This window comes from Anolis carolinensis, chromosome 6 (assembly GCF_035594765.1).
Source record: "Anolis carolinensis isolate JA03-04 chromosome 6, rAnoCar3.1.pri, whole genome shotgun sequence".
In the NCBI taxonomy this organism is placed as follows: domain Eukaryota; kingdom Metazoa; phylum Chordata; class Lepidosauria; order Squamata; family Dactyloidae; genus Anolis; species Anolis carolinensis.
The window spans coordinates 32,947,457-33,185,796 of record NC_085846.1 but is presented as its reverse complement, the minus strand read 5'-3'; the positions used below and the strand labels follow the sequence as shown (position 1 = coordinate 33,185,796).

The window sequence follows — 238,340 nt, the reverse complement described above, 5'->3', positions numbered from 1 at the left end:
GCGGGAGTGTAACTGCGCTCCATGCAGTCATGTTGGCTACATGACCTTGGAGGTGTCTATGGACAACACCGCCTCTTCAGCTTAGAAATGGAAATGAGCACCAACCCCGAATCGGACATGACTAGACAATGCCAAGGGGAAACCTTTACCTTTACCCTTAGAGAAATAACAAAATAACTGTGAAGTGGAATATCTTGCCCTGCTTATATCTTTCTATCTTTATAGCACTCAAGAATGAGACTACTTTGGTCTGGTTGGCTGTGCCATTGGACATTAGCCTTCTTCTTGGTTTAGGAATGCCTAGCTATAAAGAAAAGGGAAGGAGCAGATATAGGGGAGGATTTAGATATGTTTAGACACATAATTTATTTTCAACTGTGAGTGAAATGACAAGAAAGAGGTGAATAATAAAGAGGCAAAGGTTGTAGATGCAGCTTAACCCCAGAAACTAGTTACACCCCAATATATGAAAGAATAACAGAGAGGCAAATGATCCCATGGTGTATTCTTTATAACCTGAGTAAGTTTAACCAATGTGTGCAACATTTGAGATTAGGAATATATATGTCTGGTGTGTAGGGACATGACTTCCCAATATAGAACTCTGGTTATTTTTTTCTGGAAGTTTCCACAACTCATCACAGATTATCCAAATTCAATTCGACCCATTCCTTTACCCTGAACTTTTCATGTATGGGCTGCCCTATATAGCTGGTTTAAGAATGGTGTGACTCAGATGTTATTTGATTATCAGTCTCAGGCCTCCTACCTGCATTGTAATGCAGCTTCATGATGCAGGTTAGTTGCATCAAACTACATTATATGGCAATGTAAATGGATCCTCGGTGGATAAGGAACACTGGGAGTTGCAGTCTAACAATATCTGGAGGAGTTTGCAATTGCCATTCCGACTTTTTAGGCAGAGCTTTAGGGAGTAAGCCACTGGAGGTTCTGGCAGGACCCAGTAGCAACTGTATCCCAAACTCTATCAGAACGAAAGCCTTTAATAAATGTATAAAGTTGATATTTTATGTGTAAGTTGTATTGCTTGTGTACATCCATTTCTAAATGTAGAATTTTTTATCAAATGTAGCATGAAGGCATCTGCTGTCCCCGTGCCCCCTTTTGCATGAGATCATGGGATCAGAGATTGCTATATAATTAACAAATATCTTTATAGTGATATCTCAAGCCAAATAAAATCAAGCCCTTTGTGTGTGTATGTGAGACAGATGTTCCTTAAGATGATTTTAAGATGTTTTCTTGTTTAGACAAGGCTAGAGGCTCGTCATTCCCATGAAAGAAAAGGCTAAACAAATATGAATAAATTATCCTTCTGAATCAGCAGCCGAGCCCCTAGTTATTTGGTATTGTTACTCTTTGTCTTTTGAGTCTTGCATCTTTTTTCTCAGCAGAACTGGAAACTAAAGTCAATCAGAGAATCATCAGCATAACCATGTCATTTCCTCCAATTTCGTGCCCTCCCAGGGGGCATATCTGCCACAGACTGGACTTTTAAACTGCCCAACCATCAGCTGTTATTTTTCCTGCCATGGGGATCTCCTCCTCCTGTCAGTAATGTCAGGGAAACCTCTGGCCAATCCCTGCTTGGGTCCTAGCCAGCACAGTTTCCCAGCCAATCAGGAGGAGGAACAGGAAGTCTGAATAGCTGTCAGAATGGCATAAAATGCCTTGTGTTCTTCTGTTAATTTATGCTTGTACATCTGGAAGTTTTTGCTGGTACTTGCATCCCGTTTGGCCAAACTGAATAAACCTCTGCAGTTTTTGTTCAACATGGAGTACTTGTTCTCTGTCCTGGCTGATCTGGTTTAGCGGAAGCTCACCAGGCCTGGACCTCTTTATCCATGATCCTAGCTGAAATCTCTACAAGTTTGCCCCCTGTAATCAAATGATACATTCAATTGATATTGTATATTTATTGTATATACTTATGTGTTTATTTATCCCATGTTTCCCCAAGTGATGTACTATATAATGACAGATTAAGACCTGTTTTAAGAAGCAGATGTTTTTTAAAAAGACAATTCTAAAAACATCTGTCCTTTAAACATAGATTTAAAGCAATTTCAAAAAGCTAATTTAATACTGGTTTCCAAGACTAGAGGGCTTTTGGATTAATTTTGTTTTGACTATCTACCAGACGTTCAGCAGAAATGAAGCCAACTTGACCTCCTTTGGGATGGAATTCCACAGTCAAGGTACTACGAAAGAATAACTTCTAAATGAGAAGGATAATCTAGGGGGCATGGCTGGTTCAAGATTTTCACTGCCCTTGGCAATGATCAAGGTGATGCTATTTCCCAGAACCGATACCAAAACTGACCAAGGTAGCAAACTATTATTTGTTGTTTAAGAGGATGTTCTTGGGATCTGGCACTATAGCCATAACATCAGATGGCGTGGCCCTGGGAACATAATATTGCAGTTACAGCATTTCTAGGATAGCGCAAATTCTAAAGCTCACCAAACAATACAAGCCATGGGACGACACCAGCTATTGCTAAGATGGAGTTGATCAGGCTCACTAAAACAGATCAACATTCAGATGAATCTCTAATTCTTATTTTAGGTCAACAAGGGGACAAATACATCTTTAAGAGAAGGGGAAATGTATCCAGAAGACTATCACTCTCTTCCCCCAGAATATAGCAACTGAAGTGCCTGCCACACACCCCTAATGGACTAGCCATGAGTAGAGAGCAGATGGATCTGTCCTGATAGCAGAGTGAATACGCAAAAACTATCTGATTCCCAGGGCTCTTGTGGTGCTTGATGTAAATATTTTGCTGAAAATTAGTACATATAGCTCTGAGACGGAACACATACTTGGCATGCAGAACATCCTAGGTTTTTGGAAAGCCAGGGTAAATTGTGCTAGAAGTACTAGTCTAGATAGATAAATAATCTGACATTATAAGACAGTATCATATATGTACATGACAGAGTGCAGGTCTGTGTAAAATCTTGGAAGGAGAGAGGAGTTTGGGTGAAACTGTAGACTCGAACAATTCTTACTTTGGGGGGCCTGGACGATTTGCTGCCTCTGCCTTGTTTCTTTTACAAGAGCATTGGAGGGAAAGATTTCTAGCCTGTATTGCTGCAAAGATTAATGGGTTCTTTAACTAAGTGAGGAAATCTGCAACCCATCCTGATCAAATTCCCAGCGTGGCTGACATGGACATTTACAATTACACTAAAACAAATTAAAATAAAATAAAATCCCAACAAAAACATATGCATGGAAATGTTTTCTTTGCATAATTTATGTTGGTTACAGAATTCGGTTTTTCTGTGTGCAGATATTCCAAGCATTCTGGGAAGAAAAAAGAAAGAAACAAAACACCACTATGCTGGCAATAGTAACTGACTGCTATGTAACCTCACATGAATTTGTGGATGGGGGAACTATCTCCCAGAAGGGATACCCCCTTGATAGTTGCATGGGAACCTTTAGGGGCCAAGGAAGTTGGGGTTTTGGAACATCTGTTTCTCCCAAACAAGGAGACTGTGACTGTGACAGCTGCATTCGAAACTCATCATCTTCCCCAGAGCAGCCTCAAAGAACTTGGCTGGTCCCTAATCCCAGCTTTGCAGTTGGCGCATGTTTTTATGTGCCACTGATTTATGCGCAGCCATCCACTTGACTGCATGGGCAGAGACGTCTCGGGGAGCTCCGGCATGCTTGTGTGCATGGATCAGCGAATCTCCTAGCCGTACCAGTTTGTACAATTCAAGGGCATGCGTGTGCGTTTCTCTATGTTTACAGTTGTACCACGTGAGCGTTCCCTCGCTGCACATCACTGCATTGCTGTGTGCACAAACAAAATGCAGCATTTCTTCTCTGGATGAAATCTTGCTGCACATTAGCAGACATGTGGGTATGCTCTGTACATTTGTACATATGGGCAGTCTATTTCCCTCCCACACAAAAATACATACTTGCATATTGGCACAGCTGAATATGTGAATAAACATTTAAAAGGTTTGCGCATCCTGGTGTCATAAACACTAGCCGGCACAGTTATTTTGCTGCAAGGGTTGGTTGTAATGCCAGTCCTTTTTGAAATCTTTCAATTTGGTAAAAAAAAAAAAAATCTGTCAAATCAAGCAAGTCGGAGAACATAGTTGTGTGCAGAAATAATATTCTCAATATTGCAAATATACAGTCAAAGTGGCATAATTTTTTGAGTGTTGAACAACAACTCTGAAGAACAGGGTTCAAATTCCCACTCAGCTATAGAAACCCACTGGAGTAACCTTGGGAAAGTCACATTCTCTCAGCCTCAGAAGGTGGCAAAGACAATCTCCCTCTGAACAAATTTTGTAGCAAAACTCTGTGATTCACCTTAACATCACCATAGGTCTGAAAAAACTCGGAAGCACACAACCATATTGCAGGAACTCCACCCTTTGAAATGTCCGACCTCACCTCTCTGAGCAAAGGCCTCGCTTACCTACAAGGAGAGGGCACTTGACCCAGATAAGTATTATATCTCATATGAGTGCTAGTGTCATTTGAGCAAAGAATGAGGTGATAATGTGTTTATTGCTCTATAAGCTTGGGTTAATTATTACAAAGCTTGCTGGATATCTTTCACTTGCAATAGTAGGTCATAATTGTGCCCAGTGTTTCATTTCAGGAATCAATTGTATAGGTTTGCAGTGACTGTGGAATCTTAGGGCTAAATGGACTGATATTTCTTCCTCCACATCAGCTTTTCCTAGTGAAGATGGGATGGCTTCCATTTGATTTTGGTGCATGTGCAGAGCATTGCTACTTCAGGATGGAGCTATCGCTAACAATCCTGTATACATTTAGAGATACAGAGGGCAAGGTTTTCCAGGTCAAAAGATACCAGTTCCAACTAAGTGTGAAGTCCAGAACTCCTAGTTTTACAAACTAAGTCGCGAGAGCTTCTTAACCCTAAGGTCAGTTAAAACCTGGAAGTTGGAACAAGCAGTCCATAGAGCAAGACACAGCTGGTGCAAGAAATGGTGATGAATCTGTTTTCCAAGGATTACATAGACTGGACCATGACATTTAAAGCAACCTCAAGCTGTTCTATGTCGTGCAGCAGATACACTCTGGGTTGTATTATTTCAAATTGAGTGGAGTGGGGTAAATAAGACTGAAACGTTCTTGCTATTAGAATAACAATTAAAATGAAATAAAAAAATCTTTAAAAAACTCTTATAGATAGGGAGGTCTGTGTGAACACTGCATAGAAGGAAAATTTCTATGTGTCATTTCTTTTTGGATGAAGTAGGGTTGTAGATTCGGGGTAAATCTTAACTCATTCGTGTTCTGGCTTTCGGTGGGGGCCCTGTTCCATTTTTTGGGAGCCTTCCGAAATCAGAAGGGCAGATCTGTTTTCAGGGGGAGCTTCCCACCCAGGCTCCCCTCCCTGGAGTGCACTTTAAGGAGGCTTCTTATCTGCTGTTTCTACTCTAGAGGAGGCGCTTGGCTGCAGACACTGGCAGGCGCACATGGTTTTTTGGTCTGCAAGCCACGTCACACATGCACTCTCCTTGGAAAGAGAGTGTGTGTGTGGCGTGCTGTGCAGGCCCAGAAAGTGTGCGCATTTGCAGTGCCTGCAGCTGAGCACCTCTTACTCTAGAGGAAGAGGCGCTCAGCTGCAAGCACTGGGCCTGCACACCATTCCACACACAAACACTCTTTCCAAGGAGAATGCGTGTGTGGCACGGTGTGCAGATTTGGAAAGTGCATGCACCTGCAGTGCCTGCAGCCAAGAGCCTCTTACTTAAGAGTAAGAGGTGCTCGGCTGCAGGCACCAGGCCTGCATGCCACACCACACACACACACATACTCCTTGGAAAGAGAGTTTGTGTCTGGCGTGAAGGCCCAGAAAGCACACAGACCTGCCAGTGCCTGCAGCTGAGCACCTCTTATTCTAGAGTAAGAGGCGCTTGGCTGCAGGTACTAACAGGCGTGTGCACTTTCTGAGCCTGCATGCCACACACTCAGTTTCTTTTCCACTTGGCTGCAGGCTTCTTTCATGCTCCCAAAGAAACGAAAGAAACAGTAGAAACTGTAGAAACAAATTCCACGTACAACTCTAGTATGAAGTATGCATATTAAAGTACACGTGGCTTTAGCTGCAGTCTCAAATATTACAGCCAGCCATGTTTACCACCACTATGAGAACTGGAAATTTTAAATAGCATTGCCTTTCCCAAGAAAGCTAACTTGACCCAACTTTCTTTTGATGCTGGACATTCCAGATTTCCTGGATACTTTACATCCATTTTTTGTGAGTTTTGTAAAAAGCTGTTTTGCTCCATATTGTTTTATATTTTGTAAGCATTTTAATGCCTTTTCAAAATAACCTATCATGTTATGTTTATTGCATTGTGAAGTGCTGTCCTGTGAAAGTTTGTCAGGGGTTGGGAAATAAACGAATTATGGACTACACTCGATTTTCTTGTTGTGTGCTTTCAAATAATTTCTAGGTTATGACAGCCTTTTTAAAAAGCCTGTTTTGTTTTCTTGGCCAGTTTTCTTCACAGGAGATTGCCATTGCCTTCCTCTGTGGCTGAGAGAGTGTGATTTACTTAAGGCCACTCAGTGAGGATCCATCTGTTTGTGATTCCTTTATTTTATCACTTTTAAACTTACTTATTATGCAATGCTTTTGACACGAAATAAATAAAAAAGTGAGGATCCATAGTTGAGAGGGGATTTGAACTCAGATCTCCCAAAGTCCAACTGCAACATTCAAACTTGAAACATGAAAGGCACTGCAGAGTATTCAACCAGACAAGTCAAACATAGCAGAGCACTTGATGAACCAATCTCACAGCATATTATTTGAGAACACAGAAGTGCTGGATCATTCTAACAACCACCATGACCGACTAGACAAAGAAGCAATTGAAATCCACAAGCATGTGGACAATTTCAACAGAAAGGAGGAAACCATGAAAATGAACAAAATCTGGCTACGAGTATTAAAAAACTCTAAAGTCAGGACAGTAAATAAAGAGCAAAACTCAGAAAACAGGGAAATTACAGACAAGAAAAAAAAATCAGGGCCAGCTAACACCTCCCAACAAAGATTCCCCTAGGCAGGAAGCAGACAGGCTTTGACGCTGCAAGGCTTTTCAATGCTAACTAAGCTTGCCAATTGCCACATTTACACTTGCCTCAAACAGACAAGAGTTCTTTCTCCCACCCTGGACATTCCACAGATATATAAAACTCCCTTGTCTAGTTTCCAACAGACTTCACAACCTCTGAGGATGCCTGCCATCGATGAAGGTGAAATGTCATGAGAGAATACTTCTGGAACATGGCCATACAGCCCAGAAAACTCACTGCAAGCCAACCATGAAATCCTTCGACAACACTCGAACTACTATACTATATCCACAACTCTCCTTCAAAAAAGACAATCTTATTATCTGGAGATTGAAAAATGGTATTAGGGCTCAATTAATTCAGTATATCCCTAAGTTAGGACTGGTTAAGAATTGTTTAATCAAGATCCTTGTAACATAAAGGAACTTGGCTGCTCCTAACCAGGGGATGGCAAAGAATCTTGCCATTTGCCACAGATAGATGTCAATCTGAGTAAGGAAAATGAGCATGATGACTGGGAAATTTTATTTGCCTCACTGAATCCTCTTTTCATCGCGAAAGCTGGCCATTTTCCCAAAAATCCAAATCACCAAGAAATTGCTGCTTATAGGTTTTATTATTATAGTTGGCATAAATGAACAACCAGGACTAGATACACCCTTGACAATCACTGGAGAGAGAATTTGGGTACAAAATAAATATAATCCATCTGGAATATTTTAGGGACATTTTTTCAGGTCTGGTGTATTGCCAGCATCTCCATAGCAGAACAGTAAGCAATATTTTGGGGCTGGCAAAGTCATGTCAAATTAAATCCTGACTGTACCAGCTCCAGCCAAAATAAATGTGACCCAGAAGATCTCTTATTGGAACCAAATCAAACAAGAGCAACCATGCCCAGCTGGGATACAATCAAGATTGGGGATTGTGGTGCTAGGATAGGAGTGGAGCACTTTTTCATTACCATTTTCATTATTAAATGAAATGCTTCCCTTAAGCTTAGAAGGGAATTTTAACTAGAAAATGATATAGACGGGAAATGATCTACATCCCCATGGGTGATATTTTTAAATTAGGATGACTGTTCTAAAGATCTTCTACATCTAGTTTGAGCCTCTAAGCATAGTTTGAGCCTCTTTAGCCCCAAAAATGCTGGAAGACACACAATTGTGGTAAAAAGATAGGAAATATAAAATGACAGTTTTAACCATGGTTAATTGCCAGCACCATACTGATCGCCTTCTGGTTACTTTCACAGAGCCCTTGTCTTCTGTGATGTTCACACTATGAGCAGAGTGGACAATAACTTCCAACTGTCCCAATTTGGCAGAAAATCCTCTGTTGTCACACTTTTTCAGCAGCTTTTAAAATGTACCAGTTTCTTTCTTTCCCACTTTGCCCCTTTGTCCTCTGTTTACTTCATTCGCCACAATCTGATTCAAAGTGCAGAAATACTGAGCACTGAATTAACTCAGGCCCCTTCTACACTGCCATATAAAACCCAGATTATCTGATCTGAACTGAATTATATGGCACTGTGGACTCATACAATACAGTGAATTATTTGCCTTGATAATCTGGATTATATGGCAGTGTAGAAGGGGGCTCAGCTGTGAGGAGTGGAGGACCAGAATCTTGCTTTTCAAAACTCAGATCATGAATGTTTTAGTGGTTTTGTGTGCAATTCCTCCTCATTAACAACTTTTGCTTTCTTGCAGCCTGCTGACACCCTTTTGACCACAATCTGATGTGACATCCTCACAAGTCTTTTAAATACTGGAAGGCATCTAGTTGATGCCTTCCTCTTGCAAAGCCTAGGAATAACATGGTAGCTGTATACAGTTTCCTTAAAAGATTCCGCAATCTGAAAAGGCTGTCCTATAGCATTAAAAAGAGCAAAGCAACCATTGCATATGGCTGACTCTGGGGATCAGCCACTGAAGCTCCCTGATCATTCCTCCTAGTTCTCCTGTCTATTCTGCTCCACTAGAAGACCAGTTGATCTCCACTAAAGGTCTAATTGCATTAAGAAATATAGTGCTATTATTCTACTTTGACTGCCATGGTTTCATCCAATGGAATCCTGGGATTTGCAGTTTGTTACGGATTGATGATGATAAATGGAAGCTCTTATATGTGAGATCCAGAGTCACCCGCAGAACAATAACATGCCACTCAGGTTTGCAGAACAAAAATACAGGAACTTTACTGATTCCAAGAGATAAAAAAAGTAGTATTTACAAAGATCACTTACAGAAGTCCACAGTTATAAACAGTCTGTTCTCAGTCCACACATCTGCTTCAGAGAAGAATACAGTCCTGATTCTTCACCCTCTTTTCTCAGCAGCAAACAGGCCTCAAAATAACAAGGCCTCTCTGAGTACACAGATCTCTCCACCAGCAGTACTCAGTCAGCACTGAAAAACTTGTCCAAGCTGGTTCTGCAGTAGCAGAACAGAAACAGTATCAAATCAATCCCCAGGTCTTTGCAGGCTCAGCCAATTGGCTTCATGCACTTCATTTTCCAGTTAACACACACAGCACAGTGCCTTTACAAACCATGACACAGTTTAGATAGGGCCATTCTGAATTCTCAGTCAGAGCATTCCAGTGCCTCACCAAACTACAAACCTCAAGATGCCCTAGGACAGAATCATGGCAGTTCACGTAGAATAATAGTATTATAATTTTGTATTGTGATGGGCCCTTATATAAGAATATACAAATAGCATTCTCCCCTTTCTGGTATTGAAGTAATATTCAGTTGCTAATAACTTTTGATGTGCATTGGAGAAGGAGGCATTATTATGTCATTTGCCTTAGGCAGGAAAAAAAGATGGACCAACTAGAACATGGCCATATAGCCTGGAAACCACACAACACCCCAGTGATTCTAGCTATGAAAGCCTTCAACTCATTCTTTCCTGAATATTGATTGTTTACCTTAAATTGCTGGAAGAAACATTAACAACCTTAAATATGCAGATGATACCACTTTGATGGCTGAAAGTAAGGAGGAGCTGAGGAGCCTTATAACCAAGGTGAAAGAAGAAAGTACAATAGCTGTTTTGAAGTTAAACATCAAAAAAACCCAAGATTATGGCAACCAGACTTATTGACAATTGGCAAACAGAGGGAGAAAACGTGGAGGCAGTGACAGACTTTATATTTCTAGGCGTGGAGATGACGCAGACTGCAGCCAGGAAATCAGAAAACGTTTGCTTCTTGGGAAGAGAGCAATGACTAATCTCAATAAAATAGTGAAGAGTAGAGACATCACACTGGCAACGAAAGTCTGCATTGTTAAATCAACTGTATTACCCATAGTAATCTATGGATGTAAGAGCTGGGCCATAAGAAAGGCTGAGCGAAGGAAGATAGATACTTCTGAACTGTGGTGTTGGAGGAAAATTCTGAGAGTGCCTTGGACCACAAGAAGATCCAACCAGTCCATACTCCAGGAAATAATGCCCGACTGCTCACTGGAGGGAAGAATATTAGAGGCAAAGATGAAGTACTTTGGCCACAAAATGAGAAGACAGGAAAGCTTGGAGAAGAGAATGATGCTGGGGAAAAAGGAAGGAAAAGGGAAGAGGGGCCAACCAAGGACATGATGGATGGATGGTATCCTTGAAGTGACTAGCTTGACCTTGAAGGAGCTGGGGGTGGTGACGGCTGACAGGGAGCTCTGGCATGGGCTGGTCCATGACGTCATGAAGGATCAGAAGAGACTGAAGAAATAAACAACAAACCTTAGCAGTGCTACTCAAAATAATGATCCATGGACCAGTCCCAGTCTACAACAAATCTCCAGTACAGATACAGTTGTAATCAATGGGCACAAAACTAATGCTGGTCCCCTGTCAGTCCGCCACATCAGTAAACATAAGCAACACTATATTACAGCATATTGTGCTAATACTTAATGCTTTTTAGAAGGCTTTGCAGCATCTTGGAAATACCTGTGTGTAGGAGTTTAGATATTTTTATATGATACTAGCTGTGCCCGGCCACGCGTTGCTGTGGCGAAGTATGGTGGTATGGGAAATAGTCAAGATAATCCAGTTCAAAGCAGATAAAATAAGATTATAAATAAAGGGCCTTGAGTCTACACTGCCATATAATCCAGTTCAAATATGATAATCTGTATTTTATAGGCAGTGTGGAAGAGGCCTAAGTGAGGCCTAACTCTGCCTGTCCCCTGGGTTGAGTGGGTTGCTAGGAGACCAAGTGGGTGGAGCTTAGCCTTCTAACTGGCAGCAATTGGATAAAAACAATTATTCCTCTCCCTCTAATTAGGACTTTATTTTTCTTTTATTTTTGTTGTATGAACTTAGAGGCATGGATGAGGGGTTGAGCTGCCAAGTTTAGTGTTTCTGGGATGTGTAGTTTTGTTGTTTTGTCCTAGGCTGAAATTTCATTACCCTTTTATATATATAGATATTTTGTGCATTTAGAGTACTTTATATATTGATAAGGTCTTTCTGTTTGGTCAGTATTTTTGCTGTTATTACCAATATACATCATCACTATTGGGGTTAACTGCAACATCAGCTCTCAGACAGGTTGGACCTATCTGGAGTTGATCTAAATCTTTCAAAAAGAAGCTGAGAGGAATGGTGTCCCAGTATATGACTAATTGTCTTATACACAAAAAAATAAACAACAGTTAACTTATTGATCCCTGGTTCCTTCAATCTTAACTAGCACTCGGTCATCTCAGCTTGTTTACCTTAATAGTGCTACTCAAAATGATGACTTGTGCATCATTGATGATGAATAGTGCTACTCAAAATGATGATGGTTCTAACTCACAACACATTTCTAGGAAAGAAAGAAACAATTGTAATTAATTTTGTCCCTGAATTTTTCCAAACTACCTTGAACGCTGCTCTCGCTCTATAGCAACTATCCTTCTGCAACAAGCAAGGGTATTACATCATCTTCATCCTACACATGCTTTGAGCAAACTCATTCCCTGAGTGCAAAACCTTATACAGTAGAGTCTCACTTATCCAACACTCGTTTATCCAACGTTCTGGATTATCCAACGCATTTTTGTAGTCAATGTTTTCAATATATCGTGATATTTTGGTGCTAAATTCATAAATACAGTAATTACTACATAGCATTACTGCGTATTGAACTACTTTTTCTGTCAAATTTGTTGTATAACATGATGTTTTGGTGCTTAATTTGTAAAATCATAACCTATTTTGATATTTAATGGGCTTTTTCTTAATCTCTCCTTATTATCCAACATATTCGCTTATCCAACATTCTGCCGGCCCGTTTATGTTGGATAAGTGAGACTCTACTGTATAGTCAAAATGGCACCATCCAAGTACTGAGGGAGGTATCAGCAGACTCAGGAGAGCCCTAAAGTTTTCAAAAAAGTATGGAATATCTTGAGGAGGCTAGTGGGGAGGTTAGGAGTGAGGAGAGAACCTCAAACAGGACGAGGAGGATGACGCATGCTCAATGGGTAGGGAGTACTGGTTGACCAGTTCTTGGTGAAAATAGTGAAAAATAGGGTGAGTGGAAGAGTATTAACGGATTGGGCTATTTTGGACCAGAGCAATGCTGATTGGTTGGTATATTATTATTGTTGTTATTATTATTATTATTATTATTATTATTATTATTATTATTATTATTACCCCATCTTATCTCTCCTGAAGGAGACTCAAAGCGGTATACTAGATCAGGGCTTCTTAAACTTTTGCACTCATAGCCCCTTTTGGTCCAAGAAATTTTAATGTGACCCCTGCTACAGGTATATAAAAAGTGGGGGAAATATCAAATATTGATAACAAATCTGCATTTACCAGGCTTGCTAAAGTAGGCTGATTTTCCTTATTATGAAATACAGGCAGTCCCCAAGTTACGAACAAGTTAGGCTCTGTAAGTTTGTTCTTGAGTTGAATGTGTTTGTATGTCGGAAGAGGTACATTTTAAAGTGTAACTCCAGCCATATATATTATGTGCAAGTTTTGGATGGCATAGGGAAGGGATAACATCCCTGTGGTGCTTGTTTTGCTGCCTGCGTCCCTGTGCAGATGTCATGTCATTTTCCGTCCCTGCGATAATTGGATTTTGAAAAATTTGGCTTGTTGTGGAAACAAGGATTGGTGAGAAAGCTTCAGTGGAGACACTTATTCCCCATGATAACTATTCCAGGAGTGAATTCCCCTTTTGAGGGGTAGATTTCTTGCACTTCCTATTGTTTCGCCCCCATTCTTAACTATGAGTCATTTGTAAGTTGGATGTTTGTAACTCGGGGACTGCCTGTACAGTTATAGCATCTTCTGCAGAGTTCACTGTAAACCAGTGGTTCCCAACCTGTGGTCCTTGGACCATCCGTGGTCCCCAAGAACTAAAATATGGTCCACGACCTTACCATTACTACATTGTTGTAACGAGAGCAACTGGTCTTGCGAAACCCTCTTATAGTGCTGAAGCAATCAGAATGTCGAGAGAGGAGAGGCTGACTACCCACGAAAGGCACGACAACAAGCCTCCTGACTGCTGCTTCTCCTCCTCTTCCCTCCTTCTGAGTGGAGCCGTTCCATGTGCTGCCTGTAAGCGGGGGCACCTTGTTGTCTTCGTTTTTAGGCCTGTTCTTGGGGTTTTTTGGGGTGCTGATTTAGAAAACTGCATTGGATAGACCACATCAGCTCTAGATGATTAAATACGGCTTTCTGTGGGCAAGCAGATAGCGACTACTGGGTGCATATGTTCTGTATCAGAAACTAGAGCTGATGTGGTCTATTCAATGCAATTTTCTGAATCAGCACCTTAAAAAACCAAACCAAATCTAAAGTTGACCAAAAACTCATTCATAACCCTTTTGATACTAATGTTGGAGAATGTCCCTGGCCAAAGTGGTCCCTGGTCAAAAAAGGATTGGGAACTACTGTATAAACAGTGCTCAACATATTTGTATAAACGTCCAAAACAGCCATTAGATGACGCTCAGAGAAAAATCACTGTCGCCAAATTTCTGGGGACCTCAACATTGAGCTGGGGGAGAGGCTATTTGGGGCTGTGACCCAAAGTTTAAGAAAAGATGTTTGCTAGATAAGGAACAACTCAATTTTTCCCAACTACATTATACAATTGTATTGTTTTATAGTCATCACTCTACAGAAGTTGGGATGCAGGATCCCAGTAAAAGTGGGGAAACTGTGTATATCCCTTGCCCCCTCCCCAAGCTTTTACCATTAACACTGTTGACATATCTAACATACACACATAAGTATACTACATACAGTGAGCCATTAGTATATATCTATTGATGTTGGGTTTCTGGACTTCCTGTGGATACTAACATTATTTCCATTATAAACTGTGGCCTAACAAAATGGTTAAATCTATTATACAAAATGGCTAAATCAAACTTTGTTTTTCGGAATTAAATAAACATTCAAATCATGGATGGCTGAATCTGTGGCTGCAATATCTATGGATACTATTGTATATTTTATGCATTTATAACTTACTAAAGATTTTACATTTTCTTTACATTTTATAGTCTACGTGTGTCACCTGCAGTTTTCTGCGGCAGACCACAAAAATCCCTGTTTCATTATTGATATCCAACTCTGAAATAATCAAATTCCTGAAAGTTAAACCTGCAAAAGTTGAGGTTTGACAGTATATAGTGCCTATGTATGAATCTATTACCATTCTTACCACCCTCCTTGTGGGATTATTAAGAACAATTTCCTGGTGTATTTTACATTTTCTTCTAGAAAGCAAGGAATAAGGTCTGGTTAATTCTCAAGGGTTGATCACTACACCATCTTATCAGGTTTATTATTTTTTCCAACTGCCATGTTCCATAATTTCCATGACAGATTTTGCATTTGTTGAAACATTGGGTACCTTTTATCTCACTGCAATTTCTAGCTTTTGCAGTATTAAGCCAAGTCAGGTCATTGCCATCTACTGAGGTCTACATGCCACAAGGCAGAAGTATAAAGCATTTTTTTCCAATTTGATATAGCTTTTACCTGAATTGAAATTTGGAGACACATATTGCTTTTGCACCCAAAAGAGAAGGAACCCACCCACGTATTTCTCTATGACTTACTGTGTGAATGAGGAAGAGTAAAGATTAGCCAGAGTTCTTAGTCAATTAAAGAAATCTTCATGCAATCCAATGTATGTTTACTCAGAAATCCCACTATTTTCATTGGAGCTTACTCCCAGGAAACTATGCATGGGTCTGCAGTCTTAGTGATGAGTTCTATGTGCTTTCATAAATCAACAGTACTGTCCTATAACATGTAAACACAACCCCCCAGATATTATTGGAAAAGCCTCATCAACCCTTACTATTGGCTATGCTTGCTAAGGCTGCTGGAAGATATAGTTAAACAACATCTGCAGAGCTGCACTTTACTCACTTATACTGTACTATAACTCAGGCCCCTTCCACACTGCTCCTATATCCCAGGATCTGATCCCAGATTATCTGGCAGTGGAGACTCATATAATCCAGTTTAAAGCAGATAATCTGGGATCATACCCTGGGATATAGGGCAGTGTAGAAGGGGCCTCAGAAGTAAGTCCCAATGTATGCCTTAGTTCATATGCTTAATAAATAAATGTACAAGAAATTACAGACTAAATATGAACATATGTACATATGTATCATATGGTTTTGGAAAAAATCTGCAACTTTGTATAACTCTTTTCACTCTTTTGTATGTGTGAATAAGTGATTTGTATGATATGTTTTTAGAATGTTTAAAATATGTGTATTGTTTTACATTTCAGTGCTTTAAACCACTTTCTCACCTTTTTTATCCTTGAGAAACCCTTGAAATAATTTTCAAATGACAGAGAATAAAAATTATTACATCTATAGGTTGTTTTTTTAAAAAAAAATCCCAATTATGATTTCTTGTGGAATTCCTATCAGCTTTTTGCAGAATTCTAAGATTTCAGAGAATTCAGTTTGAGAAACCCTGGTTACAACTACGGTAAATTTATTGCAAGGTACCCCAGATCATAAAATAACAACAACAACAACAACAACAACAACATCAACAACAACACTTTATTTCTGTTCCACCCTTCTCCCTGTGTGGACTCAGCGTAGATTACAGTATAAACAGATACTGTATAGGCAAACATTCAATGCCTTGTTACAATACAGTGAGACACACATACGCAGTCAAAGGCAAAGGCTTCTCCTTCCATTTCCGGCTTTGGAGGCAGTGCTTATCTCTGGCTCTGAGGGAAGTGCTCTTCTCCATTTCCAAGCCAAAGAGCCTGCGTTGTCACCTCCTGGTCGCATGACCAGCATGACTGCTTGGAGCGTCTTATGCCTTTCCTGCTGAAGTGGTACTTATTTATCTACTCACATTTGCATGTTTTTAAACTGCTAAGTTGAAAAGAGCTAAGGCTAAAAGATTCAAATTGCCAACCTTCAGGTCAGCAGTTCAGCAGCACAAGGGTTTAATCCATTGCGCCACCACGGCCCCTACGAAATAAAAATATATTTTCTGTGATCTGAAAAAAATAATTTTTTCAAAAGGAGAACAATTACTGGATCTTCAAATATATGACAAAAACTAGTCTATCCGTTTAACAAATTATCATAATTATATTGGGTACTTGGTATCTTTTGAAATTTGGTTTCAGGCTTATATAAGGGACACTGTGGCATTGTATATAATGAGACTTGAGCATCCATGGAATTTGGTAAGAGGACTTGAGTATCCACAGATACAAAATTCCGTGGACACTCTAGTCCCATTTAAATACAATAAAGTTGTAAAATGGTGTCCCTTATATAAAATCAAGGTTTCTTTTTTATTTTATTTTTTAAAAATCAAGTTTGTGGATGGTTGAATCTGTGGATATCAAATTTGTCGATACTAAGGACCAACTGTAATTCTCCATCTCCACTGGAAATGCATTACGCTCATCAGGACCACTGATCACAAATCACTGTTTATGGGGCAATGTTTTGAAAACAATTTTTTAAAAGAAAAGGCTGCCTGATTACTGTTCTAGTTAATTTTAGACATGGCATTTCTCACTGTACATGTAAGAGCCTGTGAAGAGCCTTGCTCTAATAGGTCTAATATTCTGCTTTGTATAGTATTTAGCTTGATGCTTCTGGGAAGTCCACAATATGAACCTATTTTTCCTGATGGTCATCCACAGCATCTTCTTGCCTCTGGATATGGAGATGTAATGTCTAGCTACTATTCATAGCTAACAGTGCTTGATAATCAATGTTTTTGTTAATGTTTTTAAAAAAGATAGTACCTACTTCTGGTGCCATTTTAGCTGATTAAAAGGACTTCAGCCCATTTATCTGATTCATCAACAAAACGCTGCAGATCTAGAATTAACTCTCATGGAGGGGGAGACCCTTATGTTTCTGCATGAGTCTCTGTGTTGATTATACCTTCCTAACTGGAATGAGGCCAACTCATGGAAGTAACTCATGCAAAGATGCAACAGTCAGCTGTCACTTTGTGTATGTATGTGAGTGGAAGTAAATAATTTGGTTTGGTTGCCATTTCAGGAGGTGTTAAATAAGCCAACCCCTGCAAAAATAAACCACAATGATCCATGCCTAGTAGAGTATAAATCAGAATATAGGAAACACGGAGCAACAATTCTTGATGACACCAAGTCTTTCCAAGGTCAGTAAGAATATCTCATAAGGGTTATTAAACTTGCGGAATTTGCCGCCCTCCAAATGGTGTTGGTCTGTGCTTCCCATCCTTTTGTTGGCCATGATGTCCTCAACTGGTGGAAAACTGATTCCAATGTTGGAAACATCATGGGCTCACCATTTGTAGGGAATGGATTCAACCATTCATGGCTTGAAATATTTTTTAAGACTTCAAAAAGAATCAAAATATTGACCATGCCATTTTAAATATGGGGGTTTAACTATACAGTTCTATATAACATTATGTAACAAAATTTGAAAAAAATCTGTTCCAGGTTTGAAAATGTTATTTCTGTTTAATTGTACGGCATTTATTTTGAAAGTACCAGTAGTTGTTATACTCCAGAAACTTAATTTTTGTGGCGGCCACAAACTATGTTAAATTGGCTGAGACTTGATGTGGTATTCATTGAAAAGCTATAGCAAAATGTGCTGCAGGATGTCCCCCAAGAACAAAGTCTACTAAGAGTCCACTATGTGTGTCTACTCAATGCTTGTTCATTTTTTTTTTAGGCAATAGCCTTATTAACCTGTCATAAAATAAGAAGGAATAAGGGGTTGCAGGTGAGATTTGAATGTACACTTGAAATGGTGTGAAATATTTCAGTATGAGCTTCATCATATGTATCATGAGCAAAAAATATGTCTCAAAGATGCTGCAAAGGTTGACTTCTCAATTTTTCCCTGCAAAGATTGACTTATCCATTTTTCTTTTCTTATGTCCAGTGTTTATTGGTTATTTTATGTTTGTTTATTGTTGGACTGTTAGTACTACAACTGATAAAACAACACAATCTGTATTTAGAGAGAAAGAAGTCAACACTTTGAGTTCAAGAGGCATGTTAATCAAACTGGATTGGTCTACAATCTAAAAGTAGATTGCATTTTTCTTTTGAGTTACAGTAGAGTCTCACTTATCCAACATAAACGGGCCGGCAGAATGTTGGATAAGCAAATATGTTGGATAATAAGGAGGGATTAGGGATAAGCCTATTAAACATCAAATTAGGTTATGATTTTACAAATTAAGCACCAAAACATCATATTATACAACAAATTTGACAGAAAAAGTAGTTCAATACGCAGTAATGCTATGTAGTAATTACTGTATTTACGAATTTAGCACCAAAATATCACGATGTATTGAAAACATTGACTACAAAATTGCGTTGGATAATCCAGAACGTTGGATAAGTGAGACTCTACTGTACTTGTAACCTTGCCCATTAAGCATGGGACACGGAGGGCAGAAGATCAATGTAAATGTTAGATATACACAGCAGAAATTGGTACATGCAAATGGCAGATTTTCAGTCTTTTCCCACATACATAAAATGTGTTGTTAATTCAATTTGAATTGGCTTTGACTTTGGGTACGACGACGATGTAAAATTAATGCAGTTTGACACTATTTTAACTGCCATGGCTCAACACAATGGAATCATAGAACTCTTTGTAGCTTTTCAAGGTCTTTAGCTTTCTCTGTTGAGGTCTGATCTACAACTTGCAGGATTCCACAGCACTGAGTCCTGGCAGTTTAAGTGGTGCCAAACTGCATTAATTCTACAGTGTAGATGCACCCATTCTCTTTTTCCTATCATTTTTTTCTAAGACGTCGTGTCATTTCATGAAATGTGCAAAGTAAAATGGTCTCTGTGCATTTGCTTTGCTCATTTGTCTTTTTGGCAGGCCATGATATCTGTAGAACTCTCCTCTAACATCACATTTCAAATGGGTTGCTTCTCTTCTGATCAGCTTTGCTCATTGAACATTGCTGGTACGAATTGCAGCCTCTCACATTTAATGCTTTACTTCTGCATGTTCCTATTGGTAGTGCTAATATTGCTCTCATTCTTAAGCCCCTCCTACATTGCCATATAATACAGATTATCAAATCAGATAATTCACATTATCTGCTTTGAACTGGACTATATGAGTCTACACTGCCAGGTAATCCAGTTCAGCAGTACTCTACACTATGCAACACGATTTTTTCCTGGGTTATAAATGTCATTTCCTAATTGGTTCTATCATAAAAAACATGGAGAACGTTTATTAAACTGCAATTTTTTTGTTTTGTTTTTGGGAAAACTCTGCAGCACATTTTTAGATAGTTTTTCAATGAGCAACTCAAGTCTCAACCAATTCAACACAGCTTGGGGTAGATACAAAAACAAAGTTTCTGGAGCATAAACAACTACTGTACTTTCAAAATAAGTTCCGCACAATTAAATAGAAAACAACACTTTCAAACCAGGAACAAAATATTTTTCAAATTTTGTTACAATATGTTACTTGTTACAGTGTACTCACATTTTTGTCATGACATTTTTTTAATGAGGAAAAATTAGTGGGTTGCTGTGAGTTTTCCGGGCTGTATGGCCATGTTTCCATACAGCCCAGAAAACTCACAGCAACGTAGTGATTCAGGCCATGAAAGCCTTTGACAACACGAGGAAAAAATACTTTTCTAGCCATGTATTTACTTGGGGGAAAATTCCACTGATCTCAGCAGAGACTTACTACAGTTTAGGATTTTACCACAACAATCATGTGAAAGGAAAAACAAAATTTAAGTAGATTTCTTTTTTAAAAAGTTCTCTCCAAGGTAATTATTTCACATCACTCCTAGAAGAAAGTCTTGGAGGTGATTTAGGAAAGTATCTGGTATTCTGCATTACAACATTCCAAAATCCAGAATTTTCCATATGGATGGCTGAGATAGGGGCATTTTTATTGCTGATGGTTTAATCTACACAAACTTGCTTCAAGCACAAAATTATTTTTAAAACATTGTGTAAAATGACAATTTGGACATGGGTATATGGTGTGTATGAAACAGAAAATCATTTACTGTTTAGACTTGAATTTCATCTCCAAGATATCTCACTATGTACGCAAATACAGATATCCCAAATTTTTTAAAAAATGGACATCCAAGGCTGGACCTACACTGCCATATCATCCAGTTCAATACAAATAATCTGGATTCAGAAACTAAATAATAATAATAATAATAATAATCATCATCATCATCTTAATAGTAATAATAAACAAAGTATGAATTGTCGATGTAGCAATCCCAGGGGACAGCAGGATTGAGGAGAAACAACTGGAAAAGCTGACACGATATGAGGATTTAAAGATCGAATTACAAAGACTCTGGCACAAGCCAGTTAAGGTGGTCCCAGTGGTGATCAGCACACTAGGTGCAGTGCCTAAAGACCTTGGCCTGCACTTAAACACAATCGGCGCTGACAAAATTACCACCTGCCAGCTGCAGAAGGCCACCTTACTGGGATCTGCACACATTATTTGCCGATACATCACACAGTCCTAGACACTTGGGAAGTGTCCGACGTGTGATCCAATACAACAGTCGGCAGACTGTCTGCTGTGGACTCATCTTGTTGTGTTTCAAATAATAATAATCTTTATTTATATTCCGCTCTATTTCCCCGAGGGAACCCAGAGCGGATTACAGATACATATATGGCAAATATTCAGTGCCGTTATACAACTGACAAGACAGGCATAAACAGAGGCAAGGCTTCCCTCTTTTCCTCTCTGGCATGTGGAGGCTGTGCTCGGCTCAGCCATGAGGAGGTGCTATTGTTTTCTTTTTTTCATGCCAAGGAGCCTGTCGTCCATGGACTCCTTCCTGATTGGATTAGCCGGCATGTTTTTCAGTGCACCTTTTACCTCCTCGCCAAAGAGAAACCTATTTATTTACTCACACTGCTGGGGCTGACAGTGGGAGCGCACCCTGACCCACAGCTTGAACCGCCAACCTTCTGGTCAGTAAGATCTTCTGTAGCTGTTGGTTTAACCCGCTGTGCTATGTTTTTATGGATGCATGTGTCTGTATCTCTCATGAGGGGCTGGTTTAACCGCAGGTTTGCTAGTAAAGCTGAACTGCTGTATCACAGAATGATGCATGCCTAAAAGGCATGCCATCAACATAAAATATTTGGAAATACCTGCTTTAACAGATGCATTACAGCAGAAATCCATTATGCAGCTAGACAGAGACTGATGAAACTATAACACCCAGGATTCCATAGCCTTGAGCCTTGTTTCTAAAGATCCCATAAAACTATAACTTTGAGTGTACCACTTTGAGTCCCCCCAGGGGTGAGAAAAGTGGTATATAAATGCAATAAATCTATACACATAGTAAAAGTGAAAATGTGTATGTGTGTATGTGGTGGATGTGTCCACTTACACAAACAGCCTCCTACCTCCACAAACAGCTATAGCTCCTACTGAGCAGGAGACACACATGGTCCTCCCTCCACTGACATGCAGGTTATAGTGAGCACCATGAACATGTAGACCAAACCCTGCCCATGTCCTCCACAAACACCATTCTGCCCCCCACCCAAGCAAAGGCTTTCATGCGGGGACAATTTCATCCTAGATGTTTTGTTTTTCCTCCAGAATGGACATCCCAGGGTTCCTTAATTTGCATGACCCCACCCACTGCCTCTCCCTTAACCCTCTCCTACCCCTTCCTATGGCACACAGTTAACAGAGGAATTGATCAGCAACTGAACCAGAGGTTTGGGTTAGAATTCACCAAGATTTACAAGCGTTGCACTTGACTTACATCCAGAGAGCACTGTGAACCCAACCAATGATGGATCTGGACCAAATTTGCCACAGATAATGGGACTTGCAGTACCTTCACTGATACTGTGACCCCCACCAATAATGGACTGGGACCAAACTTGGCACAGAGAAACCCTATAACCAACTGAACATACTACAGAGGTTAGTGGGAATGGACCTTCATTTTGGGAGTTATAGTTCACCTGCTCCCAGAAAGCACTGAACTCAGCTGACGTCCGATCTGGACCAAACTTGGCACACAGACCCAACATAGCTAACTGCAAATATTGGCAGGGTTTGGGGTGATTGCCCTGGGAATCTGGGAGTTGTAGTTCACCCTTATCCAGACAGCACCTAACCCAGCCAACGACGGATCTGGACCAAACTTCAGTGATATTACTTAACATCCCAAAAACAAACAATGCCTTCTCCTAATAACCCGGGCATCGTCAGGTCTCCAAGCTAGTAAATAACTCCTAAGATTCCATAGCCTAGATCTAGGGCAGTTACAGTTGCATTGATTCAAATTATGTTGTAAAACTACGACTCCCAGGATTCCACGGCCTTGAGTCATGCATTGATTCTAAAAAACCTTGCAAAACTACAACTCCCAGGATTCAATAACCTTGAGCTATACAGTGACGCTAAGAACCTTGCAAAACTACAACTCCTAGGATCCCATAACCTTGAACTTGGGCAGTTGGAGTTGCATCGATTCAAAATACCTAGCAAAACTACAACTTCCAGGATTCCATAGCCTTGAGCCATGTATTGACTCTAAAACCCTTGCCAAATTACAACTCCCAGGATTCCATAGCCTTGAGTCAGGGCAGTTAAGTGTTGCAATGATTCAAAAGACCTTGTAAAACCACAACTCCCAGGATTCCATAGCCTTGAGCCGTGCATTGCCGCTAAAAACCTTGCAAAACTACAACTCCCAGGATTTCATGTTTCAAAGAGCCTGGGCAGTTAGAGTTGCAATAATTCAAAAGATCTTGTAAAATTATAACTCCCAGGATTCCATAGCCTTCAGCTGTGCATTGACATTCAAAGCTTTGCAAAACTACAACTCCCAGAATCCCATAGCCTTGAGCTTGGGCAATTAGAGTTTTAGTGACTCAAAGACTTTGTAAAACTACAGCTCCCAGGATTCCATAACCTTGAGCCATGCATTGATTCTAAAAACCTTGCAAAACTACAACTCCCAGGATTCCATAGCCTTGAGCCAGAGCAGAGTTGCATTGATTCCAAAGGCCTTGCAAAATTACCACTCCCAGGACTTCATAGCCTGAGTCAGTGCAGTTAGAATTGCAATGATTCAAAGAGCCTGGGCAGTTAGAATTGTAATGATTCACAATACTTTGTAAAACTACAACTCCCAGGTTTCCATAGCCTTGAGCTGTGCATTGACGCTAAAAGCCTTGCAAAACTACAACTCCCAGGATTCCATAGCCTTGAGATGTGCATTTATGCGAAAAAAAACCCTTGCAAAACTACAACTCCCAGGATTCCATAGTCTTGAGCCTGGGAAGTTCCATTTGCATTGATTCAAAAGTCCTTGCAAAACCACAACTCCCAGGATTCCATAGCCTTCAGCCGTGAATTGACTCTTAAAAACCTTGCAAAACTACAACTCCCAGGATCCAAAAGCCTTGATCCTGGGCAGTTCAAGTTGCAGTGATTCAAAAGACCTTGTAAAACCACAATTCCCATGATTCCATAGCCTTCAGCCGTGTATTGATTCTAAAAAAACCTTGCAAAACTACAACTCTCAGGATTCCATAGCCTTGACCCATGCTGGGACGCTAGGAACTTTGCTTAACTACAACTCCCAGGATTCCATAGCCTTGAGTCGTGCATTGAGTCTAAATATTTTGTAAAACTACAACTCCCAGGATTCCATGACCTTGATCTGGGGCAGTTCCAGTGGCCATGATTCAAAAGACTTTGCAAAACTACAACTCCCAGGATTTGTTTACTGCACTGCTCAAGAGATTGGTGCCAACTTGGAGTTTACAGGAAAAAATATATAAAGGCTTTGGATTAGAGTTATTCTGCCAACTTGAGGTTTACAAATATGTCATAGATATAAACACACACACACACACTGTGCATATATATATACACACATATACATATGCATATGTGTGTGTGTGTGTGTGTGTGTATATATGGTATTGGATTGGAGTTATTATGCCAACTTGAGGTTTACAAATAAGTGAGATATATACACACACACATGTCTGCATATATATATACACACACACACACACACATATATACATATGCCTGGGAAGTTCCATTTGCATTGATTCAAAAGACCTTGCAAAACCACAACTCCCAGGATTCCATAGCCTTCAGCCATGCATTGACTCTAAAAAACCTTGCAAAACTACAACTCCCAGGATCCAAAAGCCTTGATCCTGGGCAGTTCGAGTTGCAGTGATTCAAAAGACCTTGCAAAACCACAACTCCCAGGATTCCATAGCCTTCAGCCATGCATTGACTCTAAAAAACCTTGCAAAACTACAACTCCCAGGATCCAAAAGCCTTGATCCTGGGCAGTTCGAGTTGCAGTGATTCAAAAGACCTTGTAAAACCACAATTCCCAGGATACCATAGCCTGCAGCCGTGTATTGACTCTAAAAAAACCTTGCAAAACTACAACTCCCAGGATTCCATAGCCTTGACCCGTGCAGGGATGCTAGGAACTTTGCAAAACTACAACTCCCTGGAATCCATAGCCTCGACCCATGCAGGGACGCTAGGAACTTTGCAAAACTACAACTTCCAGGATTCCATAGCCTAGACCAGGGCCGTAGCTAGAAAAAAAATTCGGGGGGGGGGGGGTTTGAAAATTTCGGGGGGGGGGGGTTAACCCCTTGCACACACCCCTCCCCGCTACAAACCTGTCAATATCTGCTTGAGATAGTGCCTGGATGGACTCTTAATGTTTTGTGTCTCATGGGGATTTGGTTAACCAGTTAAAATTCATGAGTAAACCAGGTTATTTTTTATAACCTGAAAAATTTCGGGGGGGGGGGGGGCGGGGTTGAACCCCTAAAACCACCCCCTCGCTACAGGCCTGGCCTCGACCCATGCAGGGACGCTAGGAACTTTGCAAAACTACAACTCCCAGGATTCCATAGCCTTGACCCGTGCAGGGACGCTAGGAACTTTGCAAAAGTACAACTCCCTGGAATCCATAGCCTCGACCCATGCAGGGACGCTAGGAACTTTGCAAAACTACAACTTCCAGGATTCCATAGCCTAGACCAGGGCCGTAGCTAGAAAAAAAATTCGGGGGGGGGGGTTGAAAATTTCGGGGGGGGGTTTAACCCCTTGCACACACCCCTCCCCGCTACAAACCTGTCAATATCTGCTTGAGATAGTGCCTGGATGGACTCTTAATGTTTTGTGTCTCATGGGGACTTAGCATGGGGATTTGGTTAACCAGTTAAAATTCATGAGTAAACCAGGTTTTTTTTTATAACCTGAAAAATTTCGGGGGGGGGGGCGGGGTTGAACCCCTAAAACCACCCCCTCGCTACAGGCCTGGCCTCGACCCATGCAGGGACGCTAGGAACTTTGCAAAACTACAACTCCCGGGATCACCACTGTCTATATCCCAGGCCCACCTTGTGAGTACAAGGGAGAGGGCCTTTTCTGCTGTGGCCCCCTGACTTTGGAACTCACTGCCTACTGAAATCAGGCAAGCTCCCACTTTGTTAGCTTTTAGGAAAGACCTGAAAACATGGCTCTTCCGCTGTGCTTTCAGTGAGTAATTTCTGTTATATATTTCTGTGTTACTCCCCCCCCAACATCTATCCTCTAAACTGCCCCACTCTCATATGTCTCTGTCCACATTGGAGTACCCCTCTGTCCCTCTCACTCCGGGTTTTATCTTTGTGTTCATGCGGCCTGCTCTTGTTTTACTGTTTCTTGATTTCTTCATGTGATGTCTATTATTATCTCTTGTATTACTTTTAATTATGTTATGATATGCTGTCTTATATTTTATTATATTGTATTGCTTTGGGCACAGCCCCATGTTAGCCGCCCCGAGTCCCCGCTGGGGAGATGGTGGCAGGGTATAAATAAAGTTTTATTATTATTATTATTATTGACACAACGACGTTGTATGACACAGCAAACAAGATAGATATGCTGGATTTCGTTTCACAAAATCACAAGTCGAACACTTCCCAAGTGTCTAGGACTGTGTGATGTATTTTCGGATGATGCGTGCAGATCCCAGCAGGGTGGCCTTTTGCAGTTGGCAGATCGTAATTTTGTCAATGTCTATTGTTTCCAAATGCCGGCTGAGATCTTTTGGCACGGCACCCAGTGTGCCCATCACCACCGGGACCACCTGCACTGGTTTCTGCCAGAGTCTTTGAAGTTCAATCTTGAGGTCCTGATAGCGGCTGAGTTTTTCCTGTTGTTTTTCTTCAATGCGACTGTCACCTGGGATGGCAACATCAATGATCCAAACCTTGTTCTTTTCCACAACTGTGATGTCTGGTGTGTTGTGTTCCAGAACTTTGTCAGTCTGGATTCGGAAGTCCCACAGTATCTTTGCGTGCTCATTTTCCAATACTTTTTATTATTATTATTCCATAGCCTTGACCCATGCAGGGACGCTAGGAACTTTGCAAAACTACAACTCCCAGGATTCCATAGCCTTGAGTCGTGCATTGAGTCTAAATATTTTGTAAAACTACAACTCCCAAGATTCCATGACCTTGATCCGGGGCAGTTCCAGTGGCCATGATTCAAAAGACTTTGCAAAACTGCAACTCCCAGGATTCTATAGCCTTGAGCCAGGAAAGTCAAGATGTGCATGGAAGCAGAAGGCCATGTCCAACTTGCTTTTGGGACAGCTCTTGGCTGGAAGGGAGGGAGGGAGGGAGGGAGGGAGGAGGGCTCCAGGCTCCTCCGCTGGCAGCGTGCGCCCTCGGCCTGCAGGGTGCAGGCGTCAGCAGCAATAGCAACAGCGGCGGCAGCAGCAGCAAAGGCAGCAGCTCTAGCAGGAGAGGGAGGAGGAGGAGGAGGAGGAGGAGGAGGAGGAGCCAGGGCCGGCCTCCTTCCCTTCGCCTCTCGAGTCCATTTCCCCAGCTCTAGTGACACCAACGCACCAAGGCGAGCGCCACAGCTGCCCTTGCTGCCGCTCCTGCTTCTCCTCCTCCTCAAGGATCTTACAAACCGCGTCGGTGGCGCCTCCTTCTCTTCTTCTTCCCTTCCTTCCTCCTCCGAAGAAGCGCAGGGGAAACTCCAGCTTGGAAAGGGAGGGAGGAGGAGAAGGGGAGGGGAGGGGGGAGAGAGAGCACCACGCCAGCTTCCTGCTTGCAAAGAAGAGGGGTGGGGGGAGCCTAGAGAGGAGCCAAGGCGACGCTGAGGCAGCCAAAGGTAAGCTTTTTTTTGGCTTATTTGGGGAGAGTGGAGAGGTGTCCTTCCTGAACCCCAATATGTCTTCCCTCCTTTGAGGCTCCCCTCTTATTTTATTTTATTTTTTTCCCTCCCAGCTGTCTCCACCCTGCTTGCCCCGTCCCATCGCAGCTGTTCCTGTCACTGCCAACGTTGCAAATCTGAAGGAGATTTGGGGAGGGTGGGAAAAAGGAGGGAAAAGGGAAAACACCCCCCTTCTTTTCCATGGAGGGATTTCATATGGAGAGCAATCTCTCCCCTCTCTCTCCCCTCCCTCCTCTTTCCCTTTAATCTCATCACTTACTCTTCTCTTTCTCCCCCCTCCTCCCCCTGTTTGGCATTAACCTATATATATATATCTATCTGTCTCTATATGTTCTGCCTCTCCAGTAATGGAGAGACAGAGTGAGTGTGTGAGTGCTTTAAAGGAGGGGCAAAAAATAAAAAGGGGAGGAGGAGAAAAAAGAGACAGCTCTTATAGTTGTAGACACTTCCCTTTTTAAAAAAAATATGTGTGTGTGTTTTTCCAGGTTTGTTTACTGCGCTGCTCAAGAGATTGGTGCCAACTTGGAGTTTACAGGAAAAATATATAAAGGGCTTGGATTGGAGTTATTGTGCCAACTTGAGGTTTACAAATATGTCATAGATATAAACACACACACACACACACTTTGTGCATATATATATACACACACACATATACATATATATATGTGTGTATATATGGTCTTGGATTGGAGTTATTATGCCAACTTGAGGTTTACAAATATGTCATAGATATACACACATGTGTGCATATATATACACACACATATATATATATACATATGCATATATGTGTGTGTGTGTGTGTATATGGTCTTGGATTGAAGTTATTGTGCCAACTTGAGGTTTACAAATATGTCATAGATATACACACATGTGTGCATATATAGATATATATATACACACACATACATACGCATATATGTGTGTGTGTGTGTGTGTATGGTCTTAGATTGGAGTTATTATGCCAACTTGAGGTTTACAAATATGTCATAGATATAAACACACACATGTATGTGTATGTATGGGTGTATATATATATATATGTGAGTGTGTGTATGGACATGTATAGGGGTGTGTGTGTGTGGGCTTGGATTGGCGTTAATTGTGCCAACTTGAGGTTTACAAATATGTCATAGATATAAACACACACACACACACGTGTGTGTATTTATATATATATGTTATGTATATATAGGTAAAGGTTTCCCCCTGACATTAAGTCCAGTTGTGTCCAACTCTGGGGGTTGGTGCTCATCTCCATTTCTAAGCCTAAGAGCCGGCATTGTCCATAGACACCTCCAAGGTCATGTGGCCAGCATGACAGCAAGAAGCGCCGTTACCTTCCCACCGGAGCAGTACCTATTGATCTACTCACATTTGCATGTTTTCGAACTGCTAGGTTGACAGATGCTGAGGCTAACAGCGGCCGCTCACTCCGCTACCCGGATTCGAACCTGCGACCTTTTGGTCCGCAAGTTCAGCAGCTCAGCGCTTTAACACACTACGCCACCGGGGCCTCTTATGTGTGTGTGTGTGTGTGTGTGTATAAATATATACATACACACACACATATACATATGCATATATATGTGTGTATGTGTGTGTATATACCTATATGGTCTTGGATTGGAGTTATTGTGCCAACTTGAGGTTTACAAATATGTCATAGATATAAAAAACACACACACACACGTGTGCATATACATATATGTGTGTGTGTCTATATATATGGGGCTTGGATTGGCATTATTGTGCCAACTTGAGGTTTACTTATGTGCCATAGATATAAACGTTTGTGTATGCATGTGTGTGTGTGTATGTGTATGTATATAGGGCTTGGATTGGAGTTATTGTGCCAACTTGAGGTTTACAAATATTTCATAGATATAAACACACACATATGTATGTACAACTATATGTGTGTGTGTGTGCATATATATATATATATATATATATATAGGACTGGAATTGGAGTTATTACCCCTCCTCCCTTGCAAATTCCCTTCTGGAATTAAAGATTGCATTGTGTTGTCGAAGGCTTTCAAGGCCGGAATCACTGGGTCACTGTGGGTTTTCCAGGCTGCATGGCCATGTTCCAGAAGCATTCTCTTCTGATGTTTCACCCACATCTATGGGCAGACATCCCCAGGGGTTGTGAGGTTTGTTGGAAATTCAGCAAGGGAGGTTTATATATTGGTGGAAGGTCCACCAATCTGTTGGAGGCAAGTGGGAATGTTGCAATTCACAGGGAGGAATCAGCCAGGCTTTGAAGCTGCAAGGCTCTTCAATGCTAATCAAGGTGATTAACTGCAACATTCACACTTGCCTTCGACAGACAAGAGTTCTTTCTCCCACCCCGGACCTTCCACAGATGTATAGAGCTCACTTGTTCAGTTTCCAACAAACCTCACAACCTCTGAGGATGCCTGCCATAAATGTGGGTGAAACGTCAGGAGAATGGCCATATAGTCCGGAAAACTCACAGCAACTCAGTGATTCCGGCCATGAAAACCTTCAACAGAACACACACACATATGTAGGAATGGGATTGGAATCTTCCCCTGCAAATTCCCTTCTGGAATTAAAAATTGCACTTCTTGCAACTGCCAAGGAGATAAATATGTGTTAGGTTGGATTAATATCTTACCTCCTCTCTCCCCCCTTCATGAATCTCTTCCTTCCCACTATAGTGTTTGAAATTGTTGTTATTGTTGTTGTTGTTAGTTTTTAAAAAGGAGTGGCAAAGGTTAGGAAGCTAGTTTTGACATTGGCAGGAGCGGTGGAGGAGTTTGGGAAAGGGGAGGGTGTTTTTCACTTGGTGTTGGAAAAGCGGGAGAAATATGAGTAAATATTTTCTTTAAAAATAAGGACGTTTGGCATGTGGCTGGCGGATCACAAGCCTGGCTTTGGGTAAGGGGAGGGAGGCAAGGGGGACTGCATAGTATTCCCTCAACGTTGGCAACAGGGCCCTTTTTCCGGTGGAGCTGGATTTAACTTTGCATGTTCCATTCTCTTTCCCCAGAGAGAAGGGCCTGTGGGTTCACCCTCTTGGCTTGATCCTAGAGACATGTTGGGGGAGGAAAGGGGGCCTCTCTCCTGTAGCAGGAATCCTGTCCTTGAAGGAAGAAAGGGGGGGGGGGGTTCAGAGGGGCAACGACGTTGGGAACACTTCTGCTGCTGTCACAGTGACAGCTGTCCACGGTGGGACACCCGCCTAGGCCGGGGGTTTAATCTGAGCTGCTAATGCGTCCTGCGGGTGTTTGGGAAAAAAATAAACCAAAAGCCGTGAGATGTCTCTAAATGCTTTTGACCCTCAGCCCCCTGTTAGATGTTTTATTTTTTTAGGAGGGATGTGGCAGAGAGAGATGCACATGTGGCCCTGAATTCTTGCCCTCTGTTGATGTCCACGGCGGCTCAGAAACATGCAAGTTTTTGCACGCATCTGGCCCGCGGGAGGAACTGGAACAGTGCAAAAGCTGTTGTCGTTGTCAACGCTGGGCCAGGAGGTGCCCTGTTTCACTCCGCCTCCTCGCTTGTCTTAGAAATATTTTTGCAATTTTATATTAAAATTGTGTTTGCAGTGGAAGCTCCCCCCACTCTCTCTCTTTTTTCTTTCTTTTCAGTGGTAGGGAAGCAACCCCTTTCTTTGCTTGTTCCATCTTGTTGAGCTGGGGAGAAAAACTCAGAGGAAGGAAGGTCTGGCTGGTGACATAAGGACGGCTGCAGAGACTGTCCCTTGCGTGGGTCGGCAAAAGGTGGTGGGGTCAAGCCAGACTTCTTTCAGGCCACTTCCTTTGAAAACCCGATGGCACAGATGTCTGGTCTTTTTTCTTTTCTGAGGGTTTGGGGAGGGGAGGAAGGTTTCTTAACTAGAAGGGTGGCAGGTTGGAGCAAATCCTCAAGGTGGAATTGGTGGAGAAAGCTAATCTGTATTTTTGCACAAGTTCCTCCCCCCTGTGGATCTGGTACAGACAGCTGGGAGGGAGCCCGGTGTTGTGTTGCCTTCTTTCATCAGCCTGTGGCTCCTGTCCTGCTCACCCTCCCCACAGACCTCCCTTTGCCAATCTTTCACCACGTTATCCCCATGCAATATTAATTGTCACTTTACCTGGCTCTGGAAAAGGAGCTGACTTTTGCTCTGGATGGGATGGGTGGATATGAGGTGATAGCGAGGTCACCTTTTACCTTCGGTGGGGCTAAAAGAAAAACGTGTAGTAAGTGAGAGCTTTTAAATAATAATAATAATAATAATAATAATTCTGCGCGCATCATCCGAAAATACATCCCACAGTCCTAGACACTTGGGAAGTGTTCGACTTGTGATTTTGTGATACGAAATCCAGCATATCTATCTTGTTTGCTGTGTCATACAATGTTGTTGTGTCCATAATAATAATACTGTAATAATAATAACAACCGTATTCCTATATCCCACCACCATATCCCCGAAGGGACTCGGGCAGCTTACAGAAGGAACAAAGTGCCTAAAAATAAACATAAACGTGAACACAATATAAAATACAATAATATAAAACACATGCACATATAAAACATCAATTCAAACTCAATCAAACTGTGATAAGAAGTTATAGCTGGCATACTTTGAAGAAAGTTGCAAGTATTGGGCAAATAATGGTAGTCACTTAATGGGGCAGAGGCCGTGACATGACCTCTTCCTTGCCCATCCCAAAGCAAGTAGAGGGAGGGATTAGCCAGGCCAAAAATGCAGCTTTTTTCAAGTGGGAGGTCAAAGCCAGGAATCAAACCTAGACATTTTTTCTAGTGTTATGAGAGCAAGAGTTTTGTCAACACTGCAAGAGCTAAGGCAACCTTGGGGCGGTTTCATCTGTCATGTGCTGAAAGTAGTCGTCCCCCCTCCTCCTGCTGCATAACATGCACTCCACTCTCTTCTCCTTTAAGAACCTATTTAACAGCACCCGTGCAAGCCTTTGAAAGGTGCCAGAAAAGTGTAAAGAATTGACTTTGGTTGCTAGTTGATGCTTTTTTATTTATTGCTATAATGTTGTTGTTTTATTCTTTTTGCATTGTTGAATTGCATTTTTATGTAATTACTGTACATTTTAACTCTGTCATTGGGTCTGGCCCCATGTAAGCCGCCCCAAGTCCCTTCAGGGAGATGGAGGCAGGGTACAAAAATAAAGTTATTATATTATTATTATTATTATTATTATTAAAGAATCACTCTGTCTTATAAGTCAAAATGCCCTTTCTTGATTTAAATGCCACTTGTGCCATGAGTTTTTAATATTCCTTGCTACTTCACCACCAATGATAAGTACCGTAGATCTGACTTTCTGGAAGACCATATCCCATGTGCTATTGCCAAATAGTTTCATTCAGAAACAAGAAGAGGCAGACAGCACTATGGAAATCTTCACTTTTTGAACTAACAGTTGTGCTGGTTATGTGTTTCTGTATCTCATCCAAAGAGTATTTATTTCCTATCTAAACACTAGACTCCATCTAAACATTAGAAATAACTTCGTGATGGTAAAAGTTGTTTGAGAGTGGAGATGGTAGACTCTGAAGGTCTTTAAATCGGTTTTAAATGGGCATCTTTCCCCTGTGGTTTTGAATTGTGTATACCTGCATGGTAGGGATTCAATCACATGTCCCCTTCTGATGCTATGTTTCTGCCCCTGTAGCAGATTCACAAAAAGAGAAAGGTCACAATTTTTCAGAAAGCCTTGAACTACTAAAAAGACAAGTGTTCTGCTCTGTGACTTTGGCAATCGATCTATTGCATTGTCCAGGTGGTTGGAAATTAATTGTTCAGCTCTGCAAGAAAGGCACCCCGGGTGTGCTCTGCAGTCGTGTCCCTTGAATCAAGTTCCTGACTCTAGTTGCCTGTTTCTTTAGATAGAACATTTTGTGTTGGGTACGAAACGTGTGTAAGGGATACTTGCCAGGGTGGAGAAGCTGTAGTCTTGTTTTTCTGCAGCATCTGTGTGTGTGAGAGAGATGTGATAGCTTTTAGAGTGAATGGACACTCTGCTCTCATGTAGCTGAGCTCAGGCAGTATTTTAGCATATCCCTTTTAAGGCTCCTAGAGGTGCCAGCGTGGAAATTAATCTGCAGTAGGCAGGATCGTGAAGCACATGTGCGCTGCACAGGCGGCTGAGCTTTTCTTGATAGCTTCATAACAACAACAAAACAGGTTTCCCTACTTGTATACGTTACTACCTGTGCGTCCCAGATATTCGCCTACATTTGGCTGGTATAAGTTGGCACCCGACTGTGGCACCGTTAGCTGATGCGGATTAGTGAATGCCTTAGTGCCCTCTGCTTCTCACCTGACTTGACCTTTGTTTCGGATGACCTTCTCCCGGGACCTTTGTTGACTCTACTTTCTGTATTGACTGTGACTGCAGCCCCTGGGTACTCTAAAGAATAGAACAGATTGCAGGATATGTTGATGCTGGACACACACCCCTGTGGCGTTTCTACTTAAGCGTACACTAATAGGGTTAATTTTCTCTGGAGTATTTCCTCCTTTTATCTCAAATGTCCCAAGCTACTCTCTGATTATTGTCGTAAGTTGCTGGAGTATTTTCTTAGGAAAAAAACTAATACGATCACATTTGTTTCCCCAGCCTAAGACGTGTATAAATGTCTGGTAGCATGATGTAAATTATTGTGTTGTTAGATGTGTGATCTGGTATCTAGTCTCTATCAGAACATTGTTTATTTGGGGTGATGTGTAAGGTACAAGTGTGTGCACACACATATTTGCACTTGGTTTGACCACAGGTAGTTGTGCAATTTGTGCACAGTTCTTCCATGAGCTTGAAAAAGTACAAGTTTAGAATCTTTTAAGAAGTGTTTTAAATTTTGTATTTTTTTGATTTTGGAATACCTGTATTTACATATATGTACATAATGAGATGTCTTAGAGATAAGACAGATCCTAACGCAAAATTCATGTATGTACCATATGTAACTTACCTTATACACATGGCCTGAGGGTAGGTTTATATTTTAAATAATTTTGTGCATGAAACAAGGTTTGTCATGAGAAAGCAAAGGTGCCACTCTTTCAGTCATCTATGTGGAAAATTTGGGATTTTGGAGTGTTTTAGATTTCAGATTTCCAGATGAGAGCTATTCAGCCTGTATTCACATATGCTTTTGGGGAATATACTGTCTGCATGTAAAAGGGACATTGTTTATTGACTGGTTATATTTATATCTCATTGTAACTCCAGTGAGTTTAAGGTGGGATACATGGCTCCTCTTCCTTGTGCCATGTTATCCTTACAACAGCTTTCTGGATATGTTATGCTGAGATAAAATGACTAGCCCAGAATCACCCATTGTAGTTCATAGCATGTTGTCGCCTAGAACTTGTATCTCTCAGTTCTTAGTCCAGTGTTGTGCTGTATCACACATTTTCTCATAGTTTGTCTAGCTTGGTCAAATCTACATGCCTTTGGCCCTCAGTTCCTATCATCCCCAACCAGAATGGAAAGCATCAGGTTGGAGAAGGCTGGGAGATAGAAATTTGCTTGAGACCACATTGAGAGCTTCATGTTCATGCCAGGGTTTGGACATTGTTTTTGCCTGTTTAGATGCAGGAAACTATCTCTTGAGCCACAATGGCTGTCTGGAGAAACTGAAGAACTGGGTGAACCTTATCACAGTAAAGCTGTTTGGATTTCAGTCCTGCAGTGAGGGAGGCCCTTGGGAAATGTAGGAGGGCAGCGGCCACCTAGCAGTGGCATTATTCTTCTGTAGCCAAATTCAAGGCCATGCAATGTGAAAGTGTCTGTCTCATCCTGGTGATGCCCCACTCAGAGTTATGAGTAAATGCCCACTGATAAAATTATTTTCTGCAGTGTACTGTTATGTCCTGGGAAGTGGTGAACTTCAGGGTGTGGTGCACGCATGCGTAATATTCCAGTTTTCATTGATTTCTTCATTACAAGTGAATGTCTTCAGGTACAGTCATAAAATCTCTGAGTAGGGGAACTAGGAATTGTGTTTTTGGAAGAATTGTGTTTTGTCAAAGAAGACTGATACCTAGAACAAGAAACAGTATTTAACTTCTAAAGTGAGATGTAGAGATTCAGGGATTATGATGATTCAACAGTGAGGAAACACATTGCACACGTGCAAAGACATTTTGTTTCTTGTTCTTTTGGGATCCAGGCTGTGTTGATATTAAAATCCTTGATACTTTGCATTATACTGTAATAGTCATTCTGTCGATATTTTTGGACATTGTTGCTCAATGTTGCTTATGCTTGCTAGGTCCTATGGGACTTGCAGACTGTAAATAAACAAACAAACATAATTTTAAAAAATAGAAGAATAGGATGTTTGGTCTCAACAGTAACATTAATGAGGTGGATCCTAATAACTGCAATTTTGACAACATATATCTGCAGAATCTGTGACCTCCCAGATACTATTAGACTCTAGATCCCATTACCCCACCTAACATAGTATACAGTCTGGGATAATGGGACTTGTAGTGTGGTAGCATCTCATGGATCCCAGTTTCCTCGTACAGTACAGTCTCACTTATCCAACATAAACGGGCTGGCAGAACGTTGGATAAGCAAAAATGTTGGATAATAAGGAGGGACTAAGGAAAAGCCTATTAAACGTTGCATTATGATTTTACAAATTAAGCACCAAAACATCATGTTTTACAAGTCTGCCACATGCTTGGGAGTGTGGCTGCACTTGTGTTGTTGTTGGGTGTGTTGGCCCTCTGCACATTGCTGCCTAGAGAAACAGCTGTGGATCCGAGCAGGAGGCAGACTACGTTGGATAATACAGAATGTTGGATGAGTGAAGGTTGTATAAGCGAGACTCTACTTCCTGAAAAGTGTCAATTCAGTTCTAACAGTACTGAAGTTAATCCTTATCATAGCTCTCTGGGGATGGTTGGTATTGTTTATATCATAGATGGGTAGGGGGTTGAGCTTCAGGCAGAGAAATGTTGGTTACTTAAGACGATTGCGTGACTGTGTGGCAAAAAATGAGATCTGATTCATATGAATGTCTTAGTCTTGGCAAATGTTGGGAATTGCAGATCCCAAGTTTTGGTTTCGTTAGATTCTGTGGTTTCTAATCTCAGCTGAGAGCCAAGTGCTTGTAAATTTGCGGCCTCAGTTGTCCTGGTCCCGTCTTCTGCTTCCTGTCTATTCCTGCTCTCTGTCAGCAGCTGAACGCCTTACACCCTTTGGCTTTTGCTTTGGGGGAAATCGCTCTGGTTCCCTGCAAAGCGTCCAGGAAGGGCAAACCCTGCTGGAAAGGAGCCACCGAAGACTTGTTGATCAGAGGCAAGCAAGCGAGCTGCCCCTCCCCTGCGACTGTGGCGTAGCACGTATCCGGGCAGTTCATAGTACATTACGGCACAGGCTAGCCCAGCAGGGTCTCCGAGCCATGGAGCTAAACAGGGCCGCGTCTTGGCTTTGAATCTGGTGCGTTTCTAAAGGGAGACTTCGCCCTTTTTCTCTCTGCTGCTCGCTCTCTGGAAGTGGGGCATAGTTCACCACAGCTGGCATGAGTGGTTGGAATTGTGTGTGTGGATGTGTGGGCGGGGAGATGTCAGCTGAAATGCACGTGGAGATTCTCTTGCACTGTGTTTTAATATAAATGGCCAATTCAAAGTAGAGCGAGGAAGAAAACAGGCAGAGCTCTGCTGACTGCGGTATGAGACTCGATTTGGAAAGTGGAGGGGGAAATCTTGGTCAGGGGCCTCCCTCTGATTTGAGCTTAAAAGATCCACCCAAAAACCACTCTTGAAAGAGACACAGAGGAACGATACTGCCAATAAAAATGCCCATGGGGAAGGGGTGGGGAATGTTGGCTGAATACTGTCAAGAATTACCCACACACCATTGTTCATTTGACTTGGAGGGCTTGCCTATACAAGCCAGAAAGCTGCTGCCTTTAGAGCAAAGGGTGGGAGAGGTGTGGCCCTCCAGATATGGCTGGATCATCCCTCATCACTGGCTGTGTTGGCTAGGGCTGATGGGAGTTGAAGTCCAACAACATCTGGAAGATCACACCTATTCAAGTATGGTTCTGGATGCCCTGTGTGGACATATCTGCAATGGTAGCCATTCCTAAACCTAGTGAAAAATGTATGTTGGTGGGAAATTGCTGGTTTTGCATTCATAGTTGGTGTTGCTATGAAACTTTCAACCTTCATCCAAATCAGACTGCCTGGCTTGGTGCATATGTATGTATTGCTTTCTTTCTATTGGTTCGTTTCATCTGCATGAATATAACTAGAGGTTTTCGTCTCAAGGACTCTCATTTTAGTAGTTTACTCTCTATTTGTGGTGTATGGATTTTACATTCCTAAAGGCCTGTGAATGAACAGGACTGGACAGAGATATATATGGCCATCTGAGGTAAAGGAGAAGATATCTATCCCCTGCCCCAGTCCATGTGTATAAATTGTCTGGGTCAGCAGTGAATCTTGCTTCAGCTGTAGTGACAGGACACAGAGCATTGCCACACCTGCCGGGAACAGGCCGGCTCAGGGGAAACATTGCAAGGCATGTACAGCTCTGTTTTTCAGTATCTCACTTATGCGCTCCACTCCTCCGTCACATCTACCTCCTGAGGCAGTGGCCTCACTCCACCAGATGGTTGAAACTGTGAGCGGGTGGTCTGCAGGGACAGTTGCAACAGTGAAAAATGATCACTCTTAGTGTATATTGCAAAATTTCTTCTGTTTTATTTTAAATTTTCCCAGGAATGTAAATCAGGTTGGTCAGGTATGGAGAACTTGCTTTAAGGTTTAGTGTTGTTATGGGAGTATTGCTAAAAACTTGGATGCGTTTGAGGAAAAAAATCAGAAAGTGTTCTTAAAATGTTGTTAAGGGATGAAAGGCTGGTGCTTAATTGCTGAAAACAGAAGTGCCTAGGATCAGAGGAATGTTATGAATTGTGCCAAGTGTTTTAGATGGCTGACTGTTTCCTTCATTGTAAACTTCTTGCCTTTGTTGAATGCATTTTGAGGAGAGTGAGGTTGACTAGCCATGGAAGAGCACTCTTGACATGTTCGGTGATTATTTTCTTTATAAACAATATTTTTATTTTCCGGTGATCAAAAGATTCACTATCCATGAAGAGGAAGTGTGCCAGCATGTTGAGGGAACACCTAGATTTGCAAAAAATCCAAAACGGTCCAATCATATCCCCACATTCACGGTTTTGACTTTTGTTGATGTTGATTATTGCTGATTATTTACAGATTAGATTTAAAAATTTCTCTCTAGGAATTTCTAGGTCCTCCACTGTGACTCTATGCTCAACTCTCCAGTCATGTTGGAGGACCTAGAGATTACTAGTCAGAACACCTCTCTAGGAATGTTTGGGTCCTCAAATGTGGGTCCTCTACTTCCTGGTAGAGGAAGTTGGTAGACCTAGAAATCACTAAAGAGGTCAAAAAGGAGAATGTTTTTCATTTGTGCTTTTTTTCTTTCACTTTCATAGGAGTTCTGTGCCCCCAAACCCCAGTGAATATGGAAGGCTGACTGTACTACTACTAAGTATTTTGGGAGGCATTACAGAGTGGGATCCCTGAGAATTAACCTCTAAGACTGAGCATAATCAGTGGCTTGGTTTTGGGAGAATATTAGAACATGAAGACTGGGAAAATATATTGGAATATCTGGGGGGGGGGGGAAGGCACGTAAGAAGGTGCAGTTCTCAGCATTTCATTTTAGGAAAGGATGTAGACAATTTGGTAAAGATGAACAAGGATAATAAGACATATGGAGAACTCAATGTAGGAAGACAGGTTGAAAGTACTTTGTTTGTTCAGCTAGGCAAAGAAAAAAATGGGAGATGACCTGTTGTACTTTTTAGATACTTCAAGGATTGCCATAGAGAAGAAAAAATAGGGTTCATTCCTTTTTGGCCCAAGTTCATACGACTAATAGTCTGAAGTTACTGGAGTGTAGATTTCAATTAGAAAGGAACTTCCTTATTAGAAAACACCTCTTGGCAATGGAGTCAACTGCCTTGAAAGGTAGTAGAGTCTCCTTCTTTAGACATCTTCAGAAAGAGGTTGGATATCTACCTGCTAAGGATGCTTTAGCTGGAGATATACTTTAGACAGAGAGTTGGACTCAACCCATTGGGCCTCTCCCAACTTTATAAATCTGGAATCCTGGACTAGAGTGTTCTATACCACAGTATTTTATTGCAGGTCCTACCAATGATATGATAATACAGTACTTTATTTCTGTTTATTTAAAACAGGAATAGGTAGACTTTGGGGCTCTCTCTGTCTTCTTTATAAATAGAACATTTAGGTCTACCAAGTCACACTTGATACAAAACACATATACGGTACTTTGAATTCAAAAATCCAGGAATCCATTCTGAGTAACAGAAGGGTTCACTGCCTTCCCTTCCCAAAATCTGATCCTGGTTCCAACTGACTGGCACCAAGTTTGGCAAATGACAAAGAAATGTTTATATTCATTGAAGTACTTGTTGATGGGTACACTGTTGTGCCAATAATTGAATAATATTGTAGCAGTTTTAGCCTGTTTCTGTTTGTTTGTGGAGGGTTTTTTTTTGTAATTTAAGGGGCTGATTAAAAAACAAATCCAAAATGATGGTGACTAATAAAGTAATAACAAAGGTGTGAAGATATATTTCTCAGTTTGACATGATGGGTAGATCCTAACTATGCCTCTTTAAACAGACACAATGTTACAAACGTGGTGAACACCTGTGTGCAAACCATGCTGTCTAGTGGATTCTGTAGTTGTAATCCACATAATCTCTGGATATATCTTAAATTTGGCATCTGATAACCTGGGCTGGAAAAGCAAATGCAGGGTGTGAATGGGAATGGGTGCATTGCACCCTATATACTCACTCATGCATCAGTCAAGAAATTCTTGTTCAAAAAACCAACCCAAAAATCTTGGGTCAATTTATCCACAGATTAGTGTGGGTATTATATCTTAACTCTTGTCAGAAAAGAAACCCTCCTCTTTGCTGAGTAGTGGTGAAAGGCGAGAGCTTAATCCATCTTGGGGGGACCAAAAGAAACCCTGACCTCTCTACTCTCTCTGTCATGGCACCGCTTCTGGCCTTTTTGAATTCCTGGACGGGGAGATTATGGCTGGTACCTGAGGCTTTATTGGTGCTTTTCTCTCTCTGTGTAGTGTGCCTCAACTTATTCCTGGGTCATATCAAAATCCATATTTTTGACCACCAAACCTTCCCTTGAGTTATACCTGAGTTCGACTTATACATGAGTATATATGGCACTTCTATCATTCTCACTGAGGATCTTTAGTCCATTCTTGTCCATGAAAGCATAATTCAAATTGCATTTTTTCTGTTGAGATAACCATCTTGATGGGAAGGATTAGGGAGCTAAACAAATATTAGTTTTGCTGAAGAATGACTCTTGATTTATCCATAAGTCATATCAAAAATCCATATTTTTGGCCCTAAAACTTGCCCTCGACTTATACATGAGGTCAACTTATACATGAGTATGTGCGGTATCTCCATCATTCTGCAGTTTGGGAACCTTTATTCCTTGAGCATTGCGTCGTCCTTTAAATTGCAGCTCTCTTGTTGAGAGAGAGACATTTTGACGAGAAGGGTGGGTGAGCGATAAGAAAACCTTGGTATCTGATTGGTTACTCTGAACTGTGCCCAATCCCGGATTAAGCCGGGAGTCCAATTAACCACAGTCAGGAGGTGGGCAAAATCCTGGTGCCAGATTGGCTCACAGAGTGTTCTGTGCTCTTTCTCTGTTGCCAATCAAAAGGAGGACACAGACCTTTCCTGAGAAAAGGTGAGCTCTCTTGGTGCCCCATTGGCTCCTAAGCATTCTGAGTCTCTCCTTTCTGGCCAATGAGTTCTAACAGAGAACTCTCTTACCCTCGGCTTTTGAAAGATAAATCTCCAACATGTTAAAAATTAATTTCTGCTTAGAAGCACAATGCCAGATAGCCTGGCTCCACGATGGGAAGGGTTTTATCTGTTGATTTATGCATATCAAGCTATTTTTAAAAGCAATGCCAGGTTGGATGTCCTTCTTCCCTGCACACAGTTTGGATCCTGTTGACAGAGGTGTGGGAGATTTCCTATTTGCAGACTCCGAGTGCCAAGCAGCAGCTTTTAGAATGTAGTTAGTATTTTTTAATATATTCAAATATGGTTCTGATATCCCCAAAAGGGCCTAATTAATAAGTGTGTTGCCTGTGGGATTCTCGTCTTCATCCTCTCCCTCTCTCTCTCTCTCTCTCTCTCTCTCTCTCTCTCTCTCTCTCTCTCTCTCTCTGATGTAGGATCCAATTCCCGCTCCCCCTCCTGCCCCCTCCCCATTTGAATTTCCCCTGCCAGTTGTCGGAAAGCATTAAGCGATGGGCTGCCACTGCCTCTGTGCCAAATGAAAACCGAATCCTGCTTTCGTTGCTGCCTGCCGGGGTGGTAGAGAGAGGGGGAGGAGGTAAATGGGTGGGTGGAGAAGAGCTGACCCTTTTTCTTAGATGCCTTTCCTCTCTCTCCCCTTCTCTGTGGAGCTCTGTGTGTGTATATCAGGAAACAGTAGCTGGTTGTGTTGCTGGGGCTTCACTGTAAGCTGAATGACCTTCTCTCTGTGACACAAGGGGATGATAGTTGTATTCCTTTATTGGCAGAGGGTTGGGGACTTGGGGGGGTGTCGCCTAATATCTGAAATGAGGAGGGGGCCAAGCCAGCTTGCAAGTGAAGCAGCCACTGCCCTGGAAACCCCAGCCCTTTTACTCCATTTGCTCCATTTATCTTTAAAATGATTTGGGTTTGGGTATTGGATTTTATCAGTCACGTTTTTATGTGCTCAAGGTGACATGCTGTGACATAATTATAAAACAGATGTATTTAAAACCTTACGAAATGGCCATGAAAATAACTGAACAGAACAGAAGCATAAAAATAATTGAACAGAAGCGTGTGTGTGTGTATATATATATATATATATATATATATATATATATATATATATATACTCGTTTCAAGAAGTGAAAAGAACCAAACAAATCTGAACTGGGAAGGCTTGCACAAAAAACACAGATAAGATTTGCATGAAACTAGTTATTTTTTTGAGAATTTCTGGTTTGTCTTATATCCCCCCAACTTGTCCCCCCAAATTGTGGCTTGTGAAAAGTTTTGGTTTGTTGTTGGCTTGTTTTGAACCATGGTTTGTCTCATTTTGCTGGTTTACTACTCCCAGTTGCCCACACCCAACACAGAAGCTGACAAAAGGAGCAGGAGAGGAACAGATTAGTTTGTTTGGTTAATTATGGGACAATTCATGGATAAATCAACAGAGCAAGGATTAGAGTTTCATGCATCACATAATCTGTAGAGGATTAAAGTTTCACACATCACAGACCCCCTGTAGCTGTGGTATTGTTTTTTAAAGTGCAGCAAAAGATGCAAACAATGTCTTGTGTGGTTGGGAGTCTTCAGATTCACACTCATGCACAGTGGAGGAAAATGGCTGTGATCTTCCACTTTGAATGCAGTTCAGTGGCAAGACATCATTCTGAATTCAGCTCGTGTTAGGAGAACCACCTTCTCTTCATAGGAGAAGAGCAATTCTCAGCACCTCCAGTTTCAGGGTTTCAGCAAGAAAAAAAAATAAGACAGTTCTTGTTCCTTTAATGGTTGTGTAGAAGAGGGAATTTCATCAGATTTTGCATATTACCTGGTTGTAGGACAAGCAACCCTAGCTGTAATTCCCTCTTCTACACAACCAGCCTTTCCGTTTTCAGTCTAGCAGCCATGCTTCAACTGAAAGGATCGTGTTGCAGAAGATAAGCTCTCCAAGGCATCCAGATCAGTACAGTAGGTTCTCCCTGTCCATGGGCTCTGTATCCACAGATTATATGGCTTGAAAATATTCAGAGAGAAGAATTCCAAAAACCAAGGATTGGTTTTGCTGTACTGTATCTTCCTACTATTTCACAGATCCTTAGACTCTTGTTTTGCTGTGCCATTGTATGTAATGGGACTTGGACATCCATGGAATTTGGTAGCTACAAGGATTCCTAGAATGAAATCTCAGCGCATACTGAGGGTCTACAGTACTTTACAACCAACTTTCCTTTTGCCTGGAGTGCAAAAGGCCACCTAACAGAATGGCCTCGAATGTGGGTACATGTCCACTGTACCTATATCCAGCTTCTATAATATCACTAGTATGTAAATATAGTGGTGGAGCTTCATGCATTGCACACCCTTGCAAATTAATCATATGAAGGTTTTATGGTGTTGTTGATATGCCAGATGTGGGTCATGAACTGCAAGTTAAAAGTAACTGAATTGAGCTTCGGCTGAGGAACCATTGGCCTTTCAGATGTTTTGAACTACAACTGCCACAGTCCCCTGCCATTGGTTGTCTGGAAGCCAAAACTTTAAAGATATCTGGCAGGTCATTAAGCTGTTTGGTCATTTTTTGGCAAATAATTTTCATGTGTTTTCCTGTCTAAAATGGGCACATTACCAGATGAAAAAATTAGCAATAAAGGTGCTTCGGTATGAGCAATGAGCCAGGTTGTGTATTTCAAACTGCATCTCACCTACAATATTACTAGGTCAGTGGCTTTGGGCCAGCCCCTGTTTCTCAGCCTCTACCCTGCTTTTTGCAATAGACGTATAATGATAATAGCTTTCCTTACCGAGTTGTAACACTTGCTGAGATAATGTATGAGAAGTGCTTTGAACACTCAGAAAGCCATACATGAGCATTGTGCATTGCTAATAATATAACTAATTATAGTCCAGATGTGGGAGAACTTGGCATGGCTTTAGGTATTTGTATTGAGAGAGTGGCTTATAAAATTGGAAACGTGCTCCTGAGACTAAATTCCAGGGTTGGGGCTAGTTCTTGCAAACAGCCAACGAAATGGTAAACCTCTTTGTTGGCTGCACCGCCTCGAAAGTGCAGCCGCCTCAGCAGGGTGGGGTTGGGGTTGTTGGAAACTACATGAACAAGAACCCATCACAAGCCCTGCCCCTCTGTGTGGCAATGGGGAGGAAGATGTGGACATGTGGACATGAGCAGAGAGGAAGGTCTTTATGGTTGTGCAAGGACAAGAAGCCTCTTCACCGCACGCAAACCTATCTTACCCACCTACCATAGTGTTGCTCAGAAGGCTAAGAGGCCCCCCAAGCCGTTGAACCCAAGTTCCCTATCTGGTTGCATTTGCAACCCATGCTTCCTGTCTTGGGCAGCTGGACAGGGCTTTGCAACATCCCCATAAGGTGGAGAAACTGAGGCCCCCCATTTCCCGTCTCCAGATATGATAAAGAACGAACCAAACCAATATCTCACCCTGTATATATACATACCGCTTTTGAGCATCTTTAAAAAAATAGAAATGTATTTTTCAAAAATTGAAAAATACAAAAAAAAAGCCCGACACAAATAGGAATAGTACCTGGTTCATTCATTGATATTCCAAACTTTTTCTTATCTTGCATTTTTGCCCCTTTTTATTAAAGGCAGCTTTTTAAAAAGGCAGATATAGTGGAAGTGTACAGGTAGCATTCTTCCCAATTGCTCAGCACAAAATAGCCCTGTTTCCGGGTTTGCAATATTTCAGTGACTGCAGAAGCATACAGGAGGTGTTGAGGCCTACTTTTCATTAAAATGAAACTTAGTTATGTTAAAATTATTCAAATATTCTTTAAATTCAAACACATTCATATTAGGCACTTTTGCTGTTTGGCTTATGATGCCTGCCCTCTTACTTTATTCCCCATCCAACAACACCGGATTTCTTGTTATGAGTGTAATACTATAGTTTATAAAGCCTATGTCCACTCCTGGCATTAGGAAGGGAATCTGTAAGCCTCTTCCAAATAGCCCATTTCTGTGCCAGACCTTGGAGAGGTCACTTTATAAGGCTTTGGTCTCAGCTCAATGCAAATGTACTCAAGGCTTAGTTAATACAAGTGTGCTGCCTCATTGATATGGTCTCAGGCACATCCTGGAAAGTTACTTTTAATAGAATGAATAGAAATAAATGACATTTTGGCTATAACTTGTTTTTGGCTGCCTGATAATAACATTGAAATGAATTGAATAGAACTGAATAAATGTAATGTTGAAGTCATCCATGCAGGGAGTAGGATAATGCTCATTTAGAGCATCATTCTACCTCTGCTCAATTATGGGTGGCTTCAGCATGCCATTGTATTACTTCTTCAAAGTAATTTTCCAGGCTCTGGATTCAGGAAGTCACACAGCTGCTGCTTTAGAACTCCCTGTTTAACTATTCTCAGCACATGTTGTGGAGATGGCTTGAAGTTCTCTTCTTGTCTCTTCGTTAGTTGTTGTTATGTGCCTTCAAGTTGACCCCAATTTATGGCTACCCTATCACAGGACTTTCTTGGCTAGATTTATTCAGAGGAGGTTTGCAAATGCCTTCCTCAATAGTGGAAAGAAAGTGACATTGAATCATAGTTGGAAGAGACCTCATGGGCCAACCCCCTGCCAAGAAGCAGGAAATTGCATTCAAAGCACCCCCGACAGATGGACATCCAGCCTCTGCTTAAAAGCCTCCAAAGAAGGAATCTCCTCTACAGTCCAGGGAAGAGAGTTCCACTGCCGAACAGCTCTCAGAGTGGGGAAGTTCTTCCTGATGTTCAGGTGAAATCTCTTTTCATGTAGTTTAAAGCCATTGTTCCATGTCCTAGTCTCCAAGGCAGAAGAAAACAAGCTTGCTCCCTCCTCCTTATGACTTCCCCTTACATATTTATACATGGCTATATCTCTTCTCAGCCTTCTCTTCTGCAGGCTAAACATACTCAGCTTTTTTAGCCGCTCCTCATAGGGCTTGTTCTCCAGACCCTTGATCATTTTAGTCACCCTCCTCTGGAAACCTTCCAGCTTGTCAACATCTCCTTTCAATTGTGGTACCCAGAATTGGACACAGTATTCCAGGTCTGACCAAGGTGGAATAGAGGGGTAGCATGACTTCCCTGGATCTAGACACTATACTCCTATTTATGCAGGCCAAAATCCCATTGGCTTTTTAAGCTGCTGCATCACATTGTAGGCTCATGTTTAACTTGTTGTCCACAAGGACTCCAAGAACCTTTTCCCATGTACTGCTGTTCCCATGTACAGCCAGGTGTCCCCTAGTAGATCTTCAAGCCTAGTAGATCTCTATGGTTCAGGGGCAATTTTAGTCCTTAGCTCTTTGAGTCGTTTTTCCAACACTCAAACCACTACATCCTCCTCTTCCTTTTGCTCCTCCACACTAATTTGCCACTCATTTGCCACTGTGAATCATTAGGCAGCTAAAATGGCATGATTGATGCCCAAAAAGGAGATATCAACAGATGAGGATGGTCAGAAGATATCCCTGAGGTTTGCAAAGGTGCAAAACATCTTGGATATGCAGAAGGGGCACCCAGTCCTTTCCAAATAGTCCCATGATCATGCTCACTGATCACATAATATTAGCGATATAGGAAGCTGTCTTATCCTGTATGAGATCCTTTAGTCTTGTCAATTCTGACTAGCAGCAGTGACCTTCCTGGGTCAAATGGTAGATTATGTCCTGTCTGGAGATCTATTATTTTCTAGTGGTCTGTCATCCAGAAACTGACTAATCCTCACCCTGCTTCACTTTTTGAGTCAAATGAGATCACTTGTATTCAAGGAAATGTGGTGTTAGCAAGTTAACAGTTGGGGCAGAAATAGAAACATAAATTTGGTGGAAAGGGAGATGAATAGTAGTATGCCAGGAGACATACATGGTTGGCCGGAACTTGAACAGAAGCATTTCAATTTTGATATTTTGGTGCAGGGGGCTACCTGTTTGGAAACAAAATGAAATGCTTGGTGTTTTCTTAGTATGCAGAAATATATATGTTTACAAATTGAAGAGAAAAGACCTTTATTAAAAATTAGCAGCTAGCCCGATAAGGATTGGTGAACTTCTAGGAGGACTGGAATGTTGATGGTGGTGTGTTTGTCTGTATGAGAAAGAGAGAGAATGAACGAATGAGTGAATGGAAAAGGTCCAAAGAAACCAGATTGTGGGAGTCCATTAAATCTATGATTAAGAAATAGTGACACAGGATCTTACTATGCCTGTTGAAAGCACACACACTCCTCCTGCACCAAGAGCGAGAATATAAGATAGGGAACCGACCTGCTTAAGTCCCTGACAGCTTATAGTAAGTATATAGGTGGATTAGAGTTGATGGAGATGAATGCTGTGAAGTTAATTTCCCCCCCCTCCCCACTGCCACTTGCTGAGAAATTACGCCACCATGAACATTTACACTGTACGTGGATGTTATAAAAGGAAAGGAGGAAACATCATTTCCATTTCCTTTTCTATAAAAAGCCTCATCTTCCCACCCATGCCTCCCCTCTATAAAACACCAGTGGGCAATTGCAATGTGGCCAGCCGACAGTGTGCTCCTCCTCAGGCTTTCTGGACCGCATACACTACCAAAAACTTGCAAAAATGCCCATAATATCCACTTCTGGATTTAATAAATGTTTATGTTAAGCACTGCAAACTATATGAGTGATTGATTGCTTTTCCTAGAGGTATCTGACAACCTTCACCCTATTTTTTTTCTAGAAGAAGAAAATCTGGTGTGCCTAGAAGCTGCAAGATCAGAATTAATGGGGCCACATGGGGTCCCAGACCTGGACTTTTCCCCATCCCTGCTAAAAATGTGGAAGTTCTTTGCTGAATATTTTCATATTTTCAGCAAGGAACAGAGGTAGCTCCAGGTCTGAGGCATCCCTTTTGTTGGTAAGTCTTGGTTAGCCTATATGGTAGCATTGATAGGTAAGGGCCACAACCACTTAACTTTCCATGATGTTCATATGGCATTTTGAGAAATACTGGTAATCCTATCTGCCTGCTCCTTAGACCATTAGATCAGAAACAACATTAAGCTGTATGTAGAGATGGTCAGCAAATACCTGGTGATATAGGGTTTATTTCAGAGGAAGGAGCTAACAAAAGTACTTCTGTGTATTCCTTGGCCAAGAAAACTCTGTGAAATTCATGAGGTCACCATAAGTCTAACTTGAAAGCAGGTACAACATACACAGAGGGCTACTGTAGTTTATCTCGTCCAGTTGCATCTCTGGAAATTTACAAGCAAGGCATGAAGGTGATGGTTTTCTGTTGTTTGTCTCCAAAATCATCTGATATTCAGAAGTATACTTTCTGTATGCACAGTGGATCCATTTGTAATTATTGCTGATTGCTACAGATTTAATTTGTCTGCCATTAATTTGGTTGGCTAATTCCCTCTTATTTTCTTTCATGTGTCATGTTTTGTTCAAATACCATATCTGTTGCACTTTATTTTATTCCTTCAGCTAGAAATAGCTCCTATGTTGACTTCATCCCAAGCCCCTTACCAATTGTAGCACTTTGGTTACTTACTTCACTCTCTAGTTTACAATTCTCACTCCATGCACTTTTTTGGCCCAGTTCGCTTTTATTCTCAGGTTTTAAAAACTGTTTGTGTTACTTTTGACGTGATGGTTATTTTATTATGTTCTACAGGGAACTGTATTTTATTTGGACGTGTTTTATTTACAAATGATTGTAATCACCTGGGCTTGGCTCCGTATAAGCCGCCCCGAGTCCCTTCGGGGAGATGGAGGCGGGGTAAAAAAATAAAGTTGTTGTTGTTGTTGTTGTTGTTGTTGTTATTATTATTAAATGTTCTCCCTCTCTCTTTTCATCTCTTCCTCTCAAATGCTCTCTTTTTTGCTGTCCAAGAGTAATTTAAGTCTTGACAAGTTATATGAAGTCTGATTTCAAGGGAACCTTTGACCCTTTCCTTAGGATGGTTGGCCTAGGGTCTGGTTTTGGTTTGTTTGTTTTGTTTTTTTGGCTCTTCCTGTAACTTGCATTGCCTAATGACATTGATTGTTTGCTTCCAAACCCCAGCCTTTCCCATGGCTTTTTTTAACAACAAGAAAATCTGCCTTGTGGTTGCTCAAGGGATCTCCCATTTTTGCCTTTGCATTTGACAAGAGAAGGTTGTCACAAAATTGAAAAAAGTTGGTGGGGTAGAAAAAGGGTAGGGCAGATGGGATGATGGTGGTGGAGAGGCAGCAAGCTGCAGCTTTTGTATAAAAAGCAATTTTTCCAGTTTTTCTGGGCGTGTGGAGGGTTAAGACTTTACATGCAGACAGAAAAATAAGTAAAAAACAAACATATTTTTCTACCATCGAACCTAAGGGAATCCCATGCATTTTGAGGCTGCTGTGGGAAATTGAGTTGCAACACCAGCGTCGCCTCCAGCAAACATGTAAAATGTAGATGTTATGGCAGAATATAGGGAGGGATTTTTTGGTGTTAGCAGCACCTAGAATCCCCCCTTCCTCCAAAATAGCTATTTTGGAGACTTCCGTTTACAACATCATATTCATTGCAAGTGTTTTTGAGCCATGCTGGTTGGAGGGTTATCGGAGTTGTAGATCCTGAATGTAAGTTTTGCAAGGTTTGTGTTTTTAGATGTGTCTGAGAACTCTGACTTATTGGTTTTTAAAGATGTAGCATGCATACATTATATTTCTTTACATTAATTGTGGCTGGGGTTTCACTGCCATTTTAAGTTTCCACAATATTCTCAGTGCAGGCTACCTTTTGTTGCTCAAGAGTTCAGTTCCTGCCTTCCATGATTTGCCAGGAATCCTTTGTAAACAAGACAACCCACTAGTGGCCACTTTGCCCAGGGGCCACTGGGCAAATCCAGAATTAGTCTTCCTGATAGCTCTGCAACTTCAGTGTAAGAGCATCATTACCAGAAGCAGTTTCAAAGCCATTTGTGTGACAAAGTGTGTGAATGAGACTGTAAATTATTTTTCAGCAGATAAGAGACAAAACCTGGTATGTGTTATTTTAAAAACACGCTACTTGTTCATCATTTAGTGTTGGTGGAGGGGTTTCTCAAAGGTTGTGTTACCCATAATTTGTGAATACTATAATAACTTAACATGTCACCATTATTATGTTTTAAAAAACGATTCCCCCACCTAAATTAGCTTGTCACTTATTATTTCTGCAGGAGCAAATACCTCTTGCTTGTGCCCTAATGTTTGCCCTGATTTTATGAAAGGTAAAAGCAGCAGTTACTAAATTATTGGTAATTGTTCATATATTCCTAACTGTAATGAACAAATATATGTAACAAACACCACACTATTACTTTCGATCTATGTATGAAAGGTTTGGAGTTTCATATAAAGAAAATCCACCAGCTTCATTTGAACAGGTTGCAAAATCTCAGGTCAAAGCAAGTGACTGGAAAAGTAATTAGTCCTCTTCAGGTGTTTGCAATAACTTTTTTTTTGTCTTGTTTCCCTGTTTGGCATTTCACTAAAAGAAAATTCATCAGCCTGATTTGAAAAGGCACAAAATTTCCGATACCATATACAGTAAAAGCAAACGACTGACAAAGTAATTATTCTTCTTCTAATGTCTGCAAAAGCATTAATTTTTTTTCTTTGTGTTGCCCACCCACGTAACAAGCGCTAAAGCCTGGATAAATTCTGCATTTAGCATAATTCAGTGTGGCTGGTGGGCGTTCTGGAAATCTACCTTGTTGTGCTGTTGCTGCTGCTTGTTCTTGGAGCTGCTTTCCCCATTAGAAACCTCCAAATAGCTCAGTCCCTGAATTCAAAAGATCGATTCCTTCCCCCACCCCTGTTTGACTCATGCCAACAGAGAGCCCAATGCCGTCAGTTCATGACCTCCAGATATAGGTCAGCTGTTTTCCGGATCAATCTTCGGTTCGCCTGTCACAGGCCAGAGAGGAGGGAGTTCCTCTTTGGTTTGATATTCTTGGTAACGGCGCAAGTGAGCCACATGACGTTGCCTTTCTTTTTTCTTTTACTGTGGTCACTCTCCCTCTCTCTTCACCTCTTACAAGGAGACATGTCGGTTTCACAATAGCTTGTGCTCTTGCCATACTGAAGGGGCATGCGTTTTGCAGAGCGAGGCGTTTCTGGACACACATCTGGCGTGACCTCCACTGGCGCCTCGGTGTTCTTGGGCTCCGCTTAAGGCTTGACACAATGCGGTTGGGTAACCCCAGGCAGTGAATTTGTTGTGGGGACAAGCGCTGGGAGTGACTCAATGTGTCTCCTCCACTCCAGGGACCACTCTGTTTCTTTTGCTTAGGTCATCTTTGTGGCATCCCCTATCCAAACCAGAGTTGCTGGCAGTCCCAGCTGTTGTCCCTAAATACTTCGGATGCCATTTGGGTTTAGTAACAGAGGGGCTCAAGATAGATCGTCTTTGGAGGGCAACTCATGTCCAAGGAACAAGCATGCATTTATTTGCACGTGCGTTTGCATACCCGTTTTTGCACCCTTTTTTGTTTGCTTTTTTGCATGCAACCTTGCTTTGGATTCCCTAAACTTCTTCATACGCAAGGTTTTCTGTGGCAAAGACATTAGATCACAGATGTTTGAGATGCAAATATCCTTATCTGCCTTCACAGTATACTGTATAGCTGATAGAGAGCATATTAAAACCTTGTGGGGAGGTGTCTTGAAGGTAAAGTTTTTGTGAGAGCCAGAATGCCATAGTGGTTTGAGCACTGGACCGGAACTTACAAGAATAAGATTGGAATCTATGCTCAGCCATGTAAGCTTAGTGGTTGACCTTGGGCAAATCACACTCTCTCAGCCTCAGAGGAAGGCAAAGGCATATTCCCTCTGAGCAGATCTTGAAAGCATACAACAAAAAGTTTTTGTCTAGTTGTTTTAAACATACAACAACAAAAAGTTTTGCATAGTTCTGTATGTGATAGTGAAAGATATGAAGATAATGACACAAATTGATCAGACTTGCCAGACCTTCCTAATAAGATGGAAAATTGCAATTGTGGAGGTAATTACACAACTTTTTATCTTGTATACTCATATATAAGACTAGAAATATTAGTCCAGAAATCAACCCAAAAAACCTGAGTCAACTTATCTATGAGTCAAATGAATACCGTGCCTTAGCTCGTGTCCAAAAAATTAGCCATCCCTTCCTCTGATTAGAATGGTAAAAAGCAAAAGCTTACTCCTTCCCTAAAAGAAACACTGACCCACTTCTACTCAAGACATTCAAAAAGGCATCTGGCCTTTTTTGAATGCCTGAGCGGAAAATGACAGAGGCTGTGGCCAGGGGCATTGGCGCTTTTCTTTCTCTGCAGAATGATCTTCATCTTATCCACGAGTCATATTAAAATCCACTTATTTCGAGACACCAAAATCACCTTATACAAATCAATTTTCAAAATTCTAGTGTCAGAGTTGTTTTGGACCACATCTCCCATGAGTGCATTCAGTCTTGAATATTTTGGGAGTTGTAATCCAGAAAAGTAACATGTCCAAGCTCTGTTTTAATTACACCATAAGAACCTGTGTCATCAGATGTATAGTAGCAGTTTTGTTCATCCAAATGTTGACCCACTTCTATCTTCAAATATATATGTTCACTTGGAATGTGTATTCTGACTCAGACAGATACTTACCATATCTACAGATCAAACACACGTAGCTAGGTAGACAGATAGGAAAGTCTTTCCCAGGAAGTGAAGCTGAATTTATTTTCCTCTTGTCTCAGTTCAAACTATATAAAAGAGTCTGCGCAGAGCATGTGTACATTTGACTTTGTTATATGCATTGCCATCCATGCAAACCTAAGGTGTGTTCATTTTGGCAAGTGTGTGCATCTTGTTGTTGTATGCTTTCAAGTTACTTCTGATTTATGGCAAGCCTAAGGCAAACCTGCCACAAAATTTTCATAGCAAGATTTCTTCAGAAGGGGTGGGGGGGGGGGGGTGCCATTGCCTTCCTCTGATGTTTTGATGGTGTGACTTCTCCAAGGTCACCCATTGGACGTGTTTCTGTGGCTGGACAGGGATTCAAACCCTGTTTTTCAGAGTTGTAGTCCAATACTGAAAACAATACACCATGCTCGCTTTTTGGCACATCAATCTGATTTCTTGCATAAGTGCACAAGAACACATGCGTGGTATGGAGGAAGTGAGAGAGGTTTTTCCATTGGTGCCTGAAGATGTATATATCTCTATTGCACAGGTGTAGGAAACTGTGGCTTGAAAGTTTTTGATTCCTCACTGTCAACTCCCATTATCCCTCGCAATTGGCCATGGGGACCAAGACTGATGAGACCTGCAGCCCAACAACATCTGGATGACCACAGGTGTCTGCCCCTGCTATAAAGACTTCAAACCTTTTAGAATTTGGGCAGCTATGTGTTGTTGTTATTGTTGTTGTTGTTTTCAACAAGTGTTATTGGGCTCATTGTGTTGGTCCTCCACTGATTTTTTTCAACACCTCCTTTCCTGGCAGCTGACTTCCTTTTTAGAGTTGAAGCGCTTCCTCATGCATCTCTCATACATAAAGCACCCTTCTGCCACTGTATTTTTACCACTACTGTGGCACAAAGTGTTTCTCGATTTCCAGGCCCTGTCACTCGTTGTTATTGGTCTTGGTATTTGTCCCACTTTCTAGGAACAAGCTTGGCAGCGTCTATGTAAGCCAAGACTTTCTCTTGTGCTTTGATTAACTTCTTTGATCCAGTTGTGTAAGAAGAGTACAAAGCTGCAGGAAGGTAGACACCATCCTGTGCATCCAGTTGATGCAGATGTGTTCATTGAAGTCTTGATTCTTAAACTTTGAACATGTCTAGACTTTCCAAAAGACTTACGATTTGTTGGACATTAGATCTGTACATACTGTTCCAGTCTATTTTTTCATGAATTTCTGGGGCCAGTTGCAATCTATAAAAAAAACAGGGAATGGGTTGACTTTATAACTTTCATGGAAGTTTTCTGACTCCATGGTATAATTAAATCCCCACATTCTTGGTATCAGTTCCTTTTGGGTAGTCCCACTGATGACGTGTTGAATGGTGTTGTAGCCTTTGCTACAGAGTTTTTCCTGTAATCTTCCTTCTCTCCTGACATTTCCAGGTACCAGATTGAATATTTATGCCCCCTCCCTTTAAAAAAGACAGAATCACAATAAAGTGGTATAGTAATCGAGCCCTATACAAATTTTGCAAAAACAGTAAATGTCAGGCCATAGGGTTGCCGAATTGAAAACTGGAGATGGCTCCGGTATGTTTAATCATGTGTTGAATAGGAAATTTCAGCAACTAACAACCAACACCTCCTGAAATTGCTTTTTCTACATAACCAATAAAGATACAGGAGCTGTTTCCACTTATTCTCTGGCAACTTAACAAGCAGTAGGGATACTGGGGGAAGAGCAGGGCAGCAGGTGTTGAGTTCATGAAGGGAGGTGATGCTGTGTGAATCTACATCAGAGAACCACACTTGGGGGGGGGGGGGTAGCCAAAATAATGATATGTTTTTAGGATATGACTGAATATGGGAGTGGAAGCAAAGTTAAAAAGTGTAAAATCCAGAACTAGAACTCTTGATCCATTTGGAGGTGCCCTTTCTTAGGTTTCCCCAGAAGACTTTGGAAAAAAATGTATTCGTTTCTGAGTGTGGAAACAAGAAGATTGTTCGATGGAGATTTCTAAACCCTGTTCTACAGCATCCTACACTAAAGAGCTCTATATTATCCTTGAAAAACACAAGTGCAGTATAAAATACAGAGCTTGGCAAATTACCTTTTTAGACTAGCAGAGGAAATCAGGAATTTATAGTTCAAAGGAGCAATCCAAGATCTGTTGGAAATTATAGCCCTGAAATACAGGAATACTACATAGCTGAAATTTTAAGTTGCCCATTTGTAGCTTGAGGAATCTTGCAAGTTGTAATTTTTAAATGGTGTACAGTAGAGTCTCACTTATCCAAATCTCGCTTATCCAAGTTTCTGGATTATCCAAGCCATTTTTGTAGGCAATGTTTTCAATCTATCATGATATTTTGGTGCTAAATTTGTAAATACAGTAATTACAACATAACATTACTACGTATTGAACTGCTTTTTCTGTCAAATTTGTTGTAAAACATGATGTTTTGGTGCTTAATTAGTAAAATCAGAACCTAATTTGATGTTTAATAGGCTTTTCCTTAATCCCTCCTTATTATCCAAGATATTCGCTTATCCAAGCTTCTGCTGGCCCGTTTAGCTTGGATAAGTGAGACTCTACTGTATTAAGTATCCATTGAACGTCATTGTGGATACTATCCAGACCTTTTTTCATTTTTAATTGCCAGAGCAGGGGTTCCCAAATGGTATATTGAGGTGCACTTGTAGTATTTTTGGGATGAGCCAAAAGTACTCACACCACTTGATAGCTTGCTTTGGCCCTGGGTCCTTTGAATTAGTTTCCATTTTGGGTGGATTATTCAGTTACCTCCAATGTTAACATGTAACAGGGATAATTCGTTCACACTATAAAATAGCATCAGGGGTACCACTTCAGTAACCATGATTTCATCCTATGGGATTTGTAGTCTTGCTAGTAAATGTAGAATTATCATGTAAATTCTTCTAGTGTCACTAGGTTATAAAGCCCAGGATTCTATGGGATGCAGCCAAGGCAATTACAGTGGAAACATAGTGTTATAATTGTGTCCTGCAAAGGAGAACTCAATCTCTGAGAAGCAGCCAGTTGTCTCTACATTAGTTGCTATTTTGTATTTGTGATGCTTGAACTCAGAGCATGGGAAGCTGCTTCTAGATGGAGGGTTTGTAATGAAAGGCATCATGTAGCTATACCCAATACAGGACAAAGTTTTTTTTTGAGAACTCTTTTTCAAAAGATGATGTCATAAATGGGAAAACGTTGCCTAAAATACTGTGTCCAGTTCTGGGCACCACAGTACAAGAAGGATATTAAAAAGCTGGAATGTGTCCAAAGAAGGGTGAACAAGATGATCAGCGTCTGGTCTGGATGCCAAGATCTAAGAGGAACAACTTAGGGAGTTGGGTATGTTTAGCTTGAGAAGACTTTGAGAGATTACGTGATGGCTGTCTTTACATACTGAAGGAATACTGTGTAGAAGATGGAGTGAGCTTGTTTTCAGGGACTAGAACACAAATTAGTGGATTGAAATTACAAGAAAAGAGATCCCACCAAAATATTAGGAAGAATTTATTTACTGCAAGAGCTGATTGACTTTCACAGTGATGGAGATTCAGTTTTGGAGACCTTGAAATAATGGTTGGATAAGCATCTTTCAAGGGTGCATTAGTTGTGTATTACTTCATGGCCAAGTGTTGAAATAAAAGTGCTTATATCCAATTCCAACTCCAAGATTTGGTGCTTCAATTGGTTCATCTACACACTGTAAAATTAAAGCAGATTTATTTATTTATTTATTTATTTACAGCATTTATATTCCGCCCTTCTCACCCCAAAGGGGACTCAGGGCGGATCACATTTCACACATAAAGGCAAACATTCAATACCATAACATAGAACAGAGACAAGACGCAGGCATGGGCTGGCCTTGAACTCATGACCTCTTGGTCAGAGTGATTTGTTGCAGCTGGTTTGCTTTCCAGCCTGCGCCACAGGCCGGCCTGTGATTGGCACCACCATAACTGACATGGAGTTAACTCAATGCTATGGAATTCTGAGATTTGTAGTGTTGTGAAGCCCCATTACTTTTTGGCAGAGAAGGCTAAAGAGCTTGTTAAACTACTGCTTCCATGATTCAATAGCATTGTGCTATAGTAGTTAAAGTAGTGTCAAACTGCATTAATTTTACAGTGGGGATGTATCAAATGAAAACACTAGAGGATAACAGAGCATGACCAATGTCTGGATCTGGTCTATAATTCTGTGAATGAAACAGGACGACTTTACAAGAAAAAAAAAATCTGAGTAGCACCATTTGTCAGGTTATGGGTCCCACCATCCAGGATTTGGTGAGACCTTATCTGACATTATTAAGAAATTAATCTGTGACCTTCCACCTAAAGGTCTCCCATTGAGCTCCTACCTCACATAATATGCCCTTCTTTCAATCAGAATATTTCCCAGGGATGATGCTCTAGTTTAGGATGTGATTTGTCTTACTGCATAATCTTAGGAGTATTGCCTCAGAATTCCTACTATATTATTTGTGGCCTACTCAATAGAAGGTGTTCCTTGGCTTGTGCACTATCCTTTATTGAGTTAACATCACTTTTTAAAAAATGGCATCCTAATTTTATGTGCTAAGTAGGACAATGTTTTTGAGAATAGCAATTAGTTTTGGGTGGTATGTGTAGAATCAATGCATCACATTTTTGAAGAGTTGATTTTGTACAAACAAATTTCCACCATAAAGCTTTGAACTCACAATTTTTGGTATCTTCATTAGCATTTCAAGACATTATACAGTATTGCACAGTTTGGATTTTGAAAACAAATGTAAAAATCCTGGAAAGTGTTAACAAATGTAGCTTGAATCAGTGTGCGTGTAAATATACTATATGTGCTTTCTAGCATGAGTTACCTGGGGAAAAAAGTTAATTACAGCAGCATTGATCTTAGTTTTGATTAGTATGGTACCCATTCCACTGGTGAAATTTGACTTGTGTTCATTCGTTATGTTACTAATTAATTTTTTTGGAAACATTACAACACACCAGAATCAAAACAAAGGCAAAAATCAAACAAGGGTGTCCTTCAGTTCAGCCCTGACATTTGTTTGGTCTGGTTGGTGGAGAAGTACTCCTGTCACATTTTCCTTGGCGCATGAAATCATGTGTACAGATACATGCATGAACAAAAGTATTGTCACGCACGTTCTGCATGTATCAAGACTTGGCTGTTGTGTTTGTCATTCCTTGGCAACTGAAAGTTCAGATGACCGTAACATTCTCTATGTGATTTACTTTATGAAAAATTATTTGGAAGCTTCCTCTGTTGCAGAGTATGACAGCCAGATTACTAACTGGTTTTGGATGCAAGGAACAGACATACTAATCTATTTACTTACATGTTTGTTTTTTATCTTTCTCCCAGTATGGGACCCAAAATGTAATACTTAAAAAGATTTTTAAAAAATATCCTTTTAAAAATAATTAAAAAGAGACTAAATACATGTTATATATGAAAAAGAGCGTGCCCATTGCACATCCTTCTTCCCTAACCAGTTGAATAAGAAAACTTTTGCAACAGCAAAAAAGAGAAGGTGCCAATTGAGCCTCTTTTGAAAAGGAGTTTCATTTCCTAGAATAGGACTTCTTGTGAGTCCATGAGAAGACGCTAGGGGCTCTGTGATAGGGGGAAATAAACATTTTGGAACTGTAGATATAATCATTTTTATGCAGGAGTCCTCTGACACCTGAAAATGATTTCACAGCTTGCTCAAGGGGGAAAAAATTTAGAAAAACAGGACCTCATCACACTAGAACTTGGCTCCACTTTAAATCCACTTTAGGGAGGGGACTTTAAACAGCTCAGCCAGCGTTGGGCCTCACCAAACTACAAACCCCAGAATTCTGCAGGAGATAAAATCCTGATTTAAAGGGGATTCATTCTCTAGTGTGATGAAACAGTATGGGGAGCTACCAAGAACTCTTCTATGCTATGTGTACACCAGAAATGCTTTTTAGAGTGATGGGACAGAGATAACACCCTGGATTGAAGACTTTTAAGACTCAAGCAAGCTCATATGGAAAGATATGAGTTTTCAGGGATTTATAGGTAATATATGTAACCAATTATTCGAATTGTGCCAAGAAATGGACTGACAGGGAAGCTTTTTCGACAATTTGCTCCCTACAGGTAACCCCAGCAATCTAGCTGAAATATTTCACTTAATGGCCAGTTGTCCATGCACAAATTTGATGTGTTGATCTGCTGTGGCTCAGTGCTATGGAGGGCGGTATTTTCTATTGACTGGGGAAATCCTGGGATATCGAAAATACAGTCAGACGTCCACATTTTTGAGTTTGACTTTTGAGGATTTGATTATTTGTGGATTTGACTAAATTATTTTCTAGTCCTGCAGTGGAGCTTTTACATCATGTTATTTTGGAAGTTGACTGTAGTTATGCTGAAGGATTTAGAGGTTCCTAGAGAGGTGTACTTTCAGCTTTTCAATTCGTGAGTTTTCTACTTTTGCAGATGTCATGGGGCCCAAACATCCGGTAATGGGTTTGACTGAATAGTTACAGTATTTTTGTAAAAAAGAACTCACCCCAAAACCTTTAGATGCTGGTTGAAAATGTTCTGAAGCACCCTCCCACTCCTGCCTGCCCCACTTTCCCACCAAAGAGCCCTTGAATACTGCAAAGCACCAGATTTTCCATCAATCCCAAGCCTTTACAACACTATGTAACAGAATTTGAAAAAAAAATATGTTCCTTGTTTGAAAGTGTTATTTCCAGTTTAATTGTGTGGTACTTACTTTGAAAGTAGTTGTTATACTCCAGAAACTTTGTTTTTGTGGCTGCCACAAAATATGTCGAATTAGTTGAGACTCAGTGAGATATTAATTGAAATACTATAGCAAAATGTGTTGCAGGATGTCCCACAAAAACAAAGTTTTTGCAGTTTAATAAACTTTTTTGATGTTTTTATGATAGAACCCATTAGGAAATGACGTTTATAACCCAGGAACAAATATTGAGTTATATAGTGTGATCAGTAGCCTTGCTAACCCTGGGATGGTGGGTTTTGTATTCCATTATCATTGATGTATACAAGGTTAGGTCAGTCCTATGTTAGCAGCTTTGAAGGTCTGGGTTAAGACCCTGTGAAGTAGGATGTAAACATTGAGACAAAGATTCTGATTTGTCAATATATCTGATCGCATTCCTATTTGTCAGTGCTCCCACCCACCAGTACAACTGTAAGGCCATGGAGCCCCAGACTGATGCTGTGCCTCTCTGATTTCCCCTTGACTGAGTCACACTCCCCACCCTCTTGGCCAGATGTTTGTGATTTTTGCAATATATATATATATATATATATATATATATATAATTTTGGTAATCAGCTTGTGGAATCCCTACCCACCACAAAGTGTTCTCTGGATTAAATCTAAGCAGGGCTGAATCCTCACGCAGGTCACTTAACGCCGTTTTCTGAAGCCGCCCCCTCCTCTGTCTGCCAGATGGGTGCTGCTGCCTCCCAGCTGGCTGGTGCTCTGTAGTCTTCAAGGGCTCTTTGGTGAGCAGGTGGGCAGGTAAGAAAGGGAAAATGACAAGTGTCTCCCTAATTAAATAAGACGCTTTAAAAAAAATCCTAAAACGATGGTTTCAAAGCCAGGGCTTCAGAAACTATTTCCATTCACGACCCCTTTACAAAACAGACTGAATGCGGTGAGGGAGGCGGAGGGGTGTGTGTGATATATATATTCTGTTCATGTGTGTGGAATAAATCTCAGTTAAATGTACTGCCTTGGGGTGCATCTACACTATCAAAATAATGCACTTTGACACTACTTTAACTGCTGTGGCTCAGTGCTATGGAATCAGGGGAGTTGTAGTTTTACAAGCTCTTTAACCTTCTTTGCCAAAGAGTGCTCGTGCCTCACCAACCTGCAACTCCCATGATCCCATAGCATTGATCCATGGCAGCTGAAGTGGTGCCAAACTCATTCATTCAATACTGTATATATTAGTGATTTTCATCTGTTTTAAAAAAGAGATTTTATTATTTTAATTCCATAGGTGGTTTAATTTATTTAAAAAAACAATATATTTCTGCTAATAGTTTTGTACATTTTAACCCTTATTGGTTTTAATATTTTGAAGCTGCTTCAGGTCATACTATAAGGGGAAAGGCAGGATATAAATGAATAATGACAGCAGCATAATATGCCAGACATAACTGTGGTTGAGGACAGGAGATTCAAAGTCAAAGAGAGGAGAAAGATTGTGAAAAATCGAGATGTATACATGAAGCTTCGTCACCTCTGGGAAAATTAAAAACAACTGTGGTTCCAGTAGTGATAGGTAACCTGGGAGCAATTCCAGATGGACCAACAAAATATCTGAATATATACGATCAAGTACTTTAATTACAGAAAGTGACCTTACTTGGAAGATGCCACATTATTTGAAGATAAAATACTGTATATACTGTACTCGTGCATAAATCAAGAGCAGGTTTTGGGACCAAAATTATGGATTTTGATTGGACTCATGGAGAAGTCTAGGGTCATTCCAAGGAGATGGGTTAACTGGAAAAGTATGTGTAAGAAGGCGATTGGCTGAGCCTGCGGACAGCTAGGAATCTGATTCGCTAATTTCTCTGCCATGCTACTGGGGAACCTTCGAGCAGGTTTTTTCCTCAAAGTGACTGGAAACAGCCAAGAGAGAAGATGGCTGCTGACTCTCATAGGTCCTGTTATTTCTAAGGCACTGAGGCAATTTTATGGACTTTAAAAAGACTATTCCTACTGTTCTCTGTAAGCAATCAGAGAGACTATTGTAAATATTAATGCTCTGTTTGACCATTTTGAAGTCAGTAAAGTTCCTGTTAATTGTTCTACAAATCTGAGTGACACATCATTACCCTGCAGGGTCATTTTGATTCACAGGTGGACGTCAGAGCCTTCTACAATCCTTAACACAGGGCTTCCCAGTTCTCTGTGTCTATACCTCAGTTTTAAGGTTAGCTTTAAGCTCATCTTTAAATTTCTTTTCCTGTCCACCAACGTTCCGTTTTCTGTCCTTGAGTTGGGGGTATTGTAAATGTTTTGGGAGACAGTGATTGAGCATTCGGACAACGTGACCAGTCCAGCGGAGTTGATGACGTAGGAGCATTGCTTCAATGCTGGTGGTCTTTGCTTCTTCCAGCAATACAGTGCTTATATTGACTTGTGGATAAGTCACCTGTTTGGACCATTTTTAATTGAAACTTTAGGCTTATACATGAATATATAGAGTAGTTCCATCTTATCTGTGGATTTGCTTTCTACAACTTCAGTTGCATGAAGTCAGCTATGATTCCAAATTACTGGTTTAGGGTTTGCATAGAATCATGGAATAATAGAGTTGGAAGAGACTTCATGGGCCATCCAGTCCAACCCCTTGCCAAGAAGCAGGAAATCGCATTCAGAGCACCCCCGACAGATGGCCGTCCAGCCTCTGCTTAAAAGCCTCCAAAGAAGGAGCCTCCACCACTTCTATTTGCAGTTTCAAGGATCCACAAGAAGGTCTTGAAAGTATCCCCATAAATAAGAGAAGACTACTGAACTCCAGTGATTCCTTCCTTCTTGACTAGATAGATTTATTAATTTATCGTTATTGCTTCAGTTTCCCAGTCAGTCAGGTTGCTAACTAAAGTTACAGCTGTCGCAATTACAAAAACATTGTTTGAAATGTGCTGCATTATCTGACAATATTGCAGATTCCTTGATGCTTGGTGAAAATCTAAGATATTGATGGTTTCAAACATTGGTTGGAAACACCCAGTACACTACGAAACTGAGAAATAATCATTATAACAATAATAATAAATTCCTAGGCTCAGTAACAGTAGGATATGAGAGCTCGGGGACCTGCAGGGGAGAAATAAATTTTGAGGTAAGATTTGAAGGAAATAAGAGGTGGCATTACACAAGAGTTGTTCCAGCAGGGTTGGCTCAAACAAAAAAAATAATGTGCTACTGGAAGCAATGGACATAATGTCCCTGAGCTTTCTCGTTTTGTGTACCCAATCAACTTGGTCTAGCACTTGAATCTTATTTCAACAACAGTGACAGGAAACTTGTTTTGGTAGGTGAGAAATGAGCTAGAGCTGAGGGAAGCTAAGTGTTTTGTGGGCTGCCTGCTGGCAGAAAGATCCTAGGAGTTACAGTTCAAAAAAGTGACTTTTCTGAGCAATTGAAGTGGCAAGGTGAGCATTGCTGTAGTGGAGTTTATAATCTGTCCCTTATTGTCTATATTGAATATAACAATTAATCACAATCCTCTTTCCTCTCTTCTTAATTTGAAGGAATCTAGGCATTAAAGTTCAAAATAATTTTTTTGAGTAATGGAAGTGGCAAATGGGAACATTTTCTTGGTGGCTTTTACAATCTGTTCCTTATTGTCTATATTGCATATCACAATTAATTGCAATCCTCTTTCTTCCATGCACCCCACTTACTTTTTAACTCCCCGAGAAGTCATCCACTTTATTTTCCAATGTCCTTTTAATATACCCATTTCTTTCATCCTCCCCTCATGGGATTGACACTTGAGACCCTTTTCCATTCTGGCCTTCAGTGATGTGGGCCCTTCTTTAGGAAAACTCACACTGCACCCAGTGGGGAGTTTTTGGCACATGAGGCTTAAATAAGTTTGTGCTCGATGAGCCCCGTGCAATTCAATTCCTTTTCCATCATCTGTCACTTTTTGTGGGTGTTAGTGCCATGTGTGCAAAATTCAAGATCCCAGTGGACTTGCAGCTGCTCTTCTAGTTTGTCATCTCTTCTGAATCTTCCTTTCTGGTTTGTCAGCATTGCTTTTGAACTGTGGACGGAGCTATATGTCCCCCAGGATTTTACAATAAAATAAATGTTGTAGCTTCACAATCTACATGTTACTGAAAATATTATTTTTCCCGCTCGCATAAACAACATATATTGAGTCTGTCTCTATCTTACTCTCTCTTCCTTCCTTTATTCCTTCTTGTCTTCCTTTCTTTGACAACTAAGCATTTTATTAGTCACGGAAAGGGGGAAAGGAAGCTATGCAGAGCACAGAAGTCATGTCCTGGAAAGTTTACTCAATCACTTTTCTGTCTTCTGCATTTTGAGAAGGCATTGCCTCTGAATTTTTCATGCAAATAGTTGCAACCAAAAGGACTATGAAAGTGCACAGAGAGGTAAACCACTAAGCTGAAGAACTTGCTGACCGGAATGGTGGTGGCTCGAGTCCACGGGGTGGGGTGAACTGTCACTAGCCCCACCTTCTGCCAACCTAGCAATTCAAAAATATGCAAATGTGAGTAGATCAATAGGTACTGCTTAGGTGGGAAGATAGCGGCGCTCCATGCAGTCATGCTGGCCACATAATCTAGGAGTCGTTTACGGACAAAGTCGGCTTTTCGGCTTAGAAATGGAGATGAGCACTATTCCCCAGAGTCGGACTCAACTAGGCCTAATGTCACGGGGAAACATTTACTTATAACAACATATGCACACGAAAGTTGAGATTCATAATTTTGCATCTAATACCACATGCTCTGTTCCTCTTAAAGCACTGTGGCATATGTTTCTGTAGTAAAGGTGGTAGATAGCATTAGCCTGTGACTCTTGGAAACTGTTCTCTATAATTTCATAATTATGGTTTGTGTTCTGTTCCCTGTTTACTAAGAGGTCCCCCTGAAATCTTTCTTAGGCGTGTTGCAGGCTGGCCAGTCATCCCCCACCTTGTACTTTGCCTCTTCATTTGATCTGCTTATTGCTTCTGTGCTAATTGGTCAAGTGAGTTACCTTCCTGCAAAGCATCTTACCTGCCTGATCCACTTTAGGCCTCTAAGCTGACAAGTTGCAGAAATGGCTGATGCAGAGAGCATCCATTGCTGTGAGCTTTCCAGTGGCGTGAAGATTTCTGGTCCTTTGCCTTTTTGGCTGTATCAGAGCAACCGAATATTAATACAGTGAACTTGTAAGGGTTTCCCACGTATAAGTCGTGCTTTTTCCAATTTCTGGGCATTCCCCAATTTTTTAAAAAATCTGTAAGCCTTTTAGACCTCATGGTTGAAAATATAACACAAAAGAGATCAAGTTGGGTTGTTTTATATATTGGAATTGGGTAAATGGTTTTGTAGGTTTGCAGAACAATCTTATGCATTTTGGAACTGGAAGGAAGGAAAGAGTTAAACCTAGAGTAAGTCTAGTTCTTACTCCCACTGACCCTTCCACATAGCTGAATAAAATCCCGCATTTTCTACTTTGAACTGGAATATATGGCAGTGTGTACTCAAATAACCCAGTTCAAAGCAGATATTGTAGGATATTCTGCCTTGATATTCTAGGTTATATGGCTGTGTGGAAGGGCCCCAGGTAAACAAGGATAGGATGTGACTGGTTTATAATTTGGGTGCATGTGTGTGGATATTTATGCTGATCTATAGCGGGGGATAGGAACTCAGTTTAGATCTGCAATGCCCAGAATGCCTCAACTTTTTTGTGCTAGCTAAGATTGATGGTAATCACAGCTCAATAACATCTGGAGAGTTGCATTAGTTCATACTCTGATCTGTAGTGTAATATCTTGGATCCATTTTGGAATTTAGAAAACAGAACAATTACTGCATTTTAGAATAACATTTATGTATTTTTGCTGACACTTTTTATGTGTATTTTAATCTGCATGTATTGCTTTCAGTATTTTGTACATTGGCACCACATCCTGTCTGGTAGTAAAAACCAAGTAGAGTTGGTTCTGATTAGTATTTGGATGGAAGACCATCAACAAATTGTAGGTGCTGTTAGCTATGTTTTAGAGCAGTGGTTCTCAACCTGTGGGTCCCCAGGTGTTTTGGCTACAACTCCCAGAAATCCCAGCCAGTTTATCAGGTTTTAGGATTTCTGGGAGTTGAAGGCCAAAACATTTGGGGACCCACAGGTTGAGAACCACTGTTTTAGAGAAAAAAAATGGCAAAACCACCTCTGAGTATTCCTTCCCAAAGAAAACTTATGAAATTCATGGTATCTCCATAGGTTGATGACCACTTAAAGGCACATGCACACACTCAAGTCATTTTGAGTCTCAGTAGTAGGAAGAAAGTGGGATACAATATCATCATCTATTTTTAAAATGCATAGCTATGACATACATAAAGAGGATGCCAAACAAAGTAGTATTGGGAAGGAAGGCATTTCCTGAGGGGGCACATATGTGCAGGATTCTACTGAGTGTGAGCGTGTTGAGAGGAAAGAACCAGATGGACAGAATAGAGAAACATTAGGGAAACATCTAGGCAGATCCAGAAGAAGCTAATACATTGGGGTGTTCTGTGGTTTCTGGGCCGTATGGCTGTGTTCAAGCAACAATTTATCTTGACATTTCACCTGCATCTGTGGCTGGTGCTAGAACACAGCCATACAGCCCAGAAACAACACAACACCCCAGTGATTCTGGCCATGAAAGCTAATACAGAGCTAATACATTGTTCAGAAAAAGTAGCAGATGGCATTAGGTTGTCCATCTCTCCTCAGTGATTCTTCACAAATTAGACTTTGAGGAGTGGCGTTTAGGATCCTCAACCAAGGGAGCTCTGGTTCTCAACCTGTGGGTCCCCAGGTGTTTTGGCCTACAACCAGAAATCCCGACCAGTTTACCAGCTGTAAGGGTTTCTGGGAGTTGACGGCCAAAATACCTGGGGACCCACAGGTTAAGAACCACTGCTCTAGGGCCTCATCAGACTACAAATCCCAGGATTCCACAGGATATTATCATAGTTGATAATGTGGAATATAGCACTATAATTGCGTAGCATGAAAGAATCTCAAATGCTGAAATGAGAGAAATGTTTTAAATATGATCTTGATCCAAATTGCTGGAATGGGGTGAGGGATTAATGCTTTCTCTATATTCCCGGAGGTCATGTTCCAGATTGCTTAAGCGGAGGAAGGAGCCTTCAGTTTCATCCTCTTCCATGCAGTCCTATAAACGTCCTTTTCCAGTGCTTTCAGTTCTACTGGGGGAAAGAACTAAAAGAGAACCACTACACTACTCTCTTTTTCCTAGCAGAATTAGAGTCTACCAGCCTGTCAGTCAATGATTTCATGGGCTGATAGAAACCAGATTCTGCTGGGAGCCAGCACGCAGGGAGACGTCGCTCCTCTTATGGTTTGCAGTGGTAAAAGCGCATAAGGGAAGATTTGGATGGTGAAGAACTCTCCCTTCCCAAGTGCCACATGTGGGCCCTAGATTGCACACTCCTGCATTACTTAACAAGTAATCTTTGTAGTTATGTCCAAATAGGATATATTGCTATTTTATTTTAAATGAACGTGCATCAGTTTGGACTCTGTTTCAGAAAAGCTTTATTAAGAGGCTGTTTGTCAGAAGAGAATGTTTAGAATTTAGGGGTGTAAATTTTATGATCTCAGCTTCAGCACTGCCTCCAAACCGCAGCAGCGGATTCTTGGGTATGAAAATCCAAGCAACAGTGTTGGCGCTTAGAGCAAAACATGTAAATGAGCACACTGCAGTTTGCTGTGTGATGTCTTAGGCAGGGTGAAACATAAGGCCTTAACTTAACAATTTCCATTCTTGTTAGTGCGTGAGTGAATGTTCTGGGTTCTTATCTCTTGTGTAAAATCAAAGATGTTTTGATCCTAGATGTTATTTTGTGCTACCACATTTACGCAGTATGAAGAGATTTCCTCACTGTTTTTTTTTTCTTCATATATGAAGAGCTCAGGAGCCTGTTTATTGGACTCTGGATATCCTAGCCAGCCCTTCCTCTGGTTTCAGAGGCTTAGCCAAGCATTGATCATACACATGAAAGTTTATTTTCATAACCTTAAAGGCCAGGAACTTCCTTTCTTTTCTGCTTTTTAAAAGGATGTTGGTCTTCCTTGCAGCCACAAGGAAAAAAAGGATATTAATTGAGCTTGCACAGAAATCATTTCACACTTCCCCCCTCCCTTACAACCCTTAATGTAGTTTGCCTATGATTCCCTTTGTTTTACCTCCTCCCCATCTATCTCATCTCTGCCAGTAAATCTCAACTGCAACCCCGGAGCCAACCTCAACCTCCTCCTTTGCACTGTTGTTTATAATCCCCCAAGATTTATTATAGGCACATGGATTCTTTCGGTCATTGGTCCCTTCTTTCTGCTGCAGCTTGCCAATGTCCATGATCAGCTCTCCAAAGACCTGCTTTGCTCCCCGGTGGATCACATTCTGCTTTTGTACTACATCAGGATCCCCTTGTAGCGCGCACACTCCTCGGGCGGCCACTTTGTCTCCAGGTGCAGTTTGGCTCCCTCTCAGCCCTGGACTTCGGCCGCGGCTTGTTTTGCAGCTGCAAAAGTCCTGAGTCAGCAGGAAAAGCCCTTGCTGGGTGCAGGGATGGTGGGAACTGGGAGCCAGCCAGGCGGTTGCATGTTAAGAGGGTTGTTTAAACGGCTGGAAAGGGAACAAGTTTATCTCCTGCAGTGACTATTTTTTGTTTCGTCAAGGGCTTAATTTGAACTTGGACTCCCACCAAAGCTAAAGCCCTGCAACTACTTTTGGCCCAGAACTTGTAAAGAAAGGGAGAGAGATGTGCCTTTCTTCTCTCTTAGAAGAAGATAACCTCTGAACATGGGGAGAACACATTTGTTTCACCACCAAGGAACCCAAGCAAGTCCTTGCCCCCAGGTCTGGGTTTAAGATGCAGCGGGTTTGATGATTCTTTTGGAAATTTGAGAGGCTACTGTTTGAAAAAATTAAAATAATAATATGGCTGATTCACTTTTTTTTCACTTTCATGAGCATCCTGTACCCCTAATCTCATAACCAGACAGCCTACTTTACAGTAAAATCTATTTCATACAAAAGTTAAAACATCATTATAGCAATTCTGTTACAAACACTCTAATAATTAGACCTGTTTAAAACACAAGAGAGAACTACTATAATGGTTTGAGCATTGGCCTATGATTCTGGAAACCAGGATTCGAATCCTGGGTCGACAGCAGTATGTGTGAAAAACATCTTGGAGTCCTCGTGGACAACAACTTAAACATGAGCCAACAATGTGATGCAGCAGCTAAAAAAGCCAATGGGATTTTGCATAAATAGGAGGATAGTGTCTAGATCCAGGGAAGTCATGCTACCCCTCTATTCCGCCTTGATCAGATCACACCTAGAATACTGTGTCCAATTCTGGGCACCACAATTTAACGGAGATGTTGACAAGCTGGAATGTGTCCAGAGGAGGGTGACTAAAATGATCAGGGGTCTGGAGAACAAGCCCTATGAGGAGCGGCTTAAAGAGCTGAGCATGTTTAGCCTGCAGAAGAGAAGGCTGAGAGGAGACATGATAGCCGTGTATAAATATGTAAGGGGAAGTCATAGGGAGGAGGGAGCAAGCTTGTTTTCTTCTGCCTTGGAGACTAAGACATAGAACAATGGCTTTAAACTACAGGAAAAGAAATTCCACCTGAACATTAAGAAGAACTTCCTAACTGTGAGAGCTTTTCAGCAGTGGAACTCTCTGCCGCGGAATGTAGTGGAGGCTCCTTCTTTGGAGGCTTTTAAGCAGAGATTGGATGGCCATCTGTCGAGTGTGCTTTGAATGCAATTTTCTGCTTATTTGCAGGGGGTTGGACTGGATGGCCCTTGAGGTCTCTTCCAACTCTATGATTCTATGAATCCCTACTCATCCAAGGACACCTATTGGATTACCCTGAGCAAGTCACACTCTCTCAGCCTCAGAGAAAAGCAAAGGCAAAGCCCCCTTGAAGAAAACTTGCCAAGAAAATTGCATGATAGGATCACCATACATTCAAAATAATTTCAAAGCAGCCCATTAAGACACAATAAAAAACTCATAACAAACCCCATTACAAGATTATTCTGTCACAATGACATAAGAGTCAGAGACCTGCCTAAAATGAAGGCACTTGACTTGCTGGTGGAATGACAGTAGACAGGGTCAATTAAGGGAAGTTGCAGTCCAACAACATGTGGAAAGCTACAGATTTTCCACCCCATCTTAGACCAGTCACCTTGTATAGGTCAAACTAGAGAGTCCATCTTTAGACCTACTCAAATGGTGGTGTGTCAGCTGGAGGAATTCTTTTGAGTGGTCAAAGAGTGGTCTGCTTCAAACAGGCACAACGAACCAACAGGAATCGGCTACACCTGGTTAGCGTGGCATTTTGGAGATAAATGAGTTGTACCTGCTTCAACATAGACTTCATAGTTATGTCAGAATCAGAGATGGATGTAGCCAGAATGCTGCCTAGTCCGGTTGGTGTTGGATGCCTTTTAGTTCATATAGCCGGAGGATGTTGACAAGTTGCTTAGACACCATACCTTTCCATCGTTGTTCCTATAAAAATGCAGCCAGATCTAGATGATCTCTCCAGAAGATGGGGGAGCCCAAGGCCTCTATAAGGAAAGGCGTTGTTTCCATGTCCTCAAAGGAGCAGGTATTTCAACCATTTTACAAGAGAACTGATGTGAATCCAACAGATTTGCATAATTACCGTCTGAGGTTGAACTTTCTTTTCCAGGGCAAATTCTTTGAGGAGGATGTGATGTTTCAGATTTGCAGGTTTTTGAGATGATACTGATTATTTGCCTCAATCTGGTTCTTTGCCTGTCTAGGAGATTGAAACTGCCCTGGTCATCCTAGTAATTGACCTTTGTCTGTAAATGGACAGAAAGAAGGCAACCCTGTTTGTTCTTCTAGACTCTTCGCCACTTTTGGTATTATCATTATACCCTTGCTGGACCACCTTGCTAGAATTACAGTCTGAAGCATAAAGCAGAGGTTTTATAGGTAAAGGTTTCCCCTTACCTTAAGTCCAGTCATGTCTGACTCTGGAGGTTGGTGCTCATCCCCATTTCTAAGCCGAAGAGCCGGCGTTGTCTGTAGACACCTCCAAGGTCATGTGGCCGGCATGACTGCATGGAGCGCGGTTACCTTCCCGCCAGAGCGGTACCTATTGATCTACTCACATTGGCATATTTTTGAACTGCTAGGTTGGCAGAAGCTGGAGCATCAGTGGGCGCTCACTCCGCTTCTGGGATTTGAACTTGGGACCTTTCGGTCTGCAAGTTCAGCAGCTCAGTGCTTTAACACACTTCGCCACCGGGGCTCCAGAGGTTGCATGGAAGACCTTGAAAGTAGCTACATTACTTCTAACATATTACTTATGGAATATAAATGCTGTCCTTTTTTATAGAGTAAAATTACTGTTACACACTCTGTCATATACTGTATATATAAATCTGTACGCATGTGTGTATTGTTCATTAATGTGAGGATAACTATCACGTCTAAAAGGTTTTGGTAGGGATTTTAGCTCATTTATTTTTATTAAGTTACTAGCTTGGGTGCTTCCCGGGTTATTTGAAAAAGTCATTTTTTAAAATTGTACAAAATGCATAAAGTTGTAGATTAACTATAACTGACATCATGGCAGGTTAACCCCGAGAAACTCCATCAGTACTTCAAATTTGTTATATTGGGCAAGTTTTCTCTAGATCAGTGGTTCTCAACCTGGGGTCTCCAGATGTTTTTGGCCTTCAATGCCCAGAAATCCTAATAGCTGGTAAACTGGCTGGGATTTCTGGGAGTTGTAGGCCCAAAACATCTGGAGACCCCAGGTTGAGAACCACTGCTCTAGATACATCGTCGATGGGGTTCCGTGTGCTCTCTGGCTGTAGGGCAAACTACAACTCCCACTATGGTGAGTCAGGTTCCTCAAAGCCCTCCAAGAGGTTGAGTTAGTCATGGGCAGGGGAGGGGGGGGGGGGGTTCTGTGTGCCAAGTTTGGTCCAGGTTCATCATCGGTGGAGGTCACAGTTTCTCTGGTTGTAGGTGAACTGCAACTCCCAGAAAGGAAGGTCAGTTCCCCCCAAATCCCTCCAGTAATCAAATTTCGGCATATCGGGTACTGTATGTGCCAAGTTTGGTCCTGATCCATCGGTGTTTGTGTTCACAGTGCTCTCTGGCTGTAGGTGAACTACAACTCCCCCAAATCAAGGTGAATTTCCTCCAAATCATAGAATCATAGAGTTAGAAGAGACCTCACGGGCCATCTAGTCCAACCTCCTGTCAAGAAGCGGGTAAAAGACCTCCAGTATTTTTTGTTGGTCATGGGGGTTCTGTATGCCAAGTTAGTTCCAGGTCCATCATTGATGGCGTTCAGAGTGCTCTTAGATTGCAAGTGAACAATACATCCCAGTGCCAATAACTCCTATAAATCGTAGTGAATTCTCCCCAAACCTCTTCAGTATATTCAGTTGCTGATCAATTCCTCTGTTTGCTGTGTGCCATAGGAAAGGGGGAGGCAGTGGTCAGGGTCATGCAAATTCCACACCAATGAAGAGAAACACTGTGATGTCTGTGGTGAAGGAAAAGCATAGTATCTAGAATGAAATTGTCCTCAAATGAAAGCCTTCGCTTGTGTGGTGGGCAGTATGGTGTTTGTATAGGACATTGGCAGGGCTCTTGGACATGATTACCGTGCTCTCTATCGCCTGCAATGTCATTGGAGGGAGGGCCATTGGTGTCTCCTTGGTAGTGGGAGTTATAGCTATTTATGGAAGTGGGAGCTTTTCTGTGTAAGTGGACCCCCCAGCCACATACATACATACATATTTTCACTTTTATTATGTGTATAGATTTTCTAAAATCATAAGAACATTGAAAGGTAATGCATTAGTAATGATTTAGCAATGCATTATTCTCAAAGTAACATAAAAATGTTGGGGAAAATGAAAAACACAAGACAGTACATCCTCCATATTTGCAAATGTTGTCTTGCGGATTTGATTTGCAGATTAAATTGTTGTAATATGTCCTCTATGGGAAATACTAGATCTTCCATCACAATACTGTGGACAATTTCCACTGTAATAATATTTCAAATGCTGATCTTGGTCGTACGGTGTTTGTGTTTCTTCTTGGAGAAAGACCATGGGATTCAAATATAGAGAGGTCTTTTGTCATGGCCATTGTTGGCTTTTAGACTTGTTCACTAGATGTTCTAATACTCTTAAAGATCTACATGAACTCATTGGGAGAGTTCATTGGCAGGTTCATTTTGAGGTGTTACCAATATACGAACAACACATGAGCCTATCTTTTGTTTCTATCTACCAGTCCTAAGCAAACAGTGAGAAACTTAAGCAGGTGTCTGGAATCGGTTCTGGGATGAACAAGGTTAAAAAAAAGTCAATCCTAATCCAGTTTTTCACTTTCATGAGAGTCCTGTACCCCTAACCCCAGTGAATGTGAAGGACTGATTATAGTGTGTTTGTGTTTATAATTTGGTGGGTACTTCCATGTCTTTCTACTCTAAAAAGAAACTCTCAGTGGATTTGTGCTACTTTACACAGAGTGTACCAGGACTAGCTAGAGATGATGGTGAAATGGGGAACAACACATCTGGAGGGTACCAGCTTGGCAAAGGCTGATATTACTCAAACTGAAAGCTGGAACAGATCTTTTTCTCTTATCTGCATTGGAGTTGCTCTGTGTTCCTAGGCATCAAAACAAAGAAAAGGTCTTGCAGATGCTTATCTGGAGGTGTTGGATATATCAAACGCTCTTTGGATTGAAGGACAGGATGTACCATTAGGCAAAGTGAAGCATTTCCCTCCGGCAGCAGATTGTGGGTATTGTAAAAGAGCATCAAGTTGTTACTCATTTACTCCATCTGTATTGCATTTTTACTGCCAGGGATGGGAAGAGATGTTTGCAGGATTTTTTTACATACTGAAGTAACTTTGCTGAGTTTTGTATACAATACACCTCCACTTGGAGTAGTTGGAGGTACTTCAAGGAGAGAAATGTCTTGGGGTGCTTCTATACTGTAGAATGAATGCAGTTTGACACCACTTTAACTGACGTGGTTCAATAGTATGAAATATTGTGAGTTGTAGTTTTAATCTGGATGAGGGCAAACAAATTGAAACTAAATCTACTCCTGGTCAGTTGTAAGGCCAAACAGGGGATAGGGTTGCAACCTGTGTTGGACAGAGTTACACTTCCCTGAAGACACAGGTTGCAACTTGAGAGTCCTCTTGGACTCATCGCTGAGCCTGGAACCTCAGATTTCGGCGGTGGCCAGGGGAACTTTTGCACAATTAAAACTTGTGTGCCAACTGCGCCTGCACCTTGAGAAGCCAGACTTGGCCACGGTGGTCCATGTTCCTGTTACATCTCGAATAGACTACTGCAATGCACTCTACGTGGTATTGCCTTTGAAGACTGTTTGGAAGCTTCAAGTAGTCCAATGGGCAGCAGCCAGGTTCCTTACTGGAGCGGCGTACAGGGAGCATACAACCCCCCTGCTGCGTCAGCTCTACTGGCTGCCTAAACGTTTCCGGTCCAAACCTGTCCGAACATATCTCCCTTTATGAACCAGTCTGAGCACTAAGATCAGCCGGGGAGATCCTCCTCTCGGTCCCACCGCCTTTGCAGGTGCGATTGGTGGAAACGAGAGACAGGACCTTCTCGGTGGTGGCCCTTCGGCTATGGAACTCCCTTCCCAGCGAGATTAGATTGGCCCTTCCCTCTTGGTGTTCAGAAAAAACTCAAAACTTGGCTATGTGAGCAGGGGTTTGATGAGTGATAACATTACTGAAGCAGGACTTGGTAATTAAAGTGGTTTCAAACTGTATTCATTCTGCAGTGCAGATGCACTCTTGGTTTGGCCCTGGTAAACTGGATTACATCTTTTTTATGTGTACTCCTCGTTCTAGACAGTTGGGTGTGCTGAGAAGTGTATTTATTTTGTGTAAACTAAATTCTTTGTTAATCTGGAAATATAGTAAGAAATTTTATGTGAAATTGTTGGTAAAGTTTGTTGCCCTTGCATTTGGAAATGGGTGTTTGTGGGTTGTTGTTATTTTGAAATAATAAGTTGATAGATTGTTTTATTTTTTATTGAGATAATTTAGAAAAACTGAGATAGCAGTCCAAGACGTCCTTTATTCAAAAATGCATGGGGAAACAGCCATTCATGTGAGTGATTGGAACCAGTCTTGGAGGTGGCCTTTCACAAATGACTTAAATAAATAGGCAATTTTTAGCAGAAATAGAAAAATTTTTATGAAGACTCTATTTCTCATCCATTCCACCAAAAGCACACCTCTTTCAATTGATTTTTCCCTTTCTTATAATCCCATTTTCTTAAACCTGCCTCACCTAGTCTAGAATCTAGATCAGGGGTCCCCAAACTAAGGCCCGGGGGCCGGATGCGGCTCTCCAAGGTCATTTACCTGGCCCCCGCCCTCAGTTTTATAATATAATATTTTTATATCATTTTAAATAATATAATATATTGTATATACATATAATATTGATAATAATGTTATAATGTTACTAGCTGTGCCCGGCCACGCGTTGCTGTGGCAAAGTGGTGGTGGTATTGGTTTAAAATTGTTGTGTAATTTTTATTTGACGTTATTTGCATTTTTTATTAATTTTATTATAAGTTATATTTTTATTTATTATATTTTATTATTTTCTTGTATTATTTGTAGTTATTTTCTGTTATTATAGTATTTTATTGTATTAATTTTTAGTGTTTTTTATTATTTTTTATTGGGTTGCTAGGAGACCAAGTTGGAGGAGCTTAGCCTTCTAACTGGCAGCAATTGGATAAAAGCAATTATTCCTCTTTCTCAAATTAGGACTTTCTTTTCTTTTTGTTGTATCAACCTAGAGGCGTGGATGATGGGTTGTGTTGTCAAATTTCGAGGTTGGGGGGCCTGTAGTTTTGTTGTTTTGTGGGTCGCTGTGATGCCATCACTCTTTTATATATATAGATACAATATAATACTAATAATAATGCCATATAATAATATTAATTATATGTTATATATTACATATAATATTACAGTATAGTGATATAGTTCAATATAGTAATATATAATGCTAATGTGATATGCTAACAATATAATATATTGTATGTACATACAGCTGCTCTGAGTCCCCTTCGGGGTGAGAAGGGCGGGATATAAATGTAATAAATGTAGTAAATGAATAAATAAATAATTTTAGACTTAAAGGATAAAGGTAAAGGTTTCCCCTGACGTTAAGTCCAGTTGTGTCCAACTCTGGGGTTGGTGCTCATCTCCATTTCTAAGCCGAAGAGCCGGAGTTGTCCATAGACACCTCCAAGGTCATGTGGCTGTCATGACTGCATGGAATGCCGTTATTTTCCCGCCAGAGTGGTACCTATTGATCTACTCACATTTGCATGTTTCTGAACTGCTAGGTTGGCAGAAGCTGGAGCTAACAGCGGGCGCTCACTCTGCTCCCCGGGTTTGAACCTGGGACTTTTCGGCCCGCAAGTTCAGCAGCTCAGTGCTTTAACACACTGAGCCACCGGAGGCTCCAATTTTAGGCTCACCTAAAGTCTGAAATGACACAACAACAATCCTAATTAACTTAACTATCTCATTGGCCAGAAGCAGGTCCACACTTCCCATTGAAATCCTGATAGGTTTATGTTGGTTACAATTGTTTTCATTTTTAAATATTGTATTGTTCTTTCATTGTTGTTGTTTGCACTACAAATAAGACATGTGCAGTGTGCATAGGAATTTGTTTTTTTCTTTTTCAAATGATAATTCGGCCCCTCCACAGTCTGAAGGATCGTAGACCGGCCCTCTGCTTTAAAAGTTTGAGGACCCCTGATCTAAATGCTTGAATTTTGTGACTTAAACCTTGTAAGTCACCAGCTTTGTAATTGACTTATTGCTGAAATAATTCAATCTCTTTAGTCTGAAAGTAAATTCCAGAAAGTTGCTAGCTCCTCCAGAAATTCCAAATCATTACCCAATTTTGCTAGAAAATATCCAACTTTATTGATAGTATAATAAGTGTAAGAGATTAGTTATTTTGTTTTTGTTTTGTTTGTTTCAAAGTCTTAAGGTGTCTAGTCCATCTCCTGTGAAGTTCAGAAAGGGCTCATGTCCCTTTAATTATATAGTGAAAGAGGGGAATGCAACAGGTGTTGTTACCTGCTTGTGAGCCAAGCAACACCTACTGAAATTCCTTCTTACCTCCAAGGAAATAGGAGCTTGCTCTGTTTTTAGAGTTCAAGGGGAAATGGATGCAGAGCCTAAGAGAAACAAAGGTGATTGGGTGATTTAGTCAAGGTTGATCTGTGATTTTGCAAGATTGCTTAGACAAGTGAGCCAGTTTATGGAATAAGGTTCAGCAGTTTGCAATCCTTACCTCAGAACATCAAGATGAAGGCTCAGGAAAGCACAGCCTTCACATTTGCGGGTTTGACTATTGTGAGTTTGATTGCACTATGTAATATGATTTTTGTTCCTGTGTTATAAATGTCATTTACTAATTGGTTCTATCATAAAAACATGGACAAAGTTTATTGAACTGCAAAAACTTCGTTTAGGTGGGATATCCCACATCAAATTTTGCTACAGTTTTTCAGTGAACATCTCGTAGAGTCTCAACCAATTCAATATAGTTTGTGGCAGCCACAAAAATGAAGTTTCTGGAGTATAACAATTACTTTCAAAGTAAGTGTTCCACAATTAAACAGGAAATAACACTTTCAAAGCAGGAACAGATTTTTTTTTCAAATTTTGTTACATAGTGGTATTTACAGATTTGATTAAAATGTTCTCTCTAGGTCTTCCATTCTTTGTTCTATGTATTTTTATATTATATTCTGCTTCTGTGTTTTAACTGCATTGTATCCCACTTCAAGTCATTTTAGACCCAAGGGAGGCCTTTTTTTTTTTTTTAAAGGAAGTGGACTGAAAGTTGACTTGTGGGACACTTCCTGTTGCAAAATAGTCCTCTCCTGGGTCTAGTGATATAGTACAATCCCCACATGCTCCTTAGAAATTATCTGGGGCAATCACATTCATGTTGGTGACACACTTCTTTAGACATGCATCATTTCGCGACATAGTCATTCAGTTTTAATAACAATATGTTTGGGGACACAACATATCTCATGAGAACCCTTCAATTATGTTTTGTAAAATATATGATTTGTAAGATGATAATATATTTTCTGAAATATAATTGAAAATGGTGCCCCATGCAGTCATGCCGGCCACATGACCTTGGAGGTGTCTACGGACAATGCCGGCTCTTTGGCTTAGAAATGAAGATGAGCACCAACCCTCAGAGTTGGACATGACTGGACTTAATGTCAGGGAAAAACCTTTACCTTTTACTAAGATGATAATAGCAAATTCCATGATTTGTGTCATTTCTTGTTGCATTTGCGTAACACACCATCACACTGCAGCTAACACGTGTGACAACACACGGTTTGGAAATCTCTAATTTAACATTTTAAATTAGTGATTCCCAAATTCTAGTAGTCTGGATGATTTGGACAGCAACTCCCAGATGCCTCCGATGCCATGGCCCAGCCCATGATCAGGGCTTCTGGGAGCTGAAGTCCAAAATGTCTAGAAGACCAGAGTTCAGGAAACACAGTTTTCAATCCTTATTTTTCAAACAGGTATGTTTCTTTACATTGCTTCATATCCTAACGAGTTAAAGTTAAAGCAAGTGGGTTTTTAAGTGTCAGCTGGGTTATGAGTCAGCACAGGACCTCAGTGACCAGGACATTGTCATATGTAAACCCTGTAAAATGAGTTCATGCTCAGCTCCTCTGATAAGGGACTGGATTGCCCTCTTCGTCGTAATTAGCATGTGTGCACTGTGACGTTTGGATTTTCCACTTAAGACGAAACTATATTGTTGCACATATTTTTTCTCTCTCCCTTAATGAGAAACAAAACCATGGAGATTGTAAAATAAACAAATTAGCTGTTTTGGATTTTCATACTCCAATTTAACAGAAGCTTTGCACTTGCTTGCTCATCCAGGTCGACAAATATTTTGAAAGGAATCTGGCGCAGAACTCCTGTGCTCTGGGAAAATGGAGGGGGTGGAGCTCCTGCATGCAAAGGAACGTGGAAGGAGGAGGAGGAGGGAGGAAGCGAGATATGATTTAACTCTTTCCCTCTGCCGTTGAGCCACTCCGTTCCCTTGCAAGGCGTGTGTGTGAGTGTGACAAGCTGCCAGCTGGCCTTGGCTCAAGTTTACGTGGGAGCTATGGTGGCCTCCCGCAACAGATGCTCTGTGGCGGATTGTGCTGCATCGACGGCCCTTCTTTCCCCCCCTCCCATGCCAAAGCACTTAGACTTAATTAAACATCTTCCGATTTTCCAAGCCAGGAACAAGAAGCTCCCTGGGCCTGGCTCCACGCCACTCCGTGCCGGAGAGAAGAGCAGCAGCAAGGCACCGGGGAAGGGCTCAGATGTGCCGCAGCCACCGTGTCACAGCACCCACTGCCTGTTCAGTGGGACTGCTCCCCCCACGGCTTCCTTTTGGACACACAAGCTCTCTAATCCCCAACTGCTCCCACCTGCTGTCTCTTCTGTTAATATGCATTCAGTCTTAATCCAGAGAGCCAAGGCTGGCTGGATATGATTCCTGGGTGTCTAAACACTGGTGCAGAGTGCCCAAGGATTTTGACATTTTCCTACTTATTTCTGCTCAGGGGCAATTTTCAACTCTGTTTGAGCTGGTTGCACCAATATCTAGAACTTGAAATACCTCCCTTTTGGGGGGTTGCAAATTCCTGATTTCTCTTCTTAAACTTTTCCCACTTTCCGCCTAAGAAATGTTTACGCGACCCCATGTGTGTATGTGTGTGTGTGTGTATATATATAATAGGTATAAAAATCAATCATTTACTGATAGTAAATCGACTTTTGTGAGGCATGCTAAGCAGACTGGTTTTCCTTTTTATGAAGTGCAGCTGAAACATTTTCTGCAGAGCCCGTTGTAAACTCTAGATTCACTGTTGTGAAATTTTTGTAACCCCAACATTAAGCCAAGCCCACAGTGGTTCTTAACCTGTGGGTTCTCAGGTATTTTGGCCTACAACTCTCAGAAATCCTAGTCAGTTTACCAGCCGTTAGGATTTCTGGGAGTTGAAGGCCAAAAAATCTGGAGGGATCCGCAGGTTGAGAACCACTGAGCTAAGGGGACCCCATTTGGGGTTGGGACCCACAGTTTAAGAAACAATGTTCTAGCCATCATTTGTGCTGGTTGTGGTTGTAATGGGGGAGGGGGGAGAGAAAGTAACTTTTCCAACTAGTTTTCTACCCTGTCTGAAGCTTTTTTCTATCAGTGTTCTGTCCTTCCGATGACATCTGGACTTGCAGACCAGATAAGAGGAAGGGGATTGCAAGGTTTTTCTTAAATCAGAAAAAAGTCACATGGAAAAGGAAGGACACTCAGTCAGCATACTATTGACAGTGAACTACCACTGTGATAGTCTTCCCTATGATGGCTCTGTATTCACTGCATAGGAGGAGGAAGGTCTAAAGCGTGCATTCAGCGGGGTTTGATAATGTGTGTGGTTCTATGCTGTACCAGTGTCAATTGTGAGGATGAGTTTGTTTGGTTTTGCAAGCTAAAGTGTGCAATCATTTATGAAAGGAAAAGAAAAGCCTTCCTAAAATAGCCTGCCGACATGCTCTCGGGGTCTATTGTCTCTCACATGCTAGCAATTTGTGTGTGTGTGTGTGTGTGTGTGTGTGTGTGTGTGTGTATCGTGGGCAACCTTGAAATGCTCCCTAAGTTATGGGTAATCCTGCTGTCTCCCAATATGAGTACTTCTGGAAAAGCTGCATCCTGCAATTTGTTGACCTAGAGGAACACAGCTGATACCTGCAAAGGTTCCCACACTGATAGTGTACTCCTCCCCAAAATGTGAAAATGAAAATGCACCTGTCCATATTGTCAAGGCCGATTGCAATTTATCCTTCCCCCAGTTTTGAACTTAGACTAATTAAACAAGCCAGTGTGGAGTCTGGGAGTCCTGTGTTTGTAGGGTGGGCAGAAGAGGGAATTTCAGCAGGTGAAGCAAACATGGCAAACTACACCTGCTGAAATTTCCCCCGCTACACAACTTTTAAAGGTACAAAGACCCTTCTCCCTTTTTTTGTTGCTACCTTAAGGCTGCGTGGCCGAAACTGGATCCCAGTCAACATGGACACTCAAAGACAAGTTGAGTAAGGAACTCTAATGAACATATCTCACTGCTCCAGAAAACTTTGAAGAATATCCTATATTTATATGCCTATTTGCCAGAAACCAACCTTATGTTCAGATTGCTTGAACAACCTACTATTTTTTTCCCCCAGAATACAGAACACAACCTTGGCTCCATCCTGCCTAGAGCTCCTTTTTGTGCACAGATGAGAAGAGTGGCTGAAGAGGAGTAAAGCTGTGGGAAAGGTCAGTATGTACACAGCATGTGGAGGTCCAGGGAATGAGTCTTGACAGGTTGTACGTGAGAGGTGTACCTGGTGGGAATGTTTTGGGTCGGTGTGTATGTGTACCCTGCCCCCATCAGCTGCTCTTGTCCATTTCTCATCAGGCTGGCCAATTGGTTGTTAATTACCCTTTATTGTTAGCAGAGGCTTAGCTAAACCCTGCTAATTCCTTCTAATTTGTCCTTGTTGATCAGGTGGTGCAGGTGGTAATGGGATGGGCAGCGGGCTTCCATCTGTCTATGCCTACTGTGAGTAGGTTGGAGTTTTATTGCTGCATGTAAATGAATCAAAGGGTACAGTCCCTTTAAGCAGCTTTTGTTATCCACCCATTCTGTGTGATTGCTTAGAAAACGTGTCATAAAATGTTTGGAGATCTTGTAGTGTTGGAGCATTCTGCTTGCGGAGCAGAACCTTTATTTCAGGTTGAGGTTTTCCTTCCTCAGTCCATGAATTACCACTGCTTTCTAACCCACCAGCCCTCCATCGGCTTCCAGATGTTATTTAGACCCCAGACTAAGGCTCGTGGGCCAGATGCAGCCCTCCAAGATCATTTACTTGGCCTCTGTCCAAACTTTAGACTTAGGATTGACCTAAGTCCGAAATGACAACAACAATCCTAATTTTGGACTATTTCATCATAGTCCGGCCCCTCAACAATCTGAGGGACCATGAACTGGCCTTCCACTTAAAATGTTTGAGGACCCCTGATCTAGACCATTGCTCTGTCTATCCCCACTTAGATATCGATAGAGATAAGGACAAGAAGCTCAACAGATAGTCTTGGCCAAGTCAGTTGGTCTCTGAAATGTGTATATTTCTTGATACATGGAGTAATTTAGATAGAATGAGAGTTTATTTGCATGCAACCTGAAATAATATAAAGATTTTTTGTCCTCAAATTGATTGTTTTCAAAATCACTACAGTTTGTATAGTATGTAACCTAAGAGAATGACCATTTTAAATGAAGATGTTCAATTAGATATTCTGCTCTTTTTCTGTTATTGATGCTTGTTATGGACTACCTGTCACAGTATTTGCGTTCCTTGTTTAGTGGATCTTCTAGAATAGGCCAGATTGTGTGATTGTACTATTCTAAATGTGGAATTCTGCTATATAGGCGCAATGTTATTTGTTTCTTTTGAGAAAACAAGCTTCTAACAATTACTTGTCCAAATGAGGACTTGAAAGTGTATAGATTTGAGGTCAACAGAAAGAGATTGCAGACCATATCTTGCCCTCTTGGGGATGTATTACCTGGATTCTCAAAACAAGAGGATATGGATGAGGGAGGAAAGTGGATGGAATATCATCTGCAACAAAATACCAATTGCCCATTTGTGGTAGTCAAGATCAGAGGATCTCTAAAAATCAGTAGTTGTAGATATGTCTTTGCCAGTAATCAGTGGACAGGGTTAAGTGTGCCCTGCATAGATGCTTGCTTTACCTCCATGACCATCTTGAGCAGAATTAACATGCAAAATAAGTAGATGACAAACAAATGTGCATAATTGCACAAGTCTTATTTATTTATTGGATTTGTGCCCCACCTTTCTCCTGAGGTGGGATCCACGGCAGCTAACCAAAACGTGGTTATCTTGGTGAAAAATTTTGATAATTTAAAAATAATTTTTATTTATTTACAATTCTTTGACCTTGTCCTTCAAATAAAATTTCAGCAGATAACAGAATACTAAAAACAACAACAACCAAACATTACTGATGACACAGACTGAAGGCACTCCAGATGCAAGCCCTACCAGCATTATAGCTGGTGGAGGATTATGGGAGTTTGAGTTTTAACAGCCTCCAGAGAGCCAAAGATGCCCACCCCTCTGTAATTGAACTTTGTAAAGCTGGTGCATCCAGAGCTGGCATAACAGAAAGGATGATACAAACATAATACGAGTAAGTGGATTGTTACATTGCTACAGAAGTACAGGAGAAGTTCAGAAAGCAATTTAAAGATATCTTATGGAAACAGCCTTCTGTTTGCAAGGCTGGATTAAAGCAGGAATTGAAAAGCTGTGAGCTCAGCTTTACAGAGAATGGAGGAATAAGGTCTTGTGGGTTAGAAGATGTTTTGAGTGAGGATGTTCGGATTCCATTCGTACCTCTGCATAAGGGGGTTTTGTGTATCTTTTTAGAAAGGGCTGGCAGCCAAGATTCTGGGGTTCTCCTCCTAGCACCTAAAGTTGGAAGCAGATGGAGTCTAGCGGTTTGCTGCTGTCCCTATAATGCATTCTTTTAAAGGAAATGGCAAGCTCTTTGGTTGGGTAGACCAAAGATGCATTACCATCTATCCAGCTTGAGCCATGCATACTCATCCAGTTGCATGCATTTATACTTAATTTTTCTAGCAGGAGGAAGCTGCTCTGTATGACAAGCAAGTTTGTGAAGTTCTTTACGATGTAGTCAGTGATTGTCTCTTGCCGTTACCAGACACAACTGCGAAATTCAACAACAGGGATGTGAAATAACTTGATTGGAAGGAAAAAATCTGGAAATGTCTGAGTGTCACACTCATTTAAACAGTTTGACACACAGGAAGAACAAGGGCTTTGTATTAACTGGGCTCTAGAACTGTAAGCTGGCCATAAGTGAATATGGTCACCATATTTGTAGATTCAGTTATTTTCAGATTTTAATAATATGCTATCTCTAAGAGTCCTTCCACACAGCCATAAAACCCAGAATATCAAAGTAGAAACTCTCACAATACCTGTTTTGAACTGGGTTGAGTCCACACTGACATATATTCTAGTTCAAAGCAGATAATGTGGGATTTGTTGTTGAAGGCTCTCATGGCTGGAATCACTGGGTTGCTGTGAGTTTTCTGGGCTGTATGGCATGTTCCAGAACCATTCTCTCCTGAACGTTTCACCCACATCTATGGCAGGCATTCTCAGAGGTTGTGAAGTATATTGGAAACTAGGTCAGTGAGATTTATATATCTGTGGAAGGTCCAGGGTGGGAGAAAGAACTCTTGTCTGTTGGAAGCAAGTGTTAATGTTGTAGTTGGCCACCTTGATTAGCATTAAATATCCTTGCAGCTTCACTGCCTGGGGGAATCCTTTGTTGGGAGGTGTTAGCTGGCCCTAATTGTTTCTTGTCTGGAATTCCCCTGTCTTTAGAATGTTGTTCTTTATTCACTGTCCTGATTTTAGAGTTTTTAAAGTACATTTCAGTTTAGAATTGGAAGACCAGGAACCCTTTCACACTACGGGAAAGGAGATTCCACCTGAACATCAGGAAGAACTTCCTCACTGTGAGGGCTGTTTGGCAGTGGAACTCTCTGCCCCGGAGTGTGGTGGAGGCTCCTTCTTTGGAGGCTTTTAAGCAGAGGCTGGATGGCCATCTGTCGGGGGTGCTTTGAATGCGATTTCCTGCTTCTTGGCAGGGGGTTGGACTGGATGGCCCATGAGGTCTCTTCCAACTCTACTATTCTATGGTTCCATATCATACACCTTGGCAACATCAGATGAAATTCTGGAGTTCGCTGTTTATGCGGGGAATTCTCCATTGTAGAGCTAAGTGCCTCAGTAGAGGATCTTATGGCGATATTTAAAATTGAATCATAGCACTATCCTTGTGAAGTATGAATGGGTTCCAGGACTGCCTTTGCTAGCACCTTGTGATTTTGTTCCACCTTTATAACCATGTGCATGTGTAACTATGGTGCAGAAGTGTTGTGGTGGCAGGTGAGAGCTCTCTTCTCCCCCCCCCCCCCCATTTTCCGTTTCTTTGGAGCTCTTTGTTAGATCACAGCTAAGGAAGAGCTGTAATATAGCCTATAGGATTGCGACTCAGCCTGGCTACTGTAGCTGGCTTGGGCCACAGAAGTAGGAAGGTCACCACTTTGTCTGCTCTGTGCTTGCCGTGTCTTGGAGAAGAGGGTGGTGGAGGAATAGAGGACTTTGTGTCCAAGCTACATACTGGAAAGTATCCACCCCCTGCCCACCCCCCACCGGTGCCCTGTGAAGGACATGGATTCTGTGTACGTCCTTGGCATGCTGCCAGTCTCTATACTTGGCAGTGGCTGGCGCGCACCAATCCTATATGGAATAAACACTTGGCTCGGCTCTCCCACATATTTACACTTCACGGTATAGGTTCCATGGCAGGGGGTGGGGGGGCGGAGGTGGAGAGCAACTTGGAGCACTGCGCAGCAAAGGGGATGAAAGGGAGGTGACTAGGAACAATGCCCCTGTCAGGTACTTGGTGGGAGCTTGTATGACTTGATTACTGAGAAAATGAGCAGAGAACCAAGAGATTGCTGGTTCAAACTTCAATTCTGCTACAAATTCACTGGATGACCCTGAGCAAGTCACTCTCCCTTTTAACTTCACCACTTCATTTGCAATGTGTGGGTAATAATAATGGCCTGCATTTACAGACTTGTCAGGATTACAGCCAAATACTGTATTTCAAGGGGTTTTCAGCACTCTCAAGTATTTGTAAATGCTGAGTACTACTATTTTCCTATTTTTGTTCTCAGGAGCCATGCTGCTTAGGCAAGGATCTAATGTTCTGAGCCACTTTCTCTAAGAAAATGTCCTAATTATATGGTACGTTGAGCGAATGACAGCGTATTGCATTGTATTTAATAGGCATAATGGCACGTGTGTTCTCTCTGCTTAAGGGTGTTTGGGGGGGAAAGTTTTGTAGCTGATATGAAGAGTGGTATTATTCAGCTTTCCTTGAGTTTGCAGGTACCCTTATTTCCAAGTTTAGATTGATGGTGTAGGATTCCTCCCACCGCAGTACTTTTTCTGATTCTTTCTATGTGTTGTGCCTTTGTTGTGATTGTTACTTGAGGGTAGTAGCGTTCATAAAATTATCGTGGTCTTCAAAAACAGCTGATCCATGTTTGGAACTCTTGTAATCATTTCTGCCCAAGGCTTCAAGATACTGAGGAAGAAGTACATGCATTTGATGCATGCCTATCCGTATCCATATGCATGCCCATGTGGACACACAATATAGGCCAAGCTAAAAGTAATGTGACTTTCCTGCCCTACTACCACCCTGCTGCAATTTTGCTGTCCCATGAGAACTGGCTTCCAGCCTCCAGTAGAAACTAAATCTTGTATCCTTGCTGGAGTTCCTAAGGCCCTTGGCTCTTCTTAGTGCACACCATCTGAACCATTGCTTGTTTGGTGCTTTTTAAGAGCTGGGAAGATAATTCTGGTGCCCTGTTGTATCAGACTCTACTCTTTATTTATTTAAGGTAGTAGAGCCGAAGTGCTTTTGTGTACTGTCCCCTTCCTCACTTGTTAATGACCTAACATCTCTATCGGAGTCTCAGAATCACTGCTGTAGCTTACAGGTTCCTTCTTTACAAATGACTGGTATTCAAAGTTCCTGCCTCTCAACATATTCCAGTCTTATTTATTTATTTAGAGTATTTATATTCCACCCTTCTCACCCCAAAGGGGACTCAGGGCAGATCACGGAACACATCTACAGCAAACATTCAGTGCAATTATACACTGACAGGACAAACACAATACATAGATAGAGGTATATAGGCTTTTCCCATCTTTGGCATTTTGGAGTTTGTACTCGATTCCAGCTGGGACCGGGGGGGGGGGCTGTCACTCCATCCACCATCCCGAAGAGCCCTGTTCACAGACTTCCTCCTTTGATCAAATTGCCGGCATTTTCCTGGTATTTCCTCATGGTGCCATTAAAATACCTCTCTGCTTAAGCGGTACCTATTTATCTACACACAGCTGTTTTCGATCTGCTAAGTGGGCAGTGAGCTGGGTTGAAGGTTGGGCACTCACCCTGACCCATGCTTCAAACTGCCAACCTTTCGATTGACAAGATTTATTGCAGCTGGTGATTAACCTGCTGTGCTAAACCCGCTCCTTCTTCTACCAATGACCCTGTGACGGCCATGTAGTACAGAACTAGGACTGTAGACCCAAGTGCAAAAGTATGCTGTGAGCCATGGAGTTTATTGGGAGACCCTTACCAGTCACTTCCTCTCGTCATATGTAACATGGCTATTATCAAGACTAAATGGTGGAGGCAGGTGTGTAAGCTACCCTAATCTCCTTGGATGGATGGTAGGATCATAAATCCCCTGGCTCTTCGTTTCTATTTCTCCTGGCCCTGTTGTAACCTGTATTCTCTACTCCTTTTTAACAACTTCAGGTTGGTCCTTCAGGAGTCTTATCTCTCTGCCTTTAGTCATGTTCCATTTTTAGAAATGGGAATCTCAGCAGTTCTTGTTACCCAGACCACACATATCCTTCCTGCCTTGTTCTCTTCTTCCAGGTACTACAAAGAACAGTACTTGGTGCTTCTGTAGTGTTCGAAGCACTATAGTTATCCCTTTACAGCAGGTCTGTAAGGTAAGACAGAAGTATTGTCCTGATATTGCAGGAGGAATGCTGGAGATAAGAGAATACTTTGTAGGGTAGCCAGATTTCAAATGGGAGACTGCTCCTATGCCTTTAATGGCTGTGCAAGACTTACCTGTCATGCAACAAACCTATGCTGCTTAAATTCACTTTTCTATTCAACCACTTAAGGTATCGGAGTAGTCTCCAGTTTTCACTTTAGCAACTTTGCTATTTTGCCTAAAATATGTTCTTGGTCAAGACATGATTTGAACCAAACGTCTTACCAGTTCGTATTATTTCGCCACAGGAATCAATACACAATCATCGGCGCTCCCAGAACTATTCCACAGTGGCTTTGTGTTCTTTGAATTAGAAATAAGGAACCTAAATGATTTCCTCCTGCCCCAAGGGTTGATACAAGAGACAGGAATTCTGCCCCTTATGCAGAAAGGGTTTTCAGAGAGTGCTTTGATTAGCAACATTTGGTGAAATTTCTTCTTTTGCACAACCATTAAATCAGGCATGGGCAAACTTTGGCCGTCCAGGTGTTTTGGACTTCAACTCCCACCATTCCTAACAGCCTCAGGCCCCTTCCTTTCCCCCCTCAGCCGCTTAAGCGGCTGAGGGGGGAAAGGAAAGGGCCTGAGGATGTTAGGAATGGTGGGAGTTGAAGTCCAAAACACCTGGACGGCCAAAGTTTGCCCATGCCTGCATTAAATAGACGTGCCCTGTTCCTTATTTCACCTGGTAGTCCTACCTGCTGGAACCCAGGTGTCTTGGAGCACATTTTTCCAACTCAAGTGTACCTTTGTGGTTTTTGCATCCCATTCTTTATCCCGGAAAGGGGGCAAAGTCACAGTATTGCGAGAGTTAATATAATCTTTCCTTTTTTTTTCTTTCCCCCTCTCCCTCCCCCCATATCTGTCTAGGGCTGGGTCATGCCAGAAACTGACTAAGCCAGATTGTGCAACAACTCTTCTCTCATTCACCCCCTCCCCACCTCCAACGGCCCTGGGGCGGCTGCTGCTACAGCAAGCAGACTGCTAGGGGCTGGGTAGGTGAGCTGGGGGCCTTGCAAGGGGGAGAGGTGTGCCCAGGGTAGGGCAGCCAGGTGTCCAAGGGGGAGAACAAAGGAGGGAGGGGGACTTTTCCCTGTTTACCCAGCCTTGAGTGTTTGCTCCGGATGGGTGGGAGAGGTAGGGTGAAGGGGGCCAGCCTGCTTGGAGCAAGGTTCTCTGTGAAGGTCTTTCTAGAAGGGTGGGTAGTAGATTAAAACAAGGTTGGGGAAGAGATTATGGGTTATGGGGTCTATGTATTTCTACAGGAGCAGGAAAGGGGATAAGAAGAGTCTCTTCTGAAAACTTACCAAGATTCAGCATAATGTGAATACCAACATTTAATATGGCAGGAGTGAGGCTGGATCTACACTTTTATATGAAATCCAGATTATCTGATTTGAACTGGATTATATGGCAGTGTAGACTCAGGCCCCTTCTACATTGCCATGTAATCCAGATTCTCAGATCAGATAATCCACTTTATCTTCTTTGAACTGGATTATATGAGTCTACAATGCCATATAATCCAGTTCAAAGCAGATAATCTGGATTTTATATGGCAGTGTAGAAGAGGCCTCATATAATCCAGTTTGAAGTAGATAATGGGGATTATGTGTTTTGATAATCTGGATTATATGGCAGTGCAGATCCATCTTGAGATGGTCTATGGCAGTGGTTCCCAACCTTTGGGCCTCCAAGTGTTTTGAAACTCCAACCAGTTTGCCAGCTGTTAGGAACTGTGGGAGCTGAAGTCCAAAACACCTGGAGGCCCAAAAGTTGGGAACCACTTGTCTGTGGTTTGCAGTCTGCTGTTTGTGTGTGTGTCTTCAAATTACCTTCAAATCAAATGCAACCTCATGCATTTTGTAGTTTTATTGGGCAAGGAATACTCAGAGGTGGGCTTTTTGCAAGTTCCTTCCTCTAAAACAGTGGTTCTCAATCTGTGGGTCCCCAGGTGTTTTGGCCTACAACTCCCAGAAATCCCAGCCAGTTTACCAGCTGTTAGGATTTCTGGGAGTTGAAAGCCAAAACATCTGGGGACCCACAGGTTGAGAACCACTGCTCTAAAATATATCTCACAGCACTTGGTATTTGTTGGTTGTCTCCCAGCTAAGTACTCACCGAGGCTGACCTTGTTTACCTTCCAAGATCAGATGGGATCTGGTACCTTTAGGGCTTTCAGGCCAGTTACAATCTGCTAGTAATAGACAAAGCAACCATCAAGGAAATGCCAGTGAAAGGCAGTATTTTGCATTGGCAAGATCTAAAAATTGCAGCAAGACAGATAAATCACGTCACCTAAGCAAATGTGCACAAATTCTCCTGTTATGCATTTGCACGTTCTATAATATTAACTATTGAGTGTCAGTGTTGTTGAAGCCCAAGGGAGAGGTAATGCAGTTCCTCTTCAGGAACTGTGAGCAATTCTATTCTTTTGGCTCTTAAGATTTTCACAGATATTTACTTAACTACCTAAAAAAACCCAAAGAAATTATAAAAGACCCTGCAGCAATAACAGCTAGCAACTAAAAAAAAAACAAAAAAAAAACAGCGACCACAACAAACATGATTGCTGTGTTTTATACTAAGTGTCTTCAGCTTGCAGAGAGTTTTAACATGAGCTGTTGGTGTGAGACAGCGGAAGTGAAGGTAGCAAATCAAGTGAAAGTCAGCATAATTTCTCTGAAGATAATAAATTTTCACACTTTTTACCACACTTTTTTCCCTGTAACCAGAGAAAATGCCAAAGAAGTCTTAGGGGTTTAAAGACATTTTGTAGCAATGTCTCCTAACCTATGATGTTAAATGCCCATTTGGGGTAACTGTGGAGTAGTAAAAGAGTATTTTCCTGCTTCCAAAATGTACTTAAACTTTCTGATTATATCAATGGTTCTCAACCTGTGGGTCTCTAGATGTTTTGGCCTTCAATTCCCAGAAATCCTAATATCTGGTAAACTGGCTGAGATTTCTGGGAGTTGTAGGTCAAAACACCTGGGAACCCACAGGTTGAGTACCAATGACATAGAGAGAGATGCAATGATGCTCCATGGGGTAGGAAACACATACACCTATTATCATTTTATCCTCCCATCAACAGTGTGAGATGGATTCACTTCCACGATTCTCAGAGATTTGGCTTTTGGTTTGGGCCTTTATTTTACTATAATTCCCAGAAAGTAGGAGGTAACATCCAAAACATAAGATTTTCCAGACTATATTCTGTGTGAAAGGGACTAAATTCCAAATAAATAAAAAAAATGAAGCCACAAAGCTGAATGCACCCAAAGATCTATGGAAACATTGGTTTCTTCCCCATACTACCACTCTTTTCTTGCCTTCTGTGTCACTATGTATATACTGACATCAGCTGCAAAATCTGTGGGATGGTGCACCAGATTTCCTAGATGGAGCTTCTGTTACAGAGTATGACAAGCTACCCAGCAGTGTCCTTTGTTCTTGGAGTTGTGCAACAAAAATAAAGATATATTATAAAAATGCAAAGTCTGATGCTTGTGTCCAGGATTAATGTACAAAATGTACAAAAAAGAAAACCTGTCCTCGAACTATTGATTAGTTACATTTACAACTGTTTATCCTAACAACAATCTTGCGAGGTTGATCAGGGTGAGAAAAAGTGGGAGGCCCAGGAAAACAATAACTCCCAAGTACTGCACCAGAGCAGCATGTATCAAAAATTGACATGATGGAATTGGAAGACCATAAAATCCATCCAATTCAACTCCCTGCCATGCAGGAACACATTCAAAGACAGATGCCCATCCATCCCCTGCTTAAACGCCTCCAGAGCAGGAGACCCAACCACACTCCAAAATATTATATTCTACTGCTCTTACCATCAAGAAGTTCTTCCTAATATTTGAGTGGAATCTCTCTTCCTGCAGTTTGAATCCATTGCTCTGTGTCCTACTCTCCAGAGCAGCAGAAAACAAGCTTGCCCCCTCGTCAGTGTGACATCCTTTCAAATATTTAAATATTGCTATCATGTCCTCTCTCGGCCTTCTTTTATCCAAGCTAAACATATCCAGCTCCCTAAGCCTCATACCATTTGGCTTCCAAAGGTTTATGGTCACCCTCCTCTGAACAATGGTTTTCTTGAATTGTGATGACCAGAACTGGAAACAGAGTTGTTCTAACCAAAGTGGAATATGGTGGGACTATGACTTCCTTCGATTTGGACATGACACTACTATTAATGTAGCATAGCATTGCATTGGCTTTTTAAGCTGCCACATCACACTGTTGACCATGTTCAGCTTGTGGTTTACTAAGACTGCTACACCCCTTACATATGTACAGTGCAGCTGGAGATGAATGACTGCTGGGACAATTGGAAATCAAAGATGTGTAATAGTGAACCTGAGGCCATCTATTCCTCAATGATCTTTCATATACAGACCACAACACTGAGGCAAAAGGTGTTGTTTTTTTTTTTTGCAGGGTGACAAACCAAAATTGGTTCTGGAGGAAGAATTGGTGTTTTCCTTTGGAAATATTTAAGCTGCTGAGATCATGGAAACTTAACTGGTGCACTTAAGGTGTTTGCTTCTTTGCACAATCAGGCACTTACACAATCCAGGTGTTTTCACAATAGCTGAGGTGAAGGGTGTTGACAAGGATACTGATAGAAGAGCCGTTGGAACACCTGTAGACTTCCAAAGAGTTACTAAATTGGAAAGATAAATATCTATGTTTTCAATGCCACTTAAGCTCACAATGAGGCTGGCCTGGATGAAGAAGGTGCTGTGTCTTTACTCCTCTGTTTTTCAATTTGTAAAATAAGACATATTTGTAATTTTATGAGGCAAGAGAGTTCTTTGGTGAAATTCACAGATTTACCATCTCAAGCAAGAGTTAGTGTGAACTCAAGAGAGAGCCCTCTCAGTAGCTGCACCTGGGCTCTGGAACCCTCTTCCCAAGAAGGCCAGAATATCCTTTTGGTGACAAGCTGAAAACCTTTTATTCAGGAAGGCTTTTAAAATAAATATTTTTAAACTAGCCGGGGTTTGGTAAATTGCTTTTAACAGGTCTTACCTTGGCCATCTGAATAGGGCGAGTCCAAAAAAGATAATTAAAAATGTGATTACGGACTAACTCATGGATAAAGCACGAGGTTACCGGACGAACGGATCTGAGCATACGTATTTTTTAAAATTTATATACTGTAATTTTATATTGTATTTAATATTTTTTCATTGATTTTATGTATTGTGGATTGATTTTGTATAGGTATCTAATTGTGCCAGTGTTGTAAGCTGTCCTGAGTCCCTTCGGGTGAGAAGGGCGGGATATAAATATTGGAAATAAAACTAAATAAATAAATTTTTCCACAGTCTAAGTCAGTGGTTCTCAACCTAGGGTCCCTAGATATTTTTGGCCTAAAACTCCAGAAATCTCAGCCAATTTAACAGCTGTTAGAATTTCTGGGAGTTGAAGGCCAAAAACATCTGGGGACCCCAGGTTGAGAACCACTAGTCTAAGTAAAAGCCATGAATCCTGGATCAGTTGCAGCTTTACTGATATCCTTCCTCATTTGAGAGTAAAGACAAGCCATTTTGTGTACTGCTGGTTCCTCTTCCTTTCTCCCATTTACCGTACTATGGGTTGAAGTAAATACTGTATGTAGACGTGCTATATTTTTTCCTCTCTCTGATAGGACTAGTGTGCTTTTAGAGAAATTACACCAAAAAGCACCTCAGAATATGGCAATACCTTGATAAGTGAAGCTTTATCTGCTGAAAATTAGTCTGGTTTAAAATGTTTCAGATTAAGGTGCTGTTTTGACCTATCTGATGTTCTGTCATATGCCATCAGATACATCTTAGATAAATGCTATCCGCTCTCTTTTTGGCAGAGTGAACGTGTCAGTGGCTAGCCTTCGCCATTCCTGGTCCAGCAGGCACCAGGCAGTCGCCTGTTCCCCACAGATGTGCCTGTGTGCATAACTCTATACTTAGTCAGAAACTTTCTTTGGTTTGTTTCTGTGACTTGTAGCTTGAAGACCTTGATGTGGTTGTTTCGTCTCCTTGGGCTCATGACCTCGCAGCCAACTGAGCTTGAGGTATCTTGTTCCTTATCTGGTGTTGCCATAGAGAGCATAGGACTGCACTGATATGTATGCTTGCAGGCAGATCGTTTCTCGCATTCACTCCAAGCCTTCATATTCCACTGACCCCATGGCAATGCCAGTGCCTGCTAATCTGATGCCTGCAACAAACTGTATGTAGCAGGCTGTCCTCTTCCCTTTTTCCCAGTTCGATGTGTGAGTAGCCCAGACTTCAGTACTATGGGAAAATATTGATGAATAAATTTTGCAAATTAAGCTGTACACATATATGCTATTTTATGTTGTTTTTGTGTACAAAATTTTTTGTGTGTCTCCTGTGACAGAAATGGCCAGGAGGCGCTATGAACACCTGAAGCCAATCCTAGAATCATTAGGAAGCTAGACTTCAGAAAAAACTTTATTTCTGGAGTACACTTCTCTCAACCAGCCTCATTGGAAGTTGTCATTGGAAACCCTTCTCAGTTTCACTATAACTATATGTGTTTACCAGGCATGTGGTGTTTCAGCCCATTTTCTTAATTTGATATACAACAAAACCAACATAGAGATTTTTAGCCTGTTGAATTCTGCACTAGACAAAGTACATGTGTGAGATGCAATGAACTCACAGAATAAATTTGCCCTTTTAGGACCCTAAATGCCAACTCTGTATTTAAGTCAGTATAGAGACTTGAATGGCACAGAGGTTGTAGAAAGTGGTTCCCAACCCTTTTTTGACCAGGGACTACTTTGACCAGGGACCACTCTCCAACATTAGTACCAAAAGAGTTACAAATCAGTTTTAGGTCAACTTTAAATTCAATTTGGTTATTTGGGGTGCTGATTCAGAAAATGCCGTTGGAAAGACCACATCCACTCTAGTTTCTGATACAGAACATATGCCATCCAGTAGTTGTCATCTGCTCGCCCATAGAAAACCATATTTAATAATCTAGAGCTGATGTGGTCTATCCAATACAATTTTCTGAATCATCACCCCAAATAACCCCAGGAACAGGCTTAAAAACGAAGACACCAAGGCGCCCCCGCTTCCAGCTACCACATGTAATGGCTCTGCTCAGTGAGTGGGAGGAAGAGAAGCAGCAGTCAGGAGGCTTGCTGTCACGCCTTTCATGAGTAGTCAGCCTTTCCCCTCACAACATCCCTGATGCTTCAACACTATAAGAAGGTTTCGCGAGATCAGTTGCTCTCATTGCAATGGCGTAGTAACTGTGAGGCTGCAGACCATATTTTAGTTCTTGGGGACCACTGGTGGTCAACGGACCACAGATTGGGAACCACTGTTCTAGAAGCTTTGTAGTATGGTATAATTTTGGCATTGCTGTTTATGCAATTTATTGACTTTCATACTGTGTTCCAAAGAAACCCGAGGTTCCTTAAAATCACATCGGGAGATCCTTGTTGATGATGCCTCACATGGCAAACCTCTTCTGAACAGTCTTGCAGATAAAATCCCGCGATGGATTTACCTTAGGTCTCCATAGATAGGAAATGACTTAAAGGCACACAAAAACAACTTCAACAACAAATACTATTTTAGGAATTGTTGTTAGTACATCCCATGTGAACAGCCCAGAAACTCACTTGGAACTGGGGCCAGGAGGTGGGATTCTACCTCTCAGTTTAAAAAGGAAAGATGTTTCTGTAGAGACAGAGGAGGAACAAAGCAAGATTCATAAGATGTCTCAGAGGTATCTGAATATATGCATGATTTAACTTGCAAACATACATGTAATAATAAAATCTTCCCATGACTTTAAAAAAGCACTTGATATAAGAAAGATTATTTTAAAATACTTTATAAAAACTATAGTGGCAATATTAAAATTAGAGAAATAATTGTACATTGTTTGAAAGACCTACGGCACAAACGTTGGGATGACTAGTCTGCCTTTCCTTATGCAATGGGATCTTGTAGCACTGGATAAAGCTGTGGTTCCCAACCTTTGGTCCTCCATTTGTTTTGGACTTCATCTCCCAGAAACACTAGCCAGTTTACCAGCTTTTAGGAATTGTGGGAACTGAAGTCCAAAACATCTGGAGGAAAAGCACTTCAGAATATGGCAATACATTGATAAGTGAAGCTTTTATCTGCTGAAAATTAGTCTGGTTGAAGACAAGCAGTACAGATGGGAATCACTCTGGTTAGGAACTACTGGTATAGAGTAACCAAGAGAACACAGTTGGTAGCATATGTTTTTGTAGACTAAGCTTCCTTTCTCGTGCTACCAACTTTGTTCTCCTAGTTACTCTCTAAAATGCTGCAAAATCTCTTTGCATAATGATATTTCTAATAAATGTGGTTATATGTTTTTTCCCCTTTCTTCAGAATGATCTTTAGGGCCTATCCTAAAATGTATTTATTATTTAGTCTAAAAGATCTATATGTTGTTTTTTTCCAGAAAGCCTTCCTAGTGTGGGATACAACAAAGCATAAACCCACAAAACCTATATACTAAAAATAAGGGCAGTAATAAAAACAGTTGTAATATGAAAATTAGTCACCAACACCATATAGTCCTGTATCCAGGAAATGTTATACTTCTCAGATCAGGGTTGCCCAGTGAACAAATGCCCAGGGAGCGTTTTTGTTTTCAACCTCTTTCCCCTTGTGACACAGTGACAACACATGACTGGTTTTTGTCTCTCATTTTCAAGGTACAAGTGTGGGGCTGGGTGTTGTGGGAGCAATTTTGAGAGGACTAGGGTGCAAAATACTGCATGAAAATGTTTTTCTTTTCATTTAAGGGGAGACTAAGAGCTGTGGAGTGCTTCAGGAGACACCAATTGGGATGCTATAGGTTGCTGGCCTGGTTTGCAGGATGCTTGCTTGCAGAACGATAGACTAAGAGGGAAGGAAATGGGAAGGAAAACCCTGCCCCCATAGTCTGATGCAGCTGTGGGGTGTGGATAAGTCATGGGAAATCTCCTTTGTAGGGCAAATCACTCCTGCTTGGGCAACAGCTGTCAATGGAGCAGGGAAAATCCAATCTTCCTCCAGCCAGTCTATATGTACTCTTACTTACACTTTTATTATTTATTTTTATCCACTTGCAACCTGATTTTTTTCCTAAGGAACTGAAGGCTGGTTAAATATAACACTTAACCACCACTGCTGTTCAGTTCTCACAATATTTCTGCAACTCTTGCATCTTATAAAACAGAAAGGGAACTGGAGAAGCTAGGTGTAACCAAGACTTTACTAATTTATTTTATCTGAGTTTTTGTAATAATGATAATAATGATAATAATACACTTTATTTATATCCTGCTCCTTCTCCCTGAAAGAACTCAGGGTGGCTTACAACAAAAACAGCAAATGCAGTAAATGATATAACAGACAATAATCACTTATCAATTAATAAGACAAAATGGTGCAATCTTGTAAACAAAAATAAATAAACAGTTTAAAAGACTATTTAGCCCCCTAAAACAGTGTGTGTGTGTGTGTGTGTGTGTGTGTGTGTGTGTGTGTATATATATGCTGTTTAAAACCAGCCAGTTCCTATGATCATGGTATCTAGCATTATAAGTTATAGTTCTAATAACTATTTGAAGTTTTTGTAGATTTCAACCTACATTTCTAAATGCATTGATGGAGTATTCAAACCACGTGTATAATTATGGCTTTTTTGCATGGTTGTGGAGATGCCATCAGTGTATAATTGGGTGCAAAAAGATGCAGTTTGGAACACTAAAGATAAACCATCAAAGAGTTGTGTGAGATGCAGTGTATTTCTCTGAATCTCACCTTTATTGCCACCTAATCCTTTGCAGAAACCAGCTTGTGTGCCTTTTTCCTGTTCCTTCTAAGAAATTCATGTGTGTTTTCCATACATATTTTCTCTTATGCAGGCAATTACCTCGTGTCTGCCCGCATATTTAATTGTACGTGTTTTTTAGGTATTTCCATTTTGAAATTACGTAGGAGCAGTTTTGTGTGTATGAAACATATGGCAAATCTTCCTAAATGTGCAGACATCTGAAGCAAGGTACGCTTTGTCTCACAACAAGTTTTGGAACGTTTCAGAATGACTTATATCAGTCGGAATCTCAAAACCACTAAATTGTCTTCCGTCCCTAGAGAGAGAGAGAGAGAGAAGAAGGGAGGGAGAGAGAAAGAGAGAGAGGGAGAGATCAGTGATGTAGATTAGGCTAGCTCAAAGTCAGCCAGTGAGCTTTGTGACTGAGTTGAACCTGGGTTTCCCCCATCCTAATTCAATACTCTAACCTAGGGATGAGCAAAGTATAGCCCCCAGGGCCATTTTCATAGCGCCCGAGAGCATTACACAATGTAGGCTCTCAAATTTGCTAGGATAAGGTATTCACTGTGCACCCTTGTGCTGCTTTGAAGAAGCCTTAATATGTGCGTATCTGGTTCTGAAAATAAAAAGGGTAGTATATCTCATGTGGAGGTTCTTGATTTGTGTACTTTTTCAGGCATTCTTGTCTACTTACTAATGCGGATACAGATTCGGACACATGGGAGTATCACATCCAATTAATAAAGAGAGACGTCTTGGAGCAGAACTTTCCAAATCTTTCATGTTGGTGACACACTTTTTGGACATGCATCATTTCACAGCACCGTAATTCACTTTTACTAGCAAACTGAATGTTAAATCAACAGACACATACATACATTGCAATAATGAACTGTGTGGGGACACAACATATCTCATGAAAACCTTTCATTTATATTCTTAAATATATTTGGTTTCTAAGATAGTGACATGCATTTCTAAGATTCTTGTCATTTCTCATTACGTTTGCAGCCAATCCACCAACGTGTCGCAATACACAGTTTGAAAAGCTCTGCCTTAAAGGCTACAAAGTTTGAAAACCATTGCTGAAATGTTAACGCACAATCACGTGCCGCCCATGGAGGGGGTTGGGAGGCGATAAGGCTGCTTCAAGTGTGACAAGGAACAGCATTTCATTGTAGGAAGAAGCGTGCAAATTGCATTTAGGAGGTCATGTGGCATTTTGCTCTCACATCTGTTTTACTGCCTGGGCATATGCTGGGGAACAAAATCAACTTCCAAGTATTGAGATCATTGTGTGTATAAGCAGGAAATTAATGTGTACAATCATCCTGCATCATGGCTGTAAATGAGAAGGGATGCAGCATCGTGCTGTATGGAAAGGTAAAGGTAAAGGTTTTCTCATGACATTAAGTCTAGTCGTGTCCGAATCTGGAGGGTTGGTGCTTATCTCCATTTCTAAGACGAAGAACTGGCGTTGTCCGTAGACACCTCCAAGATCTTGTGGCCAGCACAACTGCATAGAGCACCATTACCTTCCCGCCTGAGCAACACCTATTGATCTACTCACATTTGCATGTTTTCAAACTGCTAATTTGTCAGAAGCTGGAGCTAACCGCAAAAGCTCACCCCGCTCCCCGGATTCGAACCGCTGAATTTTCAGTCAGCAACTTCAGCAGCTTAGTGGTTTAACCTGCTGCGCCACCCGAGGGGGGGGGCGCTCCTACAGTCCACTTTCAATATCAACCTAGCCATAAACTCTAGGCCAGTGTTTCTCAACCTGGGGGTCTGGGTTCCTTGTGGGGGGTCGTGATGGGGGGTGTCAGAGGGATCGCAAAGACCACTATTGGTGGTCATGGGGTTCTGTGTGGGAAGTTTGGCCCAATTCTATAGTTGGTGGGATTTAAGGGGCTTTTTGATTGTAGGTGAACTATAAATCACACCAACTACAACTCCCAAATGACAAAACCAATCCTCCCCAACCCCACCAGTATTCAAATTTGGCGTATCAGGTATTTGTGCCAAATTTGGTCCAGTGAATGAAGATACAGTCTGCATATCAGATATTTACATTACAATTCATAACAGTAGCAAAATTACAGTCATGAAGTAGCATCAAAAATAATGTTATGTTTGGGAGGTCACCACAACATGAAGAATTGTATTAAGGGGTTGTGGTATTAGGAAGGTTGGAACCACTGCTCTAGGCGATTTCAAGCTAGCCTCTATCTTTCTCTCTACTTTGCTGCAACTCCTAACATTCCCCAGTAATGTTGCCAGTTAGCTTGAAAACATTTTTTTTCAGAGAGAAGGAGAGCTACAGACTAACTGTCTGGGGTATTCTGGGATTTGTTGTCCAAAAATAACATTTCTAAACTCTGGTTAGTCATCATACAAGAATGAAGCTATGGTATTTTACTTGCATGTAAAAATTTCAAATAACCCTTTGAATTTTTACCCAGTAGAGCTCCTACACCCTCCACGTTCTCCCCATAGTAGCCCGTTAAGGGTAGAGTAAGATTATGTGTACCAGAAAGGCCTTTTCAAGAGAACCAGTTCTTGGATTGGCACTCCCCTCCCCTCGCTTCCTGATGAACAGCTAAAGCTTCAGTTTGTCCTGCCCCCTCCCCAGTTCTCTCTGTGACCCCCCCTCTCTTTTTTGAGCAGCTCTGTGCTGTACTCACTGCTTTTTAAATCCATCAAAGGAATTTCCCCCCTCAGCCAAGAAAAATGTGACCTACTTTCCGCCTCTCTAGTCTCCGTCAAAAGCACAGGCAAACAGCATGGGCAGGAAAGCTTTGCTGGTGGGGAGTCATTCTTGTCCCTCAACCTCCATGCCCTGGGCTGTATTTGCTGTACTGGGGTGTCCTGCAGGAGCGCCAGGATTTTGTTTTGGATGTTGAAAATGGTAACTGACAAATATTGCAAAGGTTGGCATCCTCTTGTGCTGATTTTTATTTGGTTTTGCAAAACATTTTTTCCCTTTCACTCCTTCCCGTTCCCCAAGACAATAAGAGGCAGGAGGGGTGTTAGGATGGGTGGAGAACCAGTACCTATTTACCCCATATAGGTGCCATACTGATATGGTGACCTTGGGCAAGTCACACTCTGTCAGAGGGCCAACCCCTTCTGAACAAATCTTGCCAAGAAAATCCCATGATAGGTCGCCTTAGAGTCGACATAAGTCGGAAAGGATTTGAAGGCACTCAGCAACAACATAAGAACTGTTTCCTATTTGTCCCAAGAGCCTTCACCTGGCTTTCTGACTCCATTCCTCCAACTGCACAATGGGGACAATGACAATGTCTCTTGTAAGGCAAACAGGGCATGTGCTCATTGCATTTTGTTGTTGTTGCTGTTTGGTTACGTATCCTTTGCATTTGTGCCATGTTTCTAAAATTTTAACACACACATATTCATAGACATCAGGTCATTTTACAGATAAGATCAGGTGAGACTTTCTTAGGGCCTCTCTATGAATTCATGGAGCCCGCGGTGGTGCAGCAGATTAAACTGCTGAGCAGCTGAACTTGCTAACCGAAAGGTCGGTAAACCACCGGGGAGCAGAATGAGCTCCTGCTGTTAGCCTCAGCTTCTGCCAACCTAGCAGTTCGAAAACATGTGAATGTGAGTAAATCAATAGGCCATTACATGCTAATCATTCTGGCTAATTGCAGCATTCATACTTGCCTCCAACAGACACATAAAGGAACAACCAGAAATATTGTATATCCACAAACTTTAGGAAATAACATACTACTACCACAAATTCCTCAATACTTTATTTTCCATACCACCAGACTTTGCCACAGCAACACGTGGCCGGGCACAGTTTATAATTATATACATATACATATATACATATAAACATTATTATTATTATTATTATTATTATTATTATTATTATAAAATATTGCTTGTTTGCAATAGTGAGATGTTTTTGAAGTGTTCAGTGAGCTCCTGCTGTTTTTGAAGTGTTCAGTGAGCTCCAGCTTCTGCCAACCTAGCAGTTCGAAAACATGTAAATGTGGGTAGATTGATAGGTACCGCTCCATGCAGTCATGCCGGCCACATGACCTTGGAGGTGTCTATGGACAACACTGGCTCTTTGGCTTAGAAATGAGCCAACCTCCAGAGTTGGACACGACTATGAATCCCTATGAATTCATATCTTACCAGGAACTTGAGCCCACCTTGCTCTTAAGATAGTCCAAAGAATCTAGAATAGATTACTTGCTGTTCTGCCACACCCTTAAGCTCTCTTGTTTGGACAAGACTGCTCAGCTTGTTAACTGTGAAAAGAAAGAACTACTTCCAGGAAGAAAATCTTTATAATACTGATCTTTGGGGGAAGGCTTTTTTCCAGCTGCGATCGGTAACATAGAACTATGTGAGCAAGAAGGCCAGTGAAAAAAGGAGAATGATTTTTATTTTTATGGATTTTAATTGCGAAGTTATCTTTTTTTCTCATGGCAAGGTGGTTTTATAAGTAAGAGAACAAAAGTGAGAATCTTGTAATCCTCCAGAAGATATTGGGCTTCAGCTCCCAAAGTCTATATATACTGACAAGGGCTCCTGGGAGGGCCACATGCTTTCCACAATTACAATAAAGGGACAGAGTTCTCCTACTTGAGTTTTACAAACCAGACTAGTGATTATGAGTACAAGGAAACAAGAAACAGTCATTAGTCCAAATCAATTAAACAGGACACTCAATTGTTTGGTTTGTTTTTAATATGACAGCTGGTGAAGATAATAAAAAGAACCTAAATTTTCTGTAATATCACACCTTCTTCCCCTTGTGCTCTTCCTCCTACCAAATCATGGCTTGTGCGCGCTCACATTGTGGTTACATTTCACTGAAGCAAAGGCTTTCTGCCATGTGTTGCAAGGCCCTGTGGCTTTTGCTTCTCCACAACTCTCCCAGTCTAAGTTCTGCTGTGGAAAATAGTTTCAAATCTAGGTGAGTTCTCCTGGCTCATGTGCAAATTCTGATCCTATTCCGCTGAACTGCGGCGGCTGTCTGATTTCATCGCCAGCAAAGAGACGTCACCAGTGTTTGCAAAAGAAAAAGTGTTGGTCCTCAGGCCTGCTTAATAAGCTATTAATAGGAATAAGTAATAAGGCAGGGCCTTCAGAGTGCCTGCTGGTCTCCTACGGCATAAGCCAATAAAGATCACTGCTCCTAAGGAGTTCAGAAGCAAAGATTTCACAGAGAGTATAGAACAGAGGATTTCTGAGTGGAAATACCAGCTTGAATTCTGTTGTTAGTCTGAAACGGAGGAGGCTTATTGAATCATTGGGGTTTATTTATATGTTAATTCACCATTCAGCAGTTGATTCAGTGGCTTTCCTTTAATTTGGACTTACCCGAAGGATAAAGGCCACCATATTACTGTGATGGTGAGTTGTGTGCTACTTGGTGATAGGCTAAATCAAAGCTGACTCTACCATTAGTCCAAGTAAAACTGTCCAATCTACCATAAGATTGGTCCTATGTTCTCCATAGGTGAACGTAGTGAGTTAAACTGCTGAGCTGCTGAACTTGCTGACTGAAAGGTTGGCGGAGTGAGCTCCCACTGTTAGCCCCAGCTTCTGCCAACCTAGCAGTTTGAAAACATGCAAATGTTAGTAGATCAATAGGTACCGCACTGGAGGGAAGGAAATGGCGCTCTATGCAGTCATGCTGGCCACATGACCTTGGAGGTATCTACACACAATGCCAGCTCTTCGGCTTAGAAATTGAGATGAGCCCCAACCCCCAGAATCAGTGGAAAACCTTTACAGTTGCCAATCTTCTGCAAGCTAGACTGCAACTCAGGTGAAATGAAGGCTGCTGTCTCGTATCCCTGGATAATGAAGTCTGGTTACTTTCACATTGTGTCCCTATGTATTTCATCCATGTCAGGAAAATATCCCGGTCCTGCCTGGAGTTTGTTTTGACTGTGCTTGGGAAAAGCCACGTATTTATATCTATATGAAATATTCTGTTGTGGGTTCAGTCCAGCCACTTAATCCTCCCACTGCCAAATCTTAAGCTGGTTTGAACTGAATGTGAAGCCCTGGGTGAACCAATCTGTAGTGCTGGCCAAATTTGAAAGCTTAGGTGGACCTGAGTTCCTCCTTTCGTTTGGAGAGACATGTGGCAACTGCAACAACCTTTTCTTGTGGGCTCCCAAGGGAGGTTGTTGTTGGGAGGTTGAGGAGGATTGCATATGATTTATTACTGAGGAAGAAGTTATCACAAACGAACCCAGGCTTCTGAACAGCCAAACATCTGACTCTGTTGAGAAACTTAGCCGGGCACTATGCCATCTTTCTCCACAAGAGTGAAACTGGAGTCCTACGAACCTCAGGTGGGCCCAGGTACCTGCTCTGGACATTCTGGCACCAGCTCCAGAAAGCTGGCTTGCTGTCATCACTTTTCCAAGAACTCATTGTTTAGGGGAGCAAATGAGCCCTTTTATGGGATTACTTTTCAAAGATGCTGTGATTGGGTGGAGCACATGGAAGTGGTTCAAAGCATGAGCTTGCTTTGTGTGGCTGGAATGCTAATCTAGTGGGCTCAAGAGCATCTTTATCCCTTGATGAAGTAGAACAAGAATATGCACACCAATGGTAAAAGATGAGGCAGTTAGTTTTTGCATTAGCTCACCAAGCGGGTTTTCTTCGAGATGGTTTTACCAGTTCTTTTCTTTGAAATACAACCAACAGCACCTGATACTTGTTAGCTGTCTCCCACCCAATTATTGATCAGATCGAACACTGCTTAGCTTCCAAATTAGATGTGTTCGGATGTCTTTAAAGTATTTTAGACTCTAGGGATTTCTTAGCATCTCCATAGAGTCCAGTTACCTTAAAGACATCAGATCCCATCTGATTTTGAAAGTTAAGCAGAATTAGACCTGATTAATGTTTGGATGGGAGACAACCAACAAATACAAGGTGCTTTAGAAATGACTTGATGGCACAGAACAACAAAAGAATGAAGGAAACCTCCAGGAGTGGGGTTTTAAGCATATCATGGATAGATTGTACTATTTCACATTTTAAAATACCTGCTTTTCAAAATCAGAAACCTTTCTAGTTTCACCCCCACCCCCACCCCTTTTTATGCAGTTTAGCAGTCCATGTAGTCTTCAAATGGGTCTCGGGCAAAAAATTAGGCCCTGGACTCAATACACTTGCTGCTGTAGTGGGTGTCAAAAATGACAGGCAAATACAGCCCAGTAGCCAGCCTGTAAATTGTATGGCTATTTGTAGCACTACATACAGATTGCATTGTATTTAAAGGATTCGGAGAACCCATAAGGCTGGTTACAGGTTACTTTTCTTCCTGCTTCTTCAGATTGGTGGACTATATAGAGCAGAAACCACACCAAGGCACAGAAAAGCTGTACATGTAATGCGTACTACAATGGCAGTATTATTACAAGCTTAGACTTGACTTGCGGCATCCCAGCCAAAAAGATTTGGCTGCCCCTGGGTTCCCAGAGGAAATATTGTGAACGAAGCACTTTGAACACTTGACATATGGAATGGGAAGGCAAGACGTTGAATTAATTAAGCACGACACTGCCTTTTAGATGAGTAGGTTTGGCGAGATGGCCCTGATTTTCTGGGAAGGTGCTCACTTCTTGCGGCAGGCATATTTTGCTACTAGCTCACTGTCTTCTCCTGGTAAACTTTTGAAAGTGGAAAAAACACATCTGTAAACGTGCTGGAGCAAACCCATGTGGCTTTCACATGGTCCATTGTGTTACTTCTTCAAATAGTTTGATGTTCAATAGGGTATGCATGTAGAAGAAAGCAGGAAGCTTATCGTAGCAACTGTTCTTAAGGGTTTAACAACTAGCCAACTCAATCAGGGTTCATCCTTCTGTTTTGAGGGGTGGTACAAGGTCAAAGATGCAGTAGTATCTATCTACCTTCCATAAGCCATGTGCCTATTTTTGTCGTGCCATCAGAAAGATAAGAAAATTCAATTGAAAATATTCATGTTTCTAATATGCCTTGAATTGTATCAAGAGTGTGTCTTGTGTGCATATGTTACAATCCTCAATGTTAAGCCAGAATTGCAACCTTTACTCTTATGCTAAATGGGACAATTCCAAGCGAGGTTGGTGAGGACGAGGGAGCAGGCCTTCTCAGTAGTGGCTCCCCGGCTCTGGAACACTCTCCCTAAGGAGATTAGGTTGGCCCCAACTCTACATATTTTCCGTAAGGAGCTCAAAACCTGGTGGTTTCAGCAGGTGTTTGAATGAATCCCATTCTGGCTATTCCACCAACTTGGCATGAAATATACTGTACAGTCTCATCTTTTCCTGATCAAGGTCTATGTTACCTATGACATTATTGACCCCAATTGGAAGCTGCTGTTGATTTTACTGATGGTTATTTTAATGTAAATTTTATTTTTGTGTAATAATGTGTTTTTATATTGTTATGTATTGTATGTCTGTATCTTTGCTGTAAACCACCCAGAGTCCCTTCTGGGAGAAGTTTTCTTCTTCTTCTTCTTCTTCTTCTTCTTCTTCTTCTTATTATTATTATTATTATTATTATTATTATTATTGAGTTAATCTAAATACATAACCGAACACCAGACACCTCTCTTACACCTTTTTTTGCTTTGGGTGTTTGAAAGCCAGGCTAGTGAAGGTAAGCACAGTAGATCTGTGAGCTTGAAGGACAGACCTCTTTAAAGCATATAAAAAGTAGGAAGTGGAACAGGTTTGTATTTTAAAAAGCTGAACCAGGTAAATGGAAGTACTTACTGCTTCCAGTAACATATGCCATAGTTAAACTGAGATTTTGATGCAACAAGATGCAGTGGTGGCTGCCAGCTTTAAAAGAGCATTGGATCAATGAATGGAGGTTATAACCATCACTGGCTACTACTCAAGAAGGAGAGATAGATAGATAGATAGATAGATAGATAGATAGATAGATAGATAGATAGATAGATATAACTGGGGAACATAAGGCAGAGGCTACAGTTTTGCTCATACCATCTTACCAACCATTTGACTATTGTGTGAGGGAAATGCTGGGCAAGATAGGCCTTCAGTCTAACCCACCAAACCTTTTTTATATTCTTAAGTGCAGAAGTCTCCCCCTTTTCTCAACTTACTTCTTTTGGAGGTTCTTTCCCTGTAAACCCTTTTCCTGGTTGGAGCAGCAATTCCAAAAGTAAGTTTGGATGAGGCAGTATGGAATTGATCTTAGATCAGATCCCATCCCAATGTCATTTCTTATGTGTTGCTCTGATCTGTTGGAGCTGAAACACTGATTCTGTCGCTATCACATTTCGTTTGGACTTGAGCCTTCAAGAGACGGTGGTTGCACATTGCCTCAAACTTCTATCGACAGTGAGGGCTATAAAACTGCACAGTTGTTTTAAATCAGCTATATAACGAAATGAACACAATATGTACAATGTTTCTTGGCTCAAAGCTTCAAAATCCTGGGAGATATTAATCCATATTTGGCAATTTTTGCCATCAGAGCCTCTTAGACTCCTTGGGGGAAGATAGGAGGAAGCTTTTTGGAGATGTCTACTCAGCCTATTGAATATCATGCCCTCCTCCCTTGCCCAACTTGGCGGGTGGATAAATCACCCACTGGAGGTGGGCCAAAAAACTCTTCTGCTGATATTTCAGCTGCTCCTGGCGGGCCCCGAGTGGTACATTCCTAGCTTAGCCCATCGTCGCTGTCTTAGCTTCCTATATTTTATGTCGGCCACAAGTGTAGCAAGAAATTTGGAAACCACATGAGCTGTGTTTATGGCGTGTTCTTGTAACCACAATGAGGTTTGGAAAGTGACTGGGGTTGAGCGGGAGAGCAGCAACCTTGACTTCTTTCTCCTGGCAACAAATATCCCTTCCTCCTTTTTGCCTTTTATTAATCTTTGTCCCCAAATGTTCCAAATTCCACTAAGACTTCCCCCTCTATACGCATAGTTTTTGCAGTCATTGCGATCAGCCTCAAAAACAGCCATTGTGTGCAAATTGGGGCCAGTTTAGCAGTTAGCTTTTAATCTGCTTCTACAAGCAACAATAATATGCTTGTTTTGAAAAAAGGTCTTTGCTCAGCCCAGCCCTGAGGAGTGGGGAGAACTTGGATCAAAACCAAATTGAAATAAATTAAAATTAATACTGCCTCCATTGGCATCACAAATGAGAGCAACAGTATTCCAAAAGTGATGTTTTCCCAGTTTGGTGTCTCCAGATGTTTCATTTTATGTTTCTGTCACACCTGGTTGTACTGGGAAAAATGGGAGCTTTATTTATTTATTTATTTTAAATTTCCATCGTGTACACACTTTTTACCATAACTATTGGTATATAAAGCCACCAATCAAGAGTAGTAATTTCACACCTTCTAATAATAGTAAAACATTTGTATCCTATTTGAAAGAAAACTTCCTGATCCTAAATTGGGGTAGAGTCTTGCAATATTTTGCCCTATCAAAGCTCTTAACAAGCAATGTGTCTATGTGTGTATAAGTGTATGCGTATATATGTGTGTGTATATATATTTGTATAAAGTGTACAAAGGAGCAGTGGTGGCGCAGCTGGTTAAACTGCTAAGCTGTTGAACTTGCTGGAAGGTCGCAGGTTCGAATCCACGGGATAGGATGAGCTCTTGCTGTTAGCCCCAGCTTCTGCCAACCTAGCAGTTCAGAAACTTTCAGATGTGAGTAGATCAATAGGTACTGCTTCGGTGGGAAGGTAACAGCGCTCCATGCAGTCATGCCATCTACATGATATTGGAGGCGTCTACAGACAATGCCAGCTCTTCGGCTTAGAAATGGAGATGAACACCACCCCCCAGAGTCGGACTGGACTAGACTTCATGTTGAGGGGAAACCTTTACTATACAAAAGTGGCGTAATTGTCCAATGGAAGGCTCACAAGAAATAGAGTGGAGAGCTCACCTAGCATTATTGGCAGGTAGTTCTTGAGCACGTTTCAGTTCCTCACAACAGGAAACACCAACAAAATATCTGTTTGTCCTGTTCAAACAGGACAAAAGTAGAAATGTGCATTACAAAGTATCTTGCGGTTCTTTCGCATTACACAGTAATAGCACTGTGATTCCACTTTTAACAGCCATGGCTGTATCCTGTGGAATCCTCTGATTTGTAATCTGGTGAAGCACCAGAGCTCTCTGGTCTCTTAATTAAATTAAGCAAATAACCTTCCTTCAAATGCAAATCCCAAGACTCAGTGGTATGTTGCCATGGCGGTTAAAGTAGAATCATAAAGCTATAATTGTGTAGTGTGATGGGACCCAGGCTTTTATAAATTATATTCGTTGGGAAGCTGTGGTCTTCGACAGTGATCTGGAATAGTAATTGGTTGCAGGCAGCCACATCTCGAGAGCCACAAATATTCCACCCAGTCCTGTGGGAAAAGTAAAGAAGATTAGCACCAGTTTTATCACTGGGAGGATCCCTGCCTCCAGTTCAGCCTCACAGGCATTCACAAGACATCACCAGCTGTACATATGTAGCCATGCTTTGGCATTTGTCTTCCTGCCTATCTAGATAAACAAGTTTTCTAAGGGGTTCTTGTTGTTTCCAAACTTGCAACTTTAATCATTATTATTTGTAATATAGATTCAATCTCACCTGGGGGCATTTTGATTTATATTTGAGTGGACTGAATTTTTATTGCGCATTTGGGTGTTTGGTATTTGTACTCTTACTAGCCAGAATCTAGTAGGACTTCTTTAATGTATCAGTTTTCAAAGAGATGGATGCATTAGTCACAGTCAGATTCAATGTGTTACCATCAGCATTATTGCAGGGTATGCCCATGTGTCATGGAGAAGGTGGAAACTGCCATGCATGTCCTTTTACAATGTCATTTCAATAAGAATATGCAATCTGTTTTTATTACTTCTCTGCTATTGTACAGAAGGAGCCCTCAGTGGCGCAGTGGATTAAACTGCTGAGCTGCTGAATTTGCTGACCGAAAAGTTGCCAGGTTCAAATACGGGGAGTGGGGTGAGCTCCTGCTAGATTCTGTCAATCTAGCAGTTCGAAAACATGCAAATGTGAGTAGATCGATAGGTACAGCTTCGGCAGGAAGGTAACGGCGCTTCATGCAATCAATCCGGCCACATGACCTAGGAGGTGTCTACAGACAATGCTGGCTCTTTGGATTAGAAATGGAGATGAGCACCAACCCTCAGAGTCGGGCACAACTGGACTTAATGTCAGGGGAAAACCTTACCTTACCTTATTGTATGGAAGATCCCAGGCGGAAATAAGTAATATTATATAAAGTATCTTATAGAGGATAGGGATCCATAGATTACTTATAGAGTGGCTAAATTTTCTGCGGCAGCTATAAAAATAAGAAAATAGATTTTGCATTATCTGTTTTCTCCATTGTGCATGTGGCAGGGCTCAGACTGGTCTGTGGTTTGCTCTTCTCCACACTCGCATGTCGTGAACTCCACTTTGTGGCCCCATTTCTTAAAATTGGCTCTGCATCTCGTGGTGCCAGAGCCGTCTGTTCAGCTCCTTTCAAGTTGCCCAGTTTTCTGTGTGCCCAGGAGGGAGTTTTGCATCCAGAATCAGCCATTGATTGAGGTTCTCGGTTTTAGCCTGCTACTTTTGGACTCTTGCTTGCTGATATGTTCCTGCTGATATGTTCCAGGTTTTTGTGTGCTACGTCTAACCTTGTGTATGGTATGCTAAAGGTGACATGCATATACATTTCAAAAATCATTGGAAAGGAGTATAGTTCATAGTTGGACTCCAGATCCCATCAGCTGCAGCCCAACTTGGCCAGTTGTCAGAGATGCTGGCATTTGTAGTACAGCCGCATTTGGGAGAGCCAATGGTTTTCCATCCCTGATGTGTCAGGCAGCGAGCTAACCTGGTATAGCCTTGTGTCTAATAGACTAAATTGGACATCAGGAAGTTTGAATTTCACCTCTTGGCCTTGGGCAAGCTTCTCTTATCTCAGCGTCATACCCCTGTCTGGCCTGTCTTGCAGGGGTTTTACGAGGATGAAAACAAGATAAATGCAAGGGAAGAGCTTTGAACCCTTGAAAGCACTGGAGCAATGCTAAGTAATTATTATTGGTAAACCTGCACTCTGTCCTTGGTGACCCCTGGTTTTGGAGAATGAACCCAGCACTTACATTTATGATACTTTAGTATGCCGTTCCATTTATTTGTTTATTTTATTTATATCTTGCCTTTCTCCCAACATCAGATCCAAGGCGGCATATAACTGTTTAAAAAATACAATAAGTTAGAATATTTACCTTAGGAAATATTTTCCCAGCCTGACCGTAGTTATCTGAAACTATGGAATTGACTGAATGCCTTTAAATTTCCTGACTTCCAATCCCAGAATATTGTGGAGTTGCGTTGGAGGATTGAGAGAGATATCATCTCCAAGATTCTGCTATGTCCTCTAGTGTGACTCTGTAGTAACTTTCTGGGGAAACATGCCATAAGGATCTACTGGAGGTTGTAGAAAATTCCTAGAGAGACTATTTCCCCTTAATTGAAATGGCAAATATAGGTTTTGTGATTATGGGGATCTTCCTGTACAATTAAAAAGCTTTCAATACAAAAGTTAAAACAAACTTTAAAGAAACCTCTGTTTTTTAACAAACCTAATAAAATGAAGGTTAAAGGCAGTTTTAATGGACGTCATAAAACAGAAACAACACCCCTCATTAAAAGCTCCATTTGTCATGACATATTAAAGACCGGTTTTATCACCATTGATCAGTCCACTTTTCTTTATACATGCTACAGGTGATTCTGAAAATTCTTACTTACTTACTTAGGCAATTCCTCATGTTCCGAGTATGATGACCCTCTAAGTGTAGTGTCTTGGAGATGGATATGTAGGTGACTATGGAGTCCTATTATTGAACCGCATGTTCTTCCACAGTGAGGGCCTCTGTTTCCAGGTGGAAGGCAGTCCCGGTCAGGGTTGGCTTGAATTGCCTTCCTCTTGGCATGTTTCTCCGTTTCACCCTTCATTCATGCCTTTTCGAATTCCACTGCACTGCTGGCCACAGCTGACCTCCAGTTAGAGCACTCAAGGGTCAGGACTTCCCAGTCCTCAGTGTCTATGCCACAGTTTTTGAGGTTAGTTTTAAGCCCATCTTTAAGTCTCATTTCCTGTCCACCACCATTCTGTTTTCCGTTCTTGAGTTGGGAGTATAGTAACTACTTTGGGAGATAGTGATCAGGCATTTGGACAATGTGGCCAGTCCAGCGGAGTTGATGGCGTAGGAGCATCGCTTCAGTGCTGGTAGTCTTTGCTTCTTCCAACATACTGACATTTTTCCGCCTGTCTTCTCAAAAGATTTGCAGGATTTTTCGGAGGTAACATCAGTGGAATCGTTCCAGGAGTTGAATGTGACGTCTGTAGACCGTTCATGTTTTGCAGGCATATAACAGGGTTGGAAGGACAATAGCTTTATAAACAAGCACCTTGGTGTCCCTGCTGATGTCCCGATCCTCAAACACTCTCTGCTTCATTCGGAAGAATGCCGCACTTGCAGAGCTCAGACGGTGCTGTATTTCAGTGTCAATGTTGACTTTTGGGGTGAGGTGGCTGCCAAGGTCGTGGAACTGGTCAACATTTTCTAATGTTACACCATTAAGCTGTATTCCTGGCATTGCAGAAGGATTGGCTGGTGCTTGCTGGAAGAACACTTTGGTTTCCTTGATGTTCCTTGATGAGAAACCAAGTGTCTTGTATGCTTCTGCAAAAGTGTTTAGAGTGGCTTGTAGGTCTTCTTCTGAATGCACACAGACTATGTTACCATAGTTGAAAATTCATTTTTATCTGAAAATTCATTTTTATGTCGAAGGTCAGGTTCCTTGCACCACTAGGTTTAGTTTTAAAGTAGAATAGTTTTATCATGGTCGTTGTCACAGTCATCATCCCTTCAATGTGTTGTCGAAGGCTTTCATGGCCAGGATCACAGGGTTGTTGTATGTTTTCCAGGCTGTATGGCCAAGCTCCAGAAATATTCTCTCCTTACGTTTCACCCACATCTATGGCAGGCAACCTCTGGGCGAAACGTTAGGAGAGAATACTTCTGGAACATGGCCATACAGCCCGGAAAACATACAACAACCCTGTCATCCCTTCACTTTGAGAAAAGAAAACACTGATGGCTCTGTTAGTAATAGGTGCTTTAGGAACAACTGAAAATAAAATTACAAAATATTTGAATTAAAATGTCATTAGATAGGACCACAGTAGCAGAACTGCAAAAAGCAACAGTGCTTGGCATGTGCTACATCATCCAGTGATACATAATTGATTCCTAGATTCTTGGAATTGTTCTTTTAATTAACTGGTTTCAAATTTAATTGCTTTGTAACTTTTGTGTGCTGTTAAATTTTAACTGTGTTTGTTTTGACTGTTGCAAGCTGCCTTGAGTCCCAGAGTGGAGAAAAGGTGGGAAAGAAATAAACATAAAGCAACACTTGTAGAACTGAGCGAAAAAGGAAAAATAATTTGTAATGATAATTTTTACTTTTATCAGTTGAAACCGTATAGTCAGACGCTAGTAATTGCGAAACCAGTGTCAGCAGGTTCACTAACCCAGACTCAAGAAAAAAAGGTATTTCTGGGAATTTGCTAGGTATTCTAGGCGATCCTACAGTACCGTTTGCTGAAAGTTGCCACAGAGTCACCCTAGAGGACCTAGCAAATTTCTAAGTCCTCCGTGGTGACTATGATATGTTGGGGCTGGAAGTCAGATAATGTAATGGTGTTCATTTGCATCCACAGTTTCAGGTAAGTCTGGCCTGGATGGGAAAGTATTCCCCGCCAATGCAGGGATCTTACTAAACTGCATTTTACTACTGATTGTCAATATGGAAATAAACTACTGTACTTTGGGAAGTTTTATGTCTGAATGCTATAATTATTCTAATTTGCTCAAAAGAGCTCTACTGTAATCTGTGTATATGAGTCTTCTTTATCTGCCCTTGATTTTTATCCTCCCAATAGCCCTGTAAAGTAGATTATGCTGAGAGACTATGACAGGCACAGGGTTGGCCAGTCCATGAGTTTCATGGTTGAGTGAGATCAAAACTTGGAGTTCTTTTACACGATGCAGTTATAGCACCCTATGATGTTATAGCACTATGATTCCACTTTATACCATTGCTGTATCCTATGGGATCTTTTGGGATCACACTTTAAGGAGGCACTGATTTAGAATTCTCAACCATAGATTTAGTGTTTCGCACATTACAAACCCTGGTTTTCTGTATGATTATCTCATCGTGGTTATAGTGGAATCATAGCACTATAATTATGTAGTGCGAAGACTCAGTACTGTGCCAGGTTGTTCTTGTTAGATAACCCTGTGCTTGCACCCCATGTTTTCTCAATTCTTGTGCTTCCAAGAACTATTGCCAACACTCCACCCACTCACCTTCCCTCTAGCTATTAACTTTTTAGAGTGTGGCCAGCAGCCCATCCAGTACATGGGGGGTGCCTTTGGCTGTTTTCCCCCCACTCCACCCCATAAGTGCCCCCCTCGGAGAGCTCTTCCGCCCTGTGTCCCTGTGTAACCTCTGTTCCCAGTCATGTTGTTTGCAGACCTTTCCAGGAGGGTCTAATCCTCATAGGGAGGTCACTTGAGGACACAGCTGGGCCTCCCCCGTCTCTCCTCTCCCCCCACCCCCCACCCCTACCCCAATTCTTTTCCCTTCTGGGCAGGCCAGCAGGACTTTGCTGTTTTCCACGTTTCCTTTGATGATGTTACAGTCTTGGCAACAGGCCAGGGAGCTGCAGGTTTCCTTACAGCATGTTTTGCATGCGGCGCACAGGGTTGTGTGTGGCCGTGGCGGCAGGAGGGGAGGGAGAGATGGAGGGAGAAAGAGAGAAATCTGTGCTGCGACAGAGTGAGCTGCACGAGATGGTGCTGGAAGGGGGGAGGGAGGAGAGAGGAGGGGTCCAAGTCTCATATAACAGCTTAATCGCCTCATTTTAAACTCTGCACGGAGCAAAAGAAACAAAAATCCAGGCACTGGCAAGAGCAGAACAAAAGCAGGCTGGGGAAACTGAGGCAGGATTCCTATGTGCCCTTACACCTTCTTCTCTTGTAGGCTCGAGGATCTAGCCTCTCCTTTGAGCATTTATTTGCCTCTGTAATACTATGTTTTTTGGAGGAGAACATCTCAAATTCCCTATCCAGTATAAATCATAAATCATGGAAAGAAGGGGGTATGGAGACTCCAGACTCTTCTTCCACTACGTAAGGAAGGGTTGAGCCATGTCTGAAATGAGCTGGCAAAACTGGGCCACCAATACTCCTATGTAATTGAGGTTCCCTGGAAATTTCCAAATCAGAAGTGTACTAAGTCTACCAAACACTAAGAAATGTGAAGGCAGCAATTGTTGAGCCCTTCCAGGAATGGTAAAAAATTGCATACAGTCTGTCTTATGTACACTTATTACTAGGAGCTACACCGAATACATGGAGGGTCTTCCTAAGTGCACAATGTGCTTGTAAGAGTTTTGTAGTTAAGAATGTTTAAATGCTAAAGGATGGGGAGAGCATGCCTTCACCATGCAAGTACTTGCAAGTAAGCAATATTAAAATCAGCCTGCTTGCCAATGATGAGCTCCCACCTTAAAACCAGTACTGTGTCCCTGCCAGGTGGGGATTTTTTTTTTTTTACCCATCTTAACCTTCATTACATTTTATGTCTCACTCATTACCATATCCTTTCTAAATATCCCAACTCTTTCAATTCTGGAAGCAAAACAGGGCTGGATTTGGTTAACACTGGGATGTGAGAGTTAAGAAAGATTTTTATTTGGATTCCTGTAAAGTCATTGCTGCCTGTCAGATCCGTGATCAGTGATTTTTCAAGCAGGTAGTTTTGTACATTGAAAGGGAAGTCGTCATTGTATAGTCGTCTATAGAGAGAACTTTGCAGGGGTAGGTTGAGCACTTAGCCATGCTTATTGAGTTAGAAAGCCAGTCTCAAAGCTTGTGGGAGATGTGGTGTCATTGCAGTGCACATAGATGTACTTGTGAAGAAAGACTCTGCTCACACTCAGCAGCTGTCATTATGCCCACATGCCAAGACTGCAACACCTGGCACCAAAATCTGCTTCTGAAGCTAAGCATTAGAACAACCAAGTTTTTGAGTCAGGTCTGACAAGTTCAGTTCTAAGCTCTCACTTTAACTCAGAATATCATACTCTTTAACTCAGTATACCATAGACCAGGGGTCCCCAAACTTTTGAAGCAGAGGGCCGTTCTACAATCCTTCAGACTGTTGACAGGCCGAATTATCATTTGAAAAAAACAAAACAAATTCCTATGCATACTGCACATGTCTTATTTGTAGTGCAACAACAACAACAACTAAAAAACAATGCAATATTTAAAAATGAAAACAATTTTAACCAACGTAAACCTATCAGGATTTCAATGGAAAGTGTGGGCCTGCTACTGGCCAATGAGATAGTCAAGTTAATTAGGATTGTTGTTGTTGTGTGCCTTCAAATCATTTCAGACTTTGGCCGAGCCTAAGTCTAAAATTAATTAATTATTTACTGCATTTATTTACTACATTTATATCCCACCCTACATTTCCTACATTTATACCCCGAAGGGGACTCAGAGCAGCTGTATGTACATACAATATATTATATTATTAGCATAACACAATATTAGCATTATATATTACTATATTGAACTATACTACTATACTATATAATATGTAATATATAACATATACTTAATATTATGATATGATATTACTATTAGTACTATATTGTATAACATAATATTATTATCAATATTATATGTATATACAATATATATTATTAAAACTGATATAAACATATTATATTATAAAACTGAGGGCGGGGGCCAGGTAAATGACCTTGGAGGGCCGCATCCGGCCCCCGGACCTTAGTTTGGGGACTCCTGCCATAGACCAATGGCTCTTCCAAAAAAGTGGCCGGGAGAGAACGTGCCAAGGCCGTTCCGTGTTTGCATGGGTTGGTTTCAGTGTAGGCGAGGTATAATCATGTTTGCTATCTAGCACTGAAGCCGTGCTCTAAGAAAATGAAATAAAGTGGGAAAAAGGCTCGAGATACAAACCGGTTGGGGCCACTTAAAACCAGTCTGGCAGCTTCTCTGCTTCCCCCCCCCCCCAGCCCATTTCCTTCTGGTCTGAGGTGTGTGCGTGTCTATATGTGTCCTTTCAGGCTGTCAGTCTGGAGAAGGCAGAATGAGAGCTGCAGCACAGCCTGGTGTCGGAGGTCCTCTTGCCGCTGGGAGATATGGGCCACTGTTTCCCTGCACACTGATTGCGCAGTCCTCTTGTGGAATTTGTTACCAACTAGGTGCGGCAACAGCCATGGGCAAAGATCCCCCTCTCCGTGTTTAAAGAAGGATTACACAAGTTCAAGGAGGAGAGCTCTGTCAGTATCTTTTCTCAGGGATCAAGGGAAGCAAACCTCCACATTCCAAAGCAGTTTACCTCTGAATAGCCAGACGCGGGTGACACACACACAAGGGAACGGTTGTGGTCTCTGTCATGCCGTATTGATGAACTTCCCAAGTTATCTGTTCTGGCGGTTGTTTGTAGGATGAAGGTAGGCAGACTTTCAGCCTGTTCTAACAAGCCATTTTTTTTTTGGCTAGCCTCAAGCAAACAAGCCAAGCTATGCGCTGAAAGAATATTCCTTCTTAGTGTAAAATAATGGCACCCTCAGTTGCACACTATTCCTTACCAAAATATTTGTTTCTTTTTTCCAAAGGAAAAAAAATGCAATCAGCCCTTCACATTTGTACTTTTCACTTTTTCAGATTTCATTATTCATGTATTTGATTAACAGGTTCTTTCTATGAATGTCTAGGTCTACAGCAGAGCTTTCCAAACTGTGTTGCAACATGTTAGTGTGTCGCCTGCAGGGAGTAGGTGTGTCACGCGAATATCACGAGATACCTCAGAGTCTATGGAAAATAAGTAATAAATCACATATTTTTAAAAAAATATAAAAAAGCTTTTCATGAGATGTGTTGTGTCCTCATACATTGTGTCCCCACAGTTCTGTCGTATAGGGCTGTTTAAATTGGGTTAATTCTTTAAATTGGCTTTTGATGTTTTTTGTTGATTATGTATTGATGTACATGTATTGGTGTTTTAAAACTTTGTACGCCGCTTTGAATCCCACCCATGTGAAAAATGCGGGATAGAAATGAATAAACAATAATAATAATAACAACAACAACAATTTTGTTGTTACAATTTATGTATGTGTCCATATCTCTTATAAAGAGTTGTTTTAAACCCATTTTCTAGCAAAACTGAATTACTGTGTTGCAAAACAATTCATGTCTGAAAAGTGTATCACCTACATGAAGTGATTGAAAAATTCTGGTCAACAACATAGCTCAGTGATCACTGAGTGGAGTACCTAGATATTTCTATAAGCAGATGCTTCTCTAGGCATGTGTAGGTCCTCCAGACTTATTCTGTGGTCAGCCGCTGCAGAAATCTATAGAGTGGTCCTAGAGAACCTAGAGATTCCTAGGGAATTGTCCTTTTGGGTATTTCTTTTATTTATCGTGTCAGAAGCAAATTGAGAATACAGCTATAATGTATAAAAAACCACAACTTTAAAAACTTGGCATTATGCTACATTTCCTTTGACCAGAAGCTAGCCACTTGGAGTGCCTCTGGTGTCGCTATGAGAAGGTCTTCTATTGTGCATGTGGCAGGGCTCAGGCTGCATTGTAGTAAGTGGTCTGTGGTTTGCTCTTCTCCATATTCTCATGTTGTGGACTCCACTTTGTAGCCCCATTTCTTAAGCTTGTCTCTGCATCTCATAATGCCAGAGCACAGTCTGTTCAACGCCTTCCAAGTCACCCAGTCTTCTGTGTGCCCAGGAGGGAGTTTCTCATCTGGTATCAGCCACTGATTGAGGTTCCGGGTTTTAGCCTGCCACTTTTGGATTCTCACTTGCTGAGGTGTCCCGCAGGTATCTCTGTATATCTTAGGAAGCTATTTATTGATTTAAGGCATTGGCGTGCTGGCTGATATCCGAACAGAGGATGGGCCGGAGATGCCAATTCCTTGGTCCTTTCATTACTGGCTGCTACTTCCAGACGGATGCCAGGTGGAGCAATACTTGCTAAACAATATAATTTTTCCAACGGCATTGGGCGTAGACATCCTGTGATAATGCGGCATTATCACAGGAGCCACATCCACTTTTCATCAAGAGCCACATCCACTTTTTGTGTTAAAAAAGTAGTGTATTTGCTTTCTTGCCACTTTGGTCAGGGTTGTATGCTCCTAATCCTAGCGAATATAGAGGGCTGAGTGTGAACTGTTTCTTTGCACAGCTCATTTCTTTATATATTTCAACACACAATTAAAGACCCATGACATTTCTGTAAATTCCTTATTCATAATCCCAGCAGAGCATAAACTGTTACTTCTTAATAGTAATTTGTTGGGAAATCCATTGCACACACCAGGGCTCACTTAGTAGATGCTGGATTTTAATTTTGGCAGTGAGACTTTGAACTTGGCTGTTGTCTTGATGTGATTAAGTTTAAAGACCAAATCATTGCCTGGTTAAAGAAAACTATAATTTAGCAAACAACATTGGCCAGTGTAAATTTTGATAGAGTAATCCCTCACACACATCTGAAGGAATGTGTGCTTGCTGTTGCAAACATACACAAACATTTGTTTTAAATTAACTTATTACATCATAGGTTTCCCTTTGCTTTTGCATTTTGAAAAATACATCTAAAATTACATTTTGCTCTTAAGTAACAACAAAAAGCAAGAAGTAATTACTAGTTAGGAGTAATTATTTGTCAGCAGTCATTATGGGAAGGAAGAGCTATTTTTATGCCCCCCCCTCCCAGTAAATTGTCGCAGGTATCTGCCAACTTCGATTTGGCAGATGGCTTGGAGTATTCCACTATTGTCTCGCCTTTTCAGCTGCTTTTCAAAAGCCCAGTTTCTCTCTCCTTCTCCCACCTTCCCCCTTTGTTCTCATTTTATCTTAGGTAAAGGTAAAAGTTTTCCCCTGACATTAAGTCTAGTCATGTCCGACTCTGGGGGTTGGTGCTCATCTCCATTTCTAAGCTGAAGAGCCGGCGTTGTCTGTAGACACCTCCAAGGTCATGTGGCCAGTATGACTTCATGGAGCGCTGTTACCTTTTCGCCAGAGCGGTACCTATTGATCTACTCACATTTGCATGTTTTCGAACTGCTAGGTTGGCAGAAGCTGGGGCTAACAGTGGGTGCTCATCCCGCTCCCCGGATTTGAACCGCTGACCTTTCAGTCAGCAAGTTCAGCAGCTCAGCGGTTTAACCTTCTGTGCCACCTTAGTCACCTGTAAACTGAGTTCAAAGTGCAAAAATAGTTTTCATTCAGTTATCTCAGCAGAGGAGAAAGAAGAAAATGAAGATGGATCTTGCTCTTCTCAGTACGCTCAAGCAAAAGCAAACTGCTGTAGCCTCTACTAACCTGTGTATTCTTCCTCGTTTATACATTTTTTCACCTTGACTTTACTGTAATGTTACTTGCTTTTGTGTGTCCTGGTTTTCAGTTGTGAAATATTGGCAGGTGCGCAGGTGTCCTTATTAGTTTTAACACATTGCTTCACAGCTCTAGATCCCATATACATTAGATTGCTTTGGCTGCTATCCTCCTCCTCCTCCTCCTCTTTTATCTGTATGTTTGTGTATGTCTTCAAGTTGGCTGTCAACTAAGTGTTTTCTTACACAAGGAAGACTCAGAGGTGATTTGACCAGTTCCTTCCTCTAAAATATAGCCTACAGCACCTAGCATTTTTTGGCAGTCTCCCATCTAAATATTAAGCAGGGCTGACCCAGCTTAGCTTCCAAGATCAGATGGTATCTGATTCCTTTGGGGTAATTTGGCTCAAAAAATGACTTGTAGGCTCAAACATAGCACAGATGAAGATCTGTACATTAGGATGAGTGAAAGTAGCTTCCAAATAGCTTATGTTGAGCTTACAGTGCAAGTAATATTTGAAGCTAAGACTATCTTGTTTACAGTGTGCATTCTTAGCTATTACTTGAAGCTAGTTCTCAACAGGCAGACTTTCGGCAATTGGATAAGATAATGGATAGGTGTGTATCTTTTTATTATTGTTGTTGTTATTATTATCACAAATAGCAGTAGTACTAATACCACTGATATGCTTTTCCAGCTGTTTTTAATTGACTTTTTATTTTAACAGTTTGTTTATTCATACTGTCTTTTAATTTGTACTTGTTAAATCATGTTGTATGCTACTTCTGGTCCCCATGCTCAGATAATTTAGTAAGATATTATTTAGTTACATAGTCAGATGGATAAATGTAGATTAGGTTAGCGGTAAAGAAGTATGGTGCACAGGATCAAATATCGAGAATTTGATACATACGGAATATCAAATTCTTGGCATTTATTCTTTGAGAAGGATTAATTATATAGTATCTTAAGGGAAGCATGTAGGGCCTTACCTAGAGGTGTGGAATTGATAGACATTAGGAAGGAATATGGGACTGAATTAAGATGACTGATATTTTTTATTACATGTACATGGTTTATCTAATTGCATTTGGGTATTGCTAAGGGAAAGACATTCTGTGCATGCACAAAGACACTGTCTGGAAGACTTTAGTGGCATGTACATCTGATTATTTCTCCCCAGTGACCGCAACTCCTTGCCCTATAATACAGTAGTGATGAAACATTTCCCTCCTCCTTAATTCTATCATTGCTCTCTAGTCATTGGCCGATTATGTACTTTTGAGGCGCATGATCAATTAGGCAAAGTTAACAGGCATATATTGAAATGTACTAAACTTTTGCAATCCATTTGAGGTCTTGTACAAAAACCAGGGACTATGTAGATGTGTAGCAGAGAGAATGACTCACAACTTCAGAGGTCAAATATAATTGACCGCAGTTGGCTTTCCGTATTCACAGATTATGCATTCATAGGTTCCACCACCAACATTAAAAATGCTTTTACTTAGCTATTTTTAAAAAGCAGACAATGGTTTTACTAATTTATGTAACAGACATCATTTTACTGTGCCATTGTATATAATGATATTCAAGATATCCACAAATACTGGTATCCACAAAGGGTCCTGAAACCAAACCCCCAGTAGATACAAAGAGTCCAATGGATATTAGGGTTGTGGTAAGCCACAATGAAATATAGACCTCTGGTCCCCATGCTCAGACTTTTTTCCACTATTTCATGTTCTGAAGTCTAAATGTTAGAAAAGTTACTTTTTTTGTCTACACCTCCCAGAAACCAGTGACCACACTGAAAATGTATTCCCAAAAACATAAGAATTTCCATCATTGCTGCAATCACAGAGAGCATGAATTGTTACAATCACAGAGAGCAGAAAACTCATCATGTTATTTCTCCTCTTCTTTTTAGGGTTTCATCCCTGTGTTTCCACCCCAGGATGCTTGCTGTTTGCCAACACTGAAGGAGGCACCATGGGGCTCATCTCCTAGCTCCGTTTAAGAGCCCCCTCCCTCCAAATCCCAACCCACATCTGTCGTGGCGACCGTGGAGTGTCGCCTCTGGGGGCGGAGCCCACCTCGGTCTCTCCTTATTGGGTCTGGATGGAATTGCGGTGAATGGAACAGAAGCCCAGCACGGTGGAGTGCCTGTCGGAGCCAGAGGACTCCCGGTAAGACCAGCAATCAGATAGCAAACATTTGTGCATTACAGAGCTTGAAAACAAACTCCACGGTTGTGATATTCCTTAGCTAAGACCAACCAAAATGTGTGAACTTTTGAATTCACACAAAGTCTTCCTCATTTTCACTACCACTTAGTCTGGCGAAACATCCTAAGGAACTTGAAAGCCTACATTCTTCTGTTGCATTTGCCATAGGTTTAATAGAGGTATTATCCAACGATGGATTTTATTTTGATTTATGGACCATCATGGCTATTGTTGCTTTTTATTTATTCTGAATGGCTTCTTTTGTTTATCCCAACTGGATTCTTTCATTACTGTTTTGGGACCTGCATATAGGTCTAGAAATGCAATTAGGAACATGCATGTTAGGAGCAATGTGACCAGTGAAGCAGGACCTGCATTGTTGTGTCTTCTTCCCCACAATGTAGAAAGCTACTACAAAGAGCTGGTCCTCCATATCAATAGATTATGTATCCACAGATTCTAAAAATCATAGCTTAAAAATATTTTACATCCAAAAATCAACCTTGATGATGCCATTAAGAGGCAGTATTTTACAGTACTATTGTGCATAGTGGAAATTTAGCATTTATGGATTTTGTTATCCATATGTGATGGGATGGGGAGGAACCTGTCCTGGAATGAGACCTTAGCAGATATCAACACTCTGCTTTACTTTGGCATGCTATCTGCTGGAATTGTAAGAGTAAGGCCAGTTCATTCTCCTCCTGCCCTAACAATTTCTATGTCTTCATTACCCAAAAACACTCAACATTTTCTGTCTCTTGAGAGTAAGTCTGTCCCTTGGGATGAGTATTTGCCACCTTTTAAGTTTCATTTTGCAGAATGAAACAGAGACTATGAGATATATGTACTCATACATAGTTGGTTTGTACTTCTGCAAAATTGAGGTTCTTCTCAGTAATTGATACCTCCCTCCTCTTTTAGAGAGATTAATGGAGTGTATGCAGTTTAAATGACTAGGACAGTTTTAAAACTCAAGTGCAAGGTGTAAATTCCTTTCTTCTGTGTTCATACTACATAAGATTCAAATTGGGTATTGCGTTTAGTGTCTTAAAAATAGTCACATTCCTCCTCTTTTCCCCTCCTTTTAAGAAAATGTAAGTCTTGAAATTGAAGGGCATCCCTCTTCTCCATACTCACATTCTCTTCTGCTATTTCTTTGTTCTTACTATGTCTCTTCCCTTTGGTTGAGGAGTTGATATTGATGGTGATGTGATGATAAGAAATGATAAGAAAATGATGTGATGATAAGAAAATGCAGTTACCATAGATAGGATTGCAATAGCACAATTACCAAATGTTGCTTATAATGTCCTACATTATCCAGCAATACCTCAATATTTCCAATTTTTAAAATAATAATAATAATAATAATAATAATAATAATAATAATAATAATACAACATTGTATTTTTACCTGCTTCTCCTTATGACCCAAGGAGGGATACAACATGGTTAAAGACAGACACACAAATACACAATTAAAATGCTTATATCGAAATACAAAAAAAAAAAAAACACCCAACACCTGTAAAAGAATCCAATTCATTGATGATCCAAAACTCCAGATGGTTGCATATGATAGACTATCATGGTGGTGGTGGTGATGATGGTGACTTAGGATGTTATCACACAAGGCTGATAAAGTAGAATTGGTTGGAGATTATTAAACATAACAGGCTTAAAGAGCTGGGCATGTTTAGCCTGCTGAGAAGGCTGAGAGGAGACATGATAGCCATGTACAAATACGTGAGGGGAAGTCATAGGGAGGAGGGAGCAAGCTTGTTTTCTGCTGCCCTGCAGACTAGGACACGGAACAATGGCTTCAAACTACAGGAAAGGAGATTCCACCTGAACATCAGGGAGAACTTCCTCACTGTGAGGGCTGTTCGACAGTGGAACTCTCTCCCCCGGGCCGTGGTGGAGGCTCCTTCTTTGGAGGCTTTTAAGCAGAGGCTGGATGGCCATCTGTAGGGGGTGCTTTGAATGCGATTTCCTGCTTCTTGGCAGGGGGTTGGACTGGATGGCCCATGAGGTCTCTTCTAACTCTACTATTCTATGATTCTATGATTCTATGATTATCACACAGCATCATGTCTGCTCAATAGTTGCATTGTGCTTGAATCATGATTGGATAATCTCTTTTGATTGAAAGAAAAAAATCTTATTAATAAATCCAATATTGTTGTTGTTCCACCACTATTTCTTGTGTGATCGTTTCCTTCTGCTGAAGTCCTGATATTGCAAAATAGAGAAAAGTTTTGCATAAAATACCAAAACTATGTGACTCTACAGTTGCAGCAAAATAGAAAAAACTCAGTTTGCATATTTGACCAGAATTCTCTCTAGTTGCCAACTCTGAAGAACCCATGCATGTGGGCTGCTGCATTACGTTAGTCATTTGTAAAGACTGCCTAGAATACCAATAGTATCACAGGAAAGCTTCCAGTTTTGAAAACAGTGACATAATTACATGTGCACAAAATAAGTTCTCACTAGTGAGATTGCATGCCATCTCTCAATGTGAGTCATTGTTCTAGTCTTACTCTAATTCAAACTTTACTAAAATTAGGAGGTATTTCACATTATGTACAATTCTAGCACCATCACTCTACTTTGACTGCATCTTATGGAGTTTGTGATTTAGTGACACTGTAGAGCTTTCTCTCTGAGAATTGAAAACACCTCTCCCTGAACTATAAGTCCCCAGATTCCATAGAATGCACACACGGGATCACAGTACCATGTGGAATCATAGTGCCATAATGGTGTGTGGTGTGAAAGGGCCTGGTGTAACTTTCCCATGCATATTAACAGGATCATGGACTATCCAGTGATGTGCCTTACTTTTCCCTCTGACTAGATGCTGCAAAATAGCTCAGTCACATAAAAATCAAGGCGCGGTAGTGAACAGTTCTCTTAAATACTATAAAAAGTATTTTGGGGTGTACGTGCATTGTGATTTCAGGTTTGCATTTGTCTCCTCCTTGAATTTAAACTGTGGCTTGGAAACTTGAGATTTGAGTAAGACTCCATGACATGCTCTCTTGCATCCTTTTCCTCAGCGTATTGCTGCTGCTTCTCCAAAAAGTGGTTTGCTGTTTATTTAGATTGGTTTCATCCAAGTAAATCAAGAGAAACACTTCTCACAAGGGACTCTCCCTCTGCTGCTGGATTCTTGTGAGCCTATAACCTTGTTTGATGGCAAACCAACAAACAATGTACCAAGTGTGTGTACAGAATGTGTGAGTGGGAGCTAACATGTGGCTGGAGTTGCCAAATGTGTGCTTCTGCTTGTGCGAAGCAAGGTGTGAGTCAGGGTACAAAGATGTGTGCAAGAGGAACAGGATCCATGGCAAAAGGCTAGGGTACTTTGTTCTATATTCATGCGATTGGCAACCTTACTTATCTCTTCTTCATGAGTAAAGTACTATTAGATAAGGAGTGAACAGAATAACGATCACAAAACCTCTTCCTTCCTTTTCCTGCTTCTTGGCAGGGGGTTGGACTGGATGACCCATGAGGTCTCTTCCAACTCTACTATTCTATGATTCTATGATTCTATGATTCTCTATCGTCTTTCTTGATGCTGCTGGCTGAATAGTTCTGGTGCCACATTGTATTGGTAGAGTGGGGAGAAATGTCATTATCTGACTGGCTACTATTGGTGTAACTGCATTGATGTCATAGAAATCAGCTGAGCATTTATTAGACCATAGTGCAGGTTGGGGGATCCATTTTCCAGAAATCCAAAATGGTCTAAAATCCAAAGTTGTCCACATGGATGGCTGAGATAATGAAACCTTTGCCTTCTAATGCCTCAGTGTGCACAAACTTTGTTTCATGCACAAAATTATTAAAATAGTGAGCGTAAAATTACCTTCAGACTGTCTATAAGGTATATATAAAACACTAATGAATTTCATGTTTAGATTTAGGTCCATCTCCAAGATATCTCATGATGTAAATGCTGGTATGCCAAAATCTGAAAAAAAATCTAAAACACTTCTGGTCCCAAGCATTTTGGACAAGAGATACTCAACCTATCCAAATTGGAATTTCTACTTATAGTGTGCCGCTGTGTGACAATGAGATTTTGAGTAATATATTGATAAAGATGAGAGAAAAGACATACAGTATCCTTTTACTAAGTCAACCCAGTTTCTGTGTCGCTCAACATTGTCAACCAGTCAGCAGTTACTCTTTGAGGTACTAGCCATTCCCTTCCCCAGCTCTGTCATCTCAGGATCCCTTTAACTTAGGCTGAAATTTAGACCTGCAAGGAAAAACCAAATACTAAACTCCCTCCCAGAACTTGTGAAAACACTCAGGTGATGGTTGTGACTCATGCATATGACCGGTAGGTAATTTAGAGAGTGTAGTACTTTCAGTGGACAACACCCTTGGGGTATGTTTCTTGTTTTCTCCCACAGTATTTTAGCATATATGCTCATGTGTAACTCTGACAAAACACTTGATAGACAGAAGATGAACTATTTGTTGCTATCTGAGAGAGGTGAACTTTTTTGATACCTAATTGAGCAAGCCCAAACCTTTAAGATCTTTTGGCGAGATCATTCTCTCATTCCCACCACCTCTACAGGTATATTTAGTGGAAATGCAGGGAAAGTGCCTTCTCCGTGATTGAGGCCCTACTTCTTCGGAGGCTCAAATGTCTCCCTCTTACCCACCACAAAATGAAGATTCTTCTATTCTCATGGATGTTTGGGAACATTGTTTTATTTTAAAACAATCTATTTTAGTGCTATGCTGTTTTTAATTTATATTTTAAAATCAATGTTTCGTATGGTTTTAATTCTGTAGACAGTTTCATGTTATTTTAAAGTTAACTTCCTTGTGTGTCTACCTGTATGTGGTTTTAGTTGTATCTCTTTTTATTCTGCAAGGCACCTTGACTCCTACTTTTTGAGGGAAGGAAAGATATACATAAATTGGTTAATGGGCAGATGGATTGGTTGAGCAAGGGTACCTGCTTTGCTTTCCATGCTGGCTAGGAGATTCAGGAAGTTGTTGACTTAAAAACATAACTTTAAAAAGTTTTGAATGTCTTGATGCAGAGCTTGCTTATTTTGAATGGATGTTCAAGTAGATTAATTGGTATATCCTTAATGTCGTTATACAACTGAATCATGCCTTGGTAAGACTAACCACACAAACTCACTAGTAGCTGGAGGGAAAGTTCATCGAAGTGTTTTTATTTCAAGCCATAAATGTTTTAGTGTTGAGCAGAGTGAGATGTTGTAGAAAAGGTTGTCAATTAGTAATTTTTGTGGCCTGGCTGTGTTTCATATTTTCTAATTTAGATGATGACAGCAGAAGACCTGACTTGATGAGCACAGCGTGTCTCTGCTTAGATCAACCCTCCCCCTCCAAATGAAGGAAATTGCACGCATTAATACTTTTTTGTGGAATCCATGTGCGAATTCACAGATACACACTGAGATTGTAGTAATATTGTGAGCTGACAGAGATGCTGACTTGCAGCCTGTTTCTTGGCACTGTTTACAAGTGACACAGCTCCAATTCATATGGCAGAAACTGTCATTCCGAGATCCAGAAGCTGCCGGTTCACATTGCTGCATCCTTCAGCCTTTTCTTTTCCCAGGATTAAAAAACAACAGCGCTATGACGGAATCTGGCATCAAGCTTAAAATCAGTCATGCCAAGACGTTTCAAAAAAGAACCTTGGGAATGGCAGGAAGGGCACAACTCAGGAAGGCTTTAGCAATAAGTTTTGAAAGGTGCGGAAAGAAGAGAAGGGCTTAGCAAGGGTCTTCCAGTGGTCACGTGGTAGGTGTTCAGTGGCTGTGCCTTGGTGTTTCTTCATCAGCCCCTGCTCTTTGCTGTCCTAGCCACTTAGTCCCAGAGACTTGCATTAAAACATAAGAGACCCGTAGCACAGTTTGGAGGAGTGTCTAATCTACTTTGTAGGTTGGTTGTTGAGGGAATGAAAGGGTATATGAAATGAAGCAATACAAGAGTGTTGAAACAACACAAGAATACAACACAAATGAAGCAACACATGAGTACAATGTAATAGTATAATTAATCACACATGTTTGTAGTAAATCTTGTGTTTATTTTGTCCATGGATGCAGGAGTTGCAGATTAAATCGTCATGCTGATGTTTTCAAGAATATTACATACATTATCTTAGTATTTCTAACAACAGCCCTGTGAAGTAGGCTGAATCTGTAATTAACACTTTGCTGCAGGTTAGGAGATAGGAGTGAGGCAAATATTGTGAGTAGATTAGGCAAGGACAGGCTTCATGTTCACCTATTTTTGCAGCCCCTGCCAACAAAATCACCAACACCTTCATGGATGTCTTGGTTGAGAAAATCTAGGAATTGTAGAGCTAAAATGTCATATTTTCAAGTTCTGCATCTCAGTGTTGGAATCAGTTTCCTCTAGGTATTCTTAAAGATACAAATGCAATTAATTTGCATAATTTGAAATACAGAGTTGGGTTTATCTTGGCACAGAACCTTGAATGAGCGAGCGAGTGAGTGAGTATGTACATGTCTGTGTATGAGGAAGATTGATGGATTAACGCTTGGTCCTTGGTGTACTATTCATTTGCCTGCCAGAACAGCTGCAATTCTGTCTCTTTTTCCACTGCTATTGCTGCAAGAGTGCCAGTCCAAGGAAGGGCTCGTCTCCAATGTGTGCCAGGCTGCAAACTGGGTCTGTTTACCCCTCTGTCTGTGGCATCCGGAAGGGCCAAGGGGAGGTGGGTGTGGGTCAGGATAATAGGCCCATTCTCTGATACTGGCATGAACAGGGCCCTCTTGGGCCCCACAACACAGCAGGTGTCTTTTGCCCAACAAGACCGCCTGCCTGTCAGCCATCTGCACTGCTTTGCCTCTATTTGCCCAGACTTTCCTGGAATAAAACACTGGTAGCCAGGATTTCCAGGGGGTGAGGGTAGCATGGGGGGCCAAATTACTTTAGGAATGCTTCGCCTTTTCCCATCCTAAGGTTTGCAATTTACTACTTTCTTTGCGATTTGTGGTTTTCTTTGTAAATTTTTTCTATTGCATTCACCATCACAGTGATTCAAGGTCCTCATCATTCCCTCTTGGACAAATGGCCAAGGAAATGACTTTGGCAAAGGCCACTGAGAGAGCCAGTTGCAAATTTGAGTCCTTCATGCAAGCAGATCTCTCCAAATCTAGTGTGCTTCAATATAAGGCTGTTATCAAGCAGACAATTTTATCTTTTACCTGTGAACTACAGTATTTTTTCCCACAGCTTCTTCTCTGTTTTTGTGTCATCAGAAGGAGTTAATAGAAAGAAAGACTCAATAGTTGGCTAGTATTTTTTGACTGGTTGAGCAAGGAGGGCTCATTCAACAGGCAGTTTTGATCTATTTTTCTCTTGGTTAATACGCATTATTTATATTCTGTTTTATTTCCCCGGAGGGTCTTAGAGCAGATTACAGTACATATAAGGCAAACATTCAAGGCCTTTTTATACAATGGCATGCAATATAATACATATATAAGGTACTGCTAACCCTCCAGTCAACAGCTTTTCCTGGAGCTAGCAGTTTAATCTGCTGTGCCACCGCAGACCCTATAGTTGCCATAATATTTTTATTTAGACAGGTCTAGAGAGGAGTTAATAGTGTTGGGACAGAAATCCACATTCCTTGCCATGAGTGTCCAACCAAAGTAGCCCTGCTTTGCCTTCTGTCTCAAAGATGCCACTGCCTTCACTTGACCATAACAGAGAACACCTCTGATGGACTCAACTGACCATTCCAACCAACCTCCTTTGTCTCTTGGTATTCTTGGTATTGCCCTACAACAACAACCTGCCCCTCCTTGGAGCTCGAGATGGGGCACAACATAATTAAAATACATTCAGAAAAGTACATAGTGAAACATACTTCTTGTCATTCTCAGATTTCACATATTTGCTTCTTGTCATTCTGGAAGGCTGGCACTAAGTTTACCAGGATTTCAAAGTAAGGGAGTTTTCCAACACTGCCATGCCTGTGTGGAAAAGCCAGACCAAAGCAGACAAATAGGAGACTGAAGAGAACTCAGTGGAAACATGGGCCAAAACCAGCAAGAAGGACTTTTCCCTAAGATTCTTAAAGGTAGACCAAGTAGGAAAGTAGGAAGAATACAGTCTTTCAGATAACCTTGTCCATAGCAGCATGCAGTTTTGCAGACCATATGCAGAAATATTAAATTGAGAGTATAGGAGAATAGTTAAGAACAGAAGCTGGTAAAACCACAGTTCAAATGTGGCTTCCATATGAACTTAGCAGCCTCTTTAACTAAACCAGCTTCAGATTGGGGATGCTAATGCAGGTCCTATTGCAAAGGACTATTGTAAGAGTTCCACATTAATTATTGTAAAGTGCTAAGTATTTGGGAACTACCCTCTTGTTGTTGTCACCAATGCCATTTATTATATTTCTGCTCTTATCGGGCTTTTATAAGTGATGGCAGAAGGTCAAAGACCAGAGCAGAAGACACATGTATGCTGCATTCATTGCTGTAAGCAGCTTCTGCACTTTGTTTGCTTTTATTTTCTTAGCTTTAAAAGTTGGCTCCAGCTGGCTCTTGGGGAAACGGCTTGACTTTTTTGCCTTTTTGCTCTTATCAAACTGGATTTATGTCACAAGAGACAAGTGTGAGTGGATTTGTTTTTTATCCATACACATCCATGATTGTCCAGCTGTTGTATGGGGACTACATGGTTATATAGACTAGGAATACAGAGAATTCAGTAACTCTGGAACCCATATCCACAGTTTCAATAACCCATGTGTTCAGGAAAATGATCTCTCTAGTAATTTGTTAGGTCACCCAGTACAGCTCTGTGATTATGGGACTTATATTTTATTTATCGTGTCAGAAGTGAGCCGAGCGTACAGTTAGAATGTATTTAAAAACACAAGTTTAAAAACTTGGCATTATACTATGGCCACCTGGAGTGCCTCTGGTGTTGCTATGAGAAGGTCCTCCATTTTGCATGTGGCAGGGCTCAGTCTGCATTGTAATAGGTGGTCTGTGGTTTGCTCTTCTCCACACTCGCATGATGGGACTGAAGACAGGTAATTTAATGGCATTTCAGATAAACATCATCCAGGGTCTTGCTGCACAGAAAAAAATTGATCAAAATGGCTAACATGTTCTTTTCTTGTTGTAAAAAATGTGCAGAAAATTGTGATATCTTGTCCATTCTTAGATGTGGAGATTTTCACAATGGACAAGCGACCCTTGCATTCCATATATTATGTTCGGAATCCCAGGAAGCTAGTTCTTATTTTGAACACCCATACAAGATGACATTTTAATATAATCTTCGTTGGTAAGATTGTCTGCCTTCCCTGAATAATGAGAGATGCCCCATTCTGTTTGGGCTGTAAACTCTGCTATGCTTTCCCAATTTTGGAAAATATATGCATATATGGTTGGCCTCCTGTGATGGGTACACCTGGCCACAGGGTGGCAGCCTTGTTCCATAACGTGTCCTCTATGGGGCATTTACCTAGGCAGATCATTAAGAGGAAGGGCATATTGATGGCATAAGGAACCAGCTGGACCTGGGCAGAGATGAAGCAACCCCAGCACAGAGCCAGCCACAGTGACTAGGAAAGCGACTTGAGCTGGGCAAATATCTAAGTGTTATCACCAGCAGTGGTGGGATCGGCAAGACAGAGTTATGCAGAGCTGGCATCACTGCTATTCTGAATCCCAGAACAACATCAGTGCACTAGCTGGGTAGAGGAAATGTAGCAGCTATCCATTTCACATTTGGATTGGCTTCAGAGGAAAACAATGGTGCCTGCCAGTATGTGTAGATCTCCTGCCACACCCTCTGCATCTACTCAGTTAAATCCATGTTCATTGTACCAAATGGATTCATTTATTTCTGTTGATTCCATCCATATCCCACCCTGCTCCCAAAGAGTTCAGGGTGGCAAAAATGAAGTTACGCTGGCCTAGGAAGCTCTGGAAATCCAGATAAATGTAATGATTTCAACATTGGACGATGACTCTGGAGACAAGACTTGCTGTCCTGGTTCAGCTACGCTCTCGTGTTCAGAAGAAGCTTCTGAACAAATCTTTTCAGATTGTCACCATAAGATGGAAACAACTCAAGAGCACATAACAAAATTAGACAACCGTCTTTCCTTTGAGCTGCAGATGTAAATGGATGCGGTTTGTTGTATTTCTACCTTCCTTAACAGAAAAAGCAATCACGTTGTATACTGTAGGCTCACAAATCGTATGGACTGGTTTTTCACCATTAGCTTTGTGAGATGAGTAGATGTAGACATTTCCAGGAATTTTGAATCAGTAGGGGGGAAACACATATTTGTGTGTGTATTTTTGATTTTAAATGAAAAAAAATACATTTTTAATACTCTACAGATTGAAAGTCACATTGTTCCTTTAGGAATATATAATATATTGGGTAGAATCCTGTTGGTTACTTCCAATTAGAGGTGATCCATTGAGTTAATTGCTGAGTCCATATAAGAACACATTCTCTGAAAGGCTTTATTCATCATTCTAAAGGAAAACTTCTAATAATCTATTTTCAGGGGGTTTTTTTTGTAGAATAAAATGACTCTTGGGAAGAGAGAAATCTTGTCTCTCTCCCAGCTTTCCATTCTACCCCAAGATCTTCACACCTCTAGAGATGATCTAGACTGAGATTGAGAGAGGGAGGAAGGGAGAAAAGGACTGCCTGGCTAGCGAAGATGCCCAAGGTCACTGGAATATTTTATTTCAGGCAATACCATGAAAGACGAAAACAGAAATGTACCTCTGCATGGTTGTTAGAGTGTCAGGATCAGTACTTAATATTCAAGTTAGAACAGTCTTAAAATTAAAGTTTAAGTCTAATATGTTAATTGTTAGGTAATGCCTCGGTGATATATATATATTATATATTGGAAAAATTAAACAACAAAAAAGATTAAATGGAACCTTATTTACCCCTCAAAAGGAACAAACTGAATCAGTTTGGAATAGCAGCAGTTACTCAATCCCTTAACAGCATTGATGGTAAAAAGATCAAAATAATTACAATAGTCTTTTAAATTTTTAAAGGACTATGCATGATTATTTACTATAGCAAACTGATTCGTAGTTATAATAGACCTTCACTAGGAGTGTGAACGATGTTAACCTCCACTTTGGACTGCATGATGACTTGGTCACCCCAGTCAAATGGGATTTCATTCCCAAACTTTGCAGCCCAAAGTTGTGTCCCCGTTGTGCAATTATGGCACTTTGGGTCTGATTTCACTGTCATGGATCCATCTTATAGAATCCTGGGAATGGTAGTTTTGTGAATTTATTAGAATTCTCTGCAACAAGCTCTAATTCTATAGTTTAAATAAAGTTAATTTGAGCTCTCTAGCAGAGTTTCTCACCACATTTCAAATCTGCTTCTCTTCTGATTTCTGTAGGACAGTGGTTCTCAACCTGAGGGTCCCCAGGTGTTTTGGCCTTCAACTCCCAGCAATCTTAACAGCTGGTAAACTGGGATTTCTGGAAGTTGTAGGCCAAAACACCTGGGGATCCACAGGTTGAGAACCACTGCTGTAGGACATAGCTGTGATTGTTCAAATAGTATCAAGGTTTTATAATTGTGTGTTTTGGCTACATAAGAAGACCTGTGTTTCAGCTGGAAGCCAAAGCTGCTCTTTGTGAAAAGGGAGTTTTGCCAGACATGGGGGTTCAGTCATCTCAGGTGATGTCCCCACCACAACCTTTCATTTTTGCCACGTGGCCCTTGGGCACATTTGTTCTGACAGTTTGGCCTTCTGCTCCCATATTGCGCAAAGAAGATTCTCAGCCATGTTTGGGAAAGTATGACAAGGCAAAACCTCTTTGCTTTCTCCAGAAAAGGCGGAAGGTCATCCATTCCTTAGGGCCATGTGGGAGGTAAGAACATCTTGGGTGGGATGAGATTCGTGGAAATGTGCACCTTGATCATCAGTCAATGCTGTCTCCTCAGATACCTTATGAAGTAACCTGAGACTAAAGATTTGCTCATCAACCTTCAGGCTTTTCTTGTTTATCTATGTAGTTAGGGCTTTTTTGGCCTCAATGCAATTCTTTCACAGTTCTGAAACTTCCAAAATATGTTATTGGCTCCAGGACTTTTGTTTTGTATTGTAAGTTGCCAATGCTCATGGTTGAGAAAGCAACATACTTGAAAGAGCATGGACAGACCTGGTGGTGTCTTGGTAGTCAGATTAACTGATGAATACTATTTACAGTGGTCATTCTCACTAACTTCTCTTTCCTCCACTCATCTCATGTGCGGGGGAGGGGGGGGATAATAAAAATAGAACATGGAAAGATAATACAATAAACATGCCACCTTTTAATCTGTACTTTGATTTAACCTTTCACTCAGCATAGCTTGAATTTTGTGTTGGGTAAAATGTGACATAGACATAATATATACATACATGCATAACTATATACCAACACACACACTATAACTTTAATGCACACACACACACACATAAACCCATGAGACAGTGAAAATACTGGGAAATCAAGGGGCTAGATCTGTTATCGTTCTATTTTTCATTGTATTGATAGATCATGAAAAGTACTGAGTTTAGATTCAAACCGGTCTCCTTGCCCCATTCACTTTTAGGTATGTAGCTGATGTGTGTTTCATTTCTAAAATGGGAATGTTTGACCTTAAATTTGGTGGAATTCAAGACATTTAAATAACCCCAGATGGGCAGAATGGCTTTACATTTTTTTCCAGCTGTGAATGAAATGCACTTTGTGGATGCTTGGGGGTGATGTCTTGTCAAAGGGAGAGGTCTCAGATAATATATGGTAAAGGTAATGTGCCAGTTGTTATACCTAGAAATTTCTGTCAGAAGCTAAAATGTAAAAGGGAGGAATGAAATGCAAGATTTAGTAGTGGTAGATGACCTGTGTTTCAGGAACGCTCATAATGTTGTTCCTGGAATTTGTGATGAATGTGGGTTAAAAGGCTTGTAAACATCCATTCACCTGCTTGCCTTCAGGTGGGCCAGGCATAGAAACTTTTGCAAACTGAAATAACCTTTTTCTCTTGCGTGCCAGGAAAGAATAACAGATTATGCCTAGGGAATATTAGCTCGCAAATAAATAATAATAATTTAGATGATAAGATATATAAATAAAAACCTTGAAATCTAGACGTTTGTTTGCAAAGAGTGAGATAAGATGTTTTTGAAGTGTTCCATGCTATTTTGACCTTGCTTATCTGTTAATGTGAAGGGGATGATTACAAAATCATTCTAAGGAGTTTGGGTTGAGACCTAGGACATCAATGCTTTGTTTTCAGCTTTCATAAAGGGAGTTCAAGGCAGATTCGTTAACCTGTGGAAATCCATGCCTGAAAGCAGGAAAGAAGATGTCTTCATAACACAGAAGGTCAAGGGAAAATTAAAGCACTGCTTCCTCACTGGGAATTCCACCCCCTTGCAATCTTCCTTCAATTTCCAAATTTCTAACATTCCAGTAACTTCAGTTGAGCTTTTCAAAATACAGTTTAGGTATCCAAAAAGAAGGGCAGGGAAAGTTACTAACGGAATGCAAACACAGCAATTGTTATAGTTCTAGTTGTAAATAATTTAGACAGGATCGGTGTACACCAGATTGGCCCCAAGATGGTTCTCACGGTATCTATGAAGGTAGGAGAGAGGTGCCACTACATGGTCACCCTTACTGTCCCTTCCCATTCTCTATGATTCGGTGTTGTCTGGGCACAACATGAGTCCTGCCAGTCGACTATCTCTTGCAGCAATGTCGATGTCGGAGAAGGCAACGAGGGAGGGGGGAGAAGATGGCTCATCCCCTCCTCTCCATCTTCCTTCTTTGATTGCCTGGTTGCTCTGGCTGACATCACTTCAAGTAATGGCTAACGGTAGCACCCATGTCTTGCACAGACACCACCGTGACATGGAGAACAAGAGAAGATTATAAGTGCCATCCCATGTCCCCGGGCCACCCAAGCCTGGGAAAACAGAGTGACAGTGAAAAGAGTTGTGGACAGTTCTTCTTTACACCAGTCGAAAGTCGGGGGATACTCCGAATTCTGGGCTCCCAGCTTTGTTCAACACAGGTCAAGGTTACATTAAGGTGGCCTTGCCTTCTGTTACCTCCAAGTCATCTCAGTACAGTGTTTGCCCATAGAGCTGGTACAGGGATCTTCTGCATTAAGCAGTCAGTTTTCCTTTACTCACTCCAATGCTAGAAATTTTGCAACTGAAGGAATGTTTCATGAGAGAGAGAATAATTTTTACTGGAGGCAGTGCCCTCGTCCCCACCTCCGTTAGCAACATCCCTAGTGTACAGCCTTCCTGCTTTCCTTCCTCCTTAGGTGTCCTTATTTTTCCTACTCCACTCTCACCTCCCCAATTTTGGGAGATCAAAGAGATTTGGTTGCGTTGTCAACTCTTTCGCCTTTCCCTGCCACCTAATCCCCCGCCCACTGGCCAGGGAATCCCAGCTGCTGAGAAGAGGATTCTCCGTGCCTCTCCTGCTCCTCTGATGGGCACACGCTGTCCTCAGGTGCCGAACTGGCTGGGCTGGCAAGGGACCAAGCAACATCATGCATTCGTTCGTTGGGGAGGAGGACGAACACAGAGCATAGCTTGGCACCGGTCCCAGCAGCTCCTGGAACAAGCCGTGCCTACAAGCCTTATGTGGACAAGAAGACATCCTGTTGGGTGGGTGCTTTTGCTGGGGGCCCCAGGAAACCAACCAGGTAGCACCAGTCTTCCCTTCCCCTTCAACTTCGCAGTCACTGTTTGTGATCTTTTTTTGGAAGCTGCATTGTGTACATGCTGATGTGTTGTGTTTATTCAAAGGCTGCACGTACAAACCGCCACCATGTGTTATTGTTGGGTCATTTCCCCAAGTGACAGCTTTAAAAAAAATGTTTTGCATTTCCAATTGCTATATTTCAGGCTCTGAGCCCACGCTGAAATATATACTTTGGTTTTAAATGACTGCTGTGCATCTGTTAAAAGGTGTGGTTCTCACTGCAGTGGTAAACTTGTGTTTGAGCTGTATTGTTTTGGACTGCGGGTACAAGCTGACATCACAGGAACGCCTCACCTTATCACTGAAATAAAGTAAAATCAACCCCTGCAGGTAGACAACCATCACTTAGATTCTTTAGGAGTAGATTACTGCCATTTCCCCTGAAATAAAGATTGAGTATCCGAATGAATCCCTATCAGAAATGCCTGGAACTAACAGTAGTTTGGATTTTGTGCAATCGTGAAAAGTTAAGGGGCTGCATTTACTCCACAGGATACTTTGAAAAGATTCACCTCCTCTCCCATTCATACACTCCACAATAAACATCAAAAATATTATTTGCCCCCACGTACATACATTCTTGGGGTATGGAGGCACATTTTCTGTGTTGTTAGCCCCATGGACCATTTTTGGCATAGCAAAGGTCATGTTTAAACAACAGGTGAATGGAAGCCACTTCCCGTTTACTTCTCTCTTTTTTTAAAAAAAGGCCATGTTTTGACATGTTTTCCAAAAACATGTCAAAAATACCCCAATGCCACCTAGAGGACATTTGGAGTCATTGGAGCGATAACATTTATCATTGTTGTTATTACCGTATTTCTTAGACTCTAAGACACCATTGATTGTAAGACGCACACAATTTCAGTACCACCATCAGAAAAAAGCATTATTTATATGCAGCATATACCACGTTTCCACGAAAATAAGACAATGTCTTATATTAATTTTTGCTCCCAAAGATGCGCTAGGTCTTATTTTCAGGGGATGTCTTATTTTTCCATGAAGAATTCACATTTATTGTTGAACAAAAAAAATTGAACATTATATACTGTACAGTAGTTGTCATCACAAACCACCATAACCAGACAAACTGTGAATTCTTGTTATTACCATTATTTCCATGTACAACACTCTATGGTATGTACATTTACCAATCCCACATACTCTGGTGTTCTGTTTGGCGGGCATGCTTCCAAACAAATCTTTGCTAGATCTTACTTTCAGGGGAGGCCTTATATTTAGCAATTCAGCAAAACCTCTACTAGGTCTTATTTTCTGGGGATGTCTTATTTTCGGGGAAACAGGGTATAAGAAAAGCATCTGTGATTTTAAGACTCATCTTGTTTTTAAATATATTTGTATGGGGGAAAAGTGTGTCTTAAAATGGAAGAAATACATTATTATCATCATTACCTTTGAGGACCATATGTGACTCACAGGGTGCATTCTGCCCCCCTTTTTGCTAAACCAGGGCACAAGAACCCTAGCAGGAAAAATGTGTTGGCAACCCTACCGCAAACTCATATATTTTGGATGTTTCCAGATAGGATTTTTATCCTAAAATTGCCCTGTTTCGTTTATGAATATTTTTGAGATTCCAGGTTCTTTCTACAGTAGAGTCTCACTTATCCAACACTCGCTTATCCAACGTTCTGGATTATCCAACGCATTTTTGTAGTCAATGTTTTCAATATATCATGATATTTTGGTGCTAAATTAGTAAATACAGTAATTACTACGTAGCATTACTGTGTAATGAACTACTTTTTCTGTAAAATTTGTTGTATAACATGATGTTTTGGTGCTTAATTTGTAAAATCATAATCTAATTTGATGTTTAATAGGCTTTTTCTTAATCTCTCCTTATTATCCAACATATTCGCTTATCCAACCTTCTGTCGGCCCGTTTACGTTGGATAAGTGAGACTCTACTGTATTTGTAACCTTCTGGCTTCCCTTCTATTTGTTCAAGGACTGCCGCAATTTAGTGCAGGCTTGTTCTCTGCTATCTCAGATGGTAGAATTAAGACTAATGATTTAAAGTTATAGGAGGATAGATTTTTATTGAACATTAGAAAGAACTTCTTGAAAGTGAGATTGGTTTGGCAATGGAACCAGTTGCCTAAAGAAGTCATAGGCCTAGCCCACCTAGTGTGTGCCCGGTTCCCCTCCCTCCTGGCCCGGCCCGGCCCTTACGGGCGGACCCACAATATCGGCCCAAGAGAAAAAGTTTGCTCATGCCTGTTGTGTAGTGTCTGGAATGATGACACTAGCAACTCTGCATTTGTCTTAGTTGAATACATTGGACCCTCGGTATCCACAGGGCCTTGGTTCCAAAATCCAAATCCCATGACATAAAATGGTGTTGTAAAACCTTAAATGGTGAACAATTCAACAAGTGCCAAAGAGAGCCTGGGGATCTGTGAAATGGCAAGAGGCTACAGCAAGGTATGCCTATGCACCAGCACAGTGCTCAGCAAGATCAAGATTTGCTTTTTGAAATGTTCATTTTTCAAATATTTTTGAATATTCTGCTTTTGAAATTTGTTTTTATGTACATATATGTCTCATATACATCGCTACATACACATACGTTTTAAAAGCCAACTGATCTGTAAAATATACTCTCATATAGGACCAAGTATCTCAAAAGCACCAGTTTGGAAACTAAGCAGGGTCAGCTGTGAGTAGTACTTGGCTGGAAGACCACCAACAAAAGCGGGTAAAGTAAGCAATAATTCAGAAGAAGGAACTGGGAAAACAATCTCGGATAATTATACCTTGTCTAAGGAAACTCCATGGAATTCATGAGTTTACTGTAAATCGGCAGGCAACTTGAAGCCACACATACACACGTATCTCATAGATGTTTGCATGTACTGTACATGCAAGATTTAACTGCAGATCGGTTCAGCTCCGCCTTTTGCATTCTGTTAGCACCGCTTCTGCCAATGGGAGAGCAGTATGCAAATGAGGCTGGAACAGCTGACAGGCAATTGGCTGAGTTGCGGATGAGATCACCCTTGTTGTTGTTTTTGCTGCTGCTTTAATCTGGGCCAGATAGGACATTGTGTCTTTTGAATTTAACTTGGAAGAAAAAAGTTGTGGAGGAACAGCCATTCATGCTCACATATTCCCCCTCATTCAGGGTGCTGGTAAAACACTGTTAACTTAAATTGGAGGAGAAGGAAATTAGCCGAATAAATAATTCCTTCTAATCTCATGTGTATGCATCTCATTTTATAGGATGGAAAATTTGTATACGCATATACATATGTAGATGCATATACACACACAGTAAAAGTCCAGTAAGATGCATCATGTCACATAACCGATAGAAGGAGGTCAGCCTCCACTTGAGTTGGGAGTGTATGGAAATGTCCTATGTACTTTCTGATCAATTTGGGTGGTTGTTTCTTGCTTTTATAATTTATTTTAAGTGCTATACAGTAAAAAAGGTAAAGGTTTCCCCTGACGTTAAGTCCAGTTGTGACCGACTCTGGGGGTTGGTGCTCATCTCCATTTCTAAGCTGAAGAACCGGTGTTGTCCGTAGACACCTCCAAGGTCATGTGGCCGGCATGACTGCATGGAGTGCTGTTACCTTCCCACCGGAGCGGTACCTATTGATCTACTCATATTGGCATGTTTTCGAGCTGCTAGGTTGGCAGAAGCTGGAGCTAACAGCGGGCGCTCACTCCGCTCCCGGGATTTGAACCTGCGACCTTTCGGTCTGCAAGTTCAGCAGCTCAGTGCTTTAACACACACCTCCAAGGTCACATGGCCGGCATGACTGCATGGAGCACCATTACCTTCCCACTGATCTACTCACATTTGCATGTTTTCAAACTGCAAGAATGGCAGAAGCTGGGGCTGACTGTGGAAGCTCACCCCGCTCCCCAGACTCGAACCACTGAACCGCTATACAGTAACTATGTCAAATGTAAAAGCCTCTGATGAAGTGGGTCTTAGTCTAAAAAAGCTGAAGCCTTGTAAACATTTATGATCTTTAAGGTGTAACGAGACTGTTTTTATTCGAAAGACTAATATTGCTACCATGCCCACCCCCCTTTCCCAGAAATGTATGTTAAAAAGAGCAAACTCTGCTCACAGGCTTACAGGCATTTCAATATATATACATATAGTGTCTGTCTTGAAATCCTGTCTGTTAATCAACCCTTCCCATATTTCAGCCCGTGTTCATGCCTAATCCATGTAGCCTTCCCCTTCTGGAATGTAATTCTCTCCCTTCCCCCCAATCCTTTTGAAATTGGAGGGTGGAAGGGAAGGGGAAAGAGATTATTCAGCTTGCAATTAATCCTAAAACTGTTTGGGGGTTAAGCTGATGTAAACATGACCACCACTGTGTGCCTCTATGCACCTTATTTTTTACAGGGTGGGAAATCTCAAACAGGGAGATTTGAACCGAATAGCTACAGTCTGTGCAAGACGAGAGTGTTTATTTCTATTTATATCTTGCCTTTACCCCAAGGAGCTTAGGGTTGTGTACATGGCTGTCTTCCATAATTTTATTTTCACAGCAGTCCTGTGAAGTAGGCTGGTCTGAGAAAATGTAACTGGTCCAAGGTGCTTTCCATAGCCAAGTGAAGATAGGAATGTAGGTCTCCCGTATCCTAATCCAACAATCTGACCACTGCATCAATGCTGGCTTTTCTAGAATAAACAGCTCCTGGGCTTTCCTTTTCATGAGGATTTTGGGGAGCAGGGGGAGGACGTTGCCAAAACAGGGTGAATAATTCCAGCTGGAACAAAAAGATCCCAGTGGATCGTCCCTAGGGTAGTTGGTTAATAGTTCATTTGGAAATTTGACTCAGTGGCCTTTGCAGGAAAAAATACGCATAAAAATGAAACCAAGCATGCAACTTCTGCTGTGATGCTCAGTCGGGGGGAAAAAGAAGAAATGACAGAGACATGACATCGGATATAAATATAGCCACTCTCCAACTTCAGCCAGAGTTCTAACCCTTTGACAATGTGCTGAAAGGATAAATAACACCAGCCCTTCTATTGTCATCCAGTTGTTATTCCCAAGCCTAAATCAGTGTGTTTCTTAATAATAAAAGTATGAATGTGCATCATGTTGTGTTACTGTATTTTAGTAGTAAATGTGCCATTCGTATGGTATGGATTAGGTTCTGTATGATTGGAATGGAGCTTAGGAAATCCCACTCTGGCTCTACATCAGTGGTTCCAAACTTTTTTTGACCGGGACCACTCTCCAACATTAGTACCAAAAGGGTTACAAATCAGTTTTACGTCAACTTTAGATTTGGTTATTTGGGGTCCTGATTCAGAGAACCGCATTGGATGGACCACATCAACTCTAGTTTCTGATATGGAACATATGCCATCCGGTAGTCACCATCTGCTCTCCCCCAGAAAACCATATTTACCATATTTAGAGCTGATGTGGTCTATCCAATGCAACTTTTTGAATCAGCACCCCAAATAACCCCAGGAGCAGGCCTAAAAACGAAGACACCAACGCTTCCAGGCACCACATGAAACAGCTCTGCTCGGGGAGAGGGGAGAGGAGGAGAAGCAGCAGTCAGGAGGCTTGTTGTCACGCCTTTCGTGAGTAGTCAGCTTCTCCCCTCTTGACATTCCCATTGCCTCGGATTATAAGAGAGTTTCGTTAGACTCTCGTTGCAAGGGTATAGTAACGATGAGACCTCGGACCATATTTTAGTTCTTGGTTCACGGACCACAGGTTAGGAAGCACTGTTCCACATTGTAGAATTAACAAAATTTGTCCACTTTGTCTGCCTTGGCTCACTGCTATAGAATTGTGGGATTTATAGTTTGCTAAGGCATCAGCACTCTTTGACAGAGAAGGCTAAAGACCTTGCAAAGCTACCTCTGCCATGATTCTATAGCATTAAGCCATGGCAGTTAAATTAGTGACAAACTGCATTAATTCTACAGTATAGATGTACCCTTAGTCTCCATTAAGCCATTAAATGCATGGGGTGACCTTGAACCCTTTGAGTCTCATGTTGTCTTGAGTCTCTTTTAAGAGAGAAAAAGTGGGATATAAAGAAATATCATCATCATCATAATGATCTTTCTGATCAAACAGTGTTGTGAGGCTGTGGCAGGAAAGACAAATCACGGACCTCACCTTGATCTCTTTCATCACAATCAATGGCCCACAAAAGGCAACGAAGGAGGGGAGAGCAATTGAAGAGTCCTTTCATTATGTCTCTTCCTTTCAAGCACTGTTGGGAACCTGTTTTTCTTTTTCAGCCCATAGTCACTTATCATCCCTGGTCCAAAGGTGCTTACCAAGCAGATGACCTATGGTCATTCACCAATGACAATTGTGCAGATGTGCTGCTGGGAAACAACTAAGCTGGTGTATGTATATACATATATCAGGGTGTGTGTGTGTGTGTGGGTATGTGTGTGTGTGTGTGTGTGTGTATACACACCAGACACACACCAGGGTATCAACCTACTCTTGACGACCCTGTAAAACATGAGGAGGTATACTGAATCTTGCTTATATCAGTAGCCATATCTTATATCAGTATCTTATATCATCCTGATCGTCTTTCTCATTCTCTCTTCTTACATACACACACACACACACAGCATGTACCTAAACCATAGGAGTAGACATAAGTTACCACATTTTAAAAAACCTATTATATCTTTTTCTGTATTCATTCTCACTTACTGTTTGCCACTTTGAACCTAGCTGCCTGGTGGAAACAAATAAATATTTAGAACAAGTCAATTATAATATTTTCAGTATCTGCTATGTCTAATACCTCCCTTGGGAACAAAACATTTGCTGTTTCTGGCAACTATGTCAAATTAGCTTTTCAGCAAGGATTGAATTTTTCAGGAAGATTCTTATGACTTGTATATTTTTGAAAAATAAAAAATCAGTTTTCTCAGATCATTCAGTTCTGTATCCAAAGCTCATGCTCAGCTGTTGAATTCCTGCGATGTTCCAGCACATCTGTAGAGCACCAGGTTGGGGGGAGGGGGGAACTATTTTAAGTTCATCTTTCTTTATATGTTCTCTCTCCACCCTGTTTCCACACACCACTAAGCATTCAGCTACTGTAACATCACATCTTTTTTTGCTTCCTATCTTCTTTTTTCAGAGCCAACGTGGTTATGAGGTTTGTGGGGCATTCAAATCCCTGTCTGTTGAGCCAGTTGACTTTGACCCAATTACTTCTCTCAGCCCTAATTTACCCGCACAGTTGTTGCTAGAGTAATCACACTCCCATGCATATCACCATGTGTAAAGGGGCAGCATGTACAGAGAACTTATATAAGCTATTTTTGAACTGTAGTTTCCAGAATCCCCTGCCCAGTATGGTTGTGAAGAGGGCACGTTTGAGGAGTAACTATTTTTAAAAGTATATACCATATTTCGTCAATTGTAAGACAGCATCGATTGTGGGATGCACCCTAATTTCAGTACCACCAACAACAATCTGTTCTTTTAATACATCAAATAGGGCAATGCACACATGCATATGTACAGACACATATACATGCATACATACACAGACACATCTATACACATAATAAAAGTGAAAATATGTATGTGTGTATGTGGCTGAGGTGTCCACTTTCACAAATTGCTATAGCTCCCACTATGCAGGAGACACCAATGGCCCTCCCTCCAATGACATTGCAGGTAATAGCGAGTACCGTGAACATGTACAACCCCTGCCAGTGTCCTCCACAAACACAAGACTGCCCACCATCCAAGTGAAGGTTTTCATACGGGGACAATTTCATCCTAGATTTTATGTGTTTCCTCCACCACAGATATCCCAGTGTTTCTTAGTCTCTTCATTGGTGTGGAATTTGCATGATCCCGCCCACTGTCTCTCCCACAACCCTTTCCTGCTCTTTTCTATGATGTGCAGCAAACAGAGCAGAATTGATCAGCAACTGAACATACTGGAAGGGTTTGGGGGACTGACACAACATGATGGAAGTTGTAGTTTACCCTACATCAAGACACAGCACCTTGACCTCCACCAGCAATGGACCTGGACCAAATTTGGCACACACAACCCCCATAAACAATGAAAAATACTCGAGAGGCTGGGGGGCAATTGACCTTGATTTATAGGAGTTGTAGCTCACATCCAGAGAGCACTATGAACCCAAAGAGCAATGGAACTGTACCAAACTTGGAGCGTATACTCAAATGCCCAAATTTGAATACTAGTGGGCTTTGGGGAGAATTGCCTTTGACATTTGGAAGTTATAGGTACTGGGATTTAAAGTTCACCTATAATCAGAAGAGCACTCTGAACCCCACCAATGATGGACCTGGACCTAACTTGGAACACAGAACCCCCATAACCAACAAAAAATACTGGAGTGCTTTGGGGGGAATTCTCCTTTATTTGGGGGAGTTGTAGTTCACCTACATCCAGAGAGCAACGTAAACTCAAATAATGATGCGCACACACCTGATACGCCTAAATTTGAATACTGAAGGGCTTTGGGAGGAATAGACCATGATTTCTGAGAGTTGTAGTTCACCTACAGCCAGAGACACTCTGAACCCCACTGACAATGGACCTGCATCAAACTTGGCACAGAGAACCACCGTGACTAACTGAGTATACTGGAGGGGTTTGAGGGGAACTGACCTTCATTTCTGGGAGTTGCCGTTCACTGACATCCAGAAACACTTTGACCATCACTGATGATGGACTAGACTTGGCACTCATGACCAACTGAAGCTCCTGGAGGGAATTGAAGGAGGCTGACCTACCATGGTGGGAACTGTAATTCATCCTGCAGAACCCACCAATGATGCATCTAGAGCAAACTTGCCCAACTTGACAAACTTTAACCACTGATGGAGTTTCAGGGGATTAACCTGGCATGATGTGAGTTGTAGTTCACGCACAACCTTAGGTATTTTGTAAAATAAAAAAATGACTTTTTCAAATAACCCGGGAAGTGCTGCGTACACACACACACATACACAAATGGAGCCACAAGATCCTAAACCATGTGAATCATTTGAACTATAAGAAGCCAACAAAAAAACACCATGCAATAAAAACAGAAGGAAATATCAAAGTAAAACAGTCAAATATACAGTCAAATACAGTTTTTAGAAATGATTTGAGTGCAGTAAATATGTAGACTCCTTTTGATCAAACGTTTTATACATCATTCTAAAAGAAAATATTTCATGATCCATTTTTAAAAAACAACTTTGAAAAATGTGTTTTTAAAAACTTGTCCCCCTCCCCAATTCCTACTCTTCCAAGTATTGCAACCATGACATGTCTTGGTTTAACTGGCTTGGAGTCCTTTCTGATGGAGTGGCTTCTGTCTTTGAATGTCTTGCTGATGGGTTCGCTTGGGATGACACGAAGGGCTGTGCAGAGGACAGCATGGGAACCTCAGGTCAAGAGGGGGCTAGCCCTGCGCGTGCTCCCAAGAGTGTAGATGCGTTTGGGTGTGATGCGACCTCTTCCCCAACCCCCTTATCGCTTCTGCTACTTTCAGATAACATAAAGTGAGTCCACTTGTACTGCTCTCGCCTCCTGGCTTCTGAAAGGGTGTGAGATGATGGAAGTGGAGCTGTACGAAGCACAAGAGTGAGCTTGGGATGGTTGGGAAAGCTTTGGAGGATGAAGAGGGTGATAAATTGAGATAAGATTGTTGACGATGGGCGTATGGTAGCTTGAACCTGTTAGGTTTCCTGATCGTGGTAAATTCACTTTAACCTTTGCCCTTTCTCTTTTTTTCTGAAGGTGGCCGGATGGGAAACGTAAAAGAAAAAGCAGCCAATGTTCGGTGAAAAGCAGTATGTCAGGTAAGTACCTTTTCTGCTCCTATTTGGACAGTGGTGTTGTCTTTCCAACTATCATGCTTCCCTGTCACTAGAGGGCAGTGGATTTACTGCACTTCAGCAATCACTGGGCTGAGGAGGGGATCCAGTTGTTGCTGAAAGAATCCACTTTCATTTCCTACTCATGCCTTTTCCCTGAAGCAGTGTTTCCATGTCTCAGGGCCTGGGCCAGAGCCTCCAGTTTTTCTGGATCATTTCCAGGTGGGAGACAAATGTGCAAATCTTGAACTTGCCTAGTAGAGTGGCCATTTGCTGTAGTGCTAATTGATTTGTTGCTGGAACTTAGAATTTCTGGTTATGTATCTGTTTATGTATAGTAAGTATTTGCTTTCTCCTTCCCTCCCAGTTATTGTGCCAGCGCTCACCTTCCACTTCTTCTGACTATAGAAAAGTAGGCTAGATGAAATGTTCCTTATCCCATCTCTTGAGCCTGCATTGTGTGATTTGAGCGTGAGACTTATGGCCCCTTCTACACTGCCATATAACCCAGCTGATAATGTGGTTTTTATATGGCCGTGTAGAATGTGTCTATGACTCTAGAGACCACGGTTTCCTGCTCAACCATGGAAACCCTCTGGATGATCTTGGATAAATCACACTCTCTCTGTTTCAGAGGACAACATAGGCAACCCTCATCTGGACACAGAGAAAACTTTGTGATAGGGCCACCTTAGGGTCACTATGAGTCAGAAATGCCTTGAAGGCACATAATAACAAAACAATCCAAAACTGAGAAGGAATCATCCTTTCATTTCACCTTGATTTTGAGCCTCTATAGCAGGCATGGGCGAACCTTTTTGCCTTGGGGCCGTATTGTGGGCCCGGCCGGGAGGACCAAGCCGGGAATGAGGGTAGCCAAGCACACACTGGGTAGGATGGACTAGGGGGTGGTGGTGGGATAGGGTGGGGCCAGGAGGGTTGTCCCCAGGTTGTCCTCCTGGCATAAGGATAGGGCTGCTCACCCCATCCTTATGCAAAAGGAAAACGAGACATGTGGTGACTGCTACGAACCTCCTCCTCAATACTCCCTCGATCTTTGGGCTGTCCTCTAGGCATTATGCCAGTAGGAGGGCGAGACAAGCAACGTCCAAGAGCACACCGGAGAGTTCTCAACCACTGCATGTCTTCCTCAAGCCGTCCTCCCAGCATAAGGACAGGCTGCTCACACCATCCTTCTTCCAGGAGGAGAGTGAGACATGCGGTGGCTAAGAGCACTCCAGAGAGCTCTCAGCTGGTGCATGCCTTGCTCCCCCATCCTTTCTGTATAAGGATCTGGCAGGCCATTGCAGCTTTATGCCAAGAGGACAGGGAAAATGAGGAAGGCCTGAGGTAAGCCTACAGAGTGCTGCATCCAGCCCCGGGGCCTTAGTTTGCCCATACCTGCTCTATAGCTAAGATTTTTGATTAAATTTCCAAACAGGAATATGTATTCTCTGTGTGTCTGAATGACAAACTGTGAGCATCTGTGGCTGGTATTTAAATGCTTAATAGACTCTCAGAATGTGGCAAGAAACGTCAGAGCCTGAAACAATCTTGAACTGGTAACTCTGTCTGAGAGTCAGAATTATGCACCCTGTTGGGAGACAAATTTCCTCTCTGGGTCATAGACATATTAATAGAGCTCCAGAATTATCATCTGTTGATGCTTTGAATGCTGCCATATTGAGAAAGGGGAATAACTCCAGTTTGTACATGTGTGTGATCCTCTAAGCCACATGTAACCCATCAGCAAGCTATGTTTGGTGACCCGCCAAGTGTTTGACAGTTGCTGTCCTGGGCAAGAAGAAAAGCTGTGAGATTGATTGGCCTTCATTGGCTTCCATACATGATATCTAAGCTGTATTTGGCTTAGCTCGTTACAAATATGGAAGGGTTATGGTGAACAGTGTCAGGCATGGAGAGTGGAGATTTATAGAGATATTCAGGCAGAACAACTTCTTACTAGTTCCCTATGTTCCATTTCTGCTTCTCCAGCATTAGGATGAGAAGAAGTTCATCTTAATTCATTAGGAGTTCAGACCATAACGATGCTGTAGTCTTCGTTCAGGGGTTTAGTGAGCCTCACTCCAGAACTCTTTTAATCTCATATTGGGAATTTTGTTCTGAGGTCCATCTCTTCAACCCCCCCCCCCCCAATCTACTTTAGGCTGCGCACTAGTTTCTCACTAGCAAACTAGCATTTCTGAGTATCTTCATAGTTAAGACCAAGGTGAGCTATCAGCACAAAACGAGCTCTTTTACAGCCATGTGTTTTTCAAAGCAAATGGCTCCAGTAAGTGAGTCAAATGCAGAATCGAGGAATATGCAGATATCACACATACTGGGTTCATAGGCATTGTAACTTGGGAGAGTTAATTTCCTCCTGAGTGTCACTTCCTCATTCAGTCAGCCTGCCACTTAGCCTATATAAAAGGTTAAGGTTTTCCCCTGACATTAAGTCTAGTTGTGTCCGACTCGGGTTTGGTGCTCATCTCCATTTCTAAGCCGAAGAGCTAGCATTCTCCAAGGTCATGTAACTGGCATGACTGCATGGAGTGCCATGATCTACTCACATTTACATGTTTTTGAACTGCTCGGTTGGCAGAAGCTGGGGCTAACAGCGGGAGCTCACCCCGCTTCCCAGATTCGAACTGCCGACCTTTCGGTCAGCAAGTTCAGCAACTCACAGTTTAATCCGCTGTGCCACCGGGGGCTCCTTAACTCCTTACTCCTATCAAAAAAGGAGCCATTATCTTCTCTGAGTAGAGTGGCAAAAGGAAGAAGCGTAGTCTGTACTAGGAGAACCTTCTGAAAAGCACCAAAACCCTCTCATTCCTCCACTAGAACTTCTTCAATATGTTTTAGTAATATTATTTGTCTGTGCAGAGAAATAATGTCATTCCAACAAGTGATGATTGGTTGCTGAAATTGCCTGACCTATTGGAAAATGGACACATTGTCAACATTCATTTTTAGAGAATTCAGAAGCTATATTTTTGAAAGACTTGGAACTTTTGATTGTCTTTTTTGTAGAAAAAGAAGAGAATAATATGTTAAGTGTAGGTTTTGATAATTATTAGGTTTGGTGAAGCTGAACTAGTATATGAATAGTAATTATCGTTGGAGAAGTTATTTTACATAATGACATGTGTTACCATTGTTAGAAAAGTCGGAAGTCAAATGTCCTTTCTATCTTTATTCATTCTTCCTTTTTATGACTCTTTTTTTATTTGTATATTTTTTGTTTTTCTTACTATATTTTATTATACTAGAGATTATGTAGTTTAAAAATGATTTAAAAACGAAAATATTTTAGTCCTAGACAACTCGGTGAAGTGTTTGACTTCTATGGTTGTAACTGAGAGAGGAAAGAAGGAAAGCAAGGAAGGAAAAAAGACTGTTTTGACCGAAAGATGTCATTGCCTAAATACCAGAAGCTAAAGAACAGGATATCCTTCATAAAGGCAACTAAGTCTTGTCTTGAACCCATTGAGGTTCTTTGATGTTTTTCCCCTGGCCCAGAGGAGGAGGTCACGGGGCAGCTCAGGATATCGGTTCCCAAACGTCAGAAGTCTGGAGGCAGAAGATAAACCACTAAAAGGCTGGGGGGATACAAGAGGTGGGGCCACAAAGGGTCACGGGGCAAGACACAATGAGGTGGAACTGGCTAATGTCCATTGTAAGCCGGTTGTTACCTGTTGAGTCGGTTCTCTTCTTGTGACCCTTCATGCTGTCATCAGCTCAATCAATCTCCTAACCAATCCCAGTAAAACTCTCACTTTTGTTCCTGGGTTTTTGACATGGTTCACATCTATGATTTCTAGAGTTTCTTTTGAAAGAGAGAGGGAGAAAAGCCTTTTTATTATTCTTTTCCAAAGAAGAGAAGGTTTTTTAAAAAAAATGAGTTACAATATCACATGTAAAATTCAATAACTCATCACTAACTCTCATAATTATTCCATAAATCAAAATCATCTAGACTTATCTCCTTTTCTCCCATTATTAAACCCTCCCTCTCCCTCAGGAGCAGCCTAGCTATTTATTTTAATATCCATTACATTTCATATGGAAGATCATTTTAATTGCATCTTTCAGTCCTTTTCTCCCCGCTATTCCCATTCACATAATCAACCAATTTCCCCCAATTTCTAGTACATACATCTTCTTGGTCTGGACCTTTTGGGCTTCTGAAAATTGTTAGAAATAATTATTTATTTATTTATTTATTTATAACCCGCCCTCTCTCCTCAAAGGGATTCAGGGTAGTTTATAAAAATAATTCACTGCCCAGAAACAGATAAACAACAATCAAGGCAAAACATGAAACAAAATAAACTCAATATAACTTATAAACAACCGAAAACGAGGGTTAAAAATAAATAAACATAATAAGTACAAGGAGTCAAATTGATTAAAACACATACATTAAAAGCATAATATAATATATTGCATCAGCAGGCTAAAGTAAGTATCCAATGTCAAGGCGAGGATGTGTGTAAGGAATGCTAATCCTCCTCCTCTCCATAATATGGTAATTTGCAACATTTTTACACTAGGATTGTTAAAATAGATGTGGAGCATTCTGAGTACCATTTTTTAACCATGCACATTTCCCACATCATGTTGACTCATAGATGTTTGTGTTCTGACATTTGGATAGAGCAAATTAAAAGATGCATCCATTGACAAGTGCAATGTAGGTTGCCATCAACCTGGTGTCGCTTCGATTCACTGGATGTCAGAGGGAGAAACTGCCTCTGGTGCACAGAAATTTGAGCATTGATCTGGATACAAGAAAACATCTTGGTGGGTGTGAGGATAATACAGACTGCAAGGCAACGGATGTGCTTCTGTATATATGCATGTTTGCATGTATGTGTGTTTGTGGGCACATACATACCTCTGACATACGTGAGTTATGTTCTTCAAATAGTCTTAAGGCATTATTGTTGAGGGTCCTAATTCTCCTTGCGAAACAACTGTGTTCAGCTTAGAAATGTATACAGTAGAGTCTCACTTATCCAACATAAGCGGGTCGGCAAAACGTTGGATAAGCAAAAATGTTGGCTAATAAGGAGGGATTAAGGAAAAGCCTAATAAATGTCAAATTATAATTTGATTTTACACATTAAGCACCAAAATATCATGTTTTACAACAAGTCCTCCACTTGTTTGGGAGTGTGGCTGCACTTGTGTTGTTGTTGGGCGTGTTGGCCTGCTGTGTGTTGCTGCCTAGAGAAACAGCTGTGGATCCAGGCGGGAGGCAGACTGCGTTGAATAATACAAAGCGTTGGATAAGCAAAGGTTGGATAAGCGAGACTCTACTGTATTTTGAAATATTTTAAAAGTACTCTTTAAAGGCAATCTGTTAATGGATTTTAATACAGTCTTCTCACTTGCCAGTAACACATTGTCGCTAATGTTTCCCCCTCCCCAAAGTATTTGTGATGCAGCTCATTGTGATGGTAATTACTTTATTACTTTTTAGAAAATTAAACAGTAAGAAAATGCCCTAACACTTAGAAGGGAAAACCCTAGGTATAAAGGTCAGGCTTCCAAACGCACACACAAAACCAACACTAGCAGACTTTTTTTTTTCCACTGAAAGGAGTTACTGTCCCCATAGTATATTGCTTATAATGTACTTGTAATGTAGTTAGTATCCTGGCTTCTGATTTCAAAAGAGAAAAGGAATGACTCCCAGGTTTAAGTGTGGAATTCAGTAGATCCGGGACTGCAGAGCAGAAAAGAAAACTTGCCTTCCATGGACTACATTATTCCAAGAGGGAGACAACTGATTCCATCCATGGCACAGAGAAGGTGCATTTGCTTTCCCCTTCCTTTCTCACACCAGTTTTCCTTTTGAGTTGGATCTATTAGATTGATTAAAGTTTTCCCCTGAAGTAGTCTTCAGTAAAGGCACAATTATTTTACAGCAATCAAAAAAGCACAAGAGGTTAAAGGCTGCTTCTCTTTGAAGTTTTGTTCATGGAGAACGGTGGTATCTCCCACTGTTGGAAAGGAATTGCTCTCAATCCCACCACTTTTTATAGGCAAATACTTTGTGAACATATAGGAAGACCTTCTCTGTGGCTCCGTCCATGCTGTCCTTTTTGTCAGCAACTGACCTTTCTATTCCAGCTTTGGGAACTGGTCATTTTACATTAAAGGACTTTTTATTTTAGTATGCCATACTCCTTTTATTCCATGCTTCTCAATTAATGCTTGAAATAATTTTAATTCTATGGATAATTTAAAATGATTGTAACCTTAATATTTTTGCATGCTTTTGACTACGCTTGACTTAATGTACAATTCTTCTCATCCTATAATATTGCCTTGAGTCCCAGCCTTGTGGGCGAAAAGGGATATATATATATATATATATATATATATATATATATATATATAGTGATTGGTTGGAGTCAGAAGGGTGCCAGGTTGAAGAAGGCTGACCTCCGGCATTTTATTTTTGTATCAGGAGCAACTTGAGAAATTGCAAGTCGCGTCTGGTGTGAAAGAATTGGCCGTCTGGAAGAATGTTGCCCAGGAGACGTCCCGATGTTTTATGTTTTACCATCCTGTGGGAGGCTTCTCTCATGTCCCCACATGAGGAGGTAGAGCTGACAGATGGGAGCTCACCCTGCTCCCCAGATTTGAATCACTGACTTTCCGGTCAGCAGTCCAGCTGGCACAAGGGTTAAATCCATTGCGCTCCTGGGGGCTGCAACCTCTGGCATGAACATACACAATAGAACTTCATATATCCAAGCTTCTTTTAAAAAAAATAATTTTATTGAAGTTTTACCTTATAAGATAGAGTAAATTAACATTGAAAGAGCGAGAACATTTGATTATATAGAAAGTAGGAAAACTGAGATAAGGAAGGATCAAAGAGAGAGAGAAAGAGAAAAAAAGGGGGGAAAGGGAAAAAAGAAAAAACAAGAAAAACCAAGACTAGAGTGTCTACATTTGTATAAAAAAGAGAAAATAATAATAAAAAAGTAAAAATAAAATGTTTAGAAGTGAAGAAAAAAAAGGGGGGGAAAGTTTGTTGAGTTCCTTCTTATTCTTGATAGCCCTAAAGTTCAATTTAAGTTAACTTGTTATTTTAGATCTACTTCCCCTCTGTCTTCTTCTTATCCGTAAGATCAATTATTTTCAACAAATGAGGTCTATTTTCATCTGTTTCAAATAGTCTTTTACGAGGTCCCAGTTAGTTTCTTTCTTAGGAAGGCCTTGGTTGGGTGACAACCAACATGTAAGTCTGTCCATGTTCATGATCTCTAACACTTTGTGCTTCTTAATGTTATAATAGCCATGGTAGTGGATCTTCAGGATGAGCTTAATCTCCTCCTGTCTTCATAGCTGCAGAAATAAGACATACTCACTTGGCCAGTGTGAACCCATGGGGATTAAAAGGTATGGTGTGAGTAATGGCCCACATACTTCCACCTTCCCTATGGCATTCTTATAAATGTTTACACCTCCAAATGCTTATATTTTTTCCACAGTCTGGAACCCTAGTAGGTTCCTCATTGCACAAAGGCTTTTAACAAATGACCATGTCAACAGGTTGCCTATAGATCGAGTGTTAAGCCGACAGGAACTTGACTGTGGGGCTTATATACATACCGTTGTTTCACCATCCTTTCTACTTACACATGCGCAACCTGAGTATTTACATACACCGACTCAGGTTGTACATGTGTACGTGGTTTGAAGGGGGGCGGGCTGCCGAAAGTACTCATTTCACGCCTCTGGAGACTTGTAGCGAGATAAAGCACACCTTGCCTGAGAAGTTTGCACGTCTGTGAGCCTTGCTGTATATTTCATGCACATAAAATCACCCATGCATTAAAAAAGAAACCCTGAATAGCTAAACACACTTAAACCAAAAAGCAGCCACAAACATGTTTAATCACTGGATGAAATGAGTGCAAAACAGTACGTTAGAAAAAGTATATAAATAAATGTATAACTCATGGAACATGATTTAGAGTCTGTATTTATTTCCATATGGGAAGGGAGGGTAGGAATGCAGCAGAATCAGATCTGAGACTTTTTCACATCCCTGCATTCCAACAGATTTAGTCATTGGTCTCTTATAAACATCCCTCCATGCTTCAGGCAGGTTGGCTGCATTTACATTAGTTTAAGCATAATGTGTGTATGTGTGTTCGTGTATACACACAAGCACACAGACACAGACACAATTGTGGCTTTTAAAAATCCTCCGAGTATGTGCATAGAGATGTGTGTCACTGCTACCAGTCATTCACCAGCTGCAACTCTTGGCTCTTCCTCTTCACTTACAGACGTCCGCAGCAGCATGGTCCTCGATCTCTTCCTAGCCATGCACTATAACATCCGTGTATTTTCCTCGTCAAAATAGCATATTTGGGGGAGGATATTGGTACCAAGAGACTTCCCATCCCCTTGAGAACTCCTCCCTGGGATCTGATTGCTTTTATACATTCCAAAGGATCTTGGATTCCCTCTAGGAGCCAGGGAAGGAAATGGATTTTCCTACAGGGAATTCCTGTTTTCCGACTCGTAGAGAGATTCTCTCTCACCATTAAAATTGTGTAGGATCACTTCATTTCAAGGCATTTCCTGTGTCCCCCCCCCCTCTGTTTGCTCTCACGAAGACTGAGTAAAGAAGATGCCTTACTAATTCAGTTTCAAAATGGGGTTTAAATTGACCTAATGTGGCTGCAGATTGTGTGGTCTCTTGAGAGGGGGAGGAGATATATAAAAAAGCAAAACTGAAATGCTTTTGCTTCCTACCCAGATGCTGACTGTCTTTCTGGCATAAAGCAGGGAAGGCTTCTCATCTCCCCTACCCCAAATCCATAGGGCTTTCATGTAGCAAACAGCTGTACTCCAGATGGGCTTAAATCTATAAGCATACTGGTGTTTCTCCCAGTTTACATGCAATATGAACATACGTGTGCCTTTAAACATTTCATAGACGTCGGTTTTTCGAATTTTGGATACGTCACCAACATTTTTCATGCTTACTGCACAAAATAGAGAACTGCTGTAAGAAAACAATGCTGATCTCAGTCTCTGTGCAGCCCCTCCCTCCTCCATTTTACTTCTTTGGACTCTACTTATGTTGTAACGGAGGATAGATCAGGCATAAGATGAATGTGGAAGTGTTGAATTAACCAAGTCTTTCTGAAACCAAAACTGGACTGTGGTACATTAGTTGGTAAGCCACATTCATACCTTCCTCCATCAGCATCTTTTGCTATCAAACATGTAAGGAATTCCTTCCTTCCCCATCTTCTGTTTTCTGATTCTTGTCATTCTTTTCAAGCATTTTGCTCTTTATAATTGTGTTAACTTTTTGTTCTCTTTTAATTTTCACAATGAAATAAAATAAAGACGTCTGTTAGGACAGGAAGAAAAACAATTTGGCTCAGAGAACTGTTTAAGGTACACGAGACAGAGGAAATGAAATACAATGTGCTGTTGGCAGCCGAAGGGCAGGGGAGTGTCCATGAAAGTAGAAACAGGGAATCCAAAATTAGATGGCTAAAGAAATGAGACACATTGGCATGGAAATAAGACAACAAAACCTGACTGGAGGATAAATGAAGGAGGTAGAGCAGTGACTCCCAACCCTTTTTTGACCAGGGACCACTTTAACCAGGGACTGCTCTCCAACATTAGTACCAAAAGGGTTACGAATCAGTTTTTGGTCAACTTTAGATTCAGTGTGGTTATTTGGGGTGCTGATTCAGAAAATTGCATTGGATAGACCATATCAGCTTTAGTTTCTGATACAGAACATATGCCATCAGGTAGTTGCCATCTGCTCATCCACATAAACCATATTTAATAATTTAGAACTGATGTAGTCTACCCAATGCAATTTTCTTAATCCACACCCCCAAATAACCTCAGGAACAGGCCTAGAAACAAAGGCACCAAAGTGCCCCCACTTCCATGCGCCATATGGAACGGCTGTGCTCAGGGGGAACGAGGAGAAGAAGTAGCAGAAGTCAGGAGGCTTGTTGTCTCACCTTTTGTAGATAATCAGCCTCTCCCCTCCTGACATCCTCATTGCCTTGGCACTATAAGAGGGTTTTGTGAGATCAGTTGCTCTCATTGCAATGGTGTAGTAATGGTGAGGCCACGGACCATATTTTAGTTCTTAAGGATCATTGGTGGTCCATGGACCACAAGTTAGGAACCATTGAGGTAGGGGCTTGAAGGAAAGCAATGGAGAGGAGATTCAGAACTTCCTGGGGATTTTATCACATGATGTTGATAAAGCATAATTATGGCAGAATAAAAGGGCCTTTGGTTGGAGCTTACTGGATAGTGTTATTCTGTCCCAAAGTTGCTTTGCTCCTAAATCATGATTGGGTTGTTCCTTTTCATTGATGGGAAAAGCCCATCAAATGACTCCAATATCACTATTGTTCCTCCGCCATTTTTTATACAATACAATGTTTTTGTTTTCTTCTGAAGTCCTAATACTGCAAAGTGCAGGGAAGGTCTCATGGGAACACACAAATTGTGCAGTTGTGGTAAAATACAAAACCACTGCATGCATATGCTGGATAGGGAAAACATGAGTAGAAAGCAAGACTATACAGAAGACTAATAGTGAGGTCCATATCAACACTGTAACACAGTTGTGGCAAAATGTGAAAGTGATGGTTTCATTTTTTCCATTTGCCTAAACAATGCCATTGCCATGAGAATAATAATAGTGACCGTATCTCCTATCATAAACCTGCCCGATCCCTTCGTTCATCCGGGGAGGCCCTTCTTTCGCCACTGCCTTTATCCCAGGCCCGTCTTGTGGGAACGAGGGAGAGGGCCTTTTCTGCTGTGGCCCCCCGACTGTGGAATTCACTGCCCATTGAGATCAGGCAAGCCCCCACCTTGTTAGCCTTTAAGAAAGATCTAAAAACATGGCTTTTCCGATGTGCCTTTGGGGAGTAAATGTTATATACCTCTTTGGTTATTCCCCTTGGATTCTATCCTTTAGACTGCTCCACCATTTTATATCCCTGTTCCCTTTATTCGTATGCCTCTCTCTCCCGAGTTTTTAATTAAGTGTTCATGTGGCCCGCCCTGTTTTTTACTGTTTTCTCTGATTTGTGCTGTAATGTATATGATTATTTTTGCACTGTTATATTGTGTTATGATATGTTGTTTTATTTTGTTATATTGTATGGTGTCTGGGCATGGCCCCATGTAAGCCGCCCCGAGTCCCCGTTGGGGAGATGGTGGCGGGGTATAAATAAAGTTTTATTATTATTATTATTATTATTATTATTATTATTATTATTATTATTATCTCCCCTAAGGGACTCAGGGCAACTTACAAAGGCACACCAGGGTGCAGTATATAACATAAAACAATACATAATTATATACACAACAACATATAACATTATAAGAGGAACCACTACGAGTTGTGTGATAAAGTCCTAGGTATGGGAGAGTGATGACAGTAAAAAGGAGCTGAAAAAAGAAGAGTACAGACGAAAGTCAGAACAGAAGAAAGTTAGGGACCAAAAGGTATGGAAAAAGAAGACCATAGAATCATGCAGTTGAGAAGCAGAAGCTTGTGGAAAAGAGGAGCTTCCAATAGTGTTGCATACAATGCCAATCGTGAAGTGCAAAGAGCATCTCCAAAGGCCACATCTTGTACCATACAGACACCGATTCTTGCCCTCTTCCCTAGCTTCATCTCATCCTGCTTCATGATGGAACTAACCCTGGCATTGTAGGAGAAACATATAGCTGTGGAGGTGACAAGACTTACTAGGAAGAACCTCACAGCAAGCCATAGGAATTTTTGGGAGTTGTTAGCTGGCCCTGATTATTTCATGTCTGGAATTCCCCTGTTTTCAGAGTGTTGTTCTTTATTTACTGTCCTGATTTTAGAGTTTTTTTAAATACTAGTAGCCAGATTTTGTTCATTTTTATAGTTTCCTACTTTCTGTTGAAATTGTCCTCTTGCTTGTGGATTTCAACGGCTTCACTGTGTAGTCTGACACAGTGGTTGTTAGAGTGGTTTAGCATTTCTGTGTTCTCAAATAATATCCTGTGTCCAGGTTGGTTCATCAAGTTCTCTGCTATGGCCGACTTCTCTGGTTGAAGTAGCCTGCAATGCCTTTCATGTTCCTTGATTTGTATTTGGGCGCTGCGTTTGGTGGTTCCTATGGAGACATGTCCTCAGCTGCATGGTATATAGTAGACTCCTGTAGAGGTGAGTGTTTGGGTGCTGCATTTGGTGGTCCCTATATAGACTTGTCATCAGCTACATGGTATGCAGTAGACTCCTGCAGAGGTGAGTGTTTGGGCGCTGCGTTTGGTGGTCCCTATGTAGACTTGTCCTCAGCTGCATGATATACAGTAGACTCCTGCAGAAGTGAGTGTTTGGATGCTGCGTTTGGTGGTCCCTATGTAAACTTGTCCTCTGCAGCATGATATACAGTAGACTCCTGTAGAGGTGAGTATTTGGGTGATGTGTTTGGTGGTCCGTATGTAGACTTGTCCTCCGCTGCATGGTATATGGTAGACTCCTGTAGAGGTGAGTGTTTGGACGCTGCGTTTGGTGGTCCCTATGTAGATTTATCCTCGGCTGCATGGTATACCGTAGACTCCTGCAGAGGTGAGAGGATCCCTCTTGTCCTTTGCTGACCGTAGCATTTGCTGGATTTTCTTAGCAAATAGGACAACTTCACACACATGGCTTACAGTCTAGACTGTGTATAAATGGTAGGAGTGAAGGCTGAGCAGGCTTAGAAAGTAGTTTAAAGTTTATGCACTTCTTTTTATTATGTAGGCTTTGGCTGCCTTGTTGAGTCTCTGATATTGCATATGTCTGGGCCACCTTCTAGCACAGCTGCCTGTCTTCCTGCTGCGGAGAAGACGCATGCATACCAGTGCATGGGGTAGGGGTGATGTTCCCTTACCCTCATGGCTGGGTCATTGAGGGGTCATGTGGAGGTGACCCTTGCCACCACCCCAGACAATAGGACATTGTGAGGGCAGGGGTGAACGAGAGCACACAATTCTTTTCCAGGACAGGGAGGGGGCATCTTAATTATCAATGTTGATGAGGCCCGGAGGGTAAGCAAGGTTACCGGAGTTGGTGGGGAATAATTGAAGGAGGGTCACTCACTGCTTCCTTCCCCCACAACCCCCAATGCCCAGGGATAAAGGGCCTTTTATGGATGTACATGGCGTTGTGTTTTCCGCTTGAAAGGCACCCTCGTTAGGAGTACTTTAAATAGCCTTTCAGAAAAGCTAATGAAGCTTAGATTGTTTGGGGGGGGGGGGGTGAGAGCAGGCAAGGACAAACCTTGCTGGTGCCCCCTTCTCCAGTCCTGGATTATGGGGTCAGGGGGGGATCTTGAGAGCCATTCAGATTGTCTGGGGCCACAAACCGCTTTGCCCATAGCCTCCATATTTTGTCAGCAGAGCAGAACCGAATCAAATTATATGGGGCAGCCTACAAATTAAACTAGAAAAGAAGGGGTCACACAGAGCTCAATTTTTGGTCAAGATTTGTTCTGGCACATCTGTATCCTGTGTCTTTTTTCAAGGAGTTCAGAGTGGGGTATTGAGGGGGCAAGGCTATTGGAAATAACTGCACCCAGCCTCTGGGTACAAATCCCTTTGGAAATAAATGGCAATCATAACCTTATTGAAGAAGAAAAAATGATGTCATATCAGTTTGGCAAATGTAAATCACCATGAATATGTGGAGACCACCTTTTGAAAAGCAATAGAAAAGCATGAACTTTTTAGAAGTCAACCCTTTGAACAAGTGAATTTCATAACCATTCATGTAATGCTACAAAGGTAGCTCACCTGTTAAACTGAAGAACCATGTCTTTAAACTGCCAAAGACAAAGACATGCCCCTACAAAAATATATTAGGTTAGCAGAGGATGGTTGTTTCTTTGTTTCAAGTTGTAATTGTAATTGCCCAAAAGATATACACTCCCTTGAAACCTCTTAGTTTAAAATATGCACACAGAAATAAAAAAAATAAAGTCTTCTTTAAGAAACAACATATTTTGTTTACTCACAAACATTTTGTATTAATTTCTTATTGAAGTTCAGTGTTTTGAGGTTTTTCAATAAACTCTAAAATACTATTATAAATCATAAAAAATTCCAATTTACAGCCTAAGGAAGGGAGGAAGGAGAAGCCAAAGGGAGAGAAAAGGAGCCCATGTGTCAAAAGGAGGAGAAGGAGGCGAGGTATCAACACACAATTGGTTGTTAAAGACTTAAAATAGTGTTTAACTACTAAAATAATGTATAAATATTAAAATAAATATAGCGTCCCTACTTCGCGGATTTTCACTTATTGTGGGTGATCCTGGAACCTAACCCCCATGATAAGTGAGGGAACACTGTAATACAGACATCCACCTACACTGAGGTGCAGAGTAGACTGACTACTAAATGGAGTTCTGAGTCTGAACATGCCCAGTACAATCACATGTCTATAACCCCTCCCATACCAAAGAGGTATAGTCAAACTGGAAAATCAACATACACATAGAATACAGATTAGCAAATATATACATTGACAAATAAATAGTGAAAGGCTTGGGAGGTTGCTATTTCCAACAGGACTGCCCTATGTTATATTCATAACAAACCTGTAAGTTAGGTAAATTAAACTAAGAGGTTTTATGGGAATAGGAAGCCAAGACTCCTCAAGGGAACCAGAAGTCTCTCTCCATTGCACTATCCATGGATGTGTGAAGCAATTTTATGGGCATAACATTGCTGAAATGCTTTCATTTATTGAATGAACCACACAGCATACCCTTAAGTATTTCGACTGTGAAAACCAAGACACATGACCAAACCGTTTCTGGTCAAGATGGTAAAAAAAATCAGTAAGAAAGATCACACAAGTTGGGAAAAGCTGCAGCAGTTTACCTTTGCCTGAGTTAATTGAGTGTAAACTGGGTTGCTGTGAGTTTTCTGGGCTGTATGGCCATATTCCAGAAACATTCTCTCCTGACGTTTCATCCACATCTATGGCAGGCATCCTCAGAGGTGGAGGTCTGTTGGAAACTAAGAAAATGGGGTTTATATATCTGTGGAAAGTCCAAGTTAAGAGAAATAACTCTTATCTGTTTGAGGCAAGTGTGAATGTTGCAATTGATCACCTTTATTAGCATTTAATGGCTTTGCAGATTCAAAGCCTGGCTGCTTTCTGCCTGAGGGAATCCTTTGTTGGGAGTTGTTAGCTGGCCCTGATTGCTTCATATCTGGAATTCCCCTGTTTTCAGAGTGTTGTTCTTCATTTACTGTCCTGATTTTAGAGTTTTTAATACTGGTAGCCAGATTTTGTTCATTTTCACCTCCCAGCAAAGAATTCCCTCATGCAGGAAGCAGTCAGGCTTTGAATTTGCAAAGCTATTCAATTCTAATCAAGGTGATCAGTTGCAACATTCACACTTTCCTCAAACAGACAAGAGTATTTTCTCCCACCCTGGACCTTCAACAGATATGTAAACCCCACTTTCCTAGTTTCCAACAGACCTCACACCTCTGAGGATGCCTGCCATAGATGTGGGCAAAACGTCAGGAGAGAATGCTTCTGGAACATAGCCATACAGCCCGGAAAACTCACAGCAACCCAGTGATTCCGGCCATGAAAGCCTTTGACAACACATTGTGTATAAACTGCTTCTGCATTCTGAAATAAATATGTAGCAATTGAAATAAAGTGAAGACAAGGGGAGAAAGGGGGAGGAAGAGAGAAATTGGAACGTTTTGAAAGCAGCAAAAAAAAAAAACTGGGACTACAGAGAATTGGAACTGTTCCTACAAAATTTGGACATTTGGTATGCCACCATCAGTCCTCAGCTACCATGCATTCCAACAGCTGGGCCTAACGGTCACATTGTTTTGTTTTAGGAAATAAAGGATACATGTAGCTTAAGAATCGAGTGTGTCTTGTTTCACTTAACTTTATTTAACAATAGGCCTGTAAAAAAGATGCACATAGCGCTCATTGTTGTCATTTTCTTCTTTTCCCTTTCCAACTCTCCGCCCCTTGTTTTCCTCCTTCCTTCACCCTCTCTCTTTTCCTTCCTTGATTATTACTTAAGTATATGATTAGCTTTGGTATAGATCTTTTTCTTTTTTCCAAATCCAGGATGTCCTTGCCTTTTTGGAACTCTGCAAAGACGAACCTGGAAGGGAAAGAAAGAGGAAATGGGAGCAGGGACCTAGTAGCTCACAACAAAATAAAATGCTTTGACTGCACTAGCAGAATTACATGTTGAATATAGCTTTTTTATTAGATGTTAAGTCCTTGGATGCAGAGATGTGGCAGAATTGTCATGACGGTCCCTACTTCAGTGGAAGATAGCCAAGGACCATGGTAATGAATTATGCAGAGATGCAGCACAATTGCCCACCCTTGCAGAAGGCTGAATGCTGAATCCTTGCCTGAGTTGCTGTACTAGCACCGAGAAGGCACACCCACAACTATGACTTACACATAGACACAAAGGTTATTTATATTTTGAGGGCAGGTTATTTATATTCTTACAGTAAAAAAAGAAAAGAAATCCTTTCTAGGCATGCACCCAATGCAGGGATAGGGCAATGCCTGCTGATGCAGCTCCTTTCTACTATCCTTGACATCTAAGCAGTGTCTTAAAAGAAGTAGGCAGCAATGTGTAGCTATTTCAAGCACGTGTGCATGTATCATTCACACATTTTATATGTGCTGTACAAAATGTGAGCCACAAGAGGAGTTCGCTGTCTCTCTCTCCTCAGTCCCATTCTTTTTTTTTGTGCTTTGGGCATGTTTTCAGATCTGATGGAGGAAAGACATAGATGTAAATGAATATGTCGAACTGAGGATAAAATATTATTTTTGAGAACAGATATTAGGTGATGCTAATGGGTAGGCATACATGCATAGTCCTCTCCTAACAACATCTTATGTGGATGGATCACACTGTTCCATTAGAACTCATTTTCATTTTCAAGCTTATGGTGGCCTTCAAAGGGCCGTTGAATCCATGCACAGAGAATCCATGGATAGATACAGAAGGCTGATTATAATTCTTTTACATAATGGTCGGTGCTCTTTAGCTTTTCATAGAATCATAGAATAGTAGAGTTGGACGAGACCTCATGGGCCATCCAGTCCAACCCCCTGCCAAGAAGCAGGAAATTGCATTCAAAGCACCCCCGACAGATGGCCATCCAGCCTCTGTTTAAAAGCCTCCAAAGAAGGAACCTCCACCACAGTCGGGGCAGAGAGTTCCACTGCCGAACAGCTCTCACAGTGAGGAAGTTCTACCTGATGTTCAGGTGGAATCTCATTTCCTGTAGTTTGAAGCCATTGTTCTGTGTCCTAGTCTGCTGGGCAGCAGAAAACAAGCCTGCTCCCTCCTCCCTATGACTTCACTTCACGTATTTGTACATGGCTGTCATGTCTCCTCTCAACCTTCTCTTCTGCAGGCTAAACATGCCTAGTTCTTTAAGCCGCTCCTCATAGGGCTTGTTCTCCAGACCTTTGATCATTTTAGTCGCCCTCCTCTGGACGCTTTCCAGCTTGTCAACATCTCCCTTCAGTTGTGGTGCCCAGAATTGGACACTGTATTCCAGGTGTGGCCTGACCAAAGCAGAATAGAGGGGGAGCAGGATCTAGATGATATACTCCTATTGATGCAGGCCAAAATCCCGTTGGCTTTTTTCGCATTTTCTTGCGTTTGTCCCTGTTGAACTTCATTTTGTTAGTTTTGGCCCATCTTTGTAGTTTTTTTTTTTTACCATGTGTGTCCTCCAAATGTTATTGAATGACAACTCCCGTCACTTTTTTATAATCTGCCATGTAGACTGGGGATACTGAGAATTGCAACCCAACAGCACTTGTGGCTCTGAGTTTGGGGAAAGATTAAAGGATATTTTAATGTCAGAAATCATAGCAATAAGTCTTGTATCTAAATTCAAGCCATGACTAAACAGAACAAACTGCAACCTTCCAGATGTTACTGTATCACAACTGCAATCAGATCTAGTCATTATCTCTAATAATGAGAAATGCAGGAATTTATGTGAGGGCCACATAAAATGACATGGTGGACTGGATTTGGACCTCAGAAGACTCATAGACTCACACTGGAGGACCAAGAAATGCTAAATAGGTGTTCTCTCTAGTCGCAGTTCTATAGTATGCTTTCACTGGTCCTCCAGTAGAATTCTATAATATGCTTCCACCAGAAGACATTAATTTCAATAGGGTTATTTATTCATTATTTTATTTACAGTATTTATGTTCTGCCCTTCTCACCCCGAAAGGGACTCAGGGTGGATCACAGAACATACCTATGTGGCAAACATTCAATGCCATTTATACACTGACAAGACAGACAATTGTACATAGAAAGTCATAATATATAGGTTTCCCCATCTTTGGCATCTTGGAGACTTGTGCTTGGTTCCAGCCACTGGGGGGGATGCTGTCGCTCCATCTCCCAGCCGAAGAGCTTTGTTCATAAACTTCCTCCTTTGATTGAATCACCAGCATTTTTCTGACATTTCCTTATGAGTGCCTTTAAAATACCTCCTGCTTTTAAGCTGTACCTATTTCTCTACTCAGGTTTTGCTTTTAAACCGCTAGGTGGTCGAAGTTGGGCTAAAAGCCATGAGCTCACCCTGACCTGGATTTCGAACTGTTAACCTTTTGACTGACAAGATTTACTGCAGCTGGTGGTTTAACTTACTGTGCTAAAGCCCAGCCCCTCTCTTAGGGTTCCCTTTTCAACAGTAAGTCCAGGAAGAAAGTCTCTGAGGTCACACAATATTGCTCAAACAGCCTTTTGAAAACCAGTATGTGTCCCCAGTTTTAAGTCAGGAAAGGCATGGGAACACTATCTTACCGCTATCTTTTTCAGAAATGCGCTTGGTAGTGGTAAGATCAGGTAGAGCTATGCCTTGCCTTAAAATCTCTTTCCTTGTGAAGGCTTCTTCCTCATCAGATCATAAGGCGGCTTTGCTAAAATCTGTTTAGCAAGTCTTAGAAGTTACTGGAGAGGACTGAGAAAGAATACCAGTTCAGTTTCAGTTCAGTTTAATGGTTCTTTGGATTTGTTGGGCAGATTTAGTCCTTGACATTTTTCATATTCTGCTTTCTTCATTGTGTTCTTTTTTTGTAGAAAGCAGACCACGGGGAGCCTTCCGTGACTAGTAAATTAATATTTAAAATAAAAGTGTACCTAAACAAAATGTGAAAAAGAACTTTCCTGTTCAGGTGCTGTTTGTGTCCCTATCTTGTGCAACTTTTACTGTGGCTTCGTGGAGACAGAAGACTGGGAAAGAGAGATTTCTTTTCTGACTCAGTAGGTCTTAAACTTTATACAGGAGTTTCTCCCTACTTTCAGCTCTGATCTCTTGGCTCTCTTTTCTCCTGCAGGGTACATCCCTAGCTACTTGGACAAAGATGAGCAGTGTGTCGTGTGTGGAGACAAAGCCACGGGGTACCACTACCGGTGTATTACCTGTGAAGGCTGCAAGGTAAGAAATATTTGGGAAGGATCATCTCAGTGAGATGGTCTTAACTTGAAGTTCATCTGTGCTGAAGAAGTTTAGTTCTGTTATAACTGTCATGGCCCCATCCTCTAAAATCCTAGGATTTGTAATTTAGTGAAGTAGAGAGTAATAGTTCCCAATTCTAAGCACCCTCTCTCCAAAGTCCAAGACTCTATAGATGCAACTGTACCAGATAAAGTGGGATCAGATTGCTGTAACTTTGCAGTGCAGGTGCATTCCTACAGTGGTTCATCAGGGGAAAATTCTCATTTTGGATGGTGTCGCTGTAGTAAGTGATACAATTAGATGATCCGTGGCAGCTGCCAAGGTTGGCACTGCACTAGAATAAGTGTTTTTACTACTGAACATGATGGAAGGTATGTCGCCCTTTTGCTACACTGTGTGATTTGAGAGTGGGCTTAGGGATAGTGAAGCCTAAGATGAAAAAGAATCTTGTGGCATCTTTAAGAATAATAGATTTATATAAGCATAAAATGTACAAATACAGAAGGTTCGTATATAGACCACAGTCTTCCATTCATAGCTCATTTCTGGCTCACGGTTGGTTGACAGAATGGAATGATAAACAAAAAAACAAACAAATGAAGGACATTATTTTGTGTCTCAACTGGACTAGGTGAGGCCAGGAAGTTTGGAGAGTGGATATTTACCCTGTCTCCCCATTACATTTATTAATTCATAAACTGCCTTCAGCCCACATTTAACTTACCAGTATTTGTAAGCATCCCACTGTTCATTCCAAATTCTGTAAACGCACCTGCTTATTTCTCACCTCTCAATGAGGCTTTTCCTCCAAGGCCTTTGTGGTTGGATGTACATGCTTTTCTTAATAAACTGCTGTAGTTAGTACAACTAGACTCAGGTGTGGTGCTGGATGAAAAGTTGTTTCAAGACTAGAGTGCAACACACAGTGTATCTGTAGCATGTTTCTTCAAAATCCTCTGTTCTCTTATCTAGTAATTCTTTAGCAAAATCTTATCAGCACTTGTACTGGTTTTAAGATTTTATCCACTAATTTCAACTAATTCACCCATCTACATAGCTTAAATTCCCCTCTCATCTTCTCAAACTAAAACTGATCTCAACCTCTCTGGGGACAGGGAACTTAGTAATATCCTTGTTCTACAGTTTTAAGCAGGCTAGTGATATGTGCTTCTAACTGTGGTGTAATGGTTGGAGTGTTGGACTGAAGATACAGGTTTGAACACCTTGTGCAGCTTTGGACAAATCATTATATCGAAGCCCAACCAAGAAGCCATGAGATCATGCCTCACACACTTGGGCTTCAAGGATTTCTCACTAAGTCTCTTTGAACATCTAATTAATCTATCCTGCACTCCCTCCTTCCAGAGACATAATAGGATATCGCAGGAAAACTCCCCATCAGCTGAAGGCTGATTCCAAAGAGAAAGGGACCTTTCACTATTTTCCATTTCCCCTGTTGCTAAGGAATGAGCATTGGAATCCAAAACATCTTCTGTCTCATCTTCAGCTGCCTGCAATTCTCTCTGATCTAAGGCCTAAAATTCACCCCGATTACACACAGACTCCTCAGTTGGAAACCCATCATCCCCCTCATCCTCTTGAGAAAGTCCCAGCCTCTTGCTGAGCCCCAACAGTGAGAAATTTTTCCAAGACAGGAAGATGGTAATGGAAGAAGGGATGGGGGTCAAGGTTAATTAGGTCCAGCCTAGTAGATTTTGGAACCCGCTGCACACTAAGAAACATGAGGGCGCAATTCCCCAGGAAGTCCTGCACTATATATTCTGTAATTTTTATCCAAAAAAGCAACCTGAAAAATGATGAGGTCGATTTATACATGAATATATACAGTAGTCATTGAAAGCTGGGCAAGAGCACTGCTGATCTCTTTTCACAGGGAAAGATCCTAGTCGATTGTGTTTTGGAGCCAGGCTTTCCTCTCCTTATTAGCATTTGTAATCCTTATCATGAGAGAGGGCCACCTGATTCATAATCAAAATCGCAGAATTAAAATAAATACATTTATTTTCTCCGTGCCTTTCCTGTGTTCTTTTGCTGCTGCATTGAGTCACAAAGGAATGTACAGGGAAAGCCAGGGAATTCACATATTTATACTGATTTTGTGATTATGACTTAGGCAATGCATTGTTTATAAAGAGGCACCTTTTCTTCCTGCCCCTTCTACTTCCATCGTCTTGGCATAAGGAAAACTTTCTATAGTGAACTAACTAATGATTTTGGAGCCATGGTTGACTCCTAGTGGGAGGCAGGGAGGGGACTTCTCCCTTCCTTTATGTATTAATTTGGATATAAAAAGTACAGCCCACCCCACCTACAAACAGGAAGTGCTGATTAATAAGCACATCCATGTGTGATTTTACCCTTAGAATACAGAATTTCCTCCTTGAGAGTTACTTCTGGCATTTGAGTATGTTCAGAAACTGTATATATTTTTCTTCAGTTGGAAAAGAGATCTCCAAGCATGTGGAGATTCTGGATGAGGATGGGTATTAATATCCTCCCTCCAAAAATATACTGCATTTATGCAGCCACACAGCTTGGCTTGTGTGCCAAGGCTAAGATGGCAAAATAAAGTTTCTAATCAATACAAAAGTAACTACCTGTGGCTCGGTTGCTGGCTTACAGGGTTGCTGTGAGTTTTCCGGGCTGTATGGCCATGTTCCAGAAACATTCTCTCCTGACGTTTCGCCCACATCTATGGAGGCATCCTCAAAGGTTGTGAGGTATATTGGAAACTAAACTAGTGAGATTGATATAGCTGTGGAAGGTCCAGGGTGGAACAAGAGTTCTTTCTCCCATCCGGGACCTTTCATAGATATATAAACCTCCCTTGCTTAATTTTCCAATATACCTTACAACCTCTGAGGAGGCCTGCCATACACTTTTTTGGGAGTACAAATTGTTCTGGTAGCAGGAGAGTAGTTTTCATGTGGTCTGACAGCATGTAATGCTACTATATGGAAATGAGAGCCATATGGCTATAGAAGATAGTCTGCTTCTATCTCAAACAGCATTATTCATGATAAACCAGAACTCCTGGGTTTTGTTTTCATCTTCCTGGGGAAAGAAAAAAGAAAAAAAGAAAGTCTAGTGTACTTATTTTCAATTGGTGCAAAAGGTTGTGCCTTGACCTGAAGAAGAGTCTTGCTACCATTATTTTTAATAACAAACTAGAAGAAATATAAAGAGAGAGAAAGAAAGAGAAAATTAGATGAAAGAGAGAAGGAAAGCCAGGCATGTATAGTAAAAACGTAAAATTAGACCCCATGGGGTAGGCAAAGATAATCTTGAGGCATTTTAGAGCCGAATACAACATATTTGGAATTTGAAGATTTCACTGCTTCTTTGTGCCATCCCTAAATCACTGCCAGCTGTGGCTGAAATTAAAGATGGGCCCTGGTTGAAAAAATTGGAAAAACTAATGGTGGGTTTGGGATGCCATTAGTGGTGAGAATTTGGCCCTGCAAATGTTTTGAACTTCAACACACAGAAGTAATAGCTAGTAGCGTCAATAGTAAGAATTTCAGGAGCTGTAGACCAAAATATTGGGAGATCCAAAACCTGCCCACACGTGGGTGGCATAGTAGATCTAGCCCATGAGGTACACTCTACAGACAGCATCCTGAAACAAATGAAAAAAGCAAATGGGCACATTGGGATTAGGAGAACTTCTCAATGCTTTGCGTCTCATATTTGTTATTGGAAACTAATGGAGAGCAATTTTTGATATTCCAGTCTATTAACCAAATCTTTTCAGCTCATCCTATCTGTTCTTGTAGTACTGTATAATCTTTCCCAAATGGGCACTTTCCAGCTTTGGTTTTGCTTGCAGCGCCCATGCTTTGGGGCTGATGGAAGTTGCAATCTAAAATTGTAGGAAAGCATCAAGTTGTGGGGGGATTGATCTACTGAATTACAATAATTGTGGGATGAGCATACAAATATTGAAACAGAATACTTGGATTCTCACTTAAAAGACACGAGTCACCCCAATTCTGTCAGGTTATAGAGTGGTTTTTACCCTTTCTACATGATTTATGTGATACAATTCTTATATGGAGATCATAATAGCAAAATTTAACAATAGAAGTGCTAATAGGGCACTGGTTGGCCTAAACTTGCTTTGTTGGAGTTTAAGCATTAATGGGCGAAATCAGTGGTGGATCTTATTTTAGAATTAGAAACTGGACTGTCTTCTAGAGCTGCTTGGTTCTGATATTATCCTCATCTCTACAGGGCTTTTTCCGACGGACCATCCAGAAGAACCTGCACCCAACATACTCCTGCAAGTATGATGGCTCCTGCGTCATCGACAAGATCACCCGCAACCAGTGCCAGCTTTGCCGATTCAAGAAGTGCATTGCTGTTGGGATGGCCATGGACTGTAAGGGCACTGAGCCCACTATGGAGGGGTGGTGGGTATGGGAGGATGGGAAAGGGAATGATTACGGCTCTTTTTATCAAGAACAACACGGAAAGCAGTAATCTAAAAATGGTCCTGTTTTGAGTGACCAGGGATGGGAGGTACATTGCTTGGTGCACACAGTTATGTGGGTTTATATCTTTTAATCTCCATGCATTTGACGATTGATGGTGCGTAATGATCCAAGGCTTATAGCAGCATCCAACAATTCCATGTGCTGTCATAAGGGCCAGTCACATTGCTTTCCATGAGGCCACTTGGCACATTGATAATGGGGAAATGGATTGCAAGATGCAACTGATGCATTGCAGAGTTGTGATTGACCTCGCCTTCTCACACACCTTTCCGTTCTTCGCCACTCCCTAGTGGTGCTGGACGACTCCAAGAGGGTAGCCAAGCGGAAGCTGATTGAAGAGAACCGGGAGAGGCGGCGCAAAGAAGAGATGATGAAATCCCTTCAGCATCGGCCAGAGCCAACTGCAGAGGAGTGGGAGCTGATCCACGTTGCCACAGAGGCACACCGCAGTACCAATGCCCAAGGCAGCCACTGGAAACAGAAGCGGAAATTTCTGGTAAATGACGGGGACAGGGAGGGTAGACAATGTTCTACTAAGACAGGCCTCTTCAGCCTGTGGCGGTCCTCTGGGTATTTGTCCCTCCAACTCCCAGGTCAGGAATTCTGGGAGCTGAAGTCCAAAACACTTGGAGAGCTGCAGGTTGAAGAGAATTGTACTAAGAGATTGCATGTGTTTCTCAGAACCAATCTGAAGTCCAGTCACAGCTGTCAATAACCTCTGCTTTTTACTCCTTTGGATTCCATTTTCTGCTCCTCTTTCTGCTTACAAATGTCTATGTCAGGGGTCCCCAAACTTTTTAAACAGGGGGCCAGTTCATGGTCCCTCAGACTGTTGGAGGGCCGGACTATAGTTGAAAAAACACCCCTATAAACAAATTCCTATGCACATTGCACATTTCTTATTTTGAAGTAAAAAAACCCAAACAGGAACAGGAACAGGATCAGTGTTAATCATAATCATAATCATAATAAAAAATAATAAAGAGGGTTGGAAGAAACCCCTTGGGCCATTTAGTCCTACCCCCTTCTACCTTTGTACACCAAAAGCACAAGCAAAGCACCCCTGACAGATGGCCACCTAGCCTCAATGTTGTTAATAATAATAATAATAATAATAATAATAATAATAATAATAATAATAATAATAATAATAATAATAAATCACACAGCTCTAAACATTATTATTATTATTATTATTATTATTATTATTATTATTATTATTATTAAGGATTGAAAGAGACCCCTTGGTCCATTTAGTCCAGCCCCCTTCTGCTTTTGTGCACCAAAAGCACTAGCAAAGCACCCCCTTGATAATTAATTATTAAATAATAATTAAATACCATTATAAACAAGGAAAGCTCTGGAAGGTGTGCACCAGGCGAGGCAGGAGGCGGGAAAGGCACGCGCTTTTCCCTCCTCCCTCGTGCTGCACGCACCTTCCTCGGTGGAGGAGGAGGGAGCCGCTGCCATGGGGGATGGGTAAATGGCTTCGATGGGCCGCATGTGGCCCCCGGGCCTTAGTTTGGGGACCCCTGGTCTATGTTGTTACTTTTCCTCTTTCCTGGTCTGTGCTTACCATACATATCCATAAAATATTCTGCATCAGGGATGTGTCCATCCAATTTTATTTAATCCTTTTGTCTGCTGCCGTTGGACTTCTGTTTTGTACTTCAAGTGTACCATGAGTAGGGAGAACTGGGAAGGGGTAAGAACCAATGTTTGAGCATTTGTTAGCAGGTTAAACCACTGAGCCACTGAACATGCTGACTGAACTTGCTGACCGAGCGGAGTGAGCTCCCGCTGTCAGCTCCAGCTACTGGCAACCTATCAGTTCGAAAAAATGCAAAATGTGAGTAGATCAATAGGTACTGTTCTGGCAGGAAGGTCACAGTGCTTCATGCAGTCATGCTGGCAAAATGACTTTGGAGTTGTCTATGGACAATGCCGGCTATTTGGCTTAGAAATGGAGATGAGCACCAACCCCCAGAGTAGGACATGACTAGACTTAATGTCAGGGGAAAACCTTTACCTTTACCTTATTATTTGATCTTGTGTTCTTCCCACTCAGAAGCTGAAGGCACTTACAATATTCACTTTAAATAGTGCAAATAATACGCAAAATAAGGCAGACACCATATTAAAATACAGTTAAACATGTTATATTAAAACATAGTTGGATTAAAAATAATTGAAAGTGCAGCTAATACACCCACCCATAATGTGAAGTTTCCCCTTATTCCATTTCAGCTACCTTTTGACAATCAAGCTGTCAGTGGAACTATCCTCCTAGATTATGTTTTGTATGTACAGTAGAGTCTCACTTATCCAATGTTCTGCATTATCCAGTGCAGTCTGCCTCTCACCTGAATCCACAGCTGTTTCTCTAGGCAGCAACTCGCAGCGGGTCAGCACGCCCAACAACAACACAAGTGCAGCCACACTCCCAAACAAGTGGCAGTCTTGTTGCAAAACATGATGTTTTGGTGGTTGTAAAATCGTAATGTAATTTGACGTTTAATAAGCTTTTCCTTAATTCCTCCTTATTATCCAACATTTTTGATTATCCAACATTCTGCCGGCCCATTTATGTTGGATAAGTGAGACTCTACTGTAATTTTATATTTGAAACTATTTGTGCTATTCTGCCTGTCTTCAAATAGGTCTACATTTTATCATTCCTATTATTACGAGTTTAGTTTCCCCAACAATTTCTTTATCCCAGAATTTGGAACAGTTCATATATATAGAATGATCCAGTCTGTATGCTGGTTACAGGCTTCTAAGTGCTATTATTTATATATATATATAATATATAAATTATATATATATATATATAATAGCACTTAGAAGCCTGTAACCAGCATACAGACTGGATCATTCTGGGAGCCATAGTTCCAAAAAAGTCGTTCCCAACTTCTGCTTTATCCATGCCAGCAAGTTGCAGCCTGACAATTAAGAAGTTATACAAGGGCAGATTCCTCACTGCTTTTTGTGGCAAGCAGGCAGGGATAAGCTTAAAGTGTAAAGATTCAATAGCATTTTGCAGTAGAGGCTCAACATTATTAACCATTTTCCAATATGGGACCAGCACAGCAGGTGTAATTAGAAATAAATAAATGCAAGATCCTGCACATGAGGCCATTCCAAAAGTGGGGTAGAGGGCAGATTTCTGCCCAGTCTCACTGTTCAGGTAGAGCTCTATTCCCGTGTAGTTGTGATGTGTTCTTTCATGCACCATTGTGTTCTCAGGGTTCTTCTAGCAGGCTCTGCAACATTCATTTTTAAAGAAAACATCACATTCCATACAGTCTTCAAGGTTAGAGGTCCACCCCCAAAAAAGCTGTCCTCGTGCCTTCATAAAGGTATTAATTTCCTGCATACCAAAATGGAAACATTTTGCGAGAGGGGGAGGAATATGGCTTATATCAGAGTTCTCCAACTTCTAGATTTTCAAATCCCATTCAGTTTTGGAAGCTTTACACTCTCTGTCCCATTACAGAAAAGGAGTTTCTATTAACAAAGTTGTTATCACCTTTTAGAAATCGCCTCTCCCATATGAAGCATATGGGATATGCAAATAAATTGTATTTCCTGAAATAATCCATCTAGAAACAGATTTTTTTGTCTTTTCAGAATTATGGTGAGTTAGTAAGGCAACAAAACATACCCACTATGGCTCCAAGCTAGCTAATGATGACTGGGTTCTGTTGGAAGCAATGGGGCTTACATTCCTGACAGCTAACTTTGAATGAATGTAAACACTTAGTTCATAAAAATAGCAGGTAGAATGGTAAAACCTGTTTCTGAGCTGAATACCTAGAGACTGTGTGGAGAGAAATGCCTGCATATAGACTACCATGCTGGAACGATGTTCTGACCTAGGTTTCTTTCTAATGTGTGTATATATATCATTATCTTGTTACTGTCATAGTCGTTCTCAACCTGTGGTCTGTGGACCACCAGTTGTCAGCAAGAACTAAAATATGGTTGGGCCGTGTTATTATCCTTTACTACTACAGATAATAACACAGCCCAACCAATTTTTATTTCTTGGTGTCTTCATTTTAGGCCTGTTCCTAAAATTTGGGGTGCTGATTCAGAAAATTGTATTGGATAGACTCCATCAGCTCTAGATGATTAAATATGGTTTTCTCTTGGTGAGCAGATAGCGACTACTGGATGGCATATGTTTTGTAGCAAAAACATATGGGATCTATCCAATGCAGTTTTCTGAATCAACACCCCAAATAACCAAACCGAATCTAAAATTGACCAAAAACTGGTTCATAACCAATGTTGGAGAGTTGTCCCTGGTCAAAGTCGTCCCTGATCAAAAAAGGTTGGGAACCACTGGCATAGAAGTAATGAGGCACAGGTCACCTTTTTTTTCTAATGGGGTGCATTGTGGTTTCTCAAAGTAATCTAGAAATGTTAATGCAGGATGTTCTCCTTACTTTTTAAAGTGAATTTGAAAAGGCATTTTCACAGGAAAATTTATTTATGCTATAGAGAGATATATTTCTCTTCCCAGACCTTGTTTTGTTTTGTTTTAATAAAAAAGCAATGAGCCACAAGTAACACACTCAAATTTCTTTTTCCATGGTGTAATGAGTATTGCAACCAACCACTTTTCAGAAACTATAATGACAACAAAATGTATGAGTTTTAAAAAGCAAAAGAAGCCCAAAGCATTGAGTTGTACCATTTCCCACTCGTAGAACAAACTGGTGCAGGTTTTTGTGTTCACAACGGAATTTAGCCAAACTGGAAAGAGAGAGAATCGTTTTTTCTTTCCCTTTTTACCATATCTTGATTAAAATGGCATTTTGGAGGTTAGGCGTCAACTGCAGGCTACCATTTGACCAGCCCTTTTTACATCTTACTTAAGTCTAGTCGTGTCTGACTCTGGGTGGTGATGCTCATCTCTATTTCTAAGCTGAAGAGCCAGCGTTGTCCATAGACCCCCTCCAAGGTCATGTGGCCGGCGTGACTGCATAGAGTGCTGTTACCTTCCTGCCGGAGCAGTACCTATTGATCTACTCACATTTGCATGTTTTCAAACTGCTAAGTTGGCAGAAGTTGGGACTAACAGCGGGAGCTCACCTTGCTCCTTGGATTCGAACTGTCAACCTTTCGGTCAGCAAGTTCAGTGGTTTAACACACTGCGCCACCGGTGGCACCGTTTGATCAGCCCTAGTTTAAGGAGCAATTTAAATGCTTTTAGAGTTTGCTAACATTTAAATTGCTTCTGTGTCGCATTATCAGATCATTTTTGTATGTCTCGAGCAGTCCTTTTAAAAATTTTAGAGTTTGAAACACTATATTCCTTATCATAGTCTATACATACAATATGAGGCAGACTTTGGGCAATGCTTTATTCTCTTTTGATTCAATGTGAGAGATTTAAGCATTTTCTTAACCTGCTGAAAAAAAAAACCCAATTGTATTATGTTCTTAATGTTAGATGTGCAGAGAAACTGCTGTATACATTAGCATGAACTTTTTTTAAATCTGAGAAAATGTAGCTCGTCCTAAGTATTAGTAGTGGTGGTAAACTCAGGGGTTTGCATGTATGGGAATAAATCCAAGAGCCTATAATGTTAATTAAGTAAGGATTTCTCCCATTCAGCAAATGACTGCAGTCCTACAGAGGGGACTTGGAAGGGTTAAGTGGATTGAGCAGAGGGACACAGCTGTGACCTCTCAGCTCTGTCCAAGGGCAGATGAGCCGGAAAACCGGACTCTCGCTCTTCCCCGTTTTTTTTTTCCGCTGGGCAGGAATCGCTAGTTTGGGGTGCCCTCTGCTGGCCCTCGAGAGTCAATACCAGGGCAGGTCAGGACATGGAGGTCACAGGAAGTGGGGCCTGGAGGAGGGGAGAGGAAATTGTGGGTCATGGAGAAGCCTTTTTGCCTTTGTGGATCACCTCCACTGCTTACACCATGGCACAGTTACCATGCTGAAGCTGTGCAGGTCCTGTTCTTTAAATTGTCTGGATGAAGACCAGACTGAATTCAGTGGCAGAGTCGGAGATAAGTGTAGTAAATAAAACGTGACACACTATTCCAGCAAAGGCAACATGCATGCAAAAGCAATGCATGCAATAATGCACACAGCTTTTCGAGCTGCCCATGAGAAATGGTGAGTGAGCTGTAGGGTCTCACTTGCTTTTCCTACACCCTCTCCTTAACATTTTCCCACCACCACAACAGCAACAATAATAATAGGCTCAAGGCGCATGATCACCTTAAACATTCTGTAAAATACACATATTAAAACATATTTCTATAAAATACACAAAACAAAGATTAAAACACAAGCTACAAGTTTAAAATTTGTGATGATTTTTATTTTATATCCTGCATTATCTCTCCCAAAGGAGACTCAAAGCAGCTTAACATAAAATCATTTGCATACAATTTAAAATATATAAAAATTAAAAGAGTTTAAATATAAACTATTAAAAATGTTCATAGTTAAAAACCATTAAAACATATTCAAAGTTAAAAACCACCGCACCTCCTGAATTGATCTTAAAAATTAAAACTATTTTATTTATCGTGTCAGAAGTGAATTGAGGGTACAGTTATAATGTATTTAAAAAACACAAAGTTAAAAACTTGGCATTATGCTAAATTTCCTTTGACCAGAAGCTGGCCACTTGGAGTGCCTCTGGTGTCGCTGTGAGAAGGTTCTCCATTGTGCATGTGGCAGGGCTCAGACTGCATTGTAGTAAGTGGTCTGTGGTTTGCTCTTCTCCACACTCGCATGTCATGGACTCCACGTGTAGCCCCATTTCTTAAGAGTGGCTCTGCATCTCGTGGTCCCAGAGCACAGTCTGTTCAGCGCCTTCCAAGTCGCCAGTCTTCTGTGTGCCCAGGGGGGAATTTCTCATCTGGTATCAGCTATGGATTGAGGTTCCGGGTTTTAGCCTGCCACTTTTGGACTCTCACTTGCTGAGGTGTTCCTATGAGTGTCTCTGTAGAATCTCAGAAAGCTGTTTCTTGATGAACTTTGTGAGAGTGGTAAGTTAGTATAATAAAGTGGTTGCTTTGAGGAAATCTACAGCAGTTACAGTCCCATCTTGCAGGATTTTCTGTTACCAAGGTTTTTGTGTCTAATAGGACAGGCATGAATGATTCCAAAATCAAGGAAGTATCCTTACAATCCTGTACTCCCAGATAATTGCAAAGCATGCTTGAATCTGTTTTGCCATTAGGTGGAGGTAGCAAAGGCAGCATTTGGATCCTTAGCAGCTCCCAAATCCGCAGATCAAATTTAAATATGGTTCCATTTGTTTGTGAAAAACAGCTGTCGAAAATCATATAAAGATAATACACCATGTTTTTTAATTCTTTTTATAAAAGAAATCATTCTACTTCTTTTAGAGGGGTGCAGTTGCAAGACTAATGATCACACCAGCATTTGGTTGACTGGTTGCACAAATTGCAAAGCTAAGAAGAGGAGGCCAGGCTTATGCTCTAGTTTGGAGAACATACTGTGACATTTCTTTGTTGACATTATGCCTGTCTTCGTCCTTGATTTAATGAGTTACTTTATATCCTAAGCCTCCATTCCCCCTCCCATTTTTAACATTAAACTGAATTCTCTAAGTATTGTGCATTTTAAATTGAGATGGACAAAATGCAGCTGCCCAAGGCTGTTTTTGCTCTCTTCAGGCCCTCTACACTTACAGTAAATTTCCTGGCCAATAAAAAAGTTGAATTGCTTCTTCTGGAAGCTCCAGAAGTGACTATTCATCTTTTAAATAGGTTGCAAGGCCATCTCCTGCTCTATTTAATGTTAAAAAGTAGTCATTTTTCAAAAGCAGAAATGGACCTCTGACCACTTGCAGTGCTTTGTTAAGGGGAGGATTGTGTTTGGGGACGGGGATGTTTTGCTTTTGTTTGTTTGATTGTTTGGAGGATTGAATTTTTTGTTATCTACAAGCCCCCAAAGAGTATCAGAGGCAGAAAATTGGTCTCCGAATCTGTCACTGTTGTGGGGTGTAGCTATTTGGGTGGGTGGGGGGGAGAGATAAATGTGGGCATTGCCCCCACAAATAAGAATTCTGCCCCCCAAAATGATTTTTTTTTCACTTCCCAAATTTCTACCATATTGGAAAATCATTCATAGCCAGAACTCATATTTGTTCTCTTTTCATTGCCTGGCCCCTTTCTTTATATACCTAAACTGTGTTTGTAAGTGCACACCTGATGTTTCAATGCTAGACATTGGGCCATGGGCCGTGGTCAAAAAAGGTAGAGAATGGATATGGAAATTGAAAGGGAAGACATCGAAAGGGAAATAAGTAATATAGTCAAGGAAAAATATAATGTATTAAGGGAAGCAAGAAGGCAAATGTTACAAAAAATAGTATAGGACTCCTGCACAACTTTCACATTTTTACCAGGGGCAAAGGACATGTGTTGGCATGGTTGTAAATAAGTAGGTGTGTTTAATCACATGATATGGGAAAATGATAGAACACAGGCATATTGGAGAATGATTGAAAGATAAATTAATAGAAAGTTAAATCTTCAAATAATAATAGGCAATGGAAATGTACTACATGCAAGGGATACCAGGAGTGTATAATGTGCAAAAGGAAAGAGTGGTTGACAAATCAATAGCATTTGCGCAAATTGTTTTAGCAAGGTATTGAAAAGATAAAACAAAGCATTTATCTAAAGGTTTCCATAGTCACCACCAAGGGTCGCTAACCTTAATAACTAAACAAAATTGGCAATCAAATACTTGCATTAAAGATTACTCTCAGTATCTTCAACACTAGCATTTGCCCTGTTCAATAGTAGAATAATACACTATGTTTTGGGTTGGAAAGACTGGGGAAAAGGGAGGGTATAAGGAAAGCTAGAGTTTCTGATTCTGGTTTTGAGCTTGTAAAGTGGTTTTCCAATAAGCAGAAGGAAAATTGACCTCTGTCTACTTCAGAAAGTATTAATTTTTCCCTTCTTCTTTTTCTACTTGCAGCCCGAAGACATTGGTCAGTCTCCCATGGCCTCCATGCCTGATGGGGACAAAGTGGACTTGGAGGCATTCAGTGAGTTTACGAAGATTATCACCCCAGCCATCACTCGTGTGGTGGATTTTGCCAAAAAACTGCCCATGTTTTCAGAGGTGAGTGGTGAATAATTGGTATTACATTATGAGAAATGAGGTGAGAAAGAAGTTGGGGTGTGTGGTTTTGCTTCTTTTGTAGGCAAATAATGGGACGTCTGCAACCAGCCATTTACTGTCTCCCATTAGTATAAACTTCAGGGCTGATGATCAGCAAGAGATATTTTAGAAGTGTCTCCTCACATCAGTTTTGGCCCTAGAGCCACTTCTTGCGTCTTCCTTTACACTTTCTTCCCTCTAGCTACACCTTTCTAGATAGAAGACATCAAAAAGAACAGCTGCAGCACTCTGGAGTGAGGGTGGTTACTGAAAATATGGGGTTATAAATAGGTATGTTTTCACTAGGTTTTGTTCCTGAACTTACTCTGTGGGGCAGATACAGAAAGTGAAGCTGAGCGCATGAAGGATTGTTATCAGTTTGTGCAACCAGGATGAATTAATGGTAGATAGATAGATAGCTTAAACGTTTTTATGTGTGTCAAGGTTTTTTCTTTGTTTTCTATTAACGTTTGTGGATTGCCATAGGATTGCTTGTGTCTTATTTTTCACTTTAACTTTCCTTTCCGATTGGTTAGGATCATCCCAGACATTCTACCTTTACTTTAAATAACTAGATTTGCTCGTCATGCTAGAAGGCACCTCCAGACTGGCCAAAGATCTTGAGATTTCGTGGTAGTTACAGCTGTATGTACTGAGGATTTTTCTCTGATATCTGTACAACATTTCTATCTTGGTAATTCTCTCATAAATGTCTAGGCTGGTATTAACCACAACTTTTTTATTCATGGTACAGGGTTGTCCTTTCTTTTTCCATCCCAGGGGTTTTGGATGGAGACTGGGATAAATGTCACGCATTTGTATCCATTGTTTTGGTTTCTCCTGCAATATTTTTAGCAGTTCCACTGATGGGGTGTTGAATGGGATTGTGAGTGTTGCCACAGATGCTTTCTACCGATGTTTGTTTCCTCATTATATTTACTTTTGCCAGACAAAATTTTTTCCCACACACGCACACATAGCCATCTCTTTAGAGTTATAGTTCAAAAATGGTATTGCCTTACATCACTTTACTACTTTGAGTATACAAAATATATTTTAAAAGAGAATTATAAATAGAAAACAGAAAATTGTGTGTGGGGGGGGGGGGCTATTACATGAGTACTGAGAGAATAGCATACAGGAAGGTGTTGAGGTAATGGCAGGAAACCACACACACTAAACCCCATTTGCACCTGGTTGAAATATACAGATCAGAGCTAGTGCTACAATCAGCAACAAAACTGGGCCAAAACCTGGTACATTTAGAGGGTGACTGGGTGTGGGAACAGAAACAACCATTAGGAAGGGGAAACACCTAACACAAAGTTAGAGTTGAAGGTTGGCACTGAAGTAGCAGGAGATTAGGCCAGCAATACAGTTTAGTGGTATTGATGGAATAATACAGTTTGGAATAACCAAATTTATATTTTCTTATGAATTAAGACCATCTCTTGAGGTCCTGCACTCAGTCTTTTCCTTAATGGATATGAAGCTGGTCCTCACTAAGGATAAGATTGCTTTCCGTCTTTCACCTCCTCGCCTTCTTAGGCTTTCGTATAATTTCCAATTTTACTTTGTGTGTGTATATGTGACTTCAAGTCACCTGTCGACTTATAGCAACCTCATGAGTTTCATAAGGTTTTCATAGGCAAGGAATACCCAGAGGTGGTTACTGTTTTCATTTTATCTGTACTGATTTGAAACCTATTTATTGTTTCACATGCAAAGAGTTTGGGTTACTGGTGTTACAACTATTAACTGCTTTGTGTTTCTGTTGAATGGAAATAATTAAGCTAATGTCAAGAACCAGAAGGATTGGCCCAAATGGTAGGGAGCAATGAAGGGGGGGGGGGGGGGGGACGGCATGAACATTATCCTGCAATAACCTACTACTCAGTCATGATCAGTTAGTTGTCCGGGAGGAGCCGCAGTGGCATAATGGGTTAAACCCTTGTGCCGGCTGAACTGTTGACCTGAAGGTTGGGTTGCTGACTTGAAGGTTGCTGGTTCAAATCCGCTAGATGGGGTGAGCTCCTGTCTTGTCAGCTCTAGCTTGCAGGGACATGAGAGAAGCTTCCCTTCAGGATGGTAACACATCCAAGCATCCCCTGGGAAATGTCTCTGTAGGCTGCCAGTTCTCTCACACCAGGAAGCAACTTGCAGTATGTTCTCAAGTCGCTACTGATGCAATTAAATAATAAAGCTGTCGGGAATATGGCTGTGAGGATTCTGCAAGAGTCAGTCAACTTCTTACTGAAAACAACTACTTAGTGCTCCAACTAGAGAAGCCATATCTGATGAATTTGATATTTCCCTCCTTTCAATTTACCTTCATGCTTACTCTTTTCTACTTCAGCTCTTCCCTTAACTTTAATTCATACCCAGCCTCTCTGTTTAGGATCTTGAGTTCCATCCTTCTCATTCCTTGTCTTCTTTTTAATATGTTGCTGTTGCGCACGGTTTATTCATTTCACGTGAGCCTTTCTCCTATATCCCAAGGTTTATCCCCCTGTGCAGAGCTGTGCAAGCTTGCTTTTCGGACTCCCAGAACACCCAAAAGTAAACGTAAACCACAAAGAAGCTCCCTTGATGAGTCCCTTCATGCTGAGCCTAACACTAACTGTGTCTCTCTCTGGCTGCAGCTGCCTTGTGAGGACCAGATCATCCTTTTGAAGGGCTGCTGCATGGAGATCATGTCATTGCGGGCAGCAGTGCGCTACGACCCCGAAAGTGAGACTCTGACACTAAGTGGCGAGATGGCTGTCAAGCGGGAGCAGCTGAAGAACGGCGGTTTGGGTGTGGTCTCGGATGCCATCTTTGATCTGGGCAAGTCTCTCTCTGCCTTCAACCTGGATGACACTGAAGTAGCGCTGCTCCAAGCTGTGCTGCTCATGTCCTCAGGTAAGGGACTTTTTTTATTAAAGAGAAAATCATTTTATACTAATCTGACAAACAATAAACAATGACATCACATTTTAAATAAAATTGTACAAAACTGAAGTAGCCATCAAAGATAGAATCAAAAGCAAAAAAGACGTAAACAAAAACCATGACAGTGGTACAGGTAGTTGATTGGTAATGCTAGTGGTACAGTAAGATCCCAGTTTCCACCAGGGATATGTTCCTGGCTAGACCACGTTTACCCAAAATCAGAGATACAACCAAATACCATTGTTACCAACCAATCACCATTATTACCTGACATCCAAAAGCTCCTGTAATGCTGTCTGAGGGGAAAAAAGCACTGGTGAATCCTTGCCCTGTCAATGCACCTTAGAGAACTGCTCAATGGAATATGGATATCCTGGTACTCAAAATGCCCACTGAAGATTGCTTCATTTGGAAATTTGTCTCTTGTGCAAAGCTACTTTATACAATTCGCTCAAACCCAGTGATTTCCAACCTTTTTTTGACCAGGGACCGCTCTCCAACATTAGTACCAAAAGGGTTACAAATCAGTTTTTAGTCCACGGACCACAGGTTGGGAACCACTGCTCAAAACTACGCATCATTTTCTGCACAGAAAATTCATTTTGGGGTGGGGAGAAAACCTGTTTTCTGCACAAAAAGGCACAGTTCTTACAAGAAACAGTGTATTTTGCACAAAATGCAATAGGAGCTGTGGCTTAAGTCTGTGTAACCACTGTCCCCTTTTCTGTTCACCCTGCAGACCGCAGTGGGCTGATCTGCGTTGACAAGATTGAAAAATGCCAAGAGACCTACCTGCTGGCATTTGAACACTACATCAACTATCGCAAACACAACATTCCCCACTTCTGGCCCAAGCTCCTCATGAAGGTGACCGACCTGCGCATGATTGGGGCTTGCCACGCCAGCCGCTTCCTGCACATGAAGGTGGAATGCCCCACGGAGCTCTTTCCCCCACTCTTCCTCGAGGTCTTCGAGGATCAGGAAGTCTAGGGTGTGGGGAGGGAGGGGGCAAACAGGGGTGCGGGAGAATTGGGGACGTGGGGCAATTTGGGACTGGGGCGATGTCTGGACTTGGGCCACAGTGCCCCCACCTCATCACCTCGGACATAACAGATTTTATTTCTTCTTTTTTTGTTCTGTTTTGTTGTTTTCATTTTTTCTTTTCTTTTTTGTTTTTGTTTTGTTTTTCTAAATATTGCACGTCAGCATCAGTGAATCACGTGGATGGGGAGGCGGGGCATCGTCGGTAGGGGTTGGGCCACCAAAAAAAAAAAAGGTTGAGACTAAGCAAAACCTTTGTTACAAGGTAGACTTGTGCAGCAGCCAACACTTTTTTTTGTCTAGACAGACTTAAATTTTTTTTACGTGGGCAATATGTTTCCCACCCATCCCCTGTGTATCTTACTTCCTCAAATCCCCTTTTGTCCCAAAGTGATCTTTGCAGGGTGAAATGTCCATCTTTAATTTTGACGCAATGTGGAAAGGAGGAAACCGATCCGTTATGTTATACCCCTCCCTCCCCAACAAAGACACCTTTGCTCTTTTCCCCCTTAAGAAAAAACTTCCCCAGCTCCACAGCACTGGAAACCGTTGGCACCTCTCCGCTTTAGCCCTGATCAAACCTCTCTCGTTTAAATGGACTTAATTACCAATATATATAAATATATATATGTTTCTTTTGCACATAACAGTCCCAGGAAACGTCAGAGTGTGTTTGGTTATGTTTTTTTCCTTGTCTTCATTTACTTTTAGAACTTATAGCATTTAGTTACCCTCCCTGAGAGGCTAAAATATAAAATGCACTTTTTTATAAAAAGAAATAAAGATTTTTTTTAAAAAAGAAAGAAAGAAAAGGAACCGAGAGAGTTAAGAGAGAGATCCTATTAAATTATTGAGGGGTAGGCAGAGCAGAGGGGAGGAAAGTCACAGGTAGGTTTGGCAAATAGGTAAATAAAACTCAAATTGAGGCTTAAGGTCCCAGACTGAAGGACAAATGCACTTTGAAAAAACAAAGGCTCCCCTCTGCCTGATCCTCCCCTGGTGGAGACACAGGTGATTGAATAAGAGATCTATTTTATTTTGCTTCGAATCGCACTGCAGGGCTTGAATCATAGGGGTGCCAGCTTTATATTCCAGTGCTGAGGGGTTTCTTCATCCACCTCCCTCCCCGCCCCCAAAGCTCCTCCCTTACCCGAGGCTTCAGCCAATCTACCTCCATGTTGGGCAAAGGTGGGTGGGTGGTCCAACACGTCCCCACCCGCTCTTACACTGCCTCCACCCCCAGCTGAAAGGCCGCATGCAATGTCGTTCCCACCGGGCTTTTTAAACGGCTCTCGCTAGTTCTTTGCACACGCTTTCCCACGCCACGGGGCGGTACACTTTTTGCTGCACTAGTACTCTCGATGCCCTGCCCTCCCTCTGCTCTTCTCTCTGGAGCAGCCATGAGCCAGGATTCCTGGCTCTTCCACGCTCCAGGGGAATCCAGTAAGGGTCGAATCCTTGTTTTGTTTGTTTTGCAAATGGCACTTATCGATGTAGAAGACAAGAAACTGCTAACGTTCATAGGGAGGCAGTAGCATCCCTCTCATAACCAAGAGATCTGCAGACTTCCTAACATTTAAGAGCTCTTATGGTGACTAGCTCTGTGTAACTTAGTTGAGGAAGGTGCCAAGTATTTTACTCTCTGTTTTAAAATCTTTGTTCTACGGTATCCTGTGCCCCACACTCCTTTAAATCTTCAACCCAGCTGTTGACACCAGTTGCGTTCATGTTCAGGGGAGGAAATGGCAAAGATCTTCTAGATCAGGCCTTTAGATCCTGTGGCCCTCCAGGTGTTTGGGACTCCAACTCCCAGAAACCTTAGCTAGTTTGTCCAATGGTCAGGAATTCTGGGATCTGGAAGCCAAAACACTTAGAGCAGTGGTTCTCAACCTGTGGGTCCCCAGGTGTTTTGGCCAACAACTCCCAGAAATCCCAGCCAGTTTAACAGCTTATTGTCGAAGGCTTTCATGGCCGGAATCACTGGGTTGCTGTGATTCTTTCGGGCTGTATGGCCATGTTCCAAAAGCCTTCTTTCCTGACGTTTCGCCCACATCTCTGGCAGGCATCCCCAGAGGTTGTGAGGTACATGCCACAGATGTGGGCAAAAGGTCGGGAGAGAAAGCTTCTGGAATATGGCCATGCAGCCAGAAAGACTCACAACAACCCAGTTTACCAGCTGTTAAGATTTCTGGGAATGGAAGGCCAAAACATCTGGGGACCCACAGGTTGAGAACCACTGACTTAGAGGGCCACATGTTGTCCAGGTCTGTTTTAGATGGTTATTCTTTAGCAGCGGGGAAGCAATGTGTCTGTTAGATCCTCCTTGCCAAATCCAATCAAGTTCTCCCTTTGGAAAGTGCACTGGGTCAAGAAAATGATATTTTAATACATGTCCTTCCCCAATGTGGCAACCTTAACCTGTTCTTAGCCTTAGGTTGTACAACCAAGGTGGGAGTAATTCCAGTTGCAGTTTTCAGTTCACCATCCTGTTGGTTAGTCCCACTTAGAGTAGACCCATTGATTCAGTTTCTGAACATAGAGGTATACCCCATTGATTCAGTGAGTCTACTCTAATCAAGACTAATACAGGCCCCAGTGAGCAATCTCACTTTTGGAAAACGTCATCAAGATTTTGTCCAAGCTGATAAAAGAGAAGCAGCAGCTCTTCATTCTTGATCTCATGTTGACATGCATTTTTTTAAAAAAGGATGCTGCATCTCTGTTGCTAGTTGTTTGGGCAGAATCCCTGATGCTCAGCCCAGTAACTAATTTCATGAGGGTGCCGTTTTGAGGAAAGGAAGATTGGTGGTTAGCCAGGCCGTCCTCCCGTTCCCCAAAATGGTGACCAGAGAGCCATATTGCCACGGCCACCAGGCTTGCCTTTGACACCGCTCTCTTGCCTCTGGGATGGCCATGTGGCAAGAGATGTCTAGGGGTAGATCTGGCACTGGAACCTCTAGTTCCTAATCTAAAGATTTGCCCACGTAAAGTATTTTTGGAGATAAGAAAGTTCCGCTTCTCCCTTTCTCCTTCCTGTCCGTTTCACCCTTAATGCAAACCAAACTGTGATCACCTTAATGCAAGTATTTTGGCACTTAACATTGTTAATGGGTCAGACCTCTCGCTTGAGCCACTTCTTCTGTGATAGATCCATCTCTCTGTCAATCTGTTAGCCAGACTTCTTTTGCAACTGTAATGTAATATTAGGGGAGAGGGGTACATTTTTAAACTCCTCCCTCCCCTTCCTTTTCTTTCTCTTCTCTGTCACTTGGTTTCCGTTGGGAAAAAAAAACCTTTACCTCTTACCTCATTCAAGACGCCGTGGGAAACGTTACATGATGGGCTTTGGGTGCATGTGAGATGTACCATTTGAAGGTTCAGGGGCCGGCGCATGGAGAACACAGCTCCAGTTTAAGCTAATATACAGAAATATATATATAAGTATGTATAATTTTTTTTAATTAAGAAGAAAAAAATCTTTGTACGGGTCTGTTCACAAAAAAGAAAAAAAAGAAAAATCACACAAACGAAATTGGGGTTGGAAGAAAACAGTAATTGTTTTTTGTTTTGTTTTGTTTTCAATCACCTTTGACAACATGGGGTTCATGGGGGGCATTACTGCTAAGCTGGTATTGAGTCCCACATGCCAGCACAGCACGGTTGGTTATATTCAGGGCTGAATATAAAGCTGTCCACAGTTCCATGGGAGCATAGGATTTGGTTTTGGATACATCTGTTTCATTATTTTAAGAAGAGCACTATTCCATGAAGATGTGCACGAAACCCTGGTGAAATCTCAAAGGGGGATTTCTAGTGGTTCAGAGTGGAAGACTCCAGTGCAGAAGCAGAATATATTATGCAAAACAAGCACAGATGTGCAGTTTTGCTTAACGGTTCGGCTTTTCTTGATGTGGGATTTAGCTGTTTGCTGGTGTGATTTTAAAGTGCAGAGTATACACGGCCCTAGCTGTATTCCCATCAGCTATCTTGCCAGGGAATTGCAGCTGCTCGCCTTTGAAATTGTTTATCTTGGGGTTATGCAGCTAACAGAATCTTTGGGTGGAAGATTCAAATTCATGTATATGGGAGGGTTGCCTCTGGGGTGGGTTTCCTAAGGGTGAAAACACCTCCGAGTTCCACAGAAAGGAAGGGTCAGTCTTATCTGAACTGCTCCTAAAACCTAATTAATACCCTTGCAATAATTGTTTTAAAAGCATCCAAAGATGAGAGACCCCACAGCCTGGTTGGTTAACCTTCTGCCCTGGCATTTTCTCCTTGTACTTAAGTGGTAACACAGATATCCTGTACATATGTGCACACATACACTAAGCCCCTATAAACAGATGTTCAGGTTCCTTTATGCTCATTTGAGCGTTTCCGGAAAAGACACTCAGAAGTAACCAGCTCACAAAATCACATAACTCTGCTCCTTCTAGTTGCAGCCCTTTGTTTTGTTCTTCCCAGATTTCAGCCCTATAGTTTTGACCATTGTCTTCTCATCTCACATGCCATTCATAAGCAAACATTGCAGAGCTATGTTCACACTTTAAACACTTCCCATCTTGTGTTAACACTAGCACTGTGTAATGGAACTAGGAGATACGTATGTGTGTTCATGTGGGTGTGTGTATGTGCATTCCAGAATCTTACCTAGGCTACATGTTATCAAATCTCATTTAAATGATTGGATCTTTCTTCTGGGAAAATATGCAAAGGGTGGATCCCTTAGTCCTTGATCTCATAAGGATTTGGAGGAAGTCATGGTGTCTTAAGCTTCTGAAAGGCTCCATTGTGTGTATTCATATAAGGCTGCCTCATAGGATCCATCTGAGCCAAACTTGTCTGTTTTTAACAAATCTCCAGGCAAAAATGTTTCTTCATCCAGGCATCTGAAAATCCAGGTAATCTAAAAAAAACAATGCAGGAGATACTGAAGAGTCTCCATGCTATTTAGATTGCTCTTTTTACTAGTCAGGTTTTGATCAGAGCAGTAGTCAGGGCTAGGACCACGTTTTTGATTAAAATCACACTCCTTTCTTTTACATCCTGAGGGGAAAAGACAGAAGATCTTGAATATCATGTTACCTGAGTTGACAAGAACCTAGATCTTTACTCACACAAAGCATCTCTCCTGAGCTGTAGACCTTTCCTGAAAGAGGAACTTTTCTTCAGCCCTAAAAAGGAGCCGTCAGCTGATTGAAGAGTGTTTCTTGAGCAGGATTTTTTTTTAAAAAAAAATGCATAATGGAATGACAAATTTGCAAATCCTTTCATAAGACTAGAGCTTTTCTGTATTCAATTATCTTTCAGCACTGTGTTCAGTCTGTTTTTACACTGCAAGAACCTCCTCCCCAGAGGAAATCTGAAGGGCTCTTTTTTCTTCCCATCCTATTCCTAGTGTGCTTCTATAGCTTGTCTCCCTGCTAGCTTTATCTTCCCTAAAAAACCCAACTGACACTTTTAAAGGTTGGGGATCATGCTCTTCATCCATTATCATCCTCCGGTAGGAGAAATAGATTGTCAAGTGTCAGTTATTTGACCAGTACTGAATCACAACACACACCATGGTTTCAACGTGTGACATTTCTATCTCTAAGATGGAGCATCAGCCCATAACTTACACCAGACAATCCACTCCTGAAGCCATTGCATCCTTCCATCTTTACGTTTTTAGTTCTTATAAAACTACCTTGTACAAAGTCAAGATTACTGGACCATTTAGTCCAGTATTGTCTTTTTTGCCTGTTGTCAGGAGTTTCAGCTAGGAATCCTTCCATTGAAGATGTCTAGAATTGGACCTGGGACCTTCACTACACAAAACTTGTGCTCTCCAGCTGGCCCTTTCCCCACTTCAGTTTAATCAGTTTGTGTTATTGTGATGATCAACGTGTTCAATCCCAAACACTTAAAAGAGTGCTCTAAACAATTTCCTAGATATCCTACAAAAGGTTCCTGTAAAACCCAAAGTTTTCAAACAAAACATTGAATGAATCCCCATCTCCTTTGAAATAATTATCCCATGGCAACTTCTACTTGGAGTTCTAGTTCAAGACATTTCAGGGCTCCCTAATATAGAGCATAGGGATGCAGTTTTGGAAAAGCTGTTGGGTGGATATTCTGGGACTTGTACTCTAATAATAATAATAATAATAATAATAATAATAATAATAATAATAATAATAACAACTACTACTACTACTACTACTACTACTATTACTACTTTCCCAAAGTTCAGTCAAAACAGTGCAATACTACTGTTGCATCCTTCTAATTGGCAGATAGTACTTGATATGAATATCAGTATTCCTCTTGGAGTTTAGAAGACAATGGGCACTCAATATTTACTAACCTACATACAGTTCACTGATAAAGTTGATTAGTTTCTCCATACATCCCCAATTCAAAAGTAATGATGATGTTGACCAAAAGACAAAGACATTAAGAAAGTACAGTTTCTAGGTCTCATGTATAGCCACAACTAGATGGCTACCACATTGACCGGTGGCTTCCTTTCTGAATTGATTGTTGCCAGGTTGAATTTTGATATTTTCTCATACATCATGATTTTTATGAAACAAGTTGGTGAGTTATCAAGTAGTCTTCATGCATGTATGAAACATCCTTTGGACTGGAGATGAATGCAGCTTTAAAAGGCATTGAAGGTGATTTCCCTTGTGATAATTACATGCACATAGGCACGCTCTCTTAATGTCACTTCTGGTTTAAATGGTTTTGAAACAGCACCAAATTGTGAACCTGAAGTTGAAGTTGGCATATTTCTGCATCACAAAATGTGATGACAAGTCCCATCATAAAAGACTTGTGTGTCTTGAAGAAAGTTCAGGGGTGTGACCATAACGTGAACCCATCACAGGGATTTCTTGAGAGGAGGTTTGTTAAATTGCCTTTAAGGCTGAAAGTGACTTGCCTGAGGACAGAAGTGGGTTTCCGTGGATTTGCAGGAATTCAAACCCTTCTCTCAAACACTACACCAGACTGGCTCTCTTGAGGTCTTCTCTCTTTTCTCACACATAGAAAAAAAAACCTGTTTCCAGAGCTTGCTGTAGCACATGAACTAAATTTCTTCTGAAAAGTACAATAGAAAGTGTAATTTTTCTTTTTAAAAGATTAGCACTTCAACGTCTTAACAAAGATAGTTCAAAGTCATGATGTGCAGTATTTCCTTCAGAATGCCACCTTTGTTGTGGTTACTGCACATATATATACCATACATCAAGCAGCATTTTTTGGCATTTCCCAGAGTGTTTGGTTGCAGTCTATCTTGCCATCAGTCATGAAAACCCCATGTGTTGTTCTTGTCTTCAGGAGAAAAATGCCTTTTCCCCATCTTAGCAGAAACATAAAAATAACCCCTCTCTTCACTGTCATTGGGTTGTTTGGTTAGTATAAACACACACCTTTTTTTTTGTCCTCCAGAGAAATTGCAAATTTAATGGATAGTTTAATTGACTAACATTTTCATGGTCAATTACAATTTGTTAGTTGCGTTGCAGCCATAGTGTGTTGTCAGCATCACAAGCAGCAGTAATTCTTTCAAATCACCTCCAGTTCTGTGATAAAGCTATCTGAATGCCTCCAGCTTCTTTTCATCTGAAGGGGAACATGTTCTGTACTTGCATTACATTTTAAAGAGGCACTTTGCTGTTGTTGTGTGACAGGGTTCCTGCAATTTAAAAAGCAAAACAATTCACAGTGTTCTGCGACAAAAGCTCACTTATATTTAGCTTGAGCGTATAAGGTTGCCCGGTTGAACACTGAAGACTTCTTGCTCTCAATACCTGCTGAAGTTCCCCCTTCTGCACAACCAGTAAAAGTACAAGAGCTGTCTCCAGTTTTCACTTTGGAAGCTCCCAGAGTGTAAGATTTACTTCTAGTTATGTACACAATGTCCTGTTCCGTTGTCTCTCTTTTAAATACTTCTGCACACAAAGCACTTCCTCTTCTCTCTGTCATTCTCTTAAATACATCTGCAAACCCCGTAACCTCAGTGTGGTATTGGCCCTCATTATCACAACTACTCTTTTACCAGCAACTTTACAAGCTCTTCACTGCACACATATAAAAGCGCTTTATTCTGGGGAGGTTTATATTCCCACCTTGCTTTGAGGCCAGAGGGGAAAAAAACAATTTCTGCCATACTCTTGGCATGCAAGTTGAAACTCTGCCCCAGTTGAAAGACTGTCCAGAGTTCAGGAAAGTTATTCTTTTGGATTAGAACACCAAGATTCCCAGATCTATGTTACACTGGCTAAAAATTCACATTTCTCAGCTCTAGTGACTGGTTTTGCCTGCTATTCTGCCATTGCTTTCAGACACTGTTATCGTCTGTAAAGATGTTCTGGAGGAAACATTCTGCATTCACCAATACTTGGCCCATCTCTGGCCAAGCTGAAACTTGCAGCCCATCCAGAGAGTCCTTTTTGCATCAACATGTTGTTGCCCTTAAACTCTTCATATGGAAATCTTGTACTATCCTAAATCCCTTCCCCAATGTCTGCTCTTCTTTTTGTCCATTTTACCTCCTTTGGTTCTAGTAGGAGACGACCCACAGCCTGACTTTGCATCCTTTCAATAATGTGAGTTAGAGGTTGTGCCGGCGTAAAAATAGGCACCATTGTGCACATTTCATGGAAGTGCTATAGACAAGGGAAAAAATTCTCCCCCCATAATCCTTGGTACACCCCACTAGTCAACGGCACTGTGGTGCCAAAAGGCTCTATAATCACTTTGAATGACCAGCAGCCCCCTCTATAAGCTTCTGTCTTTCTTCAAAGTCAGCTCAGTGGGACATGCATATGCACATGAAATGGATATGTTGCCATGTGCTGTGTGAACCTCGATCTGGCCATACTTGTGCACATCACCCAGGTGTCTGAATGTGCATTTGTCATTCATATATACGAATGTGCAGTATTGTGAGTGTGCGGTGTTGATCAGCTTGTATGTGTGTGTGTGGATGTGTGTGACTGTACCTGTGTGTTGATTCGGGAGGCTGTGTGCCCATTTATATTTTATATTTTTCCATAAGGTGCTAACATGTCTAGTTAAAACGTATTCCTCCGTTATGGAACAGAACACATGTATGCAGTGTATGTGCGTGTGCTCCTACCTGCACATCTGTCATGGTGCTCCTGTGCTTTCTGTCATTTGCATGTTTGGGGTGGCTGTCTATGCATTTTGGCCCCACACATGTGCTCCAGATATTGACAGTGGCCAAATCAATGCCTCTGGTGGCTGCAACTACTGAAGCTGGGCTCCCTTCAGGCTGTATGCTAGGGATAAGGATGTGTTTAGATTGGCTTCCCTCAACCAGAAACTCTCTAGTTGTGTTAGACTACAACTTTCAGCATCCCCTCCCAGCATTGTCATTGGCCATAGGGCTCAAGGGGTAATTCAGGTTGCAACATAACACATCTAGATGGCACAAGTTGGGGGAGGCTGGTATATTAATCTCTAGCCTGGTTGAAAGGTGCGTAGTCTTAAGTGTTCGCAAATACAGATGTGGCACTGTTTTCATGAACCAACCCATTCTTTGTTTGGCTTGTGAGTGTTTTGATTCTTCTACCACGAAAGGCTTTTTAAGCATAGGTATCCACATCTGCGTGAAACACTCCTGCCGGTTTTCCCTCACCTCTCTGGACTTGTTCACCCCCATCGCAGGGGATGGTGCGTTGGCCGTTCAAGCGCTAACTCTGCCCCACCTGCCCCCCACTTCTTCTTTCCGGAGGCCTTAATGCTATTCTTTCATTAGCCAGCAGGGGCACACTTTCATACACTGACCAGTGTACAGTCTATTCTGTATTTGTAACTTTTGTAAATATTTTTTAAATAGCCGGAGCGTGTGGATGTAGAGCTCTGTCCAGGAAAGCATGATTGGGCTTGTATTTTGCAAAGTATTTAAAGACACCTCTGCTTATCAGGAAGGGAGAGGGGAAGGGTACTAATTCCTCATTGCCTTATACCAAATATTCAAGTCTCTTTATGAAATAATGTATTGTTCTCCTCATCATCCTCCATTCACTTCCCATGCATATTCACCCTTAAGCGTTGGGAAACTCCACACTGGGGGGGAAAGAGGTGGGCTTTTAAAGCCCCGGCGAAATTGTCAGAATTGGTTCTTTCCTGGAGTGAAAGACCCAAAAGTATCTGTGTGTGCATAGTATATCTTTGGAAGTTCTCCAACCCAAGCTTTATTGAAATGGAGAGTAGCTCTCAGTCATTTCATTCGGACTTGTGAAGGACAGCGTCCTGTATGACTTCACCTGTAGCATATGTATATATGAACATAGTTCTATCAACTGTGCATGGAACGAAACGTGCACAGATTCCCTATGCATACCAAGTGTAGACGTCCTGTGCACTTTGCACAACCCCTTGCCACAACACACATGCACAACCTGCTGCCTATAAATTTTCCTTACAGATTTTGGTGGAGAGAGAAAAGAGATACCAGACAGCCATTTTTCTCTGACTCCCTTAATTTTCCCTCCACCTATATAACCCTGGCATATAAAGTGATCCCACCCATTTGGGCACAGATATGGGTGACTTCAGCTTAGTATTGTACGCGTAAATGTTGAGCTCACTGTATTTGGTTTCTCTGCTCCATGATCTGGGTGATCACCATCATTGATGAGTAATTTCAGTCTCATCAAACCTCTTCCTTAACAGGAGGAGGCCTTGTGCCTCCAAACCTTGAGTTTTTGCAGCTAAGTGATCAACCACTTCTGATCAACCACATCTTTTGCCAGAGACCTGGTTGACACACAATAGCAGGCTCCTATCCGATAGCAGGGTCAAAGAGAGGGCTTGGGTGCAGATTGGATATCAGATTGTCACTGCAATGAAATCATATCACTGTATATTCCAGTTTTCTCTATAGAATGAAGCCAAAATGGATGGAGTGCAACCAAGCGACATGAACCATTGTGTGAACCAATCTTAAAACAGCCAATTCACACAGTTCTGCTCCAGAAATATGGAAGAGGGAAAGCAGGAGAACTCCCTCTCAAGGGTTGCTCAGCTTAAGAGGCTGTGGCATCTTAGCCAAAGAAAATCGGTCCACTCTGAGCATCTCTGCATCGGTTGTGTAGCTCAAAAGCATATGCCGTTCTCCCTTGCTTTCAGTCTTTATATAGGACTAACCTGCAACCTTTCTCTCCATTCACACACTCATGCCTCTGAAGAACCACCAGATAGTGTCTATTTCAACAGGGGAAGGGGCAAACCCCATCCATTCTGAGCTTGTACCAGGGATGTATGGAAATCACTCCTCTCTGGGGAGAGCATTGGTGATGCCATTGCTGCACATCGGTTTTCCTTTGGAGGGCACTGTGAACCATCTCATTGATGGCTGGGGCAAGAGGGCACATGGGTGTATGTGTATATATATATGTGTGTGTATATATTTGTGCGTCTGCTGCGGTCTGTACATTAAGTCACCTTGAGAGAGGGAGGAAGATCTCAGGGTGAATCCCTCCCCGAAAACCCTGCCACCTCAGGTGTTCACACTCACCTTCATGCCAATTCTCTCCATATTTTGCCTTTTGGGGTCACAATCCAAGGCAAGGAAAGCGGCAAAGAAGTGCCCCCCATCCTACCGCACCTCTTTGTGGGTACCAAGTGGTATCTCTCAGTTGGGTTGGTATCCAACCTGTCTGGAGAAGCATACGGCCTTTGCAGCCAGTAGCAGGAGTCCTTGCTCCTTTGGGGCATGATGCCTCACTTGCCGCCACCACATGGGGCACTTAATGACTGTGACAATTGATGAGTAGGAGCCAGGGTTTGTCTGTCTGTCTGTCTGTCTGTCTCCAAGTTCAGACGTAGCTGGGGAAGGCAGTGAGGAACGCTTTTCCTGCACCACTTCTCAGTATTCCTTTGCCAAGTACATACCTCATACAGTTTCTGCAGATGGTACCCCACACTGATCCGTGCTACACCTCCTTCACACCCATTTGATGGTAGTTCTCAAAGAGTATCTTTACTCAAGGGGTTGCCCTTTGGGATCCAGATTAGAAGGTTTGGGGAAGAACCGAAAGCTGTTCTCACATACGTTGGGGAGCAAAGGAAGTTTCCAGTAAGGGAGAAACCCCATCACCCCTTCCCTTTCCCCCCTCTTACCCCGCCTCCATATACTATGCATTGTGGGTTTTCCCCCCTCGCAGTCCACAGCAGGGAAAGAAACTGTGAGCAGGGAGTTAGTGAATGTACGTTTGGGACACGAGGTTTTCAGTGTGTTACCGAAAAAGGGTGGGTTGGGGGTGGTCAGAGGGAGGGGAAGAAGAAATGACACCAGGTAGGAAAGTGGTCTCCCTCCACCTCATGCTTCTCCCCTTCCCCTCCCCTTCTTCTTTTTCTTTCTTTTTGTGTCTGGGAAGCAGGACGCTGCTGATGTAAAAAAAATACGACAATCACAATTTGTCTATGACGTGCGATTTTGAAAAAAAAACCCTGAAAAGTCTGGGGTGAGGAAAAAAATAACCCTTTTTTGTGTTTTTGGTCAGGATTTTAAAGAAAGATATTTTTATGGTAATTGTCGCTGGTCTATTTTACTATATATTTATGTAATAAATATATGATTAAAAAACAAAACAAACCTACCCTTAAAAAAGACAAAAAAAATCCAACCCTCACAGCCCCAACTGGTTTTTGGTGTCTCATTTCGGATGAGTGGCGGCGAGCAGGATGTCTTCTTCATATGATTCCAAAATGGACCAGGCTTGCTTAGTTGAGGTCCGTTCTGGAGGCAGAATTTCTTGGTGTAAACAAGAGGGGTATGCCACCGTAATTCTCTGCTCAGACCTTGTGCAAGGAGGAATGAGCACTTCCCCTCTGGGTGCAAATCATCCGCTAGATAATGTCCAAATGTAACTTTGCCCAAGACCTAAACAATCATAGTTGGGCTGTGAAGGTGGGCCCAAACATTGTCTGGCTGGTAAGACAGCCAAGGAAAAAAGGAGCAGCCCTCCTCCTCAGAAATCTCCAGAAGACTCTGATGGAGCTTGGTGCTTTCCTTGACTTCATTTCCACTGCAACTTCTCAACAGTGAAAATCAAGCAGGGAGCCGTGGTGGCGCAGTGGGTTAAACCCTTGTGTCGACTGAACTGCTGACCTGAAAACCTGAAGGTCGGTGGTTCAAACCTGCGAGACGGAGTGAGATCCCGTCTGTCAGCCCCAGCTTCCCATGCAGGAACATTAGAGAAGCCTCCCACAGGATGGTAACACATCAAGGCCTCTCCTGGGCAACATCTCTGTAGACGGCCGATTCTCTGACACCAGAACTGACTTTTAGTATATTCTCAATTTGCTTCTGACACGATAAAAAAAACTGCAACTTCTCAGTTTGTTCATTGAGGTCCCAACCCAAGAGAGGTTGCTCAGTAACTCCTAAACATAAAAAACATCTTGCCTCTCTGGCTTTCTAAAGAAGTAGGATTTTAGTGGTGGCACACATCAGTGGCTTCTAATTGAGAACTAGGCTTGGGATAAATGAAAATATGATGGCAAGGAAGACTCTCCCATAAGGATAGAGATTTGAAAAGGGGCAAAATTTTGCATATAATCTGAACACCCAATTCTACTTTCACCTCTGGTAAGAAGGGAAATATATAAAATAAAATTGACTAGAGGTGACAGTTGTATAAAATAATTACATTTGTCAAACCACATCATTTTAAAAAACTCTACCGTTAGATGTGGAATATGGAAGTCTCATTAATTTCTATGACATCTAATCACAGTGGGCCAAAAGTCTATAGCAAGGTGGTGATGTGTCTGTGTATAAGGTTTCAAGTATTTCTTGCAAAAGAGATAACTCCTGCCAGATCTCAATTCCCCATCACGCTCCCAGCTTGAGGAAATTTCGAAAGGTAAAGGAGGAATGAGAGGCGAGTAATGCAAGACGACAATCCAGGCATTTTGCTTTCAATATATTATTCCCATGTGGTTGGCACCACGGCAGGGAAGAGTGCCATACTATTCAGACAAATCCAATATACATAAGGTAATATTTACAAAAAACCGGCAGTTCTGCTTGCTTCTGTACAGGTGGGGGCAGCAGATGCTACACCAGTATAAATAGTTAGCTGGGTCCAGGCCCATAGGGCAGTCTGGTTAGTGCAACGATGCAGGGAAGGCAAGAAAGGAAGGTGGGACAGTAGAAATGTGTGGGCCTCATTTTCCGTCTACTGCGCATCAATGCGGAAGGAGAGCAGTTTCTCAGAGTGCATGTTGTTGAGGGTGCGCAGGTCAGGAAGCTTCAGCAGCAGTTTGGTGAAGCGGGAAGTCTCCTGGGGGTGATTCTTGAGGATGAGGGCCCGAAGAGCCCGGATTAGTGTCTCCTGCAGCTGCTCCACTGATGCCTGGTTCTCAATGCCAGAGCGATCTGAATGGTGCAAAGATAACCAGTTAGTGATGCTATATGAGAAGCGAAACCAGTTCAAGAACAGACAAAAACATCTATGACTTAATGCTGTTGATCTAACAAATATAGTACGACCCCCATATCCACAGGGGATACATTCCTAAACTTTGGGTAGATAATGCAAAACTGCAAATGGCAATCCCAAGTGAAGTGAAATGAACCTCTGGCCTACAAAACAACATAGAGCCATTCTGATGGACAATGTCAGAGGGGACATATCGTGGCAAATGTGGATAAATTAAACCACAGATATTGGTCCTATGGATATGTTGTTCGTACTGTATTCCATTCCAGGCTAAATAAATGCCAGAATAAATTAGGAAAGGTCAGAATTAGTAACATATTAACATTGGTCATTAAAGAAAATTAATCTGTCACTGCTAAATTAATTCGAAACAGTCAATGGTACTAAAAAAGCAACCCATAGCTGTTGAAATAGTTAATGAAGTAGGCGTAATTAGTTATTTTAATTATTTCTAAACTCTCTGGCTGAGCCTGATTGGAAGGATTCCAATGTTTCTGAACCCTTACTCGTGCCTTTTAAAGCTACATCCCTGAACGTATGACTTCAGAAATTAATACAAAGGATGATAGGCCTTTTGGCCCAAAGAGTCTCTTAAAAAATGAGGGGCAGGAAAAGGAACCGGAGACAACAAGAAATATTCCTGTTCCAGTTATGATAGTTGGGCAAATATACTAAGCTATAAACTCTTCATGGAAAAGACGGCATGTCAATGGGGAAAAGTGGAGTTATATAAAGGAGTTCTGTGGCGCAATGCATGCTGAAGGACACCCACCTGCTGAGATCAGGACAACAGCTGTGAAGAGCCCCAACTCTTCTTCAGAGAGCTCCAAAGAACCAAGCTTCTCGCTGAATTCAAACATGGATGTCAGCAAGTCCCCCATGCCCATTCCCCACAGTTCCTCAAGACTGTACTTGGTGCGACTCATGAACGTCACAGTCTGCTCCTTGACATTGAACAGGGAGGCAAACCGAACCATCAGCACCTGGAGAAGAGGAGAAAGAAAAGAGAAACACCTGTCAGACCACAGGAAACTCTTTGTGTCCACAAAACCCAGTCAAATGCCTTATGCATTGGCTTCCAGTTAATGGTGGTTTATCCATTAATCAAATGGAATTAGAAATGTTTGAGATGACATCCCAGACTAGAAAATGTCTAATGTATCTATCCTCATTTCTCAACATTAGCTGGTTAAAGTTGACCTGTTACAATCATACAACGTCTTGATGGCCAACATTATAACCATCTCTGTTAAACACCTCCTATCTCTCTTTTGACTAGTAGTTCAGATTTGAGTTGCAGTCTTCACCCATTTAAACAATCAAAATACTTCAGCTTCAAAAGATAGGAAAACAAGAATAGTTGTGTATACCACAAACATAAACACAACGCCACAGCTCCAAAGAGTGTGCCTAATGGTGTCCATATGTGCATCAGAGCTCTCTGGATTTCCCTTCTAACTGCAACCCCATTTTTGGCATCAAAAGATGTTGTCTATCCCCATTGTTCCTTGTTGGGGGAACAATGAAAAATCTTTACTCAAACAATTTGGAATAAATTGCTTTTGGAGCATTTATTTTGCTTCGGGACTAGGTGTGGTCCAGTCTCCCAAAAACAAATCAAAGCTATACATTCACTCATCAAATATTACTCTTTTTATTCCATATTCATTATGCTGCTTTTAAGAAATAAACTAAGAGTGTTTACTGAACTTCAGATTTATAAAGCAACCTTGCTTCTTACTATTATCAGCATGTACAACAGTAGTTTCAAATTTTGGGCCTCCAGGGCTTTTGGACTTCAATTCCCAAAAATCCCAGCCAGCTCACCAGCTGTTAGGAACTTTGGGGGCTGAAGTCCAAAACACCTGGAGGCCCAAAAGTTGGGAACCATTGATGTACAAGTATATATGAGTGTGTATATATACACTCACAGACACAGTTTTTCTCACTACATTCCCTCATGGCAACATCTGGTAGCTCATAATTAGGAAAAAAGCCTACCTCGAATGTACCGGCTTTGAGTAGCGAGACCTGGTCATGCTGTGACAGTTCTTGGAAACCAGGGATGTGCTTTGCGAATTCCACAACCTCTCGCACAGCAGGTGTGAAGCTCAGTGAGAAATCCTCCCATATCTCTTGGACCGTGCGGCCACTGCGACCATAAGGGTGACAATTCATAGGACACGCCTGTTGAGGTGGAAAATAGGGAGTCACGTTAGATATGGAACCAAACACAAGAATCAGATCCATCTAAAGCTGGCTGATGGGCTTTGTAAGCGGCAGATAAGCCATTTCTAAACTCCCATATAGTGCAGTTCTTAGGCCAATTTTTCACTACAATAATAAGACCTCTCTTTTCCTTATATGTCCCTGGTGTAAGTTTCTACAATATAAGGGCTACTGAATTCAGCGGTTTTGTCTCTCTCATCCCATAATTTATCCTTCATACCTTCCCAGGACACACTAGCAATAGATGAGTGTCTCCTTGTGGATCACCAAGCTGTTAAGCCACTTTTACTAATTAACACAATTGAGATGCCATCGCATGCGTTAATTGATGGTGCAAGTCCCAGTCCCAACTTGTTTACTTGGAAATTAACCTACTCCCAAGAGGCGTAAAGGAACATTTGTTTCCAGTCTCTAGCACTGCAAATGTGGAACTCACAGTTTTATTATAAGTAATAATTCTTAACTCTCTTATCACTGACTGACCTAAGATAATGTATCTGATTACAACATAACTCATTTAGAACTAGACTCGTGAGTTTCAGTCCCGAAAAATAAATGATCCAAGTTATTATATAAATAATGGGTTCAAAAGAAAAAATAAGCTAAGGTAAAATTTCATCCAACAGATGCAGCTGAGATATGGGCTATGAGGCTCCTCAAGCAATTTTCTCCTTCTGGCCTCCCAACATCCTAATCTACAACATGGCACATCCCTCACCTATAAAAAAGGCAGCAAAACATAACTGGCCACTGAATAAACCTCAGCAGGAAAAGACAATGTGAACTGTGCATATATCGCACTTACCAAGAGAATGTCTCTGGGGTCCCCTTGCCGTGGGCAACCTTGCCCAGTGGAGGGATCTGTCTGCCCAGACAAATAGTTGGAGGGGCAAAATCGATGTCCATTCATGTTGTTCTGGTGACAGATATTGTTGGGGGCAGAAGAATCAGAGTTCCAATTGTCATTCTGAGGGCAGAGCCCATTGTTGTGGTGGTTGCTGGTCAACCAGCTGTTCTCCCAAGTAGGAGAGTTGTCACTCCCCAAGGATGGTGGGGTGCCTGTGGCCAGTTTATCATGGGCATAAACAAAAATCTCCTTGTGGGCCTTGGCTACTTGCGAGATTACGTCTTCCATGACATCGCCGGGGCTGGGGGAGCGTGGGGGTGTGAGTTGCTGGGAGAACTGGGAGAAGCACAGAGGCTGTTGGGGCGGTGAGGCTGCATAGGATGGTGGGGAGCAGGGTGCCATCTGGGGCTGGTGACACATCAGGGGGCTGGTTGTGGCTGTTGGTATGTTCTCAGGTGGACACTGTGTACTCAGTTGGTTGTTGGCCATGTTGTTCATGGCGCTCTGCATCTCGGCCAACATCCTTTGCTTTTCACGCTTGGGAATACGCCCAAAACGTACAGCTATGGAGAGGAAAGAAGAGAAGAAGAGTGTTATTATGTTTGTGGAGTGGTCATTTCATAAAACCGGCTTTGGAAGCATTACGTTTTAAAACTAGAACTCCCAAAATACATTGGAAGTGGAAAGGTCTCAATGTATGGCCCTGCAATGCCTACTGAAAAGCAAACTTGGTCAAAGAGCAAGCAGCAAGGGAATGGGGCAGACTTTTTTGGCAAAGTATACTACTGCCAATGCCACCACAGAAAAGGCCTTATCCCATCTATAGGTTCCATTCCATATATAGATTTCAATCCCATATATAAATTTCATCACAAAGGTGAAAGCAAGTAAGGCAACTTGATGGAGGACTACAGGTACTAGAATTGTTGATATGGGAGAAGATAGGATGGAAGTTAACTGGTTAAGTTGAAAGAGCAGCAAGTGCTAGCGAACAACAAAAAGGAGTTTGGGAAAAGTAAGTTGAATAATTGTAAAGGAGTAGCCCAGATATATGTTAAAATATATCCGCAAAGATTTGTGAGGGATTGTATGTGGTTCTCTCTCAGCCTCCACAGAAACACATAGTTTCAACGTAGATATGATTATATGAGCAAAGAAATGTGCAAAACAACAACTACTCTTTCCATACCAACCACAGCCCACAAACTGTGCCAGCCTCCCACTCATGGTGCAAGAGGGACTCACCATCCCGGGACATGCCAACTCCCATGCACTTCTTGAAACGGCACTGCTGGCAGCGGTTCCGGTTGATGCGTACAATGTTGCAGGTTTCATTCTTGAGGCACTTTTTGTACTGGATGTTTTGCTGAATGCTGCGCCGAAAAAAACCCTGGAACAGGGAGGAGAGTGCATTAGCGTCAAGGTAAGGTGAGGCAGCGATCTCATCTCTAAATTTAAACCCTCAGAGCTTAAATAGGCTTTCTAACCCAGTTCCTTGAGACTGTGAGCTATAGAGTAACTAACAAGGTCTCCTGATTTATATGGTACATGGTACACAGAAGTTTGGAATCTAGAGACCCATATTCTGCATCACTGCCCCACACAGGCGTGACAAATTTAAGAAAGGCTTTAGGATATTCTGAGGATCTTTGCACCAATGTCTACGGTAACTTTTTTTTTGAAAGAATGAGGAATGCAAGCTGCCATGCAGGTGCCATGAAAGGCAAATGCAGAACCAGGAGAAAACAGTCAACTCACATACAAAAATTGGTCCCTGGGCCCAGCAAAGTTGCCCACCCCTTTCCTAGTCTCCTATTGTGCAGCAGCTTCTATTCATGCCCACGCAGATTGTGAGGCAAACACTTCCACTGGGATGCATGCCATGTCCATTCACTCAAAGAAAGTGTGCCACTGGAAACTTGGTGCCTCAAATGGAAAAATACCTTGGGCTGGCCTCAGTCCCTGCATCCCACCCTAATATTGAATCCCACACACGTTCTTCAATGCATGGAGAAAAAGAGAGAGAAAGATGCTCACCTTGCAGCCTTCACAAGCATGGACGCCATAATGGAAACCAGAAGCAACATCCCCACAGACTTTGCACAAGAGGACCATCCCGTTGAGTTCTGAGAGGAGAAGAAAGGAAAGAGAAAGGCAGGCAATTAGACTTTGTGTCCAAAAAACTGTTTTGTTTTTGTTTTTTTACTCTGTACTGCCAGGATTGCTCCTACTCCCAGCCCATGAAACTGGTCTGAAAAGGCCAGAAGCAGCCAAACTGCCTCTGATAAAGCTGGGAGGAATTAAGGCTGCCAGAAAGGTGTTCTGATAAGATAGGATTGGACCCACATTTGGAATAATCTGGCAGATGAATTGATTTAGCCATAAACCCCCTTATTCCAAGACCCAGGCTTGGAATAATCTAGCAGAAGGGTTGATTTAATTGTAATTGCTGTGGAAATGCCCACCACAGAATCCATAATCTGTGCCATCAGAACTTGGATGAGTTGCTCATTTTGGATTCCAACTTCCAGAATCCGCAGCCAGCAGGGATCCTGGAACTTGCAACCTAAAAAAATAGCTTTTCCAAGTATTGCCAAGCTGTAATGTCTGTCCCTGTACTTACTTGTAATGTTGCTGCTGGTGCTTTTGGTTGGTGAGATGCGTCTTCCATCATCCACAGCCACCTGCAAACCTCCTGGAGAGCTTCCAGAACTATAGGAGGAGGAGGAGGAGGAGGAGGAGGAGGAGGAGGAGGAGGAGGAGGAGGAGGAGGAGGAGGAAGGAGAGGCGTCGTCACGTAGCCCAGCTGAACTGCCTCCATACGGGCGACCAGAGTCGTGCCCTAGGGACCCAGTGGGCGATGGTGGAAAGTAGCTGGGAAAAGCAGACTGCGAGGAAAGCTGGCAACTGCCATTGGAACTGTCACTGCCGCAGAGAGAGACAGGACTGGTGCGACTTGGTGAAGAACCATTGGAGCCAATGTAGCTGATCACTCCACCTGTAGAAAATTCAAAGGACAGGGAGAGAGAGAGAGAGAGTCATGAGAATCTTTCTTCCAGGCATAGATTTGTTAATGCTGAAAGTTCTGTGTTCTTCTGAAACTTCATATTGGGACCTCAAAAGTATTTAAAGCTTGAGGCCTTCACGGTTGCAAAGACTATCCTGATAAGAGAATTGCATTGGAAAGTGATATTTTCCAATGCAAGCACAAAAAAAACTGACAATTATTAGTGGTTGGGAAGTAGAATATTTCTAGGGAGGAAAGAGATACATGAACAAGACCCTTATAATTTCCTCGTGCCGCAAGTAGGTTTGCCATTTTTCAGTTGGAAAGCTATATATCCCATATATGTCTAAGAAGCACCCTAAGTTAGCATACAGCCCTGTTCTTTGATGCAAGGATGGGCCCTGTAACCTATACCAACCAACACAATCCAAACCTGAAGATGTTATTATGCAGAGAAGGGAAGCACCTTTCCTAAGGCAGAAAAAGCTTCACAGATAAAAATGGCTCTTGAAAGTGGGGCATGAGGACAGAGGTTCATATAAATAGAAATGCAGTGGAGAGACAAAATGGCCTTGCAGATATTGCTTGTAGACAATAAGTGCAAGGTTATAATTAAGTGGAAGGTAAATAACTTGCCGCTGACTCAGGCAAGTGAGCCAAGCTCCATAACGCTGAGAACAGCAAAACATGCACACGTGCATGCGTACTCACTAGACAACTGGCCTGAATAAAATGTCATCCTAAATCTAAATACAGGAATCGCTGAGCAGGCAGAGAAGCACACATACCAAGCCCTAGGTATATCAAGCCATATTAGGTAAGCTTCTATGAGAACATCTGGATTGCTTTGCTGAATCAAAACAAGAGTGTTATATTCTGCTCCCAGCTTTGGCTGAAGAAGAGCTCCTATGCAGACAACACTCTGGATGCTGTGGATTAGAGTTCAGCATTTAACAAAGGGTTGGACTACATAAATTATTCTCAAAATTTGGCCATCCAGCTATTTTAGACTTCATTTCCCATTAGTCCTAGCCAGTTTGGCCAATGGTAAGGAATTCTGGAAGCTGAAATCCAAAACAGCTGGATACCGAAGTTTGGGAAACACTGAGAGGATCTCGAAGATCCTGCTAGCTCTAAAATTCTATTTTAATTCCTATTCCCTTGAATTCATGGAATTAAACTCCTTGAACCCATAGAATCTGATAACTCAACATGTCCTATTATTTCAATGGGTCCAATCCAATTAGGACTCATAACTGGATTTAAGCTTATGCCTACCCTATCTTTGAACATGGGCTACATACTTGGCGCTTGGCAAATCTAGTTTTTGGACTACTACAACAAAGATGGTGCAACTCCAGTGTCCTCCAGCCAATAAGGCAAATGTAAGTTGTCATTGGGGGAAAAGCATAGTTCCCAGGTTTGACACATACTAAACTGTTTTCTGTCTCTGAAGAAGGGATTTCTCCCTACCACTTTTGCCAGCTGCTATGTGTATTTCTTTCCTATCTTTCTCACTCCATTCCAGAGGCAGCCACTGCTGTAAACAACAGGATTATCATATACACATCTAAAGGAAAAAAGAAGGGGGGAGACAAGCACCTAAAAAAGGTAGCAATTAATAGTTTGGTTCTCCCTGGGAACATGTGAATTTTCAGCGATACATGTGAGCAACTGGGATACGGCGCTGAGCACATGGGAGCTGTCTCTGAGGCCACGTGCATGAAATGGAATGATTTGGAGAGGGGGAGATAAACCTACTTCTGAGCAAAAACTACTGATGAGGTAATTAAAACAAAGCCGCCAAGTGCGTGGGAACTTTGTGGTCAGCAGGCACCGAAGCAAACACCAATCCTGTTTTATGAGCCGTGGTGGGAAGCTCAGAGGCACATCCCGCCAAAATGCTTCTCTGGCAAATCAAACTCCCTCTCTGTTCTCTGTTGCTGACCTACATTTCAATGCTGTAAAAGGGAAAACACACACAAGAGCAGAGAGGAAAAACAGGGCAGGTGGCCAAGTGATTGTTGAAGACATGGGAGGAAGCCAAAAAAGGGGGAAGGAAAAAAACAACAGCCGACTATCACGCCCTAGGAGTTGAAGAGGGTGGCTAACCTGGGAACCTGGAGATGAGAGGAAAACACACACCGCTTTTTGAGCCGGGCCACTTGCCAAAGGGCAAGCGCGGCAGGAGAGGCCTCAAGCAAAGGAAAAACAAAGCAATCAGAGCCAACAGGATTATAAACAAGGTCACATGTGAGAGCCACGTTCAAGGGCCAGGCAGGCCGTTGCAACAACAAGCCAGAGGAGCCCTTGACCAGCTCTCGCCTGGGAGGCTTTTATAGCCACTGGCTGGTTCCTACTGGCTCATGACCTTCCTTGTGTGGGACACAAATATTTTGAGGAGCCGGGGAAAAGAGAGAGGACTGCTTGTTTGGCAATTGTTAAAAACAGAAATTGGAAAAGTTCTCTTTCTGGACTAGAACAAGAAATAATGGATTTGGGGAGTTACAGTCCAGGAAAAAAAACTTCTCCAAGATCGCACTACAATACAATCCCTGCTAGTATGGCAAGCACTGCTTTTCTCAACCTGCCAACATCGCCTCCGCTTTTATGTTACAGAAATAGCTGAAGGGTTATATTGTCTAGGGGATTCTGGGTGTTATGGTCCCAAAATGCACCAGGATTTCAGATGTATGTGCTGTTTTATTAAATGCTCACCAGGAGTATGTTACCAACCTTGTCTTCTAGCATTATGTTTCTTAAAACTATCTGATGTAGAGAACTCAACCTTATAGGAACAGAAGGGACTAGGCTCAATACTAGGCTGTTCCCACTCCCTTTGACACCCAAGGCAGACAATCCATACTCTTCTCCACCTGGCAATAAAATTGTAATAATAAAATGATACGTAATTAAATTAATCTTGTCCAAGGTGGCTATTTCATCATGATTTCACAAATGGGCAATTCAATTTATCATCTGCCTTAAGCAGGACAAGCACTCATAGCTGAAGCATTGACCCCTTGCATTACTCTACTTCTGGAATGAAATCTGGATATTTTTTCCTCTCCTTCCCTATCAGCAGGCCCAGTGAAGAAGCATTCACCATAAGGTAAGGAAAGGTACTCTTTATGCTTTGTTGCATTTAGAACACTGCAGGAAAAAATGTTAATTGCTTGTATAGCCTATATAATTCCTCTCTGCACGCCTAGCAGGGATGCGCTAGTTGTGGATTTCTACAGGAGGTCAGACTAGAAGACCCCTGTGGCTCTCTTCCCAGCCATGACTCTTATCTGGCTTTGAAGTGTAAAGTGTCTCAGCCCCTACTACTGTGGGGCAAATCACATAACAAGCTCAGTGTGCTGCATATTGCATGAAACACGAGCAAGCAGCATGCTTGCTCCTATATGGCTGTAGAAAATAAGTGGCACAAGAGGACATGATCATTATTCAATAAAACATCCAGATCACACACTTCTGGGGCTCATTCATCTCTATTCACCAAATGACCATCTTACTCTCTCCTGGAGACTTATGCTCACAGGAGGCTCTCTTTGCATTTTTGCACAAACAGACATGGTGGAGGTAACATGCACCCATGGCTTGCACTCCTAGCCTCATTTCATCACTTAAAGACCATAAGGCAAGTTCAGGAAAATGTCTTGTCACCAAAAGGCCAAACAGAAGGGCCAAAGACATCACTAGGAGCCTCATTCCAGCACTATACAAAAGGATAAGACTAAAAGTACCCACATATTTTCACCTAAATCAATGGATCCCAACCTGTGGGCCATGGGAAAAATTGGTGCCAGGGGTACTGATTCAGAAAATTGCATTGGATAGACCATATCAGCTCTAGATTATTAAATACGGTTTTCTGTGGGCAAACTGATGGCAACTACTGAATGGCATAGGTTATGTATTAGAAAATAGAGCTGATGAGGTCTATCTAATGCAATTTTCCGAATCAGCACCCCAGAGAACCAAACTGAATCTAAAGTTGACCAAAAACTGATTTATAACCCTTTTGGTACTAATGTTGGAGAGTGGAACCTGGCCAAAGTGGTCCCCAGTCAAGTGGTCCCTGGTCAGAATGGTCCCTGGTAAAAAAAAAAAAAAAAGGTTGGGAACCACTGACCTAAACAATCCTACTAAGAAAAATAAGACTTTCGAGATGCTCTGGAGGACCTAGTGATGCCTAGATGAAGTGTTTTCACTTAGGCTGCATCTACACTGTCAAATAATGCAGTTTGACCTATATAATTAATTTCAGTGCAGTTCAGAACTGCAGTGTAGATCCAGCATGGGTCGCCAGTACAATTTTATGGGTCAATTCTTCCAGAGTTCCTCTGAAAGTTGACCATAGATCAGGCATGGGCATATGTCGGCCCTCTGGGTGTTTTGGACTTCAACTCCTAACTGGCTGTTAGGAACTGTGGAAGTTGAAGTCCAAAACACCCGGAGGACCGAAGTTTGCCCATGCTTGCCATAGATCCACATTGGAGGCCTACAGATAATGCTTCTCTAAACATTTGTAGGTCCTCCAAAGCAATTTTATGATATGCTTCGTCTGGAAGTCATTCATTCCAGGGTAGAATAATACACTTCCAATGCCATACAGTGTTTATAACGTAGAACTTTATTCCAGGGAGGTAGGGACGCCTGCTGAGGCCAGGCAAGATCCCAAGGGCGAAGGAAGGCGCTGATTATTCAGGCTGGGGCCCTTGATCTCAATGAAGAGCCTCTAGGTCTGCGGAAGTCTGGGAGCCAGCCAGGTGTCTGGCGTGTCAAGGCAGGCATGATCACGCTGTCTGGGTTGTGAGTGTGGCCCTGGCACGTGACCTCGCTAGCAATCCCGCTGGCACCAACGGCCTTGTGTTTGCTTTGCTCACGGCCTCTCCGGAAAAACCACCTCGCATGGCCCTCCTACTATTGACTCTCTTTCTTTCAACAGTCAGGAAGCAGAGTTTGCACTCCTGGCAGGTCAGGGCATGAAATGGTGGCAGGGCAGGGCCCTCCGGCGGGACAAGCCTCCCTATTCTGCAGTCTGCCTTCCCAGTCAGGAGCCTCTGAGTTTGCATGCTTAATTTAATATATAGTTTGCATAAGATGCTTTGTCCCAAGTGGGTCAGGGAGAATAAATAAACCTTGCGAGGGAGAGGGTGATGCGAGGACCCAGTTGGATGCCTTCCAAATGGGTGGGGAGATGCAAAGGCGCTGTCATGATGGACTACGCTGGGTGTCGCCTGTCCTCGGTCCCTTGGAAAGAGGGCAGCTCAAGAATGACTGGAGACACGTGTGGGGTCTTTAGCCACATACACGTGGCCTTTGACACAAGGCTGCTTGACCCTGAAAGAGGTGGCTGATCCTACCATAGTGGATCTCCAGTGAAGGTAGTCCCTGGATGCTGCAGGTCAATTTTCCTCATCCAATAATAATAATAATAATAATAATAATAATAATAATAATAATAATAATAATAATAATAACAACAACAACAACTTTATTCTTATACCCCGTCACCATCTCCCCAAAGGGACTCAGGGCGGCTTACATATAGGACAGATGCCCACAAAACATTAATACAAACACAACAATCAATCAAAGCAAAAACAGAATTGAAATAAGAACATAAAATATAACAATCCAGATAAACACACAATTAAGTCAAACATCAGAATATAAAAAACAGCAGCGTAAGACCTCCCTCTTTTTTTCGCTCTCTGGCTGAGTGGACCCCAGCGACTGTGGGTGCACCTACACTGTATATTTAATGCAGTTTGATACGACTTTAACACCTATGGCTCAATGCTATGGAATTATGGGAGTTGTAGTATCACAAGGTCTTTATCCTTCTCTATCAAAGAATGCTGGTGCCTCACCAAACTAAGACTCCCATGATTACAAACTGCTGCACCTCCATTGGGTAATATTTAACATCAAGTCACATATTCAAAACTAAAAAGTCAGAAACCACACAGACAAGGACTGGTCTCCCTTTAGTGAGCCCAACAAGAATAGATCAATCAATGGTTGATTAGTGATTCAACACATACGTAAAAAATTCCACCCAGCAGGAATCAGGCCAAGGACATTCAAATTCAGAGACAGAGAGGCCTCACATACATAAATAAATAGTACAATACTAGTCACAATTGGAGACTATGTCACACTGACCTCATTGGGACTTATACCAAAATAAATATATCAACAATTGGGCTGTACCAAAGTTCACATGACATGACTATAGGCGACTTTCCTATACTCATGAGAGGAAATGTATAACATTCTATTCCACTTGCAGAAATTCCCTACACAAGATCATTGCAAAGCAAATACAAACTACATCTCTCTCAGGGTTACTGTGAGTTATCCAGGCTGTATAGCTATGTTCCAGAAGCATTCTCTCCTGACGTTTCGCCCACATCTATGGCAGGCAACCTCAGAGGTGTGAGGTTTGTTGGAAACTAGAAAGGTGGGGTTTATATATCTGTGAAAAGTCCAGATTGGGAGAAAAAACACTCAAGTGTGAATGTTGCAATTGATCACGATTCACATTTAATGGCCTTGCACATTCAAAACCTAGCAGTTTCCTACCTCCCTCAGGCAGAAAGCAGCCAGGTTTTGAATCTGAAAGGCCATCAAATGCTAATCAAGGTGATTAATTGCAACATTCACACTTGCCTCAAACAGACAAGAGTTCTTTCTCCCACCCTGGACATTCCACAGATATATAAACCTGACTTTCATAGTTTTCAACAGACCTTACACCTCTGAGGATGCCTGCCATAGATGTGGGCGAAACGTCAGGAGAGAATCTGGAACATGGCCATGCAGAAAATACACAATGAAAAGGGAGGCTCTCTGCACATGATCAGAGGCACTTAACTATATTTTAGGGAAAAAATCATTCTGGGCATAAATAAAGCCCATTCTGTACATATGTAAACAACAGTAGCCTTAAGTGGGTCTTAAAAAATCCAAATGCTCCTGTTTTGCTTTGACTGATAAGCCCTCTACACGTGCTCAGAGGCTGTGGATGCAGGTTTTGAATATTTCTTCCAAAAGATCTCGAGGTTGTAAGGTTGGCAGGTCAGCGCTCTGGCTTCACGTGTTTCCCTCGCACGTGGTGCCTTGCTTCCCCCAAGCCCCGCCCATCACGCTTTACCCCGCCCCTTCGCCTCCCTATTGGTCCCAATCCCTCCCCTCCGTGTGAAGGAAGCTCCGCCCTCCTGGTGGGAAGCATCAAACCCTCTCGCTTTTCCGGGATGGTGACGCCACCCTCTGAGGGGCGTGCCTGATAGGCTAATGATAGTGGAGCCGACCAATGAGTGGAGAGGGGCGGGGCTAACAGGGAAAACAAACTTTGCACGTGGCTGAGCCGGCTAGGGGGACACGTGAGGGGTTGACTGGGGAAAGCAGAGTGGGGGAACCCCGGGAAAGTGGGATTCCGGAGGGGACGGGGAGGAAGGGAATCCTAGAAAAGGATCAGAGGGAGATATGATCCGGATTCGATCTCGAGGTGCCCCCAGATCATAAGGAAAGCAATGCCAAGGGCTTTTCCCCTCAGATCACAATGTTTTGCTTCTCCTAGGAAAAAATTAAGGAGTCACTTGCGGCTATTAGTAGCCCAGATTGAAAACTGACCTCTTTCTTTGAAACCGACACTTCCATTTCACCCGATCCCTAAAGGAGAGACATGTATCAGACGCCTGAGATCCATAGGCTGGCAAGAGAAGCCAAGCAGGGAGGAATAAATAAGGCAGGGCAATAAGGGGGTGGCCTGAGAGGTGGCTTTTGCCCCCTTCCCAACCCCAATGCCCCTTTTGGAAAGGAAGAATTGAAAATGAGATCCTTTCTTAAAAAGGACCCCTCACCCTGCAAGATCCAAATGCAAACACAAAGGGAGGAAGAGAGGGAGATGGGATGGGGCAGGAGGTATGCATGCAAGAGGAGGATTTGGGGTGCATCATGCTACATTGGAATAATAATAATATCATCATCATCATCATCATTAACCAACCTGGACACAGCATATTATTTGAGAACACAGAAATGCTGGACCACTCTTAAAAACCACCACACAGACTACACAGAGAAGACACTGAACTCCACAATTTCAAGAGAATGGAGGAAACCATGAAAAAGAGCAAAATCTGGCTACCAGTATTTAAAAATCTCTAAAGAGATTTAAAGAACAACACTCTGAAAACAGGGAAATTCCAGACATGAAACAATAAGGGCCAGCAAACATCTCCCAACAAAGGAGGGAATCAGGCAAGCCTCGAAGCTGCAAGGCTTTTCAATGCTAATCAAAGTGGCCAATTGCACCATTCACACTTGCCTCAAACAGACAAAGGGTTCTTTCCCCCACCTTGGACCTTCCAGAGATATATAAACCCCACTTGCATAGTTTTCCAACAGACCTCACAATCTCTGAAGATGCCTGTCATAGATGTGGGAGAAACGTCAGGAGAGAATGCTTCTGTAATATGGCAAAACTGACAGCAACCCAATAATAACAACTATTATTATTATTATTATTATTATTATTATTATTGGCATCTCTCAATGCTATGGGATCTCAAGACCTTGCTGCATTGATTCCATAGATGCACCCCCCAAGAGGATCAATGCAGGTCTTGGGGACCAGGCATAAAGAAGAAAGAGAGACTCACCAGGCGCGTTGTTGTTGCTGTCCAAAGCGGCCATCCTTTGCGATGAGGAAGGAGGGAAGGAAGGGATGCCAAAGGTCTCCCCCTTCTCCTCCTCTTCCCTTTGGTTCTTTTCCCCTCAAGTGCTGTCCCAAAGCACTCCCACCACGAAGGAAGGAAGGTGCCAAGGCTGTCTCAGGGAGACACAACTGGGAGATGCTCTTGGGAGGCAAGAGAGCGAGGCAAGTGCTTCCGACGCACAGCTCAAGCAATGCTGCTCTGGCTGCTCTGGCGGTTGCTGCTGCCTCTGAATGCTCCTCTGCCGGGCTGCCTCCCTCGCTCTCCCCCTCCCTCCCTCTTTCCCTGCGGCTGCGCAGAGCCCGGCACGCGGCCCCGGAGCCTCCCCCATGTGACGCCCAGGGAGAGCCTCGTGCCCCAGTGACACACTTTTCTGGGGCTGCGGCGGGCGGGCCGAGCGGGCGGCACATTGCACCGGGCTTCTCCGCGGGCAGGGCGGGCGGCGCGCGCAGAGGGAGGGGGACAGGAGGAGTTCCCCGGATGCTCAGGGTTCTCTCGCTCTCTCTTCGCCCTCTCCCCATCTGCCCAAGGAATGACTCTGCAATTCCTCTTCCTTTCTCTCACGTTATTATTAAGCCTCTCTCTCCCTTATTGCTACTATAGTTATTCCCCCCCTCATATTACCATTATTATTCCTCTCCCTCTTATTGTTATTCCCCTCTCTCATATTGCTATTATTATTCCCCTCTTCTTGCTATTATTATTCCCCTCTTCTTGCTATTATTATTCCCCTCTTATTGCTACTATTATTCCCCTCTTATTGCTATTATTATTCCCCTCTTATTGCTGTTATTATTCCCCTCTTATTACTATTATTATTCCCCTCTTATTGCTATTATTATTCCCCTCTTATTGCTACTATTATTCCCCTCTTATTGCTATTATTATTCCCCTCTTATTGCTATTATTATTCCCATCTTATTGCTATTATTATCCCCCTCTTATTGCTATTATTATTCCTCTCTTATTGCTACTATTATTCCCCTCATACTGCTACGATAGTTATTCCCCCTCTCATATTACCATTATTATTCCTCTCCCTCTTATTGTTATTCCTCTCTCTCATATTGCTATTATTATTCCCAACTTATTGCTATTATTATTCCCCTCTTATTGCTATTATTATTCCCCTCTTATTGCTACTATTATTCCCCTCTTATTGCTATTATTATTCCCCTCTTATTGCTGTTATTATTCCCCTCTTATTACTATTATTATTCCCATCTTATTGCTATTATTATTCCCCTCTTATTGCTATTATTATTCCCCTCTTATTGCTATTATTATTCCCATCTTATTGCTATTATTATCCCCCTCTTATTGCTATTATTATTCCTCTCTTATTGCTACTATTATTCCCCTCATACTGCTACGATAGTTATTCCCCCTCTCATATTACCATTATTATTCCTCTCCCTCTTATTGTTATTCCTCTCTCTCATATTACTATTATTATTCCCCTCTTATTGCTACTATAGTTATTCCCCCTCTCATATTACCATTATTCCTCTCCCTCTTATTGTTATTCCCCTTTCTCATATTACTATTATTATTCCCCTCTTATTGCTACTATTATTCCCCTCTTATTGCTACTATAGTTATTCCCCCTCTCATATTACTATTATTATTCCTCTCCCTCTTATTGTTATTCCCCTCTCTCATATTACTATTATTATGTTTGTTTATTTATTTGCTACATTTATATGCCACCCTTCTCACCCCGAAGGGGACTCAGAGCGGCTTACAAATTAAATTTACATACAATATTATATTATTAGCATAGTACAATACTGGTAATAAATTACTATATTGTGCTGTGTCAATATATGGTAATATTAGTAATATTACATATATAATATAATATACAATACGTATATTGTATTACAATATAATATGAATATTAAGGAGCCCCGGTGGCGAAGTGTGTTAAAGCACGGAGCTGCTGAAAGGTCCCAGGTTCAATTCCCGGGAGTGGAATGAGCGCCCGCTGTTGCTCCAGCTCCTGCCAACCTAGCAGTTCGAAAACATGCCAGTGTGAGTAGATCTCTCCGGCGGGAAGGTAACGGCGCTCCATGCAGTCATGCCGGCCACATGACCTTGGAGGTATCTATGGACAACGCCGGCTCTTCAGCTTAGAAATGGAGATGTGCACCAACCCCCAGAGTCAGACATGACTGGACTTAACGTCAAGGGAAACCTTTACCTTTACCTATTATGAATATTATATGTATATACAATATGTTATAATTATTATATATTATTGTAAATTATATTGTGTATATATGTATATATATATACAGTAGAGTCTCACTTATCTCACATAAACGGGCCGGCAGAATGTTGGATAAGCGAATATGTTGGATAATAAGGAGGGATTAAAGAAAAGCCTATTAAACATCAAATTAGGTTATGATTTTACAAATTAAGCACCAAAACATCATGTTATACAACAAATTTGACAGAAAAAGTAGTTCAATACGCAGTATTGCTATGGAGTAATTACTGTATTTACGAATTTAGCACCAAAATATCATGATGTATTGAAAACATTGACTACAAAAATGCGTTGGATAATCCAGAACGTTGGATAAGCGAGTGTTGGATAAGTGAGACTCTACTGTATATATATATATACATACACATTGCTATTACTATTATTCCTCCTTCTTGTTGTCACTATAGTTATCCCCCCTGTCAAGTTACTACTATTATTCCCTTCTTATTGCTACTATAGTTGTCCCCCTCTCTCATATTACTATTATTTCTCTCTTATTCCTATAGTATTCCCCGCTCATTACTATTATTGTTCCCCTATTGTTACTATAGTATTCTCCACTCTCTCATATTACTGTTATTATTCCTCCTCTTACTATAGTACTAGTTATTCCCCTCTCTCATAGTACTATTATTATTCTCCTCTCCCTTATTGTTACTAGTTATTATTCCTCTCTTATTGTTACTAGTTATTCCCCCTCTCATATTGCTATTATTATTTCTCTGTCTTACTGTTACTACAGTTGTCATCCCCTCTCATATTACTATTATTATCCCTCCCTCTCTTATTGTTACTATAGTTATCCCTCTCTCATATTACTATTATTTCTTTCTCTCTCATTGTTACTATAGTCATCCCACTCACTCATGTTACTATTATTCCTCTCTTTCTTCTTGTTACTAATTATCTCCCTCTCATATTACTATTATTCCTCTCTTTGTTACTATAGTTATCCCACTCACTCATGTTACTATTATTCCTCTCTCTCTTCTTATTACTAGTTATCCCCCTTTCATATTACTATTATTATTATGACCTTGGAGGTGTCTACGGACAACGCCGGCTCTTCAGCTTAGAAATGGAAATGAGCACCAACCCCCAGAGTCAGACACGACTGGACTTAACATCAGGGGAAACCTTTACCTTTTATTGTTACTATAGTTATCCCACCTCTCTCATATTATTGTTATTATTCCTCTCTTCTTGTTACTATAGTTATTCCCCCCTCATATTACTATTATTTTTCCTCTCTTCTTGTTACTATAGTTATCCCCTCTCTCATATTACTATTATTATTCCTCTTTCTTTCACATATTCCTCTCATATTATTATTCCTCTCTCTCATATTGCTACTATAATTATTTCTCCTCATATTAACCATCATTATTATTCCTTTCTCTCATATCTCTTGTTCCTTCTCCCTCTCATATTATTATCCCCCCTCTCATATTATTATTCTACTCTTTCTCTCATATTCCTCTCCCTCTCATTATTACTACCCCCCTCTCATATTACTATTATTCTTCTCTCTTATTACTACTACTATTCCTCTCTTCCATATTACTATTATTATTCCTCTCTTTCATGTATTATTATTCCTCTTATTCTCATATTATTCCACTCTTTCCTTCATATTATTCTGAATATTATTCCTATAGTTATTTCCCCTCTTCTTGTATTATTCTCTCATTATTCCTCTCTCTCTCCTACTAGTATTATTCCTCTCTATGTTGCATATTATTATCATTACTCCTCTCTTTCTCTTATTATCCCTCTCTCTCATATTAATACTAATATTATTCATCTCTCTGTATCATATTATTATCCCTCTCATTACTATCATTATTCCTCTCTCACTCTCATAATACTATTATTCCTCCCCCCTCTCTCTTTTGAAACTCTTGAGGGCAAATTAACATTTTGTAAGCTGCATCTCAGGGTTAAAAAAAATCTAAATAAATAAATGTTAAAAATATTATTACCCCCCTCTCATTTTTATTTTCTATATCATCATTATTAGACTCTATCTCATATGAATATTCCTCCCTCTCTTCCTTCTTCCTCTCATATTATTCCCCTATCTTTCTCCCCCTGTCTCATATTATTATGGCATTATTCCTTACGCTCCCTCTCTCTATCCCTGAGAGAGCAAAAGAGGTTACGAGGCTTAAGCACATACAAAACCATAGGCGAGTGCCGGGAAGGAGCTGCTGGGGGAAAATATCCCTGCAAAAAAACATGAGGCCTGAACGTGAGGCATGAAAGGGACCTTGGCGCTTTGCAGCCACAGCTGATTACCAAACCTTGGCAAAAGATAGTGTGGGCATGGAAAAAGGGAAAGAAAAATAAATTAATGGGCTTCTTTTTTTCTTTCCTAGGCCAAGAATGGCTGGTTTCGCTTCTCAAACTCAGCCTCCCTAGATGCCTCTTGCAGCTCTCAGCCAGCTTGTTCAATAGTCAGGAATTCTAGGACTTGGAAGCCCAAACAGTTTGAGGATGCCGGATGTAAACCTACAAGTCCCAGGGTTCCACAGCACTGAGCCATGGCAGTTAAAGTGGTATCACACTGCATTGATTCTACAGTGTGGATGCCCGCAGTCTTGTGGGAATCTTTGTTGGGCTTCATCCCTGGACTGCACAAGTTTTTGTATCATCAAGTTTCTAGTCCTCAATGAGTAGCCAGACTAGAGACAAGGCTAAGCTTAGAGATTCCTTTCCCCACATCCCTATATATGTTTCCCAAAAGGGCTTTGTCTTTGTCTTTCATAGAATCATAGAATCATAGAATAGTAGAGTTGGAAGAGACCACATGGGCCATCTAGTCCAACCCCCTGCTAAGAAGCAGGAAATCGCATTCAAAGCACCCCCGACAGATGGCCATCCAGCCTCTGCTTAAAAGCCTCCAAGGAAGGAGCCTCCACCACAGCCCCGGGGAGAGAGTTCCACTGTCGAACAGCTCTCACAGTGAGGAAGTTCTTCCTGATGTTCAGGTGGAATCTCCTTTCCTGTAGTTTGAAGCCATTGTTCCGTGTCCTAGTCTGCAGGGCAGCAGAAAACAAGCTTGCTCCCTCCTCCCTTTGACTTCCCTTCACATATTTGTACATGGCTATCATGTCTCCTCTCAGCCTTCTCTTCTGCAGGCTAAACATGCCCAGCTCTTTAAGCCGCTCCTCATAGGGCTTGTTCTCCAGACCCTTCATCATTTTAGTCGCCCTCCTCTGGACGCTTTCCAGCTTGTCAACATCTCCCTTCAACTGTGGTGCCCAAAATTGGACACAGTATTCCAGGTGTGGTCTGACCAAGGCAGAATAGAGGGGGAGCATAACTTCCCTGGATCTAGACGCTATTCCCCTAATGATGCAGGCCAGAATCCCATTGGCTTTTTTAGCAGCCGCATCACATTGTTGGCTCATGTTTAACTTGTTGTCCACGAGGACTCCAAGGTCTTTTTCGCACACACTGCTGTCAAGCCAGGCGTCCCCCATTCTGTATCTTTGATTTCCATTTTTTCTGCCGAAGTGAAGTATCTTGCATTTGTCCCTGTTGAACTTCATTTTGTTAGTTTCGGCCCATCTCTCTAGTCTGTCAAGATCGTTTTGAATTCTGCTCCTGTCTTCTGGAGTGTTAGCTCCAGTCTTTCCTGCTAGCCGCTGTCTCCTCCCCCTTTGATGATATAGTAATGGAATTTCTGTGAGGGAACTTCCTCTTAAGTTTAAACTGCCCTGAGTTGACCACGTGGTCTCCATTTTTCAGCATCTTCAACTTTTCCTTTCTCTCTGTGAGGATGCACATTTTGCCTCTCTCTGGGCAAAATGTAGCTGCATGAATATGTTTATCTTTTGCCTTCTTTAAAAGATGAGCTTTAGTAAGCTAGTTAGCTCCAAGACCTTTTCTATCAAGAATGTAATTCTTTTTTACTTCACTAAATATTTATGAACCAAAGTTCTGACTCTGCAATCCTAAGCCGTCCTAAGGAATAGAAGCCTATCCCTTCGCATCACATGTAAGTTTCTGCTGGCTATGGAGTTTACTCCTGGTACTCAGCTCTATTTTCGTGGAATTGTCCCGAGTGTTATTTTTAAGCATAACAGCTCAGATTCCCCAACAATCTTAACACAGATGAGTAAACCTTGCCACGCTTGAACCACTGTACAGCGGACTCTCGGTATCCACTGATGTGTGGTTCCAGGAATCCCTGAATATCAAAACCCATGGTTGCTCAAGTCCCATTATATACAAGCATGTCTCTTATACAAAATGGCAAAACCAAGGTTTGCTTTTTGGAATATTTTTATTATTTTCAAAACCATGAATGGTTGAATCCATGGATAGCAGAGTCCCAACTGTATTCATTCAAATCTGGATTTGAAACTCCTTTTGTGTTCATGTTTACTAATCAAGAGTGTTGGTAAATTACACTATGTAAACATGATTTTTGTTCCTGGGTTATGTATGTCATTCCTTAATGGTTTCTATCATTGAAGAAAACCATGAGGAAAGTTTATTAAATTGCAAAAAGTTTGTTTTTACCGAACATCCTACAGCACATTTTCCTCTAGCTTTTCAATGAATATCTCATAAGAATCTCAACCAATTCAACATAGTTTTGTAGCAGCCAGTTTCTGAAGTATAACAACTATTTTCAAAGTAAATACAACACAAATTGGAAATAACACTTTCAAACCAATTTTTTTTCAGATTTTGTTACATCGTGTTATATTGGATTAACCACCAGTGGGGTCAAGGAAAGTGTTGTATAGAGGCCCCTCACCATGGCAGTATGACAACACCCAAAATAAAGAGTTTTTACATGCTGGCAGCTGTGTTGGTAGATACAGGTATACTTTTCATTTCCAATGAGAGCAGGTCTTTTTAAAAGGTAATGGGTCTTACTTACTCAAAAACAAATCACCCCAAATACTTTGGCTGGTAACAGGGATAACTCATAACAATACATTCTTTTTGGAAAATCCATTTCCTCTTCTGTTACCTTAGGGACTGAAGCTAAAATCGGAAAAGAGGACCTGTTAATAAGAAGAGTCCTATGTGGTTTTCATACTGCAATCCCTGGCATACATGATTGTTTGCGGTGATGTGTATTTCTTTATTGTGAGTTTGTATTTATCACTGCAAACAATCATGTATTGAGGGCAGGCAGATGAGGTCACAAAATGGACATCCGAACTCATGTACCCCATTGTATTAACACAATGTTCCATGTTGTACTGTTTTCTTGGAAGTATAAAATAATTGATCCTCTTTATTCATGAGCTTAGAGTGTGACTCGGAAGAGTGGAACCTTTTAATCTTCTCATTGGCCTGGTGGCTTAAGCACATCCAGTTCTTCCAATACCGTGGTTTGGACACATTAATATGCAATACAGGTTCGAGCATCCTTTATCCAAAACGCTTAGGATCAGAAACATTTTGGATTTCTGATTTTTGAATACTTGCATAACAAAGTGTCTTGGAGATAAGACCCAAGTCTAAACACAAAATTTATTATATAGAGAGAGCCCGAAGGTAATTTTATACACAATATTTGAAATAATTTTGCACATAAAACAAAGGTATCATTATCTCAGCCACCCATTTGAACAATCTGGTATTTCAAAATTCCAGAGAAATGATACTTAACCTGTATCTTTTTGCACATCTTCTAAACAGAAGCAGTTGTAAGAACAAGAAATTCAAGAAGTACCTTCCTTGGTGTAGCATTTGGAACTGGGAGCCACATAAAAAGGTGGACATGGTCCCACTGGATTACAAATTGCAATAATGACATCTAGCTCCAGTTGCTCATAGAAATAAACATTCCCAACAATTCATTTAAGAGACAGAGATGTAAAGAGTTTTAATTTTTAAGATCGGAAAAAACTGGACTTAAAAAGCACAACATGTTCAGATGGTGTGCATTGTGTTCTTTTCTTTCTGTTCTCGTCAAAATTAATTCCTTTTTAGAACTCTTAGAAGTTGAATTAGGCCCAAATGTTAAAGCTGTGGAAATTATGATGCTGTTACGGATTGCAACTCCCTGCAGTCCAGTGCAACACAGTCAATGGTGTGGAGTGCTGGCAACTGCACTTCAGTAAGATATGGAAGGCTGTGTGATTGCCCTGTTAAAAGCAATGGAGCAAGTTGTTATGCAAAAGTTAATTTTGCCTTCATGGGCTACTTTTAGGATAATTAATACTGGAGTTAAGCCCAAGAAGTTTGGTATACTTGAACACTACTTGAATACAACATAAGCAACATTAAGAAGACTTTTTCCCTACCCAAAGAGGAAGCAAGCGTTGAGTTTGATAACAGTGGTTTTCCTGCCTCTTGACACATTGTTGCTTTTATCTATCAAGTAAGTAGGTCATCACATCTCCTCATAAAACTGTTACGCCAGGTCAAAAAACAACTTTTCCACATCCAAGCTCCAGTTGATCTCAAAGTCTGCTCTATATCTGCAGTTGCTTCTAAAGGAGTGGGTGAGGGCCTGAGGGCCTTCTAACTGTTGTAGTTCCCATCAGCTTTTACCACTGGCTAAACTGGCTGTGGATGATGTAAGGTAGAGTTCAACAACATCAGATTGACCGCAGCTTCTCCTGCCTCCATTCTACAGGTTCACCTTGTCCAGATAGGAGATCAACAGAAACTACAAGCCCCAAACAATGTGATCCTGAAGTATAACACCAAACTAGCAGTAATTAAGATGGGACAGAGTTGGCAAAGCACCATGGAATCTCCGCTGAAATTATTGGGAGGTACAGAAGGAGTCCCCAGTGGCGCAGCGGATTAACCGGCTGACCTGCTGAACTTGTTGACAGAAAGGTCAGCAGTTCGAATCCAGAGAGCAGGGTGAGCTCCTGCTGTTAGCCACTTCTGCCAACCTAGCAGTTCAAAAACATGCAAACGTGAATAGATCAATAGGTACTGCTCCAGCGGGAAGGCAACAGCACTCCGAGCAGTCATGCTGGCCACATGACCTTGGAGGTGTCTACGGACAACGCTGTCCCCTCGGCTTAGAAATGGAGATGAGCACCAAAATCCAAAGTCAGACACGACTAGACTTAATGTTGGGAAAACCTTTACCTTAACCTTACAGAAGGACTTATCAAAGGGTACTATGCAATAAAATCTTTCTTTCATACTTAATGCCTATCTGGGTGATTATATCATCATGCCTTACTCCATTTATTGACCTATTTGCAAGACAAGTATTGGATCAAAAACTCTAGATATCTCACAAAGTATAAAACTCACGCAGTACAGTGGCCTGAAAGTGCACAGCCACAACCGTATCGCAATAGAAATGCAGGAGCAAATAAAAAGATCAGGGCATAAAAAAACAAGAGAAAGGGTCAACTAACCCGAATAGAGCAACAGCAACAAAATCTGAAGAGCTAAAACTTGTCAAAAATTAGAACACATATGAGAGATTAAATTGATCAAAATGTTAGTTGATGGGTATATTTTTTCACCATAATGAAATACACTGTATGAATATGCCAAATCAAAAGCAAAATATTAGATTTGCTGCAGTATGTAAGCAAATGTGTATTGTTTCTGCCCACTGTTCTTCAAAGGCATGGCACCAAGTGAACTCTCCCCTCCCTTTTTTCTTTTTGATGCAGGGAGGCTGTTTTGCAATCGGCTGCTGTAGTAAGCTGCACATGTTTTCTCCAAGAATTGCATTATTTCCCATGTGCCGCATGTAGCACAGAGGGTGAGCTGCGGTGACTCATATTTAGGTCACGGAGCGCAAGCGGCTCTTCCTTGTGGGATATTGCTCACCCGGCGGGACATTCTGTAATGGGGTGCTGCTAAATGCAAGAAGCCAAGGCTGAAGAGCAAATCACCACTTGTGGGAAGCATAGTTTGCTTCACCTGCTGTGGACATAGCTCAAGAATAATGCATGCCGCATTAGGACGGTGGCTTTCTGATTTGATTTCTTCATACCATGGATTCCTTTACATACAAACCAGTCGAACCAGCTTGTGTACGATATTATGCTAAGAGATGCTGCAGACACTTGTCATAAATGTGAGACGTGTGGAAAGCTATGCAGTTCACACCTCTTTACTAAAGGGACACATGTCAGCATCATCCTTGTTATTTATAGCACATTTCAAATATTAATTCTGCGCTGTGCTTTTAGACCATCTGTAGAAGCTTCCCCCAACCTGGCACCCTCCAGAGATGTTGGATTACAGCTCCCATCATGTCCAATGGTTGTCTATAAGAGCTGTAGTCTAACCAATTTGGAGAGCACTGAGTTAAGAAAGAGTGATTCATAGCATTACATTCGGACAGTAAGTAAACTTACACACTTGTTTGGGAAAGATATGCATTGTATACCGCTGTTGAAATATATCAATTTCTCCATGACAAGGAGGTATAGGTTTAGCACCACTAGCAGGAACCATGATGTCATCAAATCACAAGGACATTCTTCTAATACAGATATTCTCTTAAGTAAACTGAGACTCCATTCTCCAGCATTTTAGGTAATGACACATATTTTGGGAACTTGAATCTGCTGAGATAGCATTTCATTCTGCTGTCTGTCTAGAACTCCCTCTTCCTTCAGTTTTGCCAGGAACCTATCTCAGCAAATGCAAATGTCCAAAACTATATATTACGACAATGTTTGAGGGAAATATTACTAATAGGAGTATCAAGGTGAAACAGCATTTAGTGGGGAGGGTTACTGGGTTTGTGCTTTCGGTGCATTAGTACACTGAAAATTCTTCAGAAATGACACTGGATGCAAAGTTCAGCTGCTAGGTCCATAAGTGGGTTTGGCATATGCAACATGTTTATCTGGTTTTCCAACTGGTTCCTAGTCTGTTTCCTGGCTCAGTACCAGCTGAAGGTACTGATTTTAATTTTTAAAGAAAGGGCCCAAGTTGGGGCCATGTTGTCTTATAGATTGTATTATCCCACATTGACCTGCCCTGTTACTAATATTATTTTCTTCCCTGCAATATTGAAGTGAGCTTGGTGGCTCACCCCACTCTTGAACGCTTTCTCCTTTTTGGTGGGTGCTAACTGAAGACTATTATAATTCGCTCCATCTTATAAAAATGTAGACTAGCATATTCTTTATTTTTTTTAATAGTAATCTTTATTAAGAATTTTTTTCCATTATTACATTAATCTATCTAAAGGAACAGGTGGGGTGGGATAGTCAAGGTAGGTGGGTGTGGGAGGGGTAAGGAATAGGGAAGGGGGTAGCCCTATCATGGGTTTAGGGGTGTGGAGGGATGTCTCGCGTGGGTCAGGGTAGGGTTCTGGATTGGGAGAAAACTAGGCTAGGGAAAGAGTGGGGATGGGGGTCAAAATTCGACTCCCGGATTGAGTCCCTATCTAAAGTGGGAGGGAGGTTGGTTGGGGGAAATGGACTTCCACTCTTCTTTCTTCCTTCTGCGTTCTTGTATTTCATTTTCCTTTCAATTCTTCCTGTAGGTAAACTTCCAGCTCAGACCAGTCCGTTTGTTTCATTGCTTTCCCTGTATTTCTTTTTATCAGATAGGTTAATTTGTCCATATTTTTAATATCTAATAATTTTTCCAACCACATTGTTACCGTGGGGCTCTCAGGGTTCTTCCAGTTTTTTGCTACTACCAATCTTGCAGCAGTTACTGCATATGTAAAAATTTTTTATCTTATTTTCTTTTTCTTTTAAAGAGTCTAATTGATCTTGCTTTTGCAGTTCAAGTAGCCCTAACAAGTAATATTCAGGTTTACATTCCAAATTGATTTTTAACATTTTTTTACATTCTAGGTGGATCGATTTCCAATAGCTTTTAATATTTTTACAATTCCACCATATATGGAAATATGACCCTATTTGTTCTTTGCAGCGCCAACATTTTTTATCTCTATTTTGATACATTAGTCCCAATTTTTGGGGGGTTAAATACCATCTGTGGATGGTTTTTAGCCAATTTTCTTTCAAGTCAATTGAATAGCAATATTTTATTTTTTTATTCCAAATATTTTCCCATTCATCCATTGTTATAGGTCTACCTATATTCCTAGACCATTTTATCATTGATTCCTTGACTATTTCTGATTCTGTATTCCATTCGATTAGTTTATTATATAGAATCGTTACCAATTTCTTGTTTTTCTGGAGTATATTGTCCCAGAAATTATTACTCAAATTAAAACCAATTTCTTTATCTCTATTATAGCTTTCTTTTATTTGACTAGCATATTCAATGAAGCCTTTTTTTTAAAAAAATGACCCTTTTTATGCTAGTTGTTTTATTGCTGGTGTTTTAATTTTTTAACTGCTTGAAGACTTTCAGAAAACATACATAGGTAAATAAAGTCATGCGTTTTTGGAATCTAGCTGGTGGAATAAATTAAAATGAGGCAGGAGTGAAAGTCCAGTACCCTCTTCACCATCTCTCTTTGTTGGGTGCCTCCTTGATTCTGTGGGAGCAAAATAAGGTGCTGTCACCATATCATACAATATTATTCTATCTGGAGTGCAACTTAGAAGCAGATTTTAAATACTGGTAGTAGTAACACTGAGACAACATTTAATTAGGAGTAGTGCCCTATTGAACTCAATTAGACTTATATCTACGCAGGCATGTTAAAGGGTGGTACTGTCAAACCAGTGGATGTGTAAGCCAGGAGATATTTACATATTTCACATGGAGGTTTTCAAAATCTCATCACAGGCAAGTTGCAATGTGTTGTAGTTCTCAACTGTCATTAAGCCAACTTTGACCTATGGTAACCCTACGAGTGAGACCTCAAAATCACCCCATCACCAGGTCTTGCAGATTTAGGGTTGTGGCTTCCTTCATTGAGTCTATCCATTTGGAACGTAGCCTCCCCATTTTCCTACTACCTTCTACTTTTCCAAGTCTTATGGTGTTTTCCAATGAGTCATGACTTTTCATGATATGCCCAAGTACAACAGTTCTCAGTTTAATCATCTTGACTTCTAGGAAAAGTTCAGGCTTGATTTACTCCAAGACCTATTTATTGAGTTTTTAGCAGTGTATGGTATCCATAGACCCCTTCACAAGCACATTTCAAATGAATTGATTTCTTCCTGTCATCTTTCTTCACTGTCCAGCTTTCATAATCATACACAGAAATGGAAAACATGGTAACATGGGCAAGCCTAACTTTAGGATCAGTAGATGCTATATCTTTACACTTCAGGATTTTGACTAGTTCCTTCATAGCTACTTTTCCAAGTCCTAGGCCCCTTCCACACATCTGAATGAACTGGGATATATGGCAATGTGGACTCAGATAACCCAGTTCAAAGCAGATACTGTGGGATTTTTTGCCTTGATATTCTGGGTTATATGGCTGTGTGGAAGAGCCCCTACTTCTTCTGATTTATTTTCTCAATTGTCTACTTTATAGTCTCAGAAATAATCTGTGGTCATGAATTTTGTTTTCTTAATATTCATCTGTAAATCCCGACAAAGAAGGCAAAAGATCTTGTAAAACTACAACCCAATGATTCCACAGCATTGAGCCATGGCAACAACGGTTATTTATTTATTTTGTGTTAAAAGCATTGCATACATAAATAATTTTAAAACTGATAAAAGGGGATCACAAGCAGCTAAATAGTTTTAGACTGAAAACAGGCAACAGTTCTTCCTCTGTGCATGAGACAGGGCATTGTGGGCAAGCATACAGATGCTGAGTTGTTTGTTCTGCTCCACAATCGCACAAGGTGGAGGATTCTTCTAGGTAGTGCCATTTTGCCAGGTTGTCTTTTGATCTGCCCACTCCACTTCTGAGTCTGTTCAGGGACTTCCAAGATATTCTTGCTGTTGCTGGAGGAACATTTAGAGGAGTGGTGATTCTCATGAAACTTTTCCTTGATTTAAGTCTACTGGGAGGAGGCTGATAGCCATACAATAAGTGGCTTTCACAGCATTCAATCTTATTTCTCTCACAATTGGCAGCAACTTCCAGTCGCACATCGGAGGGGCAATGCCAGCTAGCTTATACAGTCTATCAACAGGTGTAGATTTAAGACATCCTGTGATTATTCTGGGAGCCCCTGATGGCTCAGCAGGTTAAACCTCTGAGCTGATGAACTTGCTGACCGAAAGGTTGGCGGTTTGAATCTGGGGAGTGGGGTGAGCTCCTGCTGTTAGCCCCAGCTTCTGCCAACCTAGCAGTTCAAAAACATGCAAATGTGAGTAGATCAATAGGTACTGCTCTGGTGGAAAGGTAACAGTGCTCCATGTAGTCATACTGGCCACATGACCTTTGAGGTGTCTACGGACAACGCCGGCTCTTTGGCTTAGAAATGGAGATGAGCACCAACCCCCAGAGTAGGACATGACTAGACTTAATGTCAGGGGAAAACCTTTACCATGATTATTCTACATGTGATATCTAAAGTGATGTCATACTACATTAATTTTACAGTATAAGTGCACTGTAGGTGGGCCAAATCTGTATAGGTTCCAAGCTTCTTTATTTCTTAAATCTGTTGGCTCATATGTTATTTCATCTATTCTGCCTGTCAGTATTATCACATAAGAATATCACATAATTTGTTACTCCCTCCCCCCACTTTTTACTACAAGTTGCAGAATCCCCCAATAAGTATGGCCATGTTAGCTGGGGAATTCTAGGGTCCAAAAAGGAACACTTCCAAACCCTGGATGATCATTCTTGTTTCTGGAGACCGATGACTGTTGACAAACTTTCTAAACTTTATCAGGTGGCTCTATCTATAAGTAAATTCTTCCAGGCAGCAAAGTGATATAGTAATATGAAATAAGAAATGCTAGATAAATAAAACAACAATAAAAGGTGTGGGTGCTAATGTGCCAAGTCACTCTAAATTGCTATGAACCTGAGCTATCATTTGCTGAATCATAATGAAAAACCATAGGCAATTTAGTTCAATACTGCTGACTCAGAACAATTTGCCAGGCTGGGTACAGGAAACAGAGCCGTAAAAGGTTGAGTCCTTCACTGTCATTTATAGGCAGCTGGATATACAATGTGAGTTTTGAGAACCCGATTTTGATTAAAACATGGTTGATTATCATGTTGATTAAAATGTGGTGCATTGTTTGGTTTTTCTATTGCTCTGTTTGCAAATTTGTTGGCAAAGCTTCACTTTGTGACAACTGTATCCGCAGTTGTTATGGCTGTGTCCTTTCAAATCATTTCTGATTTATGGCAACACTATTTTTGCCCTTTCCTTCTTCTGAGGCAGAGAGAGTGTGACCAGCCCAAGGTCACACAATAGAGATACATGGCTGAGCAGGGATTCGAATCCTGGTCTCCCAGGGCCCTTCCAGACAGTCTCCATATCTCAGGTTTTCTGTTTATCCCAGATTATCTGGCAGTGGGGACTCATAATCCAGTCTAAAGCAGAAAACCTGGGATCAGTTCCTGGGATATAGGGCCTGTCTGGAAGGGCCTTCAGTGTCCTAATACAACATTCAAACCACTTTACCAAGCATGGACAAACTTCAGCCCTCCAGGTGTTTTGGACTTAAACTTCCCACCGGCTGTTAGGAATTGTGGGAGTTGGAGTCCAAAACACCTGAAGGGCTGAAGTTTGCCCATGCCTGCACTATACCATGCTGGTTATCTATAGTCAGGGTTACTGTGCATAGTAAAACCACTTAAAGAGCCAGCGAGTTGCCACTACTGACTCATTTCACCCACTTATGATTCCAAGGTTATCTATTTATTCATAAATGTATTATGTGTAATTTATAGTCCTTTCTCATTATAAAGGATCCAATGCAACTTAGGGTAAAGGATAAAGTTTCCCCCTGACATTAAGACTAGTCATGTCCGACTCTAGAGTTGATGCTCATCTCGATTTCTAAGTTGAAGAGCCGGTGTTGTCCGTAGACACCACCAAGGTCATGTGGCCAGCATGACTGCATGGAGCGCCATTACTTTCCCACAGGAGCAGTACCTATTGATCTACTCACATTTGCATGTTTTTGAATGCTAGGTTGGCAGAAGCTGGGACTAACAGTGGGAGCTCACCCCACTCCCCATATTCAAACCACTGCCCTTTCTGTTAGCAAGTTCAGCAGCTTAGCAGTTTAACCCACTGCACCACTGGGAGCTCCCCAATGCAACTTACAAACATATAAAATACAGGGGAATGCTTAAGAAATTATGCATACAAAAGAAAAAACAGTTAAATGACAGGACAGTCCAGTTCAAAGGCACAAGATTATAACGATATATGATGTACAATTAAAACAACGATACAGTGGGCCTTTGGTGGTGTCCGCAGGGGTTTGGTTCCAGGATCTTCTGTGGATACTAAAATCCATGGAGGCTGAAGACCCATTATATACAGTGATGTAGCAAAATGGTGTCCCTTATATAAAATGAAAAATCAAGCTTTGCCTTTTGCATTAAAACATTTCCTGTTGTGGACGGTGGAGGTTGTGAATGCAGAAGCCATGAATATATATACAGTATGTATATATATGTATGTATGTATATATGTGTGTGTGTGTGTGTGTGTGTGTATATATATATATATGAAACAAAAATATTGTTCACAAGCAAAGGATTAACAGTCTGTTCCCTTAAAGTGGTTCTTCATTCTAAATCACCTTTTCCCATTTTTGTTTTTTCTAAGGCCCCTTAGAATAAAGGTCCCAGCTGAATAAAAGCCTACATTATTTGCCTTGATATTCTGAGTTATATGACTGTGTGGAAGGGCCCTAAGATGCAGTGCTTCTTGGTTAGATCCTTCTTCATCTCTTTATCATATTTTGGTTAGAAATGCTTGTATAATGATGTGCAGTTTGGACTATATGCATCCCCCTAGCTCCCTCTAACTTTTAGATCAAGTGTTGCAGAACTGCACTTTATTTTTGTAGGTCAATCGTGTTTCTCTACTTCTTTTCCTCCTATTTCTTTTTGTTTCCGAAAGGGAATGAAAATGATATGTAAATGCTGAAGAGGTAGACAGAGGGATTCAGAATGCAGATTGGATTAATTCAGTTGAAGATAATAACTAAAGGAGAGGTCTTAGGCAGCTCAAGTTTGGCACATCAAGTTAACAAAATCTGAAAGATGCATCCAAGGACAAGGTCTACAGGAGAATAGAACTAAACTAAACATTAGAAAGAATTTCAGGACAGGAGGAGCAATTTGACAATGGAATCAACTGCCTAAAGAGGTAGCAAGGTCCTATTTGGGGGATGCCTTAGCTGGAGATCCTGCATTGAGTGTGGACTGTGCAGAGTACGGATTGGACCTAATGGTCCATATGTGGCCATTGAGCTCTATAATCTTATGAATTTAAATGTAGTTCATGAACAGAAACAAAATTCCAGGCTCTGCGGAAATCTGATTTGTTGAGTATGTTGGGGCAAGGCAGGAATAAAAACCACTCCAACAATGGATTGACATATCCATAAGCCCACAGATATGCCAACATACTCCACTGAGGCCTATATGTACAACAGCATATCTATTATTTATTATATTCATTAATTTTCTGTGCAATGTGCTGTTTCCCACTTTATCCTTACATTCTTGGGTACCTTTCTTGACTTCATTCCTTATGAATATAATATATAATATAAGTGATATAAAATAAAGTTATTTATTATTATTATTATTATTATTATTATTATTATTATTATTATTATTATTATTATTATGCACTTTATGGCCCAGTTATTTTTATGCATTTTCCATGTTTTTATTCTATCCATGTTTTATTGATTTGTTGTTCATATGTTATTGACTGGTTTTATTTGATGTGTTTTGCTATGTCTGTTATGTTTGGGCTTAACCCCATGTAAGCCGCCCCGAGTCCCTTCAAGGCGATGGTGGCAGGGTATAAAAATAAAGTTATTATTATTATTCCAGAAGCATTCTCTCCTTACAAGCCATAAGAGTAAAGACAAAGATCCTGCCAGAAGAAAAGTGTTCTTACCTTACATCAGGGGAACCACTGACTGCATAGGGAAGCTGATGAAGAAACACAATCTACAAACTATCTATAAATCCACTAAGAAAATCCAACAAATGCTGCGTCCAGCAAAGGACAAGAGGGATCCTCTCACCTCTGCAGGAGTCTGCAGCTGTGGACAAGTCTACATAGGGACCACCAAAAGTAGCACCCAAACACTAATCAAGGAACATGAAAGGCACTGCAGACCAATTCAACCAGAGAAGTCATCCATAGCAGAACACTTGATGAACCAACCTGGACACAGTATATATTTGAGAACACAGAAATGCTGGACTACTCTACCACCATGCCAGACTAATACTTCCCAACAAAGGATGCTCCCAGGCAGAAAGCAGCCAGGCTTTGAAGCTGCAAGGCCATTCAATACTAATCAAGCTGGCCATTTGCAACAGTCACACTTGCCTCAAATAGACAAGCGTTCTTTTTCCCCACACTGGACTTTCCACAGATATATAAACCCCACTTGCCTAGTTTCCAACAGACCTCACAAGCTCTGAGGATGTCTGCCATAGATGTGGGTGAAACGTCAGGAAAGAATGCTTCTAGAACATGGCCATACATCCCAGAAAACTCACAGCAATCCACCAACAATACATTTTTATTAGACATATAAAAGTTTTATCTGCATTGCATAATTTGATACCACTTTACCGGCCATGTCTGTATCCTATGGAATCCTGGGATATATAGTTAGGTACTAGAGTTCTCTAGCAAAGGATTTGGAAATTCTCACAAAAAGGACCAATCCCAAGATTCTATAGGATGGAACCACAGCAGTTAAACCGGTATCAAAGCACTATCGTTGTGTAGCATAGGTACATCCAAAGTGTGCATTTGAAATATGGGCCCTGTATCCAAATTCTTCTCCAGCCATGAGCTCACAAGGAAGCCTCCATTCAACACCTAGCATTCAGTCAGGCCTCAGGTTCCAGTTTGTTTCAGAAGAATGATAATAGGCAGCCTCACAGGACAAACAAAATATTGTGGTGAGTCTGAATGGCTCCATCACACTAAATTGATGCCCAGGGACAGGTCAAAAGAATTTTAATTTTTCTTAATGGCCTGTGGCTGGTCCCTGAGTAAGCAAATCACATTGCAGGGTGGAGGAGGTGTAAGAATGGTATTCTGTTGCTTGTGAGTGGATGAGGAACAAACAAACAGCAGCTTGGATGCTCAGATATGATAGCTATCCCCTAACTGTCCTGATTTAGCAAGGACAATCCCAATTAATCCTCTGTTGTTTCTCATCTTTCCAGCTGCTCTTTTTTCTTTCCCCCCTTCCACTTTCCCTCTTTGTGTTTAGTTTACTTCAAATGTTGCAACTGAATACATAGTAGTTTGCACACCATTAACTCAGCACGGAGGCTAGAAGAAGAAAAAACTGTGTTTCCCAGAAGGCTCAAGACAATCAAACTGCTGCATCCTTCTTCATTAATAAGCTTGCATGTTCTTCTTCATTAAGCTTTACCTTCTTATGCACACATTGATGTTGCCAGGCCACATATGTCCCGGTTTATGTCAGAGGGTATGCAGTAGGCTGAGCTGAAACTAGGGGCACATCTATATTGTATAATGAATGCAGTTTCATACCACTCTAACTGCTACGGCTCGATGCTATGGAATCTGGGAAATCATAGTTTGGTGAGACACCAGCAGTCCTTGGAAGAGAAGACTAAAGGTGTTGTAAAACTGGCTCTCATCACTCCATATCATTGAGCCATAACAAAGTGGTGTCAAACTGCATTCATACTACAGGATGGATGCACCCTAAAGTTGTGGTAGCCTTAGGCCCCTTCTACACTGCCATATAATGCAGATTATCAAAGCAGAAGATCCAGATTATCTGCTCTAAACTGGATTATATGAGTCTACACTGCCATATAATCTAGTTCAAAGCAGATATTCTGGATTTTATATGGCTGTGTAGAAGGAGTCCTATGTATACTCTATCCTGATATTGTCTTCCTGCGGAAATAAAACTTGCAGGGTGTTCTTTAGGACCTGTCTGTATGTATAAATAGAGTAATGCCCCATGTGTTGTCAAAGGCTTTCACGGCTGGAATCACGAGGGTGTTATGGAGTTTCCAGACTGTATGGCCGTTTTCTAGCAGCATTTTCTCATGACGTTCTGCCTGCATCTGTGGCTGGCATCTTCACGCGGAGATAATCAAACCATGGTCTGTTTGAGTTGTAATCCCTAGCTCAAACTATTACACCACATTGACTAGGACACGTCAATCCTGAACCTCCCTAGAAGACAAAATGATTACACTGAGGCTATAGTTGTTATTATTATTATTATTATTATTATTATTATTATTATTATTATTCGCGGATACATCACACAGTCCTAGACACTTGGGAAGTGTCCGATGTATGATCCAATTCAACAGCCAGCAGAGTGTCTGCTGTGGACTCATCTTGTTGTGTTTCAAATAATAATAATAATAATAATAATAACTTTATTTTTATATCCTGCCGCATTTCCCTGAGGGAACTCGGGGCGGCTTACATGGGGACCATGCCCAGTAATATACAATAAAATACAACAACATAAAATACATTTCAATTACAATAATGAGCTCCCTCTATCAGCTCCAGCTCCATGCAGGGGCATGAGAGAAGCCTCCCACAAGGATGGTAAAAACATCAAAAATATCCAGGCGTCCCTGGGTAATGTCCTTGCAGACAGCCAATTCTCTCACTCCAGAAGAGACTCAAGTTGCTCCTGACACGACCCCCCCCCCCCAAAAAAAACCAATAAAATTGATGCATAAAAATATATACTGTAACTTAACTCAACAGCAACCTAACCAGTACTGCATATTGGGTATATCATGAGAATGGAAAACACAGTAAGGCTTAGCAAAGTGTAAGATATCAAGAAAAAAATACATTATGAGCTTATTAACTTCATCAAGGAGGCCTCCACAAGACCTCAGCAGTGCTGTTATTAAGTGAGTCCTTAGAGTTCACTCATTTATAAAGTCGTCATGCATTAAAACCAACTTGACAGCACATTACAAGAACATAGAGATAATAAAATAACTGATATAAGAAGTAGCCCCGTCTTCCAAATATGGGATACCCAACTCTCTGGAACTGAACCGAACTTGGGGAAAAATATTTTTTGACACAATTTAAATATCCCACCAGAAGGGGGGGGGGGGAGTTCTGGGAGTTTTAGTCCCCAAAGTACCTTTTCCAAGTTCTGGAGCTGGTAGCACAATAGATTTGTCAAGAGGTTCAATGGCACATGACCTGGTCAGTCTAGCAAGGGCGGCTGATCCTAGTGTCCTGAGACAGCCTCGAGAGCAGGGACAAGAAGGCATGGCCTAAGCTGGAATAACCTGATTTCCCGTTCCTGTCACCTTGATCATTTTTCCAAGCTTCATCTAACACCTGCTGAACGCAGAGGATTTAAACAGAGGCTCTGAGATGCAGTCAGATGGGCAGTGGCCCAGGCTTGATTTGGCACGCAGGGGAAAAAAACAGAAGATATTATCCCCCTCGCACATGTGAATCGGATATTCTATTCCACGCTGATTGTGTGAGGATCAGTAGAATCCCGTTCAGATATTTGGATCTAAATCCAGCCAGCATCTAAGTTCATCTGCAGCCACGTGTCTGGGGCTATGAGGTCCCAAAGAGCAACTAATCATTGATTTTTCAGATATAGAGGCATTTCCATAGGATGCATAGAAAAGGGAACAGACTCAGTTAAAATGTAAGTGCTTCTCCTCCCAATAAGAAGTCTGCCTTTCCCAATGAATTTTCCAGCTTTGCTGTAACTTGAAAACTTCAGTTGAGCATTAAGAAATTAAATTCAGCATCCAAAGAAAAGGAACAAGCGAGTTCCCCAGGGAATGTCGATACAAAACATATTCAAACAATTTGACACTACTTTAGCTGCCATGGTTCATTGCTATGGAATCAGGAGTGTTATAGGGCCCTTCCACACAGCCATATAACCCAGAATATTAAGACAGATAATCCACAATGTATGTTTTTAGCTGGGTTATCTGAGTCCACACTGACATATATTCCAATTCAAAGCAGATAGTGTGGGATTTTATTCAGCTGTGTGGAAGGGGCCATACTCTTACCAGGTTTTTATCTTCTCTACCAAATAGTGCTGGTATCTCACCAAACTCCTATGATTCTATAGCACTGAGCCACAGCATTTAAAGTGGCATCAAACTGCATTACTTCTACAGTGTAGATACACTATAGGAAATCTCTCAGGACCCTTTCACACAGCCCTATATCCCAGTATATCAAGGCAGAAAATCACACAATATCTGCTTTGAACTGGATTATCTGAGCCCACACTCACATAATGTAGGATTTTCTGCCTTGATATTCTGGGATATGGGGCTGTGTGGAAGGGCCCCCAGAATATCAAGGCAGATAATCCACAATAACTGCCTTGAGCTGGATTATCTGAGTCCACACTGCCATATAATCCAGTTCAATGTGGATTTTATAAAGCTGTGTGGAAGGGGCATCTTTCATTGGATCACCATAACCCGAAACCAACTTGATAGTATGTAAAAACAGCACATTCAATTCTAGATATATTTCATGCCACACATAAAATCTAAATCACAATGCTATCTACTAAGGCCCCATCTACACTACCATATAATCCAGTTTGAACTGCATTATAATGGTCAGTGTAGACACATATAATACAGATTGAACTGGATTGTCTGAGGCCCCTTCTACACTGCCATATAAAATCCAGATGATCTGTTTTGAACTGGATTATATGACAATGTAGACTCAGATTATCTGAGTGGATTATCTGCTTTGATAATCTGGATTATATAGCAGTGTAGAGGGGACCTCTGTGTACACTGCCAGTTCAATGCAATTGATCTGCATTCTCATACTGGATTATATGGCAATGTAGATGTGGCCTCCCTGGTAAAGATTCACAGAACTGTATCTTAAAAGTTCAAAGTGAGAGAAATACTACTAAATGCACAGCAATCTCTAAGAATTCTGCTTAGGACTATAATATCAATAAACAGTAAATATGTCCTTCACAAGTACAGTGCCACCAAAGGAGCAAATTTTCTAATACTGTAACGTCTTATCAGAACTGCACCTACCCAAAGAGAAAATACTTCCTAAAGAATTCATATACAGACTCTCAAATCTTAGTATCTGCAATGCAGTGTCTGGCACAGAAAAGGGAAAAAATATGTTTCTATAACAGACTCCTCCAAACCAGAGCAAAGATTTATTCTTCATAGCAGTACTGTCCAAAGTGGAACTAGAATGAATGAAAATGCTTGTTTTTTTAACAGTGCGGCAGCCAAATTGTAACAACGTTCCTCCTCTGCAATGCAGCACTCCAAACCTTCACACACAAAACCCCTGCAGTGGCCAACAAAACAGGGAGCAGCAGTTGTGTCTCTAGATAGATCAAGTTTTCTGCTTACAACAAAACCATCCTTTCCAATGTTTTTCAAGCAAGACGCAGACCTTGTAAAAGAAGAGCTTCTGCCGTGCCAATAAACCAAACCCTATTCTGCATTTTAAGAACATTTAAAATATTAATAAGAGGGCCAGAGGAGGCAAGGCAGCGATCCCAGAGAATCACTGTCAAAATAGCTGTCTTTGCTCTAGAAATCAGGAGATGATCCACAACAATGTTGTTGTTGTTGTTTTGCTACAGGGTGGAGGGCTAAACCTGGAGTGGAATTCAATGCTGTTTTTCCTCTCCCAACCACTATATTATTATTTTTCTGATGAGATAATGTGAAGTCCTTCAGACTTGGATGCAAATGAGAAGATTTGTATCTACACTGCAGAATCAATGTGGTTTGGCATCACTTTAATTGTTATGGCTATGGAATCCTGGGATTTGTAGTTTGGTGAAGCACCAGTACCTTTTGGTAGAGAAGGCTAAAGGTTTTGTAAAACTCCTCCTCCCATGATTCAATAACATTGAGCCACGGCAGTTAAAGTGGTACCGAACTGCATTAATTCTACAGTGTAGATGCACCCAAGGTGGCTGTGGTTG

At 41.4% G+C, this 238,340-nt stretch overlaps 2 protein-coding genes across 2 annotated transcripts; one reads left to right on the top strand and one right to left on the bottom strand.

The window, feature by feature from the left end:
• The first annotated feature begins 27,504 nt into the window (after nucleotides 1-27,504).
• thra (thyroid hormone receptor alpha) lies at nucleotides 27,505-197,442 on the top strand. The gene is made up of 10 exons (XM_008113348.3): nucleotides 27,505-27,842; nucleotides 81,694-81,787; nucleotides 122,556-122,814; nucleotides 147,471-147,532; nucleotides 166,992-167,092; nucleotides 171,368-171,515; nucleotides 171,921-172,126; nucleotides 180,623-180,769; nucleotides 183,451-183,709; nucleotides 184,479-197,442. Exons 3-10 carry the CDS (start codon nucleotides 122,762-122,764, stop codon nucleotides 184,727-184,729), a joined length of 1,227 nt encoding a protein of 408 aa, XP_008111555.1. The 5' UTR covers nucleotides 27,505-27,842; nucleotides 81,694-81,787; nucleotides 122,556-122,761; the 3' UTR covers nucleotides 184,730-197,442.
• A 1,272-nt stretch (nucleotides 197,443-198,714) lies between these two features.
• nr1d1 (nuclear receptor subfamily 1 group D member 1) lies at nucleotides 198,715-214,497 on the bottom strand. Its single transcript, XM_003222449.4, has 8 exons — nucleotides 214,010-214,497; nucleotides 204,948-205,322; nucleotides 204,362-204,450; nucleotides 203,570-203,714; nucleotides 202,283-202,887; nucleotides 201,250-201,435; nucleotides 200,021-200,231; nucleotides 198,715-199,184 (listed from the first exon to the last, which is right to left on the bottom strand). The coding sequence occupies exons 1-8, from the start codon at nucleotides 214,041-214,043 to the stop codon at nucleotides 198,985-198,987; spliced, it is 1,845 nt and encodes a 614-aa protein (XP_003222497.2). The 5' UTR covers nucleotides 214,044-214,497; the 3' UTR covers nucleotides 198,715-198,984.
• Nucleotides 214,498-238,340: the final 23,843 nt, after the last annotated feature.

Coding starts and splice junctions, on each gene's coding strand:
- nr1d1 (XM_003222449.4), bottom strand. CDS start 214,043: ATGGCCGCTTTGGACAGCAACAACAACGCGCCTG. Junction 203,715..204,361: donor ATGCTTGTGAAGGCTGCAAG/GTGAGCATCTTT, acceptor TCCCTGTTCCAG/GGTTTTTTTCGGCGCAGCAT. Junction 199,185..200,020: donor TGTTGTCCTGATCTCAGCAG/GTGGGTGTCCTT, acceptor TGCACCATTCAG/ATCGCTCTGGCATTGAGAAC.
- thra (XM_008113348.3), top strand. CDS start 122,762: ATGGAACAGAAGCCCAGCACGGTGGAGTGCCTGTCGGAGCCAGAGGAC. Junction 167,093..171,367: donor TTACCTGTGAAGGCTGCAAG/GTAAGAAATATT, acceptor TCATCTCTACAG/GGCTTTTTCCGACGGACCAT. Junction 171,516..171,920: donor TGTTGGGATGGCCATGGACT/GTAAGGGCACTG, acceptor GCCACTCCCTAG/TGGTGCTGGACGACTCCAAG.